Source organism: Hetaerina americana, unplaced genomic scaffold (genome assembly GCF_022747635.1).
Source record: "Hetaerina americana unplaced genomic scaffold, ioHetAmer1.1.p SCAF_1, whole genome shotgun sequence".
In the NCBI taxonomy this organism is placed as follows: Eukaryota; Metazoa; Arthropoda; class Insecta; order Odonata; family Calopterygidae; genus Hetaerina; species Hetaerina americana.
This window is the reverse complement of record NW_027286069.1, coordinates 91,403,197-91,667,980: the sequence shown is the minus strand read 5'-3', so window position 1 is coordinate 91,667,980 and position 264,784 is coordinate 91,403,197. Positions and strand designations below refer to the sequence as shown.

The following is a 264,784-nucleotide window of genomic DNA, read 5'->3' as shown; positions in this document are numbered from 1 at the left end:
CTCCTTATTCCACCGATCTTGTGCCTTGTAATTTTTATTTTTTTCCTCAAGGCAGCTATCAAGTCCTGGATTCGAGAAAAGTCTGAAGAGTTTTTCAGTGACGCAACGAAAAACTTGTTACATTTGGGAGAAATGTGTGAGCCTTAACGGTGACTATGTTGAAAAATAATTATTTGATTTGAAGCTTAACAATTGTACTTTTTGCCCAATCTTGCTATTTGTTTTTGTTTGTGGTCTACACGCATATGTGCATTAGTTTTCAGCCTACCCTCGTATCTTGCCTTACGTAAGCAAACCCAACCTGTATGATTTTCTGTTAAAAGATTTAGCTGGCAAATCAAAGGTGTCTATGGTAAAGGAACTATCATCCTAACTCTGAATACAAGATTGAGCTGCTATTCAGCTTTTTACATACAAGAAGAGCCTCTCATGTGCAATAATCTATGTGTTTAAATCTTAATGATTGTGTGCATTAACGTTTTCGTGATAATTAGTTGCGCACTTGGCAATGGTAGAAACTTTTTCCAAAACCACTTTCAAAATTGTCAAAGCAGAATGGTAGTCTTAAGTCTTGTTTTGGGAGCATTTAATGATATTTGGGAGGAGGAGAGCCAATAAATGCCACAAGTTATCTGTTAAAAATATTATGAGTATTGAAAAATCCTGATAATCATTTTTGTGTTCAGTTATCCTAAAATAATTGTTGGACTGCTATGGCTTGCGTGTACATTTACATGAGAGGGTATCATTAACTTTTAATTATTGCCAAAGAATAATCAAGATGGAAACTTAATTTGTATTTTTTATTATTTACACTTCTCTAAATAGTCACCATCCAGAGTGACATTTTTCTCCCTGCAGTTCTTGACCTTTCGAAGACCATCATTGCAGGATTCAGCAGATTGCATTGAAAACTATCGTTTCTACCTCATTAGTGCTGTCAAATCTCCAACCCTGCAATGATTTTTTTGAGCTCTCGGCATAAGAAAAAGTTACTACTTGGGGTGAGATTGGGAGAATAGGGTGGATTTGGCAAAATTTCAATGCCATATTGCTGTGAAATCCAGTCGTGCTGTGGTCGCAATTGTAGGTTTTGCCATGTTTGCTTCTGGAAAGTAGTCTGTAGTCGTGGAATTCAGCATGCTGACACCTTTGACTAGTGCAGTTCTTCATGAATAATTATCCACAGTGCCGAAATTATTAGGTTAAATAGGATGAAATCCATAGTGAAGACTACTTTCTTCACTGTGGCAGCATCATCGGTGAGTTACAGTCTTCCACCTCTTGGATTGTCTGAGAGGGACATTAGTAGCCAGTTGAAAATTCCTTTTCCACCTCACAACTGTGTTGTATGACAGGATATCAATTCAATAAACGGCTATCATTTCATTGTGGATTTTTAGGGCACTGTAACTTTTCAAATGAAGGTACTTAATAACACTGTGAGGCTCCATATTCCCTATACTGCCAGTTACTTCAGGCTACAGTTTCCTGAATTACAAAAATCAACATTAATAGCTGTAATTTACAGAATTGATGATGCATTAACTGTTTAAACTAGCCTCTTGCATAACTTTAATCATTGGTAGTCATTTTTATTATTGAATTCTCCTGTGATTGATAGGTATAAAATATTATTTGATGCTTCATAATGCCTCACATGCTGTGGATGCTGGTTTTTTCTTAAACCTCAATCAGCAATGGTATCCATTTAAATACTTCTTCGGCCATTGATGATCCTGTCATCTTTATAATGAGGTTGCTGAAAATCACTTACACCTTCTCGTAAATGATATTCTCATTATTAGTTTTGCATTGCAATTGATTTTTCTTTTATCGATATGAGAAACAACCTTTCAAAATCAGCAAGGATAGGTAGCTGCTCCATAGATATTCTTGTCACTCCCTTTGAAGCATCTATCACCTTAGTCTTGTCCTCTTTGTGTGCGTGGTAGATCAGCCATGCTAATACCTCATTCTTCATTTCTATGGCTTTTTTTGCTCTAGTGGCTATCTTCTTGTGGATTTTTCCTGACTGATATTTCTGTCAGGGTTTTGCTCTTTGCATGAAAAATCACTAGTAATGTCTAAACACAATTTTGGGAAAATGTGTATCTACATGGACATGGTTCTGCTAAGAACAAGTGCTAACGGAAGCTGAAGCAGCAGGCATGCAATCAGTCATGGGCTTCCCCTCTCCTCGTCACCTTTTATGAGAGTTATTTATAAAAAATATTTTTTACCCATTATGAAAATTAATCTTTATTCAAAATTATCTTTTATTGATGTTTCACTGTATCTGATTCAATTTATAAAAAATATCACCTTGGTTGTGTCATCAACTCCTGGGATTTTTTATACTAAGTAGTTAAGTAAAATTTCAAGGAAGTTTGGTCATTTTAAAAAATTGTATGCAGTTGATGAAGAAAATTTATAATTTTGATATTGACTCGATAAGGTATAGCAAAGCCTCGATATACTAGAAGTTTTCTAAATGTAATGTTAATTCTAATATACTAAATAAGCCTAAATATCAGAGTGCTGAATTTCAGATTATTTAGAGTTAACAGTGTCATAAAAAAGTAAATTGTATTGCCATAAAAATGCAATGGAAGAATATAGAAAGTTATTTTGAAAATTAAATATTTTGCCATTTTTTTCTTTTTAGGAACCAAAGATAAGTAATGGAAAAATATCATAAGTTTTACAGCCGTATGTAATTTATTTCTTTCTCAAATCCTTATACTACATGCATTCATAGAACGAAGCATGAAAGGTTTTACAAATTATTTATATAACAGCACAGTTGTGGCAGTACACAGTAGATACAAAATTGCATTGTAGCAGCACCAGGTCATAGCAGAATACGGTTTAAAGTTTTTTGGTGGTCAATCGACATTGACTTCCAATTAATTCTGTAGTTAGAATCTTCATCCATGCAAGCTTGTTTAAGTACATTTGTATGAATATTTTGATAAAGTCAAGATTACCATAAACAGGATATGTTTAGCTCCTGAAAATATGGTATTTTTTATCAAAATTGCACTGGAAGAAGGCGAGTGGTTGGTCATAGCAAGTAGCTCTTGCTGCGCTAGTGCTTATTCCATATGATAAATAAAAAACCTTAAATGCAACCGGCACACCATTGGTGTTGGGTGGGCTGCATTTTGATTTTGGATTTACTATTATGATTCGAAGATGAATGAATTGCCATTTTTAACTTAATGAAAGTTGGGAAACATCCATTTAATCTTATTCAGGTCAGTGCAGTAAAAATATTTATTGCGTGCTCCTTTGTCATTTTCAATATTTTTGTCACAATTGTTCTATGAAGTGTAATGATGTAGTCAATGAATGCTTTTTAAATTAAGATAATTTAAACTTAAATCTATCATCTCACTGACACCTTATTCACCAATGAATAACTGATTATAGCACTTTTCCACTTAATAAAATGCTTTATTTTACAACCAGGCTTTGATGTATAGCATCATCATCATCTGATGATGATGATGTTATACATCGAAACCTGGTCCTAAAATAAAAAATTCATCTAGTGGAAAAGTGCTACAATCAGTTATTCATTATGTTCGACTTCCACCACATCACGCCTGAAGCTACTAAATTTGACCTTATTCACTGTTTTTACTACAGTTTTAAATTTTGAGCATGTAGCTTAATGTATAAGTTTTTACAATGCTTGTGAGTAACATTTTTTTTCAATGGATGATTTCCTTATGAATCAAATGTCTATCTAATTTTCTTGTGTTGTTGTATAATTAAAATGAGGGTAATCTCAAGTGTCCATTGTTTTCAAATAAAAAGAAACTTTTATTTTCATCTATTCCTATATTTTATGGCTTAAACATTCCTCTATTTTTCTAGAAATCAGCATTTTTGTAGTCTCTGGGGCATTTTTGTGAGCACATATCATACCAGCTCGCCTCTATTTTGTTAAGGAAGCATTGGAGCACATTGTTTCACCCCAACTGTTGCGGGAGAGTAATGGTTAGTTGGGAAAGCATTTTCATGGAGAGGACTTATACTCTTGCTTAACACGTTGTGTACGGATGGCTAGAATTCTCATCATTTAAAACCCAACCGGTGAAATAGATTGACAAATAGTTGTCTTTATTTTGGGACAAATTGAGACTATGGGGTCTCCTCTACCACCAAACCCCTTGATGTTGGATGACTAGAATTCTTGTCATTTAGGAGCATTATTTTAAATTTTTAATTAACATTATTTACATTTTCGGTGGTAATTTTTCATTTGCCTTTTGTTATTTAATAAGAACAGTCATAACTTAATTTTTGGTTTCGTTAAGTAATTTGGATGGTATAAGCCATTTTACTGTACTTAAATCCCAGACCGCTTTTCTGTAATGGTGCACAACTTCAATTTCAACAGCTTGAACATTATTTGTCATCCCTCTTCATTTTGGAGGTATTATTTCTTTCATCTCTTCCTCGGGTACCCCAACACCTTGCATCATCATTTCTTGATAGTTTATCCACATGGCCCCAGCTGAGCTATCGGCAAGGAACCTTATCTCTATTGCCTCAAGGACCATTGCCTTGCCTGCAAGTTCTACTATTGGCTACTGGGATGCACTTTCAGCTCTGCTCGATCAACGTAAACATTTATTATGAAAAGAATGAGGGGGCCAATAATGAATCATCCATAGTCTTTTTCAGCTCTAGTCAGTTCCTTCAGTTGGTGTGTCTTCAGCAGTTTGTTTCCTTGAGTTCGGGTGATTTTGGTGTTGTGTTTATCTTGCGTGAGGGTTTCCTCAATCTGTATTTTTCAAAATATTTAATGGAATATTCCATACAATGGCATCGCATAGGAGTGCTATTCGCTATGAAAAAGTTTTATTAGATCTGTGCGCCGAAGACTATCCAAATGTGCCATTAGGGTTTGATGAGGAGAGTGACCAGGGCAGAAGTGATTCCATCTGATATGGTAGTGAAGATCAGAAATAGCAAATCCACTCCTCTCTTGATAGGTGAAAGGGACTCCAATAAGATTGCCAATAAAGACAATACTTTGCCAGAAATCTCTACTACAACCATCAGGTCAAAAAGAGGGCTCCCTACTACATTGAAGAGTGAGGTGAAAACAATGAAAAAGGTGCAGTGCCCATTTTCTGATAAAGGTGAAGTGCTTCTGGTGATTTAGAAAGACAAAAGGGAGATGAGGATGATTAGTACTATTCACATTACTAGGATGGGTAATATGCAGTTGAAAGATAGGATCACAGGACTGTTAATTAACAAAACTATCTGCATTTTGAAATACCATAAGTTCATGAAAGGTGTAGACAGGGCAGATATGTATTTATGGTGTTATAGAATCATGAGAAAAACAATGAAATGGTCAAAGAAAGTAGTGCTGTGGCTTATTAATTGTGCTCTTTTTAATGCTTTTAGAATTTATAAAACACTACATGAGTCAAATAGCATTCGTTTGAAAGGCGTTCTGCTCCAGACCACCAAAGAGTGGGCAAGGAGTAGAGAGGAGCCAAATGAGTCATCTTCGGAGAATGACAGCGATGATTAGCCAACACAGTGTGTTCCCTCAAGGGATCGCCCACATCTTCTCTAGAGAGACCTTAGCATCATCTTGTTCCTATCATGGGTAAAAGGAAGAAAAACTACCACACAAGATGATGCAAAGTGTGTACTTCAACAAAAATTAAGGAGGAGACGAGGTATGTGTGCTCTTTATGTGATGTTCCACCCAACAAATGAAAATGTTTCGTGAAGTATCACACAAATAGGATATACTAAAATATTTGCGCATATTACATTCAAAGTTCCATTAAAAATTTTCAATTTATAAGAAAGTTAGGATGATTTTATTAAAGCAATGTATGTGCAAAAACTACACTTAAAAAATCTTCCGGAACAGTGGGTTAAATTCAATTAAATACCCTGATATGCACTGTGTTTGTTTTCTTCTTCTCCGGGCATGAATACTTGTCCCAGTTGTGTAAGTGTTTCACAATACTTGTCATTTAGTGGCTTGGGTAGAGAGAAATGCTGCCAATCATGCTATTTTTGTTTGGTCTCAAGTTTTAAGTTCGACCCCCAAGTTTTATCAATAACAAGTAATAATGACTTGGTGAATGATGAGGTCCAATACTTCAATGATATAGCAGCGAGCTGATGCGTCACGGGCATGCAAAAACTGCCCCAGCATTGACCAAAATGGCAATTATGTAGGAAAATAGAGGATCGTTCATGCTTAAACATGATGCATAAATTATTGAAAATAAATGTTTCTTTGTATTTCTAAAAAACTCGCAAAAGACTGCAATTTTGTGATTTCTTTAGTAACTACTTGTTTTGTCAAAATTCTAAAAGTATCATAACACAGAAAATGTTGGTGTGGTGAATCATATTTTATTGCAGGTTCCCTATTATTTTATACTTCATGCGCAAATTTAATTCATTTCAAAATTATATGCATTCTGTAGTCACGATATGAGCCAAATAATGTTTCATGCCTTCATGGGAATTCCATTTAAAAATGTGTTAATATATTATTCTTTTGTTTTGACTTAAGCTTTGTCTGGTGTTTCCAATTTTGATTTATTCTTAGATATTCCACTGCCAGGTGATGATTTCATCAGGTTTTAATGGCATTGGTGATTTACTTTCTAAATTATGGAAGATTTAAAGGATGAAAAGATGGCACTCACAAAAGGGATTATAAACTTTGCTTTATTCATCTGGTTCCTTGATTAAAATGATTTTTGATAAAAAAATAATCAGTGTAGAAATATCACTATTTCCCATTCTTTTTGTCACCAAAAGTGACTGGTCTACATAGTAGGTTTTTCAAAGGCTTTCTATCCAAATGCATTTCGTTATACTTATGTCATTGAAAAAATATCGGAATCCAACGCAATAACTTTTACTAAAAGCTTAATGCTTAGTTTTGCAAAGATGCTAATTATCTCAGGGAGTAGCGGTTCCTTGTTCCCCTCTTGGTGCTACAGAGTGGTCAGACATCCTTGAATCTTTCAAAACTGGGAACAGAAAATCCCTAAAAATGCTGGGGAAAACCTTTAAGTACAGGCCAATGCTTTGAAATGATGTAAACCTCTCTAGGAGTACCACTGTTATGAAAAGACACTATCATATCGGCAATCAATTATAAGTCAAAAACGGACTGATTTGCTGTTTATGTTTGTGATGAGTTTCTCCTAGGAATGATGCTGCATGACACACATTGGTCATGAAGCAAAAGTGTAAGATAACCTTCCATAACCAATTCTCCAGCTCATTTCATTAATACTGATAAAAAAGGTACCAAAATATTCTCACACATATGTATGTATATATATATATATATATATATATATATATATATATATATATATATGTGTGTATATATACATATATATATACATATATATATATATATATATATATATATATATATATATATATACATATATATACATTTATATATATATACATATATATATATATATATACATGTATAAGTATATATATAAGTATATATATATATATATATATATATATATATATATATATATATATATATATATATACACACACACATATATATATACATACACACACACATACACACAAATATATATGTGTGACTTGTGAGGGTTTTCTGTCAATTGGGGAATTTTCAGGGCCTTGCCACATCATCCTAGGGTAATAGCATGATGTTTTGTTACAGAAGGGTCAGCGACCGCATTATTTATTTTGCATTAGTCTGAAAACAGCACTTCGGCCTTTATATCGGACTTTGAATATTGATATGCCAATTAGACAACTACATACACCCTAGCCCTTGGTGGAGAAAAAATCACTTAGGTAGGAATCAAACCCACGACCTCTGAGTAGGAGGGCACTACCCCGCCGCCGCCAGGGTTGCAATGAGTATTCAAGGACTTGTCCATATTTTCTGTAATTTTTTGAATTCCTGGGAATTCATCTGTGGTGAACGTGCTTAATTCTAATAAAATGGTATTGCATACCTGTGCATGGAAATACCAAAGTTTTGTGTCAAAAGTCATAAAATTATGGTTAATGTCCTTGTAGTGATCCTTTAAGTGTATTGTCTTTGGATTCATTTTCAGGTGATAGCAGTTTTACTCCCTCTCATGGAAGTGTTTTGTGGACAAATGTCCATCTGAAGATACTTCCAGAATAGGGTGCGAAAAAGTTGTCCCCTGAAACAATCTACGAGTACTAGGCTGCATAGCTAGCTAGCACAGCTACCTAATGCTAGCAGCTATGAGATTTTACGCAACATGCCTAGTGTAACATTGCCAACAATATCTTACTTTTATCCATTGAGTTGTTGGATTCATTTTGAACTTGAAATAATCTGATGTGTCAGAGATATGCAAGTTTATTATACATGACCAATTAGGGAAATATTAAGTTAAAATTATTATTTTTCAGGAACAGCTGGAAGCCAAACAACGATTTTTTTTAGTGCATTTAGGTTGGCATTGATTTACACATTGAAAAAAGGGTGCTATTTCCAAATTGTCTAATCATTTACTAAATGCCAGCTACAATTACCAGCTTCAAAAATACTGAAATTACCAGCTTCACAATATTAGGTAAAATGGCCTCTAGTTGGCACACCTCTTGTATGGCTTGAATTTCCCTTGTCTTAAAACTATACTTGAGTATTTTTTTGTGTTTAGGTTTTCCAGTTAAATATCTTTCAGGTCTAGGTAATTCTCTTGAAGCATATAGCAATAATAATAAATGAATTTTCAAGATTTGAGTTTACCTGTATTTCCAAATCTGAAAAAAATTGTCACAGGCTATTAATTATAATTTGGCATTATGGCTAAATGATGCTCTTATTATTATAATGCTTTTGGAACCTAAATTTATTTACTTGGCTTCATGTCCATTGTATTTCACTCGTTGAAAAATTATTCTTGTATCTTTATTACTTTATAGTTCAATCCAAATTATAGTTATGATCCAAATGCTTCCCTACCATGCAAGGAAAGAGGATCACAGAACCTGTAGAAAGTAAGGTCCAAAGCATTCACGAGATAAAATTTAGTACTATTGGTTGCAACTTGTATATCAGAAAGCCAGTTTGGTGGATAAACTGTAAATTGGTTGCCGAAAAGGTACTTATCTTTTATATGATTTGATTTCTTTTTTTGAGGCATTTTCGGGAACCATTCTCTGGCAAAATTTTCTACTGTTAAATTAAATGTGATCCATGATTATTTACGCATGAATTAAAAAAAAGCTTCTGTTTTAATGGGAGAGTTTGAGGATTATATTATTCAATATAAAATATATTTATAGTGCTGTTAAAATCTATTGAGAAATGTGCTTACATAACTCATTAATTACAGTATTAGATTTGGGAATGGTGTGTGGAAAAGATATCTCCGATATTCCACAAAATAAAGCTTAACTGCGACCTGTTTCGATACAGCATATCATCATCTAGCCCACTGTATCCAAGCTCTATCAAAACCAGGTGCGATAAAGTTATATTTTGTGGAAAGCAGTCTTACCTTTTCTATGCATCATGAAGGAATTCCACCAAGTTATGCCATCCACCATTGCATTTGGGAATATTCAAGAATTTATAGGTGTAATATCTTTCTTAAGAGTTCTTTCTAAATTGGCCCGCTGCCCTTGGCAATTCAGGTCTACTATATCTGGTATATTTCAGAAAAAGTCATGGAAAGATAAACGTTTTCTGTGGTCTGAGTTTTTAATATGTACAGTTATTAATGTAGTTTCTTTTACCACTTAATAGTCTCAAAGAAGGGAATAGATTTGAAGTCAATTTGTTGTAGAAATGCATCATAGGTACAATGAGGTGATGCTTGCAACTGGTAGTGATATATAAATTTTAAGTGAATTTTTAGTGTTATGTATTTGATATCTAGGAATTACATTCCTGTATATAGTTTTTCATATTTACTTATATTCCAATGGCAAATAGATTTCTTCCAATCAATAAATTTGTAGTCATTTTATTTTTAGTAGCCTTTACATTCCACTCTTGTATGCAATATTTTATATTTTTCCTTTTCTATATTAAATAATATTTTAAATTTCCTGAATCAAATGATAATTCTACCTAACCCATTTTTCGTAGGCCTTTTTAAGGCCATTTAGGGAACACCATATCGATCCAACATCCATAACAAGGCATGACTTCATTGAAACTAATGGTGATAACTTTATGCTCACCATCCCATTTCTGGGTTTTATCACCTGGGATTTTCTTACCCTGCCAGAAGATCAGCTTCAGCATAAGTTCTCCTGGATTTGCTACCTCTTCCTCTTGGCTATTTTTGTAGCCATGACTAATCAGGTGTGTATGCATTTTTATTCAAGAAGTTGCTTTTAATTCATTAAGAATGCTTAGTATCCATGTTAATGAAATTCATGATAGTAAGATGGTAAAATTACTTCCTATTTAAGATGTCTCACTTCCACCCGGCCGTATGAATTGTAAAGGGATTATGTCACGGTGGTCACTCTATAAATAAAGTCTGGAAATGGTCAGTAATGAGAATTTAGAAAATAAGTGGCTTCCTTGAATTTGCCAAGGAGTTCACTACTTATGAATGAGAATATTACATTATTTTAAAAGAATCCCAGGTCATCTAGTCTAATTTTCCCCGTTTTTGCTGTCTGTCTTCATGATTTGAAAGAACCTCTTGTTAAATATGAACTTCATCAAAAACAGTTCATTCTATAAAGATATTCATGAATTGTGCCTTCTTTGTATCCTAAGAAAGACAAGTTACGAACCCAAATGCATATAAATGATATGGTTACATTTTGCTAATCTTACTTCAAGGAATTTAGTTCAATCTCATGAAAAATACATTCATGGAATAATTAATGGCCATTTGGAAGAAATATTATCTTTATTCTGTGGAATTAAAAAAATATTTTTCTTCAAATTGTTTACCCTGTTTATATATTAGTATGTAATCTCCCTCTGAATATCACAGTTTAGGCAGATGGATTCTATTTAATGGTGTAAATTGATTTAATTTTAGTGTTTTATGTCCTAAATTGGAAATTGTTGCCCTTTTGTTTTATCACATTTAATTAATTATTCAAAATTATTTACCATTGTAAGGCAGGAAACCAGTGACAAATGAAAGGTCATATACTCTATTTTGAATGTGGCATTTTGTGTGAATATTGACTGTTACTAAGATAAAGCTGCTGGAACCAAACTACTGTGTCATTTGGAGTTTTTCATTTAGTTTGATTACAATGATATTAAATTGTCTGATTCATTATTGGAAAAAAATAGTTATTGTCAATGTGAACCATGTGTAAATGATTGTGTGATGGGTTCAAAAAAGGGACAAGCCAATCACAAAAGTAGAAGCTGAGCATTAGTGTAAAGGCAATGTAGGTTAAAGAGAGAGAGAAATAATCTAGGGATGAAATTGGTAATTAAATAATTTTAGGGAGAGACCATTAAAGTCACTGTTATCCTTCAGTTTTTCAGTGGTGTCCACTTTGTGTTAGCTTGGATTTTTTCATTTTGGTATTAATAAGGACTAGCATGTCAAAAAAGACTGGTAGCAAATTTCATAGTGTGTTATTTTCTATCATAGAAAAATTCACTCTTTACATATTCTGTAACCCTACCCAATATGGCATTGGAATTGAAACCTACAGGGTTCGTCCGGAAAATAAGTGTACTGAGCTCAGGAAAAAAAATTTATTACACTTTTACATATCTTAAGCTAATATTCCTCAAAATAGGACCCTTGTGAGTCGATACACTTGTTCCAGCGGCGTTCCCATTCCTGGAACGCTCCCGCGAAGGCATCATCGGGAACCTCTCGAAGACACGTCGTCACGGCCTCTTTGACGGCGTCCAAAGTCCCGTATCGCGTTCCTTTCAAACTCCTCTTTATCTTCGGGAACAGAAAGAAGTCCGGTGGTGCCAAGTCCGGGCTGTAGGGCGGGTGCGGCAGCGTTGCCACGCCGTGCTTGGCCAAGAAGTCCGACACGACAAGCGCGGTGTGAGACGGCGCATTGTCGTGATGCAGCCGCCAGATGTTTTTGATCGCTGGCCGGACGCGGGCGACTCGTTTTCGAAGCCTGTCGAGCACTTGGACGTAAAATGCAGCATTCACAGTTTGTCGTTCAGGTACAAATTCGTAGTGGACGACTCCCCTTTTGTCAAATAAGACAATGAGCATCGCCTTGATCCGAGATTTGCTCATGCGAGCTTTCTTTTGACGGGGTGATGATGGGGTGTGCCACTCCGCACTTTGTCTCTTCGACTCCGGGTCGTACTCAAAGATCCACGTCTCGTCACCCGAAACAACGTTCTCTAAAAAATGTGGATCATTTTTGCAGTGATCCGCAAGTTGTGTCGCGATTTCCAAACGATTGAGTCTTTGATCATCACTGAGCACTTTCGGCACCAACTTTGCACAAATTTTTCGCATCTGTAATTGCTCCCTAATAATCTCGTGCACTATTGTTTTTGGCACATTACACTGCTCTGCTATCATCCGAACACTAAGACGACGATCAGAGTTCAGTACATCGCGAACTTTTCGCACATTTTCGTCGGTGAGTGTCGTTGATGGGCGTCCAGGCCGTGGTTCGTCGTCGACCTCTTCTCTGCCCTCCACGAACATCTTGTGCCACCGAAAGATCATGTTTCTGGACATGGCTGACTCCCCGTAAGCCTGGTTAATCATACCGACAGTTTCGGTAGACGATTTCCCAAGCTTTACCGCAAATTTGATGGAATAACGCTGCTCCAAAACGCAAACGCATCGCGTTCCGTGACGTGGGTCGAGCGTGGAGGTTCGCGTTAACAGAGCTCCTCACTACACCACAGCTCAGAGCCGACTGCCTTTTTCAGCGTCGCTTGCCAATATACCCCCCTCCAATCGCAGCCCGTCAGAGCGGTGCTGGGCGCGCCTGGAGCGGCGGGAAAAAATCAGTACACTTATTTTCCGGACGAACCCTGTAAATATACTTCAGTCAGTAGGCTTGACAGGAAGCAAAAATTATATTTTGGGTCTTTAACAATTACTTTATAACTGCAGGTATTGTTTTAGCCATGAAAATAAAGAATATGTGGTTGAAGGTCTGCTTTGCATTTAAGTATGAAAACCTACAGTATGGCAAATACATTCAGTCTAGGTAAGAACAGAAAGGAAAGGGATAGGATACAAAAATAATAAACTCGTGGTATGTTGGGAAGATGGAAAAAGGTTGATTTCATTGTGGAAAACATTTTACAGACCGGATCAGAAACCACTTGAACAGTGATCTCGGCCCAATATCATCAAATTTTTTTATAATTTATATTTATATAAATTTTATAATTTTTTATGTTTAAAATGAATCTTTATCCGTCTTCCTCATCATAGTATGAGTTAGTAATGTTAGTGTTTTTGTTCCCTTTCCTTCATGTCCTTATCTTGTATCAAAATATGTGTATGTGTGCATTCATATTTACATTATTTGTTTCCCATATTTTTAATAGAATGATTTTTAGTTTCATTTTTATTGTTATTTAAACTGATTTTTTTATAATTTTAGATCCATAAATGGTCACATACATACTTTGGCCTGCCAGGTTGGGTGGTTTGGTTACAAGATCATAGGCTGATTCTTCCAAGGCGGCATCATCGAACCCATCATGTGGCACCACACGAGACATATTTCTGCATCACTACTGGGTGGCTAAACTGGCCCCTGGAAAAGGTGCACTTTTGGGTCATATTGGAGTGGATAATCCAAACAGTTACTGGCTGTCGCCCTCGTGCTGATGATTTCAAATGGGCTCAGAAGAGGACGTAAGAGTGATTGTTGGTGTTTAAAGGTGAATATTAATAAAATGTGTGAAGTGTACCTTCCCCGCAGGTGAATCATAGTTATAGTAATGTACAACTGACTTACAGTTCATGGTTAAACTACAAGTGAAAGGATGACTGCTTTAATGTAATTGTGCTAACAGTGACATCCTTCCTATTAGTTTGGCTCCTACATTTTGCAATGCCTTACATTAAAGCAAATATCTAACTACAATGTAAACACAGAATGAAATTACCTCTTTAGCTCACCAGCTTCTTTACTGTGTTGACATTATACATCATGCACATTCATCACTATTCACTTAATTTTGTGAAGTGAAAAATGTTCAGTGTTCATCATTTTGCTTAAAGGAGTGTTGTATGAAGCTTAGGCCAGCCATTCACTTCAGAATTTTCTAGTCTGCATCATTTAACCGCATCACCATTTCAGGTTAATTAATTTTATTACCTATTTTAGATCCTCATTTATGCAGATTTCTTTAGTTATTCATGTGATAACGTAAAACAACTATGAGTGCATGTTAAAACATGTTAATGTTGTAAACATTTCACAGCAGTTCTTGACCCATAGTGGTCACACCTCCCAGCTGAACACAATTTTTAATGGATGTTGGGAGATGTGACCAAAACGGGTGAATCTGAATACCATAAATCAATGACTATCAAATTGTAATGATGGTATGAAGCTAATCATTTTGAATAGATCTAAAAAGTCTTTTTTGGCCAAGGCCATAAGAAGTAACATTGATATCAAAATTGTAGGATCTCATTTACAAAAATGGTGTTGTCTATCAGTTCTTGTAGTTGCTCAGGAAATGGTTTGAAATTTTCAGCTTTTACAATTGTACACCACCCGTGTATATTTTTATTCAGGCTTCAACACTTTTAATACAATTTTTGATGGTTATTTGGTGGAAAGGGAAAATAATAAAGTTCCCTGATAAATGGTGGTCTGCTGTGATTTTTTTCTTCTCATGCTATAGTGTTTTCAGGTTTGATCAAAATCCTCTGTCACAAATCATTTTGTGAACGTTTTTCACTGTATTTATTTTTTTATAAATTTTAAACATGTTAATTAAAAATTGCTGAAATAATTTTAGCCATTTGTTACCAAACCTTACAGCCTCATTTTGTGTTCATGTCCTTGCCAAAAATTTTTACACATTATAGATGGAGCTATGAGGCAATATTTCAAAGAGATGATTGTGAATTGAAAACTTTGAAAGAATATGTCTAGTATAGAAAAGCATTTCTGAAGTGCAAAACTTTTCTAAAAATATGACTTTCTAAAAATGAGAAGAGATCCAAAGAATATATTGTATGTAACACATGAAAGTACTTCATGTGGAAAGTGGTTTTGGGCCCAGTGAAGCTGATCGAATGAAGAGTGTGAATGGTCATATGTTGAAGTTCTTTGACTTTAACACTTAGGTTTTGAATGTGTGGTAAATGAAGTTATCATGGGCTATTTGGAAAGAGACAAAACTGATAGTATGAAGTTGTCAAATTCATAAATGTGAGATGGCCCAATGGCTTTTATACACTTTTATACTGGATGTTTTTGTTTTATTGATGTTTTTCTGACACAGCAAATGGTATAAAATTTTATTGCCACATGTTAATGGTTAGATTTTGCCATGTGTCTTTGCATTTTAGTTATGCTTTTCCTGCTTGGTATTAGGTTATACATGTGTGATAGAGTGAGTGAATGATATATTTATGTAAGTGCTTTGTACATAGGATTGTTTATCAACTTTAGTGCTGACTATTTTATAGTCAGCAAGGACTGAAATGGTTTAGTTTTTGGTATAACTATTTCTAGTCTATTTTATCATTATAAAGAGTGAGACTTAATGAGATGCTATGGTTAAGAATTTCCTTTCGCAGTTACTTTTAGAAACTGATTGAGAAGGAAATGTTATGTAGGGTACAGAGAGAAAGGTTGGAAAGATTCCTATGAGAATGCTTACCTTGTGGTGCTATGAAATTGCCTCCAATGCACTAAGAGGTTTATAAATTACCCCTGTCATTAGCCTCATTTGAATTCATTTTGTCCAAAAGTGACCAATTCATGTTGCTAGTATTCCATCTTTCTATTCAGCCAAAGGAAGTGAAGAATTGTAATGTTATATGCGTTATTTGTCCTACATTGATGGTAAATACAGAAAATTTTGCCTGTTGTGGTGTAGTTTTTCATTTCTTCAACCAATCAGTAAACTTTAAAAATGTATACGCATGTTTTCTACCAATTGATATTTTTACATTGCCCCTCTTTAAAATGAAGTTATATATGCATTTAAGTCAGTTGTTAAAATGAGTTAATAATGCTTGTTTATTTTTGGAGATTTTATAATCATTAATATTTATTTTCAATTGCGAATATAATTAATAAGCTTTGAGGTGAACTAATTTGGAGTTTGTCAAATTTTATATTTGTAGCTTCCCAATATTTTACACCATATAATATAGGTCTTTAGTCAAATATTATTGGAATAAACCACTTTGGCGACACATTTGATATAGATTGGTTAATCCATTTCATATATTTGTATGAATGCCACAACCCTTTTCTGAATTATAAAAACGAAATATATTTTGTATAATTTCATACACAATATATATATATATCTTTACACTATACCAGTCAATCTGCTCCACTTTCATTTCTAAATTTTTCCTGTAATGCCTGGCATTAAACTAATCACGTTCATCCACTAATGTGAAGCATTTTATGTAATGCATATTGGGTGCAATGGATGGTCCTTCAAATCTGCCTGTCCTGTTCCCCCTTTTTTAAAGATATATTTAGGTGAGGAAAGCCTTTGCTCCACATCTTGGTAGGTGGGAGAGTGTGATTACCACAGGTGCCTGTGTTTTGCTTTGTCAAGTAACTTGTTGTAATGCTATTTGTATGCTATTGAATGGAATAAAATGCATTTGTATGTAATGGAATTATCATTTCAAAATTTTTTATTCTAGTGTTAAATTTATTAATGAAGTGAAGGTTGGTGTGAAGTGGTCTGTTGGTTGTTTTCATTGGTTAACTGACAAATTTGATTGCTTATTTGTATTTTCTTAAAATTATTAAAGCATGTGGTTTAAATATAATAAATATGAGACAGCAATAACTATGACTGAATGTTAACGAAATACTTGGAATGATTGCATGTCACAAGTTTGTCAAAGATTGTTTCTTATTTTGCACCTTTTTGTTTCATTTTTATGAGCCATCCATTGAAATTAATTGGCACATCATTTTCATTAGCAGTTTCCATCTTTCATAGAGAATGCCAATCCCTATTTCACCCTCCACCATCGCAAATCATTATATCTTTGCTTTTAATTGTGGGTGTGGTCCTTGATTATTTATGATGTCGGCATAAAGAGTTTATGTGTGAATTCAGTATCTTGAATTGGCATAAGTTTTTCATGATTATAAAATATTTGTTTTATTACTTCTGCAAAAAATAATTGTGTAACTAGTAAATGGATGGATTTAAAAGATGATTTTTTAATGTCATGCATAATCTTGTTTGAGTCTAGTGCACAGCATGTACATTTTAATAAAAGTATTTTTGTGTTGATTTTGGCAATTGATGTTTGAAACCTCATGCCTCAAAGTAACCTAGCTGACCTCACGATTGAGATTGATTAGGAAATTGCATTATGCACTGTTTTTAAGCCTCCAGACTATGTTCATAGAAAGGTAAAAATTTCCAAATCTGATTTAGGTGAAGAAATTACATCATGAAAGATTGATATGCTATTAATTTTGTGTTAATGGCATTATGATTATCAATATCATCTCAGCACGTGTGTGGAGAGAATTCATTCCATTAGACAAATATTTGAACTTGAATAGTTCATATATCTGTTGGTTTATTTTCGGTAATATTATTTCATTAGATGAATTGTTGCTGCAACTTGGAGAATACTTGGTGCTCCTATTTATGTTTCATAAAATATATCTTGGAATCTAAACGATTTCTTCCAGGAGCTATTCAAGAGAGGAAGCACATGTAGTATCAATGATTATATGTTGGTGTAGTAATATTGAAATAGCAATCAATTACAATACTTATGTATGGTGTGTATTATATATGGTAACCTATCTTGTTTATGTGGAATTTACATATGTTGATAAAGTTGCCATGGATATTACTGGGAGCAATAACCTAGTAAAAAAGGTTTTGTTAATGGAAAAAAACTCTAATTGAAATTGAAACAAACCAAATTTGTGGGAGGTTTTTGTAAGCTTAATTTCATATTCCTTGATAATTTAAATATGTACATGCATAACATTCCTTTTCTGAAACACAGATGTCTATAAAATTGTCTATTATAATATCCATTACTTACATGCATGGATTTTTTGTATGGGCAAGAGAAATCATGTCCTCAATAAAATATAAAATAGATTTTACAGGCATGAATATTGTAAAAATATGGTCAGCGAACTCATGAGTGCTCAATAAAACCAGGGAGATCTTTTCTTGCCCCTGGCTGCTGCTAAGATAATTTAGTATTTTATTTAATCAAAAGAACTACCTGTGAAAGAGTTTGAAGTAGGAATAAGAGCAATTATTTAAGTTTACGCATTACGGATAGAACACTACATAGCATCAGGGAACATGCATGTACATTTTGGTTAAATTCAAACACATCTGTTTGCTGTAGCTATTCAACATGTAATGTATGTATTTAAAAAATCCCCCAAAGCTTTTCTGTTAATTGCAATATGTGGAGTCATTTCAGAAACAATACCTCACTTTGCTAATATACTGTTTGGTCTAAAAGGCTGGGCAGCTAAAATTTTTAAACATTGGTATGTCTTTCAATGATATTTTGAATTATGACATCCATAATTTTGTTTGATGAACACCTTAAGGATATTTCTTCATTCTCCCTGAATCAGAATCTCCTCAACACCAATTAATATCAGGAAATAAAAATTATATTTTTAATTAGTGCCAAATTTTCTGAAAATGTTCCAGATAGTGGATGATGTGTTTGTGCTCACTTATTATTTTCTCTTATAACCAGTTGTTCCAGCTCTATTGGGCAAGAGATGTAAACCCCTATTCTCTTAGGTGCTTGCTGGCAATGAGTCATATGTCTTCAACTAACTTATTTTCAAGGATACATTAAGTTTGAAGCTTTTGATACTCATGAAAATATCACACGTTGAGTCAGTACCCTATGGTAGAAGATGAGCTTATGCAAAACTTAATTGTTATAATTCAGGGTGCTATCCACTCCCCAAGTAGATTAGTAATTAATGGGCATTCCTGATAATACTGTTCCCTTGCTTTTGGGGGAGTGGAGGATATTCACCCACAGGAAGAATTGCACTCCATGTTGTGGCTAGTTGATCAAATACCAAAATGGGGGTTACCTTCATTGATCCTAATTGTCGAATAAGTGACTATCACCTGGGACGGGATGGTATTCAGTTGAATAGAAAAGGATCAAAATAAAAAAGGATGTCTGATATTTTTATATAACTGCTGATCACTCAAATCCTGTCATAACTTCAGATAGGCTATTCACAGGTTCAAGAAATATTTATTTCATGAATTGGTGATAAATGATTATAGCAACTAAGGGGCAAGAGTGAAGATCGGCGTTGAGAATCATGGTGACAGCGTACACCTATCCCAAATAAAATATACCAGGTTGAGGATGATAAACTAATCGAACTAATGTAAAAGATTAATTAAAAGCATTTTCACAAGCACATGCCTTTATGTTTTTCCTTCTTGTTATATAGTATAAAAATTATGATGGCAGACATGGAATAGTAATGTACCATATCAAACTAAAGAATTTGTCAATATCACCGTAGGTCATTGATGGAGATGGTACCCGCAGTTACTTGAGTGCCTGGATGCCTGACCCATAACATGCTGGCATCATTGACATAGCAGTGATAAATGCATTGCTTTGGGTTTGTGAAAATCGTTGCGCAAACAAGCTTGAACATTAAAGAGAATTCTGAAAGTTGATGCAGATTTTTACCCACTTGCTAGAGGCTGTTAAAAGATGAATTGTAATAATTCTAAAGAGAAGGCTACGTGATCAATCAAACCATTTCGTAGTGCCAGACGAAGATTTTGTCTTTTGTTTGTGAGTTCTCCGAGATAATTGAAGACTGATAGGAAAACTTAATGGAAGCGATGAAGGGGAGAGAATAGGATTGGAATGTTGGACTAAATGAAGGAATTATGCGTTATTGAAAGGGGCTCATTGTAGTGTTGGATGTGAGGTTGTTTTGGTGGAAGAGGCAAGTAAATTTATCGTTGTACAGTTATTTAGGCTGTGTCCATCCAAAGCCCTTCCTTTATCGATGGATTATCAATAATGATCATAAGTCTCTATAACTATATACGTATGTCAGCAATTGGAAGAATACTGATTGTAGAATCCCTAAGGTATGCTTTTAATTTTAATCATCATTAGTCTATCATTTACCATATATGAGCTAGATATTTGGTTTGCCCATTGGAATTCAGAATTAGCGCAATCCCATTCTTTCTACTCTTCTCACCTCCGCTTTAGGTATATTTTGAAAGTGTCACAATTGAAGCATCCATTTCCTATCTCCCCTGTTTCAGATATCCCCCGTATATAGCTTTGTCTAGCATTACTTTCTTTATTTATTCTAATTTACCTGACTTCAGTAATGTTCTCACATTCCAGGGCCCTATTATCATACCTTCTTTACTCTTTTGCTGGAGAGATTTCGCTGGATGACGACCTAAGAGGTCCTTTTCCTGCTGAGTCTTGGGTTCCGAAGCCTATAATTAGTAATATTCCTTTGTATACAAAATCTACTCCATTATCCATGGCTGCATAAACACAAGATATCCATGAGGATCGTAAATGGAGTGGTTTCTCCTTGCCTTCTCCATCCTATGCCGTTGGCCATCTTTGTGGCTCCTCTGTCTTTAGGCGTTTCTAGTCCCTGGGACAAGAGGGTGCCTCATTGAAGGACGGAGGAAAAGGTTTATACCGACCTTCATTCGGTCCTTAGTGCCACATTAGCCATCCTTGGGTAGTCATCCCCCACCATGAGGAGCTGTGGTTGGATATTTCCCTTCATTGAGGAATGAGACCTGAACGGCATATCTCAACTCCTCCAGGACCAGTATTAAGAGACACTCTCCAACCAAGAGTGGTTGAAGCATTCAGTAGAAAATCGTCGGATACAGTTTCGAGTCCCGGTTAATTTGTATGATATCTACACTGTGTAGTTTATTCATACCGATGCACATTTGCGGATGTATCTTGCATTCTCAATGCTACATTCCCGAGGGAGATATTTCTATTCATGAAAGTTTATTACTTTGGAAAGGTCATCTATGATGAAAGGTCGTCTACATTACAAAAAAGTCATGTTTTGGCATTGAATTATACAAATTTTGTAAAGAAAAGAGTGGATATGTTTGGAATATGGTCATGTACACAGAGAAAGATATGTAACTCAAAAATTGTGTGGAAGGAATTGATGTGCGACATTTTACCAAACCCTTGCGGATTGTTCTAACACTTTCAGAAAACCATTACAACAGTCCTGAGCGGTATAAATTTATGAATAAGATGGAAATTGATGCATTAGGAATTGTAAGATCAAACCGGAAGGAATAGCCGAGAGTTATTTTGACAGAAATGCGAAATGAAAACGGGAGAAGTTGAAGCCGCCTTTAGGAACAAATTGGTGTATTTTAAGTGGAAGGACTAGAGGGACGTATGTGTACGGAGTGTGTATTCATGATACTAGCACAAAGACATTCCGGGACAGGAGAAGGAAGTAAAAGAAGAAACCTATTGCCATAGTGGACTACAATGACTCCATGGGAGGAGTTGACCTATCGGGCCAGTATATGGTAACGTATAGTTCGGCGAGGAAGAGGATGAAGAAATACGAGATCAGAATATATTCGTATTATCAGAAGACTGCGCCACCTTCTTGATCTATGCGTTTCCAATTCTTATGTTATATTTAGAAAGCATGGGGGGAAGGAAAATCGCTCGAATTTCCGTTAAGTTCTCATTTACCGATTATTCAACTAATACCGAGGAGCTATATCATAAGTGCCTAGTAAAAGTTCCAAATTAGGCCCTCCGCTGCGATTATCAGATAGGCATTTCCCGGTCCTAAATTCCCCAACTGCAGCTAAAAAACAAACCAAAAACAAACTAAAAACCTCACCAGAGATGTGCAGTGTGTTTTTCACATAAGCAGAGGAGGGAAATAATAATTGCTGCAGAAAAAGCAAAGTTCCACTCTCTGCAGCTGCGTGCTTCCGCACGTACCTCACGCAAGCACAGTGATATGTGAGAGATGAAAGTGTGTATATTGTGTAAATAAAACTAAAAATAAACTACAATCAATGGCGTACAATAATGAAAAAAATTCGTAGTGGTAAGTAACATTTTTTTCAATTTTATAGCCTGAAATTAGCAAATTGTTTTTAGCAAGAATTGTTTAAATAATTAAGCTGGGAGTATAAACATTTTTTACAATTTCTCTTGAAAACTAGTCAATAATATTATAATCCACCAAAAATAAAATGTAACTATCCACAGATTAAAAACCACTACCAAGTGGTTGACCATTAAAAAATCTATCCCCATTAAAGGGGTTGAAGTGACTGTCGCGGCATCTCCAGCTTTGACTCTAATAGACCCGGAACGTAACAGGAGGCAGTGGCAATTTAATAATTGAGTACAGGGGACGTGCACAGAAGCAGAAAAATTGGAACATTGTAAGTAAGAAAGGGATATCGTTGGACGCAAACGAAATTATAGAAAGGAGAAGTAGGAACAAGGAAACCATGATTTAGGGACGAGATGATTAGGAGGGTAAATTAGAGAAGGAAATGGAAGAATGCAAACGCAGAACTAGAAGGAGATTTAAAGATATATGTATGTAATAAACTGAGGCGGTTAACAAATGGGGTGACAGTGGCGTGGCAGGGTGTGAACCTTGCCGAAGCCGAGGATTTCAGCTCGGCGCGCTGTCGACAATTCCTACAGCGTTGGATCGGTCAGCAAATGCAGATGACATTGGGATCGGAAGTGAACTTGCTAGTCTAGCCCTCACTATCCAGCCTCCGTAAAAATTGAAAAAAAATGCGGCGTTGTATTGTTCAGCATGACCTGATTGGGAAAAATGTCGCCGCTTTGAGCTTCCTTGCAGACCCTAATGGTGACAAAAGTTTGTTCTCGGTTATTGGTCGTCATTTGAGCTACTTCGATTCGACGACGCGCCGCGACTGAGGCTACTTGAAATTTTCATTTTGATATTTTCGAAAACAGCTATTTGTATTCTACAATTTTTGTCCCATAAATATTATGACTGATTTTTTCCCTGGTGGACAGGCAGCGGTTTCTCTGGCTGGGTTCAAGGGAGGGGAGTCTCAGGAAAAGCTGGTGGCCGGTGGCAGTTGGATCGCAGCCTTTGTAGATATTTCGTTTGTCAAACCTCTATAGCGCGACCTCGTTACGTTCAGGACGCCCTTCGACCTCAAAAAGTGACGTAATTCTTGCAAGAGTGAAGGCTTTTTTGGGTCAGCGATCACAGATCAAGTATTCGCATGTTTCTGATGAACTTGGCACCCCTAAAATCAATGTGCATCGACTGACTAACATGGGCATGAGAAAGGTTTGTGCGAAGTTGATGCCGTGAGTGCTCTCGGGCAAGCAAAAGGAAACTCGCACGCGGATCTGCCATTAGCTTCTAGACCATGTGGACCAAGTGATGATCCAAATGTTTTAGACAATGCCCGACCGGACTTCTTCCTCTTCTGCCGCCTCAAATCCGTCCTAAAAGGGCGTCACCACGGCTCGTTAGAAGCGCTACAACTGACCGTGACAAGGGAGCTTAGCAGTATTCCGACCGCCGCCTTCTAGAAGGTGTACGAGGCGTGGAAAACCCGCTGGCAGCGGTGTGAGGACGCATAAGCATGCTACTTCGAAGACTTTTGCGTAAATGCATCAATTCTGGCAATACATTTTTTTACAGACTCAGCCCTTCTACTTTTTGGACAGACTTGGGCACCTCGGTGCACCTGGAGGGCTAGCGGAAGGGAGTGATGATTTGTGGCAGGGTATCATTCACTCATTAAGTGAGCCATTTTCAAAAATTGCTCGTTACAGAAATTACTCGTTAAGTGATATTCCACTGCAGATGGGGAAAGAAATGCTATGTTTGGTTAAATCCTTTTCTCATAGTTCATTTGAAGTTGCCATCATGAATTGCCTTTGAACTAAACGTCATGATACTAAACAATAGCATTTAAATGTTTCCACTAATTTTCTCTCATATAATTTATTCATGTGGTATTAATCACCTTGCATCGAGTTGATATCTTATTTGTTCGTTTTTCAATTTAGTGACACCCTAAATATTTGTCTGCTTTCACGAGGGAATGTAAATAATGTTTTGCGAGATTAACACTGAGTTATCGTGCTTTGTGTATGTACCAACATAAACCATCAGTAAGTGATGTCATTGCATTGCATGAAGCTTGTTTGTGTTCTCACTGCAAAAATTTGTATATGATTGCATATTATAGCATCTACTCACCTTTAGTAGAACTCCCTTGTGTTATGAAATTATATTTGATAAAATACAACCTTGGCATTCCTTTTAGTTTTGCCCACAAAACTAAAAAGAATTCCTTGTACAAAAACTTGGAATACCTTCAAATTATATTATGAATTATTCTTGTCAAAGTAGAAAAATGAACAGAGGTGACCATTTTCTTGTAGGTATTAAAGTTTGGAAATCTCATACAAAAGTGGACGCGTGAGGGCTCATGCTCAAGGCTTCATTAAAATGTCACCTCCACGCAGAGATGGAGGCTCCTCCAAATGGTAAAAAGACTGATTGGGAAACCAAGCCTTGTTTGAACGCCTGAAGCTGTGAGACCGCAATGAAATATACCTTGATTGTCATTTTTTTAATACTATTTGATTTTACTTTTGGTGCAGTTGAAATCTGTCAAACTCTATAAAAATTATGGCAATTTATTTGAGTTTTCAAACTGCACGAATCACAATGTGACTCTTCAAGAAAATCAATCATGGGATGGTGTCTCAGCAAGTCCCCGAAGAAAATTACTGATTCCTGATGGCAAACATACCAACACTGATAGTAATACACACAACATGAAGCTATTTTTAAAAAATTATCAAGATATTTCTTAGGCCAGACGGAAAAAATGCTGAAAATATAAAAAGAAAGTTACTTTAATCAATTTTCCAATGGACTTGGCTGCCCCCGAGGAGCAAGCTTCCAGTTGACTGGATAAATCCACCTGGTCCCTTTGCCTTTTTGAGCCTCTCTCTGGTCCAGAAAACCGATTCTTGTCCTGATGCTGTCCAGATATCGCGCGGGTTCGAATCCCTCTGCGGGAATTATATTTTATTTTTATAATATTATTTTCTAAATTTCAGAAGTCCGGTTGTCTCACTGGGATTGCCTAAATATCTAATTCCTTTCATTGCACAGAGTATGCCGTAGAAATAGGTATCCAAAACTTCAACAATATTTGGAATATCTGGATTTGAGCTACCTGAAACGAACTTGAACAAACCGCGTATGATGGAACCCAGAACTGTCTGACGGAACACAGTACTACTCAAAACTATGTAAATACAGTTTTTTTCTTAATTATTTAAAATGAAATTAAATTTATTGTAATACTTTAATTTTAGTTTTTAAGAATTTATACGTTTATATTTTTATATTTATTTACCAAACTTAAAATTGCATTTGATCAATTGCAGAATGGCGAGGTCGGATAACGCTGGAACACGCTGAACTGGCATGGGTTACTAATGAATGTTTCGATCTTTTAGCACGTGCTGTTAGCCACAGCACACATTAATAATTCCTGAGGCAAATTTGACTTTTAATTAGTCCAATATGGTTCAGGTAGGTCATGAGTTAGAGTTAACTGAGAAGTAAAATAACATACATCGTTTGACAGCGGCCTTTTCCAAAATGTGATATTTGTGTGCATTTTCTTGTTTTTTGTTTGACTTATTGTGGTAAATTGTTGATATTGTGATTGTGTAATTTTTATTGGAACAATTGTAGACTTAACGCGATTCTTGAACGTTTTTATCTTTTAGGCATTGGAAGAAATAGTAGGCCATGATATTCCAGAGGCCCTGCAATTAATGCAGGAAATGGGCCATAGCTTTCGGCAAGTGGCACAGTTAGTTGATAATATGCTAGATCGAGTTAAACGAGGAGAAGTGTCTACGGCTAAGGTATGTCATTTCGTTTTTAAGACCAATGGGTGGTACAACTCCTGTTTTCAAAATCTTTCCTTTCTGACAGTTTGACTGTTCGTAGTGTTAGTTTTGCCATTTTGAGACAAAATGGACCTTAAAAATGTATTAGCATATTTCACAATGTTTATGTGTGTACAGAGTTAGTGTGTTTATTAACCTCTCTGTATTTCCTGGCCTTTTGAGTATTTTAAAGAATATATTAGAAGAATATAAAACGTTGAAAATTATTCTCGGCCATTAAGCCCATCATTTTAATGTATGATATGAACTGAATCTTCTAGAGTGATATCGCGTTTTATCTTTCGCTTATAGGGCTTGAGTTTTCTTGAAGTCAAATATCATATGCTCTTGAGCTACCTCATTAACCTAACATATGTGATATTACGGAAATGTTCGGGCGAGAAAATAGAAGGAGATCCTGCTATTGGTATGTCCATCTCAACATTGAAAATTTGTAGTTTCGGCTATTTATGGCAATTTCTGATATCAATTGTTTTTTTCAATATTTGTATGTTGTATAAAATATTTTTTATAACAGCCAGATTAGTTGAAATTAGAACTGTTATGGAGAAAATGAGACCAATGGAACACAAATTAAAATACCACATCGATAAGCTGGTGAAAACAGCTGTTAGTGGGAAGATGGATCCCAATGATCCTCTACAATACAAACCTCATCCAGAAAATTTCCTTGATATGGTAAGTTGAGCTCCCATTTTAAGTGGAACTGTATGACTACAGATGATTTATGCATTTCAGTAGCGCCAATGGCCTCAACAACACTCCAGTCATTAAAATATACCATTGCTATTAATAAATGCTACCATCTGTATTTCCAACTCATTTATTATTGGTAATGAAATTAGGATAACTGTATGGCATTTTAACTTTTAAAGGCTTTATGTATGGCTATATGCCCAGAGGTTACTGATGGAATAACTCTCTTATAAGAAGTAATTTGTAGAAAATAGTGAATCCTTAATATAATTTTCATCCAATAATTTGCTGTAACATGTCTCCGCATTTGATTTTATCTGAGTGTAACCGACTGACGTCAACTTGTGAATCAATACTACAGTTCATGCAATTAAATGAAATCTAAAATATGCAGTATGTGAATAGTCCTGTCTGAAATGTTCAAGACTGTCATGATGCAGTCTCTCACTTGTCCGTGTGACTTATCTTTACCTTGCCAAATTTCATGCAAGTTGAAAAAAACTACTACCTGACATAGAAGGTTGTCCATTACCAATGGTATTTATGGTGTTGGCATTGTTAAAATTAGCTTTTGTGAAAGTAAACCATGTCTAATAATGTTCATTAATTGTATTAATAATGCTGTTTAAGGATCTCCGATAATGTTTCAATTTCATACAGCAAATGCCCAGGCATGTTAAAAAGTCAGTTTTCTATGGATGGTTATATATTGCGATCTCAGGTTAAATGAGGAAAAATGGTTAGCAGGAGTATTTTTTTTTTTGCATTGAATTTTAACAAAATGTGTTCATCCAAGAACTGTACATATGAAGGTGCACATTTAAACTAACTTTAGAGATATATTTTTATGATGCATGGGTAAAATGGAAGCTCTTTAACCATGTCTTTTTTTACTCCGAAAATGTGTTACACCTAAAAGTATTATCTTGTGAGTAACTTACAAGTTAAAACACCAAAGTTTATGCCTTGGAAATAAGAAATTTCTCAACTCAGTATCCAAAATAAAACTTTGATAGCTGCTCAAGTAATTTACAAGGGTGCCCATGAAAATGCTGATGAAATCATGCAATATCACATTCACAATTTTTAGCATGCCACCAGTTTTCCCATCATTTTTTTATTGCTCTGATAATTTAATCTCTTCCTTTGCCTTGCGTATAAAACTAATGATAATTACCCAGTAGGTTTGGCCTAAAATGATTCTTATGTTGAATTACAGGCATTACAGAATTACATTGTATTTTACAATGTATCGGGAACCAGTTATGTTATATTTAGCTCCAAGTTATCAATTTCTTGTTAAAAGAGTTTGATCTCCATCTATATTTTCTTAGTAATTATATACAAGTAACTGAAATGGTGGATCTGTTTTTTATGAACAATGTATTTAAGTTTTGCTTTCAATTTCTTAAAAATCTAGTCAAGTGAAGATGAAGATGACTCTGAAGAGGATGATGGAAAGGAGGATGCTGAAAAAAATAGTAAAAAAGGAATTTATGTACCACCTCGCATTAGACCTATGCATTTTGGTAAGATATTTTTGACAATTATTTCGTATCATTTTACATGATTTAAAATGCATTAAATGTAACATTGTTTCCATCATGCAGAGAATACAATGTGGGTTGTGTGCAGTTTTCACATGTCACTAGAGGTAATGAATGAAATTTTTATCAGGTTGTCATAATTCTCTCAGATTAAATATGCACACTTGCTGAGACTATTATAATTGACTACTAGAATTTGAATAAGGGAATGTTAAAACAAAATCGGCATCATACATTTTGATCAGAAAGAGTTGGGGGACAAGGAATGTGGAATGGAATGGAAGATAATTCAGATACAAAAGATTCATTGAAGTGAGAGTGCACTGTGTTGGAGGATATGAGGTCATGGGGAATGAAAATTCTATTTTCTGAGAATAAATCACATTTAGCCTGCTCTTCTTAGCTCCATTGAAGGCTCATATGGTTTCTGAATAGTTAACAACACCTAACTGTAGTGTAGAGATTCGTGTTACTCCCTTTAAAATATCTAATCTCCTTAATTTTGTCCTTTTTGTTAAGGATAATGCAAATCACTGATTTAGACCGATTGTATGTGCGTACTAGGTCAGTCTTGCTCACACCTCCTCCCTTTTCAATGATTTTTCATTCCTACGGTAAATTCTGTTCACTTATGACTTTTATCTGGTGGTTTTTCTTTGGTGTTATTACGGCTGTTATTACTATTTGCCCAAAAACATCACAAATATTGCCTGAAGACAAGTTAAGAAAAATTTGTTATCACGAGTGGCACTACAATGCTAACAGATGAGTACTAAACTCTTAACTGAACCAGCAGGCATGCAATCAGTCCATGACTTCTTTTCGTCACTTGTTTTACAAAATTCTTTTACAATTATTTTTTTCTCATTGTGCAAATTACTTGTTACAATAGGTGCTTGTTAAGTGAGGTTCCACTATCATGTCTAAGGAATCTTCTTCACATGCTGCATGATCCATCATCCTTCAAATTTTTATGAGAAAAACATAGGTATTGAGCTTCCAATTGGAATGCCATTTAATCTATGTTTTTGAAGATGTTAAATTGAGACTTGTTGAAAACTTGAGAAATCTCTACCACAGTAAAGCCTTTATAAAGTGAGGTCATTGTCAGGTCTTGCCATTCTTCTCTATAAGAGGATTAAGATATTAAGTTTGCCATAATTCTAATTATAACTCTTTCAAAGCTGGAAGAATTTCTTATGGTTTTTCCATAGTAATTTACTGTCATGTTTTAATTTTTTTGGAGATTACTTTTAAGAGAAATGTCTTGGGGTTGAAGTTCACTTCAACATACATTGAATTTTCTTTTCAAAAACTAAATCAATGACAGATGCTGAGGAGAGCCGTGCCGACAAAGAGCAGCATCAAGTGGAGCGTGCACGCCGACGTGCCCTTGGTAGTGCCTTTCTTCAAGAATTGAGGGAGGAGTACTTAGATGCTCCTGTGGAAGAAGAAGCAACAATGTTGTGTGCATCCTCTTCATCAGCTGCTGTCTCAAAGCGGTCTCATGCTTCACATAAGAAAGAGTAAGATACATGTGCTATCGTGTTTTTTGCATCTGTTAACCAAATTTGTATACAATTTATTGAATATAGAATGGCAGCAATTGGTTTTGCTGAATAATTATATTCAAAGGTCAGCTGCAAAATGCATTTTGGAATTTTTTGAACTTTTCAAGTTTATTTTTGTGGTAATAATTCATTCTTTAGGAAATAATAATTCGTATGTCCCTTATTAATTTCATGGACTTCTGGGTGTGATGGTTTCATTTTGAAAACAAAAATGTTTGATTTGATGACAACAGAAAGTAAAATAAAAAGCCAGAATTTTAAAATTAGAAATAGCTTAAACTACCCTGCTTAAAAATAATTTCTAGTTTTACAATCTCCCATTTATTTTTGTGTAAATAACATGTAATGGTACGTAGATTAAAATACCATGATTGCAAAGAAGAATTGTTTTTAAAAATTATTTTTTTTCACAAATTTGGTGTTATGAAGATGCAGCAATAATTTTAATATGCCATAAAAATAATTTATTTAATCAAATAGTAAACTATGTATAATCCTTTTTTATCAGATATGAAGAAGAGTACTTCACCCGTCTGCCTACTACACGTGTTGAGCGTCATAAAAATCGAAAATCCTTGACCACATTGGGAACATTAGGAGATGAAGTGATAAATTTTGGAGAAGGTGGAGTATCAAAAGTTTTGGAGGGGCTCGAGGGAAGTGGTGTTCAGTCTGGATCATCAGTGCCCTCAGCAGCATCAAGGAAGAGAAAGAAACTTAAGGGAAGCATGAAAGGGAAAAAGAAAGGTGAGATACAATGATGATTATACAATAAAGTCTTTCATGGATATTAATAATTGTTTCCTTAAAATAAATTTATTGATACATCATCTTTTTAGGGATGAAAAAGAGGAGATATCAATGAGTGAAATGAGTGCACATTGGTGTGAGGAGCCTCTTCGAACACCAAAACTGATGAAAGTTGCCTGTGTACATGTTGTCTTCTCTAATGCTTTTCTAATTGATTCATGGCTTTTATAACACAATATGTTATTCTCTTTTATGCTGTCTCTTGTAGTTTAAATATATTGTATAGTTTTACAGTTTATTCTAAATGAATGCCATTATTTTATGTTTTTGATTAATTATTTCAATTGAGCTTGAAAATCAGAATATTTAAATTTGTAATCCAGCTGTCATCATTTAGATAATTTGGATCTGCTAAAGGCAATTTAGCCACTGTTCAGCTCACTCAAAGCTTAGATATGCACAATCATATAATTGGGTCCATTAAATTGTGAGACTACCCATCAAACCTCGGAGTTAGAATAAGTTTAGGAGTATGGACATTCAAAGTAAATATGTGATGGTATATATTTCTAAAGCTCAGGATTTACCTACAGTGCATATATAGTTATAAATGTGTAAACAAGAACATCAAGAAATCTACTGTGGGTAGAATCTCTTTTGCTCTTAATCATGTTCACTGAGTTTGGTATAGTTCAGGCTGAGTTTGTTGTATATATGATTGTAATTTGTACATTATTAAGACATTCAAGTGTGTTGGTACACGCTGTGGTGTGTGGATATCATATGTCTTTCATTTGTATGATGAACTTAGCATTTGATGAAAGGAACTGCATGATAAAAATGTACTGAAAAATGTTTCGATTTGAAACCATTAATTTCTAAAACTAACTTAAGGCAGGTTTCAACTCCTGCGTGTGCTGCCATATCATGAGGAAAAATGCAATTGTTACTCATAATAATGTAAAATTTGGTCCTATTTCACTACCTCATTAATCATTTATTCATAGTGAGTTGAAGTAATCATATAGGTACAGTTTGTGTGTTTTATACAATTTTTGTTGTGATTTGCATATTTTGCTCTATATTGATCAATTTTTACCATAGTGTTTGGGTGCTTGAGGGATTGTCGTTAGAACAGTCCCTTGAGTTTGGACAACATTTGATGAAATGTTATATGAAAAATTGTGTTAGTTCTCTGTTTAGTTGTAGTAAAGTTGAAGGTTCTCATAAATTTTCAACATTTTTGTAGAAGAATGTGTTAATGTGAATGGTTGTCTAAAAACAAGCAGAGACTGATGTAAATGAATTTGATAAAGTTATTTTGGTGGCCTATGACTTTGTTTTCATTTAACTGCATTTGTGATTTGTTATAAAGGAGTCACTGTCTTTAGTGATTTTGAAATGCAAATATTTTTTGAATGACAGTTTATGTTTAATCTCTAAATGCCATCATCTATCACAGACCAGGTACTCAAAACTCGCGTCAAAATTGATATTATGCCTTTGCTGGTTTTTTATTATACATGTCCCTGTACCATTTGGTAGCTTGTCCATCAAAAACCTGCCGTAGCGATAACAACATTGTGAGGGTGGATGTGATAGTCCAGTGGGTGGACCACTAGGCAAGCCCAGGTTCAATTCCTGGTCATTCCTACGAGCACCCTCAGCTTCACCCAAATTGCGTGATTTCTCGGGTACCAGAGCCTCCTGAGGAGCCATAGGCAGCTCAGGGTAAGGATCTGGTCCCTCCCACCCTGATGTGTGAATTTCAGGCTTGTGGTTAGCACTAGGTGAGCTCTTAACCTCGAATACCGACCAACCTATTAAGTGTGAGAACTATGTTAAAATATCCATAGACCTGAGCATTGCAATGTTGGAAAAACCATATGGAAGAAAAGGCATGCTATTGAACATTTTAAAGTTGTTGAAAGCAATGTGATCGAAAGTTAATTAACTGTGAAAACCATAGGAAATCTACCAAATATATATTTAAAACGGTTTTTGGTGAAGATGGGTGCTAGGGAAAAAATAATAGTGTTGAATATGTTGGTTGCAGGGGTTACCATTGAGATTAGTGGTTATAGTCAAAGTGAGCCATATGTATTAGAATGTGGAAAATATTCCAGGTAATTTGATTGAAGTGATAATGAGATTACAGTTGTAGGAATAACAAGCAAACTGTTATTGTGGTACCAAATTACCGAGGACTCATTTTTGACCTTTTTCAATGGTCAAAACTTAATTAATAATTGAGATGATACAATAATAATATACATTTGCAGAATACCATACAAAGAAGTGTGTTAGGTCACCAGGTATTCTACAATTATTTCCTCGTACACCTGGCACCCCGCGTGGAAAAAGGCGACAATGCCAATCATGCCTACGTGCATTATATGGTTACCATTTATTTTCTATGCCTACACCAAGAGGACAAGAAAATACATCCAAAGAGGGCAGAAACACATTCAATTCAGACACCTATTGATATTCTACCCGTTCCTGGCCAACGATTCACAAATACAATAGACTTGATATACATATCTTCACCTGGTACATGGGCAGGGGGCATTAAGTCAGACTTTTTGTGAGAGTTTTTTCTTATGTTAACCTATTTTCGACAGCACGTACCTATTATTGCTGTCATGAATAGTGCGTGGTAAAAGTGAATACTTGCATTTATCAGTTGGGCAGTCGAATTTTGTGGCGATTGTCGGCCCTGCCAATGTAATTAGGGGGCCTAATTATATCTCTGATGTCGGATGCGAAACCGCACGTTTTATATCTTTGTAATAAGTTTAATCTAGCCCTGAGTCTTGAATATTTAAAGGTTTCCCATACCCTAGTTTCTGTATGTAAAATGTTAACGCTTTATGTCCTTTTTTACGAGTTTTTCACAAACATGGTGGGCTTTCTCTGTACCATAACCAATTCTGCAAATAATTTTTTTTTAATGAATCCAAAACGCTCGCCGCGTGCTCAATTAGAGGCCTTACTCCGGAAAAATAGCACTTTGTCATTGCTAAACCTTCTGACTCTATGTTTGACAAATGCCAGCTTTTTAGCACCCCTCCACAAATAGTTCGTATCTGCTCCCAAGAAAAATCCGATGCAAAGGTGACCCCCAATTATTTAATTAATCCAGGACACCTCCGAATGCATAAGTTGGTAAAGTTTGATTGTGTTTTCTATTGTTGAAGGAATGTATGATGGGCAACATTCATTTACACTCAGGTGCATTATCATGCAAAGCAATGTGTGATAATGTGCATAATTGTAAATGAATGAGGAATAAGCTGTCATGTTATAATTATGGAGCAGTCTTTTGAACAAAGAACAAGGGAGTGTTTTCATTAAAATAGAGTGGAAGGTGGTGACTTTGGTCAAAATCTGGAGATTTAAATGTAGTTTAAGCGTAATAGGTGATGTAGGGATACTTTATGCAACTAAGCAAGTAATGAAAAACATATGGGCATGTGAATTTTGGGAAGGCACTGCAGAGTAAGAAAATCTGATAATGGTTTTGAGGTAATATGCAGGTAATGAAGTTATGGAATGCTAAAAATACTAGGAATGAAAATAGATTGCATGGAGACTTGTCCAACTGATTTGAAATAGAGCATAATGTGAAAGGATGCTTCATAGGACCGTGGTGATTTAATGTGTTTATGGATGAATGCATTCAAAACTGATACAAAGATAAGGTAGTTTTAAAGAATGGAGGTAGAAGTGGTCCTGTTCTTCTGTATACCAATGATGCAATATTTCCACCTGCTAGTCCAAAATATTCAGGGAAAGGCCTGAATAGCTGAAATGTACCTAACAGGATGAAAATAACCCTGTGCCCAAAATGGAAGGTCATGTTTTATTAGGGGAATGGAAAGAATGCTTATTGACATAATATTGTGAGAGATTTCTGAATAATAATTGCATGCCTGCTGGCTTGGACATCTAGGAGAGCGATGCAACTCATTTATTTTAATTGTTAAATTATTACTCTGGTGATATTTAAACTGCTACCTAAAATATTAATTTTAATGTTACTTAACTACCTGTCTGATATTATTAGAATTATCCTTTGAAATAACTGGCACAAACAAACTTTTTCACTGCAGAACCCTTTTCAGATACATTTCATCTGAGTTTTACTTGTTTTATCACTACTAATTACCGTATTTTCTATCGATAACGCGCGCATTATCTGTACAAACATGTTCAGATGATCGAAAAAATGACGATGCGTGTTATGTAATGAAAATTGAAAAAATCCAAACATAGGCGTATTTTTACACACACATCCGATATAGACGTATTTTTACACACACTATATGTAATTTTTTCGCGCATATGATGTTTGTATATACAGATACGCGGCTTCTGTACACATTCAAGATAACTATGACCTGGGCTCGCGGTATCTATACAAATTCATTAAACTACAAAGTTCTGGGTGCGTGTTATTGATGGGAAAATACGGTACTTCCACAATAGATTTTCATCTCATTTCTATCCCATTATGATTATTTCAAATATATCACCTCAGTTCGGTTCATCACAGTAACTTGTTCATTCGGTAAGCTAAATGCATTGGCTTAATTGGGCAAGTTCTAAGCTGTAAATGGATGGATCTGGGTTCTTAGTCCCAGTCAATGGGAATTATTTTAACGTTAAAATTTCTGCATTTCATCACCCATATGAACCCTTAGTTTCAGTCAAGTTTGGTAATATTTTCGAATTTCTGATCTTCCTGGAAATGGAATTATCCCCGACCCTGACATGTTAATTTCACATGCCAAATTAGCTGCTAGGTGTTGGCTTTACGACCACTTTTCAAACCAACCTACGGGTTGTTTATTGTGGTATGCAAATGATTTTCTGTGGAATACCATCTTGAGCTTTTTACGATATTTTATGAAGCAGGACGAATGTGTAAAGAATATTTGATATTAATTATTAACTCAATGTATGTATATTCATTGTATTGGAATGTAATAATAATAATACTTTATTCATTTTAAAAATGGTACAACCATATTAAATGTCGTCAATCGTAATATTACTTAATATATAAACATAAGTTCTTAAATGTGATGAAGATTGTCACAAAAGAATTCATCCAATGAGTAAAGTGGGTGAGCAAGTAACCTGGTATATACCCTATTCTTGAAACTCTGGATACCATCTGATTTCAACTGAGTAGGCAGATAGTTATACAGTCGTATGTTCATATTGTGAAATGTGTTGTAAGTTGATGACAATCTACAATAAGTAGTATTTAGATTCGATTTACCTCTTGTGGAATAGTTATGGAGGTTGGATCTTAATTGGTAAGTTTCTAGATTAACTTTCACATGAATCAGAGCCTTAAAGATATACAAACAAAATACAGTCATGATTCTATACCTAATAAAAAAAGGTTTGCAGGAATCACGTGGTGGTATATTAGCAAGAGAGCGAATAAGCTAGCAATTTCAAAGAAAAAAGTTATTTTATATCCATCATCAAATTTTAGACCGACATCTGGAAGGAGTTTTTATTTTGCATTCTCATTCATATAATTCATCGGCGAATAGAAATCGAAAAGAGATTTGTACGGAAAATTAATTTTCCCCGCGTTGCGGAGTATATTTTCAATATGGTTCACATTTCTTCCTAAAGAGGGTATTACGAGCGAGTGACGGAGGCGCCCCTCTTGGAACAGTCATTTTACTAATAAATCGGAAGCGCTTCATCCGATTATGTATTTAGATCAGCCTGCGTTAAACGAGTGAAGGCTTTTTTAATCCTCTCTAGAGAAATTAAATTAAACAGCCGTGCGTAGAGCCTAACTTTTGAGGCATTTGTGCGTTTTGTCCAAACGAATGGCAATATTTACGAAAAATGTTAGTAGATGTGCTCGGTAAGGTTATCAGTGAAAGATGGGCATCAAATTGGCTTATATCATCAAATTTATTGCGGCTGTGTGCGCCTTGATTTTTTATTGTGAATTCCTCGTATATTATCTAGTCCTCATTCAGGTATTAGATATTGTATGATAGCTATTTTCCGTGGTATGTAATACGGCGTTTTTTGTATTCATTGTGAACCTTCTCTTACAGTGCTCATGGCCTAAGTTAAATCCTAGTACAGTTGACAAAACCATACCAATGAAAACAGAAAACCAGCCGGTCAAAGCTATGATCATAGCTGATACTCATCTTTTGGGCTCTAGAAATGGACATTGGTTCGACAAGCTCAGAAGGTATGGTTAAATAGTTATCTTTCACAAGGGAGCTGGTATCTCAAATAAAGTGATGGATAAGCTCTGAATACATCTTAATTCCTTTAGACGTTAGATTGATTGCAATTGTGTGATATTTTTCACTTTTACAGGGAATGGCAAATGTATCGAGCATTCCAGACGGCTTTGACCATTCACAATCCCGATGTTGTGTTCGTCTTGGGTATGTCATTGATGAACATTTTGTGTTATTTTTTGAGAACATGGCTGTTTCCAGTACTTTAAAATGCAATAGATTTTACGTTGTCATTAAGTTTTTCTGTATCTGTTCTTCAAAATTGTTGGACCTGCCGCCTTCATTGAAATCCTTTCTTTCAGGTGACTTATTTGACGAAGGTTTGTGGTGCAGTGAAAGAGAGTTTTCATATTATGTTTCCAGGTTTCAAAGTTTGTTTGAAGTGCCAGATACAACAGATCTCTTTGTAGTAGTAGGAAATCATGATATTGGTTTTCATTATGGGTAAGCATAATCCCATTTCTCTGTATATTTTATATTTCCCATATGTTAAAAGGCCTATTTTAGACTGCTTTAAAGATGTGATCTTAAATGTACCCAAACGGCATCATTACCTTGCTACAGCATTGTAATGAAGGCCTTCCCCTGTAATATCACATCTGCAAGTCGAAACACTAATGTAGCCTGTTATTCTAAAGCACAGTTCCTTATGAAAGTGGCAAATGCATTTCATATAAATAATGTATCAGTGACTGAGTTAGAGCTAATCAAGAGTGTCTAATCAATTTTAATGGTATGCCATGTCTTGTGGTTTTAAAATATAAAAAAAGGCATGTTGCTAAAAACTCAGTGCCGAAACATATACCAGTGTAAATATGTTTCAGAAATATAAAATATGGCGTATAGAAACGACATCAAAATAATGATGATAAATGGGGCAAACGTGTCAAATTTAGATTATGTGGGTTGAAAAATGCAATTAAATGAATTAATGAAATGCCTTACAAAGGTTGAACACTTTTAGTTGCATTCAAGTAACGTCCTAAACATTTAGTTTAAGTTTTGAATGAACACTGAGCACACCTTAATGCCTCAGTGAGGGGAAGTCAATAATTATTTTCTGATGGTCCATGAAGCATCATAAATCCCCCCAAATCAGTAATTTGCCAAATAACTGACAGTACAAAGTGTATTCATATTATTATTTCATGCCTATATTTTTAAGAGAATCCTTGAAAAGTTACTCATTTTGGAGATACCCTGACTATTTTGTGATGTTTCTAATCCTAGCCTAACATGACACCAAGTAACAGCATACACCACAATTAGCACTTTTCTGCCGACTCTCTACCTGTCATCATTCTTTAAAACTTATGTTTTAGGCATATGCCTATACTTTTCCTCCCCCTAAACTGGTGGAACTGCCCACAGTTCTCCTTTTTATCTGTCTACTGTTTATCATTAGCACCACCACCTCCTCCACAATGCCTAGTTTGTCTTTGTTTGTTTTCTTTTCAATTTACTTTTTCCATCCTTCTACTCATCGACATCTCAAAACCCTCCAATTGACACCTATTATCTTACCTTATGCCTAAATGTCTGAGCCATAAAAACTATGCTCTAATTCAAAGTTTTCACTAATGTCAACTAACATCTGTACCCAATGTACTTGTCATCAGCTTCCTCCTTGTAAAATCTTCTTTGCCTAAAGCAGTTCTTCTTATGCCTTTACTGCTTTGACTATCATGTACCAAAAGATTTCCATGATAGGTAAACTATTCCACCAACTTTCATTTATGCCCTCAAATTAATGTTTAACATAGCTCCTTTCTCATAACTCATAAGCTCTCAAGCTCATAACCTGTGTTTTGTATACTTTGGTCCTCATCCTGTGCCTATTGCACTGATTTTCTAATGTGCTTAGCAAAGATATAAAGGTATTCCAAAATGTTCTTTAATAGTGAGGTTGAGGTTTTCTACAATGAAGCGAATAAAGTACAGACTTCCACCTTAGAGATGAGAGTAAAGAATTCTAATCCATTCTTCCTTAGCTCCACCAAATTAACAGTTCTGAAGTCAGACAAAATATTTTATCACAGTTTCATGATTTTTTCTACATGTAACTAAAGAAACAATAATATAATAATAATTGAAAAGTTACTCTGCTCTAAATGTTTCCCATTGCCCTTTGTTTGATAAATTTATTAAAATAAATTTTGTTTTAAAAGTGTAAACAAAATAAAACTGATAATTCATCTTTGGTGTTGATTATCAGTGTCTCTTTCATTTAATGCCATTAATATAGAAGATTATTACTTACAATTACATTCTTTGAAAATTACAAAACCAAATAAGTTTTCATTGAACATTAAATTTAAAGTGTCAAGTCACATTTAATGAGCACAGCCAAGTCTTCCAAATACTAGTTTTACAATTAATAGCACAAGTAATAGCATCTTATATCAGCATTTAAGTCATAAATCACCATCAACAAAATATGCAGTACATATGTTTGCAAAGCCTATGAGTAAAGAAATTCTTCATGAACACACAATTCGATTACCTCCATCCCTAGCAAGAACTTGGCACGTACAATTAGGACATCATCAAAATGTAATTGGGAGCTATCAAAAATGTTTATTGCTTAAGAAATATGTATCATAATCAATGCCTTCAGCATGTTGTTATGCTTTTGCCATGACAAACTATTCTATGATAAGGCCAGCGTGAATTTCACCCAGACCAACCTTAACTAGAGTGGAAAGGGAATATATGCTCCTATCATCTGTGAAGTGTGAGTTGTGTTGCAGAATACCAACCCCCTACTCATGAAATAGCAGAGTTTGTTGACCTCAATCTCAAAGGAGGAATTTTTTTAGATGTAACCGGAACCCTTTGACTGACAAGCTAATGCTAGCTCATTCACAAATCTGATTTTGTGTGTTCCTTAATGACTTGTCATTCCTATCTTTAGTTCTCCCCTGTCCTCTTTTACCATTACCTCAGTGTATTATATACAGGGTGTGATCAAAAAAAGACAGGACTGATTTTATAACTTGTTTATTTCGATGGTTACAGCTTAATCGAATCTGTTGCCCTCAAAGTGCATGCCTTGGCTGACGGCACACCCATACCAACGTTCTTTCTTTCTTCTCTCAATCTTTCAGCTCTCAAACCCTACCTGTTAAGCCGCCTTAGGGATCCTCTTCAGGTCTGCCGTACAGTTAGTTTTAATATCCAAAATAGAGTCGATTCGGTGCCCTGTCAAGATTGATTTTAACTTTGGTAACCAAAAGAAGGTTTTAAGAAACTCTAGGTCGGCATTGGCTCTATCCAGGAGTCTCTGACAAATGTCCGCACGTTTTTGTCTCTGATCATCAGTTGGCAACTGCAGGATGAATTTTGATGCGACGCACTTCATGCCCAAAATGTCTGTTAAAATTGCCTAACAGAATCCAAAGCTTATGTTCACTTCCTCAGCTATCTCCCTAACAGTTAAGCAGCAATTTGCCTGTTCCAAATCGTTCACCAAATTCACATGGTTGGGGTCTTTCGAAGTAGAAGGCTGCCCCGTTCGCAAATCTTCATCTGTTGTGGTTTTGTCCGATTTAAGATGACTGTACCACCGAAAACACTGGCTTCGACTCATAGCTTCATTAGCAAAGGCTTGCTGAATCATTCCAAATGTCTCCGTTAGCCAAGTTTGTAACAAAATTTCACGCACACATGCTCTTCCTCTGGCTCCTTCATTGCTGCCGTTGCACGCGGCGACAAACAGGTTAAGACATGTGCCGCTGCTGCTGCGTAACGACTTGATGTAAACAAACTCAACACCTCTTGTTTTTGTCATCAGATGTGTCGCTAGATGGCGCACTGTCTCGTTTCGATCCGTTGAACAGTTTGCATAGAATAAAATCAGTCTGGTCCTTTTTTGATCACACCCTGTATTTTGAAAAGCATAGGTGATAATTGATAGCCCATCCTTACCCCCTTCTCAACAGTTCCCATCCCAACCCTCTATCTGCCATTCACCCCTGGGCAGTCTGAGACATGTTGAGGTTGCATATACATCTCCTATCCTTCCAGTATATTCTTATTATTTCAAAATTTTCCTTTATTGTGCCCAGTTTACTCTATTGAAGGTCTTCCCTAAATGCACGAAACAAACAAATGCATAGGTGATTGTTGTATTCTATATTTCTTTTCATCAGTGTACCTCATTACTGCCATAGTATCGTGCATGCCTCTCTTCTTCCTGAACCCAAACTGATCATCCCCAAAGTAATGATTTCCTCAACTGTCCATCCTTTAATTATTCATCCATTCCTTTGCTGCTTGTGAAATCAAACTTATTGTTCTATAGTCCTCACATTCAGCTGCTTTTATCTTTTTTGGGATTGGAACTAATACTGATGTGACAGTCTTCAGGCCAAATCCATCCCTAATAAATGCTATGAGTTAGCTTGTAAAACTCTTCCTTCCAATTTTTCAGAAACCCTAAAGTATGTATGATTGGACCAACCTCGTCAGTGTCCTATTATATTTCCATGGCTAATTATGTTAGCTTCATATCTTTATAATATTTCTCCTCAATTTAGTTGTCTTAGGTCTATAATTTTCCTTTCTAATATACTTCACCATTTCAGGCTTCAATACATGGAATTGTTTGATGCCATATTAAATGACTATAATTTTCCACCGACTTAATTTATGGTACAATGCATTTCACCTACTTGTGGAAATTTTGCTACTACCACCAAGATCTGCACCTACGGCGGCTCTAGGCAGGCTCTAGCCCAGACCCTTTTGCACGCACCGCCAAGACCCTTCCTAAGTTACTCATAGAACTCTTGAATATATACCCTTCAGACAGAGGAGAGGGGGGAGGTCAGATTTTCCGGGACTTTAAGGTTGTTGGTTGTTTAGATTAGGGAAAGGATAGGCGGTGGCACCTTGGCCATGACTAAGCATTGGATCTGGTCCGGGGATATCAGATGGTTGGGTGGGGGGATTACTGGGGATGGGAACATTGCATGAGTTTATCCTCAAGGAGAAGGGTGGCTATGTAGGAGAGAGAATGGGAAGTTCAGGGTGGGTCAGAAAAATTCCTGGAAGTGAAAGTTGATGGTCTAGGTTTATTCGGGTAAAGGAAAAAGAACAACACGGAAAAAAGGTGGTGCCTTGGCTCTGACGTGGCATCGGGTCTGGTTGTAACTTGTCCCTGATGATGCCGCAAGTTGGTGAAATGCATTGTACCGTAAAATAAAGTCTGTTGGAAAATTACAAATCATTTAATATCGACTTCCTTTCTAATTATAAATTCAATTGTTTGAAGGGATTTTCCCTTCTTTTCCTGAGAGTTCTTTCACAACTCTGTATGGCGCACCCATTTCATCCATTCTGCCTCACTTTATTATGCAACTCTTTGGTCTTACTTCTTATTCTGTGCTTACATTCTTTCATTTTCTTCTCTAGTCTGTCTTCCTCATCATCTCATATGTTAATGTACGTGTCATCTGTAATCCATAGTATCCTTGTCCTTTTTATAATTACTGTTCCTATTGTTTTGTATACAGGTTTTAACTTCCCTTGTTTGAGATGTTCCGATTTTTTATCTACACTACCAACATCCCTGTCATCACGCATATTTTTTTTACTGTCTCCTGGTACTCCTTTCTTTTCCTCCCTTTTAATGCTTCTACATTCCATTTCCACATCTGTTTTCCCTATTGTAAATCTAATTTATACTATAATATAGTGTAACTGATATCTTTCTTAATCAATATGTCTATAGACATCTCCCTATGTCTATTGTGGTGTTTAAACCATGTGTTTGTTATGATTGAACTATTTCTTCTGCCGAACTTATTGTATTCTCCCACCAGGCAGCTACCTCAGTCTCAGTCACTTGCCTCACCCTTCTCCTTCCCTTCACCCACCTTTTCCTTCCTGTCCCATTTCTACGTTTCCTAACAGGATTGCCCTGAATTATTTCCTCTAATTGATCATATACACTTGTAGGCTTGCATCATCATTTGCAGTAAAGTAGATCTGTCCTCTCATCCCTTTTCTTTTCTGATCATTTTCCTTACCATGTCTCATATGGTGGAATGTATAGAACAAATATTTAGATGATGGATAGAAGAAATCACAGTGCTAAGTGGTATTCTCCCCATCCCAACTTAGTCAACCCTGGAAAGAATTAAGATAAGTTTTGTTGCTCCCATTATTCACATTTCCTGGAAGAAAGTTACGTAATTGTAAAATTACTCCAAAAGAAGTCCAATGGCAGGGAGTCAAAGGTTAAGGTTGAGTTGGCATTAGTGTAATTTTATTCATATTTTTTTCCTAATATATTATTATGCATATTTTTTTACAAAAATTAAAAATCTGCCTTAAAACGAAATGTTCTTTACCTGTCCCTCTGCATTTGTGCCGAGGGAGGACAAATGAAAATTGTTGGATATATATTGTTATATTGTGAACTTGCAAAATTTGCTCACCCCAGGGAGAAATGCATTTGGTGCCATTCATTACTATAGTTCTAGAAAGTGTAATGCTACATTTTCTAATGAAAGCAATCAAAAATTAGTTCTTTTTCATTGGTCTGTAGGCAAATTTGGTGTAAGTACTTTTTATGATATTAAGTTATGAATATTTATTACAGCCAGACTCAAAATATCCCATTTTACGTTAAAGTGGTGTAAACATATCTTTTTCAATTTCAAGAGCTAATTCGTGTGTAATTTGTCATGTTTTTCATGAAATAAATGAAATATTGCCAATTACAATTGTATTTAATGGAAATAATAATACTTTCACCAGTTCATTTTCACAGCTAAACAAAAATATTGTCCCAGCTTTCTTACTCCATGTTGTTCCCATATTTATATAATGCATGAGCACCCATGACTATCCATCAGTATCCTTTCTTCTGCCTGTGTCACTTTTTGGAATTGAAGCACCAATTTTAATATTGAATAGACATTTACATGGGCATGTATGAATTTGCATAAGTTCTTCCAGCATGAATCAATCCCAGTGAATATGTCTTGTCACATTAATCATTACACACAATAGGCATTGCTATGGGGATGCAAGTAATAACCAAGAATTTGATTTTTTACAGAGTTAAAGTACCTTAAAATGCTAGCCACTCCTATTAAGTCTGTATGCTTTCATAATAATAGGGTAACATTATTGTGCCTGCCAATTATTGACTAATTATTACTTTTTTATTCAGGATCAGCCCATATTTGCATGAGAGGTTCTCTAATGCATTTGATGCATCATCTGTGAGGTTGATTTCCATATCTGGTAACCATTTTGTGCTTCTGAACAGTATGGCACTTGAAGGTGATGGCTGCTTCCTTTGTCGCCCTGCTGAACTTCAGTTATCTCGCATTTCTGGTAAGCTCCAAGAAAAATTTCCAAATGTTCTGGGCACGAGCTGTCCAATAAAGAGTAATGATAAAACTTTTTTATTTGTGCAGTTAATTGTGTAAAAAATTGGTTATATTGTTTATTTAATTTGTAATATATATGTAGAGTAAGTTTCATTAATTTAACTTTGCAATGCATTAGTGACAGAAAATGCAAGTTGAAACATAAATTGCTTTGAAAGGATCAGGAAAAGAAGATCCAATACTGTTTGCATATTTGTATTACAGCAACCACTGGAAAATTATACTGCTTTCTTCTTCAAAGATCTTTTATGAAATAGATAGGCTATCAGGAATATATGATTTACTTTTTACAGAGAATGTATGCTTGTGTTGCTTTAAAACTCTCTGGTGACAAACAGGGATTGAAGTCAGCCAGGGTGTAATTGAGTGCTTGCTCTGACCTATGCTGTCAAGCATCTTTTTCATTAATTAGTTATTTATTTATGCTTCTCTTTTCTTTTATGGGATGGAATTTATATTAATTAAATTATGTATTCTAGCCTAAGTCCTTCCTCCTAAATTCTATAAATCAGTCCATATGAATACTTCCTTTCCCTTAATCCTAAAACTAAGGAGTGGATCTGCGAAGATATTTCTCCGCTGCTTGTCCATTTGAATTTCCTTAAATATCTTTTCTATGTCACAATTAAGTATGCATGGAAGAAAGCTAGCCTCATCAGTAGCATACTCCCTTTATATTTATGAACTTACCACCAAAATTTCTGTTTCTTTGTATGCTTTTCCCTTTGTTTTTATTTTTTCTGGTTCAACAGATATTCTTCCTGTTTCATATCAAGTAGTGTGCCCAGGTTTTCCTTTCTTATTTACCAATAGTTTCTTCCTCTACTTGTGTAGTACTCCTACTTCTCTTGTCTCTGAGGCAATCTTGCATTAGTTTATTATTCAGCTATTAATATAAAAAAATATTAATTTTTATTCGTACTTTCTTAAAAAAAATTGTTTTCTCAGGCGTAACTTTATGGAATTTGCATAACATATTGAAATGTAATGAAATAATTGACTTTGTAATTCCACACACTTTATTTAAAAAAAAAAACACGACCCAGGTTTCGACGTTGAACATCATCATCAGGTGGTCCTCAGAGAAGCACGCTGGCTATATATACCTTCTTATCATAGGAGGGGGGGGTTGGTCAGAGAGGGAGATTGGAGGGGTAAAAAAGGTTACAATGTAGCTGAGAAGAAAAGAGAATTACATTTTTGATTTAGAAGAGTGGCAGTTCTAGGAGTGGGGAGTGGGAGGGATACAAAATTTCGTTGGCAAGATCATCTTTCCAACGGACACATTTCAAAATTTCTAACTGCTCCAAAGCATCGAGCCTTTGACATTTTTCTTCAAAATGATTAATTTTTGTCACAAAGTCACTGTTGTGGTCACTTTCGATGAGTTGCTTTGCAAAGAGGGATGTTATGTTCTTATTTTTTACACATGTTTGGTGTTCTTTGATCCTTTAAATTTCCGTCCTGTTTGCCCAATATACTTTGTGCTACAATCTGAGCACTTTAACTCATACACTCCACTCCTCTCGTTTTTGGGGACTTTGTCTTTAGTGTGAGAGAGCAGGTTCTTAAGGCATGAACCACTGTAAAAGGTACATTTAATTTTTTCTTTAGGAAAACTTTTAATTACTTTTGAGAAAAAGTCCCAAGATATAGTATTCTCCGCCATTTGGCGGTGGGATCTTTTAAATGTTCGGGGTTGTAAATGTGGCTTAAGGCTATTTTTGTAAGTTTATTCCGGTAAAGTTTATTTATTAGATCTTCTGAATAACCATTGTTTACTGCTAAAGTTTTAATTACATTAAGTTCCTTATTTACATTGAATTTTGACATAGGGATAGCGGTTAAACGGTGGATCATTGCATGAAATGCCGAAAGCTTTTGGGTGAAGCAATGCCTTGAAGAGGAATTAATTAATTGGTCTGTGTACATTTCTTTCCTAAAAATGGAATACTGTAACTCGTCTTTGTCTTTAGAAATGGATAGGTCGAGGAAATTCAGGGAACCTTTTTCCTCTTTTTCACACGTGAATTGTACATTAGAATTGATAGAATTTAGATGTGCTAGAAACTGATCTAGTTGCCTATCAGAACCTGTCCCCACACGCAGAAGACATTGTCTCCATATCTTAGCCAACAAAATACATTATTGATGAGAGGGTGAGCTGAGGAGAACAAAACATTTTCAAAATTGTCCATATAAATATTGTACAGGAGTGGGGCGAGTCCATAGCTAAACCATTGGGTTGTTGGAAATATGTACCATTAAAAATTAAGTAGTTTTGGGAAACACACGTCTTAAGTAATACACAAAGTTCACTTATAACTGGCACTGGGATGGATTTCCGGATGAGGATGTCTTCGGCAAGGTTCACCACTTCCATGGGTGGCACGTTGGTGAAAAAGGTTGCGTACATCGAAGGAAACAAGCATGCACTTTTTCGGGATGACCTTTTTCATAAGTTTGTTGACAAGGTCCAAGGAATTCACTACACCATATTCCGTGGAAAATTTGGAAACCTCCCTGAAGAGTACATTAAGCCTTTTCGCTAGTATGTGGTTGGGAGCTGACATATTTGATACTACAGGTCTGATCGGAATCCCATTTTTGTGAACTTTAGGTAGCCCGAAAAACCGTGGTGCTGAGGGATTCATTTGCACTAGTTTCAACATTTCACAACTTTTGAATAACGTATCGCAAGATTTAATCACTTTCTTAATTTCTTGTTGAAACTTGGGGGTTGGGTCTGAACGAAGTACTTCAATATTATTGTCCCTGATGAAGTCTTCGCATTTCGTGATGTAGGTATTTCGTTCTAATACAACCACTGCACTGCCTTTATCTGCTTTCTGTATGATCAAATTTTTATCTGTCACTGAATCTATGATGGACTTTAAGGCCTGGTACTCTGTAGAATTTTGAAATGTGTCCGTTGGAAAGATGATCTTGCGAAATTTTGTAACCCTCCCACTCCCCACTCCTAGACCTACCACTCTTCTAAATCAAAAATGTAATTCTCTTTTCTTCCCAGCTACATTGTAACCTTTTTTACCCCTCTAACCTCCCTCTCTGACCAACCCCTCTCCTATGATCAGAAGCTATACATAGCCAGCGTGCTTCTATGAGGACCACCTGATGATGACGTTCAACGTCGAAACCTGGGTCGTGTTTTTTTTAAAATAAAGTGTGTGGAATTACCAAGTCAATTATTTCATTACATTTCAATATCGTACTTTCTTCTCCTTGTGTTTTGAGTTGTAGTTTTTAGGGGAGGGGACCGACAGATAAGGTCATTTGTGCTACCAGGGATTGGAGGAAGGGTGCAGAGAAACCCAGCATCAGCATTGGCCTACTCTAAATAAAAGGCACTAATGGGTCCGCAGTTTAACATCCCATCCGACAGACAGCATGCTCACTCAAAGTGCCCTCAATAAGTGTTTGTGATACTATTGAAAAATATCTACCATCTCCAGGATTTTAACCTAGGCCCTCTCTTTGGGAAGCCAGTACGTTAGCCACCTCATCATCCTGATCCCCTTGTATTTTTAATATTTACATCTTTCCATTCCCTTCTTGCATCTATTTTTTAATCGTCTATGCTTTAAACACGGATTCCTAATGCTTTTCCTACTTACCATTCATATTGTTTCATTTTTTTAAGTTTTATTGTTCCCTTTCCAAGATATTTCCGCCCTCCTGTTATTGTGCTTGTACCCTCCTCGTTACAAAAATTTATCAACTGCCTTCTGGTACTCCACCCTTTATGTTTCAGTTACAGATTCTACGTTCGATTTTCTTGTCCATCTGTCATTTTTTGTCCTCAAGAATTTGATTTAAAATTTCACAACCTTTGATTCATGACCCAAATCTTCATCTGCTTCTGGGAAACTGTGAATTGATGCTCTTCCAAACTCTATGCCTTGATATAATATAATACTACTGATATCTCTCAGTATCTCATGGCATTTTGCCCATACATTAACATGTATTTTGATTTTCTTTGTAACTCGTCATTTTTCTTGCAAAAGTATTATTTTCTCCCCAAAGTCATTTATTCCTAGGCTGCACTCTCTTACTTCACTCCCAACTCCCCCATTACTGAATTGCAATATTCAATCACTATCAAGTGCTTTCTTAAATATTTGCAATCATTTTGTCTAGTTAATCAAAGGTGCCACTGATGCCCACTTTTCAGTAACTCTAAATAAGAATCTAGTTCGTATATTCTAAATTTATTTTTCTGGTAATATTCCATCTATGTTGTGTTTATGACCTACCTTTTTTAAATATTACTGCTACCTCTTACTGGCTTTTTCCCTCCTCTGTATATTACTCTGTAACTGTCACTGTATTAATCCCAACTATCTTGACAGTGTCACCGTGCATAACACTAACATACCTGTATATTTCCTTTCTCCATCTCTTGCTTGATGTTTTTCTTCTCGCTTTCAATATCATCTTCAAATTCCAAGTCTGTATTCCATTAATGCTGGTCATCTTCAGAGGCTTCTTGCCTGTTACAGTCGCTTAACAGTGCAAGGATTATGATGATGGCCACAGAGGCCCCTCTACTTCTGGGCATATAGTTGTGGATGTTTGTTGCCAAATTTGCAGCCATGATTTTGTATGAGAAATAATGGAGGTAGTTTCTTGTTGCCTGAACATGTTTTTAATGTGTCACCATCACTTTGCTTTACAACTGAAGTCACACTTTTAGTTCCAACACATTGGGGAATTGGCTGCATGGACACAGATTTTCCTCAGCATTTTTGCCACTCACTCTTAATATATTATGAAAAATCGCCATTAGGCAACCAAATGAGCAAGTCAATAGATATGTGAACCAATGGAGTACAATAAAAATCCAAACACAAAAAATTACAGATCATTGTAAATGTGATACTTGTATTAAATTAATTTGTAAGAGTCGGCTTTATAGTTATTCTTCCTGTGGCTCAAGTAATCAGCCTAACGGTTGGTATTAATGGGTGAATATGTAGTATTCTCCTTTAACTATTTACATGTGAAATTCAGGCATTTAGAGTAGGGAGGTGGCATTCCTTTGCCTGTGCCACCAGTTTCTTCCCATTAAGTTCTAGAAACCAGAAAATTACATACATTTTGATTTTAGATAGGATGTCCAAAGCCATTACCTGCAATGTGTGCCTAGTACCCTGCCACAGTAGCCAATAGTCTATTATACAATTATGCTTTCACATGGAAAGAGTTTTGGTTGCATCATGTGTCCAAATACCTTTGGAGAAATATTAAATAGTAAATATTATATTAATTGCAAGAATCTGCCTCTGATGAACATAAAGGCTCTATATTGCCCCTTTGAAAACATGCCTCTTTTAGCAGTGAGTCCCTATTCTTCTGCTCCTGAAAATAGTACTTATCTCCCTTTGTGGTGACCCATCAGATTTAGATGCCAGTGTTAATCATTCCTTGTGGATATAAGCGTATAACTTCCAATCTTTGGGTTTTTTCCAGCATTGACCATAATATATTTTGGCTAAGACAAGATGAACCGAAAATGTGTTGATAATTCCTCACAAATTTTCCAATCTGAAAATGTAATGACACATTCAACTATGGTTACTCCTTTAATTCTTGGTGTTTGTGTGGAGCTGAGAAGAAGATGATAAAAGTAACCCAATGAGTGATGTTACTTATTGGCATAGCTTTTTCTGCATTTTGAAGGTAAAATTTTCTGTCATAGATGTTGATAGGTCAGGCTTAAACCTGATGCAATAAAATCACTGCGTGGACAAGTGCATGAGTCGCACCAAATTTCTTTGTCCGAACATTGTGGAATCTGCATTAGACAAGATAGCTTGGCTAAGGAAGAACCAAATTGGTACCAAATCTGATCCATGCCCATACCTTTCTTGTGCTTATTTTTTTCTTCCATCCCAGCTTAAAATCACTGATTTGCACTAATATTAGTTGAGGTGAGGTAGTAATAGCGAGTGTTTGGTTGTCTTACCTAGAGTAACAATGAGGCTATCAATTCTTGATGTAGGGAGTAGATTATAATTCTAGAGAGGCTATTTTTTCTAGTTTTATTCATAAATAAGAGAATCTTTACTCAAGAGGGAATCGCAAAATGCATGTATTTTTGATTAAATAATAATAATGTTCCTAGCATATCTAGAGCATTTGGTGTGCTTATTTCTTTGGGAACATATATTGGATGGTTAAAAACAAATTTCTGCTTTCTATGGCAAATAAGTATCTTGTTTTTAAAAAAGAAAACAATGTATATAATCAAATTATTCCATTGCTACTACTAGGTACAAATTTTCTTTATTTTTCCTCATAGTCCTCATATAGATCCAGACATTCGTTAAATGTGGCATGAGCTTGACAATTCTCTCGAAGAAGTTGACTACCTAGATGAAGTTTTCTCAGGTCTTCCACTGGGTCAGGGGTTGTACTACCTTGATCAAAAAGTTCCCGGAATAACCACCGTGTGGCGCTCCCATCGTTCCGATTTGAGTTCTGTTTTTTTTGTTAAATTGGTACATCTGTTGTTGATATTCCCTTTAAATCTTAGTGTCATAACTTGACATTTGCAAAAGTTACGGTCGGTTTTCGGTATGTCCATCAGTGCTTCCTGCGATTTTTCCATTACTTCCTCTCGGCTGCTAAAACGCGTTCCCCGTAATGGTTTTTTAACTCGATTGAACAGAAAGAAGTCACAGGGAGCCAAATCAGGTGAATTCGGTGGCTGTTGGATGGTATTTGTTGCATTTTTCGTCAAAAAATTACGAATAATGATAGCACTGTGCGACGGTGCGTTATCATGGTGCAAAATCCACGAGTTTTCTGCCCACATTTCTGGTCTCTTTCGGCGAATTGCTTCACGCAAACGTCTCATAACGCCCAAATAATACTCTTTGTTTACTGTCTGGCCTTCTGGCAAAAATTCATGATGCACTACACCGTTGTAATCCATGAAAACCGTCAGCATTGCCTTCTTTTTTGACTGAAAACGACGTGGTTTTTTTGGTCTCGGCTCATTTGGTGAACGCCATTCACTTGCCTGATGTCTGGATTGCGTGTCGTACTCATAAACCCACGTCTCGTCTCCAGTAATGATCCTTTTGATGAATGTGGGATCGGATTCAGCCTCGCAAATCATGTCTTTTGCGACGTCAACACGGTCTCTTTTTTGCATGAAATTGAGGTCTTTTGGCACCAACTTTGCTGCTACACGACGGAAACCCAAATCATTAACCACAATGTCTTGGGCGGATCCATAGGCAATGTTCAAGTCCTCTGCTATTTCTCTGATGGTTAATTTGCGGTTATTGACCAACATTTCTTTTACTTTATCAATTTTTTCACCGACTTTCGATGTCGATGGTCTGCCACTGCGTTCATCATCTTCGATTGACTCACGACCACTTCTGAACCGCTCGTGCCACTGGTAAACGACCGTTTTTTTTAGAGAATCGTTGCCGAAACACTTTTCCAACATTTCCAACGTCCGTGCGCCACTAAATCCGTTTTTTACGCAAAATTTAATACAAGTTCGTTGTTTCAAATTTAAATCCATTTCTGCAATTGTAAAAAATTGCCAATACACACAGAGATAGATGTACTCTTGGCTACGTAACTTTTGCAAATGTCAAGTTATGACACTAAGATTTAAAGGGAATATCAACAACAGATGTACCAATTTAACAAAAAAAACAGAACTCAAATCGGAACGATGGGAGCGCCACACGGTGGTTATTCCGGGAACTTTTTGATCAATGTAGTATGTTGGCCAGCGTTTTGATGTTCAACTCATGCATCGTCCTCTGGGCAGATGAGTGCCAACTCTGCATTTTGGCCATCTTACATACACGATCACATGGATCAGGTGACTTGTGATTGATCTGTGGTGGAGGAGCCTCCCGATTGGTTGCCATGGTGCTTTTTTCTTCTTCCTTCTCCAACCTTCCTCAGCACCAATTTCCAAGAATTGCTGAGGGAATAGCCGGAATCTCTATTGAAATTATGATCCTTCATTCATATTTCAATGGCCTCTTTAATGATACGGTCCCAGCAACCACTGGAGCAGGCCAGTAACCTAGTCCCATTGAAGTTAATGGAGTGATAAATCCCAATACTGTGTTCAGCAGTGACTGATTTCCCCAACTGCCCCAGCCGTAGGTGTCGCTGGTGTTCAGTTAACCTGGTCTCAATGGTCCACCCTGTCTCTCCAATGTAGATGTCTCTGCAGGCACACAGAAGATTTTTAATTTTTTTTCATGGGAAACCAATAGTCAGGGCCTGCTTGCCGTGCCTCTCCTCAATTTCTGAAAAAATATCCAGGATATTGGCGAGGCACAAAATTGAGGCCGTCCACAAGCCAATGGGAAAATTGAGAAATCTTCTCATCGGAGCCAAGGACCCAATCAGCCTGAAGATGACAGGCATTTATCAAGTCCCATTTGCTTGCGAAGATGTCTACATGGGAGAGACGAGGCGGACTATTGAGACCTGGTTAAAGGAACACTAGCGACATCCACGGCTGGGGCAGTTGGAGATATCAGCCATCGCTGAATTCTAATTGGGATGAATTACTTCATTAACTTCAATGGGACAAGGTTACTTGCCCACTCTGGTGGTTTCTGGGACTGTATCATTAAAGAGGCCTTTGAAATACAAATGGCGAGTCATAATTACCCAAGAGATCGTGGCTATTCCCTCAGCAATGCTTGGAAACCAGTGCTGAGGAAGGTTAGAGAAGGAAGAACAAAATGGCACCATGGCGAGCAATCGAGAGGCTCATCCACCACAGACCAATTGTAAGATTGCCAAAATGCAGAGTTGGCACTCATCTGCCCTGACGACAATGCATGAGTCTAGCATCGAAATGTCGGCCAACATGGAACCCCTGACCCGGTGGAAGACCCAAGAGAACTTCATCAATCAGATACACCAGGAAAGCATCAGTTCTTACTTCAAGTTGACTACCAGTCCATCCACATGGTCTCCAAACTTCCTTCAGTTTTGTGAAAAGATGAAGTATGAGAGTGCCAGTTCAGGACTATTAGGAGGATTGTCAAATCAAAATTCTCCAACAGCACTTAGATTTTTTATGCAGCATGTGACTGCATGTGATCCAGAAGTAGTGAGGCTAACTAATTGAGTAATAGGTAATTTCGGTGGTCATGGATAGTTTGTCAAAGCCTTGTAAATGTTTCACAATATGCATTTGCATTGATGTTTTTTCCATAAGGCAAGAAGTTAACCAAAGCAACAAAACAAAACTCCCAAAAGGTGTTGACCATAAGGGAGAGGTGTCTACTTGAATTTTTGTAGTTTTGTCAGTGTGGGTTGATGCTACTCATGAGACTGCAGCTTACTCTCTGGAATTCAATGTGAGTCCCAAGTCTCATATGTCACCATTATGTCCAAGAATTTGTCAGTCTCATCTCTGTAGTAGTGATCCAAAAAATTACATAGCATCATCTAAGGCTTTCTGGTTGTTTGTCCGTCTGTGATCGCCCACCTGTCACATGTTTCCATTATGTAAATGAGCTCTGACTGTCTTATGGTGGACAATAAATGAAGCATTTGACTTTTCCAATGCAATCACATATTTTGAAAAATTGACTAGGTTACTGTGCACTATTCAAAACCAGTTGATTCAGACAGACACCAGTCTTTGACCTTTCCATCATTAGCAGTTCAGTGGTCCTATTCTTCTGGCCTCAATGAAGGGTTACTATTTTTGCTGTGCTGCAGGAAGTCCAAAATCACTTCAAAGTAAAGTACTGTAAATACTTTAATTTGATTTAATATGTTGTTTAAAAAATGTTGTTAAAGTAGTATATGGTGTTTCACAGCTAACATTATTAATCTGAGGGCTAGGATTTTTAGTTTTTTTAATGTATTGATTATTGTGGAGGAATTGATGCCTAGTTATCATTCAAGTAGTAGCAGTAGTTTATAACCTAACTTATTTATATAATGAAATGTCTGTCAACTTGAATATAGCAGGTTTTCATGTATGGTCAATAAGCATTGATGCAGTTTGCCTTATTTTTCAGCTCCTTCACATAATTTTCTCTGATTTTAACTCTTTAAAATTAAATTAAAATGTGATTCGCATATAAATGGAGATTTTAAGAAGCTATATAATAATTTTCTCTACCAGAGAATTGACTAGAGTTAATAAACTTTCAAATTCCAAGGTTCTATCATTTTGAATCTCACAGCTCTTTTTAAGAATATAACAATTTTTTAATGCTTATATTGAATTGATGTATGGAATTTTGTAATGTGGATGAGGCCACTCAGAAGGAATCCTCATAGGCATAAATTTGTTGGGAATACAAATATACAGGCCCTCAGTTTAGTGGTTTTTACCTTTTCTCTTCGTTGCCATAGAAAACTATTAACTCACATAACCAGAGGTGTTTCAGTTACGATGTTATTTTGGTTTGGTATGCATAAACATTCACCGATATGGTCAATCCAGTTCACATCTTATGTTCAGCATCAGTATCAATATTTTGTATAGTGTGAGGTAATTTGAATGATTGAAATGATGATAAGATTGAATGATTGGAAACTAAAATAAAGTTAAATTTATAATGTTAACCACAGTCCATGCTGTCAAATGTTTCAAGCTTAATTTTTAACTGAACAATTTTTGCGTAAAAGAAGAATAAAAGTATCATTAAGTTTCTTTCTTTTCAAGTTGTCCGCACTTGGCTAATTGTCTGACAGCTGTGCGTTTATCTAATTTGATCTTTGACTGTTCAAGGTATTTGTGGATATCTTTAATGGGGTCTTTTGAAGCCAATAGAAATTTTAAGCTTAAATCTTGAAGTAAAGATTATTTTTATCAGACAAAATAAAGCCAAGGTAAACATTTTTTTAACAGTTTTTATTCCTTTCCGGGTAAAAATTGTAAAAATAAGCAAAAGGCTTGTGAAAATAATTTTCAGATTTTTTTATTTTCAGTTAGATAATTTATACATGGTTTATACATGTCTTTAAGGAAAGTAAACCCTCAGAAATCCCCAATGAGAGCCAGATATTACCGGTGTTGTGATTCTATTCACCATGCATACAGAGCCTTGTAAGCCTTTTCATCTTAAGAATATATGTATTTGTTTTGGAATAGACAAATCACCTAAGGATGTTGTTTTTTTTTACTTTTAAGGCCATTGTGCAAGCGTTAATGCCTGTTAACATTTGCATTCTCCAATGTATATACCTATTTGCCACTCACTGGCATGCTGTTGGCACATGTCCATCAATGAATAATAAGCATGCTTTAATAATGAAGTGTTTATTGATGATACGTGTGCATTCATTCACTCCAACAAGTCATTTCTGGTATATAATCATCAATTGACCAGGATTGTTTTGTATAGGTTTGATTTTTATTTACAATATTGAGCTATACTTTACACTGTAATGGGATTCAGTTCCTTATCCTTAATTACATATGCATCTTGTAATTATTAATGGTTTTATTATTATCCTTTTTGTTTCATGGGACTTCCACGACAATAGCAAGACTTCGATGTACCAAGGGCATATCTCGATGCGAAAAGGACATGAATCTTGGTCAATACAGTAGGCCAATATTATTACAGGTTTGTACATCTTCGTAACTTAGGACAACATGTGTTTATTATATTTCAAAGAAAGCATGATTTTTACTTATGTAATGAAATATTAGTAATATATATATATATATATACACACACACACACACACACACACATATGCATACATACATACATAAACACACACACACATATACATACATGCATACATATCATGTATGTATGTGTGTGTGTGTGAAAGTGTATGTATATGTATACATACACACACACACATATATACATACATACACATACATACATACACATACATACATACACACACACACAAATATACATACGCACACACACATGCACGTGTGCACACACGCACACATATACATGCACACACACATATACACACACACACGCATATACACGCGCACACACACATATACACGCACACACACATACACGCACACACACACACACACACACACACACACATACACACACACACACACATGATATGTATGTGTGTGTGTGCATATGTATTATGTGTGTGACTGCGTATGTATGTATATATGTGTGTCTGTATACATATACATGCACACACACATATACACACACATATACATACATGTATACTACATATACATGCACACACACATATACACACACATATACATACATGTATACTACATATACATGCACACACACATATACATACGCACACACACACACACACATATACATACATGATATATGCAGTGTATATGTATGTAAACATTAACACACACATATACTACCTTGATCAAAAAGTTCCCGGAATAACCACCGTGTGGCGCTCCCATCGTTCCGATTTGAGTTCTGTTTTTTTTGTTAAATTGGTACATCTGTTGTTGATATTCCCTTTAAATCTTAGTGTCATAACTTGACATTTGCAAAAGTTACGTAGCCAAGAGTACATCTATCTCTGTGTGTATTGGCAATTTTTTACAATTGCAGAAATGGATTTAAATTTGAAACAACGAACTTGTATTAAATTTTGCGTAAAAAACGGATTTAGTGGCGCACGGACGTTGGAAATGTTGGAAAAGTGTTTCGGCAACGATTCTCTAAAAAAAACGGTCGTTTACCAGTGGCACGAGCGGTTCAGAAGTGGTCGTGAGTCAATCGAAGATGATGAACGCAGTGGCAGACCATCGACATCGAAAGTCGGTGAAAAAATTGATAAAGTAAAAGAAATGTTGGTCAATAACCGCAAATTAACCATCAGAGAAATAGCAGAGGACTTGAACATTGCCTATGGATCCGCCCAAGACATTGTGGTTAATGATTTGGGTTTCCGTCGTGTAGCAGCAAAGTTGGTGCCAAAAGACCTCAATTTCATGCAAAAAAGAGACCGTGTTGACGTCGCAAAAGACATGATTTGCGAGGCTGAATCCGATCCCACATTCATCAAAAGGATCATTACTGGAGACGAGACGTGGGTTTATGAGTACGACACGCAATCCAGACATCAGGCAAGTGAATGGCGTTCACCAAATGAGCCGAGACCAAAAAAACCACGTCGTTTTCAGTCAAAAAAGAAGGCAATGCTGACGGTTTTCATGGATTACAACGGTGTAGTGCATCATGAATTTTTGCCAGAAGGCCAGACAGTAAACAAAGAGTATTATTTGGGCGTTATGAGACGTTTGCGTGAAGCAATTCGCCGAAAGAGACCAGAAATGTGGGCAGAAAACTCGTGGATTTTGCACCAATGATAACGCACCGTCGCACAGTGCTATCATTATTCGTAATTTTTTGACGAAAAATGCAACAAATACCATCCAACAGCCACCGAATTCACCTGATTTGGCTCCCTGTGACTTCTTTCTGTTCAATCGAGTTAAAAAACCATTACGGGGAACGCGTTTTAGCAGCCGAGAGGAAGTAATGGAAAAATCGCAGGAAGCACTGATGGACATACCGAAAACCGACCGTAACTTTTGCAAATGTCAAGTTATGACACTAAGATTTAAAGGGAATATCAACAACAGATGTACCAATTTAACAAAAAAAAACAGAACTCAAATCGGAACGATGGGAGCGCCACACGGTGGTTATTCCGGGAACTTTTTGATCAAGGTAGTACATACATGCATACATATCATATATGTATGTGTGTGTGCGTGTCTATGTATATGTGTGTGTGCATGTATGTATGTGTTTGTGTATAAGTATACATACATATACACTCACATACATACGAGGGTCATACGGAAAGTAGTACCCGTTCGTGCCGCATGAAGTGCTGACGACGCGAGTAGCCGCTGGACGAGGTCAGATAGCTTCAGTGGCTTGTCTGCCTTCTCTGAGCCAAGTTGCGTGACGCTAGCATTGCCTGTGTTGTTTCTGTGATTGTTTACAATGTTTAAAAAAATTGAGAACGCCGCCAGTTGTGAAGTGAGGGCAGTGATTAAATTCCTCAATGCAAGAAACGTTCGCCCATGTGATATTCATCGCCAATTAAAGGAGGTGTATGGAGACAATGTAATGGACGAGTCGTCTGTTCGGCGGTGGTGTCGCAACTTCAACATGGGGAGGGGGAACACACACGACGATGAGCGTTCGGGGAGACCGTCTGTCATTACAGACCAACTGGTGAGCTCAGTTGACGAATTCGTGAGGAACGATCGGCGCGTCACAATTGATGACATCTGTGAGCATTTTCCCAATGTTTCTCGAACAATTGTTTATGAAATTGTTAAACACCATCTGCATTATGCAAAAATTTGTGCAAGATGGGTCCCTCGCGTATCTCATTGAGCTGGCGGCGAAGGACTATGCAGCAGGAATACAGAAACTTGTCACACGTTATGACAAATGCCTTAATTTGCTTGGAGATTATGTTGAGAAGTAGTTTAAAGTATCCTCTTTCAAATAAAATTTTTTATGTTTGTTAATATTTACTTTTGCGTCTTTATTTCACGAACGGGTACTACTTTCCGGATGACCCTCGTATGTATGTATGTATGTATGTATATACATACATACATGCACACATACATACTTACATATACACGTGCACACACACTTATATACATACATATACAAGCACACAAATATTTACATACATACATAAAAACATTTCCTCTCCCCAACCATTCCTTTCACCCCTCCTTCGCCTCCCATTCTCCCCTTCCCCTGGCCCCCTTCCCTTTCTCTCGCACCCCTCACCTCAACAATTCTAGCAGTCATTACTTCTATATCTTCAGAGGAAGACGGATTGTTTCCGTCGAAATATCAAGAAAATACGTGTGAGTGTTCTTTTTTGGTGTTTCTATATTGTGTGTTACTGTGTATTGTACTATTCGGCACAATTATGTATACATGTGTGTGTGCGTGTATATGTATACATGTGTGTGTGCGTGTATATGTATACATGTGTGTGTGCGTGTATATGTGTGTGTGCGTGTATATGTGTACATGTGTGTGTGCGTGTATATGTGTACATGTGTGTGTGCGTGTATATGTGTACATGTGTGTGTGCGTGTATATGTGTACATGTGTGTGTGCGTGTATATGTGTACATGTGTGTGTGCGTGTATATGTGTACATGTGTGTGTGCGTGTATATGTGTACATGTGCGTGTATATGTGTACGTGTGCATGTATATGTATACATGTGCGTGTATATGTATACATGTGTGTGTGCGTGTATATGTATACATGTGTGTGTGCGTGTATATGTATACATACATATACCCGCACACACACCGACATACATACATGCATATATTATATATATATATATTTCTTGTGATAAATAAATATATACATGTATATATGTGTGTGGGCGTGCGTGCGCACGCAGTAATTATTTATGTATATATATATATACATGTATTTATGTATAATTTATAATTGAACAATATTCTTGTGGCTTTAAATTTTTCGGTCCAATACAGCACTTCCCCATGTTTCGAGAATCCGACGAAAGCTGCAGAGGCTCTGATAGTGCACCTCAAGAATTAAAAGCGGACAAGTTTCGAGAACGGTGGGACTGCCTCTCAAGGGAAGCAAGTGATACGGTATGTTATCAGATTTGTGTGACATCCAATGTAATGTGCTAACTGATGCCATAATTTGCCCAGTCTGTGGAACTGTTCCTGGTCATTTTCAATTCTTACTAATATCATAAAAAATTTGGCTCATGGTTTTTTCTATGGCGATAAAGAAACGTTATGTTTCTGGGTACATACCTGTATAATATGAGTGGAATGAGTCCTATGGATTTTGGTACATACATTACCATCATTAGTTATGTACGGCGCGGAAATGTGGTCGTTGAAGCAGGATGATAGACGTAGACTAGAGGCTTTTGAAATGTAGGTGTGGAGAAGAATGAAGAAGGTGAAATGGACAGAGAAGAAAATAAATGAGGAAGTACTTGGTATGGTGGGTATAGAGAGGGGTTTGTTGGGAGAAATCCTATGGGTCAGGAAAAGTGGATGAAGGGGGATTTGACCGGCAGTGGGATGTTGAAGACTGTGATAGAGGGGAGAATGTTGGGCAAAAGAGGAAAGGGAAGGAACAGGATAGGGATGTCGGATGGGATGACGGAGGAAGAAAGTACTCAGAGATGAAGAGGGACCTGATGTAGAGTGGGATGTTGTGTTTTGCTGGGAATGACATATTGTTGTAAGAAGTGAATGAAACATTTCACATAGTCACACTTAAATTTTAGTCAAACAGTGAAATTTACAAAAAGTAATTCAGTTTCATTATATTTTCCTGTGCATCTATTTTGCAGTATTGCACTTAAGTTAAAATAATGTGAGTGGATCTAAACATTCAAGCAATTTATAGTAAAAGGATGATACAACAAAAGAACAGGATTTAAATTGTATGATTTGAGGCCAGAGTCCCAATGTGTGCTTATTATTATTATTTGGTAATCTACCGGTTAAGTTAGGTTTTTGGATGGACAAAATTACTAATTCAACAATTTATTTATTTTATTTATTTATTTATTCAGTACAAGTCCGAAAACAGCGCATTCTGGCCTTTACATCGAACTATTAACAACGATAACAATGATCACATTTACAAACACCCAAGCCCTAGGTGGAGGAAAACTCACCCAGGCGGGAATCGAACCCGCGACCCTTGGAATGGCAGATGAGGACGTTACCCCGCCGCCACCGGGGTCGGCAAAATTTGTGACCCCCAGCAAAACACAACATCCCACTCTACATCAGGTCCCTCTTCATCTCCGAGTACTTTTTTCTTCCCTTCATCCTGGCCGACATCCCTATACTGTTCCTTCCCTTTCCTCTTTTGCCCAACATTCTCCCCTCTATCACAATCTTCAACATCCCACTGCCGGTCAATACCCCCTTCATCCACTTCTCCTGCCTCCATAGGATTTCTCCCAACAAACCCCTCTCTTCACCCACCATACCAAGCACTTCCTCATTTGTTTTCTTCTCTGTCCATTTCACCTTCTCCATTCTGCTCCACACCCACATTTCAAAAGCCTCCAGTCTACGTCTATCCTCCTGCTTCAATGACCACGTTTCCGCGCCGTACATAGCTACGCTCCATATCAAAGTTTTTACGAGTCTTTTCTTAACATCCTTACTCAAAGTCCCCGTCATCAACTCCCTCCTCCTCGTGAAAGCCTCTTTGCCTAGCGCAATTCTTCTCCTTACGTCCCTACTACTTTGACCGTGTTGGTCCAAAACACTACCGAGATACGTAAACTGTTCTATCTGCTCTAGTTTTTGCCCTCCTATTTTAATGTTTAGCTTAGCCTTTTTCTGTCTAGAATATCGCATAAGCTGTGTTTTATTAATATTGATTCACATGCCATACCTGTCACACTGAATTTCCAATTTACTCAGCAATGCTTGCAACCCCTTGGCTGACCGACAAACTAAAAAGCTTGGTCATCAGCGAACCTAACTGATTTTAAGAACTCCCCGCCCACTTTCATTCCTACCTTGAGTTCTTCCCATGCCTCTTTGATCATTTCCTCTACATACAGGTTGAACAGCAATGGTGATAATGGGCAACCCTGCCTTACGCCTCTTCCTAACAATGCCCATCCGGACTCCCTGTTTCCCACCCGAATCTGAGCAGTCTGAGACAATTACAGGTTGCAGATTAGCCTCCTTTCCCTCCAATCTATTCCTATTTTTTGCAATATACTCATTAGTTTTTCCCAATTCACTCTATCAAACGCTTTTTCGAAATCTACGAAACAGGCAAATACCTCCTGGTTGTGTTCTATATTCCTCTCGATTAAAAATCTCATTACTGCAATGGCATCACGCGTACCTCTCCCCTTCCTAAACCCGAACTGATCATTCCCTAAGTAATCATTTGCCCTACTCTCTATCCTTTTGTTTATGATCCTGAGAACAACTTCAGCTGCGTGGGATATCAATCTTATCGTCCTGTAGTCCTTACATGATGTAGCCTTTACCTTTTTTGGAAAAGGAACTAAAACTGATCTCACAAAGTCTTCCGGCCAGATTCCTTCCTCATAGATAATGCGAATCAGCCCATTTAACCTCTTCCGCCCACATTTTCCTAAACATTTCAATAGTTCTGCGGGAATGTTATCCTCCCCCACGACCTTATTTAGTTTCATCTCCCTTAATACCCTTTCTATCTCATTGTCTAGTAAGCCTGGACCTAAGCTGTCTTTCTCTACATCATATTCTTTTTCAATGTCTAACTTTGTTGGTCTAAGTTCTTTGCTACACAGTTCTTCTATATACTCCTTCCATCTCTCGTGGATCAGTGACATTGCTGTGTCAACTATTACCTTACCCGCGTTATCTCTAACTGTTAGCATATATCTTCCTTTCTTACTTCCCGATAATGATCCTCACACTGCGTCTCCCACCATGCTTCTTTTGCTTTATTTGTTGCCCGACTCAATTTATTGTTTAATTCTTTGTACTTCATTTTGCCTAATTCTGTATTTACATTCTTCCATTTTTGCCGCTCATCCATCTTTATAATCATCTCATCCGTGAGCCATGGTTTCCTAGTCCTATTAGCATTAATGGTTCCAATAGTGTCTTTTGCGGCTTTAGACAACCCTTTCTTGAAACTTTTCCATTTTTCTTCGATAGTACTTAGCTCTTTACCATCCTCCATGATTTCCTCTACCGCCTGTTGGTACTCCTTCCTTTTCAAACCATTTAATGCTTCTACATTTCATTTTCTTACCCGCCGCCCCTGCCTTATCTTTTTGAAACGGACGCTATTTTTCATAACAACTAAATTGTGGTCAGAGTCCGCATCCTCTCCCGGGAAGCTGTGTGAATTTATCACACTGTTCCTAAATCTGTGTCTAACCAGGATATAATGTAGCTGATACCTTTCTGAGTCACCTGGCATTTTCCATGTATACCTGCGTCTTTTGTGGTGTCTAAACCAAGTGTTGATGATGACTAACCCCTGTCTCCTGCAGAACTCAACTGCTTTCTCCCCGCGGTCATTCCTCGTGCCTAAACTGTAGTCCCCAACCACATCACCATCTCTTCCCTCACCTACCGTCACATTCCAATCCCTCATCACTATCAAATGTTACCCTGCAGGAACACACGCGATTATATTCTCTAACTGATCGTATATCCTATCGACCTTCTTTATGGTTGCTCGGTGGCATGTATACCTGAATAATAACCAAGATCGTCGGTTCTGCTTTTATCTCTATTAGTAATAATCTATCCGTTACCTGCTCTATGTTGACTACGCCTTTTCCTACCTCTTCATTTAATACTATGGCAACCCCTCGTTGGCTTTCGTCCCCGCCGCTGTATATTATTCTATACTGATCACTCCAGTAATCCCCGCTATCCTTCCATCTCACCTCGCAGAGACCTAAAATATCTATTTTTCCCCTTTCCATCTCTCGCTTAACATTCTCCAATTTCCCTGTCCTCATCATTGTCCTAACATTCCACGGTCCTATTTAACTAATTTGGTCTTCTTCTCCTGCGTCTTCTGTCCTGCTGGTGCTGGTTTTCCCTTGCAAGGGTTCCGTGGGATGACGACCGCGGAAGCCTTGCCTCCCCCACTGCCAGGCACGACACACGGCCGATTGGGCTGAGCCCCATAGTTGCCAGGACTCAAAATATCTCTATTGTCCATCATATTTTTCTTGGGAATGATAATTGAGGTGGTTTCCCGTTGCCTTCCTCAATAGTGTTTTTAACGTGACACCATCACTTACTGGCCGCACCACTGGGGTCAGACCCCATTGCAGCCGCCCCACTGATGAACAGATGCTGCGTGGACTACCTTTCGTCTGGCTCCTAACCTTCGACCTCTCTGGTATGGGTGACCATACCAGGAGCAATTATTCTTACTCCCGCCAGCACAGCTCTAGGGGGTCATCGGAACGCACAAGCCCTTCCACCACATCAAGGTTGTAGTCCGGGGAGGGGAGTTCCGATGTATGGACAATCTGAAAAAAAGAGGGATTTATGATGATTCATTTCTCATATACTGCTAGTTTGGTGAGGAAGGGGATTGAAACCATTTGCTTTTCTGACATTGCCATAATGTGTTCACCTATGTGAGTATAGAGTTTATCATGGCATTTTCATTTTAGTGACATTGCTGTGAATCTTTTGGATTTTCACACCACTATAAGTACTTCGTAGCAATTTCACCTGACTCTGTTCATGCCTTGAATGTTTCATAGGTAAGAGTTGATAAATCAGCAATGTGTGTCAAATTACTGAACATACCCTGCACTTGTGGCTGAGTCTTCTGATGCACAATTTGTATATTAAGCATAAAGAACTCAAGCCTTAAGTAATCCCAATGAGCCTTAACAGTAGCCCTTTGAAAGTACTGAATATGGAAATAATCCTTGTTTATTTTTTACATCCAATGTTTACAATGAAAAGTATGATATTTTATAGGGCAAGAATTGTGAAATAATGAAAGATCTGGAATTTTAAAAGAGCTCCCATCAACAAGATTATTATATTATTATTGATATTCTACCGGTAAGGGTAGGTTTTGGATGGACACGGCCTGTACAGTTGCACAACAATTCATTTACTTGCCTCTTGTAAAAAAAGGAACCTGACATCTGGCACTACAGTAAGTCCCTCTTCGATTCCACTTACTTATTTCATCCAACATGCTTGCACCATTCCTTCCCCTTCCTCATTTGCATAATGTTGTCCCCTAGACCACAGTCTTCCACATCCCATTTTTAATGATGACTGAAATCCATCTTTCCTGCCTTCTTTAGATTTCTTGCAATAATCCCCTCTCCTCCCCCACTATTCATAGCAATTCCTAATTTATATTACTTTCTGTCCATTTGACCTTTTAAATCCTTCTCCACATTCTCCAATCTATGCAAAACATCCTGCGTCAATGACCATGTTTCCATGCCATACAAAACACAATCCATATTAAGGTTTTGACAAATCTTTTCTTAACAACATTTCTCAAAGTCCCTGTCATCAATTCTCTCCTTGTGAAAGCTTCTTTGCCAATTTTATCTTTATGTCCCTACAGTTTTGACCATTTTGGTCCAGAGCCCTTCAAAGGTGGTATGTTGCTCATCCTCTAATTTATGGACTCTTATTTTTAAGTCTAACTTAACCTTCCTCTTTTTTTGAAAAACAAGTAAATTTTGTTTAGTTTACATCAATTCTCATCCCATGCATATTGCAATGGGTTTTCAATGCACTCAGCAATGTTTGCAAACATTTGACTGACTGATAAACTAAAGGCTAATTGACTAGCTTCAGGCGTGATGTGGTGGAAGTCGAACATAATGAATAACTGATTGAAGCACTTTTCCATTTGATTAATTTTTTTAAAATTTTACGACCGGATTTCGATGTATTACATCATCATCAGGTAATATAATACATGGAAACCCGGTCGTAAAATATAAAAATTTTATCAAGTGGAAAAGTGCTTCAATCAGTTATTCATAAAGGCTAATCATTAGCAAACCTGAGATTTTAAATTCCCCACAAATTTTCATTCATACCTCCAGTCCCAACATGCCTCTTTCACCATTTCCTCCACAATAGGTTGAAAAGCACAGGTAATAGTCACCCGTCTTACCCCTCTTTCTGAAACTGCTCATTCCAACTCTGCAGTCTACTCCTATATCCCACCAAAAATTCATTAATTCTAACTAATACATTAAATTAAACAAATACATTGTGATCATAGTCTATGTTATTCTATTTGTGGCCTAATCACTGCTAGAGTATCACACTTTTTCTCCCCTTTCTAAACCCAAACTAATCCCCTAAGTAATCATTTTATCTGCTTTCCATCCTTTTATTATCCTGAGAACCTATTTAGCTGCGTGCAAAATCAAAGTTATTGTTCTGTAGTCCTCACCTAATGTGAAAATAAGTCACCTTTTTGGAATAGGAACCGACACTGATCTGATGAAATATTCTGGCCAAATTTCTCTCTCATAAATGCTACAAGTAGTCCATAAATCTTTTCCTCCCACAATTTCCTAAACCTTTTCCACAAGATTGTTTATGCCCACTGCCTTATTTGATTTTAATCCCCTTGGTGTAATTCCCTCTATCTCACCATTGAGTAAACCTGGACCTAAGTTATCTTCATCTACGTCATACTCTCTTTCTATGTCTAACTTTGCTGGCCTTATGTCTTTAACCTATAGTTCCTCTATATATTCCTTCCCCCTCTCTTGGATATTCCATGGTTCACATAATATTTTTCTTAACTTATATTTCATTGTTTGCAGTGATATTCTTTCTTAAACTCCTGAAAGTGTCTCATCTTCCTGTAGAGTGCACCAATTTCACCCTTTCTCCGAAAACTTTGACAATGGTGCTATGCTTGCAAATTTTAGCCACATAATCAGACAAATTTTTTTCAGTCAAGCTTCATCAACATCCTGATTAGCAGCTAAATCAATAATTCTTCTGTACTTCCCTGGCTAATCATACATTTTTTCTGGGGATGCCTTTTTACAATTTATGTTCAGGTGGTTGTACTAAATGATGTCATAGGCAGACCATTGTCAGGTGAAAGAAATTTTATGGCTCTACATAATCTCCATTTCCAGGCCTAAAACCACCATTGTAACTGGTTTCTCTCCTTCGTTTTGTTGTAATTATTTCCAGGGAAACAGCTACCATGATGAAATCCTTCCATTTCAATTCTGTGATTTAATTACTTAATTTTGACCATCATGGAGTCTGATATTCTTCATTCATTTCCACATGTTTATCAAGCTTTTAACACAAAGTATGTGTTAACTAATAAAGCCAAGGTAACCTATGTTGTCTAATTTCAGCTGATTGATCAATTGTGGCCACGTCTTGTGGTAAGCGGCCATACTCATCATGGGTGTACAACCAGTCATAGGAAAGGAGCAGTGGCTGAATGGACCCTGCCTTCTTTTAGTTGGCGTAACAAGGATAACCCAACTTTCATGATGGTATGATGCATCATTGTTAAAAAATCTCTTATGCATCAGGGACAGAGACATCTCTTATGCAGGTCTGTGTGACCTGCATAAGAGATGCAGAAGCATATATAGATATTTTTGCCTGCAAGAGTGTGCAAGCAAAAATATCTATATATGTAATAGGAAACTCCATTCGATTGTACACTTCTTAATCACACATCACAATTTTGCATGGGGTAGTCGTCAAAACTCAATCGTATATACCTTGTTACATAAATTGAGGCGGGCAACAAATAAAGCAAAAGAAGCATGGCGGGAGACGCAGTGTGAGGATATGGAAAGTTTGCAGAGGAAGGGTGAAATTGGGGCACTGTACAGCAGAGTTAAATCTTTATCAGGAAGCAAGAAAGGAAGATCTATGCTAACAGTAAGTGATAATAGCGGGTAAGATAATAGCTGACACCGGAAAGATTAAAGAGACATGGAAGGAATGTATAGAAGAACTATTCTAAAGAACTTGGACGAACAAAGTTAGACATTGAAAAGGAGCATGTCGTAAGGGACGATAGCTTAGGTCCAGGCATTCTCAACAATGAGATAAAAAGGGCATTAAGGAAGATGAAACTAAATAAGGCCGTGGGGGTGGATAACATTCCCACGGAACTATTGAAATGTTTAGGAAAATGTGGGAGGAAGAGGTTAAATGGGCTGATTCGTATTATCTATGAGGAAGGAATCTGGCCGGAAGACTTTGTGAGATCAGTTTTAGTTCCTATTCTGAAAAAGGTAAAGGCTACATCATGTAAGGACTACAGGACGATAAGATTGATATCCCACGCAGCTAAAGTTGTTCTCAGGATCATAAACAAAAGGATAGAGAGTAGGGCAAATGATTACTTAGGGAATGATCAGTTTCGGTTTAGGAAGGGGAGAGGTACGCATGATGCCATTGCAGTAATGAGATTATTAATCGAGAGGAAAATAGAACACAACCAGGAGGTATTTGCCTGTTTCGTAAATTTCAAAAAGGCGTTTGATAGAGTGAATTTGGAAAAACTAATGAGTATATTGCAGAAAATAGGAATAGATTGGAGGGAAAGGAGGCTAATCTGCAACCTGTAATTGTTTCAGACTGCTCAGATTCGGGTGGGAAACAGGGAGTCCGGATGGGCATTGTTAGGAAGAGGCGTAAGGCAGGGTTGCCCATTATCACCGTTGCTGTTCAACCTGTATGTAGAGGAAATGATCAAAGAGGCATGGGAAGAACTCGAGGTAGGAATGAAAGTGGGCGGGGAGTTCTTAAAATCAGTTAGGTTCGCTGATGACCAAGCTTTTTAGTTTGTCGGTCAGCCAAGGGGTTGCAAGCATTGCTGAGTAAATTGGAAATTCAGTGTGACAGGTATGGCATGTGAATCAATATTAATAAAACACAGCTTATGCGATATTCTAGACAGAAAAAGGCTAAGCTAAACATTAAAATAGGAGGGCAAAAACTAGAGCAGATAGAACAGTTTACATATCTCGGTAGTGTTTTGGACCAACATGGTCAAAGTAGTAGGGACCCAAGGAGAAGAATTGCGCTAGGCAAAGAGGCTTTCACAAGGAGGAGGGAGTTAATGAGAGGGACGTTGAGTAAGGATGTTAAGAAAAGACTCGTAAAAACTTTGATATGGAGCGTAGCTATGTACAGCGTGGAAACGTGGTCGTTGAAGCAGGAGGATAGACGTAGACTGGAGGCTTTTGAAATGTGGGTGCGGAGCAGAATGGAGAAGGTGAAATGGACAGAGAAGAAAACAAATGACGAAGTGCTTGGTATGGTGGGTGAAGAGAGGGGTTTGTTGGGAGAAATCCTATGGAGGCAGGAGAAGTGGATGAAGGGGGTATTGACCGGCAGTGGGATGTTGAAGACGGTAATAGAGGGGAGAATGTTAGGCAAGCGAGAAAAGGGAAGGAACAGGATAGGGATGTTGGATGGGATGAAGGTAGGAAGAAAGTACTCGGAGATGAAGAGGGACCTGATGTAGAGTAGGATGCTGGATTTTTGTGTTTAGTTAGGAGTCCCACAAAATTTATTCGGCAGTTTGTCCATCCAAAAACCTATCTTAACCGGTAGATTACCTAATAATAATACCTAGTTACACATATGTATATCATCTGTGTTCCTATATGACACTGTTATTAGACCATTCTAGTACTAATAATGCCTTCAACAAACTTGATCTATGCAACTGAAGAGGCTTATTCAGAGACCACATCAAAATTGTAGCAATCATGTATTTTTCAAATTGTTAGGCTTTGCACTTGGGTGTATGTTCAATTTTCATTTTTGGGGCAAATATGAAAATTTGTGGCCTGTATCTGAATAAATATGCTATTTGCATCATGTCACTTACAGGCTTTCATCCTCATTAAGAGCTGTTGTAATTGATCACAAAACAATAACACAGTAACAACACAAAAGTTGATTTGATATACAACTGAAGATCTTACCTCATTCTAAGCTCAAAGGCAAGCAGAATTCACTCATCAAGGTATAGGAGCTATTTCCATTTCCTGCACTGCTTGTGGTTTCTCAGTAAGATCTGATACCCAAAAATTCACACTGGTAGACTGATGCTGAAGGTGCCCAGAATCAAACCTGAGCCTTTCTGATTATAAAATAAATATAATCATTATTAATATATGAAGACATTGAATTATGATACATAATTTTCATTAATTTGGGATATTGTAATTTTAACTTGACTGAAATAGGTTTGGGAAACTTACACTTAATGTTTGGAAATTCAAATTTTATATCATCCCTATTGCAAACTGTTTCACGTATTTTTGAAGATGAGTAACAAATACTGTACCCTCCCAAGTGTGAAGTTTTTTCTATAGTATAATAAATATTCATTCTATTTGTCTTCTGAAAGTAGAGTGATGCCTTGTGCAGTAGAAAATCTGAATTCCTGATCCTTGTCATTGTTGTGAACTCATTCTTTGACAACCTTTCTCAAGTTAAAATAGTGGTAATGACAATTTAGTTGGATAAGGGCAGTGCCACTGGTTACAAAGAAATTTCTAGCTGACTACTGTGGCGTTCAATTTTCTGATTTATTAATTATAGTCTTAATGAATTCTGCAGATAGAGATTCAGGATTTTTAGATTTTGTTAAGTCAAATTTGCATATTTTAATGTTTTTTTTTGACAATTCTCATACATTTTTTTATGTCAGGCTGTGGTCACTCCAAACAATTATGCTGGAATGAGATGCCATGTTCCTGTGGAATCTACTATCATATCAACATATATTTTGGGTGGAATGTTGATTACTCTTTGGCTTATTTTTTCACAAAGAAGAAGGTGCCGAAGATTTTATTATTCCAAAAGTAATTAGTTTTGTGTCTTTTATATGGTGTAAATGTACGTTTGGATGAAATTCAATTTTAAAATTTTTGCTGTGATTTAAAACATTTTTGTCAATCATTTGTATATAACTATAAATATATGTATACACGTGTATTATATGTAATTAAATGTTGTAATCTAGTCTGTATGTATCTCATTCTCTATCATAAACTCCATAAAAGCTGGAAAATATTTATCACGATATGCCTTAAATCTTAATTCACCTTGACCAGGATTCTCCTTCCTAGTCAAGGCCAATGGTTTTTAAACTTTAAAATTTCTGCATTTTAATCCATAATAGTGGATGACTCCATTAAAAGTTACTGTCACAGCATTTCCCACAGTTCTTCAAATTAATTAGTAACCCCTAGTCTCCTAGTCACTTTTCCATTTACTGTTCCTAAAGTTTTGTTACGGAATTTCAGCATCCCTATTTCTATGCCCATCTTCTTCCTACTTCACTTTTCTTTCTGCCCTTACACTAAATTCTTCCACTGCATCCAAGTAGACCTACCTTCTCATCCTCGCTAATGCTTCTAGATTCTATTTCTTCAACCTCCTTCCCAGTTTTATATTCTGAAACTTCACAGTCCACTTCATATACTTTTAATATACTTTACACAAAAAAATCAGAAATAATAATTTTAATCAGTGGAACTTGTTTTCCTTTCCCCCACTTCTAGCTGCTGGCATATCTTTTATGACTTCCATTTTTAAAATCAGATCCAAAAGAATTTGAAAAAAATGGTGAATGGAAGGTAATAGCTTTAATATCTCATGTCCAAGTGTTTCCGTAAAACTTGAATGAAAAGGATTTTTGCATTAAATTCCTATGAACATTGCTCCTCTCCATCCCACTGAGTGGCAAGGGAAATTATCTTATATCAATTAATTTTTATGCATTAATTTATTCATATTAGAAATTAAACTAAGTTAAAAGTCAATAAACTTGTATATCATTATTTTTACACACACTGCAACATCTTCAACAGTATTAATACATTTTAAAGGCCAACGATAAGATAATGTACCTGAGTCCAATGATAAGTAGCAGAAGTGTAAATTATTTTTCTTAGATTTTAAAAGTGGCAAAGCAAGCAATAATATTTAGGAATTAAATACATGCACTATATCTTTTTCACTCACCTAAGGCCCATCCTTTATGCAAGTGGCTCCTGTACCTAGAACAGAAAATTCATTTATTAATAATTTTATATCAGGTCATGTCCTACTTTCAAATTAATAACTTTTTAATCATCACTACTATTAAACTTGCAGCCAAGAAAAAATATTCAATTTATATGCTATAAGGATAGGCTGAAAAATAATGCACAGATACTTGTGGGCCACAAACAAAAACAAATGACAAGATCGGGCAAAAAGTACATTCAAGTACAATTCTTAATCTTCCAAATCATATATTTATTTTTCAACATAGTAACCGTTAAGGCTAACACATTTCTCCCAGCGTCTAACTAGTTTTTTCATTCCATCACGGAAAAACCCCCAACTTTTCTAGAATCCAGGACTTGACAGCTGCCTTCACCTCATTGTCCAAGGTGTAATGATTACACTTGAGGTGTCTCTTGAGTTGAAGAAAAAATTAAAATCACAAGGTGCAAGATCCGGGGAATAAGGAGGGTGTGGAATCAGTTCAAATTTCAGGTTTTGCAGAGCCCCTCCAGTTGCGCGCAAGGTGTGCGGACAAGCGTTGTCATGTTGCAAGATTATTGGTGCCAGGCTGCCTTTAACATGACAAACTTGACATCAGAGGCATATTAAAGCCTGTACATACTGAGAAAAATTTACAGTTGCCCCTCGTCCCAGAAAATCAGTCTCATAAACTCAGTGAGCATCCCAAAACACGGTCAAAAGAAGTCTCATCAACAATTATGGCTTTTCCAGGCACGTAACCATGAAATTTTACTACCCATCAATTTACAGTAGATCTATCAACAGCATCGTCACCATAAACAGCCTTTAAATGACGATGAATCTTTGTAGGAGTCACTTATTCAGCAGTTAGCAGTTCAACAACAGCATGCTGCTCAACTTGACATAGCCTTAGAACATGTCTCCATACTTCCGCATCTCAAAATACACTGGATGAATGGAACGACCTCAAACCTGTGCATGCAAGTTGAGGGGAAATGTTACTCCTGCATGCCACCAGGAGTGCTTCTGAATGTCATTTTGTTTGTGGTCTACTAGCATGTGTGCATTTGTTTTCAGCCTACACTCTTTTAAACCCAACTCGTAGTAAAATGAGTTTCACTGATCATCTTTAACAAACACCAGAAACCAAAAATATGTATCAAAATTCCTATCCTTCAGTGTTGATTTACTCTATTTTCAAATTTATCCATAACATATGAATCAAATTATTAAGATATTACCCTAAGTGGTAAGTAATCCTTGCTCAGGAATAATCTTATCTGGTAAACAATTGAAAATTACCTTCCCATGCACCCACCCAAAAAAATAATAATACAAAATGAGAAGAATAATGCTACCCAGTGATGCATGGGTGATAATGGACCTATCTACCTCACACCTGAGCAGTCAGACATGTACAAGCTGTGGATAAGTTGCCTATTCCTCCAATATAGTCTTATCTTCCGCAATACATTCATTAATTCTATCCGATTGAATATTGAACACCTTTTCAAAATCCATAAAACAAAGCCTTACTAATTGTACTAAATTTCATCTTTCTGTCATTCTTAATGGGGCTATGGTGCCACGCATACCCCTCCTTTTCTAAACACAAACATCATCCCCCGAGTTAATTTGCTCAAATCTAAATTGCCTTATTGATAAAAATAAGTATGTACCACCTTAGCTGCAAAAGAAATCAAACATTGTTCAATAGACCTCACATATAAACAGCTACATTTCCTTTTCTTGGAATGTTAACTGAACACCAATCTTAATAAATTCATCTGGTCAAATACTTTCATCATAAATGGTATAACTTAATCTATAACATCTATTCCTGCACCTTTATGAAAACCGTTAAGTTGTTCCAGGGAAGTTGTGTATCCACGACCTTGATTTTAATTTCCCAAACGGCCTTTCTATCTCCCAATTAAGTATGCCTGGGATTAAGCTATCCAATCTACAACCTCTTGCTATATCTAAGCTTCCAGGCCTAATATCATTACCGTATAGATGCTAAATGTATTCCAAACATTCCTTTAATCTTTTCAGGTTAAATAGTTTTACTAATGCTATTAACAAGTTAACTATTTATCCTTGATAGTATGCGCAGATTTTCCCTCATTAAATGATGATAATAATCCTCCTGTACAGTTCACCCATTTATCATTTCCTCTGTAAACTCTCCACACCGTTTCAGCAAGTCTTCCACCATGCTTCTTTTGCACCATTACTGTGTTACCTCACTTTAATGTCTATCTTTTCCTTCTGCTTAATTCTGTATACTTCCATTTCTTTCCCTCATCTAGCTTCCTGATCATAACATCTCTAATCCATTGTTTCCTTGTCTTTTTCCAATTTACTGTTTCTGTGGTTTAGTTTGCTACTTTCACTGTCCCTTGTTAGATAGCTACCCATTTTCCTTCTAATATACCCATATCCCTCTCCTCATTCATATTTTTCTCCACTGTGTCCTGGCACTTCTTTCTTTCCGTGAAGGCTAATGCTTCTACAGAGTGCAGCAACATAACTTCCTTTATTTAAACCCTGAACGCTTTCAATAAAGGAAGGTACATGTATGTACCTGTATAAAATGTAATTCCCTTCCTCACTCCCGAGCAAGTGAGATTGGAACTCCCCAAGTTCCTATCTCACTTGCTTGAGAGTGAGGAAGTTTGAGTTCCAATCTCACAACACTAATGTTTCCTTCCAGGAACACATAATTATTTCTTCTACCTGATCATACACCCTACCTTTTCCTCCCTATGATTACTTGTTGCATGTAGGCTTGAACAATGACCATGTTCATTCATTCATTCAGCTTTCAATTCTAAAAATATTTACTAGTCACTTGGGTCAATGTTTGTTAGGTGTCTTTCTACCTTCTAGCTCAATTCTACCATAAGACCTTTGACAAGACTCTTCCCCTCCTCTGTATTTTACTTAAAATTATCCATCCACTTATCCCCACTGCCATTCCTTTTCATCTTGCTCACCACTGAACTACTTATACTATCTCTGTCCTCCCAATTAAAATATTTTAATCCTCCTGTCTTCAACACTTTCCTAGCATTTTATGCCCATATTCTACATAAGTTATTTTTTAAGATAGGTCCGTTAGGTCATTAAAAAATAAATTCACTAGTATTTATTTAATTAACTTAAAAGTTTTTATTAAGAGTTTTAGCTTCCTAAAAACCTCCTTCACTTTTCTAAATAATTGCTTTTCACTTTTACACACTTCTTAACACTATGCCACTAAGCTTGTTAAACAACTCAAAATTGAAATTTGCCTCCAGGAAATCGGACCAGTTGACTGAAGTGATCTTGAGTTTCTCTTCATCTTGAGACCATTGCCCTTCAAACCACCATTTCAAGAGAAAATTCAATGTTTGTATTGAATTATTATTAACAATTTTTCCCTGACATGTGCATGGAGTGCTGCAATCAGACCCTAAGTTAAGTGTGTGCATGATCACAGACAGTATAGGCATTGATAATATAACAGAGCACACCATTATCACTGAAAATTTGACTTTGTGAAAGATCTGCGCTAAACTTGTCCCTTAGTTCTTGATGACTGACTAAAAGCAGAGTCGAGTCTCTGCTTGCAAAAACCTTCTGCAACGTGCTGAAGAAGACAGACTTTTTGGACAGTCCTGACTCAGCACCAACATACTATTTCCAAAAGTGAAATCCTCCCTCATGGGACTCACCATGGGACCCTAAGTACCATCAAAGAAGCTTGCACGCTTACCCATAAGGACCTTCTGGAATCCGACTACCAGGGAGCATTCGAGTCATGAAAAAGGTGCAGGCAAAAGTGTGTCGATGCCCAAGGGATTTACTTTGAAGCATTTTGAGGGGTCGTAGCATTATCTGAAATAAATCTATTTTTCTGATACTTTTTATAGAAACCATGCAGCCATTAGGTGCAAGGCCAGGACCAGACTATACAGCAGTCCAAAACTGCTCATCCACTCAACACTCATCGCTCTTTGTGTTGGTTGGTAAGCATTTTCAGCACCTACCTTGCACACAATTTGTGATATCAGAGATTTTCCACTGCAATTGTATAAATAGTGGTGAGTCAAACAAGAGGAAATTTATCAGCCAGAGCACTAATCATCAATCATCGATTAGATCACAGTTCTTCATCATACACATTTGTGCAGCCATTTTTGAAGTCTCAACACCACTGTCCCACCTTCCCTTCACTCATTACTATAGGTCCATAAACTAAACACAACTCTCAATGAAATTGGGTGGCTGATGATCCTTTTACACACCAAAGTTGAATCACAGCATGCTCCTTGCAACTGGCAGAAGCCATGATTTTCAAGGACATAGTTATCTGCAATAACCGACAGGCAAACTACTACTGCTTCAAAACTAACTTCCGGGGCTTCAGAAACAATCACTAGATGTAGCTACAATGGTAAAACTTTGTTCTGACCCACCATTATTTAAATACAGTGAAACCTCATAATATGTTCTGTCTAGTGGAACAACTTTTCACATATAAATTAATGTGAAATATGATAATGCATTCCATGCTGAAAAAAAGTTATGTATTTAAAAGATTTATTCAAAACAATTATATAAACATATTATTTAGGATTGTGGATCACGTTCACCTTTTCTTCCATCGCAGTATGAAGTAATCACAAATGAGAACTATTTGTAAAAGCAAAAAAGAATCAAAATAAATAATTTATCACTAATGATACATAATTCATTCCTTTTCACTATAAAGCTGTCTTGAGATTTTTTATGCTGAACCTACAAATTTTATAAAATGCACCTCAGAATTATCATTAAATTTCTAGCATGTATTGCCACTTCCTTATTAGGGTGATGCTTGGTATGCATGGTACAATGCAATAGTTTCCTGTGATCTCCACATCACAATTAGCCTTTTATTTTGGACTAAAAAATTCTTGAAGGCCCATTGACTTTCTGAAATGTAAACAAGCAGGGGTTTAATTTCCAATTCACCACTCGCATTTGCACAGGGAGAGATGGCCTTTCATTGGCTTGTGGCCGGGCAATGCATTCTCTTCTCCTGTTACGTGTAGAAATGTAGGTTTGCTTCAGCATCTTCCAGAGGAGACCAGTCTCGTCACAATTAAAAACCTTCTCGGAACAGTAACCCTCAGAATCTATGAGTTTCTTTAAATCACTAATGATGTTCTCTGCAGCCTTTAACTCAGAGCCTACTCCTTCACCGTGCCTCACAATGCCTCGGATGCCCATTCTTCTTGTAAACTTGTCAAACAACGTACGGCTCCCCTTAAATAGTTCTTCAGCCGTTGATAATCCTGACAACATCAAACAAGGTCGGCAAAAATCATTTTCACTTGCTTTTCCTTTATCCATAAGGGAAGTAGCCTGTCAACATTGTTGAGAATAAGTGACTGTTGCGTAAGTATTCTTATCACTCTCTATGAAGCATCTATCTACTTCATTTTGTCCTTGTGCTTGAAGAAAATACAAATTGTTGATGAGCATACCAGATCAGCCAGGCTAACACCTAATTTCAGATTTTCAATGACTTGACTTTTCATTTCTACTTTTATTTTTATCCTTTTAAGGCTTTCTTCTTACCGGATTTTTCTTCTTGGTCAATTTTAAAACTATGCACAAAATATTATTTAAATCTGCACCAAAGAATCACTAATAATAAGGTTGAACACAAGTTTGGAAAAATGTGTTTTCACTAGCGACAATAAGATGCTGGCTGAAAAAGTGCTAAACACACACTTAAGTAGCAGGTACACAATCATTCCGGAAACTCCCCTTTCCTAGCCACTCAATAATGTGAATAGTCACTCCTTATGGGAGTCATATTTGGGACCTACAATTTTGTTCATAATGCAAACTACTCGCTATACTAGGTTTTGATTAAGCAAGGCTACACTGTATAAGAGAACGGTCCTTATTTTGAAATATACCTTGTAATCAAAAGTAAATAAACTGTTTTTTGTTCCTTTTTCTCTGCTGCGGCTGTCAATATCTCTTCATAAGGATTCCTTATGATGAGAACCAAGTAAATCTGCCTCTCCTGCTGCTGGGGATAACACACTTTTCAGGGGATTCACTTCCATTGTTGATAGGATTTCAAGTCATATAGTAATTCTGCCCTTGATTAGTTAGTGGGATAAATTATTGAGACAGTTTCCCAGTGCCACAGTTATTTCCCTCTAAATGATTATGTACCTAGTCCGTTTATTAATCATTATGATTGCTGGTTGGCATTTAGACCTGAATAATAATCAAGTTTGTACGTTTGGCATTAATTTCCACAAATAATTTTCTATCAACGACCTGCTCTCTATTTACCATATTTCTTCCCCATTGTTGTTCAATATTATGGCCACCTTTTGCTGGCACTCTTACCCTCTGTTGAATATTATTATAAAATGATCTCTCCAATAAACCCCATAATGTTTCTTTCTGATCTCAAAAAGCCCTAAAATTTCCATATGTCTTTCTCAATTCCCCATTTCCCTGCCCCCCACATCGCCCTAACTTTCAAAGCACCTTTTTTCACTGGTCCGGTCCTCTTCTTGTATGTCTTCTCAGCTGTTTCTGGTGCTGACAATGCCTCTTTGAAATGATATTGTGGGAGGATTATGGAAGCCTTGTCTCTCCCACTACCAGGTACAACACACTGCCTAGTGGGCTAAGTCCTGTAGTAACTAGAACTCGTTCTAATAATTTTGTCCATCACTGGTTTATGGGATAATGATTAAGGTGGTTTCCTGTTACCTTCCGCAGTTTTTTTAATGGGACACCATCACTTAAATGGCTGCCCCACTGGCACAGATGCCGAATGGACTAACTTTTGTATGGCACCTATCTGGCAAGGGTGACCCTACTATGAGCTATTACCATTGCTCTCACCGTCAAAGCTCTAGGAGTCATCAGAACAAATAAATCCTTCCATCAAGGCTATTGTCAGCAGGGAAGGGTGTTCCTCTTTAGTTAAATTTGCTGAAGCACGTCAACTCATTCACCCATTCATGTAACTGCAAGCATGATGCAAGAAGTTGGGCATACTTATATAAATGGGAAATCTTACAGTGCATGTATTGCGTAATTAAGCAGTAAATGTGTATGCAATTCTCATGAACATGATTTCAAATGGGAAGCTTACTGAATATATAATGGAAGGCAGGTGAGTGAATAAAAGATGATCAAAAAGATCGATGAGATTAGGAAATGGAAGGACTTAAAAATAGAATTAGGTAGAAGAAATCACTTACAGATAAAAAATAAAATTTATTTATTTATCGACTTAATTGGGCGAGGATGAGTCCCTTCTTCCACCTAACCCTTACATTAGAGACGTTAAATTGAAGACAATCACATACTACCAAGCCCTAGATGGAGCAAAATCCACTTAGGCGGGAATTGAACCCATGACCTCTGGGTTGGTAGGTGAGGACGTTACCCCTCAACCACCGGGGCCGGCAGCATAGGTGGGAAACTAATGGGTTGGAAGCAGCATGATGAAGGACACAGAGGTAGGATTTGGAGTATAAAAATCAAGAAGGATAAAAGGGAATACCAGTTGATGCTATCCATGGCAGTTGAATCCTAATTCATGAACGTTTTTCCAGCAACTTATGATAATTTTATCAGGTCCCATAAAATTTCCTATCATTCTAATGAACGTGGAACCCCATATTTACAAGATTTAATTTTCAGGTGCCTGCCATTTGCATCAGTATGTGCTCGGGTAAAAAGAATTCATATTCTAAAACAGTTACTCATGTTCATTAGTCTTCATTTTAAAATCTTTTCTGACTCAGACACTTAAAAAATATGAGAAGGAGAATTAATGTAAACAATTTAGGGTATGTTTTAAATATAGCAGGGTAGAACTCTTCTCTCCACCATAGTAACAGATTTTTGAACTACTTTAAATCATAATCTGCCTGCATGATTAGGAGTTAGCTACGTAATTTATGCATTGGAAGAATACCTGCTGGAGACTATTCATTTCTCACATAAGGTGGCATTATGAGGACTGAAATTGACTTCTGACCCAAACATGGTGAAGCAAGAAACAACTGGTGGCTGATAATTGGGATTCCTTGCACTGACTCAACGCAATGGTTGTAACAGTGATAATATCCTGAATAATAAAGATGTTTGAAACTTATTGCATTAAAGCTACATTGAATCAAATATAATTTTATTTTCGTCACAAAATTTTGAAGTTGGACAACAGATTGCCTAAGTTGAATGCTGACATAAGACAGGCATGTAATACGTTTTCCTCAATCACTAAGGAATGCACCTGAGTGACTGAGGAAAGGAGGGTCTGATTTTATCCTGCTTGACATAGGTAGATCAAGGAAAAAAAAGAAAATTTTAATGCAGGACAAAAATGCTAGATCAAGTTGATTCTTATGATGGTACCTGCATTGGTCTGGAAAAACATCAAAGATTACAGGTCTCTACACGGAATACAATGGGGAAAAACCATGACATGATTCTAAACCATGCCAATCAGTGTGTAAATTTGTCGAAAATGACAAAATATGTCACAAACTCCATGCATGAAAAACCTAAGGATTGCTGACAGTTCTATTTAAGTACTACATCTTCAAATATCTCAGTGTTCTTATGAAAAAAAGTATTGCACATAGCTACAAGATTGAGAATTGAAGGCTATTTTATGCATCCAAGATGTTCAAGGACCTTTTGGAATTTTCATTCATCACATATACATAAACAAGGAGAGCCCTATTTTATGAGATAACGAATAATTCTACTCTTTCACAGTTTGAGTATTTCTTCAACTCCAGTAATTAAGTGTATAAAAGTGAAAATTTTACTTTTCCTGCAGTTTACACTTTTTCCGTGGTCCCTAGTACAGTAATTACTAGGCTTTACTGAATATGTCAAAAACATTAATTAACTAGGTAAGGCTCAATTCAGGAAAGTCTTGAAAGAGCGGTTATGATATAGATGCAGACTATCAAATTTAAACAAAAGATGGTATAACTGAGGATAACTAAGGGCCAGGCTTACTTTACTGTGAAATATCAAGGTCATGAGAATGGATAAAATCAACACAGAACTACTTAAGGGTTTAGAAAAATGTGGTACGAAGAGTTATTATGGACTTATTCATAGAATTTATGAAAGAGGAAATAGGGCAGGAGGAGGAAATAGGCAGAAGATTCACTAGACCACTATTCCCCTTCCAAAAATGGGAAAGGCAGCCACAGGTAAGGAGTATTGAAATATATGGATGATTTTAAGTGCATCGTAGGTAATACTTAAAGCAACCAATAACAGAAAGGAAAGAAGGGAAAATGAAAATATAGGGGATGATCAGGTTGGGTTCTCAAAGGATATTGAGGATATTAAGGGTAATCAGTGAAACCATAGAAGTAATAAGATTATTGGTAGAAAGGAATATGAACTACCAGCAGGATGTAACTGTTTCATGGAATTCAGGTATGCATCCAATATGGTAAGCAAATTAGGTGGCATTAATGAATTTATCACTGAAGGTTGGAGTTAATTGGAGGGATATGCGATCAACCCATCCACAAGCTCTATATTTCTCGGACGTATCAGGTACATGTAGTGATGGAGAAATGGGATAAGAAAGGTTAGACTGGGATAAGGCAGGGCTGTTGGCAATCATCATGTTTTCCCATTTTATACTCAGAGAAAATAGTAATAGAGGCATGGGAAAAACGGAAAATAGGAATGAAAGCAGGTGAGAAATTCATTGAATTAGATTAGAAATTTAAACAATTTGTTGACATTCTACACTTACTGCTGATATTCAATGCCATACTCAGACTATAACTACCCCAATAGAGAATGTCAGCTTTCCCACACAACCTTATGGATATTGAGATCAATGTTGAAGCAGCTTCCAAAAAAGTTGCAAGGAGTAAAATAAAATATAAAGCACTGAAAATGCAGATGATTCGTGAAAAGCGTACACATGGATTATCTGGCATTTCATTAAATCAAGGAAGGTTCTTGACCACAGCTGGGCCGGAAAGATGTAGAATCGGTAGTTATCTCTTCGTACTATTGCCTAACGAGGCACTTTCCACCATTTCAAATATGTTGGTGAAAGGATTCAAAGAACAATTAAATTGAAACAAGGTGGCGAGAATATCGACGTCAGCCGTCTCCGAATGAAAAGTGCCTGAAATTCACAAAAGTTTAACGCCCACCCGATGGAAGAACCTCTCCATCCACAGATTACCACCGAAAAATTGACATAATCGCGATTCTGACGTGTTGTGACCAATAAATTCCACGTGACTGTAGAAAATTGACCCTGTAATACTCTAGCATATTATTGCTGACGACATATGGAATGCACTTTTACCTCGTGATCGATATCGTTGAGATAGAAGAGCGGACGCCAAGTTTCATCCAAAGCATCTCCAATACAGCAAAGTGAATTCAGCGATGAAAATTCCCGCTCTGAGACGGTGGTAGTCATCGAACAATTGACAGCAGATGAACACATAAAGTTGGCCACTCGTCGTTCTTCGGCGCCGAAGCACTGGATTTAGTCCTTCAAGATGCATCAGTGAACATTGAAAAACAAAATTAATGTAGAATATTTGAACCATCCTCGGATTCATTTCCGGTATATTAATTAGGGTTAACCAATTAATGAGAGTAAATGTCACAATTGACATCGAATTACCTTGAGCCATACAAATGTAACCCTTGTATAACTATAAATCGAATGTAATAGATTTCGATAACATTTCTCATTGCGATGCTGACTTCGTAGATTCAAGCGAATGATAAAGCATATTTAAACAGCTGAAATCATGTGAGTTAATTTGACTCTCCCAAACTTTACTAAACTGCGAATATCCAATCCCCTTTTGGCCGCAGCACTTCACGCCCGATTTCCCACAAACAAGTTTCCAAAACACTACTTAAGCCAAGTCAAAATTAGATTTGGAAAAGAAAACTCGCAAGAATGTATTTAGTCAATGTAGCGGAATGTTGAATAAAATAAGCATTCAAAAGAAATCACACACGGAAAAATCAAATTAACATTTTAGGCTTTCTCTTTTTGCCTATTAGAAAAACTACTAGTAGATACGGTGCGCACCATTACTAGTGACGCATTCATGCAATTCATGGTTATGCACAAATGTGACATCGATGACACCCGAACCTTCGAGTGAAATATCAAATTGGAACTGTGTTCCGAATTGTCATTTAGCTTGCGTAGACAAGGTATTTTGATCGACATTCGATTTCAAATGCAAGCACTTAAAAATGTGCGATAATCATACGTAGAAATATTTATATTATTACCTGAAATATACGAAAAACCTCTACGAGGCCTTCTCTCACTTCTGTCTACACCGGTATCCACCGCAAACCAGTACAACAGAGAGTTTCAACCATACCCGCCTAAGAGGAAGCCAGGGCGTCGAACAAATCACATGGGCAAGAGCTCGGTCATTGAGGGGCGGAAAGGAGAGAGTTCATTTGCTTCTGCAGACATCACTCATGTTACAAGGCATTAAAGAAATCAGATGACATTGCGGGATTGCATCAAAAAGTAGAAAAAACTTGAGGCAAACTTGAATTATAATAATTTTCTTTCATATTGAAACTCAAGAACCTTCTTCTAATGAAGTGTTATTATTCATTGGTGAATTTTTAGATTATGAGCAATTGTAGTGCATTGTTTTCATTACATACTCTATTGTGTATGCTCTTTTTCAGACATTTTCATCTTGAATTTACCTATATTTTGTAATTTTCTTTGTGCTTGATGACTCCCTTATCTGCATGATGTGGATGAAAATATTATTATTATTATTACTGTTTTTAAAGTTAACGGCTACCTTCCTGGCACGGAATTGCGTCTAACAACTCGTTGGTAGAACTTATTCAGCCATACATTTTAGGGCGAGCAATAGTAGGAAAACGCCAATTTGTGAAATTTATCAAACAATAATTGAATTCAAAATTCAACCGTAAAAATTACTACACGATTACGTTATGGAGCCATATTTCGTCAAATAGTACAAACTAATTGCATTTAATTGTAGCTTGTCAAATAATAATCCTATATAGCGTTAATGTTGCACATCAGAGTTCGTTATTGAATTTCAATGATAACTTAGCGCATTTATGCGTTAAAAGTTTCGAATCGGTGAAATCTAATTTATTCTTCAAATTGCTCACACACGTATATAGTTATGGAGACTTATGATAGTTATTGATAATCCATCGCTAAAGGAAGGGCTTTGGATGGACACAGCCTAAATAACTGTGCAACGATACATTTACTTGCCTCTTCCACCAAAACAACCTCACATCCAACACTACAATGAACCCCTTTCAGTAATGCATTATTTCGTCCAACATGCCAATCCTGTTCCTTCCCCTTCATCGCTTGCATAACGTTTTCCTATCAAGTAACTTGGCAGACTCACAAACAACGGGCAAAATCTTTGTCTGGCACTACGAAATGACTTGATTGATACCGTAGCCTTCTCATTACAATTAATCTTTTTACAGCCTGTAGGAAGTGGATAAAAATCTGCATCAACTTTCAGAATGCTCATACTTAATTGTACAATGATTTAGACAAATGATATACCCAAAGCAATGTATTTATCGCTGCTGTTTCGAGTCCAGTATGTTTTGGGTTGGACATCCAGGCACTCCAGTTACATCGGGTGCCATCACCACCAATGAGCTCGGGTGATATTGACAGATTCTTTAGTTCGATATTGTTAAATAATCATCCATGTCTGTTATCATAATTTTTATGCTATCCAACAAAAAGAAAAACACACAAGGCTTGTGCTTGTAAAAATGATATCTATTAAGCTTTTACAATAGTTCGATAATGTTGCTTCTATTAATTCAAATAAATAAGTTTTTATTATTTAGGTCAATTCAAGCTGTACATTCTAACTGATTAACTTTAATCTCAATCAATTCAAATTGCCCAGCATTTGTCTTTCATTTATTCAGTCATGACTGTTTTAGCCCAGCAACCTTTTTTCAATTACCACCAAGTTTATCATTCTCAACCTGGTATCTTTTTTGGGATAAATGTACGCTGTCACCATGATTCTCGAACACTGTCTTCACTCTTGCAAATTAGTTGCTATAATCAGTTATCACCAATCTCCTGAAATAAATATTGCTTGAACCTGTGGATAGCCAATCTGAAGCTATGGCAGGATTTGAGTGATAAGCAGTTAGGGAGAATACGAGGTCTGTTCAAAAAGTATCACGGCTCTTGTTTTTTCAAAAATTATTTATTGAGTCATGAATATCTATTTTGTAACCTTAAAAATAATCCCCATTAGATGATATACACTTGTGCCAACGTTTTTTCCAACCCTGGAAGCACCTCATAAAATCATTTTTTGTGATCTTGTTCAGCTCCTCTGAGTTTATCTCGTCAATCGTAGCGTCGTCCTTCCATGGCCTCTTCAGTTTCGGGAACAAGAAAAAGTCACTGGGGGCCAGGTCTGGAGAATACGGTGGCTGCGGCATCATTGGTGTGTTGTTTTTGGCCAAAAAATCGAGCACAAGAAAGATGTGTGAACAGGGGCGTTGTCATGACGCAAAAGCCAATTTTTGTCCTTCCAAAAATCCGGGCGTTTGTGGCGGATTGCTTCGCGCAAATGGTGCATAACTTGCAGGTAATATTCCTTATTTACCGTTTTACCCTGTGGCAAGAACTCAAGATGCACCACGCCCCTACAATCAAAGAAAAATAAGCAAAACTTTCACATTCAACCGAACTTGGCGCCCTTTTTTCGGTCTTGGCTCGTGCTGCAGCTTCCATTAGGATGATTGAGCTTTAGTTTCGATTATAACCATAAACCCATGATTCGTCGCCAGTTATGGCCCTCTGGAGCAAATTTGGGTCGTCGCGGACAAGCCAACACCTCATTAGCAATGTTAATGCGTTGCTGTTTTTGGTCAGCATCGAGCAATTTTGGTGCGAATTTCGCGGCGACCCGTGTCATGCCATTGGCAAAAGCCGAAATGACACGAGCCAATCGATATGTTTAGGTCCTTAGCAACTCTCTAACAGCGATTCGACGATTGGCCAATACTATTTTCTTCACTTTATCAATGTTTTTGTCTGTTGTTGACGTGCTCGGGCATCCGGCACGCTCTTCACCGTTCACATCTTCTCGGCCTTCTGAAATCATTTTGCACCACCGGTAAACGTTGCTTCGGTCAAAGGAAGCTTCTCCATGTGACAAAGTCAACATTTGGAATGCGTCCGCACACTTAATTTCCTTTTTCACTCAAAATTTAATACAGATTCTTCGATCCATTTTTTGGAACAGGCAAAAATCAAAGACAAACCACAACAAGTCCAAGCAAAACAGCTGTCAACGATTAACTGAACATTCAAAATGGCCCAACTTTTTGGCATAAGTACCAACACAACGCCACCAAAAAATCGAAAATCAAATGCACGTAACCCACAAAAATTCAAGAAACATTTTGAACAGACCTCGTATAAGCATAGGCCAGGAATGCTGGGAGATATTAGGCAAGCAATGGAGAGAGAAAATATTGAAATGCTATGCCTGTTCGAGGTAGGATGGAAAGATCCTGGATATTCAAGGAGTTATCGTTACAGAGTAGTATACAGCAGAGGGGAAGAGAGTGAATGCAGGTTAGCCATGGTAATGATTAGGAAACTGGGAAGAAAGGTACTGAGTATTGAACACGAAATTGAGAGTATATTTTAAGTAGAAGCAAGAACAGACTTGGTGCCCAAGTCTGTGCTTTTTTCTTGGGGAGAAAACTCTTTCTGCCGACCAGAAGGCAGAAAAGTGTGGACTCAAAGTTTATGGAGGAAGGGTTCTTTTGGTAAGTGATTCAGGAGCCAATGAAACCATTCATTACTACTTATTTGTGTGTTTTATCACCTGATTTGTTAATATGCAGGTAATTATGCTAAATATGAAATAGTTCGAATATTTTATTTATGATAAATAAATTGATGCTACTAGAAATATAAAAGGATGTTACTGCAACAATCTGCCAGGATATTTGCATCAATAGAAGATGAATTCCTAAAAATATCATTGGTAGATTAGAATCAACATTTCATAAGTAGAAAATAGGTAATTTTATATTTTAGCAAATCTTTACACATTTGAATTAAACCACAGCATTAACTATGCTACTAAAAGTTAATTATGGCAATCATAGAAGTCAATCGAAAGAAAAGGAAAAAAATTGTGGATTAAAAACTATTTGATTGGATGTACAAGTTGTGATCCAGAAAGACAAGACTGATTTTATAACTTGTTTCTTTTGACAGATACAGCTTAATTGAACTTGTCGCCCTCGAAGTACATGCCTTGACAGACGACACACCTTTGCCAACATTTCTTCCAGATATTCAACCCTGCCTGGTAAGCCACCTTAGGGGTCCTCTTCAGGTCAGCCGTAAAATTAGTTTCAATGCCTGCAATAGAGTCAAATCAGTGCCCTCACAAGGTTGATTATAACTTTGGAAAGAAAAAAGTGTGATGGAGCCACATCTGGAGAGTAGGGTGGTTGCGGGATCACGGAAGTTCCGGTTCTGGCAAAAAACTGTCACAGTCAGCATTGTGTGAGCCTGTTCCTCTTGCTCCTTCATTGCTGCCATTGCACATGGTGGCAAACAAGTTAAGATGTACCGCCGCAGCTGCATAACGACTCGACACAAACAAACACAACACTTCTCATTTTAGTCATCAGATGTGTCGCTAGATGGTGCAGTGTCTTGTTTCAATCCATTGAACGGCTTGTGCAGAATAAAATCAGTCTGGTCTTTTTTTGATCACACCTTGTACACCAAGCTCATCCCATTAATTGTTGTAGTTGAAATAAAGGAATCACTGCTCCCAAATATTAATCATCTGTAAATATTTAAGTACTGAATTTACCCATTGAAACATTCTATTATTTAACTGCTGAAGAAAAGCAGTTAATATGTTATTATTTCATCTTCAAGAAATACATTTGTGATGATTTGTGTAGTTGGAGTTAAAATAGCACAAATTAAGATGAGATGCCAGAATAGATGGTCAAATTTTATTTTTAAAACTTAGGTGCATTCTGATTTTGGCTCTGAAATGACATTTTGAAAGTACATCAACTTTAAAAGACACGAGAGAGAGATTATTATGGCTATTTGATACTTCAATTTCATTTGCCATTGTGAAGAATTGATCAATAAGATGTAGTGCTTTGATCAAATAAATGCTTGAAAATATTTTATTAAGTTACCATTTGACGAATACCTACAACGTTTTATGTGCACACAATTTAGGGTCAATATGGTAGGTGTATGTATGTTTTAAGATTTGATTAGGAAATTACAGCTTTTTCACCATGAAAAATGGCACTGAATTTCACCGATAGTACTGGCGCATAAATGTATTAGTAAATGAATTGTAAGTGACCTCAATTATCAGATTGTCATGCCATATAGTTACAATTGTTACAAATTCTTAGCACACGCTCTGAAGTTCTTTTTGGTAGGAAGAGGGAGAGAATAAACAGTTTCATGCCATACCCTACTAAAATCCCAGCATGTGGAAGAGAGAAGTGGAATACAGTAGTCACACTGAAAGGACAAAATTTAGAGCAAGTGGATTCCTTCACCTATCTCGGAAGTGCCATCACATAAGATGGAAGAAGTACTACAGATATCAAGCAAAGAATAGCTCAAGCTAAGAGTGCATTCACAATGAAAAGACAACTGATGTGTTCAAAGAAGATAGAACTACAGACGAGGAAACAATACGTGAAAACATTCGTATGGACCGTGGCACTCTATGGATCAGAAGCATGTACCATTGGAAAAATAGATCTGCAAAGACTAGCAGCCTTTGAAACCTGATGCTAGAGGAGGATTCTTAAGATCGAATGGATGTATAAATAAGAAATGAAGACGTATACAGAAGAATGAACGAAGAACGGACCTTATGGAACACCATACAGAAAAGAAGAACCAGATGGATTGGCCACACCCTGAGGCACAATGGATGTGTGAAGAATATAATCGAAGGAAAAGTCCCAAGAGGAAGGCTAAGGGATAAATACATGGGACAAATAAAGAAGAAAGGACATAGCAAAAAAGGTACCAGGAAGTAAGCCAATTAGCATCAGATAGGGTAGGATGGAGGGCTGCAGTCAACTAATCTTAGGATTCAACGACTGATGATGATGATGATAGCATGAGCAGGTGTCTATTCCAGTATGTAACTAAATGAATTTAAAGAGGTAGAGAGCAGACTTCACATATCATAGACAATGTATAAAGGTAACCTTTTCATTTAACCTAATGCAAACTCACACCAGCCTATAACTTAGCCACAGATGAAAAACATCATAAAAGTTAAAAAGTCACTCAATATTTGCAGGCATAACTCCTTAATTTCAGCTGCAAAAAAGACATTTAACAAACCCTCAATTTTCCAACTAATGTATATATTTTTAATAAAATCATTAAATTTAAACAGGCAGCCTTATTCTTGCTCTACTAATCTATAAATTATCTTCACTAAGCCTCCAATCAGCACTAATGAAGGTTGCTGCAATACAAGTAGCACAAATATTGCAGCAGCCCATCTCTTCATTAGCTGCAAAAATTACTGGTATTACCCAAAGATAACTCACTTTAACAAAAGCCATGGACATAAAGATGCCATAATCTAGTTTGATCCAAATTTCAAATTATTATTTGGTAGTGCACCATTTGAGGTAGGCTTTGGAACACTTACTTTACACCTCAACATTTCTTAACCTCTTCCAAGACATAATCTGACACCACACAATAATAAAACCTTCTTCAATTCTGCTCCTATTTTATCTACTTTCATTCCATCCAAAATCACAATCCTTTTCTCACCCCTACCTTACTTAGCTAATGCACTTATCTCTACCAAAGTCTTCAGAATTCCATTGCCTATCAAAATGCTGTGCATCAACGTTTCCTGCCTCGTTTGAATTTCTACAGCAGTCTCATTTCCTTCCTTACCATATCTAGCACTTTCCCATTTTTTTCCTTTCTGTCTACTTCAACTTTTCCCCACCCAATTTTCAAAAGCCTCCTATCTGTGTTTATCATCCTGCTTCATTGACCATGTTTCTGCACTGCAAAGCCATGTTCTTTATCAGTTTTAACAAGTTTTTTTGTACCATCCTTACTTAGGTGTCCCTGTCATTAATCCCTACACCTTTGACCATTACGGTCCAAAACATAATTCAAAGATCTGTAAACTGCTCTAGGTTTTGCCCTTCAATTTTACTGGTTGACTTAGCCTTCCTCCTCCTAAAATCCTCGTTATATTGTTTTGTTTATTCAATATAATTGATACAGAAGTCTCAATCTGTTGTTTTCAGACTTTATCAACATTAAAATTACACACATTCAAACACCAAAACTCGCCATGAATGGAAAAAATATTCAGATGGTTATAGGTTAGGGAAAAGGAATGCACACACATAACAAGAACAAAACAAGGTGCATGACGAAGGCAGAAGAGAGCAGATTCCAAGTAGAAAAAAGGTTCCCTGGCCAGGACTTGAACCATGAACCTTGTTAGGCTGATGCTCTACCAATTAAGCCATTGAGGAAATGTAGTCACAACTGCATTAAAATCTGCAATATGTACTTGTGTGTGCTTATGGAAGCACTAGCCTAATGATATTTAACATTTCCAAGATCTTATAACTTTTAAATCATGTTATTTTTATTTATTTCACAAAATTGCTCAATCTCACATTTCCTTTTCAACTTTTTTGTAAGCTTTTTTTTAAATTATATGGAATAAATTTGGTCTCAAAGCGGAAAAAAATTTCATCCATACATTTTCTTATTAACAGTATTTGACAAAATACCAAAGAAAAAATATGTAACTACTGTATAGATATCAAACAATGGAGATATCACAGAAAACATTAAAGCACAATTTCCAAAAGTAAATAATATACTACCTTGATCAAAAAGTTCCCGGAATAACCACCGTGTGGCGCTCCCATCGTTCCGATTTGAGTTCTGTTTTTTTTGTTAAATTGGTACATCTGTTGTTGATATTCCCTTTAAATCTTAGTGTCATAACTTGACATTTGCAAAAGTTACGTAGCCAAGAGTACATCTATCTCTGTGTGTATTGGCAATTTTTTACAATTGCAGAAATGGATTTAAATTTGAAACAACGAACTTGTATTAAATTTTGCGTAAAAAACGGATTTAGTGGCGCACGGACGTTGGAAATGTTGGAAAAGTGTTTCGGCAACGATTCTCTAAAAAAAACGGTCGTTTACCAGTGGCACGAGCGGTTCAGAAGTGGTCGTGAGTCAATCGAAGATGATGAACGCAGTGGCAGACCATCGACATCGAAAGTCGGTGAAAAAATTGATAAAGTAAAAGAAATGTTGGTCAATAACCGCAAATTAACCATCAGAGAAATAGCAGAGGACTTGAACATTGCCTATGGATCCGCCCAAGACATTGTGGTTAATGATTTGGGTTTCCGTCGTGTAGCAGCAAAGTTGGTGCCAAAAGACCTCAATTTCATGCAAAAAAGAGACCGTGTTGACGTCGCAAAAGACATGATTTGCGAGGCTGAATCCGATCCCACATTCATCAAAAGGATCATTACTGGAGACGAGACGTGGGTTTATGAGTACGACACGCAATCCAGACATCAGGCAAGTGAATGGCGTTCACCAAATGAGCCGAGACCAAAAAAACCACGTCGTTTTCAGTCAAAAAAGAAGGCAATGCTGACGGTTTTCATGGATTACAACGGTGTAGTGCATCATGAATTTTTGCCAGAAGGCCAGACAGTAAACAAAGAGTATTATTTGGGCGTTATGAGACGTTTGCGTGAAGCAATTCGCCGAAAGAGACCAGAAATGTGGGCAGAAAACTCGTGGATTTTGCACCATGATAACGCACCGTCGCACAGTGCTATCATTATTCGTAATTTTTTGACGAAAAATGCAACAAATACCATCCAACAGCCACCGAATTCACCTGATTTGGCTCCCTGTGACTTCTTTCTGTTCAATCGAGTTAAAAAACCATTACGGGGAACGCGTTTTAGCAGCCGAGAGGAAGTAATGGAAAAATCGCAGGAAGCACTGATGGACATACCGAAAACCGAATATAAAAAATGTTTCGAGGATTGGATCAAGCGCTGGCATAAGTGTGTTGCAGTCGATGGGGATTACTTTGAAGGGGACAATATAGATTTAGATGAATAAACTTGTATTTTTAATTTTCTGAATAAATTCCGGGAAATTTTTGATCAAGGTAGTATTTATGACATTTATAATGGAACTTAAAGAGTAATTTAGGGTCTACTTACCTCATAACCTTGCATTATTTTTGTGGATCATGATTGTTCAAAAATTTTCAAAATCAAATACTGACAAAAATTACTTTTCTCAAAATTTATATAGACCAATTGATTTATAGAATTAGCTTCTGAATGGCTTGATAATTCAACATTTCTCCTTCCAAGATTTAAATTCTATTCACCAGTTTCTAAAAGAATTCTGTATGTCCGATAGTTCAACATCCACTGGTCACCCTGAGTTCCAAATTTTTACATCAAAATTACTGGATAGAATATGCAAGCACTATAAAAGCAATGTTCAATAATTATAACAATTATTACACTGGACAATTTAATATAATTAACAATTAGTGTGCACTTCAATTAATCTGATTCCAATCCCCATACCTGAAGATGAAATTCGTGTAATATTCCAAGATTCAAGACCAACAACCAATCTGCATACAATTTTAATCAAGTCTATCACCAATTATTTTTGGGAAAGATCATTTTGAGCTGAGAATCCCTGAATGTTCAGGGATGAGCACATCCTCTGCTGAAACATTACATAATATGCAAAAGATTTGTACATATCAAAATATATTATATATTACAAGTCAACCACACACAAAAAATACATATCTTCATTTCTGAAATGTAATAACATATTAAGGATTTCTTAATATCAGTGCAACTGAAAAAACACAACTAGTCATAATTTATTTCCAACACTCATTCAGCTTGACATATTGAGCCCCAGAATATAAATTAAAAATTAAGTAGGTAAATTTAGTACTTATTTTATGAGGATGTGTATTCTTCTACACATGCGTGAATTATCATTACTATATTGTTTCTTCCAAAAACTGAAGTACGTCTTAATGAGTGGAGTGAACCACATGGGTGTTGTCAAATATGATAAAGTCATATCTCCTTACATGCGGGAGGGTATGTGCTAGCTAAGGTTCCTGAATAACTTGAATCACAGATGAAATTTAAATATCCAAAGAAGGTGGCTCTTATAAGTGTCAGCAGGTTCAATGGTATAAAAGTCGGGCACATGAACATGACAGAAAAAGAATTAGGTCAAAACCTTCATATTTTGAGTGCATTACCATGCAATCATTATAACAATATAAAACTATCAACTTTATTAGTTAAAACCATCATTTTCTGGATATAGTGTGCACAATTTTACTGTTTGGCCAATAAAAAAACATTGCCATTAGGATGCTAAGCAGTTAAAAAGAGTTTAAAATTGTCTTATGCTTGAAAGCATTGTGTGTACGGCAACATACTTATCATTGCAGCTATCCCCATCTATTCTTTACAAAAATTATGTAGAGATTCCAAGAGAGGAGCAAAATAGTGGCACAGTATACATTAGTCTCCAAGTAGAATGCTGAGAATATATATCAAAATACCATTATCACAGTCTATCAATTACAAGCCATTTCTCAGTCACTTTCTCCACTTGTCTGGCAAGGATTGGATTCCTTAGTCTAATCTTGACTTCCATCTTACCACCAACTGCCTTACGCCCCTCCATCAGCTAAAAGAAAAACATACGCATATTAGCTTACCACAAAATATCTTGTTAAATGATTATAGGTCAAATTTATGACACCTATCAGTACAAGTTTTGGGTTGGAAAGAATATTTTAATCCATAATTAATCTAATTAAAATAATGGTTGAAGATAGCTAGAAAACATTTTCTCAATGATATTGGATTATGAAAGAGATAGGGACCACATTGAGTATATACACAAGGTTATAGGCAAAGGAAGGAGGATCCTGAATGGGGAACAAAACTACAGAACTTTGGTTGGCCAGATCGATGTGCTGACTATTGTGTAAGACAAATGTGTACTGGTCAGCACATCTGGATTACAGAAACACGGGTATAGTTGATATATATTTACATGCATTGAAGGTTACTATCTAAAAATAGATTCACATGAAGGTAGGCATATAAAATGCTTAATTAAATTATGACAATTCTAAATAGACTCAAGAAAATATTTTAGTTTGAGCGTTAACATAATTTAAAGAGTAATACCACAAATCCCCAAGATTGTGTTTCTTCTTCCCTCATGGGATCTAATGCCTGTAACTATCACAACTTTACTTATGCAGCCTACCATTAATCTTTACTTACAGGAAAGGAATCATGCAGGGTGCACACAGTCTCCAGGGGTTGCAGCTTTACAGTAGCAGTGCCAATAAGAGAATCACCACGAAAAAATCCCCTGAAAAAGTCAACATATGAACTTCTAATCATTAATAATGCATGAAAACAGATATATTTAATTCATTTTCAAGTTCACAAATTCTCTTCATTTTGTTTACTTGGCCCTGACGAGAAATTGTGCTTTTCTCATAAGAATTAATCATCTTTACCTATTTCATTATATAATGCTTGGGATTGATCAATTATGTGAAGGTATTTTTGTAGTACCCTTGGCATAGTGCAATGACTATGTATTCTTACAGCTATGCATTAAATTTTTAGGTACATGTATCACCTTTACAATTTACCATTTGCTGAAGGAACTAATATTAGCATATTAAGAATTTTTTCAAAGTTCACAAATTATTACTGATATTCAACCATGAACTTCAGCCGCTCTGTCTACTTTCTTGGTGAATGAAAAAAATCTGTGGCTAAAATTTTTAAAAATCTTTTTACCATTCCAAGACCATTGAAATGATTCAACTTGCACAGTTTCATTGGAACTCTACATCCACCAAATTTAATTAACATATTGAGAGTAAGCTGGCAAGCTTGTTACTAGCTTATAAAAATTACATCTAATTCTTTCTACTAAGGCTTTTGAAGCACTATGATACAATAACTTTCTGGCTTTCTGAATGCTTCTGTTATGTTGGTTCACTGTTGAGGTGAAGACACTTCATACCTGTTGCATGATACACCACTGAAAATTGGCTGGTAACTATAACTACAGGTTGTTTTTTCTCCAGGAGCCAATGAGAAGTGAGGCACCACCAGCAAACACACCCATTGGTTGGTGTTTCACATTGAAGCATCCCTAAAGCCTCAGGGTTGCCACCCATCAGTGTAAACAATCAAGGTAAGACATGGGCAGCCATTACAATCTTGGTTAATTGATTGATTATAAATGCCATCCAGTAGGAATGCTTACCCGATGTCTCATCTCCCATTGGTTATAAATAATTAAGTGCAATAGACAATGCTGTAAAAAGTCATGATAAGTAGGGGCATGAATTTTTCAAGACACATGCAATTATGTGAAACATCCATGAATTTGTGATAATGTATTGTTTTTCATAATATTATAAAATGATGATTTTCAATTGTTTCACAATAAATTTAGCTTATTTTAAAATTATTATAAATTTTCATGTCCAAATTTAAATATTTTGGCAAGAATAGTGTCTCCCAACTTTAATGTTAAAACTGCCAATACTTTATTACAGTTCTGATACCAATGAGCTGCTTAGCTATTGTGATGATGTCCTTGGGGTAAGCAAACATCCGTACACCTATTGGATGAAGGGCTACAGCCAAAAAAGCCGACAGGCACTCTAAATGCAAAGGAATGATATGTGATGTAGACAGAAAAACCAGCAGATGGGCTGGCACCCAAAAACATTAGAACAGCACGGCCATTCATTTGCTAGATTCCTAATTAAGAGTTTTTCCCAATTTTCCTCACAAACATATGTCCTCTCTTCTCTGATTATTCACCTGTTTGGCTAATTAGTTTCGTCCAGTGAATCATCCGCCATCACTGAAACTGTCACACCACTGATGTTTTTCCTGCTCATAGTTTTTTTCAGAATCAGAATGCAAAATGGCGTACACCAAACACAAACTGGTCTCAAAAAAGAACAAAATCCTCAATTCACAATTTGTATCTCATATTCTATCTATACACAAACTTCCATCCATATAAAAAAATTTGGTCCTTTTCCAATTTTTTCTTGAAATGCTGAAGAAATTAAGTAATTCCACACTATTTCCTGATTTCCCTAATGAAGTGGTCACCCTTTTGATAAAGAGAATCTAACATACACCCCAGGGAAATAATTGAAGCACTTGACTCACAGCATCAGGTATACAGGTGAATAAGTTCACATATCCAATGCCAGAGCAAACAAGGAACATCAGATTATATGTGGTCTCGATCACATTATATTTCAGGATTAATATATTCCTCAGAATTGAAATTGTTTTTTCAGGCAAAGAAATTATTGGCAATTTTCCATTTTATATTCTAAATGTGGATTTTTAAATGACTAGAGATGTGATTTTTATTTTCCATAAATTTCTGACCCTAGTTATACTATATGGATGGTTAAGTATATTACCATTCACATAAATATTTTTTCATAATTTTGTATAGATATGTTTTAACTATAGTATGATGAGTAAGGTGTTTTTCTTAGCATTGTTTTCTAACTTGATGCAAGATGATGGTTGATTTTTGAAGCCTTCTTTTATGTTATGCGTATGCCATTACAATACAATGTTTGCATGTGACCAGCCCGCCATTAGTACAATGAGTAAAGAAAAGTAGGTGATGATAGTTTGTTGAATATTATCTGTTTTTGTTTTCCCTTACACAAATTCACCTTTCTCCACTTTTTTTATCTGAATCGAATGCATTTTATGAAATATGTAAACCTCTGCTAGGTAAATTAGCAGAAGTTAATTTAAACTTATAATACACACACATATATATGCTTAATACTTGCATTATCTCGGCAAAAATTTTCATCTTTATAGATGCACCTACTTCCCGTGTTGAATGAATAAATAACTCTAACAAGATTCAGTTGAGATAAGGAAGTAGGAGTAAAAGAGGTAGGTATTCTACTTCACTTTAAGTGTGCACTCGGGCTGACTCCAGTCAGCATAGAACTAGCATTGACTACATAATGAGAAATGTGCTTATAAATACAAAATGGAATTTCTTCAATTAAGGCTTTTATCACAATTTTACCTATTATTCTCCTTATTATGACAAAACCTTCAGTAAACTATGACAGATCCAAAGGTGTCTTAAAGAAATCAATTTTTAAAAAATACATCAGTCATCAAGTTAATGACAGGAAATTCTTGATTTTTGGAATGATTTCATCAACAAAAAAATCAAATGATATAATTATTTAGTAATTACTATCACTTCTGATGAATTTTATCATGATTAATTTTAATGGCCTGTGATAAGTTACACTGGAGAGCAATTCCATAACTAAGACGAGCTTATCTGCTGAAACTTGGCTGCTTTGAGATGCCTCCCACAACTGCCTATCTGATCAGAAATTCAGTTCTCAAGGTGCCCTGGCCAGATTATCAGGTGGTAATTAAAAGTATGAGAACTTTCACAAAAGTCTACCATAAATTATCAGAGCCAACAAGGAGATAGATATATGCCATGTTTGGAAGCAGACATGAGAGTATGAATCAAATGGTGCAATATATTGCATACAATTGAATTTCAAGGTATTTAGCCCTTAAATAATTTGAAACAAGCAATGGTAATGATCATGAATGGAAACTTATAATCTACCTCATGAAGAAATGATTTTTAGCACCTATTTAACCTATTAAACTTCATTATAGTGTGTGAATATGCACCGATTTGCCACATGTTTATCCCTTAATTCATGCACAGTGGTTAATTACTACCGAAATTAATATTAACTACCCTATGAGAATGTGAAGAATTGCTGTCATGAATAGAGGATATGTTGGATACCAAGGCACACTAAAACCAGTTAAAAGGTAGAAATTGCAAAATGTGGAAATCAGTCACAACTGGACATATTGAAATAGTTAAGCACAATAATCATATAATCATCAAGAAAGTCCTTTTGAAAAATGGAAACTGCAAAACATGGCAAGAAAATATCCTCAGCAGCATTTCTAACATAAATGAGTTGTATTGGAACTTGTGAGCGGCAGTAATAAAATTTTAGATGGAAATTTCAAAAAATATTTCTATTAAGACTTAAAGCTCTTTAATTTTTCATTTCTCCACTACCTAATAACCTCTTTCATGTGAAAATCCTCACCTTCTTTTTCTAAAATGACCTGAAAGGAAATCAATAGAATGGCAGCAAATTTAAATTCTAAAATATACATTTTTAATGTTCACTAAAACATCCATTTACATTTTTTTTAAGTTTTCAAAGTTTGAAAATCAGCCATTCCCAGAAATATCAAAAAGGTCCCCACATTTATGTCCCAGGGAACTTTTAAGGCGAAATTCTCACTTTTTTCCATTTCAATCTTTGTAACACATTCACTTAACTACATTTTGAACAATTGAAAATGGATAATGATGAAGGACACAACATTCAGGAAAGTAATAGTGTTAAACTAGATCAATTTTTCAGGGTAATTGCTGCATAAGAATATGACGAATGAGTATTAATTATATTTTAGATAAACATATAAGGGGTATAGCAGCCATACCATGTACAAAACATTGACATGTAGACTAGAGAAAATATGTTGGATAGAAAGAAAGATAACTGTTTAACCAATAAAATTTTACTAATGGAGAGACTTATTTGGTGAAATTTTTAGGAGGTAGGAGAGGTGTGTGGTAGGGAGACTGAGAAATACTTATATACTAAATTCTGACAATGAAGGAATAATGTTTGGATAAGGGATGACGAAAAAATGAATTGCATTTTCCTGTAGAGTGGAAGGGGATAAGAAGTACAACTGAAGAAGGAAATATGTAAAGCAGACTACATTTTCTGTCAGAGGAAGGCCATGAAGATATGTAATATTTGCTGAAGATGGACAAAAATCTGCAGCTGATTGGTAGACTAGGTACCTATGAAATATCACATTAATGAAAATCAGGATTATTGCCCACTATAATTTATGTGCATAAGTATTGTACATGCTTTATGGGAAATATATATTTCTACAATATTATTGTTCATACTAACAAAGAGTACTGCAGCTTATTAAAATGATATAATAACAATAAAATTTTTTAAATTTTCAATTGAGGCTCAATATTTTTAGAGTATGTAGCATATACGAGGGTAATCCAGAGAGTAGCCTCCGCTTTTGTGTAGCGTGAGAACTAGTGGAGAGAATCAAATGGTCATTGTATTGACGCACACAGTAGATCAGTATGCCTCGAACTGCAGTGGTTGGAAGGTCACGCCACCTGTCATTTGTTTACAATAGCAAGTTAAAATGAACAATCCAACTGAAGTTCCCACCAAATTTGAAATTTGTCCTGTGATAAGGATTTTACTGATAAAAAAACGTCAAAACTACTGAAATTCATCAGAAAATTATTGCTCTGTACGGGCCATATGTGATGAGTGACAAGAGTTGTGTGTCAGTGTTGTCGTTCATTTAAGAGTGAATCCAAATCTCCATGATGGCCTGTGGTGAACAATGCACTGTACCCGAAAATTGATGAAAAAGTTCATGAAAATCGTTTTGCGATAACTGAAATCTTTACGAAGTTTTCCACAGTTTACTAGGACTCTGTTTCATGGAAACACGACTGAAAAGTTAGGCTACTACATATCTTATAACATGGAGGTCACTTTCTGGACAGACCATTTGTGGGGAATTTCAATTGTGTTGTTCATTTTAACTTGCTATTGTAAACAAAAAACAAGCAGTGCGACCTTCCAACCACTGCAATTCGAGGCGTACTGACCAACTGTGTGCATCAATACAGCGATCATTTGCCCCTCTCCACTAGTTCTCACGATACACAAAAACGGAGTTTATTTTCTCGATTACCCTCTTTTGAGTTCAAAACTCATTGCATTATCCAGTAAATTATTAGGGTGTCTTTAAAAAGTATGAAAGAAAAATATTCAGTTGGTGATTTTCATTAAATTACTAAAAAGAGGAAATGTTTCATTAATAGGAAGCAGTATATACTTGAGTTTGAACATTTAATTCAAATGGCCACTTTTTTCTTGATTGTAGGACATCAAAATAATTTAGTGCAATCTACTTGATTGCCCGAAAATCACAAAATATGTCAAATTCTATCGAAACAATCCTCTCGGAGGAATCACAAACCTCATAGGAGGGTAGTTTGAAAGGTTGTCAGAATCACAACCAGTTGTCGGCACTAACACAACAAGTTCCCTGCATAGTAATAGGTAATTCTTTATCAGTAAACACGCAACACATCAGTGCTCCAGGAAGAGATCTGTGATGCAGATGCCTCTCTGCTGCTGTTCCCATGTAGAGATTTGTGATGATGGAAAAAATTGAGATTTCAGCAGGGATTAAATACTTCATAAACAAAGGCATGAAAGCATAGGGAATTAATTTCAGAGGTCCAACTTTCAGAGGTCTGGGGGACTCTGCTTCTTCATATTCAAGTGGACAAATGAGTTTAAGTTTGGTTGGGGCAGCTTAGATGATGATCGCATAGTGGTCAGCCAAAATATGTCACTACCCTATAAATTATTGCATAAAGGCATAAAATGGCCATGGAGGATCGCAGACTGAAAGTGCAAGAAATCGCTGAAGCTGCAGGGATGTTATCTGAGCGGGTATATCACATTTTAACAGTGGGATTGGGTATGAGAAAATTATCGGATAGATAGATGGGACTCTTGCCACGGGATCACACGCGCATCAGAATAGAAATTTCCGAACATATTTGACCTGTATTAAGAGCAACCAACAAGATTTTATACATCAGTTTGTAACCACAGATGAAACTTGGGTTCAATATTATACTCCACAGACAAAACAGCAGTCAAAAAGCAGGGGAAACATGTTTATTTACCAACACCAAAGAAAGCCAAGGCAATATGGTTGGCAAGAAAGGTGATGGCTTCAGTTTTCTAGGATGCGAAGGGGATTCTGCTGATAGATTATCTTCCCACTGGTCAAACAATTACCTTTCCATTACATTCAGCAGCATGTAAATCATTATTCATCATGGCAGTAATGTTGATTACATGGTACTCTGCAGTGTTTGAGCCAGCTGTGAATTTTCTCTGATCCAAGACCTTAGATACTATCAAAGCCTCGCAGCAATGCATCATAACACATTCAATGCATCATGGCAATGGTTAGGCATTATTAAGAGGCTAACAAAAGTCACCGATGAAGATTTTGAGAATTGAAACAAATCACAGAGCAACCAGGACTGTATCTGCATACATGATTGATTGTTGATAGGCACCAATCATCCAGTAACCAATTCCAAGGAGTTCTAGAGAAGATCTTAAATAATTCCATAAAATAATATCTTCTTTAGACTGATGGATTACAATCTATAATATACCTGAATTTGCAATGAAATAGCTACGTCCTTTGCACATGTTACTTATGGCAATCGAGGAATTAAAGGAAAAAGCATCTTCATTTAAAAGCATTTGCCATTTGGAGAACCTAGAGGCAGAGTTGGAACATAGGTACTAAATATGGAAGAACAAGACATAGAGTAAAAGGAGACTGAACCCTTCTTTCTGGTGATGAAAAATCTGATCCTGCTCACCCAGCCATGCACCACCAGTAGGTACAGCGGAGTGCTCTTTCAGCAGTATGCAATGGACCAAGAATTGGCACCAAAGAACTCTGGGAAAGGACCAATTTAATGGACTGGCTATGATGAGTGTATGTACACAGAATATTTGCGCTACAAAATTAAAATCACTGTGATTAAACCGCAGTTGTCAAATTTGCCATGAATCCAAGAAAATTACTTGCCAAATAATTATCAATTATTTGAAACTTTCACATATTGTAAATTTTCCATCATATAATAGTGTATTTGGTATTCTTTCTATTAATAATACCAAAAATCAATTAAACATAAATTATTTCCTTATTGATACAAATCTTTCCAGTTTATTATGTCTCCTGCTTTCCCCACAAGCTCTATAAATTTTAAGCTACCCTTCCTCGTTTGAAAGCTGGCATTACCAAGGATGGGGAAGATGCCTGAAGCCCCTCCTACACACCTTTTTGGTGGATCACAGGGTATTTATGTTGATGTTGAAGTGAAGGGCATCTTGTTCAAAGGTACAGTTTTGGTTGTTACACCTTGAGTTGAAAAGAATTTTTCCTAGGGTGTGGGGATCATGGAAGGAAAGTTGGATTTTATACGTTAGGAAAACATTTGAGACCTCTTGTGATGAAGGCCTAATTAACTGAACTACAGGAGTCACTCAAGTGGGTGGGGGTCAATGTAGCAGTCAAATTTTTCATTAGCAGTCTTTTTCTTTATATTTCTTCCATTGCAGTTTAACGTTTTTCCCAAGCCTCTAAGTTGTGCTTGTGTATTGGCTCTGTTATCCTAGATGTAGTCATTCTAAAAAATAACTAATGCATATGTCGTAACTGAGGTCAGGAAATAAAAAGATTTCATGGATGCTACTAAGTTTATGCTATTTTATTCATAATAAATAATTTTATACCTCTTTTAAGTCTGGTATAATGATTCCTCTCCATCTAACAAAAGTCACTACAATGAGTTTTAAGAGGGATTGCCACTTATAAAAGGTTTTCAATTAATTATGATAACGGTTCATACAAACACGAGATATAACCTGGCATAATTAGATACTTCACCTGGTGAACAAGTACATCATTACCCTTGTCACTTCATTGTATAACCCTATCATTTAGCTTAATATATGATGACCTTTCATGATAAATTTGAGACCCAATACATAAAGATTTCAGAATATTTTTCATCTTGTTGATTTATGGTAGCATGAAGATTTTGACTTTTATTACTGGGATGATTTAGAAGAATGTTAACACACACTGTCTTTGGGAATGTTCAGTATTTCAGTTGCATTAAACAATACATAAAACCCATCATTTACCTGAAACAACCATGACAACCACTCTTTTCGCAACTGAAGCAACAAAGGTAATGAAGGCAGGACCTGGAAAGAGTTTGTTTTTTTCCAGATTAAGAACAGCAAAAACTACAGCATAACATCAACCTCTCTTCACTGTGGAATGAGTAGAAGTATTACATCCAATGCAAAGTAATTGAAGTATTGTAGCTCAAGCTAAAACCACATTACAGAAGTGACTTTTATTCAATTTAAAAACAATGCAATTTGCAATTAACTATGGCAATCAGAATGTTTATGTCTACTATGTCATTAGATGGAATGGTCAAGGTAAAGATTCCAAAGCACATTTTCTTTGTAAGCATTGAGTCAAGTTGGTCATCCAAAAGCATGACAAAGCACCACAGTACAACAAATGCAAAAACACCTTTGGATCCATCATCATCCTTGGAAAAAAAGTTGATCTCAAATAAGGTTGAGTAATAATTTGTCTCGTGGGAAATTTATTATTTTCATTTCATGTCAATTTAAAATCACACATGGTTGAGTCATGAGTTTTTATGCTGAAAATGTACCTAGTTCTATGTTTGAACATAATTTGTGCAAAATGAGATACAGCAGCAAGTGCTATGAATTTCCAGCAATAGCATGAAATATTTGATTTTGAGTTCACATTTATCCACAACGATTATAATAAGTTTAATTTATGCCTTCTTAAATATGGCAATCCAAGTAGAAAATGAAGATTTAAATCACTCCCCAGGCCTTTTTAGTAAAGTACAACATTTTGCAATACACCAGCTCTGGTAAAGTGTCCAGCAATAGGGCATAATATACTACCATAATGAAAGTTTATCATTCATGGATGAAGTCAATTTCAAATCTTTGACACAACATTAGATGGTATCATTCCACACACCCAGATAACCTATTTATATAGGGTGAATGAAATGGATGCTATTGAATATACATCTCTTAATTGGTCCAGGGCGATCTGAGGGAAACACCATTTATGATAAAAAAGTGTAAAATAAATGTTTGTACCTCACAGAACACAAAACTGCACATTGCTTCACAAATATGTGATACTGGCCAGCATATCACAATTTTACCATGCTTAAAGTAACATTATCTGACACTAAAAAATAGGCAATTTAATTGACAAACTATCATGGGCCAGATAAGATCAAACAATATAATATTTTTTCCCTAGTGCAGTGGGCAGGCATCTAATATCAGGTATAACATTAATACAATGACAATTAATTACAAGGTTAATGGTATCTCTTCCTAGTAATTGAAACATTAGTTTTCTTCACAAAGTTTTTCATTTAAAATATGAAGAGGAAAATTAAGGAATATTTATGCACATATTTTCTCATTTATACTTTTAAGTCCAAAGTATGTTTCCTCTGACAAATACAGTCTTGAACGATCTACTCTCGAATGCTAAATTTGAAGATGGGCTCCAAGTGGAAAACAATATCTTTGATTTGTATTTCTATAGAAATGGTCACTTGGAAACGTGCTCTCACAGTGGAACCTTGCACTGCAAGTAAATCACACAAACGGCAAAAATATAAGTGACTTTGCACATAACAAGTGACGAGGAGAGGGGGATTCCCGGAATGATTGGGTGCCTGCAGCTTCAATTTGTGTTTGGCCCTCGTTCCGTTAGCATCTTAGTGTCACTCATTATCATACATTTTTCCAAACTTGTATTTAGACATACTATTTATGATTTTTTGAAGCAAAGTTTGATAATATTTTGTGCATCGTTTTAAAAATTTCAATAAAGAAAAAGCCACACCAAGACAGCCATAAGAGAATTAAAATAATCATAGAAATCAAAGTAAAATTATTGAAATAGGATAATTAGGTTTGAGCATAGCTGATCAAGCACGCACATACAATCGATCGACATCAAAAACTTGCATTTTTTTAAAGAACAATGACAAGATTAAAGAGATAGATGCTTCAAAGAGAGAGACAAGAATATCAACACAACATTTATGTAATGATGTTGAAAGGTTGATTCTCATATGTAAAAACAAAGAGCAATTGCAAAGCAATACTATTAACAGGACCATCATTTGTGAGAAGGCTTAAGTGATTTTCCTTGACCTTGTTGGAAGATGCCAGGATCATCAGGTGAGGAAGTATTTGAGGGAATCCATGGGCATTTCAAGAAGTTTAAGAGAAGACCCGACATCCACAGCATTGTGAGGCATGGTGAAGCAGCAAGCTCCAGCACAAAGGCAACAGAGAACCTCAATAGCAACTTCAAGAAGCTTGTTCAGATGATGAAGCTTAACAGCTGCAACAATTTTTGTGATGAAATGGGTATCTTATAGAAAAAGATTCAAACGGAAACCTATACAACAGCAGAGGAGAAGACATTGCCCAGCCACAAGCCAAAGAAAGACAGTCTCACACTGGTAATTTGTGCCAATGCAAGTGGTGATTTAATTATTAAAACCTTGCTTGTTTACAGTTCTGAAGCTCCATGAGCCTTCAAGAATTGTTAAGTCCAGAAGAGCAGGCTAAATGTATTGTGGAGGTCATGGGAAAGCAAGGGAAAATGCTGCATTGTATATTGAGAAGTATCACCCTATTAAGGTACTTGCTATGCACACAATAAATTTATTTACTGATAATGCTGAGTCACATGTTCACAAAATTTTATAGCATCCGCAAAAACAACTCTCATAACAGCTTTCTAGTAAAAAATAATTAAGAATGTATCATAAATAATAAACTAATTATTAATATTCTTTTTCTTACAAATAAAATTTGCATTTAGGTTGGTTCATTCGGCGATAGAAAAGATGAAGATGATCCTAAACAATGTTTACAGAATTTCCTTTGAATAAACCTTGAATATAATTTATTTTTTCATCATGGTATATTTTGTCACATTTTACATTAATTTAATTATGGAACAATTGTTTTACTTCAGTAGCGTTTCCCTTTACGAGAAAGATTCTGGAACAAATTATGCTTGTTGTGTGATTCCATAGTATTTGAAAACATCATTATGGAAACAAAGGACCTTTATACTTTCTCAAACCTAGAAGATGTACTGAATATCCTTTGAAAACTTTACAAATCATCATCTTGAGGCATTGCTCAGGAAATCCCATAAATGCATTGGTAGGTGTGTGTGTATTACCAATTGTAAAAAAATCCAGGATGTGTAAATAATTGAATGTATTTAAAATTACAATTATATAACACATATCTTAAGTTAAAATATTTGTTGTCTATATGATTGACAATTTAGTGTTGATTACAATCACAATGTGAACTAGATGCTAAACATGTGATTGCCATTTATCTGGAAAGTTTAAAACAAAAGACAAGTACACGTGGTTGTCTTGATAGTGAAGGCAAAGGGGAATCCTCAGTCCTACATGCCATTGATCCTAGCTCTATTTCGAACCACAGTTTAAGTGCCATTTGCAAGTAAATGAACACTAGGCTCATAGAGAACACTGATTTGGATCAACAAAAAATACGAATCCTTAAAGGCAAATTTCAAGGTTTAAAGTTAATAAAAATAAAATTTGTGTTCACCTAATTAATTAATCACACCATTAAAAGTTATGCCAACATCACATTACATTACTTTCGTTAAATATCCAGCCAAACATCTTTTTGGTAATTTTTTTAATTTTTAGGTGCCTTGATGAGAATAACATTCAAACATAGGCAGTGCACAGTGTTAAAATGAACTGCCTATTGGATGGAATACAAGTAACATAGTCTGTCATGTAATAGCAAAATAGAATATTTTTATTTCCCAAATATTGCTAATTGCAGGAGAAATTCATTTTTGAGCTAAAGAAGGAAGTTACTTTTTAAAAAAATTTAACAAATCAAAATATTTTCCACTGACTTTATGGAAAAACATGAAAATGTCGTTAGAACGTCACCAAATTTTTATGTTAAATTTTATGAAAATACAAATTCTACAAAAAACCTGGCAACAGACCAAAAACAATAAAAGAGTAAAAATGTAAAATTAGTCATTTAAGTAGAGCGCCACTTCCATTTTACCATTTTTGGCCAAGATCTAAACAAAACTTACTTTTCATGAAATGGCTATGGATGGATTATCATGTGGCCCCAGAAAAAGACAATCTTTATCCTCCTATATACTCCGGTTCCTTTCCCTCTCACCTAAATGTTATCGGTTAGTGGCATTAAATCCACTGGAAAAATTCCACATTTGAACAATTGACTAATGTAAAGCACTAAGTTCTTCCATAGCTTGAGTGATTTGAGCACGCTTTTTCTCAGCAAGTGATCTCATCTTCTTTTCCTTAAAAAAGTTTTGAAAAAGATGAGCCAGAGCCTAATTAAATGTAAAAATTATTTGAGAAGAGTTGACTGAATGTCCATTCAGTACTCATGATTGTATGTGTGGATTGCAGATAAAAGCACTGAATATTGCACCCATTATATGTATATTTTCATGTAAGTATATCAGAGCATTAGTAACAGTTCAATTACAGTTCAGTGGGAATCTTTTGCACCATAACTTAGTCCTAATAAAAACTGGCAATAGACATACCTATAGCTTATTTTCTTGCTTCAATTAAAATCATTTTTGCTGAAACAGTTATCCTATTCTCCCAGTGTTTTATTCAATTCTTAACATGTATCTAAAGATTAAGCCATTCAGGAGCTGATGAGCTTAAAAGTTTTTTTCCTTTTATCTGTATTCACTGAATCAATTTTCTGCTTCCTTCATCCACATATTATCTTCTCAGATGGCGGTGAGCCAAAATGCCTTTGCACTGCTCTGTTTCTGTATTCTGAAGCATTATTCATAATTTTAAGCTTAAATGCTATACTGTACAACAATCTTCTCTCTATTGATTTCACTCAGTTATTCTAATTTTTAAGAAACAGTTTCTGCTTGCACGCGCAGATATCCACTCTAAATAAAAAGGAATGTATTATGCATTGAATGACACTATCACACTTTTTATGATCAGATGTTTGTAGACTCCAAATTTACCACAAAAGATACAATGTTTGAACATAGGAGTGACATTCCTAAAAGCCCAATGTGTGCACACATTCACAGCAACACCACATGTGAAATGAAACTGAATGCCCTCCATTGCATATCTCTACGATTTATTTGGGAATTTATTTAGGAAGTACTTTCAATGAAATATTTGAGCCCTATTACTTACTACTGGCTCAAAATAGTGTTATTATCGAAATTTGTCATAAATACAATCATTTTACATGATGAGGGAAAAAATACTTCATAGACAATATTATTTCTGTAAAATCCGCTCGTGACTTATTGAGTGAAGTCATATCTATATACCCTCAATCCATATGATGCAGGCTGGTTTTATAGCACATTTTAGAATAAAAAAGTGCATCTTATGGCTCAGGCAAAACTTTGATTTTGTTGACAAATTTTCAATTTCAGTATTTTCAGAATATGAATAATTTTCTATGTACTTAATGTGTGAGTGGAGAAAATAAAAAGTACCAATTACATTAAAAACTTATGTAAACTATGCTATAGTGCCCATGCCACTAATGCAGTCTTTCACCTCCAATCCCTGTTGTTTTTTGACTGGATCACCATGACCCTTATTTTCAGAATTTTTATTCTATGACAGGAATGATACAGTCTTTTGGGGGTAGTCACACACTAAGTCTCAACGTCAATGACAAAGCACTATGTGCAAAAGAGGGTGATCCATCATATCAGTGGTCAAATATGTATCCCTAACACAAATTATGATTGCAGAAAAAGTTAAGACTTCATTAAAAATAACTCATTCTTCACACCATCCACTACTTATGTTTCATCATTCGGTAGAAAGTATGACAGAAAAGAGTAAACCGTTTTAAATCATTAAGAGCCTTGAGAAAACCATCAGGGTAATTATTTGGAAATTATGTATGTACTTGGATTCCTGATTTCACAGTAGATCCAAGGCATAAGCCAGTTAATGATTCAGATTGGTATTCCGTACAAACATTCAATGCGTCTTAATAATTTTAATTTAATAAACAAATTATTAGATGAATTTTAGTTTTTCCTATTTTTATTTATAAAAAGATTTTCATAAAACTTCACTGATGATGGCACCTCAGGCTGATAATAAAATGAAAATAAGTAAATTAAAAGTAGCTTCTAATGTCCACAAAAAAGAAGAAAAAGCCTATAGAATGAACATAATGATCATGGAATGAACAACATTAGAATCAATGAGAGAAACCACAATTTTTGTTCACAGCACTGAATGTTTTTCCATTGGCACAGAAAATGAGAAATTGCAAATTGAAATGAACACAACTGCAGTAACCTAAGCAAAATGCTACAACATTCCCAGAACAAGTTGTCTTTTTAATGGTATTTATCACTAATGAACATCTCAATCTTCACCAACTTGATATCAAATTTCATATAAATGAAAAATAAAAGTGTATATTGTTTTTTAAAACAACAAATGGCCAATAAGGCACAACCTCACAAAGCAAGAGTGATATGATAAAAATAAAAATTAGTATAGTAATTTCAGATGGATGCGATGAAATGGGCCCAGACAGCCAGTTCTAATTTACCTACACATTATCATCTTGAAAAATGTAAGAAGTTATCAACAATAGCCACTTTCATGAATTTGGGTCTTTCTAAAATTTAACTGGTTATTTATATACTAAGGGTTATCAAGCAGTTTAATATTGTCTCACAGGTAAGGAAAGAACTCAGGAGATATATTTTTTGTTTATCTTCTTTAACTTGGGTGAACTGTCAACATGCCCTGAAATAAGAGTTTATTAACGTATTCTTAATTTTGAAAGAATCAATTCTAATTTAATTAGCACGTTAAAGGGAATTTTTAGCTGACTTTTTGATTCTATTAGCAGTAATTTTCACTTATAAGCAGCATATCCAGGTTTCCTAGACAATACAAATAGACTTAATTACCTAACATTAAATGAAAATAATATTACTAGTGATGTTTTTTTCCTAGAACAAGGGCCTTGAAAACAGTGATAAGGGCTACATTTTAAATATCACACTATTGCATTATCCATCATTGCCTATTATAATGTTTCGTAAAAGCCACACACTTAAGCATGGAGAAATGCAAACATATACAATTAAAGAATTTCACTGAGTTACAAAGAGCCTGAAGGAATAAAGCATGCAAAACAGCCAGTACACACATAGGCATAGAAAGAATAATTTAGACCAACTACAGAATTTATACTAAAACAAAGACAAAATTTAGACTTGAAAGTGCAAATGATAAAAGTTTGTAGCAATTTTTCACATGAGTTGACCTCAATCACATGTAATAAAATGCCATTTACAATTATTATTATAATAATGTACTTCTGCCATTTATGAAATGTTTTCAATGCTCCTGGAGTTTGTTTCTTAATGAATCTTATTATATTATTTACACTAACTGCTTGTATAAGTTTCCCTAAACTGATCATGATTGACAAAAATGAAGATTATATAACACACCAAATTTTGAATGAGATTGGAATAGGAAATGATATTCAAAGTGTTCTGAATGAAACATACACATGATTATCATGAGTAACTACTGGCAAGCTGACCCCCAACTTTCATTAGTTTCAGGGGAGAAAAACAGCATCTTATGCCTCTGATTCATCTTTATGCCAGATTCTCAGTCTTTTCTCATATTTTCACTTCCACAAATTTTCCATCTTTAAATCAGTATTTTTTCTCAGTTTCCTGGATAGGGTTACCAGATCTTTGGTGATTGATATAGAGCCAAGGTAATCGAAAGCTGCAGTGGAATTTTGCTACAATGAGCACAGATAAAATTCATTATAAGGTGCAATTATTACACATAGTTTTATGTGTAATTTAATAATACATCTCTATCATCATGAATACCAGTGACAATGCAGACTCTGATTGGTACCTGAATTTTTACAAAAATAGCTAATAGGTACTTCAACATTCAACTACTGAGTATTATTTCATCAGGATAAAACACCACTATTTGTGTTTTCTCTACTATTTACAACTTTCTGAGAAGTTAATTTAGAATATTTCCATTTGGACACACAGGGAATGCTGGCCTAATGGGTAGGTAAATTTTTTTTTCAAACTCCCTCCTATATCTTAGGCACAATTATGATAGCAGTTGTTTATTTAAAGAGACTCCAACAGGTTCAGCAAGAGGACAGTTCTCAACTCACCTCCAGGGGAGAAAGTTAACCCAAAATATTGAAGTGCCTAGTGTGCGTGCAATGTGAGGCTCTTGACTTACTGGTTAGGTAAATTCCCTTCCCTCATTCTTTGTTCCCTGATCTCCCTTCCTCTCTATCAAGGAAATATCCTAAGTTTTCACTCTATCGGGACATTTTTGTTAGCACCTCACCTTTTAAGATCTGCCTACAGAAGAAGAAGTCTAAGAAGAAGTGTCTACATTTACAGAGCTTTATAGCCTCCAGTAGGGTCATATAATTTCCTAAAATGTTTTGAATTTATGAAAGCATGCATACATGTATATTTTTGGACATTTATCAACCTTTGAAAGAAAAGATGAAATGTGTAAGAAAAGAATAAAGATCTGGTAACCCTATTTCTAGGAAACTGGAAATACAATAACCACACAATTTGCTTCATTTTCCACAAAAACTTTGCTTTACATTCAAATTAATGTGAACGATATACCTTGCTATATTGCTATTATTTTGATGCAACCATTCCATCATACTCTTATTTTCTGAAACTTAACTATAAAAAGTTATTTGCATCAAACCAGTGAATTTATACAAAAAATAATTGATTCAAATTAACATAAATTTATCCAAAATGTAGCATAAGATTAATAATCTAAAATAGGATGAATTTGCTTGTAAAACATCAACTTTCAAAATTGTATGTCTGGCAGATAATGATGAACATTCAACACTTACCCCCTTGACCAGAGTTCCAGCTTAACTGCATGCCTTTTGAAAAGCCTCTGACATGGTCTTGATGTGCGCTGCATATTCAGTAAAAATGACTGTTCATAGACAGGATTGTTACCCCTAATGATTTGTGTTCTGTCCTTCTGCGGTGCATCCTGTTTAAAAGAATCGATTAGAATATAATTTCTGACAGCACCTGTAAAATCAGACATTTAGATACATAGGTGATTCTATTAAAAATATGGCTGATCTTTTGACATATTGAATATCACATACAGACCTCAAAATGAGTTAAGTTTAGATACTCCCAAAAACCAAACTTACACTATGTTTACTTCTCCTCCTCACTCTTTTAAAATGTCACTTACATTAGGGGATTATCACAGTCTGACTATAGCCAAAATCTATAGTATAAGAGTGAAAAAATTTACAGAATGATTGAGACTGATGAAAAAACGGAGGACCAGGTCCATGGATAATTGATTTCCTTGAAATTTAACATTTACATTCTCTTTAAATTCAAGATCACAAAAATGCCACCTCTTGGGCAAAGATGGCCCATAGTGTATGAGATATTCACATTTAAACATAGCAAAACAGTGTGCAGATGACTGATAACTCATACAATAATAACAAAAGGAATGAAGTGTTTGTTGCAGTGGTAACCGTCTCTACTACCAATACAAAGGCTCAATTAAGCCTGAGGTACAACTCTTTCAGCTTTACTTGGCTATATTTTTGAAAATTTTATTTTTGTCATTATTGTTAGCAATTTTCCTTCTAATAGTTTTCATCATTAGAGTGGTAACTTTTACATATGCATGTATTTTATGCCATTTTTGCACTTATTTTATGCCATTTCATTCACATTTCAGTATTTGCTACGGTGATAAATGTCGTAATACAATAAAACACCAATATTATTTTACATTTATGGAGCCTTGCAAAACTGTTTCCCAAAGCGGCATTTGTGTTTCCTGATGTCCTTAGGAAAAATCACCTGCCTCAAATTGCAAAAAATTCCATAATCTGTGACAATAATTTTCATTGCTATAAACATCTCTCTAGCAAATGCTTGGATGTAAATAAATTGCAATAATTTGTAAGAGCACAAGTAATTAAATGAAAAATACAACTAAATATTCAACAAACAATACTACGATGCCAAAATCACCATCTAACTGAAGTCTTGATTTATTGGATGCTAACAACAACTTGAAACCAGTTGTTACCACCCAACACATGTCAAAATAAAAAATCTAAAATCAATAGTAATAAAGCATCACAACAAAATTAGCATTATGGTGGAAACATAGCAAAGCAAAAATAATTAGTCATGGGCTGGGATTGAACTGAGAAACCTAGGGCTGATACCCAAGAAATATACAATGGCAGCAGAGTGTAGACACTTTCCGCAACATTTACATATAGTTGTCTCATGGACTGTTGGCATTATATGGCCAAAATGGGGTATTTTTTATTGGTAGAATGAAGAGGGAACTAAACCACATTGCAGTGAAATAGGTCATCCATTGGCCCTTGTAAGAAAGGCCTAGATTAACTATAAAAATGTGAATGTCAGAGCAAACTAATACAATAACTAACAATCTTATATTAACATCAACCATATGTATTTTTAAGTCAACTCTTGTTTTTTTAAATTTCCAGAAATTCACTTGTAAATACACTTTATCAGATATAACATGCACTTCATTTTAATATAGCTATTTTTAATCACTACTCATAGTTTTTCCATCAGGAATTTGGTTTGTGCATAATTTGCTTTCTTAATACTTACTGTGGGATATGGAAATTCAAATCTCACGTATGTGTCCGAGTCACTGGAAATATTGTAATTGATGCCTCTCATTACAGTCAACTCCACATCATTATCAGAGAGATCAGTGTTACATCTGCATTAAAAGAAAAGCACGTAATATTTCATATCGTTTCCCATTATATCTAATGAAGTAGCATGATACATAATGTAAAGGGCAAGAGGTAATCAGGGAATGATCAGTTTGTTTCCTTGTGTAAAAATCTATTTCAATTTTAAAATCAGGCCAAATACACAGTTTTAAGATAAGATCAGCATAAACTAAAAACTTCGGATAACCTCTTTACCACACTTCTTGATAATGATTTATTTATTCTTCATTTTATTTCATCATACTTATTATATGATACCCATACAAGGTGTGATCAAAAAAGACAGGACTGATTTTATAACGTATTTATTTCAACGGAAACAGCTTAATCGAACTTGTCGCCCCCAAAGTACATGTCTTGGTTGACGACACACCTTTGCCAACGTTTCTTTCAGCTCTTGAACCCTACCTAGTAAGCTGCCTTAGGGATCCTCTTCAGTTTCGCTGTACAATTAGTTTTAATGTCCACAATAGAGCTGAATCGGTGCCCTTTCAAGGTTGATTTTAACTTTGGAAACAAAAAAAATCTGATGGAGCCACGTCTGGAGATTAGGGTGGCTGCAGGATCACAGAAGCTCTGGTTCTGGCAAAAAATCTGTCATGATCAGCGCCGTGTGAGCCTGTTCCTCTAGCTCCTTTATTGTTGCCGTTGCATGCGACGGCGAACAGGTTAAGACACGTACCAGTGCGTAATGACTCGATGTAAACAAATGCAACACCTCTCGTTTTAGTTGTCAGATGTGTCGCTAGATGGTGCACTGTGTCTCGTTTTGATCCATTGAACGGTTTGCGCAGAATAACATCGGTCCAGTCTTTTTTTGATCACACCTTGTACAAAAATTAGTCTAGGTCTTATAAAAAAGAGACGTTTCAGGCGTGATATGGTAGAATATCGTGATTAATTAAAAATTGGTAATTTATTAGGCATTAGGTCTTATGTTTCAATCAAGGAAACAGGAAGTATGATGTTTTTCCAATTGAGAGAATCAGAAATAAATAATGAAAATAACCGGCCTATTTTTTTACAAGCATGGAATCAGTTTTGCAATTTCAGCTAAGGAATCTTTTTCAATATTATTCAATTGGATAAATTATTTTAGAAAAGTTTGCTATGAAATAAAAAATAACCAACATTTGCTAACTCCTAGGTTAAGCTGGAGTAGGAGTCTTCAATTTTACTCAAACTTAAACAAACTTCCACCATTTAAACTCAACTTGGAGAAATGATATTGCTCCTTACGCAGTAAAGACAATGCATATATTCCCAATAACTATAAAAATTTAATGGTGGAAACCACCAAGAGGTACATTGCAACGCACAAATGAAAGGAAAGTAAAATAAAAAAGGAATTTATATAACTGAATTATATGTTTAGGGAATGTTATGGCAGTTAGTATTACATGATGTTAATACAAAAATAAATTTATAAATCTGTTAGTTCCTCTGGCTACTTTCATTTAACTGTTTAATGGACTAATCAGCAAATAAAATTCAAGTAATGTATTAAATTTGAACTGTCTTAACTATAACTTAACATATGTATGGTACATGCAGGAGGTTTTCCAGAGATTTACAGAAACCTTTTTTGGGAAATTAACTCTAATAATAAAATACCTGTAAACAATATTTCTTAGAAAAGGATCATGTGAATCTAAAACCCCATCAAAAGCAAAAGTGATTCTACAGGAAAGGCCCTGTTTTTTTGTCATTCATTTTGTTTAAAATAAATTTGAAAATACTAATTTACTCACTGCACAATTGAAAATGTTTTGTTTTCATAATGAAATCGTGGTGGAGGTGTTTTCTTGGTTTCCTCCTCTCCCATGGATGACAAGTCAACCTTGTGGGCAGCATAGGCAGCCCTCACAGCATCCAAGTCCTTTTTGGAGTGAAGGGCCATCTGCTCAAAGCGGTTCCCACTGCTTACATCACCAATGGCACGGAAATGATCTCTTGTATTCATACACATCTTCAAAACAAACAAAGAACAGCAAATTAAAAATTTTTATCAACTAAATATAGCATTAATAATACAGTGAAAACAATACCTGTAAACATTACTAAACATGTAATAAATACAACTAAAGCAAGAGCAAAATCAAAGAAAAAATGTTCAGAAATTCTGTTTCATGTCATTAATCAGCTTTCAAAATCTCAGTAGCCTAACGTGATTAATGTTCTTCCAACATTTTTTCTTTCATTGCAATGACAGTATAAATACCTGACGTGGTGACCATCAGAGCATAACTTCAATAACAAAACAGATGCCTATTTTACATTGAGTAGTTCACTCTGTTACATGCTAAAGTAATACAAAACAAAAGAGTAAAAATTACAATGACCAGAGTCTCTCGTGTCAACATAAGCAGTAATTGATAAGACTGGGAAACTTGCATTACACTAGTAAGCCAAAATTTGGGAATTTAGAATAAAAAGGTAGCTTGAATGTTAATGGTCACAGAAAGAGATCCACATAAAAATGCAAAATATTTCCAAGACTTATTGTGTGGAAAAAGAACAAATGAAAAAAATATGTACTTTAAATTATGTCATTAAAAAAGGCCAAATTACTACTATAATTTGATTAATGCACAACTAACCAACTTAGACAAATAGATGAATTTATAATATACTGGCTTTACACCTAGAGAACCTGGGTTCACATGCTAGAGGTGGCAGGATTTTTCAGTGATATTTCAATCCCTAGATAGGTTCCATGTACAGAGAACTTCAAGTTGTGTGTGCTGTCCGTTGGATGGAGCATTAAACCATGGACACCTTGGTGCCTATGCCAATAACAGGTTTCCCTCTGTACTTTCTCTTTTCCCTGAGCATCCTACTCATCCTACCATTTTACCCACCTATCTTTAATGGCACAAATTGACTTAAGCTGTCGCTAACCTCCCGGAATGAGTACTACTACTACTGCAAGATGCACTCCAAAACTAGGTAATGAAAATGGTTTAAGCATAGAAAGAATGAGAAAAACAAAGTTTTACCACATGATTAAACTTTAAATGCTATTTGATCTTTTAAATCCTATTCACAACACCACTTCTACCACTTGCTTATCTACAAGCACTTTAACAATTATATACTAAATTTGCATATAAGTATAACAGAATTTCAAATATTAATACAGTCAATACACTTATACAATTCAAAATAGTTATCTCTGAATTCTAATTAATAATAGTTTTAACATTTAAAAATATATGCAATGCAATACATAGGCCTATTCTATGGATTTATATGCAAAAAGCTAGCAATGATTTCACTGAATAAAATATTCTTGCGTTAAATACTATTTTTCCATTAATCTTTCTAAAAACTTATCCTTTAGATGAGTTACACACCTTAAAGTGTTCATACATAATGCCAAAAAATATTTAGAACATTCAATTTCACTATACACACTCCAATATGAAAATTTAATGCTTTCTGAATGATTTAAACACATATTTTTAGAACTTCAATTGGGACTAAAAATATATGCCATGCCAAAGCTCTTCAATTCCTTCAATTTCTCCATCACCACTAAATCTCTGCAATCAATTCTGTCATTGTATGAAATAAAATTGGCTTGAATCACTTTTATGTCTTCATTAATCCACTGGGAAGACATCCGAGGTTTAGAAAAATGTCAATTAACCATCTAAATAAAATGTATCCAGGATATCCTAGTCACTTAGCAATTACTTTAAATTAAATGGAGTAAAATGAAAATGAATCAGTACATGTTCACAAGTAATAAACTACTTTTTTATTTTAGTTAATGAGAGAGAGGGAAACAGTACTACAATAAAACACAAACATACATATCTAATTTATCATACAAGAGACATCCTCACTTTTTAACTGATGAACTTAAATTTTCAAAGACTTATTTTTTAAATTGCAATTCGTGAAGTTAATGCAGGCAAATGGAGCTGATTTTATTTTTGTAACTTTTATTAAATTTTATCTGAATATAATGAAAATTAAAAATGTAAATGAAGTAAAAATTAAATCATATAAGAGCTAATAAATAAGTCTGGAACTAAAAAGGAATGTGATAATATTTCAATAAATTTGCATACTATATATCCAGCATTTCTTCCCAACTTAATTTAAAACTGAAGTTGAATAGAATGGTGAAGCAAATTGGTTTAGCTGTGATAATTATTTAGGAAACTACAGTCATAATTACAATAAAAAAGAAATGGTTTAAGATAAGATAGACCAATATGCATATCTCTTGACCTACCATTTAAATATTATTTGCAATAAAAGATCCCGAAGTTAATTTTATAAATTAATGCCACATGTTATTAAAATTGTACACTGGATTTTCAAGAGCATTTATATTTTGAAGTCACCTAAAAATAAATGACACAAACAAAAAACAGTATCCTAGGTTTCTTTACGGTTTAGAGGAAAAAATAAAGCAGTCTTTATGCAACAAGTATGACATAAAATGAGAATTTTTATGAATGAGTATTACCTATGTTTATTATCTTATAATTTAAATGTAAAGTAAATAAGTATCAACAAGAGCAATATGTTGCACCCATAGTGATTGCCTAATATTTAGAGTCATGACCATCATCTGTGGGAATGAAATAATGGAAATTAAAAAATTTGCTTCTATATTTTATTGACAGGAACACGAATTTTCTATCTTGTGGGCCTGTTCACTCAGAGGTCCCAGGTGTAAATTATTTGTGACGCTGTTTTCCTATTGTTTTCAAAGAAATTTAAGATTTCAGTGAAATAGTAACAGCAACATGGCTCATGAACACGGACCCTTGAAACAATTAAAACTACATCAGAAATGACAAGATAGAGTGAATGTGGCAGCAGATCACTGAAAACCAATTATGGAAGGCAATTTGGGGCATCATATCCTAGGTCTTGTTCACAATTTTGATAAACACCAGTAAAAAACCATCGGTAGTTCTTCAGAAAAAGGTTGATTAAATGGAATCATTAGCAGATTGCTATACATTGAGAAAAGCTGCTCTTTACAATGGATTTCGACAGCAGAGACCTTTAGAACACAAAATCCTCAAATTAAGGTGAAATTCAAGTAAAATGGCAAGAGATTAAAACTGAGATTCAAAATGAAACATAGCTTATTGTCTAGGATTAAACTGAAACATGGCATACGTGAAGAGACTCGAGTTCTAGACCCCTATCTGAAGAGGATAAACAAATACTGCCATCGTAATTATACAAAGGAGATTGAACAACTGTGTTGACCTTCTACCTATTGAAAAGACTGCCGACCAATGTGGATAGAAAAATGGCAGGCACAGGATTATTGCAACATGCCTATCAATATTGTCATCCACTTCTGATAATTTAGCAAAACATAAAAAATGTGGGTATCAAGTTGAACTTAATGTTTTGTTTTGAAATTGTTGTTGCTCCTTGTGATTTCTAATCTTTGGTTATTGCTGATAAGTTATTGAATGCAGTGTTTTTTATCTAGATGTCAGTATTTAAGAAAATATCAAGCTATGAGCAAGATCATAAGCACTTGAAACAAACCTTACCTATGTTTCTACTTGGGTCTAACAGATGTTAGTCCTACAATTAGTTTTAATATCAATATAATTATCATTAACATCATCTTGTTTAGTGTGGTCATTTTAGTAGCTATAAAGAGTAAGGAATTTTGCACTGAAACTCATTTAAGTTGAAATTCTTAACTCTGGAGAGGATGATTACTCACCATTACTTGTTTTGATAGGTCTTCTTCTAGCCTTTCATATATTTCTGCAATACTTCCAGGAGTACAGTCTTCAACTGACACAAAGTCAAAATCTGTTTCCAGAAGAGCAGCTTTTTCTTCAGGGGGCAGGGGGAGCTTAAAGTAATCACAGGAGAGAGAGAGGCATGAAGCAGTCCTTCATAAAGTCTCCTCAAATAAAATAATGCATTCAAAAAGCAGCAGATGCTTCATACAATTTAGAACATTTTCAAGGAACTCTATTGAAGGTGCGTGCTTCTTTGCTTCATCATATTTGGCCACATTATTTTTTTTGGAAATACATCCTCCAATACACTTTCAATGGTATAAATGATCATACCTGGTACAATTTCAACCTCTTTTCACCCCACACATTTTCCATTTGAGAAGTGAAATTAATTGTTTTTAATTTATTTTAACGAACATCATTAAATCATAAATGTATTACATAAAATAAAATTTACTCCCTTTCTGTCAACAAAAATAGGCACGTAAAATACTTTCAAGTTTAGGTTAAGTGGTCTTAATCAATCTGCAGTTATAGCATGCTCAAATTTAGAATAAACAATTACTCATTTATCTTGTTAAGTTACCTCATTGTATGTAACCTATGGATAAATTAAATCCTAAAATTTTTCTCTTTAATTACACCTAATTTTCCAAAAAAATATAATTTAATCATCCAAAAACATAGCATTACCCTTTTTCCATCTCTGATCACAAAATCATAATCATCTGTGATCTCCAAAGATCTAAAGTAAATCACTCTTCCTTAACTTCAATTATTTCTTCTGGAAACACTTCATTTTAATTAATTTAACAGTTATAAAAGTTCCACCATTACTACCAAGATTAAGCCTAAACAGATGTGAAATTCTACTAAAGGAAGAAGTGAACTCTGGTATTTTCTCAGTAAATCCAGGGCATTATGAGTACACATTTTGTTTTAACCATTTCTTCAATGTCCAATCACTCAGGTTAACGTGCTGTAGCAAAAACACCAGACAGGATTTACCTTTTGTGCAAAAGCACATATGCATTTATTGTACTATTTATCGCCTGGTATTCTTCAAATTCTTAGGTCCCGTTAGTGTACTTAGCAGGGGCCTTCTCTTCAAGTAATCAATCTGCCAGGGACCTTTCATATTGTTGAGATAAGTACATAAATTTTTGTAAAACTCAAAGATATTTTGAATAAATACAATTTTCTAAAATAACCTTTTTTAAATAATGAGATTGGATAAACAAACAAATATCTGTGTGTAATAAGATGTTTCTACTTGGAAATTTATAGAAGCTTTAAAAAAATATTTGTTGGATAGTGGATTGGCTTGATATTTGAAAAATATCATCTTCTCTAATGACGGTAAAATTTTAATGCAGTGGAAATATACCACCCATAATTTGGATCTTATCCTGAAGTGTTTAATATTTTCAGATTCAATTTTTTTCAGACAGGCCAAGGCTGAAAATCCACATTATCAAAGAGAAGGAAACAAGATAATAGCAGAACTGTAAAAAAAACTAAGCTGCAGTGACTAGAAAGGAACAGGAAGAGTGTGCAGAGGACAAAGAAGAAACGAAGTAACATAGTTTCTAATACTGGAGACTAATTGGTCATATTCAATAACTCCATATTTTAAAAAGGAAATCTTTTGTTAAGCTAGGTAGAAAATATAGACATTCCCTAATTCACTAATGAGACAGAAAACTGTGGTGAGAGAGTTGGCAGAACATGCTAACTGTAAAGCTTACAATTCCATCACGTAAACTTCAAAAAAGAATTCCCCCCAAGGATTTTCATCTGTTTGGGCCCCTAAAAAATCATTTGGCAGGCCAACGTTTTGAAAATGATGATGCCTTAGTCCAAGAGGTTACTCAATGACTGTGACAACAAACAAAAGACTTCTTTTCTGCCAGCTATCAAGGACTTTTAAAGAGATGGGATGTCTAATTGTACAGGGTGAATATTTAGAAAAGTGAAGTAAATTTCAGGAAGCTACTTTGATTATTATTGCCTCTATTTCAGTTTTGCGAGTTATTTATTGACTTGCCCTCACATGTTTCAAATCAATGAATACAAACAAATTATAAGGCTACCTATTGTTTCGTAAATGCTGTAATGAATACAATCTGGCATAGCTTATTTGAATGCTCATGTGCATGAACCAGTTTTGGGCCTGATCAAGTCTATTTTAAGAACTGAAGATAAGTGGGGTGAGGGTGAAAGAGACTACTCTCACTAAGGGACTCACTCTGACCACTTTCATTTGATGCCTACCTCACTGCTTTCTTCAGCACAGTTATTTTTCCATTTTCTGTTCGGATATGTAGTTCAGGTACCTAAATTTAGATAGTTTAGGTAGGTTTAGACAGGCTACATAGCATACATTTTGTAAATTATTACTAACTGTATAAATAGATTTTTTTACCTATGCCATGACTTAAGATCTCAATTTCATAGAAATCATCATGAGAGAAATTAACATTGAAAGACAGCGGGAGTCAATGATCTTTTAGGTGCATGAAATACTATGTGAAAATGACACTATGCTAAGATTACCACCCTATTTCCATGTTCTGAACTAAAACATCTCTGAGAATTATTAAAAATTGGATGCATTAATTAATGCCAAATTTAAAATGGACTAAGATTAAAGTAGGGTAGAAAAAGTTATATGGGATGACATGGAAAATGGAGGAACTTTGTCTTCCCCTCCAAGTTTTCCCCACCAATGGCATGGCCCTCTGCCCACTGCCTTTCCATGGATCTAGGGGCCATGAAATTTAAACAACCTAAAACAGTGATAGAATTGTGATCTAACGTAGTTCACTCTCAAGAAGATAATTCTTGAAATAATTACAGAGAAGAAATTTCTATTCTAGAAAATAAGAGAGCATTCCTTCTTTTCAAGAACTGAAATATGTGAGTGAAATAATGAATGCAAGTTAATAAGCTTACTGTTTCCATGTCAACTGGGAGACCACTTTGGGTTGCTTCAATGAGTGGATCAATTCCTTTGGCAATCCTCAGATGTTCCCGGGCTTGAGCAACATCACCTCTCTTCTTTGCTTCCAAAGCTGCTTTCTTGAATGCTGCTTGTCGCTTAACCAAGACATCTAGCTGCCGGTCCAGTCTCGTTGACTGAGCTCCAGGGCCACTTACAGGAGGTGTGGTAATGTTACCTAGTTTAATTTTGAAAAAATATATCTTAGCAGCATCAGCATACAGGAACTCGTCAGTTCATTCTTGCATTATCTCATCTCAAACAATTAAATTCAATAATTATAGAGAAGAAAATAGCATGATTGCTGATTGCACTAATTCTAAATTTCCTGACTTTTCCAAATTTTCCAGGCTAATATTCAAGTTCCCAAGAATTGAGAACTGTTGTGTGAATGTTAGCTGTTACTATTTTAGCAATGGGCAACCAAAAGTAGGTTAATCACACTGGAAAAAGACAATATAAATCACAAGTAGCAGTGGAATTAAACAAAAATGACATGAGGTTGAAAGCTCCTGAGTATCAGATTGAAAATACATACAAGCTGAAGATTTTAAGAGATGTGCAGTGAAAGAGGCAACTACAAGTCTATGATGGAAGAATTTCAGAATTATGAGGAATTCATTTGCAGACCTTCAAAAATAACAAATGAGGTTCTTGCATCAATACAAATGCATTGACAATTTTGAGCAAGAAAAATAAATATTTTCTCCACACTCGAGAAGACAAGACTGGAACTGGAATTTAACTTAAATTCCAGATTGAGAAAAGTAAATGACTCATTACCTTCTTTTTTATTTAAAGATGAAGCAGACGGACTTGTTGTAGGTTTGTTAGGAGTGACTGGTGAATTGCTCGGCTCAGAAGAAGGTACATCCTGACCAGCCATTTCTTCATTAACATCATCAATAGGTTCAGGAGGTTTAGGTGCAGGCTGGCCAGGAATAAGAGCAAATCCTAATTTAAGATAGAAAACATAATATAGAAAATTAAATGAAAAATTGAAAAAATTACTTTCCATATTTCTTTATGGTGTCACCATGAAGAAACAAAATTATACATTAACATTTAAAACTGGAAGGCTCATAACTTTCCATAAATTACAGTACAATGAAAGAAATTGCTTAGGTCCATGCGCAATAAACCCCACAGAGCCCACTGTAGACCACTGTTTCAAAGCCTTGACATATCAACAGTCCCTTCTGTTTTATTTATAATCCAGTAATTTTTGTAAAAAATAACATGGCTTTATTCCCATCAAACAATGGCACACACACACTTATGAGACTAGGACAAGATATCATCGGTGTGTACTATCTGCTAGCATGACAATAATGATTAAGGGACCTTGTTCTCTGTGCATCAAAATGTTCAACAACCTTCCCATTAGTTTACAAAATAGGAAATCACTCTCTATTTTAAAAAAGAAATTGTATATGTACTGAAATGAAAAATGTTTTTACAGTGTGAATGACTAAATCAATTCTGGGTAATATTGAATTTTATATTTTGCACATGATTATGCATGTAGGTGTAATTTTATTTTTTCTGGCTAGTAATTATTAAATTACTTTACTTCTTGACGTACTATATACACGTACATAATTGGTGATATTCTGTACCATACTACAGTGTCAATTTGGGAAATAAATTATCATTATTATATATTTATCTTGAAATCATGTTTTTATATTAAATAATTAAGGATTATGATAACTATGACAATTATAAAGCCATTTTCAGTAGTCAAGTTTCAAATGCAAAATGCAGCATAGATGTTATTATTATTTCAGTTCTCCAACAAATAAGGAAGGCAGAGGAGCATTACTCCTACAAAGTTATAGGTCAGCCATAAAAAGATTCATGTATAATCTCTGAGCTCTCATGAAAATTATTCATTATACCTTTTGATTTAAATTTGCCGCAAGGGGTATCATGACCGACTTTTACCATAAATGTTGTTCAGGGATCTATAAGCATGGTCTTTTACAGCCAGTGTACTCAATTTAAACTTAGCGATGTTTTCTTAACGCATTGTAATGATAGGCTTGCTTTGTCATTAAAATCTGTGCTCTTTACAAACTAATTTAGTCTTTTTTATTTTGATTATCCTTCAGGATGTTTTTTATAAGTAATAACACCTAACAGATCAACCAATAATACAATTTTAAAATACATTTTTGCAAACATATTTTATAAATACTAAATACATTTGTATCTTCGGTGAAAATTATTATTGGAAACTAAACATTTTTTGCCAAGCACATCAAACAGTCTTCGGAATTCTATCATTCTAATGTGTCCTAAATAAAAAAAGTTGTTCACTTTCATGTTTAAGTTAGACCAGATCCATGCTTTATGAAAGTACCGTGAGTCCAATGCTTATGTTATTGATTCATTCCATAGGGAATATTCCATTGTGACAATATCACAAAATATGTACACCCAAAAACACATTTGATTTTAATAATTCACTCGGGACAACATGAGTCATACATATGCAGATTGAATTTCATACAGCAATTTTGGTTAAAAACTCCAAGGGAAAATAACCAAGGTGGCAATAATTTAAATTCATTCAATAAAAAAATGTACCATTAATAAACCCTTGTAATCACATAAGAGCTCACATATTTAGCTGCTTATAAACCACCATTTTAATACAAATACCTTTTCATTTTCACCTTTCTTTGGTCCTAAGTCACAATAACTGACCAGTAACATTTCCAAGATTCAAACCACAGTATATACACAAAATCCAACCTGGGCCCAGAAAATTAGAGTAAGGCTATCCTCAGGGTTAGCGGATAGTTATTGGGACTAACCAATTCACTGCGCACAGCGTGTGCATGCATTAACATCATCGCAACAGTGTATACAGCCCAGGGCTAAAATGCATATTCTATTTCATACCCAAATTATTAAAAAAATGTCACATACCTACATTAATTTATTTCCTTGGCACTCGGAAGAATTACTGACATTTCATATACAATAAACCCTCACTAATATGGATCATATAGGGCTGGAGTTAGGCAAGAATGGGTGAAATCCAGGCTATCTGGGGTTTTAAAAATTGCACACCCATTGAATATGTTTTCCCTCTAATTTTTAGCACCCATGATCATCAACTACTTCTAATGACTCTTTATGATTCATAAGTATTACAGATTCCCATTTAACATTTAAATACAGTTATTTAAATAAAATATGAGGTTTGCTCAATAAAAAGAAATTATAAGTTTTTTATTCTCATAACTTATAATGGGTTTGCAGTCTACACTTTTTGGCAGGTTTTTGATGAACACTAGCTAAACAATTTTTTTTGGCCTTACCTAATAAGACACAACCTGACACCCCACACTAAACCCGTCTTCAAATCTACATACTTCCTTCCTCCCTTCATTCTGTTCAATATAACTATACCATTCCTACCCATTCTTCATCTGCCTAATATTATCCCCTCTATCCCAGTCTGCAACATTCTAACTTCAGTTAAAATGCATCAGCTATTCCTGCCTCCTTTGTATTTCTTTGAACAAACCTTTCTCCTCCCCCTTGCCTACTACTTTGTTTTTCTTTACACCGATTTTACCTTTTATATCCTCCACCAAACCAATATATTTAAAGCCTCCAGTTTATGCCTATCATCTGGCTTTAATAACTATGTTTCCGCAACATACAAAGCCACTCCCCTGATCAAAGTTTCCACAGATCTTTTTCTAAAATTTTATCCTTACTTAATGTCCATGAACAGCATGTGAGAATCACACATTTAGGTACAGAGGCCAGTCCCTTTTCCTGCACCACCTATGATTTCCCAGGTAGATCATGTATCCAAAAACCATTACCAGGATAAAGCTGACAGTGCCCAGGGACACCAGGAATCGCAACCGGGCCCTCCAGTCAGTAGTCCAATGCTCTACTCACTGGACGGACTACCACATCCCCTTATAAATTTTATATTTTTCCAGACTTGTAGAGATCTTGTTAAATTAAAAATTTTCTTACCAGGAGGAGTAGGCAGCTCATCATATGGGATAGGTTTGCCTTTTTTATGATCATTAATGGCTGACTGATACTGCTTTACAATGCGCCCAAGTCTCCGAGCTTTGGAGTTATTTCCTTCTTCTTTTGCAGATTGCTCAGCCTCCTTAAAACGTTGCAGACGTTGCTCTAAAGCTTCTAATACTGAAGTAGGGGCAGGAGGAGGTGGGGGTGGTGGTGCTAAAAAAGAAAAGTTTTTCATGACATCGCCCATTACTAAAAAAAATACATTTTAGGACAAAACAGAGTACACGATGAATAAAACTGTCATAAAGCAGCTAAATGGGTAATTCTCTTCACACTCATCATAAGTCATGAAGATAGCTTCCAGTGGGTCCCATTAGGATATCAAGGGAGCTCAACTTTTGATTAACTGGACTCAGAGCACAACAAACAAATAAAAATTAAAATATTTTTGCATATAATTTACTATTTTCATGTGTCATACTTGTCTGTTGTATTGAGTTCATCCCAGCATCATTCAAATTTATGCTAGGTCAAATTTGGTAAACAAAAGTCACTGCAGTAGCATTTTGATTTGGAAATGATTTCATACAGATAACCTTCATTTTCTTAACTTTTAAAAATTGCATTCAACTTCAAGCATCAACCTGTGCTTAAAGTTCCTAATTGACCGTTTTAAACCACTGCTTCCCTACACCGGCATGGTACCAATGGAAATGATCTATTGATGATAAATTCATATAAGTTAACAATAGAACATTTTCACCATAGCAAAACTTTTAAAGAAACAGAAATAAAAATTCTCTTTTGTATAATGAATAGGCATTAGAGATTGATTTCAAGGTCCAATGTATGAACCAAAATAAAAGTGATATTGGCTCACTGACCATAGGGTATCCAGAATGTATAGTATCGACAAAACAATGCTTTAATTAGGAATCCTCAAACTATGCGGAGAAACCCCCAAATGTGGTCCTTTAATGATTTTGATAGGCATATGCACCTAAATATACCCTAAGATCACAGAGAATGCCTTATTCTGCACAATAAAGAGTAAGTCTCATTATTCAGGCCATACTTCATTCTGTTTGCATAGAATTGGCTTGAGCATTCACTTAAAGTAATATTTAATGAAAATTATAGATAGCAATGAAGATAAATATCTCAGTTATTCATCTCCTCAGGAATAATGCAAAATAAATAAGGACATTCTGCAAAGATTCTGTTCTGAAATAAATATGCAAACCCAATGGACCAGCAGGAAAATAAGATCACTAAAAAGGTGACTTTAAAGATAAAGTTATCAACTTTAGGCTATTAATCTGAAAAAAGGAAAAACTAAATGAGAAAAATAACTTACTATGATACTTGAACTTGATCTCAGGCCTCAAGAGCCCAGAACTCACTACTAGCTATATCACCAGCATACTTTTAAGTCAGTCACTAACATGACAGTGAGTACAATAGTGATGGATAAAATGCTGTCATGGCCGATACATGAATCAGAGCATGAAGAAGCATGATTCGGATGCTAAATTCTGAACACAATCCAAAGAGGATATTTGGTGTCAACTTGTTTATATGACAGAGACTTACGGAGAACAGATAACTTACAACCTCTTTTCTGCAGATACACCAGGTATTAATGAATAATTAAAAATCAAAAAGAAAAGACATGTCATTACAGACAAACCTTTCTGAGGAATCTGATTTCCAGCTTCCTCATCTGCATTTCCCTGAGGTTCTGATCTGGTGACCAGACTAGTCTTCGTCCTGGGTGGAGGTTGAGGAGCTGCCCTGGACGGGATCAAAGGCACAGTTGACGCATTCTGTGGCATAGGAGGCATCTCTGACAAATCTACTGGCTGACCACTTTTCACAGCAGCTATTACAGAGTCAAATTGCTGTTGAAGGAATAATGATAAAATGGCACAATATTCATAGTTTATAGGCAGGAACAATGATAACAAGAGGAAGAAAACATACATATGTGGAGCATCAATGTCAAGATAATTTGAATTAAGTTAATGGAAGGCCCCTACCTTCCTCATCACATTAATTCTACGAATCATCTGAGTAATTCCATGTCAAATAATTGTGAGCACTGAAAACAGTTAAAAAAACACGAGATAATGTTATAAACCCTTTCAAAATGTAATCTCCATTTGCAACACCTCGGTAAGTCAAGAATAACCAAGAAATCATTAGCTAGGAGGAACATCATAAACATTAAGACATTTAAATATACCAAGAAAAATGCATAAACTAATATTCATTCGTTCTCCAAAACAAAAATTTTAAAAAGGCATCATCAAGTCCACAAAAGTTCTCTGTTAAATCATATAGTTTTGACATATTAAAAAAAATCATTTCCATCCCCTTCCAACTGCAATGAAATTATTCAATGTTTTAAAGGAAGAAAATTGCTTTAGAAGCAATATGACACTTTCATGACTACTTATAAGGTACGAGGGTCATCCGGAAAGTAGTACCCGTTCGTGCCGCATGAAGTGCTGACGACGCGAGTAGCCGCTGGACGAGGTCAGATAGCTTCAGTGGCTTGTCTGCCTTCTCTGAACCAAGTTGCGTGACGCTAGCATTGCCTGTGTTGTTTCTGTGATTGTTTACAATGTTTAAAAAAATTGAGAACGCCGCCAGTTGTGAAGTGAGGGCAGTGATTAAATTCCTCAATGCAAGAAACGTTCGCCCATGTGATATTCATCGCCAATTAAAGGAGGTGTATGGAGACAATGTAATGGACGAGTCGTCTGTTCGGCGGTGGTGTCGCAACTTCAACATGGGGAGGGGGAACACACACGACGATGAGCGTTCGGGGAGACCGTCTGTCATTACAGACCAACTGGTGAGCTCAGTTGACGAATTCGTGAGGAACGATCGGCGCGTCACAATTGATGACATCTGTGAGCATTTTCCCAATGTTTCTCGAACAATTGTTCATGAAATTGTTAAACACCATCTGCATTATGCAAAAATTTGTGCAAGATGGGTCCCTCGCGTATCTCAATGAGCTGGCGGCGAAGGACTATGCAGCAGGAATACAGAAACTTGTCACACGTTATGACAAATGCCTTAATTTGCTTGGAGATTATGTTGAGAAGTAGTTTAAAGTATCCTCTTTCAAATAAAATTTTTTATGTTTGTTAATATTTACTTTTGTGTCTTTATTTCACGAACGGGTACTACTTTCCGGATGACCCTCGTACATCAGAATCTGTACTGTAATATCATAAGTAATGGTGCATCAGTTACCTACCCGCAGACATAACCGGCACCTTAGTGTGACTTTTAACAATATGATGTTTGTTAAAATTATAGAAATAATAGCAAAATACGTGACATTACTTTCACTTTTCAATCTGGCACACATTTTGTGGTTTCTTGAGGTCATTTATTGATGCAGCACTAAATAAGAATTCTTACCTTGACAATTCTCACAAACTTTAATGCAGCATCACTATCTCCATTTTTCTTAGCTAAGAGTGCTTCGTGTCGGTATGCATTTCGCCTTTCATTAAGAGTAGTTAAAATTACATCATTTGGATCCTGATCAGCTGGAGCAGCACTACCTTCATTATTGGGTGTGGGCAGAGATGGAGGACTTGCAGGGGGTTGAGGATATGGAACCTCGGGTGGTAAAGGCCCTAAACATTGGAAATAAATTCATAAATTTACATATTCCTAGGGGCAAAAGGTACTTCTGTCACACCTACTTCTAATACTATTACCTCTACCCTAGACTTCTTCCATAATTTGCCAATTCTCTTTAGAGTGTCTCTGTAAAGTTCTTTCAGAGAAAAATATTTGATAAATGCATGTAAAAATAGAGATAACATACACTAACACAACAGATGACATCTACAAGTTCAATTTCAGGATAAATTAGCACCAGCTTGAGTAAAACGAGCTTTCTTTCATTTATCAAGTTGCCCACACTGAGAAGTTTTTTTTACCATTTATAATGCAACATACAACCAAAATTAAATTTCATAGCCATTATTATTAGGGAGTAAATAAAAAAACAATAAATCAAGAAGAGAGATCCATAGTGGCTTAGGAGAAATCCATCCAAGAAATGGCATGAAGTGGACAAATTGAGAAAATGGGAGATTTGTTATTTCATTATTTGACTGAAGAAATGAATAATACTGCTCGAGGACAGTCAGCTGGACAAGGACTGCAGAATGCTACTATCTGCTGAAGATTGCAGCATTCGGCAGAACAATGGATTTATTTAAGTACTTTACAGGCATTAGCCAAAAGGAAGCAGGTGAGCTTTCTATATGAGAGAAATTTGAATTACTCCGTAACATTGATCAACTCTGACACCACCTATATCCTGTATTGACCATAGGTAATCACAGCTTAATAGTATATGATGAAAACTTGAAATGAGCAAAATAATGCATTTAAAACAGCAGATTCTATAATCATTGATACTTGTATATCACTCTGCAATGGGTTCAAAGAGTGAATTGAACTTATTTCCAAAATGCCTCAAAATTAGATAAAATAATCAAGCAGCAATTGAACAATCCAATCACAGGTTTTGAAATACAACTCACAGCTGCCATCATCCACTGCAAATTAACACTTTTACAGTTAAATGGCCAACCTGCATATAATTTTGGGCCATGATTTCTTCAGATTATATGGGCTCATAATTGTATAATGGCGTTAAGGAAATTACTTTGAAATGAAAAAAGCCTAGATAAGCCTAGCAAATACCAATCAACAGCCCCAAGAAAGGGAAATCAACATGAATGCAATAAGCCTGGGCTTACATGTGAAATAGGAGAGATAACCACTAATTAATTTTTTTCACCAATTCTTGAGTCATTACAGAGAATATTAGCCATGAACACAGTGCCATAAAGCACTCACTGCCAGGGTAATACAATAAAACGGTCAGTATCCATATCCTCTAATTAAATGAAAATAAATTTGTTCAAATAAAAAGTGAATTAAATCATATTAATAAATCATTAAGGTATATTTTAACCATCTTCATTTTAATGAGTATTAATCCTGCTTTCAAAAAAGAAAGATGAAGCCTGCAAAGTATTTGTGCTGCAATCTGGGATCAAGAGTCAATTGAAATTCCACAAATTGCCACTCCTTCGAAGGAAAAAAGTAAGAGAGGAAACAATAGATCATTTAACATTTATCATGAACATTCCTGAACAAGTGAGATCGAATGTATTCCAAATGCATGATTTCAAAAATGCCAGAATCATGATGAATACAACTACCAAAACAATTCCACTAAGTGGCTAATAAGCCAACAAAAAAAATGTGAATTGACTATATCACTTATAAAGAGATCCACTTGTACAATGCACAGTACCACTTTGCATAGTATCCAATTACCGCATTTTCTTGTCGATAACGCGTGCGTTATCTATACAAAAATGTTCAGATTATCAAAAAAATGATGATGCACATTATGTAATGAAAATTGAAAAAATCAACACATAGACGTATTTTTACACACACTATACATAATTTTTACGCGCATGTATACATGCATATACAGATGTACTGCATCTATACACGTTCAAGATAACTATGAAGCCCTGGGCACGCAGTACCTATACAAATTCATGATAACTACAAAGTTCTGTGTGCGCGTTATCGATGGGAAAATACGGTAGTACATTTCCAGTGATTTAGAAAGAGTTGGGCAAGATGTTTTTTTCAGGTTTTAAATAATGAAATTCTGATTTATCATACTCTTAAGCACTCAGGATAATGAGAGAAATCTTTTTCATTGAGGCCTTTTAAGATTTCCCAACCAATCAAAAATTTTATATCCATTAAATTACCCTCTCACAATTCTTCTCCAGTTTCACTTACGTGAGGGCTGCCCATCACACCCACTTTCTTTATTAGAATCTTTAGGCCTTTCTCCAGTTGCAACTGGTGGTGGTATATCAGCCTCATTCACAACTTTACCAGCTATTGCATGACTCAGCTGCTCCTTCAAAGTCTTGATTCCCCGAGAAAATCTGAATATGAAAGTAATATCTGAATGAAATACAATTATGAACTATCCTTCAAATTATCAATAATATAAAACATAAGGCATGTATCTTATTAGTAATTAAGCCACCATTTCCTATTGCAGCTTGACAACCACTCACTTAGTTAACCTTTAACTTGGCTATGTACAATCTTGGTCTATTAATTGCATAAGACTTTTTTCAAGTTTACATGCCATACAAGAGTGTTTGTAATGATAGAAATATTTATAAATATAGCAATTATTCCTTGCATTTGAATTCTTCTATTACAATATTAGGTCATAAGTGAATAAGAAAGACACATTTATGCTATTTTTTAATTTTTTCAATAGAAAAATGAAGTAAATTTTATACTGTTTTATTTTAAAAGCTCCACATTAACAATTACAGGTTGCATAAGAAGCAGTGGTGGTTCGTATATGGCCCAAGGGTTGTGTATCACTTCTATTGAGGCTCACTGCATAATGTACGGCTAGCAACTTTGTTACTAAGACAGGAATTTAAATCAATACTGAGAAAAATATTGAATTCCTTTGGCTTGCTCAAAAATAAAGTTTTATTAATGGATTAAAATGGATTTTTTGAAAAAGTTAGACATACTCAGAGCTCAACAAATTCACCTATTTACAAAAAGTATGAAATTATAAAAACAACAAAGAATAGCAAGAAGCTGCAAACTAGACAAATGAGAATGTTTCCCAAAATTATTTTCAAAATATAATAATATTCCTCTTTTTCTTAATAGCTAAAGTACTTATGTCTCTCTAATTTCTATGAAGTAAATGCAATTAGATTCTTTTTATTTTGGGAAAGTGATAATTACTGGATTTCCATTCTTATTTCTGTTAACAGTCGTAAATTGTTTATTCCCTGAATATGCTCATAACAAATCAGCGACAGTTGTCACCAACATGAAATTTTCTCCACATGGAGAGACCCTTCTCTCATGATTGCTCACGGACTTGCAGCCCTCAACCAGACAGAATCACTGCTTGCTCATTCAATGTCATGTATTTAAAGTTAAATTCCGCATGCCACCCACACATAGGAGTTGTGAGAGACTGCTTAGCTGTGGGAGTTTAATCTAGCAAGGTATGAGGAGAAAAATATGAAGTACAGGTTCTGCACAAATTTAATATTTTTCTTCATACCAAATAACCCCTGAATTAGTTTTGTGAACTTGGTCCTTAACATTAAAATTGAATAACTACTACAAATGGAAAGCAGCATAGCCTTTTGTGGAATCATTAATGAATAACAACGAGCTCATTATCAGAGAATGGCAGTCTTCATAATTCATAACATAAAATTCTTTTCGTTGAAAATAAATGAAGGTAGTTAATACCTCATTCCAACTTTAGAAATAGCAGAACTTCACCATAAACATGACCTTTCAACTCAGTTAATATTTCTACTGTCTCACCTTAATCAGAAATAAGCACATACATCTTAAAGTAAACTGAAATAAGTATGAAATCTCTTATATAAACTTTAATCAGTTATTTTCTGGTTGACTTTCTGATGAACACAGACCATTTTGAACAATCCTATTTACCTATCCTCATGCAATTTTTGGCATATGGAAGGTCTAAAATAATACTCCTATCTTTAAAAATTATTCCTAAGAGTGCTTGTTTAGTTTCAAAACACAACTCAAGAAAAATAAAATTCAAAAGAGAGTTAATTTTTAAAATTCTCAATCAAAGAAAGAGATACATTATTTAAAAATACCTTCTTGCACGAGATGTTTCACCAGCCACTTTTGCATTAGCTTCTGCTTTCTCATACATTTCCAATCGCTCTTTCAATAAACACACAAGTTGTGAACCACCTGGTTCCATGGGCGAACTTGGATTTTTGACAGCTTCATTACTTTCCTCTGGTTCGGGCGGGACCTCCACTAAGTCACCCAATTCTGCCTAAACACAGAATTTAATAATTGGCTAATGTTTTCATTAAGCTGGTTTCTTAACATAAGTAGCTCACAAATGACACTCATCTCCACTGCATACTTCAATTTTAACCCATGCATATGTTAATATTTATCAAGGATTTAAATATATAACATTGTTAAAGTCGGCATTAAAACATTATTAAAATGTAGCCTGTGAGTGACAAAATAATAATACATAAAACAAAAAGTTTGGCACCAATGTGTGGCTATATGAAATATGATTCAAATATCTGTACTGGGAGCGTAAATAAGTTATATCACAGAGAAGAATCCTCATATGTTTGATAAAAATTGAGATGTTACCAAGAGAATTATAAAACTAGTGTATGCAAGTACCCTTCGAAGGCAAATATAGGAAGGTGTTTTTCCCTTCTGAAAACTATTCATTTAGATATCAATCGATTAAAAACGAAAAATTGGCTTGGAATCGCCCGGCGAGAACTTTTTCTTGGCCATAATGGGGCGTTTTTCGATTGAAGTTTTTACTTTTGCACAATTATTTCTACTTAATGACTGCCTTTGCTGCCATTTGTTTCAAAATTGACAACGGACCACTGGGAATTCTTTGACTATAAAACCTTTTCTACTATCCCTTCTACTCTTTTCTTACTATAAAACCCTTTATAGTGATACAGAAAGCGTGGCACTGTATGAATGAATAAAGTGTTAACAGCAAAATATTTAAAAACTTATTTTACCATTAATTCTGGATCATCTTCATCAACGGATACATCATCATCCGAAGGTGTATCTTTCAAGCTTGCCGCAACCATAATTCCCAAGTCTTGCGGGTTAACCTTGGCAGGGGCTATATGGTATTAAATTAAACATAATGTATTTGGCATTCAGTCATTAAAACACGTTCATCATGAACTTCTAAAATCGTTATTTTACCACTTTTTTTCGGTTTTGGTGCGCCTCCAGAAGTCAAGGCAAATAATTCGGCTTCAAGGTCTTCATCATCTTCGCTATCACCATCGCCACATTCTGGATCAAAATTGCTTATATCATCTGGCACTCCAAATATTCCCAGCTGAAATTCAAATAAGGTGATTAGTGTGAGACCCGATAAATGTCCACAAACACAGGACTTGTTTTCGATGGTCACTTGATGATACAGATAATATTAAGCGTAGAAAATTAGATAATGTTACATTTGAAATTACCTGCGCCCTGCCACCAGACCTACGCTTATTCTTGTCATCCTTTTTGCGAGCAAACATCTTCCCGTTTCAAAAAACTATACATAAACACCAAACAGCTAAAACATGACAAATGTAAAGACGAAAACACTCTCCTTACAAATTTATGACTTCTTCAGCCTCGACTAAATGAACGACGCGAAGCGTATGACTTGGCCGCGCAACGCAACGATTGTATCACGGTGGTTCGGTCGTTATCAAGTTGGATATATGAGCAGTCGTCTCGGCATAATACAAGTCTTATTCGCTGAATTCCTTGATCCTAAGATCTACCTATTTTTATGATTAAAAAAGGGGTAGCAATACCCAAGCCAAAAGAGTCTAATGAACGCCCTGGTTATATCTTTAATACATGACTAATACAGCACCGAACGCAAAACTATTTGAGGCGGCACTGGTATTTTCCCTGTTCTTTAATAAATTCTACGATGAAAATTATTTTTGGAATAGAATAAACTCTGGTTGCCCACCATTTTTTACGTACAGACGGCACATTTAGTGTAATCGGTGTAATACCGTTTGAACTTCCTCCAAACATACAAGTCAAATAACGCGCGCCAACTTTAACTGTAGTCATTGTATGAGCTATCATGTTTGGACGATGTATTATTAATCATCATTGACATTTGAAAAGTTTACATTGAAATATTAAATATGAAGTGTCTCATCTCACTGATCGTAGACACAAAATTTCATTTTTTTCGTTTGGTGAGAAAGAATGTTGGTATAATTGTTCAACTATAACTTTCTCATTATTCTTTCAGAACCGAGCGAAAAATACCTTTCTTCAAAAATTTGAATGTTGAATGTAAAAACAATTCAAAAATATAATTTGGGCATATAAATTTGAAAAGTATTCATAGAATAATGGGGTATCAACATGCATGGAATAATGGGGTGTCATTTATTACATTGACCGTGTTTCCACTCGACCTTTCCACAATTAAACGGACGATGTAAAATTTCGCACCAAATCAACAATGAAAATTGATTGGTTAGTAACGAAAAGCCGTCTCGTTCATATTTACCAAAGAAAATTTTTGTGAATTATTATTTATATGAAAAAACGGATAATTTTTAGTTTGAGTTTCACCTTTGATGAGCATACTAAAAACTACAGATACCATGTTCTGTATAAGTGATTCTATGGATCTCAAATGGCTTGCGATATTTGGACCGAGCCTTTACGTCCATTATTATTCCCATTGTGTAATTGGAATGTGTCAGGACCTAAGAATAAATTATGTGGCTTCTTTTGAATCGACTTTGTTTGTGTTTACCATATGTTCACTTTTGGCTGAGTGGAGTTTATGGCCGAAGTCACTAAAACGTCCTCCGAATACCCTGCTGTACACGTACATGGTAATTAATAAATAATCTAAATGTTCAGTAACTTACACAAAATTTGTTTTCAGCATTATTAGACGCAATTAAATAGTGATTGGTTGTTCATTTTGCTATCAAAAGCAATGAGAAATTTGCAAGTGACTACAGTAGTGGCACAAAATCAAAAATATTTGACATAGTAAATCGCCGCCGGTAAAATCTCCGTTGGAAATCAGCTGTATGAATATAAACAAATAAATATAAACTCATATTACTGTAATTCAATTCCCTTTTACGTCCTTGCTTTGCCCTGGTAAAAATATTCCCATATGCAGTGAAACTGTTGAATGCATGGAGAACGAAATTTCATTTGTGCAATTAAATGTGCAGATAAATTTCCTTAAGGCAAATGTTTACAATGAGGAGATGCAAATTTCTCTTGTCTTTAAGTCATATCCTTTTAGAGAAATATACTATTTCTCCATAAATTGTTTCATTACTCCTTGAGAAGAAACTAATTCCCTACAAAAGGATCAGCAGGGAATGAGGGAAATTTTAAATTGGAAATTCAGTAATTAAAATTATATTAGGGGAAAAGTTATTCTAAATTTTGTAGACTTTAAGAATATTCTTTATTAACACTGGTTCCTACCCCCAATCAGTGATAAAATAAAATTCGTAATTGACCCACATACTAATGTATCACTTCATTAAAATACTTTCAGGCACTTACTAGTCTCTTACTGACAAATATTGCCTTCCGACTTGTATGGCTACCATTCCTTGACCTGCAAACCATGATTAACAAGGAATTATCATCATTGGTGAGTTTATGAACTTCTGATAATTTATAAATTCATTTTGGTAAATAGTTTTCTCTTATGATGATTTGACAGGCATCATAATTACTCACACTTTGATGAAACCAGCTTAAACAGCTTGGGGTTATGACTTTTCAAAAGACTAGCATCTCATTTACAACAGTGTGAAATTCTTTGAACATTCAAAACAATAGTGAAAATTTCTTTGTCAGATAAGCTATATTACTCACTACTTGTATACCTATAATTGGGATAGTTCCGTAATAATAATTAATGTCTTTATTTGGTAAAGACAATATATTGTAAGAAAAGAATAGAATATACATGCAAGGGATATGAAACACTTCTGCATCATTACTAAACATTAGGTACATAGTTATATATGTAGAAATGGAGAAGAATGCATTTTATAATTAAATGTTCACAGTATTAAATTTAAGAAACCAATTCAGAGAGTAGAGAGGGTAACTGATTATACAAATTAAATGTCCTAAATAGCCATTTTTTACTTCTCTGTGCCTATGCACTTAATCATACATCTTTATAATAGTATATAATCTCTAGATAGTCTTTGTGAATTACCCCAAGCAATATTTCTGTGCAAGGTACCCATTTACTTTTCATCATACTTTCCAAAACAGGCATAGCTCCAATGGACTTTTCAATTTTCACACTCCCACTCATACTTCCTATCTTTCTCCATGACAACATTTCAAAAATATGAATGTAGATATTTCTCCTTTATAAGAGGTTATGTCTTTGCTTCATATCAGAACACACCAAGCAAAAATTTTGTGAAACCATTTTCTTAGATGGCAGCTGACAATTTAACTAGATACATTTTATTTCACTAATGAAATGAACTGCTTAGTTATGATTCAACAGTTTATCTTTCTAAAGCATCCAATAAGGTGAAAATGGCTGCATGAGCACCACACTTGCTCCACTGTTCACCTTCATCATTTTAAATATGCATACTAATGATCTTAAAACAATTCAGCCAAGATCTCAACTATTTAATAACATGTGGCAAAGTGTAATTTTGACTATACTTTATTGCAGTTAGCCACCATTTGTATGTGCCTAGGTTTTGACAAAGAAAGCCGATTTTTCCAATTGTCTGAATGGCTGGCAACACCCTCAGGTCTACCCTTTGGAGCTCAAATATGGAGCATTCTTCTTTTCCTGTGGATGCTTCATGCCACGAATAAATTTGAAGCAACTTGGAATTATATTGAAAGGTACGCTATGAAATGAAATGTTGGAGGCATGGCTCTAGCAGGGTAAGATGTAACTTTTAATAGATATGGCCAATGCAAATATGCGCACATTTTTGTATGAAAATTCTAATAACACTTTCACTCTCAAAATATATCATCAAGAAGACAAAATATAGGCAGTTGAACCTGTTAAACCTCTTCAGTAATCTTTTCAAATAATTATGTAGTTAGGCAACATAAACTACCAATTTCTTAGAAACTGTGGGAGATGCTGCAACAGTAACTTTTAACGAAGTCATCCAATATGCATTTCAATGCAACAATTTCAGAGTGTAAAAATCATTTGCCTTAACCAGGATCTAGGTTTGAATCCTTGTCAAGGCAAATGATTTTTACACCCTGAAATTGGTGCATTGAAAGAAACTACCAAGTGATGTACACTTACCATAGGGATTCTTGAATATGGTTCAGGAACAGAGTCTGTGGAACTTGGTTCTGGCACTTTCAAAAACCTTTTTGTATTAAATTGTTTTAAAATTTTTCATTTCAATCATTATAGTTAATCAACATGGTTCAAGTTTTTGAAACCTTTAGTACACAACCTATAGGTACACCGTAAGGGGAAGGAATTGGGTCCATCATTTGGATTTTGTTGGAATCTTCTATAGTCAAAATACAATTGCTATTTTCACAAGGCTTTGACATCTCAATGATTATTTAAAGGCCATTTAATATAATTCATGACATTTCCATATTTAATGAAAAAAATAAGGCACAGGAATTATTTTTATGCTACTTGGGTAATCAATATTTCATGCACTTACTAACATACTGAATTCACAAATGGAAAATATTTAAATAAATAAAATTTTCCATTTACTCACACTAATGCTATGGTATAAGAGGCACACCTAACAATTAGATTGAATCATATCTAAGTGAACGGCGTCAGTATGTTGAGCTCTCAAGAAATGGCTCCAAATTTATTTCTCCTGGTCAAGAAGTAACACTGGGTGATCCCCAGGACTCTATACTTGGTCCTATTTTATTTTTATTTCATATCAATTTTATCTACCAGATAAGTTTAGGTTCATTTAGGGGAATAGACCCAATACTGTATGCTGACAATACAAATATCATTGTGTCAGCCTCCTCAGTAGACAGTTTGATAGAAAGAGCAGCTAAAGTAGCTCTGATTTTCAATGAATGATGTCTTCTTAACTTCCTAACACCTAATTTTTAAAAAGTCCAGCCTGATTTATTTCACTAATAAAAACAAAGTTTCCACGGCAATCTCAGTAGATTTAGGAGATGTAAGCCCTCCCAAAAATTCCAGTACCCAATTCCTGGGAGTTATCCTGCATAGAAACATGTCTTGGGAGGAACACATTTTCAAATTACGTAGAAAGTTAAGCTCCCTATGCTTCCTCATTAGATATTTTGTAAATTTCGAGGTCCTTCTATTCCATTAACAACGGTGAATTTTATTCTTGTGCTACTTTTAGTATCTTCTACTGGGGTTCCTCTCCCCATGTGGGCAAAATCTTCAAAATCCAAGAGGATTATTTGTATTATGAGCAATGCTCCTCGCAATGCACCGTGTAAACCTCTCTCAAAAAGACTTGGTTTATTACCAGTACCTTGCATATATATATTTAATGTCATCTTGCATGCGCAGGGTAATATTTCTCAGTACAAGTCGAATCACAATTACCATTGTCATTATACAAGGACCTGCATCAGCCATTTGTCAGAACACATAATACTGCTCATGGACCCAAAGCAATGCGCTTAAGGTTATTCAATAAACTTCCCCATGAAATCAAATATGAAACAAACACACCGGTTTTCAAGAAAGGGCTGTTCAACCTATTTAAAAATATTAAGTTCTATTCTGTTTGTATATGGCTCAGCCAATTAATATGTAATTATACTAGTGTATTGGTATGTATATATATATTGCATCTCTTCTAAAATTGTGAAATTTATATCTGATGTGACCTATACTTGTGTATGTATGAACATGCGACAATATCAGGACAAATAAATGTATTTTTATTACATAACTCTCGCAGAGAGAATATAATAACCTCGATTACTTATTTTCAATACCATTGAAGTGTTCTTACCATTGTAGAAAAACTACCAAATTTGATGTTACATATATTTGTAATAATGATCCTGAGGTTTTTAAATTTGTAGAAATATTTCAGTTGCATTTCAACATTTGACTAACTGAAGTTACTTTCACTTTCCTTCATTATAGAATGTATGCACCATTTGTAGCAGCCATGAGCACTGAATTCAATCAGAAACCAAGGGGAAAATCTAGGAGAGGATATAGGCGTAGACCAAATTATTCTGAGTATCTGGATGATGATTTTCAGTCACCAACAATCATCGATGCTGCTGAGGAACAATCTAGCTCACCTGTGCAGACAAACCCAAATATTCCATGGGATGAAGACACAGAATAGTGTTAAAATTCACAATTGATTTTCAATAGGAATTTTGAAGGATGATGATTAATTTTGGCCTATGTAAATAAAATACGAATTGATAATTATTACTGCAACTGAGGAGTTAAACAAAAATGGAAAGAATATGCAGAAGTTAATGATATCAAGATTGCATTAAATTGTAAGGATCTCAAGCATTAGTTCTTTGCAAATACACATCATAGGCTTTACAGCTTATTTTCTATATAAAAACTATTGAACAAAACATGTGAAATATTCATCATATGAATTCATCTTCTTCTGACAAATGATTCAGTTCTCGAGGGAAGGAAAGATGCAAGGATTGATTCGAATGAAAAATATAGACAATAGAACGTAGAATGTATCAAGAAGAGGTAACCTTTCAGCACACTCCAACATTGAAAAGTGTGGCAGGTGGCATCAAATATCAGTGCTGCCAAATTCACCCTCAAGTATTTACATGGGAACTAGCATGGGACACATTAGCTCAGTTTGTTGAGCCTGGCAAATGTGAGGTCCAGCATTCGGATTAGAGATGCATCATAATTTTCCACGGAAATTTACTTCTATGGAGTCATCCATGCTTGTTTCTTTATAGCAAAAAACCAGAAATACTCTTGAAAAAATTACGAACAGTTCTATCTCCAGAGATACTATAGTAACACTGTTGTTTTACTCAATTATCATTATTGAAACAGCATAAGCCATGTACAGTAAATAAATAAAGAAAACACTACCATTACTTTTATTCAAGCCAAGAAGCAAGATTGATTGAATCCATACCAATGAACTTCTTTTATATTATGGATGGAGTCTATCCTCAAGTCAAAATATATTTTTTAAGTACAGTATTCTTAAAACTTATGGTAGCATCCCAAAAAAACAGAGTATATTGAAAATGGAAATTATGGACTTTTCTATTCATGGACTTTGAAAATACTTTTTTATATTTTCCTACAAAAAAGGTGAATAAAAACAAAAAGGTAATTTTTGTATTTTTCAACTGAATGTGCAATTTTTGTCAGAAGATGATATTTTTTAAATGCCTAGTCAATACTAGCTAAAGATTACTGTAACCCACTCAATTTGGTAATAATAACGTGAAATACAGAAACTGATAAAAAGTCACAATAAAACAAATGCAACAATTTTATTAGTCACAATATTTAAATTACAATTTAAAATCAACAACAAGGGACACACACATACAAGATGAATAGCAAATTTTTGCAGATAAACTACGATGAAATATTTTTCATTTGCCAACCAAGTTGGGGGAATTGCATACACAATAAACAGCATATATATTTATATACACATTACAAATATGATTAATACAATACATCCAGTATGGTATCTAAATTTTGGTCAAAGCATGGATCACACTTGAGCATTGTCTCATAATAACCTGTGTTGACTTCCACTCATTGATAAAGTACAAGCAAACTGAAGAATGATGCATCACAGCCCATATGATCTCCCAAGCTCACTTTAACACTCCTGGATAAAATCTACAGAACATGACTCATTCATGAGCACCAGCTGGTCAAAATATAGGGGGGAGGGGAATATGTATTTAAAGGCCAACAAAGCTCATACAATAACCATTACCTTCATATTCTCTCCTACTTTCGCAGGAACACTATTTCCTTCTGGAACAAATTCCTGGTAAGTATATTAACGCCTGGGCCAAAAAAATTCAGGCATCTGAAATTTATGAGAGCACCAAAATTCTGAGATGGTCAAGGGCCACCACTCTAGACCATGGGTCACCCCCTAACCCCTTCCTGCCAGCACTCATGGTTAGAAAAAGCTATTATCCAAATGGCAGTAAATAACTGATTCACCCCCTAAAACACACTTTTCTATGAAACCAGTTAATAATGGACCAGAAATGCAAAAAGAATTACAAATGGTGGACATACAAATGTCAATCTAAATAAATTAAATGTAAATCATAGAAAAAATGACACACATAAGAATTGGGTATTTAGCAAACACCAAGTGAATTGAAATGGTTGAGAGCTTGATGTGGCTTTCATCAGTGCTCTTGATGAAATTTTAATGACATATTACCATGAGTTCTTCTATACTGCTCTCTATTTTGCTATGTAAAGACTTCTTTCAGAATTCTATGGCACATTATGTCTCTAATGTAAATTTCAATGAACCTTAACCTTTGAACCAAAGGACAGTTTTGATACAGCTGAATACACCAATGGGAAGTTCTGTAAGAAAGAAAAAAATAATTATCTCATAGCATTTAAAACTAAATTAAATGACTTACTGCATTACTGTGTCAACATCATCTGGCCTATGGGTGAAAAAGCTTTTTGCACCCATACTTGCCAAATTGCCACCTTACCACAAAGCCCTAACCCATAATTTTACACAAACCACAACAGAAAATCACAATTTATTGAATAAGGTGGAACCTTGCTTAGTGAGCACAACACATAACAAGTAATTAGGATAGCAAGCAAAAATATTGGGACAAATTGACTCTATTAATGAGCAACTGATCGCATAACTAGTGACAGTAAGAGGGGAATCCCTGGAAAGATTGCATGCCCGGCACTTAAGTTTGTGTTGAGCACTCATTTCACTAGCATCTAGTGATCACAGATTTTTCAGACTTGTATTCAGACATATGTTTGTGATTTTTTGGGCAAAGTTTAATATGTCCCCCGAAGAAACATCCCCAAGAAGACTGAGTAATCTGCATACTTGTAAGATGCCATGTGACTTTGAGAAACAGATGCATTGAGGACCATCTTGATTTTGAAAGTGGCTTTGGTGTGCAAGGCAATAAGGATTTAATGACATGTACATTGTGTGTAAAACTGATATGTATTAAATTTTGACTTCCAAATACTAACCTGAATGAGAGCATAAATGGCTGCAAGGTACCCAAGAATGGCAATTGTGAGGAACAGGTCAAAGACAGCAGGCTTTACACTAAAGAAACAAATACAAATATGAGGTAGAGATACAGGAAATATACACATAAATAAAAAAGAATTTCATTATTTAACTCATAACTTGTGAAAGATGCACCATGACGTGATCCTACGTAAATATATGCAGGCAACATAATCATACCAGCAGACAAGTTGGCAAGTTTACAATGGCATTCACAATTTCTCATACACACTTTGTCATGTACAATGAAATACATTGGCTCTGCCTGAGAACACAAAAATATTTCTCTAATTTCCAATACATCAACCAAATAAGCTACCATGATGTAATCTTATAATGCAAATCCTCATGGGGACATCAACTAACCAGTATATACTAAAAAAACATTTATCCATAGAATGACTAATGTTTTCAAATAAAGGGAAAGATTTGTATTAGATGGTCATCAATTTTAATTTTATTAATTTAAGAGATAATGGTTGCTGGAGTCAGCGCATAAAAGTTTTCAGTTTTTCTGAATCTTTGGAAACATGCCAATGAGCACCCTGGGCTTCACCCAAGCTGTGTGATTTTTTGGGAATCATTATGCCCTAGGAAACCATAGGCGACACAGGGAAAGGAACTGGCCTCCTTACCCTGATGTGTGTATTTCACATGCCATTGGGCTTAGTTCATTGAACTCAACCATCACCTATCAAACCAGCCTTTGGGCTGTGTTCATGGTATACAATAAGCTACACAGTCATAAAATTCACACTTACTTTCATAGGAGGATATAGCATCATAAAAGAAAGAATAATCGCACAACTTACAATAAACCTTAGTCCTGATTCAAAGACACAATTTTCAGCATCATCTGCGACTTATCTAAATAAGAATTCTATTTCCGTAATAGGATAAAAGTATGTGAAAAATGAAAAAGACATTTAAAAAAATTTGAAGCCAAATTTAATTTAAAATCACTTTATTTGTATGATATCTTCCATGTTCAAAGACTGAATTTGTACTAAATACTCTTAAAAAGTTTTCTAAAAAATAAAATGCACAAAAGTCTCCATAAATCGACTTAAGATGCCATTATCATAGGAAATGATCAATGATTATTTTATCTGAGCATCAACATGCTGCACTGCCCATTTCAACATGACTTAATTCATTCAGAATGACTAGGATCTCCATTGCCACTGACCTTTTGAAAATGAAAACATTAAAAATTGTGCTTTAAAATTGATTGTCAATTATATAATCAAAACATAAATGATATTAAGGCTCAACTTTGTGAAGTCACATCTTGAAGAATTGGAAAAAACCATAAATTTCACCAAAATTAATTGCCATTCAACCATTTTCATCATTCACTGCTTGACGATGCCATATACGTGAGAAAAGGGGGGGGGGTACCACAATCAAGTTGGGTGAACTCAACTAAGTTTTTCTAATTCCTAAGGTCATCAATAACTTGTAAAATATGAAAATATATTTCAATATTATTTTTTTCTTCTCAACATCAATATTATTTATTCTTTCCAATATTCTGATCAAAAATGTAAATCTCAGCTTTTGCTGAACTGTTATCTTGTTTGGAAAAATTTGTAGTAAACAAAACAAATATTTTCTTAACACAGAGTATAACTTCATCTGATTGTAAACCAATATAATTGCTATGTTTAACACACATGAAACTATTTTCCAAGTGATGTGGCGAACCAAAGGTCCAAACCTATGAGTCTGAATTCAGAACCAATTCTCTACCCTGATTTGAAATAATGCGCCATTTGCAGTTTTAACGTGCCTTATCTAATAGGATAATTCTAAGATGCAGCTTTTTGCACTTTTTTTACCCGTAAAAATAATTTAAGGTTAGCCATTGTACATATAAGGATTTATAGCATTTAAAAAAAACCAAAACTGCACTATCACATATGCACTACAGAGCATCAACATGTTTAGATCTCAATTTTGAAACCAGTGAGGAGAAGAATGTAGTATTTACCTGTAAACATTAACAACCACTTTGGATACATCATAAAATACAAATTCTGGATCCCTCTTATCTGGAGACAAATAAGTAACTTTGACTTCTTTAGTATACCTATAAATTAGAAAGCACAAAACATTAAAAAATCAAATGCATGTACAGCAGAATTTTAGCCGAATAACTACATCACTTGCAAAAGACCATAGCATTTATGTGTATAAATATACATATATATATATATATATATATATATATATATATATATATATATATGTATATATTTATATAGATGTATATATTTATGTATATATATATATATGTATATATATACATACATACATGTATATATATATACATACATGTATATATATATGTATGTATGTAAATTATGTATACACACACTACACTTTAATGTCAATAAGGGATAAATAATTACAAGAAATCTCACTGAGAAATCTTTTTACCTGGACATGGCATCTTGAAGGGTAAGTACAAGGGGATTCTGCTTACTAGCCAGAAGCTGAGCTGACCTGGGTTGTGAAGATAAGTAGTCAACCCATGCCTCAAGAGATGATGGTTCTACTCCCTAGATATAAAACAAGCAATTATTTTATTTCCGTTTAAGTGTGCTGGTGTTTCATTTTATTTGAGATTAAGACTATATCTAGAATGCCATAAAATAATTATTATGATATTCACCCACTTAAATTTAACTAATTTTTACCAAATATAAACATTCTTATCAACTTTTGATGATTAATTTTAAAGTTCAACCTATCTGTTAGCTTAAGCTATTCAGCATTCACATCAATTAACAATACATAACTCACCAGAGCACAAGAAAATTTGAGTGTTTTCTTTTAAACCAAGACAATTACGGCAAATAACTATTAAATAATTACATGAAAGCATTTAGTCATGACTATTTTAAGAAATAGGATGCGCATAGCATGGATTGCAGAAGAGAAGGTTAGAAAATATATAAATGAGAGAAGGATTAATTAGGACAAGAAATGAATAGGTCAAAAGAAATGGGGGAGAAGGAGCAGTGACAGGAAATTATGAGTTTTCAGAGACAGGGTGAAATTGGTGTGCTGTAGAGAAAGGTAAGAAAAGACTGTATCCATAAAAGAAAATTTGTGCACAATATCTGAGATATGACAGGAAAATTATTAGGTAACTGAACCAGAAAAAATCATGCAGTACGGAAAGAATGCTTTGAACCATATGATAAAGACATCGGGCCAGCAAGTTTAAGCATAAAGAATATGATGTGGGTTCTGAGGTAGGAAGATTTTACTGACTTAAGGATTGGGATGAGGGCAGTGAGTTTGATAAAATGGAAGTATCTTTCAGCTGGTAGTGCTTCTGCATCACAGTCACTGGCATTCATAACCACAATGCAGGAGCCTTCATTTGGCAATGAAATTGTGATACTGATGTCAAATTGAAGCTTTCAAATTTTGACAAGTTCTAGAGAGAAGAGATTATTGGCTATTTTCACTGAGTTGATTGTAGGATAATCTGGGAGAAGCTGCTAGATGAAAATTTCAACAGGGAGGCTGGAGTGGAGCTATTTGGGTTTGCAAGTGGAAGGTGGATTTATGCAAGACACTATGCATGGTGGTGTTGGATGGAGTATATGCTCTCCAAGATAGTCCACCATTTAAGGTTTTTGACAACAATTGAGGACATTAGATATGAGGGATTTTTTATTGAACTTGGGAGAAGGGGAGATAGAGAATTAGAAACCTTGGCGCAATACCAAAATTTCATCCTTAAAAGTTCAAAGGAGGAGAGGTTGACTCACTGGATGTCACTGGGTAAGTGGTGGAGGATTCTGTTCATGTACTCTCATGGGTGCTGCTGGTGGAGGTGGTAGATTAAAGAGTATTTAGCTATAGGGACAAGCTAAAGCCAGGCACTAGGAGACTTCAGTAAATTGACAATAACTTGCAGAGGAATTGTTGGTGTCTAGTACACAGGTTTTTGGAGGAGAATGACAGTAAACAGTTCATGCAAAGGATATGATGAGGGGGGCATAAGGAAATCATTTGAATGAAAAAGGAAAGCTGTTCTTCATGGAAATTAAGCAAATAGGTGTACTGTGTGAGTAGAGGCCAAGTAATTTCAAGAGAAAATATATTATTGGCTAAATAATAATTAATAAATCATACGAAAATTATGACTATGATTATTATAATTCATGCATACATTATCAACTGTGCATACAATAAATAATTTATAAAAATTATTATAATTATAAATATTTATATGATTAATCATATATAAGTATACAAACAAAATCAATAACAAGAACTAATAACTATTCTCAAAGAATGATCACATAATACATTTTTCAAAAGCATTAGCGAATGGATTTTATGTAATTACTATTGCCTTACCAAGGAGTTTGAAAATATTTGATGCTCAGTAGATAAGTTGTACATCACCAGTGTCAGAGCCTCAGTTATCACACGTGCATTCTTCAGAAGAGTCTCTCCATTCCTACTTCCCATCCATTCTTTTGAGTCTAGAATTGTGGACCTCTTTGGATCCTTATGACTCTGGAAGTTAAATTTATACAAAAATAAATACAATAATGAGCTGAAAATTTCTATCACTCAGAAGAGAAAACTAGTTACCAAGTGTTATATGTAAAATAGAAAACTTTACTATGTCAAACAATCTGCTGCACATTAATCAAGACCAAAGCTTTCGGCTGAACTTATTATCATTTTTAAAAATCTCCAAGGACTACCCTGGTGTACCAATCTTTGAATAGATGAATATATGACCTTCTTATGATTATTTGAAAAGCACAGGGAGGGCAAAAATTTTACTTCCTGAACGTTGTCCCAAGTGGCCAGCGAGAAGGACATAAATTCAGGGAAATGCAAACAGGAATCATGTTCAGACAAGGAAAACAGTTTGGAAGAAGCTTGATAGCAGACAGTGCTATGCTTTGTTTAATCATGTTTTGGAACCTCTACAAACTATTCTAATTTCCATCCCTCCCATCATATGAGGAAATTAAGTTCAATAAATACTTGTGTGGTATGCGTAGAAGACAATACGCTATTCCAAATCCTTGCAAGTTCTCATTAGCATTGTAATCAATGGTGAACTTTCAAAATATTGTAATATAGTTCTAAAGAATGAAAAAATAGAAAATATGAGAATAAAAATATATCTTGCAATAAACCATCTGATGGAAACAAATGTCCAGGTCCTATTTTATCCTTCAGTATCTTGGTGATGGAAAAAGCCTATTTAAAAGATTTTTACTGTTTTTACAGCTAAAATCTTATTAGGAAAGCAAAAGCATAAGTCCCATTTTTTCAAGCATAAATCAAATTATAGAGGGGGTTAAATATTGTATCCATAAATACATATTACACTCAATTCAATTGGAAATAAATTATTTGCTTTTGGGCATTGGAAAAAAGTGTCAGCTTCAAGAAAGTGCAAATTGTGGAGTAAGAAAAAAAATAAGGAACTTTTACTTTACACTTATTCATTCACTCAAAAGGGTAAAAATAATTTTATTTGGAGTATTTCATTTATTTCATGCATAGATCATGACTAACTTCACAATACATGAGAAGCTGAACCATGAGATAAACCACTCATAATAATTATTTGCAAATATCCAAATTTTACATTCATTAACGAAAATAATAATTTTCAATACAAAAGGTTAAAATTCAAAAGACCAAAATTAAGAGGTTTCAACAATATGACATTAACCCTCTTTTCAACTTGCATCATATATTCATATAAAGATTTTTTTCACATTCACCCATAGGAACTATTACATTATATTACATATATTGGTTATACATTGTGCTGCAACATTAACCACACCCGCACACAGTTATTTCAGAACATAGAGGTATTATGAGTTCAAATGTTGGCCACCAAAAATAATGTATGTATAATGGCACCAGAATTTACCACAAGGCCATTGTGACACCATAATTTGTAGGTGGCCACCCCTTGAGTGCCATTTTTACAATTCTTAACCCCAATGGTTCAAATTATAGCTGTTAGATTTAATTTTCATCCATGGTATCAAACAGACAGCTGAAATTATTCTAAATGTATGACTGATAAAAACAAAGCTGAAATATATTCTAGACAGCTTGAAACACAATAATTTTTTAAACATCTAGCAGAAAAATTCATAAATAGAAGGAAAACTGAACATGAAATAATGCACATACATCTAGGGTTTAAGATAAACTGGACAAATGTTGAAGTTGAAAGGATGTAAAAATAACATAACAAATAGTGGGAAAACCAAGTTCTATAGCGAAAATAAAGGGCTGAATTGTAGTAAGAACACCTATTTCATGGAACTTACCTGAAAATTGGAGAGAGTAAATGCAGGCAGTCTTCTGATAGAATGGCGCTCATGTTCCCAAGCAAGAGATTCTTCAGCCAAATTAATCTTTTTATGAATCAAATCCACAGACATGGCTCCTGGGTACATTTTTTGAGAAACACCTTTGAGGATCTGAATAAATAATTAAGATCATTATTAATTATTAATGGATTTAATTTAATTAATCACACGATTAAAACTATTAAAAATTAATATCAGCATAAATCATAATATAAGGGAAATGTCATAATATATCATTTTGTTGTACATGATATATCTGAATTCAACTAATACAATTTCATTTGGTGTTAAGAGTAACTGAATACGAAGGCAGAACTTCTTTCAGATAAGCACTGATGCTATGACCTTCTACCATATTAAATGATAGATATAATTGTATTTTTTTTAAAAGTGGAATATCAAAGCATAACTTGCATTGTAATAATACTGTGACACTGTGCCTTCAAAAGAAGATAAACATCACTTATCAAATATTTGAAGTCTCACATAGAAACACTGATTTTTAATACTATAGCTGCAAACTTAATCTTTAATGATTAATGAACAATTATTTAACTCTAACATTAGTATTCAACTCTTGGCCAACTAAGGAAATGAACATTCTTCTCTGAAATTAGGTTACTTCCTACAGCCAATAATAAGAAACTTAGAAGGCTCCAATTACATTATTTCGGTTAGCCAGTGAACATTAACGGGGAGACTTGGCATTGAATAATTTTACTGATGTCTTCTTGCTGTCAAGCCCTTACTCTCTCCGTTGATGGTCACCGACTGACCAAATAAACGTTATTGGAGCCTTCTAAGTTTCTCATTATTGGTTGTAGGTATTAACCTAACTTCACATTTATAGCCAATAGTTCACATGTCTACATTCTTCTCTTTGACTGACTAAAATTCATTTCCGTAATGGTTTACTGCTTAAATTAGAATTTGACAATGAAATTAATTACTATTTTAAGGATTCAGTTTATAGCGATTAAAATATATAATCAGTACCTATTAAAACCAAAGAAAATAAATACAAAATTTGGCAGAGATGAAATAGTGCCCAATATAATATTTAAACCATACCTGATAGAACTGAGCTGCTGGAGAGCCTTCTTTAGGGGGCTTTGAAACATGCATGTAGAGAGTGTGGTTATGGTTGGAGGACATGGATCCGAGAGAATCTAAACAAAGCACGAACATTGAGTCCTGAAAGTAAACAGTGTGAGAAAAATACCTATAATTTATAAAGAATAATACTATCCTTATTCATCAAAAGTGTGAGCGAAATATGTTGAAATCAAATACATTATTTTGTAATCTAGCAGCAATAAAATTTTAATCGCAAATAAGATTAGTCTAAATAACTAAGTATGCTATCTACAGTTGCTTTGTAATAACAATGGTAATTCATCATAATATTTCATTAAGAGTAATGTATTTACATTATTTAACACAATACATACAATCAGTTTATATTGTTACAAAGATTATCAAAAATGTACTCCAGAAAAAAACTATTTTGATCAAGCTAAATTTGAACTAAAAAGAGCTAATGAAAGCAAATCTCACTGCAGTTAACAGTTCATCACAGATTTAATGCTAAAATGTGAAGTTATTAGTTTCATTTTAGTTAATTTATTGCAACCCTGGATATTTTGAAGTCCAATCTTCTTGGCTTCTTGCATTTTGAAATAATGAAGTTTTATTGCATATTTTTAAAACTCCTTTCAAGTAATTATTATGATTAGTCCATTAGCTAAAGAGTATTAAGATCCCTAGAGCCACTAATTCAGCTACTTGGGTGTTGTCTAGTTCTCATTTATATACAATAAGAGCCATTTTTTCAGTTTATGTTGCTACAAATAGTTTTCTCGGAATTATATATTTATGTAATATAGCAACTGGAAGCACATTTAGTATCCTATGTCATTTATTCACATTTAAATTTGTAAAATCACTACTTGCTGATACATGTTTAATAATTTGATTTGGCAAGTATTTCTATTTTAAGTATCTTGATTAACATTTTACCACTAAAATCCCAAGTTGAACACTTTAGAAATCAAACAAACTATCATGAAAAATTATTTTCACAGACAGGCTTGTGAAAAAAAATTACGGTCAATTTCTATACATGTATGTGGGTTTTGTTTTAATTATAGCCAATATTATGAGTTTACTATTTAAATTGCCTTCTCAAACTACACTAGTCAAGTCTTTGTGAGCCAATAATCAATACTATATCACCTGATTACAGTAAGGCTTGAGAATATTTTACATTTGATTAGACTTATGAAAGTGGTAACTAATTATGGTCCCATTTAATCCTAGTATAGTATCTGAGTGAAAGCAACAACATTAGATCAACTAACTTGGAACATTTTACTATTAATTAGTTTGACAAATTTCAAACTAAATGAATTAGCTCCTATTAATTCAATTCTATTTCATTCCATACCTGCTTATACATATACAGCAAATAAAATCACGACAGATGTAGAAGAAAGAAAAAAAATTGAGGCCATGTAGGTATGCACTTCAAGGGACACACATCCCAATTAAATACCTGTAACATTGTTGAATCAGAAGCATCTAAATGATCTTCCAGCCAGCGCTTGCTTCCTTGAAAATTGAATTTACCTGCACTGGACAAAAGGAAGAGAAGGTTGACATGGGGGTGAGAGCGAGGGTGTGAGTAAAGATGGGAGAAGAGACGTGCAAGCTCCAAGAGAAGGGCAACTCCTGAAGCATTTGAGTCAGCTCCAAAAGATAACTCCTGCAACAAATCACCACTAAGTATTAATGGAGTCATTTTTAAAAACTAGGGCTGAAACAATTAAAAATTTTTAAAGTGAACTTACATTAACAAGTTCACTTGGAATGATTTATTCAACTCCAGGAGCCAGATTCTTAAAGGAAACATTAAGACTTTCAGGAGTATGACTGGCTACAAGGAAGTTATTAATAAATGTAACTGGCTAAAAATCAAGGAATCTTTAAGTATCAATACTGACTTAAAACTAGTAATCAACATACGGGAGCAACTCCAAAGCTGTCATAGTGGGCAACAATTGCAATAGTTGGCAATTTGTCTTCAAGACCATATCCAGGTAACTTCCCCTGAAAAAAAAACAGAAAAGTTACTACTTCATTATAGTTCTGATTTACTTTTCTTAGCTTAAATATGTTATTGTCCTGCTATAAGCATTTAGGTTATATATTTCTGAATAAGCCATAGTATCATCTCATGCATAATGTGCCCGAAATCTGTTCTTAAGTTCACCTCTTTTGTACTGCTTTTTATAACACCTTCAACTGCAATTTCTTGAACTTTCCCCTCATTAAAAAAGACATTGAAGGTATGCAAGTAAGCAAGTGTGGAGGTCATCATATTACAATAATTACAAGATCTCAATTGCCGCAAATAAAACTAAAGAAATCTGGAAAATTGTAAATGGATAAAAGCCCTCCAAATACATAAAATCTGATCTCAAATTGATGGATTCCCACAGTAACATTCTTATTAATGGCTTGCATATGGCTTCTGAACTGAATGACTTTTATATCTCTGAGCAAACAGCTGTCAATCTTAATTATCATGACATGGTCCCACCAATTTCATACCAGTAAACCATTATTTTTAATCCATGCTCTGAGGCTAAATTAAGTTATACATTCATTAACTAGGTAACAATTTCACATCGGGTGTAGATGGTATCCCAATCTTAATTATAAAAAATCTTTCCTAGCAATTTAACAGCCTTTACTTTTCTTGGTAAATGAATCTTTTTGATCTTGTGAGTTCCCTGCTCCACTCAAAGTAGCCAAAGTCATACCCCTATTAAGGGTAAGGATAATAAACTACATATGAGTTCATAGAGGCCTATCTCATTACTAAATCAATTTGATAAAATTTTTGAAATTTTTTTAAAAATCAGCTAATGTGCTACTTGGAAACAATCAACTACCTGCCTCTCAACTTGGCTTTAGGAAATCAAGATCTACTTCCATTGCCTCATAACAAGTTGTCAATCAAATTTTGTCTTATCTGGACGACAGATCTGAATCTGCAGCACTCTTCTTTGACTTCTCCAAGGCTTTTTACCTTGTTAACCATCATCTACTATTGTCAAAACTTACTAGCTTTGGCATAACAGGTGTATCCTTCCATTGGATCAAGTTGTATTTATGTGATAGACAACAATATGTTTCCCTATGCAAAAATGGGATGTTACGTATCACCTCCCAAACTTATAAAATCCAGTGTCCCTTAAGGCTCTGTCCTGGGGCCAGTTCTTTTCCTTTTGTACATCAATGACCTCCCAGGTAGACTTAATCCCTTGCTTAGCATAATCTCAATGCTCTATGCTGATGACATCAATTTTTAGCATTAGCCTCCTTTATCAATGGACTGCTGTCTAAGTCAATCCACGCTATACTTCTGCTAGATGAGTGGTTCAATTCCCTCTCCCTCAATGCGTCTAATCAAGCTTTGTATACTTTACTAACGAAAATAAGCCATAAGCTAACATCACTATCAATATTGATGGGAATTTGATTCCACAAATTACCAGGTCTCGCTTCCTGGGCATTGAAATAGATACTAAATTATCTTGGGATGATCATATTAACAAGCTACATTATAATTAGGCTCCATTTGTTTTCTCATCAGAGTGATCAGACAAACCAGCAGTAATGATGTCCTATCAGCTGTGTATTATGGTTATTTCCATGTACTTGTAATGTACAGTGTCATTTCATGGGGTTCCTCACTAAAAGCCAATACAATATTTAAAATACAAAAAAGGGCTGTTCGAATAATATGCGATGCACCTTTTTAGCACCCTGCTGCCCCCTCTTTAAAAAGCTTCACATTCTGCCTATACCATGTATACATATATAGGGTGCGGTTCAAAAGTAATGCAGTTATTTTTGAAAAGTTATTTATTAAACAGATTTGCACAAACACTTAAAATTCTTCAGTCTACACTCTTTGGGCCCACACACATTTTTTCCAGTGGACTTGTAGTGTTGTTATATGGAGTTGTCGGGTAGCAGAGATGTCTTTTCTCGTCCTAAGGACCCTTTTTCGAAGTCTTTCCAGCACAGCCACATAGTACGCAGTGTTTACTATCTGTCCTTGAGGAAAAAACTCCTTATGGACCACTCCTTTACTGTCAAAAAAGACAATGAGCATTGTTTTCACTTTTGATTTACTCATTCTTGCCTTTTTGGGCTTGGGGGACTGGTCAGTGTGCCACTCAGAGCTTTGGTGTTTTGTTTCTAGGTCACATTAAAAAATACAGCTTTCATCACCAGTGATGACGTTATCCAAATCATCAGGTTCATTTTCAACACGTTGCAAGAGTTCACTTGAAATTTCCACTCAGTTGGTTTTCTTGACATAGTCGGCGTGCAGAGGTTTACAATAACTGACGTCCTTCTGCTTCCACAGCTCGGAGAGCACTGAGACTGGTTTTGTGGCAAAGCTTACTGTCCCTGCCTACTACTCCAAGTTCTTTGATCCCACTCTGGCAATAAGAATGGCACGATAAAATCAATCGCATTACTTTTAGAATGCACCCTGCAATTCTACAATAGCGATGAATATTATCATACTTTTAATACCAGTACCTCTAAAAACCTGCACCAATCATTTGTAAGAACTAAAGTGGCAGCACTTGGGCCTAAAATATAGGCCTCATTCTTTTTAATAAGTTACCTGACAAAGTGGGGAATCTCAATAAAATGTCACTATTTAAAAGAACCTTAGTAAATATATATTAAAGCATATGTTATACTCTATTGAGGAATATCTGCAAATATAATTTGCAGCTGTATATTTCCTTTGATGTGTCCTATATTTGTACATCAAATCTTTTAACATAAAATAAATTGATTGATTGATGTCATACAATTTACAGATGAAATATGGGTTGGGAAGATAAAGTCGAAAGTAATATCGTTACCATTAAAGCAGATTTTTTCCAATTAACTGAGGGAGATGCCACACAATGGTAACTTTTAAAGGAGTCATCCCCTAAATGTGCACAACAATGCAACAAATTTGCAATGTAAAAATCATTCCCTTTGATGGGGATTCAAACCCGGATCCTTTGATGTCTGGCCTAGTGTTTTAGCCAGTAAATCTACCAAGGCATGCGTTAAAAATTGATGAAAGAATTCAAAGATGGACCTGCAATCTAAGGAAAATTATCTAGGTGCTTCTATAAACATGCCATACGACAATCTGGGAAAACATGACTGAGGTTATTGCAATTCATGAATAAAATTTAATGTGTTTGACTAGCATAGAATAATTTCACAGGAAAAATATGTCCCTCTAGAAAAAAGCTGTATTAATTTTAAAGTAAGTAGATGATCAAGAGCAGGAATTCTTTTAATTCTACTGAGATATGTCATTATACAATCCAATATGTTGCAAATTTACCGTATATTGTCTATGAAATGGGGTAATGCTGGGAAGAAAAGTGAGAAAAACATTGACTGTAGTCATCACTACAAATTGAAGTACGATGTGACTCCTAAAGGCATTAATGTGAAATTCCAATTTAAAAATGTTTTGTTGGAGAACAGAAGAGCAAAGAGGGACTTCGAGCAAAGAGGGACTTCACCAGCCATCCGAATGACCCGTCTAGCTCAACAAAGCACACTCCAATGGAAGTGCTCTCCTATGTTGGTTAAAAGAACTAAAGAAGGCCAAGTCATACAAATCTTTAAGAATAAGAGGGATTAAAATAATAATGAGGTCGGAGGAGGAAGACACATATTTATTATGATGCACATAGATGATATTCTTCTCAAACCCTTGTGTAAGTTACCCTTATTGATTGATCAATTCCCAAAATTGATGCTTAAAAAAGTATTAACTATGCACATAACTCGAGATTATGTCCAAAAGTAATGAGAATCTAAAAAAATGGGAAGGCTGAGTTGAATATTTCCATTACGGCTCTTGTATCATCTGAATCACTCAATTTTTATAAAAGAATTTGTAACATGACTATTATTTAAAAAATCTATAGTGAATCTATGCAGTGAACTAGTGGACCAAAATCCAACTACATTCTATGCAAGTGGCATTTTTTATATGCTAGGCCAAAGGTCCATAGTTTATCACCTCCATATTGTAAAAATGGAAAAAAGACTTTTCTTAAATGGTTAAGAATTGGGTAATTAATCAATCAGTTATGAAAGATTTGATATTGATATTTTGTGCTATAATTTTAACTAGATTATTTAATTTATTTAAACAGATGTTTTCAATTTTCACTATTGTGTTGCTTTTTGGTGGAAACCATTGTATTTGTCAGTGGCAAAATCTATATTACAAGTTGTTGATGAAAATGTTGAAACATGAACTCCTTCAAAGTCAACAAGAGTTTTTATTTTAATTATATTAGCTGTATAATACTGATTAACCAAGAAGTATATAACATTAGCACTGTTATAAAAAATATTAAATGAATAAAAAAAATAAAAGCAACACTGCGCATTGAAAAATATCTGTCAAAAAGACAAATAAGTTATTCAGATTAAGAGGACCATAGAATAGTAATTATAAGAGCATTTACTCAAATAATTCCTGCTCACCTGTATGTTCGAAACAAACACATTGGTCATTGGTGATGCCTGCCCAGAACTAACAGATACTTGATAGCCATTAGCAGATACAGAGTTCAAGAGGGCTGGAAAAAGTTAAATGGATAATTATTATACAAACAAAATGGCCCAACCAAAGATATGCATGTCTAATAACAGAATATTAAAATTTATGAAGGCTATTTTTCATCATAATATCTTATTTTTTGCTCATGCAATCAATTATAATATAATATGCAATATCAATTTTTCAATTAAAATCAAATTTTTGAAAGCAGTTTTAATCTTTGATTGGTTGGTGTGTTTTTAATGATTCATAGCAAAGAACAAAATATACTGGTGATTCATTCACAATTTCATTACGAGAAAGGTGCATTCAAAGATTAACAATGAATTTGTATACATAACAACAATAAAAAATTGATTAAGCACCTTGCAATGCAGATCGTGGTCGACTGTCAACAAGAAAGCTGGATGAAATGTCCTCAATAATTGAGACTAACTGAGGACTGTGGTATGCAAAATATATAGGAATGGGGATGGAAGCATGGACCCATAGGAGAGCCTCCTCCGTTTCCAAAATTTTCTGAAAAGTAAAAGACATGCAGGTTAGAAATGAAGTTGGGTAAGAATTTTCTTCTTAGCATAAAAATCCATGACTATAATAACACTTGAGTGGATACGATTAATTAGAACAAATATAATGAATCTTAAATTTGGGATGATAAATATTTCCTTTAAATCTCTTTAAATTTCAATGTGGGTAATCTTTATGCAATGTGACATAGTATATGCATGTAAATGTGTAGAGTGAATGGTTTCACATACTGCACAGTGGATTTGATGTCATTGCTATCATTACATATAAGATGATGAGACTACCTTGCTGGATTAATATTAGCTTAGCATCCATTGCTGTTGTTTGCATGTAAATGATTATGGACGTGGAGTCCTTAGGTTCTGCAATTAGTCACATTGCACTACATTAAAATTTCAATAGCTAACTAGAATAAAACCACAATCATGTATTTTGGTACATACTTTACTGTGGGGCACACACCATTGGAAAATTTTTTAAATCATTGTGATCTAAAACAAAAAAGGGCAGGGAGAACAGAAATAAAGAGAAAGATTAATGCAAGATTTTTCACTGAAGGTGAATTAAGATTAAAATTAAAATAAAAATCATGCCAACTTGAATATTCACTAAATGAGGCAACTTTTTAACATCTTTAAAGATGCTTGCAAAACACCCTCCATATATTTACTTGGAGGTTCAAAATGAATTAACTTGGAGGTGAAATAAAAAAGGCCTACAACTGAACATAGAGCACAACATCTCATTTAGAAAGTTTTCCAATGCCATAAAACTTTTCCGCTACATTCATATATCATTGTAACACAATTTGCAGCTCCTCCTTGATTTTCAAAATTTTAATTTTCTTTCAACTTTTTCAAAATGATATTAATCATTTTTAAAATAAAACAACATACAACTGAGATTAGTCAAATGCTATGACCTTCTTTTAGGTGACTTTAAAAATATTGCCTTGCCATAAAAACAGAAGCACAATGTTACGCTCAGGTTGAGCATGGCTGCAGATTACTTACAATGGTGCAATTCAGTTTGAAACATAACTGAATAAATTTAAAAAAATGTTTAATGTTATTTGAGTGGCCATTCTGTGGTGGCTTTTTTTTAGAATCATAAGAATATAGAGAGAATATGTACAGTAAAAATAATAGGTGATGTTCTCTGTCTGTGTAAACATAGACAGAGAACATGGCGTAGATGGGGATAGCTTAAGCCTAGGCATACTTCATTGCAAAATAGAACGGGCATTAAAGGAATTGAATACAAATAAAGACATTTGTATAGATGAAGTCCCCACGGTACTACTAAAGGTTCTAAGAAAAGGTAAAAGGAAGAGTTTTATGAATTAAATTGTAGCATTAATGAGGGTGTAATTTGGCAATACGATTTCATCAGATGAGTTAGTTACCATCTCAAAAAATGGAAAGGCAGCCAGTTGTGTATTATATGTAAATGGATTCAGCCATACCTGGATGGCATCTTCAGTTCAGACCATTAAAAGGCACATATTCTGACCTGAAGTTGATAGGTAATTTGTCTCTCCCTCAAAGCATTGACGGTGAAATAGAATTGAATCCAGTGAGTATGTTCAGAAAGCACCAGATCTTGGTGATTTCACACTGATTGACACCACTGGAGAATTGTTATGTTAGCTTTTTCCTGAACCCACAACAAATCATGAACATTGTTGTGTCTCCGATGCAGGGGAGAGAAGTGGCAATACCCTCATGAAAAGTTAATATTGAAATTAGAGTCTTAATCTTAAATCCATTTTTGAAGTCACATTTTCAAAGAATTGCCTAGTAACCTCAGTCCCATATTCTTCTCTCACATTGCAAATGACTTATGGATCCTACATCCAGATTCCGAGTATGGCCACCACCTAGGAAACACTTTCTCATTGCCTTTTTGCTGTTAACAGATATATAGCATAGCATTACCATCAGAAATGTGAATGCAGATGAAATTTGAGAAGAAAAATTATGCTGTTGCCCCTCATTCATGTGCACTCCACAATCAAGAGCCAATTTTCAACGATTTAATATTTAAATGTTCACCAAATTGACATTTATGGTTTATGTGACTGAATGGAAGCATTTTCCACTGATCCGGTGACATTATTTTAGCAAAACTCACCCCTGTAATTTGTATATTAGCCTCCTAACTTGAACACAAGGTGATATGTAACAAACTACCCATAAGTATCAAGGATACACAGGGAACTGCCGTATTCAGGCATAAACTAAAAAGATATCTACAACGCAATATGTTTTACTCGGTTGATGAATATCTCAACAATATTCCCGACCAGTAAGTTCATACTTTTAGTTTCTAGCAATGGTAATGGTCTGATTCATGTTTGTGATCAATGATTTTTCTGAATTTGATATTGTATGTGCATGTTACAGCCGATGTTCATGGGTTTGTACCAAACACTTATGTAACTATGAGCATCTATTCTTTTATGTATCTTAACTGAGCCTGTGTCTTTGCTCCTCATTGACGTGCCTTATATCATGTACATACTTCACCCACCTGGTATTTTTGTATTGTGATCTCTGGGCAAATAAAAAGTAATAATAATAATAATAATAATAATAATAATAATAATATGCACATGCAAGGAATCAGTATAAGTTATATTATGTGAGTGAATTGAAAGGAGATGTATTAGTTACAATGTAAGATAAGAGCCCTTTTCAAAAGGAAGCAGTACTATGAACATAGGTACACATCCTCCCTAGTGAATTAGGATTCAGTTAATCAATAAAATTGGTCAAAGATGAAGCCAAATGGATTATTGTCAGGCATAAACTAGCACAATTTTATGTTCGACTAATCACCTCTGATTTGACAATATTCAGATACCAACTTTTATACAAATAAAGTACTCTGCCGCTGAATCACACATGACAAATAAGAAAAATCGTACATTACTGCTCTACATTTAGTAATCTGTTGACTTACTTGTTTATCTTCAGCCGTAAGACTGCCTTTAGGCGGTAGCATAAGAAGAAGAGCCCCTGCTTTAGGGGCAATAATGGTTCCACCTCCACCGAGGGCATCTCTTAATAGCTGAGAAGAGACGGAAGCTATAGGCGCTACGAGGCAATGCCGCTGTGAAGAAGGAGCAGAGGATCCCCAGCTCTGCAAAGGGCGAGCTTCCAGGCTAACTGGAGCACTACGACACCCTGCACATTATTACAACATGAAATTGTGTGAATGTTAGACTTTAACTTACCAATACAATTACATGCATACAGAGATGGCGCTAAACAATGCCTTTTTACGGAGATAAGTCTGTCTCTATAGTCCTCAATATTTTATAGGGACACTCACCATGCGGAACACCATGCAGGTCAAAATGCTGCATTCTATATGCTGGGAATTCATGGGCTGCTGTTACAGGATTTACGGGAGATATTATTATAAATATCGGCAAGGCAATTATTAAGTAGTACGGGAAATATCCTTTAAATATTTCTGCAAACTCATCCGCTTCAAACCACATCTCGTTCCTCGGGAAATATATGATTTTCTAAGTCTATACCGATGTTCAGTTGAATTTTGGGAACACTAAAATTTTAGAAAGAAAAGAAGTCGGTAAAATGAGAATGTTACAGTTATAACAAGTCAGCAATAAGATGTTAATTTAATTACAATATCGGCAGGGTAACCTAATATAGACATCTGAATACCGTATAACACCTAACGCCATCTAGCGTTAAAGTTGTTTACATATCGAAATGTGTGGTAGGTTGAGTATCCCCAGGGGACCAGTGTAACCAATATAAAATATTTTAAGAAAACTGGCAAGTGAGTGTATAATGTATCAAATTATCTCTAAAAAGAGAGCTTTGTAAAAAGATTTGCATTTGACTTAAAAAATGAGGGCATTTTTATTATAACTTCTGAAAGGTTTGGTATACAAAGAACATGTAATGATGAAAGGTGGTACCCGTAAGCAGGCCCAGACAGCTGATAGTCGCTTAATATTCCTCGTAATTTGACTTCCTCGTCTATATTAATAGTATTCGGATAGTTGAAACCGTGGAAAGATTAAAATTGAAATCGCTCAATCTTCAAATCTGCCTGAAAGTTTCATTGGAACGCTTGACTGAAGTGCATTTGAAAGATGAAGGATTTCACAGATCCTCTGGATATTCTGGAGAACAGAATAAACCTACTGGAAAATCGTGTTATCGGAAAGTCGAATAAATTGGACGTGAAAACACCGGTATGTATGGTAAAAAATTTAAAGCAGTCATGCAATTTATAACATTTATTTAGAGAATAAGTAGTTACTCTTTCGTACTTGGACAGCTGGCTCTTAAACAATGGCTGTATCTTGTGATTGATATTTCAGGTAATGGATTCACTTTTGGTAATAAACTCTCAGATCGCAAACGCCTTGGCTGGTAGGGAACAAGTCACTGCAGTTCTGAAAAGATGTAAGTCAAAACTCCAAATCGCTTGTGAAATGCACAAAAAATCTATTTAATATCCATTAATAGTTTGTTGAAAGCATTGGACATTTATTATTTGCTGTAAGAATCCTAAAATATTTGAATAGAAGATGTAAATGGAATTGGATTGTTGAATTCTAGTGGAGGCCATTTCATTGATTTCCTTTACCTACATTGTTAGTTCTCCACCTGCGCCAAGTTCATCTCTCCGTGGTAATACCGTACTAGCACAAAAACTTCTGTGAACAAACTTTAATCCTATTATTACTTCTAACATGGACTTACTTTATCACAACCTACCATTTGTGCAACATTTTGATGTTTAGTAACCGAATTGAGTTGTCTTCGAAATGGCACAAAGGCAATGCTATGGCTGTTCATTAACATTTGGATAAACCTGTTTAAATTTATCTAAAAGCATATTTCACATTGCTCACTGCCATTTTACGGTGGAAAGCGTTTGAGGTTTTTGTGCCTTGAATCTGAATGTTATACAATTCAAATCCAGATGTTCAGAACAATACCAAATATTCTTCCAGAAGAATAATATAGATTGCATTATAATTCACATGAAATCATGACTCTGCCTACTTTATATGCATATATTTTACATTATAATGAAAAACATAAATCAATAACTGAGCATTATGTCAATTTTACGTGTTACTTTCACACGTCCTATGTTTTAACTTTTAAGTTTTTATGTTCATGAATAATTGACATAGTGGCACATGTCAGCATAAAAAGAAACAATAGTTTCATTCCTTTTTGTAAATTAAAACCATCGCATTTTTGTCACTGATGCTCTTGGCGAAAACATAGATGGAGTTAAGTAAAGTATGGAAGAGGATATTTATTGTAATAAATCATTAATATTTTTATAAAAACATCTAAGATACCATCATGATTTTTGCTCTAGTTTTTAAGCTTTCCTTTAACTTAGAAGATAAGGTTTTGATGAACCAAAAATTATAATCTTTACTGTTAGCATTAAACGAAAAGAATTTTATTGAAATATATAACGTTTCGATTTTTCAGTGATCTTATTTTTTCGTCTGGAACTTAATTTCAAAATATTAACGTAACTTTGAGATCAAGCTGAAAAACTGGTTCATAAAAAGCAAGATATGATCTATTTTGAATGTCTAGATTTGATATTTTCATTTTTCCCGGATGCTCATAGAAATGAACCCTGGAGTGTTTTGTTATGAGTTTTACCCCCAGTGCATGAAAAATTCACATGGGTACAAAGCGATGATTTCATGATATTTGTGCGTAATGCCTTTTCCGTTTACAGTGAATCATTTCCAATGGCAAACAATGTTGCGTTATCGTCATAAATTTTGACAAGCAAATAAATATTCAATTGTAAAAATTTGTTGTGCACTTTCTTTCCTCCTCGTTGAAGTTTCAGGATTCAATTAATATGCAGAAGTAAAAAAATAATTATAAATATTACTAAATATTCACTCTCCCAATCTTGTTGATAACAGTGAATGAATTAGAAAAATTCATGGATCCAAGTTATGGTGATGACATTCCCCTCAGTGCCAAAGCAAAGCTGGATGTCATTTTGAGTATGGAACCAGAAATTGAACAAAATATGAAATACTTTCAGCAGCTGCAACAGTTGAAATCAATTTTGGATAGTGAGCATATTAAAAGTAAGTTTCTAATCAGCTATTTATAGCAGTATTGTAGTATATTTGTTGAAGGCAGCTCTTGTTGCCATTGATGATTTAAATGGTGTAATTGTGAATTGGAATTACTTTTACTCATAAGCAAGGTTTTCCTTGGTGACAGAAATTATATGGAAATGTACATTAATAGTTATCATCGACTGATAGACATAGACTCGAGCACTTTTTCCTGTGTATAGTTTAGTCTTGCAACCCTGATGGAAATGAATTTAGACTATTGAATTGGGTCAGAAGTGTGTGCATTTTTGAAGGCCTTTGCAAATACATATATATTAAGCAAAGATATAGGTGCATTCCTCTGCCCAACAGAGATACAAGCATTCATAAATGGCTACCACACTGACCTAACATTTACTTCATCAAGGGAATAGGACTTCATCATTCATTCAATGCTCATGGGTACATTCAAGAGCATTCCTATTTTTGAGAGGGTACTGAGAAAAACCATGAACAGAAGTTTGGTGTATGTTAGATGTGCAGCTGGAATGATTTCTCTGTTTGCTAACAAGCATGAATTTTATGTATACTAACAAGTTTCTTTCCTTTTCAGATATTCCAGCTTTGCAAAGTAAATTAGACAAATTGATTGTGATTGAATTAGAAAACAAAGAAAAGTTTGAAAATGTGACAAAAGAGATTTATGATATGATAGAACAGTACAACGATATTGTATCCTTTCTAATTTTCATTGCTCTTGTTCTAATTTTGAATTGATGTTTATAGCCATTTAATTATTAAATCCCTAATTCTGTGCTAGTCTTGTTAAATAAGATCGGAGGTTTCCGCATTATATATTTTTAAAAAATATTTTTTAGACTACCATTTTTTGTATTAAATTGTTTAGTTATCAGGGGTTTACACTGGTGTCAGTGCCAAGGATTTTTACCCTTAGCACTAGTACTATTTGGGTTCTTACTTTTAAGTGCTGCTCATGAGACGTTTTGCCTGACGTACTAACTAAAAAAAAATGTATGGAAATTTTGCAGCGCATATGAATATCCAAGCTTTTTAGGAAAACTTTCGCCTCACTGATAAACAAAAGCAACTTAACATTTTCTCTAATGGTATCGTTATATGTATGTCATTAGTGGGCTAGGCTAATTTTAAAATTTGTGAAAGTGTTCTTAATGATTTCCTTAACTTAATATTAGGTCAACTCTCTTTCCCAATCCTTTGTTGTTTGGGAAAGTACTGTTACAAACTGTGAAATAGCTCGACAAGTCAAGAAACCTGTGGATTAATCTTAAGTAAATGAAAAGTTGGATGCATTGTCTTAAAAAGATTTTTTTGAGAATGTTATGTTTTTAAATTATATTTATATTATTTTAAAATAATTGTTTGTCTTAAACTTTTTCTCTTGGTACTAAATGCTTGCATATTAAATGTACTTTTGCTATAATTATTTTGTTAAATAAAGTTGAGAAATATCTAAAACCATTCTTTTAAATCTAAGTAGCTACATTAGCAATGTTACACATAGTCATGTAAGGATGTTGTAGAAGTTGTATTTTAATTCTGTTAATCAAAACAACATTAGCTATGGGATATACCAACAGCATGTTTTTTCTGCATTGAACTCGGGATGCTAATATCTCTAGTGTGCTGTTCATAAAATTGCATCCAACATTCAGAATTGATTTCCTCCTTCTAGTGGTAAAGTTAATATTCAGGTGGAGATATTAAACTACCTGTCATTAAGTTCCTGTTCTTCATGATCAAAGACTCTCCTACTGAATATTAATTCTATTGAACTTGATTAAAATGTTATGTCAGATTTAAATACCATTTGACGTGATGGGCATACACATCTGCATTCATAAAGTTGATTATTATAAGTAGTTCATCCAAATTATATTTTTTGATAATACCCATGAAAGTTTCCAAGCTTTCTTCAATGTAATAGAAGACACTTCTCCATATAAAATTCATGAAACATTGCAGTAATTGTATCTCGAATACTGGTTCATCAGAGTAGGAAGTTTAAGGAGACTGTCCCTCATGAATATTTTAATGGGCAAGAAAATATCAATGCTTCATTCAAATCATCTTTTTGATTAGTTTCCATATACCTCATGGATTTAGTCAATTCATGCTGTCAGAAAAATCAAAGAAAACATTCAAAATGCAAAATAGGTACATCTTCCAAATTCAAAAGGCTTGGGATTTATAGGGATTTGGAGTCTGCGAAACTGAACTGATGTTTTTTTATAAATGGAGAAATATGTTTCTACGAGTTGGAGGTAAGTGTCCACATTTTGTTAGCTATAAATGATAACTTGGCATGCCAGAAATGACTGGTTTCATATTTTTTGTGGAGATTGTTACCTCATGATGCATTGCTGCCGGCATTATGAGACTATCTATTGATTTGATAAAGCTTATGATGTGCCAAAAAATATACAATTTAAAGAGAATTGCCACTGTGGGAGTGCAGCAATTTTTTTCAAGAAAATTTACTATTCTATCTTTAACTTTTTTGTATTAAAATTGTTTGATGGTTTATGCCTACTGTAATGCCAATAAAATTCATAACATCAAGCAAAAAATGTTATTTTTCTCATTATTATTTTTTAGGATCATTCCAGCCACCAAATGGTCAAAGAGAGATTTACCAGGTAGTTGTGCTCAATACCAATGTACCACTCTCATTCAAAAAGTGTGTAATAAATGTAGTGCAGGTTTAAGGCTCTGCACCTAAAAGTAAATCTAGATGTTTTTGTGTTATGCTATATCATTTAAATAAAATGTGAAAAAAGTTAATAGTTTTTCAATATTGAATTAAAAGAGCCTAGCAGTACAGTTATGTACCCTTAAATTAATATAATGTGAAAATTAGCAAATATTTTTTCAGCATTATTTTATATTTGTTTGAACAAAATATGGTATAAAAATTATTTTAAAAAATTTTGTTTCCAATGGATAATGAGTCGAGATTGAAAATTGATAAGCAAATATGGGATAGGAGATTACATCCATCTAAGATAATGACGAAACATGTGCCATACTATAGTGAAATTGCTTAATAATACATAGCAGTTCAACCTAAAACATAAGGTTATTACTGGATGGAGAGGTAGAGGATGACATTTTTTTTTAATTGAAAGGGGAAGTGAGGATTCAAAGTATGTTACCAAAAGGACAACAATTTTGATCTCTGCTGTTTGGTAGCATGAATATAAAGCCATTATTGAAACAATTGTTTTCATGAAAATATATTGTAAATAACAGCAATTTATGAAGTTTTGGTTGGGCCTTTCAGTATACCTTTCCTTTACTCTTTATATTCCCAATGATCGTGTGGAATTGAATGAAATATGAGGGTGATAAGAAAGTGTTTCGGAATGGAATAGAAATAGATAACTTACCTTGATGAAACTATTATATTTTTCAACATAGTCTCCCTGTACACTAATATACTTGCTCCAGCCATGTTCCAATGTCTTGATCCCATCTCGAAAATTAGATTCCTTCAGGCCTGAAAAATACCTGTCTACTTCAGCCCTTGGTTCTATGTTTGAAGAGAAACTCTCTCCACCAAGGAAAATTTTGACTTTGAGGAAGAGATGGAAATCTGATGGAGCTGAATAAGGTGGGTGTGGCAACGATTTGTACCTTGGATCGTGCATTTTTACCATGACAATGACACGTGTGGGTGTGCATTGTCTTGATGAAAGATGACTTTTTTCCTTGCCAAACTTAGCCTTTTTTTGCTATCTTTTGCCGCAGTTGGCCCAGGAGGTTAGCATTGTATTGTCCAGTAATTGTTTGATGAGTGGGAAGACTGTCAACAGAATCCCTTTTGCATCCCAGAAAAATAAGCCATCACCTTTCTGGCAGGCTGTATTTATTGCCTTTGCTTTCTTTGGTGGTGGTGAATCAACATGTTTCCACTGCTTTGACTGCTGTTTTGTCTCTGGGGTATAGTAGTGGACACAAGTTTCATCTGTGGTCACGAAGGGGTGTAGAAAATCTTGTTGTTTGTTCTTAAAACGGGTCAAACATGTTTGGAAATTTCCATTCTGATGCACTTGTGATCCTGCTTCAAGAGTCGCAGCACCCATCTATCAGATAATTTGCTCATATCTAATTTCTCTGTTAAAATGTGATATGGCCGTTTAGATGACATCCCTACAGCTTCAGCGATTTAGTGCACTTTCAGTCGGCGATCCTCCATGGCCATTTAATGCAATTTTGCAATAATTTCTAGGGTAGAAGCTCATTTTGCCCACTTAGCATGAAGGAGCTGAGTCCCTCAGAGTGTTTTGCAAGTCGGCATGAATTTCCTTTGCTTTCATGTCTTTATTTACGAAGTGTTTAATCACTGCTCGAATCTCAATTTTTCCACGTTCACTAATCACTAAGCGGGAACAACAACAGAGTGACGTCCGCACGACATCTCTTCCCAGAGCACTGACACGTTACGTGTTTACTCATAAAGGATTGCCTATTACCACGCGGAAAACACGTTGCGCTAATGCTGAAATCTGGTGGTGATTCCGAGAACCTATCAACTACTCGTGTATGAGTACCATGGAAATTAGAACAAGTTAAGCGAAAAAGTTGTGCAACACTTCGTGAATCGTTGCTTTCATGCCTTGTCTCCCGTAAAAATATTTTTGTCGTAATTTGAGAGTTTTATTAGCCCTGCTATTCCCATGTCTGCGGAAAACGTCTGCGCTACATTATTCTAAATCCTGGCCACTCTTCTGAGGTTCCATCGCTGCACCCTGCCTTTGCAAGCTTTCATCAAATTTGAAATCTCCCACCAACGGCTCACTTCCAAGTGATTTGCGTGAGCGCCACTGGTCGCGCAGAGTCAACAAAATGAAAAGAGGTGGTAGAAGGCCTCTGCTTTCCCTTGAGAGGGAGTCGCAAAATACCGACACAGGAGGGCGGACGGTACAGCTATTAGGACGAGAATCTGGTAAAATTAAATTGTCCTAGTTTACAACTTAGTACAGCAAAAATTAATCGGTAAATGAGGTTTTCATCATCTAGGCCACCTCCCTAGGTTTCCCCACGCAACGAAACATATTCTCGTATCCTCTTAGCTTAAAGTTTTTAAGCGAAGGCATTCTTTTATCGTGGCGGCTGGTCTTTATGTGGTATCTATTATATGAATTTAAATATTTTGCAGAAAAATAGCTTTTTCACGTAATGATCAGGAGGAAGTGTTTCCCGTCCTATCGATGAAACCCCAGAATGGAAAGGATCAAATTCCGAAATTCAATTTTAATAAGAAAAATTCTGCAATGGAAATGGAGCACTCCTTAATTAAAGTAGCGCACGTTTTTTGGGCGTAGAATTGACACAACACCCTGAACGTCACAGGTAGCGAGCTCAAACAGTGACCCATTTGTGAGAATATTTCTCTTTGTCCTCCATGATGAGAACTTCGTAGGACAGAAATCCCTTGTCAAAAGCATTTAATCCAATTTATTGGTACAAGGGTATTATCACAGAATAAATTAGGTAATTTCGGTTACATTGGGATTCGTTAGACGTTATAAAAGAAAATTGAAACGCGAATACCGATGAAAAAAAAATAACTATAGATGCTTTACAATGAAGAAAAAGAACTAAAAAAAGGGAAGATTCTCATCTTTAACCATTGGAAGTATAGAGAATTTTCTAAGTGTAATGGATTATGAATTTGCAAATTGATGATCGATATTATTTTTAATAAACTTTCCGTTCATACAGAGTAAAATTATGAAAAAAAAACTACCTGAACTCCTTCATTGTGACATATAGCTCCTCTACGATGATAAATTTTCTTTTCGGGAATTTTTAGTCCGGACAATTCCTATATAATTTAATTATGAATTATGTTTTAAAGCATGAAGAAGAATTTTTTCCCATTCTCCCTTGAGGAAATGAAGAAAATGTTAAAAGAAGAAAAATTGACTCCATCGATGTGAATGCGACTACGCGAAGATCAAGAGCAATGAATGCGGCAAGCATTGTTTCCAGAAATGCCAAAAACATTAGATCATGCGTATATCAACAAATAGGTAATATATTGAAGGTAAATGAAAGTGTTTCATTCATAAATACACACTTATTTTCAAAATAAAAGCTCAATATATCCTTAGTCGCACCTTGCTTTAACGTCGACGGCCGAGGAAGTTCATGAGTGTATTTGTCATGGATTACGTTGATATAAGATTTTGGCATTCCTGTAGAATTTCAATACACCCATTCGGAAAGATTCGTTAACCAAAATGTACACTCAGCAATGTAAGACTAAATGAATATACCGAGTGGCGGTAAACAACATCAAATGTACAAAAAATGACAACACTGCTTTTTAGTTAATTTCTTAACGCACAATATTTTACGTACAGCTAACCGCTAATACCAATTTCTGCGGCTGAATTTGGAATAAATTACATTGCACCTTGACACAATTTCCGCGCGGATATGAAAATCAGAGCGCTAAAGACGGGCTCAAGCCTAATGAATTCGCTTTAACAAGGATGAAAGCTAATGAATCCATTCACTCTTCAAAATCGGCACTTTTCCTTTGTATCGACTAGCTTTTTTAAAATACAATTATATTTCGTGTATTAGTGTAATATCAGAAAATGCAGCAGTAGTTCCATCGATTATGTAGTTGCGTTCTTTTTTTGGCTTGATTGCTTGTATTTCCCTCTTCGGATAAATTATATTGTTTTATACGTTGGACTGGAAGCGATTTTTATTGCACTGGATTATTTGTAATTTATTTGCCTTTTTCATTAGCTGTGCCTTGTATTCGGTTAACAAATTTTATTAATCAATTTGTTCGATTCATATTTCATTTTTCTTCTTTGTAAATCAACAATATGCTTTCAACTACACTCATTCTAAACGGGGGATGCGTTTAAATCCAATGATGCACAATTAAAACGAATGATTAAAATAGAAGACGCAAAAAAATACATTCCAAAGGTATTGTTGAGTCGCAGTTGGAGTAGAGTCGAAAATAAAAAGGAAATCAGGGCTAACACCTAGAATTCGGCTCAGAGGCCATGATCTATGTTAAGTCGCAAAATAAGGAAGCGGGGGAGTATCAAGAGTGCCAAGGAAAAGAAGCAGTGATGGATACCCTGATCCCTTTGACTCACGAATAATTCTTATCCAGTCTGAAAGTTAGAGATATATTTTTTAATATCCGATATTTGGTGCTAAATTAATCAGCAACAAATAAACCAAGAAAAAAGTAATTGCAATTATTCTTACTTATTTCTTTTTTGAAGATTTACTGTCCCGATGAGAATGTAAGTCAGGTCGGAGATTTGTTCAATGTATTAATACGCAATGCATTAGAAGTATTTAATTTGAATTAATATAAACGATTCTAACATGTAATGTAATTCTAACTTAGCCAATAGTAAACAAAGAAACGTCGCGCGAAATAGGTTAAGATGGGATTCGAGCCAACATTACTCGTAGTTTCGTGGATAGAAGGGCTCGCAGGAAAGGGTGGTGAAAAAGGGCCAACATTTTCATCACTTGATTCATGGATCCAAAAACATGTGACCCACGCTCAATTCTGCGGAAGGTCGGATCTATTCTACGAAAATATACTTGTTACACTCCTTTCCTAATTTGGTTGAGTCGGAGAAGAAGAGTTACTGCCCTTTGCTCACGGTACGTGGAGTGTATGGCGGGGGGAGGGGGGGGGGAAGAGGGGCACATAGGGTGTAGGAGAGTAAGAGGAATCCGGGAGAAGAGGGGCTAAGTGTCTAACTGGCGTCGCATCTGTTCGCAACTAAGTAACTTTTAGAGGTTCTAAACTTAATGACATACCTATTAATCACAAACCACAGGGTTTTATGGGAAATCCCAAATATAGTAGACTCCTCTAAGAGCACCTATTAAATTGAAAAGAATTCCTTCCTTTGAACTGATAAATTAAAAAAAAAACATTTGGAAAGCAGCAAAATGATTCCGATGAAGGATAAAGGGAACCACGTGTATCAGTAAGTAATGATAAAACACGCTGATGTAACGCACTACGCGTTATCGTGCTCAAATAGGTTATTATTGCATGAAGATGGTGAATCTTATTCAAGAACAGGAAACAAGAATTGAATTGAGAACCAAAAACGAATAATAATGTTGAAAGGTTTGGTATAACAATTCATAGCGAATGGAAAATTTTCTAATAATTTCATAATTACAATTTTGAATGAATATAGGGATAAGTATAACAATCAAGTAACCATAAAAATAAACCGAAATACCAGGCACAAAAAGATTATACAATGAATTACAAATTATATAAAAATTAACACTGTCTTCATGTCCAGAACGAAGTAATTAAGGTTCAGTGGCCACGAATATATTTCATCCGTTGGAACAATGAGAGTAAATAAGTGTTGTCGTGAGTCAGAAGACAGCCCGTCGAATTATCGTAAATTCAATGGGATTGCCATGATTAGCATCGCAATCGGTCAATTGTCCTCCAATATTCAGATACAGCTGAATTTTAATTTTCCGTGAGCTCTCCTTCGTCTGCATGATGGTCCACTTGAAATAAGCATAATTAGCGTTTTATTTGTTAAGTTGGATTATTTTAACTACCCTATTTTAATGACACGATGAAAAAATCATGAATTCTGGGAAAACTCGCAATTAACCAGAGAGTGTAACATGTAAAAATAATATCAATTTTTGGATGCATGTCGGATTGGTATGTAGGTACTAAGATTGAGTGAAGCAGTTGTAAGTCTAATGATCGTGGATTTACTGAATGTCTTCAGGAAATACCTTACTAGTTTCTCGAATTATATCCTCACATTGATGTTTGCCTAGCGAGACGTTATCTTTTATGGGAGGATACGGTTGGCTTTAGGGTATCAGAAGTCATATGTTACTCACATCCGAACGGTTATCGCAACTTCACCCGTTCCAGTTACTATGACAACCTTTTGAAGCAGACTCGAATGCAAACTGTCCTTTTCGCAATCAAGTTGCCCTCATCGCCCAAGTCGCTCAAACGTATGCAGAAGTTGCACAGTACTTAACAACGAATCTAGTGAGTGATAAGGTAGCATGAAGGGTAGAGCTGGGTTTACAGAACAGACCCTGAAAATTAATGGAGATGCCGTGAGGTTCTAAATCACTTTTACCCCGGCATAACAAATATTTCCTAAATAATTCCCTTCTCTAATTATTCATGATTTATCTCAATCTCCAAAATGATTTTCGTTACTTCACTTTTCTTCAAATATCCACTACTCTCTATGTCAACCTTCAACACCTCACAGTATCCTCTAAATATGGCTTCTGCGAATTACACCCATCACTCTTCCTCGACCATACCTTTATTCGTCTTCGTCTGCATACAGATTATTTATTTCCTTCATCCGTCATCCTACACAAATTGCAGCATATAACCTTTGCTCGTTCCTGTTCCATTAAATATCCAATCAAACTACTTACAAATATTTTTATTGCGTCTTCAAATAAATTTGTGAGCATCAACCTCTCTGAAGATAATCTTTAATGAAATAAATTCTTCTTTTTCCTTCCTAACGCTGCTATGCTCCGTTTCGCCAGGCATACTCACCACAAGCTTCAACTCTACCATTTACTCTGGCTTATATTTTCTTAATTTAATAGTACAGTTAGTCTTCTGCCTAAAATAATATGGCAGTTGCCGTGGTCTTCGAAATGATTGATATCAATTCATTTGTTTTAGTTATTCCTTAAATTGAATCCTTCATTAATATGGTTTCAACAACCTGATTGATCTATATAAGTAGGGGATTATACAGTTATGTCAGAATGAACGAAATGTTCCTCATTCCACTCGGATTAAGGCGTTAATTGAATATTATTAAATGCCTATATGATCCATCGTAACCAATTTAAGGGGCTGATGGCCTGACGGAGGCAAGATGGCCTGATGGAGACAGCGGTGGAGGGGGAAAAGTGAACGACGAGAACTAAAGAACAAGACCCATGGAGATGAGATACATGGAACAAATAATGAAATATGTATTTAAGGAGTCATATCCAGAAATAATTAAAGACATCTTAGCTATTTCCTGGCAGAGGGAAAGAAATAGGTTTAGCTAACCCAGAATTAAGTTGTCATGAAGGCTGTCACCAATACAGCACAATATGACCTCTTTTGGACCAAAGCGAGACTGATCTATTTCAACTGCTTCTTTTGTCTTCATTTTGTGGAATTATTTTTCTGTTTCGTTTCTTTTAGCTTTTTACCTTTTCTCTCTCTCATATCCTATCCTCGACCACACCGATGTCGAATTCTCCCCTTTTCTAACTGTACTTCCCTAACATCTCAAAATAATTACGCTTATCCACATATTATCCCAATTTACCCAATCTATCGGTTTGATTAACAGATTTCCTCTCTTAGACTAGAAATCGTTCATCCTCTTTTACTTCCTGATGATTCTTTCATTTTCTTGTAAAGCTCGTCCAATATTCCCTACCTCCGTAATTTCGCTATAACGTAATCGCTACATCACGCGTCATTCCCCTATTGGCAGAAGAAAATTATACAAGGGTTCTTAAGTCTTTCCGCATTTACAATTGCTATTTATTTCTCAAAAGCCGTAGCCCCACCTTCCCTCTACTTTTGTCATCCTTTTATCTTCAGCTAGATTTTTATGAGGTGCTTTTTGGTATTCCTTCCTCTTTTACAATTAAAACTCCTGCATCCCAATTTCGTACTTTCCTTCCCCCTTTCAACATCTCGAGGTATAAATAATGTCAAAAATTATGCACCGATTGAGCTGAAATTTTCTACAGACAGAGATGTGTATCTTCTTAAACACATTTTTATGTATTAGCCGGCTGTTTAAGGTAGGCTTTGGGTGGACACAAACTTAACAACTCCACATTATTAGCCTCGCTTAACAAGGCACAACCTGACATCCCTCATGAGATTAAAATACCCCCCTTTACATCAAAGTCTTCAATATCCCATCGCCAAGCAAAATGCTCTTAATGCACTTATTCCTCTGCCTCCTTTGCATTTCCTTTATTAATCCTTCCTCCTCCGCCCCCATTTCTATTTCTTCGTTTGTTTTTGTTTCCATCCATTTAACTTTTCCATCCTTCTCTACGCCAGCATTTCAAAAGCCTCCAAATCCTTGCACATCATTTTGCTTAAAAAACCACGCTCCATATCAAGGTTTCATTAATCTTTAATCCTTATTCAGCGTCCCTGTCATCAGTTCCCTCTTCTTGTAAAAGCTTACTTACCTAACGCAATCATCCATCCCTCTGTTGCCCCTACCACTTAAAACATCGTGGTCCCAAATATTTCCAAGATAAGAAACCCGCTCTATCGACTCTAGTTTTTATTCTCTAGAGTTCCATAGTCACACATTTCGGTTCTTAGTCCAGGTTTGAACCAGGAACGTTTTTGTTTTTCAATCGCGTTAAGAGAGAAATGAGAATGTACTCTGCGTGTAGACCAATTTCAATTCACTCATAAAAATATGAAATAATATATCCACAGGCATGAGTCTTCAACAAAAATGCATCTATAGATTTTATTTTCTAACTTTGCTTATAATTGTTCGTTTTTTCTAGGATTGCGGAAAATATTCATCAAAACGTGAACTATTCAATATTTAAGCTCACTGTCTTGGGATTGATCTGTATAGATACACACTGTTTCCCAGAGCGAATTAGCTTTTAATGGCATTGGAAAGACGTTCTTTGGATGCCCCTAAGCGATTACTATTGTGAATTTTCAAGCCTCCGCGAGGTTTTAGAGGATTTCTACGGTCATATAACGGACCAATTTCTAAATTCCGAATTGTAGATCATTATTAACTCTGACAGGAATACTTTAGGCTTTCATTAAGGTGTTCTAATTCCATTCTCACCCCGCTTCGGAATGGTAGCATACTCGTACTTTCAGATAAAATATATATTTTCCAAAGAAACAAATTGCATTTTGACTAGGGTAAACAGAAGTGTCAGCCACTGAAGTAAAAAAACAATGTATCTTTCCACAAAATGTTTTTTTTATTTGGCTGAAAGATACATAGTTTTTTTACTTCAGTGATAATGGATTTTCACGTACAGGGTTCGTCCGGAAAATAAGTGTACTGATTTTTTCCCGCCGCTCCAGGCGCGCCCAGCACCGCTCTGACGGGCTGCGATTGGAGGGGGGTATGTTGGCAAGCGACGCTGAAAAAGGCAGTCGGCTCTGAGCTGTGGTGTAGTGAGGAGCTCTGTTAACGCGAACCTCCACGCTCGACCCACGTCACGGAACGCGATGCCGAAGTTTTTGGAGCAGCGTTATTCCATCAAATTTGCGGTAAAGCTTGGGAAATCGTCTACCGAAACTGTCGGTATGATTAACCAGGCTTACGGGGAGTCAGCCATGTCCAGAAACATGATCTTTCGGTGGCACAAGATGTTCGTGGAGGGCAGAGAAGAGGTCGACGACGAACCACGGCCTGGACGCCCATCAACGACACTCACCGACGAAAATGTGCGAAAAGTTCGCGATGTACTGAACTCTGATCGTCGTCTTAGTGTTCGGATGATAGCAGAGCAGTGTAATGTGCCAAAACAATAGTGCACGAGATTATTAGGGAGCAATTACAGATGCGAAAAATTTGTGCAAAGTTGGTGCCGAAAGTGCTCAGTGATGATCAAAGACTCAATCGTTTGGAAATCGCGACACAACTTGCGGATCACTGCAAAAATGATCCACATTTTTTTAGAGAACGTTGTTTCGGGTGACGAGACGTGGATCTTTGAGTACGACCCGGAGTCGAAGAGACAAAGTGCGGAGTGGCACACCCCATCATCACCCCGTCAAAAGAAAGCTCGCATGAGCAAATCTCGGATCAAGGCGATGCTCATTGTCTTTTTTGACAAAAGGGGAGTCGTCCACTACGAATTTGTACCTGAACGACAAACTGTAAATGCTGCATTTTACGTCCAAGTGCTCGACAGGCTTCGAAAACGAGTCGCCCGCGTCCGGCCAGCGATCAAAAACATCTGGCGGCTGCATCACGACAATGCGCCGTCTCTCACCGCGCTTGTCGTGTCGGACTTCTTGGCCAAGCACGGCGTGGCAACGCTGCCGCACCCGCCCTACAGCCAGGACTTGGCACCACCGGACTTCTTTCTGTTCCCGAAGATAAAGAGGAGTTTGAAAGGAACGCGATACGGGACTTTGGACGCCGTCAAAGAGGCCGTGACGACGTGTCTTCGAGAGGTTCCCGATGATGCCTTCGCGGGAGCGTTCCAGGAATGGGAACGCCGCTGGGACAAGTGTATCGACTCACAAGGGTCCTATTTTGAGGAATATTAGCTTAAGATATGTAAAAGTGTAATAAATTTTTTTTCCTGAGCTCAGTACACTTATTTTCCGGACGAACCCTGTATGCCTGAAAACATCGAAAAAATCAAGGGATGTAAGCCTTAATTTATGGCATAGGATTCACGCTATCATGGATGAATTAATAATGGAGATCTCACTTCTCTTGCCGGTCGCCGGATGTTACATCTACTCCATGTCATTTCATGGCATCAACTACTGTTTTGTTTACGGCATTATACCTATGCGTATGTGCGAGTATATCTGTAAACGAGAGCCTCTCACTAAAGAATGATCATACACTTTTTAATCTCATAAATGTTTGTGCAAAGCTTTAATTGTATGCTATATTGTTAGCTAAATGTGAAATGCACAAATTTGGTATAACTTTCAATGATTTGGGTCAAGTACTGTGTCACCGGCAGCCATTGAAAGTTGAAAAATGTTCATTATAAGTAGGGCACCGATGGATGCTTCGTGTAACACTGCATTGAGATATAATTTTCGTTTGAACAAATAATCAGCCGAGCCTCGTGTAATATGTAATGTTACGCTAGGCTTATGGTGAGTCTGTTTATTCCTATAGCAAAGCTAGCGGATGGAGGACCATTTCAAAGAAAGATGGAACCGGAGCTACAGTCACTGCCTTAGCGGAAGTAATCATTTACAGCACTGCTGTCATTGTGTGAGAAGGCCGTAGAATAACTTAAAGAGCGCTGTCAGAATTATTACTACCCACTAGTCGCTAACAGAGAAATTTCACATGATGCATTGCACAAAGGGTTCCGCAAAATCGCGATTATCGCGCGAAAATCAGTGTGAATAGCGTTTTTCATCCTATCTTTAGCCCATGCCCTGTATGAGCTTTTTCTGCCCCCAAATGTGAAGAAACACCTTCGAAGGAAGCGTTTTTCATCGTCAGAATCAGGCGTAGGCGTATTGAGCATATTTCACCAGCTGCCACTGACATAATACCGGAGTTAACTCAATAAAACTTGTATCAAATATACAATGTATCAAATATATAATGTACAGTATACAAGGAGATTATAGAATCGTATTAAATTAAGTTTGTGCACATTAAATTATGCAATTGAAAATTTGAAGATCATTCTTAATGGAATATACCTTAAATTAAGGAGGAGGTGAATTACACAAATGTATATTTGGACTAATTTTATCACGGGATAAAAAATAATAAACCTTGTTCCACTTAATGATCTATTTTCAAGAAAGGCCCTCCGTTCAGTAGTCAAACGCTCTACCCCTGGACTACCGAAAACCATATAAATAAATAAATATATAAATAAATATATATATATATATATATATAAATCGATAAGTACTTCCATTTCTTCCGATGAAGACGGAGCATTATTCCGTCGAAATTATTAAGAAATAACGTGTGAGTGTTCTTTTTATGTGTTCTTATATTGTTTGTTGCTGTCCAAGTTATATACATACATACATATATATATATATATATATATATATATATATATATATATATATATATATATATGAGGGTCATTCCACCTTAATTCAACATATCTTGGACCAAAATTTCCATTGAGCCGTCCATTTTTGCTCAAATTACCTTTAAGAGTAATCGCGCACCTCAAACGAGATCTCCTAAAAACGTTTTGTTGAAATATTCTCTTAATTGTTTTAGAAAATCAGGTTTTTCTAAAGTCGATTTTGAAGTGGCTGGTTATCACCGAAGGTACGTATGTAACACCCGCTGGAATAAGTCCCACGCCATGGACCTATTGAAAAAGTGAGGTGTTTAATTCGTAGTGAAAACAACTCATACTTGGCCGTCCCGTAATGTGTATATTAACGCACATGCGCGTCACTCAGCCCACGGACAACAAGCAGCACTTTTCACGGAAGGGTGTACTAAGGAAGGGTGAAACACCAAAAACAAGTGTCAAAAATGAAGTAGTGCTCACCTGGTGCCTTTATGCCCAACAGTTGGAAAGCCAGCAGGACGGCCAGAAAAATCTCCGAACCGAATTCCAGAACATATTCAGGTTTTTAGACAAAAAAAAAATTCTAGGTTGCTTTTTCAGCATTGTAAACCCAAATAAGTTCATGAAACCATAATAAAAACGTTGTATTCCATAAACTATAGTTTACTTTCTACTGAGAACCAACTATTTCATAAAAACAAGCGTAAGACATTTTGCATGGGGAAAATTTTCTTTACCTAAGGAGACGCATTTTGACGGAGAAAAAAAAATGATGTAAGCGTTCAGACTTAGAACATTGCCGGTGGAGTACGTGGGAGGAAAGCTCGCGCATCGACTGCTGGTTTGCCGGTAAACAAAAACATGTCAACTTAATCTCATGAAATCTCTATAAATTGTTATATTTTTCAAGAATATTTATTTCAATCGGCTTTCCAGAGGGTCGCGGTAGTTCAGTGGAAGAGAGAGTTGGATTACTGACCGGAGGGCCAGGGGTCGAATCCCGGGCAAGCCTCTCTGGGCACCTGCAGCTCTACCCAAGCTATAGGATTTTTCGAGTACCAGATCTTCCCGGGAAACCGGCACAGGGTAAGGAACTGGCCCACCTATCCTGATGTGTGGATTGCGCACGCCGTCGGGGTGTACTGGGTGAACTCTACCAGCCGACCTCCGGGTTGATTACTGTGTTATGTTAAGGCTTTCCATTCAATTTAAGAATCCAGGAAATGTCCAGCTTTTCCAGATACGCCGCCACTGTATTCAAATATTCACGGTAGATGGGAAAGGCAGCGACTCATTTTTTCTACGACTATTACAGTTTCTCTGGATGACATAATATTCAGGATGCGCAACTTAGAGGTGGCTGTGGGCATTACCTGGATTTGAACCCAGGACCCTCGGGTCAGTAGCCGAGCGCTCTACCTCCGGAGATTTCGCGTTGCGAGAGGGGCAATGCCATTGATAAACAACCGCATAAGACGAGGTGTAGTAACTGCGCTAGAGTCGACAAAGCGCACGAGTTGGGGATGAATGCAGAAATGAAATCCCAACAATGTCCGAGGGAATTAGTCGTATGGGACGGCTGAGTGGGGAGGTGGAAATGGGATATGTGCGTCGCCAAAGACGAGGAGCGTTTAGAAGTTATGTGGAAAAGCAGGAAGGTACCCGGAAAGGGTGCGCAAGGAGTCAATGAGCTTTTTCTGAAAGCACAGCATCCGATTACACTACATTGGAATCGCGGCCAAATGATGAATCAATCAGGGAAATTGACCAATGCGCTGCGTGAAAGGAAACGGAATTATTTACCGATCCTCTTCTCTCACATCGTGAAGAGTAATAAATGAAGTGAAAGTTTGTTTGAACGCAGTCATAAAATGACAAGTTCAATCCTTTTTTGTAAGAAATAAAGAAAATATAATTTTCAAGCTAATCTTACCATTCAAATATGATCAAACACAATTCACAGAGATTTTCGGTTTTACCATGACTTGCCAAAAAAGAAAAAAGTTCGAAATCAGGAATCATGCAATTTCTGCTGAGGCAGTTTTAAAAATAATAATACATTACTCGGACACGCAGCAGACATTTTTGTGTAATTTCTAAGCAAGCTATTAGACCTGGAAACTGAATTGTTGAAAAATCTCTCTCATTGACGATACATTTCAAATGGTAAACTAATAATTCCATGCTCGATTTTAATTGCATAAAGTTTAAGTTTTAATTAAAAGGTTTTATATTTTAAAATTTTAAGATATTGAACATTTAAATTTAAGGTTTTAAGATGAAATACTTTTTCCTAATTCATAATTATTTTAGTGCACGTTGTAAAATAAACCCTGACATATGTACCAAATTCACTGTACATTCTAATTGAAAAGTTATTTAAAATTTTTATTAATTTTAATTTACTGAATTTACCAATGATCATCGAACGGCTTTATCCTGAATCCTTCCTCCACGCAAGCGTGCAACCCATTAGTGAGGCATCGCCGGAACCAATTTATGACTTCGATCGTTGACTTCGCTGGAGAATCTCATAGAAGGAATCGCCAACACAGAAATCAGTGCAATGAACTTGAGTGCCTTTCTCAGGCAAGGATCTCGCTTATCTGTTGAACGTGCGTATTTGACATCGAATGGCGATCAGATCGATGAATATCTGCGAGCAGCTCGGGGTAATGACGTTAGTAAGTTACGTAATCCCTCTTTTCGATGCGGAATATGCAAATGATCCCCGAAAATAAATACTACCTGATGAGATCCTACCACCGAATTAGTTAGCGCTGATGGCTTCCTCACACAATTATGTGAGGGACGATAGCTTTTACCTAATTTAATTTCAGTTTTAATGTCAAAGAGATAAATTAATACCTACAAATGACAATTGAAACCAGAATATTTATCACTCGACCTTCTGAAGACATGCTAGTTCAAGTGATTAACGAGGAGCGGAGAAAGACTTATTAAATCGAATGCCATTTTGATCTCCTTTCAAGCTTCGGTCTAGCATTAGTACTATCGGAATTGATAAAAATAACGTATTGCTTGATAAATACTGAATAACTTAGACGGAAAATATTAATTTTTTTGGCAGAGAAAATTGAGATCAGTTGCAGACAGCTATATGCCTTCAAGTGTAGAAATCCTGCGATCACGATCTTGCATAAACCTTTAGTCTTTAGATGTAAAGAAAATGTTTGAGAAGACTTTGATATGACACGTAGTTTTGTGCGACGCAGAAACATGATCGTTGATACAAGATGATAGGCGTAGTTTGGACGCACATAACATATGAGTATGAAGAAGAAGAAAAAAAAATTTTAATGAACGGAAAGGAAAACAAAGGATGTAGTATTTGGTATGGTGGGGAGGAGAGAGTGTTATTGAGAGACACCTAAAGGATGCAGGAAAGTTAGATGCAGGGCGTTTTGATTGGAAATGGAATGTTGAAGAATGCAATAATGGGAAGAATAATTGGCAAGCGTGGGATGGGGTGGATAGAATGGGACGAAATGAAAGAAGGCAAAAGTATGAGGAATTTAATGAGGGTTCATGTCGGGAAAGGGTGTCACGTCACCTTGTTCATTAAAGCTAAGAAATGTAGCGGTGGTCTACCATTAAAACACTTGAAAATGTTTTATTTGTCATAATAATGTAATTATATTGAAAATTGTATTTCATATTTGTATTTTTATTCATCCATATGCTCACTTAATTTGTAGAGACGATGGTTGGATCGAAAAACTAATTATATATATTAGGAACACCATTAGTGAGGAAATTAAATTCTTTGTAAACGAAAATCATTGGCACCGCGAGATTTCCTTCATTCTATTAACAAATATGCACTAAAATTCTATCGCGTCTCCTTGGTGCTGCATTAGAGACAATTGGTGAATCTATTGGAGTTCAATACATCGACTTGGAGATAAAGGGAATTACAAAGGCTTCGATAAAACTGAATATTACGAGAATTGGAGATTTCAATGCATGCATGACAAGAAAATTCAAGACAGAGTAAATAATCATGATGCATATTGCATTTATCACATGAAAATCTGAAGATAGAATAAAAAAATAATTTTATGGTAGTTGAAACTTAGATTTTGGACACGGAAAAATATGAGAATATGGAAATTGGGTGAAATGAACTATAGTAAAAATCAAAAAATAAATCAGTGGTCCCCAGAAGAGTGAGAATCGTTTCCCTTAGGAAGTGCGATTATGCCTAATCATACAAACTGCTTTACAAAATATGCACTTTGGTCCTCATTGATTTTTTCAATGCTCAAGGAAAGCTTGAAATATAAAATTTCGGGAAAAATGTTTTAGATGATTAGTGAAAGGCATAATGCTAAAAATGTATCTTAGTTTCTTAACGAGCCCAACAATATCGACTGAATCTATTTACAAAAACTTCTTCAAAGGAAAATGAATTTAAACCTTGAGAGGATAAAGAGGTCACCTTGGTTATTGCGTTCAGAATGAATCCATTAATATAGTAGCGACATAACATTAGGCCAGTGGGGAACGAATCCAAATTTTGAAGTATAAGTTATGGAACACAAAGATTTGAATCATAAAAAATGATTTACGGATGAGGAAAACTACTGTTTAATGCTATAAATAAGATAAATTAGATTTATTTTATACCAATTTTATTCCTTTGCGAATGATGCGTGAGGAAACAGAGTTTGTGAAATGGATATTAGGCTCTTTGAACTTCGAGTAATGCTGAGAAAAAGTTCGTGTGCCCATGAGAAAAAATATAACTGTTAATATTAATACCTAGCTTAAAATTGCAACAAAAATCATCAAGGGAGATTATTGATGAATTGGATTAATGGCAGCGGCTGAGATATCTTCTCTGGGTGTCCCCCTTAAATCTACCTCGGATTTTAGCGACGAGAGACCTTTTAGGGAAGAGCGCAACGTCGCAGGCATTTGAAGCGCGTGGCTGCTTCGAGCAATGATGAAAGGAAAACAAGAGGTCAGAGACCAAGAGACCAAGGTCGTTGCCCTCGTCTGAGTGAAAATTATAAAGGAAATTGGTGAATCGTATTGAAGTGCAAATAACTGTTCGATTGTGGGCCCAAGATTGGCCCGATTAAAAGAGGCGGGAGGGGTGGAGTGGATCGCATATGGCCAAAAAAACGGTTAAATCCTGTCTTTGCGTAGAAATAAATTCTTAACTTCTCATGAGCAAATGCACATAATTTTGCTATCGGCATTAATTAAATGAAACGGAAACTTGAGGATGTCTTCAGACAAAAAGTTCATGAAGATAAAGGAGGCATTGATATATACCGATATTGTAAGGCTTGAAAATACTTCATTTTAATATGGTACGGCTTTAGTCAAAATACGTTAAGTCCATCTGGAGTGAATAATATGTATGTTTATGCCTGTGTGCACACACTAAATATGAGAAGCCCAAATGTTGAAAATGCTCGCGCGCCAGCTTTCTGAAGGAGTTTCTCCACTTCTTCACTACTGCCATTGGCTGTGAGTTGGCCCAAATAGCATTTAATTAAATAATTAATTTCTTAGATGATTAAAAATCGCTTAATGCCCTCTAAACAGTTAATTAATAATTATGGTATACTCATTAATCGATATGAATGAAAGTGATGGATTTTTCAATGCCTCGGATAAATAATTTCAGAGTCGTATTAAAACTACCGATTAAGGACGAATACGTATATAACGATATAATTTTCAAGTTGAAAAACTCATGCCGACACCCATCTGAGTGAAGAAACACAAGCCAAAAGAAGTAATTCTGTTTATGATGCACATCCGGAAAAAATATCATGATGGGACATATAACAGAGAAGTAAGTCAATATTTTATGTATAATATGCAATAATCATCACAACTTGTCAAATTACAGTTGGTACGTAAGTGTTCCAAACAATTCATCTGCATGCCAAATTCTTAATTACTTCATGGTTTCTTGCGTCGACTTCTTTCATTCTCTTCTTATCGCAATTCATTCGCATCTTCTCTTTGCAGTCCTTTATTTTTTTATGGTTCCTATACTAATGGGCTTTAGCATCGTGCCAAAGAGTGTCTCCAGTTATTTTCCAAGGTTTATTTGATATCCCTTCATGTAGGTTTCTCTCAACACCGTACTCTTCGAAAGACATTATTTGATACTTGATCAATACATTTTACTATCATCATTTTCCTCTAGCACATCTACCTCACTTCCAATCTTATTTCCTCTCCTACCCCAATCTTCCACGTCTCACAACCGGAGAACTAATAGCATACTCCATTAATAGATTTTAGGAACATTCACTCATTACTACGCCAACAGTTTTTCGAAGTTAATTCGAAGTTTATTCTGATAGAAAGCATTCCTTTATTTTGGTATTTAATTGACCACGTTCCCCTTGATTTTTCGATAGCTTGCTGATGATATTTCTACCTAAAATACTTAGGAAATTTACACTATTTTGAGCCCTTGTTTTACTTTGACTTATATTATTTGCTGGAACTGTTAGTCTGTGCCCTGTTTTTAATGTTTTTATTTCGATGTTTTACATTGACATCTCATTCCATATGCAGGCTAATAACCTCATAAGTTGTTTTTCCTCTCAGTTAATTTCGTACGTAAGCAGATACACTACTTAATGTCCCGCGGGGAATGGATACCGTGTATACCCAGTACGCCACCTAACGGTGTATGTTTTCAGTGCAGCCAACAAAGGAAAGAGATAGGTAATGAGGAGCCAGCTGAACGCGAGGGTTCATTATATGCAATTGAGAAATTTTCCTGGTGAAGATGACATTTTGAATGAAGACCATCTCCTTAAATATTTCGTTAATCTATACGGTTTGAGATGCTAACTACCACAGTAACCGACTTTGAAAACCGGTGATTGAAGCAGCATATAGAGTTTGAACAACGACCCTCCAGACGAGGATTTTCGAGAACGAAGGGCATGATTTTTTCGCCCTTTTGGAAATAGAGTGGGCTGAAACGAATAAAGTGAAATAATAAAAAAATGGCTTTGAATGTATCAATTTTTTATCAACAAGAGCTTCCATTCCTCTAGGATTGGTTCTCCTACCCTGGGAGATGATGACACTCCGACTTTGGAAAATTTCCTCAGTCTAGTGAAGTGGAAAGTTTTAATTCTCCTTCACTCATAAAATATGCATCCAGAAAAAAAACGTAACCAGTGATGAAATAAAAACTGTGGTATTAAAAAATATTTGAAGAATTTGTGAGGTGTCAGATAATTACTCCACTTCACCAATTTCACAAATCTGTATTGATATCAGATCAGCAGGAATGCCGTTTTCATGCTGCGATCAGTCGTAAAACCAATTGTTTCCTTACTGATCTTTTTCCAGCAGCGCATATATTCCGGATTAGGTGGGAAAATCTGTCCAAGGGCGATCCAAAAATTGCATAATAATCTTGGTGTAGTCCCCAGTGTTAGATTGCGTGGGGGACGTGGGGGGACCGAGGTGTTTTAGCGATAATGCCCATAGGGGGAAAGGAACTGATGCGAAATTTCGAGTGACAACGGACCGATTTGTATCTCAATAATGGACGACAGACGTGGTCTTCTGAAGGCCTAGACAATGCCCGTTCAGCAATTAAGACAATCTCAAGGTATTAGTAGTAATTTCTTCAAAATGTTTAAACCATCTGGATGATGGAGAAAGAGAAATAAGTACAATTGCAGCTGAAATTTCCAATATTTCCTCACTTCGACAGTTCGTAAGTACATTTGAGGGAATAATGGAGCCAAATAAAACGGTTATGGAATGTAACCTCAGTTTCTTCCAAGGCAGATTGCATCAAATGAATGAAATATGGGCTGATAGAAAAAATAGCATGGAAAATATATTGCCATTGTAGCTAAACCCATGAGGGAAACGTTACAAAAAACTGGGCGTCAAAATTCAATACTTTGGAGTGTTCGAAGTCATGTCGCAAGTTGCAATGAATTTATCACGACGAATATATTTCTACCTTATACTAGAATATTTACATTTATTGTTGAAAAATACAGCCATGTGGAACACATTTCGTCTGGGATGCACTTGGATAAATTTAAAACTTAACGTAATGAGGGGGGATAGGGAGGTCCACATATTGTTACGCTGCGTTGCGTGGGGGAGGATAAAGAGTGGTATAAAAGGTGTTTACATAATGTATGGACGGCCCCTCGGAGTCTCTTCAGCATTTTTAACATCATTAAGAGAACATTTTCAATTGTCAGAGCTTAATCTATATCAATTTTCTTCAGTTGATGCCTTGCCAATTTCTTCCTTCAGAGCTACATCCCGATTAATTGAAAGAGCAACTCAATCATGTCCGTTTCCTGTAGCCATTTCATTTGCCAACGAATCCTTATTGCACGTTTTCAGTTGATTTCAAGTTGTGTGTACATTATCCCAAGTTGAAAACTGGATCCAATAGAAACAATTACCAAAGTAATGCATCTTTAATTTCAAGGTGCACTCCTTGACAATCTCGGCTCGACGCCCTGGCTCTCGACTCGACTCTCCCATCACTTATTTTCTTCATTTATTCATTCTTCGTTTCATGTTTCCCATTACTAATGGAAAAGAGTTTCCCTAATGCCAGCCGAGTTAATCAGTTGTGTGAAAGTACCTGTCACCCAGCTGACTAACCCGGCCGGTATGAACGTCCGCTCCCTCAAAGTCCTCACGGGTTAGAGTCTCTTCTCGGGCATGGTTTACGTCTCCTCGCGGACAACTGATAAGTGACCGACGAGTGTCTTATCGGGATTCAAGGAGCAGACTGGCTACAGCCAATGGATAAAAAAATGCACGTTTTGAGGAAATTATTTCTAATGCAGAGACTTATTATTTGGTTCTTCTAGTATTCTTCAGAAGATTTTCATTTTGGTAGAATCCAATTTGGTAGAATCGAGAGAAGTATTGAAAACAAATTTAAAATGCGTAGAATGACCTAGTAGTAATCAATTCGTCAATTTTTTATGCATGGCATGGATAGTATCCTTGTAAATGGATAATGCTTTGACTCCCACTAGTCCCATGAAATAACTTACTTAATTTTGTACTTCAACTTCCCACATTAACCCTCTAAGAACGTACTACCCACTTGCGCGTTACACTATACATTTAGCAAAAGAAGGTGTTTGTTTGGTAATTAGGTTATGTAATTTTTCCATACAATTCCTTATTATAATAACTTAAATTAGAGATCGCACATTGCTACAATACAATGGCAACTTGACAATAATAAAATATGGAAATGGCAACTACAGCTGCTGCTTATATTACTTGTGCATATGGAATCAACAAACTAAGAAAATATAAATGTATGTATAAATTGGCTGAGACATTTAACACATTTTTGTGGCCATTAAAACGAAGCATCTAAACAAGGTCGCGCTTATAACCACGTTGAAAAGCCATTGTCAATATAACCTAACCTTAATCAAACAAAACTTGTTGGATGATTCAAGAAATTTAAAACGTTTAAGCAAATTTAATACTAAAAATACGCGCCCTTAATCAGAATTTAAACTCTAAAATCTAATGTTTCTGATTGATAATCAATTCATTCTTCATTAATCAACTTTTTTAAAATAGTAAAAACCACTTGAATAACACCCATAAAAAATATTATCCTTGTTTTTTTAAAAGTAAAATATCGAATCGGTTCCTTGAACTAACATTTCTCGTGAAATTTCGTTAGGTTTAAGTTTTTATGGGAGGTGACCGACAGCTAACGTCATTTGCGCTATTAGGGATGAATGAGAAAGGAAGGGTGGAGAGAAACCCGGCGTCGGCATTAGCCTACTCTTTACGAAAGCGCCAAGGGGTCCGTAGAGTGAAGTCCCATCCGACGGACGTCGTGCTCACTCAAAGTGCTCTCCACAAAGCACTTCAAGTAGGGATCGGGATACCGCTGAAAAATATTTCTTGTCTCCAGGATGTATACGTTCAAATGTTCCACCAACACTGGTTGCAGAAGTTTATCGGATACGATAATTATCCATAAATTATATTTATTCACTTCTAGTCAATTTCTTAAGTGATATACCTTTTTCAAGTTTTTGGCTCAGTTCTACATTCTCATAAATAATCTTAAGCGCTCCAAAAATACGCAAATGCCTAATTTTTACGGAAAGAAGACGTTTATTGATAAGAGACGGTCATTTTAGTTGTTTTGAAGTTCAGGTACGAAATGATGCATATCCTCCGATTGGACGAAATTACAATTACATAATTCGCAAATTCTGGCTGATGGTTGCTAGATGCTTTTATCTGAAAATATTCAAATGGAATTAAGGATGAAGTGACGCAACAGGGAAAGTTCAATGACGAAAGAGGCAGAGCAGAAGATGCCTAATTATTAAACTCAATTCTCGCATGTTTCATGCTTGCCGTTACAACCATTTCCAGTGATAGGGCCCCGTTTACAATATGAGAATATTCGACGATAGATAAATTGAGGACATATAGTCAGAAATAAGACACAAAAAGAGAAAAGAATTGCTTAAGCAAGCGTCAGTGAAACTTAAGCTGAGAGAAGCCGCCGCTACAGATTTACCCTAACCTTCGCTGTAACTAAGAATATGAATTCGTAATTGGCCTTACGTTTAACCCACATGAGGAAGCGAGTAAAAAAACCGCCTTCCAAAATTAGGCAAAAACTTTAGCGTTAAAAACAATTTGTCAACATTGACGTGATGTTATTGATACTGAATAAGTTGCAACTGCAAAGTTTCTATAGTGATCTTATTCACATAATATTAATTAGGGAGACGGCGTAGCCTAGCAAGCAAGGCTTTCAGCTAATGATTGGAGGGCCCCGGGTTCAAATTTCGCGTGACATCTTCGTGTATAGCCCATCTGAAACACCAATCAATGAGATTTTCCGGTTACTAGAAATTCCTGGGAAACTGCTGGTCACAGGATACTGAAAAAGGAACTGCCCCCTTACCATGAATGTGCGAATAACATACGTCTGCAGGTTTAGCTTGAAGTGTGCTCTGCCATTAGCTATCGAAATCAAAATCAGCCTTCGGGTTGATTATTTTCAACATGAATTTATATTAATATTATATTTGGATTTCATTTAATCTCAATGTCTACTGTGAACATGAGCAATATGACCTTAGCGGCCGATATGCCCCTGGAAAAATCCAATGCCACTTATATTCACAGTTATGAGCCACTAAATTAAAAAAAAAGGTCTCGCGTCAAAACCAGCTTGGTAAGTATCATTTTGGACGTAAGATCATTACTCCTCCAATTCAGCAAACGCATTAAAAAAACTTTGTGAATCTGGAACCTATTTTGAAATGTATTTCCAAGGCATCACCTTACGTGTCAAGGTTTACATGGGGGACTTTCTTTTATAGTACTCCAAGGCATTTGAAATTTATTTTTAACTTCGACTTCAGATAATACAGGTTAAACTTACTGCGTGAATTTGCGGCAGGTTACTTATCTGAAGATGTTAAAGACATATTACAGGCCCCAACTTACTATGGTAGATCAGATCACAAAGGTAAAATCAGGGAGATTCAATCGAGAAAGGGTATATTTAAAATGTCGTTTTTTCCTCGAACCATTAGAGATCATAATAAACATAAAAGCAATCGCTAGGAGATAATTATAATTGGTAGTGTATATATTTGTGCAGAGGTAGTATGATTTGGTTTTGCATGTGGTTTTATTTTATTTTGCGTGTAATGACCCGTCGCCAGACGCCCGCGCGGCAGGTTACGGGGTATTATGTAGATATAGATTTAGATATTAATCCACTGCAATTTGTTCATATTCGTCCATGAAATATGTCAGACATGCTTACGGCAAAAGAGATAAAATAATTTGAAATTAAAAAGCTTTTGAAAATTGTCATAAAGGTTTTATTTTTATCAAATTCGATAAAAATCATGTAGATTTCTTTCGTGATTTCATTTTAAATTTCATGAATCGGCGCCCATTGGAAGCCGTTTTTCAAGTCGGACTGGAGGAAAAAATTACAGCTCTAACTATCGACCAAATCCACCTTATCCTAATTCACTGTCACTGGATTGTTTGTTCCCGTATGCCATCGAGAACGAAAGGTTGGGAGCGTGGATGATGGGTTCTTCACCCCTGCACGTGAGTGGCCACGTAGAGGCGTTTTTCTCATTCATGGCCGAAGTTGTTCACGAGTCCCCGCACCGGATGTCTCCCGCATCTCCCTATGCATTCCTGCATCTCTAAAACTTCCTTCGGTGGTTGCACCCGGCTACCGTCGCGATTTCCATACGATCCATTAATATTCGATCGGTATACCCTTAAAGGAATTAATAACTGGGAAGTAAATGGTCACCCCGGGCTCACATTACGATCATATGGTAATTTCAGACCTCATAGAATACGGTGCGCGACGCATTGTGAAGAGAAAGAGATAAATTGTTTCAAGACTTCGTATGTCTACGTCTTCTCCCCTTTGCTCTCCTTTTCTGCCTTGATCTCATCATGACAGGTTGATAGACAGGCGCAGGAAAGTGGAAAGGTCAAGTGGTGCCGGCCCAGTTGAATAAATAAGGAAATCTGAAGAAAAATGACTCCGAGGAAAAATCACAATTTTATTCGTAAAGTCAGCAGTTGGAACCAAGAAAAGAATTGGACAAGGGAATTATTCTGCAATCAATCTTTTCCTAAGAAAACTAAGACAAACATGCCGAAGTGATAGTCTCCCTGGGGGTACCCCGTATTCATAAGGAAGGGTAGACGTCTCGTGGTAGTTTCCCGTGGGTGTGTTCAGAGGTTCAGAGAGCTGTCCATTGATTTAAAATATTCGCATGTCGTCGAAGGCGCGGTCCGCCTCTACATTCATCCAGGAGCATTGCACGCTTGAGCTGCAGGCGGGTTGGCATGGAAACCAATGGTATCAGACCGAAGAACGGAAAACAAACCTTATTTTTTAATTTTTAAACAAAAGGTTGAGGAGGAGAAAATAACTCTTAGACCATCCAAATAAGGCAATGTAGATAAATGACTCCTTCGAACTACGTTGTTAGCACCAAATCTGGATACACTCCTCATGTTGATTTGCTGCTGCAATTTCTCCGTTTGTAACTAAAATGGCACATTGTGGTATAGTGGTATTTCCTGTAAATGAGCAATACATGCGTGTCACTGAAACTATAAATTCCCTAATTTGATGAAATTCTCTTAAACGAGAATTTATGCTAAGGGTGAGGCGGATTTCATACCCTGAAAATCAGGAAACGGGTCAGAATCTCGAAATAATTTGATTGAAGAGCACATTTTGGCTGGCGAATCGAGGTCCAACTCTCTTAAAATAATAGAATTGCGTCCTTACCTCTTGCAACAACATCAGGTCTTGCTCATGGACGCTTGGCTCAATGGCTGCTAAACTTCGTGGAAGAGGTCATCTCTGTAAAGACAAAGCATCATTTGAAGGCGTTGGTAATTGTCAGTAGATCGGGAAGAGGTGAGAATCAAAAGGAAAGGAAAGGATATGCCCACGTAGAAGAGAATTTAGAATGTGTATCTGTCGCCCCGGGGGGCATCCTCAGCTGGAGTCACCTTCTCTCTCTCTCCTTCGTCGAGATCTCCCCACCCTCTCCCTCTCGAGACTTCCCTCACCCTCTCAGCCCCTCCCACGCTCCCTCCCTCCCCCTCGCCCCCTCGAGATCCCTTGCGGCGCTCTTTCGCCCGCTCTCCTTCTCCTCCACGCCCCTCTTCTGGACCGCCATGACCCACTTGAGCGGCCCTTTATTTGGGCCAAGCCGATCGCTCTCCGCGGCGAGCGTCACTCCGCCCCCACCCCTCCTCTCCGCACACCTCCCACCACTTCCCGCCCTTCGCCGTGCAAAAATCTCCGTCTCCCCCACCACCCATCCCTCGAGCCTACACTCATCCCCCATCCCTATTCCCTCCCCCCCCCCCGCGATCCCTTCAGCTTGCTGCCTCTTCCCCACCTCCCATATTCGCCCCTGCAACACCACTGATTCTGTTACCAACCAACCCCCTCCTGGTCTGACCAACAAGGGCAGCAGCCGAATAACTGGATGCCCGTGCCCACCTGCGTCTGACCGCACCCCTCACATAACCTCCCCCCTTTACCCATTCCTTGTCTCAAACCAGAGCGACACTTCTACCCCGTCAACTCCTTCGCCGCCTCATACCGCCGCCCTCCCTCCACCCTTCCACATGTACCTCTTGGAACACTTTCCCCGCCGTCCCTTTCCCCGCGTGAACCCGATTCATGCACCAACATTCATCCCTTCCCTTTTCTCTCTCTCTCTCCGGTGTTTCTCACTTTCCCAGCTTTTCGAAGAGAAAACATTAGACTTTCGCTTCGTGACCAGCGATCATGGTCCTTGAGGCATTGGAAGTGAAAAAATTTGTCCGAATAATAAATCATAAGCAAATGATTAAACTATATGTATACATAATTGGTCTCCAACTAAATATTTTTTAGCTGAGTGCGAAAGTCATTCGTGGCAGACCGAATAGTGCTTGTACCCCTTTGTTGCATAGATTTTGTTTTCATCTTTTAACATAATTGCTTTGTTTCTATAAACGCAGAGACCTGGGATTCAAGCATTCATTATTTTTTTAAACTATATCGACAATCCATTTATAAGGTTTGAATGCCTACCAATCCTATTTCACTAATCCAACTTAGTTATCTCCATCCACTGATTTCATTTATTCAAAAATCACTACTTATGCCTTCACAGGTGTTTAACGTCCATAATAACGAGAACAAGAAACCAGACAGGAATGAGAAAACTGTCATTCTAAGAAGCCAGAAGGGAATACATGTATGCATATATATATATACACACACACGCACACGCACACGCACACGCACACGCACACACACACACACATATACACACATACGGGGCATAGTTGCCACACAACTAGATTTCTACCAAAACAAAGGGCCTGAAAGGAGGTTCTCTGATGACTTTTCAATATTCTCCGTTACTCTACCGGATCTCCGGTCATGACAGGAGAATTCAGGACAATTCACCTACGATAATTCAGGACAGGCCATAAAACCAGGGTGAAAAATGAATATTTTAACAAAAAGGTTAACACGTATTATCCGAAGAGCTTCGATCTAGAGGTTAACGAGATATTTTTTTCTACGATTCTTCGTGAGATCGTGACGATTAGCACGTATCGCGGACGAATGGAATGCAATTTGTGGTCGAAGAGAATCAAATGTGCCACAACGAATAAAACGGCAGAAGCATTAACTCATAGCTGTTTTGATTTATTTCCTTTTAGTCGATGAAAACCACCGCAGTAAAAAGAATCTCAGCTCGGCAAGCAGCCGATTCTCCTCCTACTATATTGTATTCAACATGTGCAAAACTGTGATATTAATTTACTTGTAATTTCACTCGCAGTAGTCACAATTCTTATTTGAGAAAGGTTTTACACCAGTTTTGTGGGCAATATGGTAGCCGGAGGCGTGGAGCTATCGGTTACTGACCGCAAGGTCAATGGAATTTGCTTACATAGCGACCTACTCAGTGAGGAAAGTCCCGAGCTCAAATCCTGACGGTGTTTCTGAACACCGTCAGGTATACACAGGCTCAGGGCGATTTTTCTGTGTTTGGGATTAATTTGGGAAATCATAGGTAGTACAAGGTCGTACGACTAAGCGTGATATGAGCTCAGCCCTCCTCAAAATCGCAAACTCTCCGTAAAGGCTGATGACGTACACCCCTGATTTGGCTTTCTGAGTGACATCTGTAGCGGCCAGCTGTAGACGGAGAAGTAGATCAAACAACTAAGGTTGATGGCCATGATATTACCATTATTTTTCACGACGTGGTCATTGAATGGAATAGAATTGAGTAGCTCTGAGGGTACCTCACCAAGTCTCTGTTACTTATGCTAGCTTATTACTCATCAGAAGACTTTAAAAATATTTTACCCAAAGCATAAACATATCGATAGGCATAAAACCTGTACATGGGATTTTCACCACCATAGTGGATTACAGAATATTTAATTTAATTTGCGTTTTGATAGCAGAGCTGAATCTTGGCCTGGAAGGATCCCTTGTGCTCGAGACTTTTCCCTTCACTTTTCTTTTTATGCTCCCTTGAGACTATTTTAGAAGATCCGGGTTATTAATTTGATGATGTCGGCCTCGCTTTCAACATGGATGCCCGAGGGAAGCGAGAATACGAGGCATTTACACATGCCTCAAGGGGCGGAAACATCAATGCTCGAAAGGTAAATTATTCGACGACCATTGTGCAAATAAAATTTTTAATATGGACAACTTCAGAGAAAATTCATCCGTTTGAAGCAAAGAACCAGTAATTGAATGATTGATTGAGGGCGTATTCCAGGTGCGGGGGCAGTGATAGAAATGTCGATAGGTTGCCTGCCGCTAATTTTGTGAGCTCCATATTGCTGACATTCGGCCAAAAGGTCACATATAAACAAAGGTCACATTTAAATGTACAATTGCTTTGGCCGTTTTCTTAATTTTCTTTTTTTAAATTTCGAGCTTCAGCTATTACACGGAGACACTTATTATATGCAAAGTTGCCTCGCCTGCTCTGACTCGTCGCTAAGAATTCAAGCCTGTTTCCTTGGTTTTACTAGATTTTCTAGATGAACATTTAGTGCAGTTGAACACAATGCATTAGAAAGGGAAATTCCTAAAAATAATCTAGGATTCAAAGTGTAAGGAAAATATTTCAGTGCTTGAGTGGATTACTTTATAAGTTGCTAAGTATTTACTAAGTTGTAACTCATTTCCAAAAAGAATATTGGCGAAAATATAATCTCATGATTATTTATTTCCTGAATTAAAAACGCATCAAAATTATATAAGTACTTTCTTATTCCTTTATATGCTACTTACGATATTAAGCATATTGCATTAAGCAACCGTGGCTTTGATATGATTTAACTCTGTATTGTAATAGAGAAAACATTACAGTAATTTAAAATTTTTAATCGAAGCGTTTTGCGTGACCTTAAATTTTAAACCCTGAATTTATGGTTCATAATTGCTTAAAAATGCCACCAATCAATGAATCGAGTGAGAGAGAAGGGTTATTATACGTGTATTAACCGCAAGCGCTAGTCCTGAGGCTTGAAGCCCATTGTGTTTGTGTGTAGAGAGATGATCGCTCGCTCCCGTCACCATTTACACCGCTTTTTTGAGGCTACAGATGGACACATCACTCCACTTTATGCTCAATTGATATTTGCTTGACCAAGTGTCACCCCAAGTGTTTACGATAATGAAAGGCTACTGATGAAATATATGAGTATTAGGAGAACGCTGCAATTGCCCGTGCGTGACATGAAGCCATTAGCGTTTCTTTGGAAAGTGGGGTGGAGTAGTTTTTTATAGCCTCCTAACGTCACTTTATAAGGTCCTGCTCATCAAATGGAATAATAAGAGCAATTGGTCCAAGCTAACTTCATTCCAGAAAATTACCCTCTTTCTACACGCCAAAAGAGGAGACAAACTCCGACTCAAGTCTTCATTATACTTAAATAGTAGTCACAAGAAACAAAACGTGCAATACTTTCATTTAATTACATTTAATTAAACAACCAATCTCTCCAAAAATTTATCGGCTCTTCAGTATTTTGCTCCTATGAGCGCAACAGCTGAACGATTATATTATGGCTATATTACACATTTTCAGGAAAGGAATTCAAGAAAATATGTGCCTAATTAGCAGGATAAAAAACAATAACCCAATGAAATAGAAATGTATAGGTTTACTAACACCCAAACAAAAAATGTTTGAACTTTCCTCTATTCTACGACACCAAATAGTTCAATCAATACATCAACTTTATAACGTATGAATACCTAGAGCGAACGTAGGCGCCACAGAAAATACTATACATCAAGATCTCCGTTACAAACTAATGACGATCTCGTAATGGGAAAATTGGAAAGCGTGGCCAACATATTTTCAAATAAATATATCATAAAGTTAACATTGCAAGAAAAAAGAAAATTTTCATCGGAAAATAAGAAATAAGGCAGGCACTGCTTCACTCGCAGGATTGGATCTTTTGATTTACGACGTCCTGAAATTGGGGATAGGAATACACAGGTGACTGCTGAATTTTCAGATTTCAAGAAAGTTATCGACAAGGTCCCTCAAGTGAATATAGTACACCGACTTAAATTTTATGATATTAATGACAGGCGACTAACTGGTAAAGGGACTTCTTATCTAACAGTAAACAGAAAGTAGTCGTCGATGGATTGAGTTCATTAGAGTCAGATGTAACTACAGGAAAGCCACTCAGAAAATGCATAGGCCCCCCCGTTTCTAGATATGCATTAACAAACTGAGCTCTCACATTATCAGAAATCTTAGAATATTTACAGATAACCGAGTGATTTCAAAGGAATAAGGACACCGTTAGATTACGGTCTGATAACTAGTCTTTAAGACCGAATATCGAAGTGGTGTACACACGGAATAGGGTTTAATTAATACCGGTGAATGTACAGCATTTAAGTTCTTGAGTAAAAGAGAAGATAAACAATACGTAAATCACAAAATAAATGGGATCAAATTAAACGGCTTGGAACAGGTCAAATACTCGGGTGTTACCCTGACATTAAACATTTCATGGTGCGCACATATCAGAAGAATATTTGGACCAATCTTAAAGAAGCTGACGTTTCATTAGATGGGTTGCAGGAAAATGTAAGGAAACGGTAAAGACAGAGGTGTTACTTTGATTTAGTTAGGGCACATTTAGAAAATGCGCCAATTACATGAAATATATTGGAGAAAAAGTTGATAAAGGATTTGGATGAGGCTCAGAGAAAATTCAATAGGTTTGTTAAAAATTGCTTTGAGAAGAGATTACACGTGACAGATCTGTCGAAGAAATTAGGATGGCTACCAAAATAGCAGGAAAGACTTTCACATTTAGAAGGGAACAGAGCACCTGAGTTTCCTTATGTCACCAAGGGAATTATTAGTATCAACTTATATTGGTAGAATCGGACACCGGGATAATACAAAAAAGAGAGGCAACGTCAGAGTCTGATTCAAATACTCGTTTTCCCACGCACGGTATGTACTCTTGACGAAATCGAACCCAAGCATTCAAGTATTTTATTTAAAGACCTAAATTGAATGATTTAATCAAGAACCCCAATTTTTTCATAAGGTACGTATATTAGCATTATTGTGTATGAGTGCTTGTAGATGTGAGCAGATACTATATGTAAATATAAAATGAACGCATCTTCGGTCGTGAAACAATGAAAAACGAAATAGCCGAGACCGTATACTTGATTGGCACAAGGTTTGTGATGGGGAAGGTAATAACAAAGTTACAAGTAAGGGGAAATATAGGGAACACACATTAGGCCACTTGGGTGTGTGTTTGGGAAACAGTGATCCGCTACTTATTTCCGCAATACACCGCTATTTATTTCCTTGTTTTTTTTTAATTTTTATATTTGTGTGATTGACGGGTCGCTGGCATAGGAGGAATCTTTGTAAATCCTAAATGAGTGAGTGAGTGCGATTCACAAAGTTCGGATACACGCGAGTGATTGTGCGTTTACCTAAGTCCTTTCTGTTTCGTTTTGTTATTTCTGTGTGATTGACGGGCCAATGGCAAAGGAGAAATCCTTGTAAACCCTGAACGAGTGAGGACTTGTTAATTTCAAAGGTCCCTGTTTCCGAACACAACCGAGTGATAGAGTAAATAAGCGAAAACGTGCGCACCTCCTTTTTATAGTTTTGTCTTCATCGTTGTGATTGGCGGGTCACTTGCATAGGAGGAATACTTGTAAATCCTGAACGAGTGAGTGAGTGCGATTCACAAAGGTCACATCCACGTGATTGCGAACGTGAAATTGAGCATTTCTCTTTTTGATTTTCATTTCCATTGTTTTTCCTTCCTGTGTGAGTACAACGAGAAGCGAGAGTACAACGGCATAGAGGATATCCTTGCAAGCCATGAGTGTGTGTGTGAATGCGATTCACAAGAGAGACTGTTATTCCTTAACACACCCTAGTGACCGAGTGGTTTTAAGTTTTTTTATTATTTATTAATTTTGCTTCTTTGTGCGTGATTAAAGCATACGTGAGCCACTGTTTCCCAAACACACCAAGTGACCTAGTGTGTGTTCCCTGTATTTCCCCTTACTTGTAACTTTGTTTTTACCTCCCCTCTCAAAGAAACCTAGTGCCAATTAAGTATACGATCTCGGCTATTTCGTTTTTCACACATACTATATATTCAAATGGATGTATTAGCTAATATTAGTCCATGCATGGCTGTTCTCCTAAAACCCCCCGACACACGCTCTTGCGACGACTTGTGGTGGCATTATATACACACAGGATGCATATCCACCCGCTAGAATATCCAAGGATTTCTCCTTAATTCTTCCTTACATAAAAAAAGTCTTCAGTTCGTAATTTCTATCCTGAGAACAAAGGTTACTGAATTTGAAAATCCAAACGGAATGATCGGGAAATGGGATATCGTTTAACTATATGCTATGAAATCCAATGGAGATAATCATCCTACCAGTTACTGCATTCCAAAAAAATATACAGTCGGTCGGTCGGTGACCATCTGTATGCAAAAACTGAATATTCAATGAATTCTTGGAAAGACTGGAATTTTGATTCATTTTCACGAGACTAATTATTCGCTTAAAAACCACACGGTTCTGTTTGACTTTAATTAACATGTATATCATTTTTATGTAACCTTTTCACTGATCAACATTGATGACAGACGACGACAGATTCACCAATGTTCTCAAGTGGGAACATTTTATCATCCCTAGTCTAAACCTAACGTCATTAAATTGGGTTAAATCTTTTTTATTCTATAACATCTCATAAATAATGATTTTTGAACTTAAAAGAAAAATTGTTTTTCAAGGCATGAAGAGAGGTTTCTGAACCTGAAGACTCATCTCCTATTAGCAGACCCATCTGATAAATTGCGTCTATCTATTCTCTGGTTTCACTTCTCGAAAAAAACTAAGAAGGAAGGCGGGGGTAGGTGTAGACCCCAAACCACTTGGCCTGGGCAGGCCACTAGTTCGAAGTCTCGCCGATCACGACCTCCTCCTTCTCCTTCGACAACTTCTTTTACCTAACTTCAAAACGTCCATCGTATTGCATTACTTTCTAAACGCATTTACGTGGCCTTTTTATCCTGCAATTCTACTCAATTACTCGAGGAAGCACGAACCAGCCGGAACGAGCTTTCAAATAAAAAATATTTAATTTATCTCCAATTGCTACTTTTATTTTTGCTTGTGTTTCTTCAAGCCCGACGATATTTTTAAGGTCATGAGCATCATGCTTCGCTAGTGATTCCGATCTTAGACCTCTCATTCTACCTGCAGCACCGAACTTATACGTTCCAAATAAAACAGAAATCCATCATTATATATGGATATTGTTATCCCATCACATTTAACTTTGGGTGACGTTATATGAAAATTAATGCAAATGAATATCTTAATTTACGATTAAAATCTCTTTGGCGGGCTCACGCTTAGGCTGTTAATCGTAGCAAGTGGAGAGTGCATACCGTTCTAAATTTTGTTGTAAATGTAAAGGAATAATAAAATTTCAATTTTGGATGCAGAGAAAAAATCGCGTATTAAAGAACGAAATCTGTTCCAAAGGTCTAAATATAAAATCCATATCCATATAACGCTATCCATCAATGACAATGCATAATTAATTAAACCCACTATAACTGTATTCAAGCGATCATTTGTTTACATGGGATCACAAAATTTTAATATGTTCGCTGAACGATTAAAGCATGTTAAACAGTTTAAGAAGGCATTGATACGAAAAAATCCTGGATAATGGCTTTCGGTGACGTTAATATTTTGTATACGATTATTTACCTTTCTAATTAATGTTTTGTACTTATTATTTGTACGAATATTTGTTTTCCTATGATTATATCATGTGCATTTATTTTCTAGCTATGCATGTATTCATGATGACGATTGCTCCAACACAGCCAAATTGATAACCTAATCTTTCATTGCCTAATGGAATTATGTATTCTGTTTCACGTGAATGTTGGAATAATTACTATTGCTACTAAAATACATTTTGCACCTCGAATAGTATGCCATAATTTCGTTAAAGACCTTTTTCTCTGGTTTGCGAGCAAACCAATACTTAAAGTCACCTTAAAGAATGTCAGACGATGGCACTAGAGGAGGCCATTATTCAAAACTCTTTCCTCAAATCAGTATTCAACACACTCTTCGTCCGCCCAATCTCTTCGCTTCTATTGCTCTTGAGGAGCGATAGCCATGAGGGGCTGCAAATTATCCAACTCGACCGCCATATTTTCGATTTGCTCCAATTCTGGCTCCGCTGTGGAGCGAATGCTGTGGGAATCGATTTTATCACGTTGAAATCCCTTACTTTCGTTGAGTGAAAAAAACAGCAGCTCTTAGAAATTTTAGCTGAGTCACCGTTCTGTGTTGGGGCACGGAGATACCTGCACGTGACTAGATAGGAATTCCCGACAAGTTTCTATCGATTCACGCGGTCGAATTCGTCGAAGAGCCAAAACTTCCGCTCCGGGAAGTATTACCAAGAGGAAAACGTCGTATTCCGTTGGTCCAAATTATGCTTTTACGAAAATTTCAAATAGTGGTATATTTATTTTAAATATATTATGTACGGAATATTAAACAAAAGTAATTTGAAAGCGCGTTCGGTTGTGTCATTCATTCAAATACGTGGAATGAAGGATTACCGCTCCTGAAATCAGACGGGTTGACTGGTTTCAGCGTCACAAAATTGATTGGAGAATAAAGAAAAAAATGTGAATTCCTACGTATTTCGAAAAAAAATATCTAGCGGTACCGACAGGTCATGCCTCGGATATCACCACTCTAAAGCAAAAATTATAAAATATTATTTTCATCGAGGTTCATTCCTGGGAAACGCCATTGTTATAAACGCAGAAAATCTTCTTCACTCGCATCAGTTCATATTCACACGAAATGAAATACTAAATGTTTGTCATAATATCTATGTTCATTCCCTGTGAAAAATTTCCCTAAAATGTTCTCCCCATATCGTTCGATGTGAAATACAATACTGCAGGCTCTATGATAGCCACCAACAGAATCTCATATCCATGAAAATTAATTTAATGCAAAATAGTTGTCAGCGTTCACGCATGGGATGACTGGATGTGAAGAATTTTCATGGTCTACATACTGTACGCATGAAAAAAATTCTTCCCTGTATAGCCACTCCACTTTTTATAGTAATTTTCAACATGTGGGAATAAAATAGCTTTACATGACATTAAAAATAAGATAATGGTGGCAAATTAGTATTCGAGCCAACTCATAGGAGCCAAACCCACCGCGAGCACAAGGCACGGGGATTTACGTACTTCTCCGAAAGTCTACCTTTGTTACGGCTGAAGTTTTCAAATGATTCTCAAATAATCGAATCATAAAACAAGCCAGTCTTCTTACAGAAAATAAGACTGAATTATAAGCATTACTCCCCATATTGTTTCTCCTCTTTTAGTTAAATTAAGTATTTGCAGTAAGGGGATAAAAGAAGACCCTTAAAACTTTTACCTTAGCAAGAGATTTAGGATGCCAGTTAACAGCTGTTCAGCCAAAATTTTGGCAAAAGTTAGTGTACAATGCATCAATAAATAATTTAGTCTGAACCAATCAACACTATGATCTATCATATTTTATATGCCTTTAGCTGATATGCATAATGAAGCGACAAATAAAAATAAATAAAGCTAAAAAAATAAAAAGGTAACTTTGAGAAGAATGACGCGTCATTTATAACTGCGAAACTGCGACTTTTCCCAGAAAGCCCGTTCAATGTGGCCTGAATACCGTAAATTTTTTATGGTTCAACTTCACTTATCGTTCAATAATCAATTAAATGTCTTTCATTCCTCCTGCACGTGAATTTTTACAACCGACATGAGTAGCTTCCATTGTGTCGCAACACACAGTAATTTTAAGTCGGGTTTAAAATGCAATATTGTTAAATTTTACCAGTCTTAAAAAATCGAAGAGACATCAATCGAACTTGGGTATGTTTAGAATCATAACATATGGTTAAGACTCGGAATCCCAAGCTTAAAGTCTCACGGCAGAATTAAAAGATAAATTGTCTAGGAATAGAGGACTCTGAATCCTCTTAACAGTTTCAGAACTCTTGAGTCGTACTTGGATTCATGTGATCACGGTCCAAACGAGGAGTTAAATTACTATGAAAGGAGTATTCCTTTAGCATTTGCTAGGGTCTTCCTTCTCAAATGCGTGGGTCATCATGTCCTTGAATCGAAAGCGAACGGACACGGCGGTGGAAAGCCATTCGGTTGGCTGGGGGTTAATTATGCGCCGAGAAATTTCGGGAACCTTTAATTAAACATAAGGCTTTCCCAAAAAAGGCAGTGATTTCAGTCGCTTTCGAGGAGTGTGTCGCCGTATGCTGATTCAGATATTACGGCAAACACAAATGGACAATTTAAGATTAGCGAAATTTCATAACATATCGAGATTCATCGCTGGAACCTTGAAATTTTGTTGACCAAATACGCGAACATTTACGCTTCAAGAAACGTTGGGGAAGGATAACAATGATCAATTTTGATTTCAAAGCATTTGCTTTGTTATTTGATCTAACATTTTGAATCATCATTTAAGAACCACTCACTTTGATATAAAGAGTGTAATATTGAGAAAATTAAACGCCAACACCTAACCAGTATTCCTTCTATTACACCTATCCGGTGGTTTTCTTTCTTTTTGCTGCATGCATGGTGACAAGCTTTGAATTAATTAATTAAGTTAACTTGAGGCAATACCACAATATGACATTAAAATGATTCTGAGTCTCTCGACTTTTCGTAAGTTACTAATGTAAAACGGGACGGATTCGTAGGATAGTGATCTCTGATTTCGTATTGTTCAAAAGTTTGTCCGACTCATTGAGCGGTGTACGCTTTTGGTCATAGTACATGTACATATCAAACAGATGGGACACACGACGACCATATTCACCATTTGAATTTCTTACAAGGGGGAGAACTGCAACTCACCATCTCTTGCTGAGTGTTTTATTTTTTAATTTCCAGGGCGTTCGTTCCGATTTGGAAGAACTGACGCAGAATAGGAAGGAAGAAGAAGAATAGAAGTAAGGCGAGTGGTATGTTTCTTTTTTTTTGCGGCCAGGATTGATGGCAGCATGAATGAGGACAACGCTGACCTTCCTGGAATGACCTTCGCCGCGGCGTTCACCAGCGCTCACCAGCGCGCACCAGGTAGATTTACTTCGGAAAAGTGTAATGAATGCAGTTGTATCAGCGCTAATTTTATCAATTGGTATGGCAAACGGAGTCAGAATTATTTTCATCCACTATATAACACGATGACTAATAATCATAACATTCGTTAAAATGACGTTTCAAAATGAGAAAAGGTACGGATTTCCAGTTTATTGATAAAGAAAAAGAAAGAGTATTACTATAAAGCTGTTTTAATGAATACTCGCACTTAAAAAAATACTATACGTCGATCATAGGTACTTAATTAAAAATTGGCGATTTTCCACAGAATAAAATTTAATGCAACCGGCTTCAATCTAACTACATATGATTGGAAAATTGCCAATTTTTAATTAATCATGATATTCCACCATATCACGCCTGAAACGTCTCTTTTCATTTGATCATAGGTTGCAAAAATAAACGAAAAGATAACAATATTGAACATTAATGACAATAAATAGATAGGGAAAATTATTTAAAATGCATAGATTGAGGGACATCCGAGACTGAAGAGTTAAAAAACAGAATCAAAGAAGTTTTACTACTATTTACCACTATTTAAGCAACGTGAAGGTCAGTACTGGCTGGGAAAGAAGGTGAAGCCATCTAAGGACAGACTCCAATGGATGCCGAATGGGAAGAGATGACTTGCTTGAATAACATCACTTGTTACCATCGAGTCGAATGATAAATCGCGAGGATAGAAAGGTGAAGTACCTATCCAAATTCAAAGACGCTAAGAATCGAGAAACTTTGTATAAAAACAACTTACTTCATATGTAATGGAATATTTAGCATAGTACTCATTGAAGTTATGGAATTTCAGACGCCAAATTTCACGAGAGATAGAATTCATTCAAGAATGATCAGTCAGCTGAGATTATTTCGCACCGTAAATAGGTCAGCTATGAAGGTCTGGGCACCCAAGGTGCAGCTGTAGCTTACGTTCAGGGAGAATGTTTGACTGCCAACCGGAGGATCCCGGGTTCAGTTCGGGGAGATCTATTCACACTCCACGATAATATTTACCGGGCTGAGTGCTTTTCCGAGCACAACAAATGTATGGGAAACCAGACGTGACGCTGGACCGACCATGATTAAGCGCATTCTGCACGCCTTAGAACTTGGCACGTGGCGAGTTCTACCCTCACCTATGAAATGCAGTCTTTGATTTTAAGACCAATTTTTTTATTAAATCCAAAATCCATGAGGAAACGTGCCTCAGGTAGGATATATAGTAAATCTAAGAGCTCAATATCAGTGGATTAGTCCTTGGAGGACTAACTCAATCGACTATTGATTATGCTAATGTTGTTACAGTATTCAACCTGAAGGCTTGTTAAATTATCGCTAGTGCAGGCGAAACAAAAATATCTTTGTAATAGTGAGGGATCAAGTGAAAATTGGAAGAACTCTGCTTCGTCAAACTTTTCATCGACAAAATCACGAGATGATGTCGCACACAATACGCATTCTGTTTATGGGCTATACTACCGCTGAACACTAAGATGTCGCTCTAGTCTCTTCTTTAGGATTTTCGTAAATTTTCATGTTCTCCTTCAGAAGAAAAATCAATTAAGGCCAATATTGCCATATTCTCTCATGGTTCAAATGGGACAGCAGAGGATGGATCATGCTGGTGTAACTGCGATATTGTATTTTCCGAGAAACACTGAATCTTCAATGTGTATTAAGCAAATTTCATGGTAGTAGATAAAGTTCCACGAGTGAAGCGGGTTAAGTGAAAAAGTCTTGACAGTCGTTCCGATAGACGGACAACACACACGTGAATAATATGAATGAGACTGGAAATCAATAAAGTAAAAAATTAAGGAAGATGAAACCTCAAAGAATACGGAAAGCATTATTTGGTGGGTATTGTGAAATATATGATTCTTTAGTCTCAATTGCATCAGTATTTTGGTCAAAAAGAAAGATTAGAGAACCAATCAGCAAAACGGAAATATTTAAGGTGTACGTACTCCTTAACAAGACCAGGAAAGAGGAGGGAAAATAAATCAAGGTTTCTTCATTACGAAACTAAAATGAAATGTGAGTCTGCGTATATTTAGTGCTCCCTTACTTATCAAGTCTTTATGTTTACCTACGAATATTTTGTTTTCCAGTGATGTGTAATGCATAAATTAAATTATGAAATATTGTTGCATGTAAGTACCTTCTTTCTTGTGATTAAGGTTTGTCATGTGCATTATCAGAGTAATATATGGTTGGTTTTGCATGTGGTTTTATTCTAGTTTACGGGTGGTGACCTTATACCCCCGCCACACGCCTATGCGGTGACTTGCGGGGTATTGTGTGTGTAGATAAATATTATCTGACTCCAGGTATAACGTTCTTCGGGGCACGGTCAACAGGCAGTCAGAGGTCAGTGTCAACCGCGGAAGGTAGGTAGATTACGTGAAACCATTTATTATAAATATTCAGCAAGTTTTTAGAAAAATAACTTAATTCAGATATCATAAAGTTTTTAACAACCCCAAATAATATACAAAAAATCAGATAGGTAGAGTAAAATTGAGGGTGAAATTCATTCAGAATGCATTCAAAAGAATTTTATTTGGCTCAAAAATTTAGAAAGTTTATCCAAAATTCGTTTCAGGTTCAACACGGCCTTAAGTTCGGTGAAATTTGCCATGACTAATATTATTGGATCAAAGTGTACTAAACTTACCCATATCTGCCTCGCCTTTGGGTCATCTATGCGTCTCGGAGACCTGGGCCCACCATGGATAACTGATCAAGAACACCTGGAAAGTATGTATTTTCCTTTCTTCCACTTTGAACTTGAGACGGAATAAAGCCCACTAGAGCAAGTTCAGAAATAAGAAACGAATAGAATGTATAAAAATTCGATGTGAAAGACTAAGACTTAAAATTTGTTTTCCGATAAAATGCGGTCCGTTCCTATTCACGCGCGTCAAACCCTCTTGCGGATAAGACAGTGAGTGCTAATGAGCGGAAAAGTTTGCCTCTTGACTTAAATATCCAGTTAGATGAGGGAGTCCAAACTATTTCAGAAAAATGGATAACGCTTTTTCGGAGACTTTCCATGCTTAAATATGCTTCTATCATTGAAAAGACCCTTATTAGATAGTACGAGATCCAATATTTTCAAAACGTTGGAACACATATATGGATGGATGAGTATCGTGTAAAGTAAAAAATACTTAATGCTATTTATTTAGATTTCATATATTTTACCATGATTCGTAATTGACAAGTCCTGAAACATAAACTGCGGAGCCTTTCTCCCAATATAAATTTATTTCATAGTTTACATCTTTGTCTTTTCGAGAAAGATTCCGTCTCCCACAGAGAATGTGGGTTTACGGATTGCTGCATCTGTTTGAAGGCTAACGTTAGGTGTGAGCTTATGCGCACATTCTACGACAGCTCACGTGTCGACACACACGTGTAAATACAAGGTTTTCGTAGAATGGAGGGAGCTTTCACGATATAAGCGAGAATAGGAATACGAACAAGTGGAAGTACTCAGCGTTGTAAAATGAAAGGAGAATCCTGAATGCGTCTTCTACCCACTCTTAAAACGGTCCGATTCTGCTCCCCTCCCTGCCCCCTCCATGCGCAGCACAATGAGCGAATAAAACGCTGCGCATGGAGGGGGCAGGGAGGGGAGCAGAATCGGACCGTTTTAAGAGTGGGTAGAAGACGCATTAGAAGAGAAAGACTGGTGACGTTCTCCAATAGAAAGAATGGGTTAGTGGCAAACCCATAAGCATTTTTAAAGCAACTAGCTCTTTAAAACAACATCGGTGCAAAAGATACCCACGTAAAATGCCACAGGTATCAAATTAAGTATTTAGACTTTTAGAAGGGTTCAGAACAAATGAGTTCAACAGTGACACTAAAGGAATTGTAGTAACAAAGCACCCAAGGCACCTAATCCGGAAGAAATACCTTCTAGAATATTAAAGGAATCAGCTGTAGACATTGCCCCGTTTTTACATATTGTTTTTCTAAAATCGATAGAAGAAGGCGCGGTACCTCGCGACTGGAAGCTATCCCATATAACTACCATCTATAAAGGCGGCGATAGGGATAACCCAACCAATTACCGACCCATTTCCTTAACATCGATCTCTTGTAAAATATTGGAACACATTATTGCCACTAACATTATGAGGTTTCTTGATAGTAGGAAAATACTAACCCACAACCAGCACGGATTTAGGAAAAGCAGATCTTGCGAAACACACCTTGGTCTCTTCATTCACGATATGCTTAGATCGGGAGAAAACAATACACAAGTCGATGCAGTATTCCTGGATTTCAAAAAAGCCTTCGACAAAGTGCCACACAATAAACTGTTACATAAACTTAAATACTATGGTATCAATGAGAAAACTATTAATTGGATTGGAGACTTCTTGTCAAATCGCAAACAAATAGTAGTTATAGATGGGCTGTGCTCAACGGATAGAGATGTAACTTCGGGCGTCCCCCAGGGATGTGTAATAGGGCCTCTTCTGTTCTTAATATACATTAAAGACCTAGGCACACACGATAGTAGAAATCTGAGGTTATTTGGTGACGACACGATGGTATACAGGGAAATAAGGCGCCTACTAGATCGCGAGCTACCCTCTAGAGACTAAGACACAATCTCGAAATGGTGCAATAAATGGGGATTAACGCTTAATATAGATAAATGTGCAGTTTTGAAATTTTGGAATAAAGGAAGCGAGGAACAGGATATAAACTACAAAATAGAGGGTTCAGTATTGACTACGGCAAATCAAGTTAAATATTTGGGGGTTGTTCTAACACCACGCCTTTCATGGGGAGCACATATCAGGACAATATGCGGATCAGCTTTAAAGAAACTTGGCTTCATAAAACGGGTGGTGGGGAAATGTAATGAAAAAGTTAAAGAGAGGTGTTATTTTGCTCTAGTTAGACCTCATTTGGAATATGCCGCAAGTATTTGGGATCCGTGGGAGAAAATTTGGCAAAAAGAATTAGATAAAGTCCAGAGAAAATCCGCCGGACTCGTTGAAAATTGTTATGATAAGAACACAAGTGTGATAGATCTCTTAGGGGAATTAGGCTGAGAACCACTTGAAATAGGAAGAGAACCCGCGAGACTTGGACTTTTAGAAATATTCAGAACATGCGAGTTTAACGATGAGACTAAAGGAATTATTATGGCCCCATACAACTTAGGCAGATCAGACTACATTGATAAAATAAGGGAGATAGCTTCCAGTACAGATAGATACAAATACTCATTCTTTCCCTGAACAATCAGAAATCATAATAGTAAGAAACCGAAGTCACTTTAGAAATATTAAAAACATTTAATTTACAAGTGGAGACAAAATTAAACATTGCAAAGGCATCAGGCATATTTGTTAGTTGGTAGTTTGAGTGTTTATATGGGTGTGGGGTGTAAGTGTTCTTGCATCAATGTATACCATGTTTTGTTTATGGATAGTATAAATTTGTGGCTTTCGCATGCGGTTTTTTTCTTTTTTAATTACAAGTAGTGTCCTAACCCTCCCCCCCCACCCCAGCCCTTACGGCGGCTTGCGGGATATTAAGTAGATGTAGAAGTACTACTATATCAAAGTCAAGTTTGGGGTACAAGAATCAAGAGAACAGGTGGTTCGTTCAAAGACTATACAAATAGTCCAGTGTATAAGTAGGTAAATAGTAGTTAAGAGTCATGGAAAGAAGCTAATGTACACTAAATGATTAAGAGGGACCAGATGGATTAAATAAGATCACGAAAAACCGGAGGGAAAATTCTTAAAGAAAAAAAATCACCATGGGTATCGATGAAAAACGGAAGCTAGAATTAGATGCCAGACCCAAAGGATGATGGGGCAGTTGAAAAAGGTAATAGAATAGCAACCCCCGTTTAACGGAGAATTCTGCATGTCCGGGTTTTCACCGCGTTGTTGTTTGAAGCCGACAACAGTTTCGCCGAAGTTTCATCCGGCGTTTTCAGGTCGAAGATGGTCACCATTACACACCATGGAGAACCATCTTCGACCTGAAGACGCCGGATGAAACTTCGGCGAAACTGTTGTCGGCTTCAAACATCAACGCGGTGAAAACCCGGACATGCAGAATTCTTCAAGCCACCGCCGCGAAAATCTACGCAGCCCCGTTTAACGGAGTTTCATACTAGCCGTCAATGAATGCAGATGTAGGTGAAAGAGATTAAGAATATTCAAGAGTCAAAGAAACGGAGGGAAAGAAGTCCAATAAAGGAAAATACGGTCATAGTTTTTGGCAGCATAAAAGGATATGGGGAGTTAATTGAAAGTCAATTTGAAGAAGGTAATGGAAACATGAACAAGAGAATCACCAAAAAGTGCATACAATCTGGTGAGGGAGCGCTTCAGATATAAGAAGGCAAAATGCAATGTCTTCAGGGATGGGGAATGGGAAAGTAGTGTTGGAAAGCATATGGACGGATGGAAAGACTGCATAAAGAAACCATATCAAGCAACTATATTCGAAAATTCTAAAAGACGGTATGATGAAATACAAGCGATGTGGGGGACGACAGCCAGGCATATCGAAAATGTTATTCGGTGAAGCATTGAAAGAACTTAGGAAAACAACGTATAACGAGTAAGCAAACTCAACGGAGAAATTATCAAGGCGCTCAGAGGTAAAATTAAAGGGATGGTAATGAGAATAATCAGAGAGAGCTAAGAAAGTGGGAGTTGGATGGAGGAATTGATTATGAGCGTGACTGTAGCGATAATGAAGGACACGAAGACAGCGATGAGATGATCCCCGAACTTTAGGCTGGCATAAACTAAAGCGAATAAATTAACAAACTAGGAAGAGGGTAAAAGGAAAGTTTAGGAAGAGGAATGGAGGAAGTATTATCACCGATCAGATAAAAAAATGATTAACGTCAAAAAGTAATTTCATGTAACATTCGTGGACTTAGAAAAGCTCTTTTATATCGCCGAATGGAATGAGATGTTTAAGCTGTGTGACGGTATGATTATATATGTACATCAAATGCTTCAGACAGCAGTTATTTACCAGCTAGTTGATTTGAAACATGAAGTATGGATCTCTTAGTGAGTATTGAACCAACGGCGTTCGAAATTCAACAATGAAGTTTAAGTTAAGTTCCCTTTCTTTTGCCGTCCACTCACTGGATCTACGTTCCATACGTAGACTGAATGAAGAGACAGAGGTATCACCTGTATTTGAACCGGAATCCCAGGTATGTGGCCTAGCGTTCTATGCACTATGCCATCACGACTACTTCCAGGATATTATGATCAATTGGAAGAAAACAAATCCTGGTATCCGGAAGAGAAAAACTGAAGGCAGGTATGTTGTTACGAGGGTTAGTTAGAACGATTGTAATCCTTCTTCCACCTCTTAGGTAGCCTACCAGGCTGCAAATGGCTTTTCATAACTCTATACATCTGAGAATAGTCTCAGTTTTATACCGTTTTAGCATCGGATCAAATTCCTTAAAATACTACGTGTTAGACAAATTGTTGTGTATAATCTTCAAAACAATATTAAACAGATTTTAGATAAGAAATTATTTCATTGCTGTTATCCATGTAATATGCTAAATTGTCTTTACAAATTATTGCGCCCCAAAAATACCACAGGACAAATGCATGGCTGAAATTTGTTAACCTTTGGCATTAGCTCTGGTTGAACTTTATTATTCTTCACCTTTTAATTGAGTTTTTCAAAACAAACAGTTCGAGACCGCTTGTAAAATATATTGAAATATCGGTTGACTCTATCAATATCTAAATATTACTCTCATGTTAACACGTATTCTAGTTATACATCTTTCGTTAATACCTCATGGAGATACTTATTTTTTAAACAAAACCAAAATAATACTCGTAAATATGATAGCACGTATATCCTAACTATTACCCTCGGTCAAGCCTTTGGCTTTTGTGGCAGCAGATTTTCAGTGCTATAAACAGTAGCTAGATTAAAATTACCAAAATGGTGCAATAAATACCTGATGATTTGACATTGATAATTATCTGATCATAATACGTGTCGAAATATGATAGTAAAATCTTATATATACACGCACAAAAAATATATATACATATATTTGTACATAAAATCGAACAAGAGGGAGGACGTTTGAAATAGGTTTTTTTGCTAGAGTGAAATTATAAAATAAAACCTTGAATTTACCCCCTTGTATGGAACAAGCTTAGTATCATTCCATTGGAAGAAATTTCCATTGGGATGAATACATTCAAATTTCCCATTTATTTTTTCCTCGAAAATAAACCCATAAACGTCGAGTTTCATTTTCATGAGCGTTATCCCTGAACATTTTTATTCTGGACATTATAACTCCGCATCATTGTAATATGCTGAAGGTTATATAGCTCGGGACTTTTGGAAACCGTCCCAAAAGGTTTTTGGAGGTCGACGGAACTCACACCACTTTGGATCCCACCTCACACACACTTTTGAGGGCGTCAACGTCTTCGGGGGAGACGTTAACGCCCATAAAAACTTTTCCACGGGCTCGTGATGTCGCGGGGCATTCAGCGAGTTGGCGGGGGGCCTTGGGACCACCGCTCTGATTGCACCGCCCTACCCATTAGCCGAGGAGGCCACGGGGAGAGGGAGGGAGGAGAGAGAGAGAGAGAGAGAGAGAGAGAGAGGGAGGGGTACCATCTTGACTTGTTTATCTTCGCTTCGCTAAAGGTAAATGGCCTGCTTATTTGTTAAACATTTTGTAACCTCCGAACTGCCCCGGGCATGCGAGATCTACCAATTCGTAGATTCAGTGCCTCGGCTACACTGAACGAGATTTTACTAATTTCCCGTGGCCTCGACGTTATTCTTTCGATGTATCGTTTGGTATCGATAACTTAGGCCTGCGCAATATGCCCACTCAGCTGTAAACAATGGAACGACGGTAGCCGTAAAACTTCTACATCTACATAATACCCCGCAAGCCGCCGCAAGGGCGTGTGGCGGGGGGTGTTAGGTCACCAACCGTAAAAAGGAACAATACCACATTCAAAACAACAACATGGAAAATTACATCCACAGCAGCGCACACATTCATGTAAAAATCCCTTCATCCAACAGTCATGAAAACACATATACCGCAAACCAACAAAAAACTGCACCCCAGGATGCAGTACGAAAGCCATCCAACAACACGCAAGCCTAAACTTAAACTAAGGGGAGTGACTATAGTGTGTACCAAATGTTGAAGGGAATAGATCTGTCGCTGGAATTTACATGTTAATCGAAGTAATCATGATAAACATGAACAAAAAAGTGAACTATGCTTCGGTTGAAAACACTGGCCTCCCGATGAACTTCTGTTGACGAAAATTAGCGGTTTATAACAGATTTATTTCCAACTTTTTTCAGAACTACTCAATTATTTTGTTGTACTTGCGAAGAGAACTTTCCCAATTGACATGCATACTTTGCAGAAAATAATTTTGATGGTGAAGGCTAACGTTTTGATTCATATTCTATTAAACCTGTTGTCTCAGGGGTACCTTTATGGAATTCGCATAATGAAATTGTTGACTTTGTAATTCCACACACTTTATTTAAAAACATGACCCAGGTTTCGACGTTGCACGTCATCATCAGGTAATATCACCCGGTGATGACGTACAACGCCGAAACCTGGGTCATGTTTTAAAATAGTAGAAAAGAGGAAGAAGACAACGTTAAAAGAAAATAGGTCCCATCAGACGGATTCTAAGCAAAATGGTAAGGTTACAGAAGTGCTACTTCGCTTTAGTTAGGCCACGTTTTGAATACGCGGAAAGGGATCCAAATATTAATTAAGGAATCGTTAAAGGTACACAGAAAATTAGCTAGATATGTTTAAAATTGCTAGGAGAAAAGAGTAAGCGTGATGCATATGCTGGAGAAATTATGTTGGGAACCCTTTCAGTCACGAAGAGATCAAGCAATATTTAAGACTTTTGGAAAAGTATCAAACACCCGAGTTTGCTAGTGACACCAATGGAATTATTATACTCCCACATTTAATTGGCAGATAGGACCACTACGATAAAATAAAAAGATAGATCCCAAACACTGACAGATTTAACAGTCGTTCTTCCTAAACACGTTACGCAATAATGACGAAGTCGAATCTAAGCAACCCTCAATTTTTCATTAAAAACAAAATATAAATCTCTAATCAAGCACAACAATAATTGCATGCTGTGGGAAGGCATGTACGCGAGTTATCTGTTTATGCATATATTCTAATTGATACTATCAGCAGTAGCATACCGGATCAGGGTATTTTTTCGATGAAACAAGGTACACATTTATTCCATGTACATAATAACCCGCCGCCGCAAGGGTGCGTGGCGGGGGATTTTAGGTCTCCAGCTATGCATGCACAATCACAATCATTACAGTTCTACATGCACTTGAGGAAAAGTAAATCACACGAAAGAAGGTACTTACATGTAAGATAATTTAGTAACAGGATATATTCAAATCATGCGGAAACATGTTATAAAGGTGAGTCTATCAAAAATCATATAGAATATAAACAAAATATATACGCTACCAATACTAATTATCCCTAATGCGTTTGCGATCATATATATTTTGATTTCAAATCGTACGAGGAAAAAACGATATTTAAATTTATCCGTTCTTCTATCTACCACCCTGATTTTACGCACGTGATCTGATCTCCAATCTACATCTACTTAATATCCTGCAATCCGCCGCAAATGCGTGTGGCGTATTAGGATTTATACCATCAGAGGGAAAAGTTATTTAATCCCTCCTCCATTATCTCCTTAAGCATTTTCCAGATTTCTTCTACATTCTGCTCACCACTTACCCATTCCGAATACTTTTCCCTTAAAAAGGTCAGGAACCGTTGTCTATCACCGCGTTTATTTTTGGGATCCTTGGGAGAAAATTTGGCAAACAGAATTAGATAAAGTCCAGAGAAAATCCGCTAATTCGTAAAAAATTTTTATGATAAGAACACAAGTGTGAAAGGTCTCTTAGGGGAATTAGGCTGGGAACCACTTGAAGTGCGGAGACAACAAGCGAGGCTTAGACTTTTAGAGAGGTTCAGAACAAACGAGTTTAACTATGACACTGAAGGAATTATAATGGCCCCATACTACTTAGATAGATCAGACCACAAGGATAAAATAAGGGAGATAGATTCCAGGAAAGATAGATACAAATACTCATTCTTTCCCCGAACAATCAGAAATCATAATAGTAAGAAACCGAAGTCCCTTTAGAAATATTAAAAACATTGAATTTACGAGTCGGAACAAAATTAAAAATTGCAAAGATGTTAGTTATACTTTCAGGTGCATGTATATGTTAGTTGGTAGTTTGAGTGTTTGCATGTGTATGGCGTACAAATGTTCTTGCATGAATGTATAGCAGTTTTTGTGGATGTATGAATTTGTGAATTTTGCATGCGGTTTTTTTCTTTTTAAATTACGGGTGGTGAGCTAACACCCCCCGCCACACGCCCTTGCGGCGGCTTGCGGGGTATTAAGTAGATGTAAATGTAGTAAATCATTTCAATGTAACAATTTCAGAGTGTAACAGTCATTCGCCTTGACCGGGATTCGAACCCGGATCCTCGAGTGCTCCGGGTTCGAATCCCGGTCAAGGCGAATGATTGTTACATTCTGAAATTGTTGCAGTGGTGATAGCATTTATTTGGTTAAAATGCAGATATTAACCAACTTGTGATTCCGTTATGTTGGGTCAGGGTTTCAACTATTGATTCATTAATTTCAATTCGTGCTTATAGGTCTATTAAACTCGCAAATTGTGCCCCCACTGGAAGTCACGCAGTCTTTAGCCATCACGACTGATATTTTGCAACGTTTGGAACCGTTAAATATCCAAGTTTAATTAAAAGTCAATTTTTCAAACAATGGATCAGTAATACACTTATTTAAAAGATAATAAATACCCTGTTTGTATGCGTCCCAGTATCGATTACAATATTAGAAAAATTCCTTCCTTTAATTATTTTACATCTACATCTATTAAATAATCCGAGAGCCGACGCAAGGGCTTGTGGCGGGGGGTGTTAGGACACGACCCGTAATTGAGAAAGAAAAAAACCGCACGAAAAAGCCACAAATTTATACAGTCCACTAACAAAACATGGCATACATTCCTGCAATAAAACTTACACCCTACACATGCAATCACTCAAACTACCAACAAGGATAAACATGCACTTACAAATATACCTAATATCTTAGCAATGCTTAATTTCGTTCCGACTTGAAAATTCATTGTTTTTAATATTTCTAGAGTGACTTTCTTGCTATTATGATTTCTGATTGTTCTGGGAAATAATGAGTATTTGTATTTATCTTTACTGGAATCTATCTCCCTTATTTTATTTCCCTTTTTTTACAGCATAAAGAGCCAATAAAAATGGATTGAAATTACATCGAATGCTACGTAAATATTTAACAGCGGTTTGTGAAAAGTTCTTATGAAGAAGGTAGAAGTGTCACAACACTATTGGAAGAATTAGAATGGGAGCCCATAGCTGTCCGTAGGCTTAAATTCAAGTTCATGTTACAGCGTGAATTTGAGGCAGTTTATTTATTATTTATTTTATTTTAAGAATTACGTTGTAATTAGACGTTTTTCCAGGTGGCAACGGTCAAGTCTGGTCAATGATCATTCTTACAACGAAAAATACATACATAAACGCCCTAGAAAAACAGATAAGAGACAAAATATTCAAACATAAAATGAAACTTCCACATCACATACACACAAACTTCCACGTCACATACAAAATTCCGTCCACAGCACATACAAACAATATTTTAATAACCACAATGAATTTATCTAAGGATGTTAGAGACAAATGTATAATAGGGCCCAAATCACCAACGTAAAATCAGGGAGATTTATTGTAGAACGGATGGCTTTACATGCCGTTTTTTCCTCGTACCATTATAGATCAAAATAAAAGAGACAAAAATGACTTGTAAAAATAGATATGATTGGCTGTTCTTAATATACATTAACGACTTAAGCACACACGTCAGTAGCAATCTGAGGTTATTTGCTGACGACACGATGGTATAGAGGGAAATGAGGAGCCAACTAGATCGCGAGCTACTCTCTAGAAACTTGCACACAATCTCGGAATGGTACAAGAAATGGGGATTAATGCCTAATGTAGACAAATGAACAGTTTTGAAATTTTTGAACTAAGGAAGTGGCGGGCATACACTGCGAAATAGAGGGTTCAGTACTAACTACGGCCAATCAAGTTAAATATTTGGGGGTTGTTTTAACACCACGCCTTTCATGGGGAGCATATGTCAGGACAATATGAGAATCCGCTTCAAAGAAACTCGGTTTCATCAAACGGGTAGTGGGGAAATGTAATAAGAAAGTTGAAGAGAGGTGTTAATTTGCTCTACCAAGACCTCATTTGGAGTATGCCGCAAGTATTTGGGATCCTCGGGAGAAAAAATGGCAAAAGGAATTAGATAAAGTCCAGAGAAAATCCGCCGGATTCGTTGAAAATTGTTATGATAAGAACACAAGTGTGATAGATCTCTTAGGGGAATTAGGCTGAGAACCACTTGAAATAGGAAGAGAACCCGCGAGACTTGGACTTTTAGAAATATTCAGAACATGCGAGTTTAACGATGAGACTAAAGGAATTATTATGGCCCCATACAACTTAGGCAGATCAGACTACATTGATAAAATAAGGGAGATAGCTTCCAGTACAGATAGATACAAATACTCATTCTTTCCCTGAACAATCAGAAATCATAATAGTAAGAAACCGAAGTCACTTTAGAAATATTAAATACATTGAATTTACAAGTCGGAACAAAATTAAGCATTACTAAGATATTAGGTATATTTGTAGGTACATGTGTATGCTTGTTGGTAGTTTGAGTGATTGCATGTGTAGGGTGTAAGTTTTATTGCAGGAATGCATGTCATGTTTTTTTTGTGGATGGTATAATTTTGTGGCTTTGGCATGGGGTTTTTTTTTCTTTCTTAATTACGGGAGTGTCTTAACATCCCCTTCACACGCCCTTTGCGGGGTATTAAGTATATGTGGATGTAGTTGACAGCAAACGCGTGGGAGAGAATTTGAATTGGTTGTTTATACTATATATTTTGTCGATATCCTGCATGTTATTCTTTTTAATTGATAAACCCATCATTTTAACATTTATGCAGCATGATTTGAATATACGTATCCTGTTGTTTAATAGTGTAGCATATAAACTCCTTCTTTCGTGTCATTATTTGTTTTCGGGTGCATAATTGAATTAATATTTGTTCAGAGATGATATGATTGGGATTGTGCGTGCGTGTCTGGAGACCTAACTACCACCGCCACACGCCCTAACGGCAGCTTGAGGGGTACATCTACATCTACATAATACCCCGCAAGCCGCCGCAAGGGCGTGTGGCGGGGGGTGTTAGGTCACCAACCGTAAAAAGGAAAAATACCACATGCAAAAAAACAACACAGAAAATTACACCCACAGCAGCGCACACACTCATGCAAAGGGGTAATGTGTAGGTGTAATGTGTAGGTGTAAAATGAGGGGTAATGTGTAGGTGTAAAATACGGTTCTTTTACGCTACTTAGTGTGTACGTTAATGTTTTGTGCTATTCATTCTTCAAACGCTCCATTGTCGCTTTAATTTTTAATATCTGGAATAATTTGCCACGCTTGTCAAATGTAACATAACGTGATGTTTAGTCCAAAACTTCTGATGGTTCCCAGTTTTTAATGCGCGTTATGCCTTTGAACACTCGAGCAAATCCAAGCTGCAGGAATGTTCTGGAAGCCATACCTATCTGGGAAACCATACCTAGCTGGTAGTGGCAAGGCACTTCCCTGGATGTGAAATTTCACATTCCACAGAATGTGAACTCAATCCTCGCTTATCTAACTTGAGATTTGGAATTGACGACTGTATTTCCCGAAACACATTTGGCCAAGGTTTCATGTGTATGACCTTGTTTGCCTGTTCTCTGTCATCAACGACTTTGCAGCAGTTCTTGGATTGTATTATCGATTGAATAAACTCGTGGTAAAATCGGAAACAAGAGGATCCTTCATAACTAGGGCTAACTACTTCTGAAGTATTTATTCCTGAAGATAACCACCCTATGAGTAGGGAATCTCACCTACACGTATTCTATAATCAGACTAAAACAGAAATAAACCCTTGGAACATGCGTTCTTCGTTACAATAATTAAATCCTTAGTCTAAATCCTCAATTAAAAGTTCATTAAGGTGGAATATAAAGGCAGTCGGCAAAATATATGCACTGATCGGAGGAGAGTTCATAAAACCTATTTCCCTCCTGGATGAATGAGGTTCTCAAAAGCATTAATTTAAATATTCACGTTCTAAAAATTAACAGTTCGTGAAATGACTCTCGATGTTAAGTCATGGGGAGGGTCGGATATCAACCTAGGATTCGCGAAAATTACATATTATTGGAAAATGTAACGAGTTTGCCGGCGAATAAGGGAAATTGGTAAATTTTAAAGCCTAGCGTTCCACGGAATGAAGTAGTTATTTCGACTAGTCTCATTACGTACACAGTAGCATCGTCGGGAATGGCAAATTTGAAATATATATTCTATTATGTGAAACGTTAAATTTTTACAGTTCTTGAAAATATTCCAATCACAATGGAATTCCACAAAGTCATGGCCGCAACCACCACTCACATCAATTAAGAATCTGGGAAAATTTCCAGCCTTGGAGGTCTCATCAGCGACTTCCATAAATGATTGAGTCTCAACAATTGACCGAAGGGGGGTGGAGAAAGCTTTAGTCAAACGAGGGGAGGGCGTGATAACCATGAGTCTTGAGAGAGACTGCGATGGGTGGAAGCAGTACATTAGCGGAGGCCTACTCCCACAGGGGTCCAACAGGGAAACTAGTATGCGCCCGTCCTTGAGACCAGAGCTGACAATGAGATTAAGCCAGTCAGGACGATTTGAACATCGTGGACCGTGGCCTATCTACTGCTCATGTAACTGCAGGATTGTTAGTGTGTCCTGACACATTTCTCTTAACGTACCACTCACTTCTTTAAAATTACATTGATTTTATTATTAGCGCGTTTACCTTAAGGTGAAATTCTGCTAAATAGTAACTTTGCATAAGAATAAGAATATTTAATATCTAACATTTCACATGAACATATTACAAATGCTCATTTCTGGGTTTTCAAACGTGTAGAGTAACCCTCTAAGGATTATAATTCAATCAAAAAATTAAATTTAAGACAAGAAAGCAATAAGACCTAATTTTATTTTAATCGCTTTTAATAACCATCCGTACTGTTTCGTTGAACACTATGATAAAAGTAATATTTATTTGCGTCAAATGCGAACCGGTCAAAAGAAGCGCTATAGTGCCAATTAGTCAACCATAGACATTATATTTTGGGACCATACATATTCAACTCTTAGACTGTATAAAAGGTCCGCATACTTTGTTCTTTGAATGCACTTTGACTAATCACTAAATTGTATTTGGGTGGCAGTTTTGACAAAATAAATTTTTTCAGAGAGAATTTTCAAAATTGAAAGTTGAAGCCCATATCCAATTCGTTAAAAAAATAATTTCTGTAGTATAATTTATATTTTTTCACTTGTCCTTGAGCGTATTTTGGCAAATAAAAGGGTCTTAGAGCCCTTTCAAATGGCGAAGTCGTATAATTCACAAGAGGTTAACTAGCCGTGCAATCGGCAAAATCTTTGCATTGATGTTGATTATTATCAGTTCATTTACATATATACGGTGCCTTACAAGTATTCCAGTTAGGTAAGTGGCAGGGGTATTCCGCATCAGGCATGAAACGTCAAATAAAGGGTGGGTTAAGTAAAATAAATATGCCAAATAAATATTTTTCAATGTGACAAAAATAGTTATTGAGTATATCCAAAAGCGTGTTGTCTACATAGTTCACCTAAAGCATATCTTCCACGCAACAGTTCTATTGACAGATGCGTATTTGATACGGAAATGGATCGGCAAAATCAAATCATTCAGAAAAAAATTGATCAAATGAATTCTGGTTAGTAACAATCAAGAAAATCAATTATTTATGTACAATGGTCCGAATGAATCCTCATATTCCTGCAGCTAGTTATCATCGTTTCTTGGTTAATTATTTAAAGTCGTTGTTCGCTGTTTTATCTTTAATAATATACCTTAAGCTCCAATTAAGAGTAATTTGATGCAATAGGGAAACCTCATTTATTTTTTGTAAACACCGTCAGTTTGTTAAAACTAGCGTCCTCTGTATGGAAAGAATTAAGACGTTGTTAAAATGCAAGATAGATTATGGTTAAACTTTAACAGTTAGACCTGTATTTTTTAATTTTTGTTAGTAATCAAATCAAATGAATCAATTTATAGAGAACGAGTAGTTCTAGTATTCAGCACGGCGTTAATGGATATTTTGTGGTGTTAGGGTTTAGAAGTACGGAATTGTGTCGGGGTATTGGTCCACTACTGTTACTTACACTAAAACCAACGTGACAAACGTATAATCGGTAAAATGGTTGGTTTTTATGATAACTACAGATCGGTCCTGCGGAAAACAAATTCTTTAAATTTGCGCAATAGCAAATAAAAAGTTAGGGTTTATAAAAAGGGTACTTAAGAAATGTAATGAGAGTGTTAAAGAGCTTTGTTATTTTACGTTATTTAGGCCCCTCCTCGAGTTTGCTGCCGGTGTTCGGGATTCTCATGAGGTAAGCGTAATTTTGGAACTAGATCGAGTTCAACGTAGAGCAGCTAGGTTTGTGAAAGTTTTTATGAACGAGGTAGTAGTGTCACGGCACAATTGGAAGAATTAGGATGCGAAGCTCTAGATGACCGTAGGGTTAAATACAGGTTAAATTTACTGCCTTAATTTGAGGCAGGTTACTTATCTGAGGATGTTAAAGACCTATGGCAGGCCTCAACTTACTATTGGAGATATATTTGAATTCTAATGGCCCCACACTACTTAGGTAGATCAGACCACATAGATAAAATAAGGAAGATAAATTCTGGTACGGATATATACAAATACTCATTCTTTCCCCGAACAATCAGAAATCATAATAGTAAGAAACCGAAGTCAGTTTGGAAATATTAAAAACATTGAACTTACAAGTCGAAACAAAATTAAACATTGCAAAGATAATATGTATATTTGAAGGTGCATGTGTATGTTAGTTGGTAGTTTGAGTGTTTGCATGTGTGCGGGGTGTAAGTGTTCTTGCATGAATGTATATCATGTATCTCATCAGAGTCAACAAGGAGGCGACAAAATGCTAAATTCTAAAAGTATAAAAACGACAAGATATTTATTAAAAAATTTGGAAAATGAGGGAGAATAAATCTAAAGGGCCAAATGGTATTTCAATTGACTTGCTTAAATTGGGTGGTAGTGTACTTTCAAATAATACAAATCATTTTTCTGATTGTGCCTTAAACATGATGCTGCATGCTCCTGCTCGTTGCAGCAGACTCGAGGGAAAGATAACAATAACACAGAGCATGTGGTGTTGTTATCTTTTATGGGTGGTGACCTCACACCCCCCGCCACACGCCCTTGCGGCGGCTTGCGGGGTATTATGTAGATGTTACAGAAAGATACTCTTTGCTCAAGAGTTGTTAATTGGTCCAAGTAATTTCATTTATTATGTATATGGCATGCATTTAGTTTGTATGGCATATGTGTTTGCATGAGTGTTGGATGAAGGGATAGTTGCATGAGTGTGTGCGCTGCTGTGGCTGTAATTTTCCATGTTGTTTTTTTGCATGTGGTATTGTTCCTTTTTACGGTTGGCGACCTAACACCCCCCACCACACGCCCTTGCGGCGGCTTGCGGGGTATTACGTAGATGTATTTTACCTCCAACAAATTCAGGCGAGATGTAGTGGAAGATCGTCATTTTGAGAAAACAAATTTGCACTTTTCCACAAGTTTATTGGTAACCTACTACGTTTTTCGGTTCACAGAAACATCATTGTCAAATAGTGACTACGTCGTATTTGTACATGTTTGTGGAAGGGGAGGGAAGGCGTGAGGAACAGGAGAAAGGTAGGGGGGGACATAGAGGGAAGAAATGGAAAATATCCAAAGACAACGGAGAAACCAGCGAAAAATAAAAGAGCAAAGGGGACCAAAGAAAGGGAGAGGTAAAAAGATGGGGGAGAAAGGGTATGCACGTGTAGTCATTATGAAGACGACGGTGACAGGTAGCTGGTACCCTGGCGTTTGGGAGAGGGAAGGACACGGATGGGTCATGCGGGGAGGGAACATGGAAGGGACAGAGGCAACTTGAGGGATGAGGTACAAATGATTCTAGGAAGGACATTATCGGAGAAAGGTTATTCAACACAAAACTAAGAGTGGAGGGTAGGGAGTGGTGGTTGGATGGGAAAATTCGCGAAGGGTGGAGTCAGTTGTAGTTTCACTGTTTGCTGTTGAAACGGGATTATGAGGAGAGGAAAGTGGTTTATAAAAATTTGGCCATTTAACAGAACGTTCACATTCACCGGTACAATTTCAAATTGTTCTAAAATATGAAGCTTTTTGGCCTTAATTTCCTAGTGTAAAATCTCAGGATAAAAAATTACATGAGTGGGATAATTGTAGTAGATGTAGTGTTTGTAAGATGCAGTTTGAGTGTTTGTATGTGTGTTGGGTGTAAGTGTTCTTGTATGAATGAATGCCATGTTTTTTGTGGATGTATGAATTTGTGGTTATTGCATGCGGTTTTTTTTTCCTTTCTAAATTACGGATGGTGACCTAACACCCCCCGCCACATGCCCTTGCGGCGGCTTGCGGGGTATTGAGTAGATGTAGTAGATGCTTCACTAGGAGTGACGTTTCATCATAAGTCCCCAGTATCTTTCAAGTTCTTTAATTCTTGCTTTGAAAATTCTTCAGGTCTGTCCTATGTAGCATATGTCACACGAATCACGTTTCGCTTTGCAAGTGCCGGATTGTAGGAAGGCAGTATCTCCTCTTGTCAGTGTTACATTCTACATCTACATCTACTTAATACCCCACAAGCCGCCGCAAGGGCGTGTGGCGGGGGGTGCTAGGACACCACCCATAATTTAGAAAAGAAAAAGAAAAAAAAACCGCATGCAATAACGACAAAATCATATATAAAAAAAACATGGCATACATTCATGCATGAACACTTACACCCCACACATATGCAAACACTCAAACTACCAACTAACATACACATGCACCTGAAAGTATACCTAACATCTCTATAGTGTTTAATTTTGTTCCGACTTGTAAATTCAACGTTTTTAATATTTCTAAAGTGACTTCGGTTTCTTGCTATTATGATTACTGATTGTTCGGGGAAAGAATGAGTATTTGTACCTATCTGTCTTGGAATCTATCTCCCTTAGTTTATCTTTGTGGTCTGATCTACCTAAGTAGTGTGGGGCCATTATAATTCCTTCAGTGTCATATTTAAACTCGTTTGTTCTGAACCTTTCTAAAAGTCTAAGCCTCGCTTGTTCTCTCCGCACTTCAAGTGGTTCCTAGCCTAAATCCCCTAAGAGACCTGTCACACTTGTGTTTTTATCATAACAATTTTTAACGAATCTAGCGGATTTTCTCTGGACTTTATCTAATTCTTTTTGCCAAATTTTCTCCCACGGATCCCAAATACTTGCGGCATATTCCAAATGAGGTCTAACTAGAGCAAAATAACACCTCTCTTTAACTTTTTCATTACATTTCCCCACCACCCGTTTTATGAAGCCAAGTTTCTTTAAAGCTGATCCGCATATTGTCCTCTCATCGTGTCGGGTACCCCTTAATCGCTCCGGGGTCCATTATACTGCCGAGGCATCGCAGTTGGTAGCGCGTAGGTTACACGAACACGTGTCGAGGGTTTAGCATAGCTGGTAGGCAAGAGCGTAGGTCATATATGGGGAAAAATAAAGTAGAATCCAGCGCTTTTTGTCAATTCAGTTCAGGTAATGCCTCTCAAATCCCCAAAAATATTGAACAAACAAGCACTTGCGTTAAAACAACATATAACCCACGTAAATTTAATAAAATTGGTGCCTCTACATACATAACAGATAGCAATGCAAGTGAATGTAATTCTTTTGTCTCTGTTCACCACGAATCGTCTCAAAACAGTTTTGTTAGCGTACATAAAACCGAAAAACAAGAAGTTATTAGCCATATTAAAATTATAACATTAAATTGCCGTAGCATTAGAAACAAAATATCGGATATTGAACATATTTTTGTCAGTACAAACGCAGACATAGTAGTTGGAACAGAAAGTTGGCTCACGGGAGATATAGCAAACAATGAGGTTTTTCCAAACGGCTTCACAATTTACAGAAGGGACAGACCAAATAGGTTGGGTGGGGGAGTATTCATTGCAGTAAAGTCACATCTTAGTAGCCAACGATATGAATGCGACGTAGATGACATAGAAAGCGTTTGGTGCAACATTAAGGACTACAACGGCAGAAGCCTATACGTGTGTTCATTTTATAGACCCCCAGTTTCTAACACAGATGTCCTACACAAGCTCGACGAACAAATATCCACTATCAGCAGCAGACAAAGCAACAGTATTACTACAATCGCTGGTGACACAAATCTACCGTCAATTGACTGGGAAAACTACTGCGTGGGAAAATCTGCCAAAAACAGAGATTCATGCCAAGAACTCCTTCATATATTCACAAAACACTCCTTAGAACAAATAGTTAAATCACCAACAAGGGGCCAAAGCATACTAGACATCTTTGCGACTTCTATGCCCGAAATCATTACTAACATTGAAATAATAGACGGAATCAGTGACCATAAGGCTATTCTTGTGGAGTTAAAAACTAAGTTCGTCAAAATAAACAAAGAAAAGCGTAAAATATACCTATACAACAAGGCAAATTTTAACGGACTAAGAGAATATTTAAAGATAAAATTACCGGAATACAAGACAAAAACACTGACAACAAATACAGAGAACACTTGGAATTATTTCTTAAATATTTTACGCGAAGGAATAAAGACGTACATCCAGTCCAAACTCAAATGCGACAGTAAGGAACCTAGATGGTACAACGGGGAAGTCAGATCGGCATTAAGAAGGCAAAGAAAGCTACAGTCAAATTTCAAAAAGAGTTTAAAAAGTGACGATATAAGTTTTGTGAATACAACCAAACAGCTACTAAAAGAATGTCGTAGTAAGACGAAAAGTATTATGCGCACAGCACTACACTCTTTTAAATCTAAAATGCTAAGCGAATATCTTGAGGAAAATCCAAAGTCATTCTGGTCCTATGTTAGGGAAATACAGGGTAAACGTCCCACTGTTCACTCTTTGAAGACGGAAAATGGAGAAATCATTACAGATAGCGTGAAAAAGGCAAATATTTTAAACCATTCTTTCCAGAGCGTCTACAACAAAAACACAAACGCACCAAACGATCCTCCACACCCACCCGGGGAACACATGAGCGATCTTACACTGACCAAGCAGGGAATAGTACATCTGCTCCGTAGTATCAAAGCACACAAGGCACCTGGTCCGGAAGAAATACCTGCTAGAATATTAAAGGAATTAGCTGACGACATTGCCCCATTTTTACATATTGTTTTTCTAAAATCGATAGAAGAAGGCTCAGTGCCTCGCGACTGGAAGCTAGCCCATATAACTCCCATCTATAAAGGCGGCGATAGGGATAAACCAACCAATTACCGACCCATTTCTTTAACATCGATCTCTTGTAAAATATTGGAACACGTTATTGTCACTAACATTATGAAATTTCTTGATAGTAGGAAAATACTAATCCACAACCAGCACGGATTTAGGAAAAGCAGATCTTGCGAAACACAACTTGGTCTCTTCATTCACGATATACTTAGATCGGGAGAAAACAACACCCAAGTCGATGCAGTATTCCTGGATTTCAAAAAAGCCTTCGACAAAGTCCCACACAATAAATTGTTACACAAACTTAAATACTATGGGATCAATGAGAAAATAATTAATTGGATTAGGGACTTCTTGTCAAACCGCAAACAAATAGTAGTCATAGATGGGTTGTGCTCAACGGAGAGAGATGTTACTTCGGGCGTCCCCCAGGGAAGTGTAATAGGGCCTCTTCTGTTCTTAATATACATAAATGACTTAAGCACACACGTTAGTAGCAATCTAAGGTTATTTGCTGACGACACGGTGATATACAGGGAAATAAGGAGCCAACTAGATCGCGAGCTACTCTCTAGAGACTTAGACAATATCTCGGGATGGTGCAATAAATGGGGATTAACACTTAATATAGATAAATGTGCAGTTTTGAAATTTTGGAATAAAGGAAGCGAGGAACAGGATATAAACTACAAAATAGAGGGTTCAGTATTGACTACGGCAAATCAAGTTAAATATTTGGGGGTTGTTCTAACACCACGCCTTTCATGGGGAGCACATATCAGGACAATATGCGGATCAGCTTTAAAGAAACTTGGCTTCATAAAACGGGTGGTGGGGAAATGTAATGAAAAAGTTAAAGAGAGGTGTTATTTTGCTCTAGTTAGACCTCATTTGGAATATGCCGCAAGTATTTGGGATCCGTGGGAGAAAATTTGGCAAAAAGAATTAGATAAAGTCCAGAGAAAATCCGCTAGATTCGTTAAAAATTGTTATGATAAAAACACAAGTGTGACAGGTCTCTTAGGGGATTTAGGCTGGGAACCACTTGAAGTGCGGAGAGAACAAGCGAGGCTTAGACTTTTAGAAAGGTTCAGAACAAACGAGTTTAAATATGACACTGAAGGAATTATAATGGCCCCACACTACTTAGGTAGATCAGACCACAAAGATAAACTAAGGGAGATAGATTCCAAGACAGATAGGTACAAATACTCATTCTTTCCCCGAACAATCAGTAATCATAATAGCAAGAAACCGAAGTCACTTTAGAAATATTAAAAACTTTGAATTTACAAGTCGGAACAAAATTAAACACTATAGAGATGTTAGGTATACTTTCAGGTGCATGTGTATGTTAGTTGGTAGTTTGAGTGTTTGCATGTGTGTGGGGTGTAAGTGTTCATGCATGAATGTATGCCATGTTTTTTTTTATATATGATTTTCTCGTTATTGCATGCGATTTTTTTTTTTTTTTCTTTTCTAAATTATGGGTGGTGTCCTAGCATCCCCCCGCCACACGCCCTTGCGGCGGCTTGCGGGGTATTGAGTAGATGTAGATGTAGATGTAGATATGTGCTCCCCATGAAAGGCGTGGTGTTAGAACAACCCCCAAATATTTAACTTGATTTGCCGTAGTCAATACTGAACCCTCTATTTTGTAGTTTATATCCTGTTCCTCGCTTCCTTTATTCCAAAATTTCAAAACTGCACATTTATCTATATTAAGTGTTAATCCCCATTTATTGCACCATTCCGAGATATTGTCTAAGTCTCTAGAGAGTAGCTCGCGATCTAGTTGGCTCCTTATTTCCCTGTATACCACCGTGTCGTCAGCAAATAACCTTAGATTGCTACTAACGTGTGTGCTTAAGTCATTTATGTATATTAAGAACAGAAGAGGCCCTATTACACTTTCCTGGGGGACGCCCGAAGTTACATCTCTCTCCGTTGAGCACAACCCATCTATGACTACTATTTGTTTGCGGTTTGACAAGAAGTCTCTAATCCAATTAATTATTTTCTCATTGATCCCAAGTATTTAAGTTTATCTAACAATTTATTGTGTGGGACTTTGTCGAAGGCTTTTTTGAAATCCAGGAATACTGCATCGACTTGTGTGTTGTTTTCTCCCGATCTAAGTATATCGTGAATGAAGAGACCAAGTTGTGTTTCGCAAGATCTGCTTTTCCTAAATCCGTGCTGGTTGTGGATTAGTATTTTCCTACTATCAAGAAATTTCATAATGTTAGTGACAATAATGTGTTCCAATATTTTACAAGAGATCGATGTTAAAGAAATGGGTCGGTAATTGGTTGGTTTATCCCTATCGCCGCCTTTATAGATGGGAGTTATATGGGCTAGCTTCCAGTCGCGAGGCACTGAGCCTTCTTCTATCGATTTTAGAAAAACAATATGTAAAAATGGGGCAATGTCGTCAGCTAATTCCTTTAATATTCTGGCAGGTATTTCTTCCGGACCAGGTGCCTTGTGTGCTTTGATACTACGGAGCAGATGTACTATTCCCTGCTTGGTCAGTGTAAGATCGCTCATGTGTTCCCCGGGTGGGTGTGGAGGATCGTTTGGTGCTTTTGTGTTTTTGTTGTAGACGCTCTGGAAAAAATGGTTTAAAATATTTGCCTTTTTCACGCCATCTGTAATGATTTCTCCATTTTCCGTCTTCAAAGAGTGAACAGTGGGACGTTTACCCTGTATTTCCCTAACATAGGACCAGAATGACTTTGGATTTTCCTCAAGATATTCGCTTAGCATTTTAGATTTAAAAGAGTGTAGTGCTGTGCGCATAATACTTTTCGTCTTACTACGACATTCTTTTAGTAGCTGTTTGGTTGTATTCACATAAATTATATCGTCACTTTTTAAACTCTTTTTGAAATTTGACTGTAGCTTTCTTTGCCTTCTTAATGCCGATCTGACTTCCCCGTTGTACCATCTAGGTTCCTTACTGTCGCATTTGAGTTTGGACGGGATGTACGTCTTCATTCCTTCGCGTAAAATATTTAAGAAATAATTCCAAGTGTTCTCTGTATTTGTTGTCAGTGTTTTTGTCTTGTATTCTGGTAATTTTATCTTTAAATATTCTCTTAGTCCGTTAAAATTTGCCTTGTTGTATAGGTATATTTTACGCTTTTCTTTGTTTATTTTGACGAACTTCGTTTTTAACTCCACAAGAATAGCCTTATGGTCACTGATTCCGTCTATTATTTCAATGTTAGTAATGATTTCGGGCATAGAAGTCGCAAAGATGTCTAGTATGCTTTGGCCCCGTGTTGGTGATTTAACTATTTGTTCTAAGGAGTGTTTTGTGAATATATGAAGGAGTTCTTGGCATGAATCTCTGTTTTTGGCAGATTTTCCTACGCAGTAGTTGTCCCAGTCAATTGACGGTAGATTTGTGTCACCAGCGATTATAGTAATACTGTTGCTTTGTCTGCTGCTGATAGTGGATATTTGTTCGTCGAGCTTGTGTAGGACATCTGTGTTAGAATCTGGGGGTCTATAAAATGAACACACGTATAGGCTTCTGCCGTTGTAGTCCTTAATGTTGCACCAAACGCTTTCTATGTCATCTACGTCGCATTCATATCGTTGGCTACTAAGATGTGACTTTACATTAAATGATACACCGACTTGTTAATTCAACCCTAACTTTAAAAACCCTATAAATATACCCTAACTATAAAAAATGTTGACCATGAACTAGACACTATAACATCAATAGCAGTGTCCAATGGCTATAGTGTAAACATTGTTGTCGATCTCATATAGAAAAAAAGCAAATCTAAACCTATTCCACAGTTATGCTCCCATAGTCCCACACAAGAAAAGCCCAATAACTCCACCCTCCGCGAATTTTCCCATCTAACTACCACTCCCTACCCTCCACTCATAGTTTTCCCCGATAATATCCTTCCTAGAATCATTTGTACCTCATTGCTCAAGCTGCCTCTGTCCCTTCCATGTTCCCTCCCCGCATGACCCATCCGTGTGCTTCCCTCTCCCAAAAGCCAGGGTACCAGCTACCTGCCACCGTCGTCTCCATAATGACCACACGTGCATACCCTTTCTCCCACAGCTTTTTACCTCTCCCTTTCTTTGGTCCCCTTTGCTCTTTTATTTTTCGCTGGTTTCTCCGTTGTCTTTGGGTTTTTCCATTTCTTCCCTCTATGTCCCCGCCTACCTTACTCCCGTTCCTCACGCCTTCCCTCCCCTTCCACAAACATTTATAAATACGACGTAGTCACTATTTGACAATGATGGTTCTGTGAACCGAAAAACGTAGAAGGTTACCAATAAACCTGTGGAAAAGTGCAAATTTGTTCACTCAAAATAATGAATTTTACATATTCCATGCTCGAATTTTTCTTCAAATCCAATATTTGTTGATTTGAAAGACTATTTTCCTGGTAGCATAAAATATAATTCTAAGGGACAGGATTCGTACATTAATATGAATAAATTTATAGCAAATTAAGTAATATTTGAAGAAATATTACAGGCAAAAGAGTATTACATTGACTGTTTGCCGGTTAGGCAACTTTTCCACCATGGAACAGAACGATTGGTCTCATTATGAGAGGTAACATTACGTTTTAATAGGCATGGTAACGGTGAATCGATACACAGCCGACTGAACTTAGGGCCCTAATAGGTGGTCCGAAACGTTGCTCGAGAGTCAATCTTCACGATTACTTAGATGGAAAGACTCCTTTCGATGCATCCGGAAGTTGACATGAAAGGGGCCTGCACGAATGGAAAATATGAGGAGAAACGGCGGGAAGGAAATTTAAGGTTGGAATACCAATGGACATATTATCTACATCTACATAATACCCCGCAAGTCGCCGCAAGAGCGTGTGGCGGGGGGTGTTAGGTCACCAACCGTAATTATTTGATATATCCTGCATGTGCACCATTACGATATATCGCAAACCGCCACAGAGGCGTGTGGCAGTGATTGTTAGGGCACCAGCCATACATTAGGTTAATTATGCTTTTTTGTAATATACTGCTTCTTCCTAGTGCATGCATGGGAAATAATGTCGGTGCAAGGTTATCTTCTCATCTAATTACTGTATTTCTTAAGGCTTAATTATTTTCTTCCGTCTTTCACGCTCATTGTGACGATTTTATTTTCATAGTTTGTTCGTGGGGTCAGATAAACTCAGCTTTGCACAAATCAAAAGCAACCGTATTTGTACTAACGGAAAACTTAGAGAAAGGTGTCATCATCTCAGTTTCATGTTTTTAATCGGTCATGACCAGATTTAGATCATGAAAGAGAATCCTGAACATCGTGCATTGATGCTTGGAATATTATTTGATGGGAAGACAGAATTAAAAAAAAGAATATTTAGTGCTCTCATGGACTTTGAAAGGGCACACGACGAAGTGGTAAAAGTTATTGGCAGCATTGCAGACCAGAAGAGTAGGCTGAAGGGATAAGGAGTCATTTTCGGAACCTGTCCGTGCACCACAATTTACAAACCACGGTATCAGATGGAGAATCGGAATAGCTGAATTGCATACCTTCATGCGTGGTTTGGCGGGATGGGAGCACATTCACGACAGAAATATGGATGGCTTTCGTGCTGCATCCTGGGGTGCAGTTGTTTGTTAATTTATGGCATATGTGTTTGCATGGGTGTTGGATGAAGGAATTTTTGCACGAGTGTGTGCGCTGCTGTGGGTGTAATTTTCCATGTTGTTGTTTTTCATGTGGCAATGTTCCTTTTTACGGGTGTTGACCTAACACCCCCGCCACACGCCCTTGCGGCGGCTTGCGGGGTATTATGTAGATGTAGATGTGCTAACAGTTAGAGATCAAATAATTATAATTTTCTACAACTTGAAGAATTGATTTTCTTTCCTATTTTGAGGGACATAGATACTTTATTTTGCAAAACATTGCAATTGTTTCGGTCATTAGTTCGAACGGGCATTAAAAGGAACGCAGCGGTATGGTCTACATTTACTCATTTTTGTCCAAATATAAGCTGAGGAAGCACACACGCTAGTGTGTACTCCCTCAGCTTGTGGCGGGGGATGTTAGGACACCACCCGTAATTTAGAAGAGAAAAAAAAACCGCATGCTAGAACCAAAAATTCATACATCCACAAAAAAAACATGGCATACATTCATGCAAGAACACTTTCACCCCATACACATGCAAACACTCAAACTACCAACTAACATACGCATGCACCTGAAAGTATAACTAACATCTTTGCAATTTTTAATTTTGTTCCGACTCGTAAATTCAATGTTTGTAATATTTCTAAAGGGACTTCGGTTTCTTACTATTATGATTTCTGATTGTTCGGGGAAATAATAAGTATTTGTATCTATCATTACTGGAATCTATCTCCCTTATTTTAACAATGTGGTCTGATCTACCTGAGTAGTGTGGGGCCATTATAATTCCTTTAGTGTCATCGTTAAACTCGTTTGATCTGATCCTTCCTAAAAGTCTAAGTCTCGCTTATTCTCTTCGAATTTCAAGTGGCTCCCAGCATAAATCCCCTAAAAGACCCGTCACACTTGTATCACTTGTATTATTACTTATCATAACAATTTTGAACGAATATGGCGGATTTTCTCTGGACTTTATCTAATTCTTTTTACCAAATTTTCTCCCAAGGATCCCAAACACTTGCGACATATTCCAAATGAGGTCTAACTAGAGCAAAATAACACCTCTCTTTAAATTTCTCATTACATTATATACGCTTGACCGCAGGCTTTACGTATGTGAGTCCCCCAAGTTAAGTCTTCTACATCTACATCTACATAATACCCCGCAAGCCGCCGCAAGGGCGTGTGGCGGGGGGTGTTAGGTCACCAACCGTAAAAAGGAAAAATACCACATGCAAAAAAACAACACAGAAAATTACACCCACAGCAGCGCACACACTCATGCAAAAATCCCTTCATCCAATACTCATGCAAACACATATACCGCAAAACAACTAAAAAACTGCACCCCAGGATGCAGCACGAAAGCCATCCCACAACACGCAAGCCCGGACACAACAAGCAAGAATGTGAAACATCACTAAAGATATAAACTACGAAATAGAGTTCTCAGTACTAACTACGGCCAATCAAGTTAAATATTTGGGGGTAGTCCTAACACCACACCTTTCATGGGGAGCAGATATCAGGACAATATGCGGATCAGCTTAAAAGAAACTCGGTTTCATCAAACGTGTGGTGGGGAAATGTAATGAGAAAGTTAAAGAGAGGTGTCATTTTGCTCTACCAAGACCTCATTTGGAAAATGCCGCAAGTATTTGGGATCCTTGGGAAAAAATTTGGCAAAAAGAATTAGATAAAGTCCAGAGAAAATCCGCTAGATACGTTAAATATTGTTATGATAAGAACACCAGTGTGACAGGTCTCGTAGTGGATTTAGGATGGGAGACACTGGAAATACGAAGAGCACAAACGAGACTTAGACTTTTATAAATGTTCAGAACAAACAAGTTTAACGATGACTCTGAAGTAATTATAATCGCTCCACCCTACTCAGGTAGCTCAGACCGCAAAGATAAAATAAGGGAGATAGATTATAGTACAGATAGATACAAATACTCATTCCTTCCCCAAACAATCAGAAATCATAATAGTAAGAAACTGAAGTCCCTTTAGAAATATTAAATTTCCATCTACATAATGTAGGTGCATGTGTATGTTAGTTGATAGTACATATATTTGCATGTGTATAAGTTATTAAGTTTTTTGCATGAATGTATACGATTTTGTGTGTGTACATTGGAATGAATGTGTGGGTTTTGCATGCAGTTTTATCTTAATTACGGGTGGTGACCTAACTACTATCTTCTAACGACGTCCCCTAACGGCTTGAGAGATGTAGATACTATGTAAATGAAGAGCTCACAATATAATTTGGTGTCATTATGTTTCCCTCGTTGTCGCCAGCCAACTCAGGTGTCCTGTACATTTCTAAAAGTCTCAGTCTTGATTTTTCTCTTCAAATCAAGGGGCTTCCATAACATTTCCTCCAGCAAACCCGTCACGCTCACACTCTTGTCGCGGCAATGTTTTTACAAAGGCAGCGGATTCACAATGAACCTTTTCCAATTTATTAATTCACGTTTTACCCAATGGATCCCAAATATATGATTATGATAATGGAATGGCATGATGTAAATACTATTGCGTTAGGGATAAACTGTTGTTTAAGTGGTTCCAAGTCTTTCCTTAAGATACAATCAAAAAGTGGAATAACAGAACCAAAAGAAGCTTTTAAAATAAAGTATGCTATGGAGTAGTATTCATTTTTATAGTTTGATTTTGTGTACTTTAAAACTACTTAAACATTGATTCACTTTCGATTTATAAGTTAAAAGATCAGTTTGTGCACATTCGATATTATATCATTTGAGAATATAAACGATAGTCAAATCGCCAGGTTGACCGAGATGAACTTGCTGAAAGTTGACGGCTAATATTGTGAAAATTGAGAGAACGGGAAAAAAAAGGAGACACAATTATTCAATCAGTGCTCTCGACAAAGATTACGGGGCTTGCAGTTTAGATAACACGAATTAAGCAGTCTTTCGACGCCAAATTTAGCCAGAGATTAGGAATTTTCACTTTTGGGAACTTTAACTTTTCCCTCTATTCTTCGGTTTCAATTATATTATTCAATCTTGAGCTTATACGGAAAAACCATTACTTACGTTAACCTTTGTTGTATCATTTGACATCAAAGATGGAATTAAGATAAAGATATTGATTTAATTTAACAAAAAATAATTGTTCTTCGCCGTTGAGCCACGACGAATTAACATTTCTCATTATTTTGCAGTTTATCGGACAGTGATCACCAAATTTAAATAGACGAGAGAAATACTCATGGCACCAAACAATTATGAAATTTAGACCATGCTACATGACAAATATAGCGTTTGGGGACTGCATGCGCATTCATTCTCCTCTCGTAATGTATCAGAAAAGTATGAAGGATTTAAAAAACTATCGTATTGATATCTTTTTACTGTAAATGATTGGTGATAATGAAGACTCAGTGGTGTAATATCTACATCTACATAATACCCCACAAGCCGCCGCAAGGGCGTGTGGCGGGGGGGAATATCTATCCACCATATCTAATATTCTCGAAATAAAGGAGTGCATGCGATTAAAATATTAATTTTGGGTGAACTGAAAAAATAATTTAAAAATTCGCTTGTAATAGCAATGCATACAATTCGTAACTTTCGATTACAATAAACATGATTAGTCTTTGCCAAAAATTTTAACTAAATGAAATTGCCAGCGATTCTATTTTTAATGAAACGCATTCGTTTAATTTTCGAGGATAACAGCAGATTACACTAATTACAGTATACTTTTTTGAACTAAACAACTGTCGGTCCATAGTTGTGAATTCCTGTCCACGTACGTACGTAGATGAGAAATTTTTGCCACGAAGCACCGGTGACTTTCCTTCAGTGGTGGAACAATGACTTTTAGAGGTTCACATTTTCTTTTTAGTCTTCACATTTTATCAGTAATCAGAGCATGAATGAATGAATGGGGGGGGGGATGGACGTTGTAGCTACCGTGACGTCTCACTTCTTTTCAATCGCTCAAGAGCCACAAACCGTGAATGCTCTCCTAAATACCTGCAACAAACCTTTTCCAAACATTCCCGACTGCACGACACGGATCAAGTCGGCGACTCTCTTTTAACTAAAACGAAAGTGAGGAATCTGCTCTTGATTTCACCAAACGCCTTTAGGGATCACGGACGCTCAATCGTAGTTTTATCTGCAAAAGAAAATCCGCTATCGCAAAAGAACGTGACGTCTAAGGCCCTCCAATTACGACCGGGTTCTCTGTCGGATATGCTAGCGTCCTCATCTTAGCCTTACCTATCGATAATAAGTGTCTGACCTCAGAGTATACTGTAGAAGGCAGGATGAGGAAAGAACGAGGTTCCGGTGAGGCACCTTCCAGCATCAAACTAGAAGTAATTTCGAGTCCCGTAAGTATGGTCGGTCTTATTAGGAGGAGGAGGAAATTGTGAAGCAGTTCCTGGCACGATTCGACCATAGCACTCGTCGGGATAATTTTCGAATGGAAAAATCCGCTGCTTCCGATGGCCAAGAAGTACCCTTGACTCTCGAAGGTCTCCTGGAGCGAAGTGGGGGGGCCGCCGCAACTGAGGGGATGACAAGAAGGAACGGAGTGAAGGCCACGCGAGGGATAGGGACGAGGGTGAGACCTAGGAGCTTGGGCAAATCGGTTAACAAGAAGTGGCTTCAGAAAGAGTGAGATGGAAACCACGAGGCGCGTAATAGTCAAACGACGCAAAATAGTAACTTTCACGCCTACATTTAATTGAAATAAGCTTCGACCTTATTTTCCGAAATATTTCAATGCCACGTTAGTATCCGCTCGCGAAAGTTTCGTGGGAAGAGCGGGACAAATTGTTTCCGCCACGCGTTCTGTGGAAGAAATAAAACGCTTCAGAGGGCGCACAGCAAGACTTCTCATCAGGAGGCGGCAAGGCTAAGGTCATCAGACCACACAGCACTGCCCGTGAAAATTATGCTGACCGTTTTTTTCTTTTATATTGAGACCGAATAAAGCAAATTTAGCAATTGGAGTAGGAGCAATCGAGTCACGACACGGTTATGGCGGTTATTAAATGCGGTAACCGTTGCTTCCGAACACGAAATACTACCAAATTAAGAAAACATTCGTCTGTATTAGTGCAAAATAATATTCATTAATGTTGGCGCTGCTTATCGTTGTAATCACCTCTTGAATATAAATGCACCGAGTCCTTAACAACTACTCGTGCTTTCACCAGCCGGATGATAGGAGAATTAAAATAATTATAAGTCACCTGATCTATGCAAACAATTCATACAATGTTATTTACATAACAATGTTATTCTAGATTTATAACCCGCGCGTAAGGTTCTTTCGCTTCGCCTTCGTACCGTGTGTGACTCGGAAATCACAATTACATACATTACCGATACAGGAAGGAGGGGTGGTAGCGACCTTCGGACTCCCCCGCGAGGACGCTAACCATCACGGCGACCATATTTGTCAGTTTAATGCATTATGACCCATGCATCACTCCATAAGAGGTATACCCACCACCCTCTTTAGGCGAATTCTCCCAAAATGGGACGAAGGTGAGCCCCCCACCGGGGGAGAGGGAAGGCGATTGATCGAAGAAGACGAACAGTCACGAGGTTCGATCACGCCCGGAACAGAAGACTCCGGGAAGTCCTCGGTCCGGAACAAGGCAGCGAAACACTCCAAGAAACCACAGACGGAAGAGAAGGAAAGGCCAAGGAAGTGCCCATCGTGGCTGAAATGCAAAGGAGGGCGATCGGCTGGGTATCCTTCTGCCACTTCCACAGGAGGGAGAGAAAGAGCTCTCTTCCCCCAAGGATAGGCGCTCCTCGAGGGTCGCCTGGCAGAGCCCGAGCTAACACATCTCCCGGTCGCCCTTCCGGTGCCGGAGCGAGGACACAGATGCGGACCGGCCAGGGGGGTAGCCGGTGGGGGGGAAGCATACGGGGGACGGGAGGCGAGGGGGAAGGATTGAGTCCTTGTCCCGGCTAAGGGGAATGAGAGGAGAGGAGGAAAAAGGAAGGAGGGCGAAGGAGAGGAAGTGAGGAAGCAAGGCACGCCCCTACACGCACAATGCCATTCGAAGGGGATATTTTTTTCAAAGCCTCTCATTTACCGAGTCGGGTGGATTGATTGTAAAGGACGTAAAGATGGAATTTAAGTACCTCTCGTTTACCCCTTCCGCATATACCAATGAGATCGTATAACTTTCACAGCTCAGTGCTCCATTGTGTTGAAATATTACTCTCAACACTAACTTGCGAAAGTATTTTCATGACTGGTTGATAAAGTAACTCATGGTCAGGTCAAAACAGAATAAATGTGTAAGATAAGTCGGCCTAATTTCTAATTGATGCTGTGATCTCAAGCGACCTCGACTTATTTCCAGGTTCCAGAGCTCCCATTTTGGAAAAAATGTAGGTTTTCGCCTAATAATTAATGAAAGCACACCGTGAATATTTGAAATTAATATCAATTTATATCAGTTTATGTGAAAATAATTATGTATGTATGTGTGTGTAGGGGGGGAGGGGGGTAGAGCGGTAGCCCATGGATTGGACGACTGACCGGAGGGCCTTTATTCAATTCCCGGGCAAGCCTCTCTGGGCAACTTCAGCTTAACCCGAGCTGTGTGATATTTCGGGTAACAGATCTTCCTGGTAAAAAACATAGGCGGCACAAGGAAAGAAACTGGACCCCCTACGGTGATGCAAGAATTTCACAGGCCGTTGGGCTAGGTACTGGGTGAACTGTACCATCAACTACCAAACCCACTTTCGGGTTGATTACTGTGTTTATGGTTTTTTTAAATTTCCGTATGTATGCGAATACAGGAGGTGTATGCTGCATGCGTGTACGATAAGAGTGTGACCATCTCTCCAAGTTTTCCATTTCACAAGCTCTTATTGTTAGCGGAATTCGTATCTAATCTAGTACTATTAAGCAGTTGACTCATAAACGCTAATAATCGGCAGATATTTTTCTTTAAGTAGAAACTGCTTTGTTATGGAATTTTGCCAGTTGATTTTATACAAGTAGAAAGAAAATTCTCGGTAAATTTGCTGGTTAATAATACGAAGGCCAAATATCAATTCACTACAGGCTGTACCCATTTTAGCATGGAAAATCACACTGATAAAACGATGCCGATGCCCCCGAGATGAGATTTGAACCCGTGACCTTGGGTCGGCTTGCGAATCCGTGCCTCAAAAGGCTAACCTGGGCGACGAAAATACTCTGAATAAGCCTACAAATCTCTTTATAAGTTTGAAAAGTTTATTATTGAAACCGGGAACATAAAAAAAACTATTTTTAACGTACTTAATGATGCTATTCATGCATAGTCACATAATTGATCAGTAAACTTTCTATCTTGATCACAATCTCAAGTTAAGTTTCCTGAATGAAAATAGACATTCTTATTTTGAATAAACTGAGAAGGGAAATAAATAACACGCCAACGTGGAGTAGGGGTATTATATTTTTCTTTTTCAGTAATTTTCACTCTTACGACTGGGGTCATGTCGTCGATTCTGCTTCTAACCTTCATCTGTTTTCTACGCATAAAAGCGCGCTAGGATAAAATTCGAGCTGGTGCATAATGTAAACAAATCAATCCGACATTTGACAGTCTACACAATGATTTCCTTTTCGGCTACGTAGCCTTGAAAGGTTCGAAGAGTCATGGGAACCCGGGAGAGAGGAAGGAACGGATGAGTTGCGCAACCCTGAGGCACACTTTCCGAATTGTGCCTCTTCCTCGACGCTGCGAGCATCGCATATGCTTCCCTCCACCACTCAGTTGTATGCCAAATCACGAAATGCCCATTGGATCCTCCTCTTCCGTATGTCTCGCACGTGTTCGCCGTGGTTAAAGGGCCGTTGATTCATGCACGAGCTTATCATCACAAGAGTCGTCCGGAGAATTTATTGTTACCTGATATCGTTGATCAAGTTCCTAAGAAAGTCATGGACATGGATTATTCAACGATGGAAAAAGAATCTACCTGTAGCCTTATCAACTTTACAATGGCATTATATTCAGTTTACAGGTGTCCAAAAATATATTATCGCCGTGTTTATCACACTATTATTGTATTGTAGTAGTATTATTGTAGTATTATATTATCGCATTATTGATATATTTAACGCGCACGCAATTTCAAAAGGAAATGTTACGTGAAGATCGTTGTTACCTAAATAAGGAAACACTACTGGCAACAAGTAAATATTGCAAAGATATTAGGTATATCTGAGGTACATGTGTATGTCAGTTAGTAGTTTGAGTGTTTGAATGTGTGTAGGGTTTAAGTGTTCTTGCATGTATTCCATGTTTCGTTTGTGTACTGTATAAATTTGTGGCTTTTGCATGCGGTTTTTGCCTTTCTTAATTACGGGTGGTGTCCTAACACCCCCCGCCACACACCCTTGCGGTGGCTTGCGGTTTATTAAGTATATGTAGATGAAATCGGATGAGAGATTTTGCGAAAGGTGACAACGATTAATGACCTAATTTGAATTTATTCGATTGATTTGGTAATCGGGATGGTGCCGTGGCTAACGAAATAGCCTCCCACCCAGGGGGCCCAGGTTCGAATCCCGTCGGTGTCGCTAGATATTTTTCACTTGTATCCCCATCCTTACATGAGGCGCTTTGTGGAGGGCACTTTGAATTAATACGCCGTGCGTCGGATGGGACCTTAAGATGCGGACGCCTTGGTGCCTTTCGTTAAGAGTATGTTAATAGCTGATTCACGCTCGCCCTTTTGTGAACAATTTACAAACTTAAGTTGAAAATGAAGATGTATTTCTCGATTCCTTAAAATATAGTGAATATTATTTAAATAATAAATGTTGACTTGATGTAGCCATAAGCCACTCAAACATTTATCTGTAATGGATTGCATGACTGGGATTTCTGTGCGTCGATTCACTGATAATGTTAAAAAATAGATAACGCACGGTTTCGGATCACAGAGCGTCCACAGTTCCCGGAAAAGTGAATTGCGTACCAAATGGTCTTCGTAACACCTTTTATTATAGCATTAGACTAATATATCAAATAAAATAATGCTTGTGTTTCAGACACTTGAAGGAATAAACTGGTTGCATAATACCTGTTTATCTTACCTATTTCGATTGGAAAGAAGCATCGTACAAATTGGGTAATCGTGGCCGCGTTCCTATACGGAAGACAATTTCAACGAGGCGTTAGTAAATTCATACCAGATCTAACTGCAATTACCTATGTACGTACACAGTGACTAAAATTGTTGATTTTATTAATTACGAAAAAGCAGAAGCTCCACAAGAATTTCCATGAAAGGAATTATTATAAACAGTATAGCGATTGTCACAAACTACTCGAGTGTCTGTGATTTAAATTTTCAATAACATCTTTCACATGCAGAAGGGCTAGTATATATGCCCTAATTGTTTTCAGTAGGCTGAAAATAATAACTTGTTGTTCACTATATAAACTCTGTGAGAAATTCGGTAGAAATAACCTATTAAGCCCTTATGGTCAAATCCTCTAACAATAGCATAGAAGAGACCAAAGGGTAATTAATTCATAATTTATCAATAATTTGCTCGTGAGGTTTTGAACGATTCTCATTGGAAATACATTAAAAAGCCTGCCTAAACTTAGCATAAAGTGTGGGTGGTAAAGAATAAGTTCAAATCATTTTCTGTAGCACGTTTTCTTTCTGAGGTTCAAACAACTGGTCGCAATTAGCAAGGCCGTCTAGGGCATCTTAGTGCTGCGAATGTGTATGTACGTGTAACTACGAGGAATTACAAAGATAAGAAATTGGAGGAGTAAATTGCGGAAGCCACAAAATATGCATGCGTAAAGGAACATCTAATAATCTGGGGTGATTAGAGTGTCATTTTAAAAATGCACTGTAGGGAAAATTGGAAAATACAGATTAGGATAAAAGAATGAAAGACGTGGAAGGCTGAAAGACTTCTGCCAAGAATTTTAATTATAATAGTTCAACGCCTTTTGTTTGTTTGAAATAGATAAGAATTTATGCGTGTGAAATAAATAGTAATTACATAAACCCAGAGTTGACTACATTCCCGTGAGAATAGGCAGAGATAGGTCATAATAAAGATTCTACTTCTACATTTACTTAATACCACATCAGCCGCCGCAAGGCGGAGGGTGTTAGGACAACATCCGTAATTAAGAAAAATAACTGCATGCAAAACCTACAAATTTATACAGTGTACAGACGAAACATGGAATACATACAAGAACACTTACACCCCACACACGTGCAAACACACAAACTACCAACTAACATACACATGTACCTACATATATACCTAATATCTTTGCAATGCTTAATTTAGTTCCGACTTGTAAGTTCAATGTTTTTAATATTTCTGAAGTGACTTCGGTTTCTTACTATTATGATTTCCGATTATCCGGGGAAAGAATGATTATTTGAATCTATCTGTACTGGAAGCTATCCTCCTTATTTTATTTTTGTGGTCTGATCTACCTAAGTAGTGTGGGATCATTATAATTCCTTCAGTGTCATAGTTAAACTCGTTTGTTCTGAACCTTTCTAAAAGTCTAAGCCTCGCTTGTTCTCTCCGTACTTCAAGTGGCTCCCAGCCTAAATCCCCTAAGAGACCTGTCACACTTGTGTTCTTATCATAACAATTTTTAACGAATCCGGCGGATTTTCTCTGGACTTTATCTAATTCTTTTTGCCATTTTTTCTCCCGAGGATCCCAAATACTTGCGGCATATTTCAAATGAGGTCTTGGTAGAGCAAATTAACACCTCTCTTCAACTTTCTTATTACATTTCCCCGCTACCCGTTTGATGAAACCAAGTTTCTTTGAAGCGGATCCGCATATGTCTTGATACACAGGTATGCTCCCCATGAAAGGCGTGGTGTAGGAACAACCCCCAAATATTTAACTTGATTGGCCGTAGTCAGTACTGAACCCTATATTTCGTAGTTTATATCCTGATCACTGCTTACTTTGTTCCAAAATTTCAAAACTGCGCTTTTTTCTATATCTATTTAAGTGTTAATCCCCATTTATTGCACCATTCCGAGATATTGTATCTCTAGAGATAGAGATAGATAGATTGTCTCTAGAGAGTAGCTCGCGATCTAGTTGGCACGTTATTTCCCTGTAAACCACCGTGTCGTCAGCAAATAACCTCGGATAGCTACTAAAGCGTGAGCTTAAGTTATTTATGCATATTAAGAATAGAAGCGGCCCTTAGAAAATACATAGATAAGAGTAAGATAATAAGCTGCTAGGGACAAAAAATTGTTTCATGAGCATCTCTATTGGAAATTATTTTGAGCTTTAATCGTTCGTGAGAAAATCTACATATTAAATTTACTGGTTCAACGATGTATATCTATAATCTTATTTTTTTCATTTCTCCAACTTTACCACGATGAGGTTAGTAGATGATTAGTAAATTTTCGTGAATCTGCTGAAAAAAATTTTTCTGTTCCTGAAATGGTCCTTCTTTAATGCATTAATATTTTTTCGGGCCTTTCACAATAAATTGTTTCTTCAGTTTCTTATAGAAGATTCTCTGAAGTTCAAGGACAACTGAGGCTATATCGTCTCTTAGAACTTTCAGATATCCTATCTGTTTCAGAAACCCCCCGCCACACGCCCTAGCGGCGGCTTGCGGGGTATTATGTAGATGTAGGACTCTAACCTCCTAATTCGCACTGGAGGCTTGACATTACTTAAACGATGGTTCACAGATCAAAGAATTCTAGGTAATGGCATAAAACTTGTCTCATGTATATAAAACTATGCATAATGTTTAAAGTAGGCGTGAGGAGCATTTTAATACGTGCATTTTACCAAGACGTTTGCCACGAGTGTATTAAAAGGACTTGCCCATTGACTTGTTCCTTTTAAAAATTCACCCCTAGTTTCAACATCACAAAGTCAAATTCAGGTGTGAAGATGAAATTATGATACTGAAGCCAAGTTATGTAAATAAGAATAAGAATAATTAAGTCAATTTCTCCTCATAAACTTTTCATTTTAGCACGAGTAAACAAATTATCAAACAGCATAATCTCGACAAATATAGATGGCTCGAGTTGTATCTTTATCTATGTCTCAAACTAGGGATTTACAGGATATTTTAGACGAAGTTTTATCGTATTGTAAAATGAACGTGATGATAGTTTATGGTGACGCAGTATTCAATAATCCAAGTTTACAATAGACAGACATCATTTTCAAACTAACAACGGAACTTTTAAACGGACAGTGGTATTTCAACTTTGTTCCTAATGAATATGAGAATCATTTAGAATATAATATGAATCAATCAATGTAAAGTAATTCCTAAATAATTCACTTATATACCACTGAAATACAGTTAACGGAGAAGAGTTCCATCATACGTAATGATTCCCTGGTTATTTTCTCGTTTATTTTAACCTAATCGATTCTTGAAGTTATTGCCACCGTGAATCGTAGGTAGGCATGATTGTACCAAAACTCGTTACAAGCTCCCACAGACAAAATTTTGGCGCATGAATTTTATTTGCGAATTGTTAAATGCAAAAACCACCTTACTTAGTGATGTTAGTAGATGATGATTAGTATGTTAGTAGAAATGTGTTTCGATTTGAATTCAGGAAAAAGAGCGTATAGTAATTTATACTCGTAAATGATCCTTGCAAACTGCCTCAGACCTCTACCATGCTCTTTGTCTTCCCTGACGTAATCCCCATCACGCTTCTTCCGTTTTTGGTCTCTCCTTGGTCTATTTACCTTCGTCCTTCTTCGCTAGAGAAAAAAAAAGTTTTTCTACGCAACTGCGCTGAGTTTGTGATTTTCCCGATCTCTAAAAACTGCATCCGATCATGTAAACACCGGAGAACGAACAAAAAAACTATCACGCGCACAAACGGATTTTCCGCCAGTAAACATAGACCAACCTCTTTGAGTGTCTGTTATCCATCCCGAAGCAATTGAGGATGTGGTTGTAGCGGTTGAAAAAATACTGCCCAAAGGTACTCGGTGAAGGCCAAGACGAAAGGCAAAGGAGCCTGCGGAATTCTACTTACTTCTCTCTGCTTTGATTTCATATCACTCCTTTTTCATAGCCAAGACCGATTTTATCTCAGATTTTCAGGGCTGAAGGAGAATATGGCACTCGTCACCGGTATGGAATGTCCTAGAGACTTCACTTGTGAACCAAATCTTAAAACCACTTTCATGAAATTCGACACACGGCACACAAAAAAATATCAACTTTTCGCGTGTTTTCAAAATTCGTCGAATCTTTCTTGAATTGCGTCGGCCCGTCTCACATTGTACTATTTATCATAAAAATGTGCATAATCCCACTGCTACGGAATTTAAATCACGAAATAATTTTCAAATGCACTTTGATTGCACATAAAAATCTTCGCTATCACTGATACTTGTTTTGATAGATTATACGCGAACGTACTCGTCAACGAGAGTCTCCCAATGTGTTCCCAAAAATTTTGAAAGGCGAGGCAACAATGATTGATCAAATGTTGAATAGGGAATTTTTAAGAAATACGGCTATCAATCCATGATAATTTTTAGATTTTGCTATTAATATTATTCATGATTGATCGAGAGATGAATCAATGTGTTGGCAGTTGACCCTATTTAGCAGCCAGAAACGTACTAGTCTCTTCTCTCGAACAGGATTTTATTCACCTAATTTAAATGCCTACACCTACATTTTATATTGGAAAATTTTTGTTGCTCGAGAGGAAGAGAAATGTTGGGTTCCTTCACGCAGGATCGAACCTAATTGCCTCACGCCCATATTTCATACTTCCCACACCATAACTGGTCCAACAGTTTCATTCAAGCCCAGTGTGAACTTCACTCAGAATGAATGACTTATAAAACTTCTATCTACTACCTAATGATAAAAGCTGGGGACTTTATCCAGAGGTGGGTCTAAAAACTTCCCAAGAGAAGGTTAGAATAAAGGACCACTTTTGCAAAGTTGGTGATGTCGTTTAATCACTTTTAAAGTGTATGCTGATTAGTTTAAAACAATATGTGTAGAATTATAATTCTAAGAGTCAAAAAGTTGTTTAATTTCACTAAGGTATATTTTTGCATTAATGTGTTGATTTTGCATGTGGTTTTGTATCTTTTTACGGGTGGTGACCTGACACCCCCCGCCACACGTCCTTGCGGGGGCTTGTGGGGTATTATGTAGATGTAATTTTGTTAATATTCATCCGCTGAAGCAGTTGGTGTGAAATTAAAGCTTGGCGACACAAGGGTTACAATAGTCCATCCTCTTTATCGGATAAGTATCCCTGGTTTGAAAATTCTCCCTATGTATAAGCACAGAACGAGGCAAAGAAATATAGCAAACGATATTTTAAGCGCACAAGAAGAGACTACCGTCGATGAACCGCATATTTCTAAGATTAAAATGTTAGAAGTATTGAATCGCATTTCGTCGAAGGTAGTTTCACTCCAAATTTAGTTGAACAAATCATGAATTGGAGGAGTTCGAGAAAAATAAGCAGTGTCCGCAATATTTTGAGCAAGGGATTTTGATCGCGGGAGGTCCGTCCTACGATTGATTCGCAGACTTGATCAGGGAAGAGGAGAAGGAAACCTCTCCACCGAATGACCGATCTAATGTGGGCGGGCGAACAGCTCGAGCCGCGATGACTCTTCGAAGGCGCGCAGCGAGGCCGGGGAAGTTTTAACTCCTTCTCCCTCACACACGAAAACACACACACACACACACACGCTCGCTACCTCCCACGGTCACCTCCCCTCCGCCGCTCTTAACCTTTCCCTCCTCCTCACTCTCCTCAATCCTTCCTTCCTCACCTTGGGCTAGTTTCCGCTTCTCATCTGAGACAAGCCGAGGAAGGAGGAGCGATGGGAGTGAGATGAGTGGGAGAATACATTGGGGCAAGCCAGACGATGCAGGGGGGACGGGAGGTGTCCAATGAAAGGAGTGAGTGGGGGGGAGTGGTGAAGAGCGATTAATGGTCGAGGGGAGGGGGAGGAGGGAGGGAGAGGAGGAAGAAGAGGTCTTGAGTGACTGAGGGAGGTGGGGAGAAGGGACGCGACAGCAGAAGGTCCTCGTCCTTCCGAGCGCTCAACTCTTCAGTACCATTACCTAAGTCGCCAAGTTTTCACTCGCAATTAATCAATCAACAGTTTCTCCGAAATGGATTTTATCACAACAATGACCACACTTGGGAATCCACCGATAAATTTCATGGCTAATTCAAAGTTTGGGACTTCAATTTACAGGAAAATGTATGCTTATCTACGTGACAAAAAATAGAATGGAATCGGAGGAGGACATTCGTTCCGAAAAAGGAATAAGGGCAAAAGGTCCAAGGCTATGGAGTTCATGAAAAACATTTTTTTTCAAACAGCCAGTACCGGCAATGATAGCAAATGGTTACAAACTAATAGTCTAATTCCGCAATCAGCATCTTTGAAAAACATGTCAGCTCTTTCCAAGCGTCCCTCTTGGTGGTCATTTTACGTATTATGCCTTCTTATTTTCCCAAAATGTATAAACGTTTGTACTCTAATTTTCATAGTGCATGTCTTTTATTTTTTCTGTTCTGTTGTCGCTTCTATTTATCTTCTGCTCTCTGTTTCTGTAATGTTGTTTGCTCTATTGTCTTCTGTTCTGACTCCTTTTCCATGAGCCCATGTTTTGTCCATAACCAGTGTTTTCCTTTGAAATATTAAAAAAATACCATATTCCTATATACCTTGAAAGGTTATATACAACCATAAGCCTAATGTTTTCTTTATGCCTGTGAGCTATTCCTAGTGTACTCTCTCCCTGTTTCAGAAATAGTTAAGAGATGGCCTTAAATTCATCGCGTAATTTCCTATCCAGGTACACAAATTATTCAAAAAGCGTTTGAATTTTATAATAGAAAAAATTAAACTTGATACATATTCTCAAATTTATTAGTTAGGTCACATTTATGTATTTTACGACTAGCTTGTGACGAATGTGTTCATGATTGAAGGAAGGGGATGAAAGAAGACAATACAAGCTATGGGGAAAGGTAATGGAATTGAAAGCGAGTAGAATACAATAAGCTTAACTAGGTGGAAAAAGGACTGGCCAGTAGTGATTGTGACATCCAATCTTGGATCTACCCATGATTGCCCCCTCGGCTGCTTCTGCATGGAAATAAATGCTCCCAAAGAGCCCGTCGAAGAAGCTGTCATGTAAAACCTTGCCCTAATTAATGCATTCGCCATTGAGAGCAATATGTTTTTTACACCACAAAGCGGTAAAAACCACACTCTAGATGTGCTTAAATCACAAGACTCAACGAGAGGCATCGAAGTTGTATTTGAGGAATCCTGTGAGGCGACGGTCGCTGATTACTGAGTCACCAAATAATACTGTTCTCTGGAAAACGAGAGTTAGCACAGGAAATAAACATGCCGTATGACGATGGAATCAGCATAGCTAGTAGTGTTAATTATATAATTAACTACCATAGTTTCACTGAAAATATATTGCAATGAGGTAAAATAGATATTAGGATCGTAATATATGTCTTCCTTCAATATGACCGCCACACAACTTAGGTGTTCTGGTTATCATCGTTCTAATTGCTGCGTATGCAATATAACATCTACATGCTTTCCTTAAAAGCGATAAGTTGGTGCTTAATAGTATTTAAAATATGTATGTTAAGGGTAGAGTAACAGTTGGAGCCACGGTATAGTCACTGTTATAGTACGAGTATTGTACAGTTCCTATAATCTGTACAAGTGTCTAGCAGATTTACTAAGTTGAGCGGTGATGTAACCAGGCTTCACCGTTTTTCAACGCATGAATACATGCATTTGTAACCTTCGGAAATTCGGCTCCTGTGTAACCAGATAACAAACCATGTGTGATCCAACGGACACGGTTCAATGAGACTTAGAGGAGAGGGCAGGGGAAAAGTTACTTTATTTTTAATGTGAAAATAATTGGACCAACACTGTTTAAAATTTGGTTATTAATGGATCTTTACATATTTTAACTAGAAAAAAATGGACGATATTGGTAAAAGTACGTCACAATTCATCGATTTGTGATCATAATGTATGTAAATACGCACAAAAACAAACAAATAAACTCACCTCTTTAGTGACTCCTAAGAAATTGAAAAAGTAACCTGGCCTTAGACCGAAATTATTCGATCTCACAGAGTACTCAAAATGACTACTCCCTTGTCTAGTAAATCATTGATCTCAAATAAATATTTGAATACAAAAAATGCAAAAAATCTTCTGTGGGACACTAAAAATAACAGTCTTTTTAATAAAGAATATTGATGATAAGGTAAAAATTCGAAATTTCCAAAAATACAATATATGTATATGTAAGGCAATGAATATAACATTTAGAATAATGAAACTATATTTTACAAAATATTAATTGATATATACTAAGAATAAATGTCAAATCTTATTCTAACTCCGATCTCACCCACCACATAATTACGCTTCTCAAATCACGTTTTGACTTTGAAGTTTCCTTGTCACAGAGCGGAGAAAAACGAGAAGACGATTTTTTTGGAACTGTGATCTGGCGGATTCTACGTTAAAGTAGTGATAAGAAATCACTGTGAACAAATCATAGGTCATGTAAACAGCCCATCCATATTCAGAACCATTGGTAAACGTAATTTCTACTTCAAGGGTATTTTTTTAAGTTTCGAAGACATTTTTTTCTTGTATCGAAAAAAAATATTTTTCACCCTCGAATCGAAGAAATAAAAATAACAATCCTTTAATTCTGAGTTTATGCTAAGAATACAACACTCACTGTCACGGATTCAACCTAGGATAGAAGTGAGGATACCGCGACCTGTCGAACAATATATCCTGACCTCGGGAGTGGTCACGAGAGGGTCGAAATGGTGCCATGTACATTTTTCACACACCTCTCACAGAACAATCCCATATTATTTTATGACAATTAGTCCATTTACTGAAATAGATACATCCAAACGAGGGTAAAAAGAAACTTAACATTTCCACCATCACCTGACGATGATGATGCGCAGCATCGAAATGATGGTCGTGAAATATTAAAATCTTTTTGGTGGAAATGTTAAGGTTCTTTTTACCCTCATATGAAGGAATTCCACAAAGTTAAACCTGAAACTTATGTTTACATCCAAACGATTTACCAATGTCCCAGAATTATTAAAACCTCTGGGTACAGTCGTATTTGATTATGGAAATTAGGACATTAGATATAAGAGAGTGAAGTAGTTACTACGTCAACTATCTTATGACCCTGAAATCTAATAATTGAAATTAACACGCTTGACATAAACGGCACATGTTTACTCTTACTAATAATAAATGAGTGGAAGGGAATTGAAATAACCCCTCTCGACTTTCTTGGAAAATGCTGGAGTTGCCTCGACGACTGCGCCACATTGAAAAGACAACTAACTGGTGTGGAAGAGGAAAGGTCAAGGGAGGGATGAGAGGTCTCTGAGAAGCATTTGAACCAAGGGCGCTTCAGATAAAATGAAGACTCTTTCTATTGAGGTGTTCCGTCAACTGGAGAGATAATTTGTCTTTGAAGAAAAAATACACAAGGCATGATAATGGATAGGTCACGATAAGCCAATCGCTTTTCGGAATGAGTGATTATCATCAAGCCCAATGCTGTAAATGTCGCAATAAGTCTTTGATAAAACGACTTAATATTCCTCCGACGAGATCATTCCCCGCAAACACTTAACGGAATGTTAATCAAAACCCAAATTTGGTTAGTTATTAAATAATTTGACCTATGAAAATCACCGGGAAAATTTGCAAAAAATTGGAAGAAACAAATCAGTTATTTGCCCGCAGACTAGGATTTTGGAGATCGCCTAAAGAGTTCAAACTGAAACTATTATTATTTTAGGAATAATATGCATTTGCCTACAAAATAAAGAATATGTCTCCAAATTCGTCATAAGCGAGATCGTAAAAACACTGATCTGAAAATGCATGCACTGTTGTCTGACTCGACTAAAAACTTGTCTCTTGAGGAAGTTGGGTGCGTGCAGAACGGAGGATTTCTGCAGTGAAGAAAAAAAGAAGAAAAGAAGGACAAAAGAGAAGTAGGACGAGAAGTGTTTCATTTGTTGAGGGAGGCAATAAGATAGGCGGTGGGGATAATCGCGGAGGTATCGTTAGGCCCAACTTACTTGAATGAGAAGAAAGAATAACAACGTGGAAGAAGGAGGAAATGAAGAGATAGATTAGAACATATGAAAAGAAAAACTATTCAGGAAGTGAAAAAAGGAAGTATTCTTAGAGAAAGAGGTGAATAAATGTTGTTTTCATACTATAGCTTGAGTTATGACAGAAGTGAAAATATTCTCATTTAAAATTAAATAACCTCATTCCAAAGTTAGCTATGTTGAATCTTTTCAGAAACATATTTTGGTCCCTACTGTAGAAGCAACAGGTCACTCACAACAATCTTTCAACATTGGAGCGGCTCCAATGACAGATCAGAATCTTTCTTCAGAAAAACAGAGGAGCTTGTATATGAACTGTATATATCTCGGCGATAGTTATTGAAATGGAGTCTACATTTGGATAAGGTCACTCTTCAAGAATTAATAAGGTATATACCGTCTCTATATACTTCTCAAACTGTATACATGGTACGCTATTCATTAAAGATTGTAAATCAAGGTTTTCTTAGCTAACATAATTGGTACGACACACCCTGTGCGCATATTGTCTCCTCATTTATTCTAAGAATCATATATGCATACTGAAACTAGACAGAGAAAACATATTGTCTGTGAGCTTGGATCGAAAACCACTGTAGTGTGACTGAAGTCCAAATTTCGACCTTGATGCTTAGCTGATGTTTTATGCTCTACTTTTAGCTCGAGTGACGACTATTCTTTTCGAGAGAATGAAGACCCTCTTCAACACTCAAATGAAATTAATTTCATGTGCATCATGATTAATTTGATTATATTACGAGAGGAATAGTCGTACATAGAGGAATGAGATATTTGAAAATCTGCGATAAATCCGGCCGGGTCGCTTAAGAGTGGCGACGCGCTCGAGTCCCACATCGAAAATCAGTGTTACGCAAGCATCAAGCCAGGGTTATTAGATTTGCACGATATGTCGATGAACAGAAAAAAACCTTTTCCATAGTAAAAATGCACGGGTGCACACCGAAGCATCAACCAGATTTTGCCCCCAGTGGTTTCTTTTTAATTTCCAAACTTGCGAAAAATGACTCGGCGGGAAACGGTTCACGTCGAACGAGGAGGCAATCACAAACATAGATGCCTATTTTGAGGACCTACTGATATCCTACCTTTTGTGCGGCCTATAAAAGTTGGAGAAACTCTCGGAAAAGTGTATCGAGTTAAAAGGGGATAATGTTGATAAATGAAAAAAATCTACCCAAAATAATCAGTTTTTCTATCTCTTCTTAAGGAATTATTTGAAAGATCCACGAAACTTCTTCTATTCTAGAAAATAGACTGACTCGATATTTTGCACCCTAAGCACCCCACCTACACGGAGACGAAGACCTTGGAAGAGGTCCCCGAATATGCCTTCCAGGGCGCGTACCGGTCATGGCAAAGTAACTGGAAAAAATATATAGAGGCCCAAGGACAGTACTTTGAAGAATGTTAAATGTTTGTGCAAATATAGTATTTTCAATAAATTGCTTTTTACGATAATTGCATTACTTTCGATTCTAGATGAGACCTTGATTTGCATGCGTGTAAAATGAGAGGATTTTTGCATGAATGTATGCGCCACTGTGGGTATAGGTTTGCATGCCTGTGTTGGTTTTGAATGTGGTTTTGTTCCCTTTTACGGGTGGTGACCTAACACCCCCCCGCCACACGCACTTGCGGCAGCTTGTGGGTCTTTATGCAGATGTAGATGAGACCTGAAATTAAAAACGGCTTGAGGTCGCGAAGAACCGCGTATAAGTGCCTGGTAGGAATTATAATGGCCCCACACTACTTAGGTAGATCATACCACAAAAGATAAAATTAGGGAGATAGATTCCAGTACAGATAGATACAAATACTAATTCTTTCCCCGAACAGTTAGAAATCATAATAATAAGGAACCGAAGTCACTCTATAAATATTAAAAACACTGAATTTTCAAGTTGAAACAAAATCAAACATTGCAAAAATATTAGGTATATTTATAGGTGCATATGTTAGTTAGTTGGTAGTTTGAGTGTTTGCATGGGTGTGGAGTGTAAGTGTTCTTGCATGAATGAATACCATGTTTTCTTTATGGATAGTATAAATTTGTCGCTTTTACATGCGGTTTTTTCTTTCTTAATGACGGGTATTGTCCTAACACCCCCCGCCACAGCCCTTGCGGCGGTTTGCCGGGCATTAATTAGATGCACAGGGTGTTTTCTTTCCGACATCAAAGACAAAGTTGGCATCGATATTTTTACTCACTAGCACATGCGTTATAGGTCGTGAAGTTTGTGCCGGTTATTTTAGCTCTACTTTTAAAGTCACCGGCCATTGTTTTTGAAATCGCAACATGGCAATTGAAATCTACGTTTGACATACATTTTCCTCTCTCTAGACGATCAAAATCACTTGCCTCTCATTTTTTAATATTTATTCTCAAGATATCTACGAAAATTTAGATATTTGGTTTAAAGCTGGCCGTTATGTATTCTGTGAGATCGATCATGAACTTTTAAATGAAAAGTTCATCCTACATGTCGTCAGTAGAGAAGAGTTTGCGTTGGAAGTTTAGAATTATTAATATTTAATATTCATAGCAAATTGAAAATTTCTACACATGATTTTACTGCTATTATTCTCTTTTCTATAGGGAATTCGCACTTCACTCACCGGATCTCAGCAGCCGATACTTGTAGCGTGAAATATCGCTTGAATATGATGGAATGCACCCTGTGAGTGGCACGCACGACGGCGTCCTCTGGACTGCAAAGGTTGTGGATCTGGAAACGAAAAGGCAAAAATGGAATCAAGTTGCGTTGAAGAGAGAGATACTGGGAATTTTTACAGGGCTACCCTCTAATGTGATTAGCATTCCGAGAACGCTCGAGGGAAGGAGACAGAGAGTGAGCAAGGAAAGCATTAAATTTCATCGTCTGAATTTGGAAATAAACAGAATAAAGAATGGTAAAAATCATCTAAAGAAAGATATGACTGGTTCATCTGTTAAAACCCTGGCACGTTTCATTTAGTTTTAATAAATTTTATCTTTTCCAAAGGGACGTGACAGTTGTTTGTGGATTAAATTTGATAATGGGTACTGAAATTCTCAAAACATAACATGGAAGATCAAAATTGGAATTACAGAATGAAATGCCAATGTTGGTAGTCGAAAAACGTTTCCTCAAAACATAGGTATAGTAATTAGGTAGGTAAAGATGTTTTCCAGTCATACTAGAAATAAGTCCACTATTTACCGTTCTGAGCAACGCAACGATTTGTGAAATTTCTCGGATCGACACGGTGGAATCAATGTTTCAATCATTTAATATGTGTTCTATTTCTTCCGGTATTTGTTTTTCCAGTCAAAATATTTTAGCAACAATTTTACTCGGACTGAGAGGTAAATTCCATTCGAATTTAATTAGCTTAAACGTGCATGACGAGAGAAATTTAAAATAAAAACGTTGACAATCTGATATTGAGCGAAGGGACATAAAATATGTCACGCAATAACTACATTACAAATGCACATTTTTTTCTTTACAAGGGGGTCAATACTTGCTGTCCTAAAAATTATAAAATTTACTAGCAAGAATAAATTCGTTAAAAATTATTCCCCATTAGTCAAGCAGGGCTTGAGAAATGACAAATCTTTTAAGAGGCTATTGGATGCTCCAGACTCATTCTGGAAAAGCTACATTATTGGAACCATGCAAATGGTGGAAATATCAATCGGAAAATTAAAACAATGGATGATCATGTTGGTGCAGGTTTACAAGTTGTTATGCTCACCATTGCACCCTAATATTTGTGGGATAAGATCTAAAGTCATCAAATGGGAGCACATTTCGTTCAATAGGCCACGACAAAATGGATCAAAATTTATTTGAAAGAAGGAGAGAACAAACACATCGACCTTGGATGGAGCATAGTCTAAACTAACGCACGCAAACTTTCATTGGACATTCTGTACTCTGCCATTAATGAGTCTGAAGACAACGCCGCCGGAGGTTATATTTTCAGCTTTCGCGTCCGGTAACAGTTGAATGACTACCCCAACGCCTAAAAATGAATGCGGAGGTTAAACTGCAATCTGACCTTCGAAAATTTCGAGGCGAGTCCTATCAGGTGTACCTGGTCCTCTCACTTGAGCTGCCTCTCAACTGGGCTAGAAGTACATACACTTCAGTCTCCAGAAACTGCGTAATTTCATCTACATCTACTTAATACCCCGCAAGCTGCCGCAATGGCGTGTAGCGGGGGGTGTTAGGGCACGACCCGTAATTTAGAAAAAAACCACATGCGAAAGCCACAAATTTATACAATCCTCAAACAAAAAATGTTTAAACATTCATGAGTTCTGCATCGACATTTGTGTTGTTTTCTCCCGATCTAAGTATATCGTGAATGAAAAGATCTAATTGTGTTTCGCAAGATCTGCTCTTCCTAAATCCGTACTGGTTGTGGGTCAGTATTTTACAACTATTAAGAAATCCCTAAATGTTACTGAGAATAATGTGCTATAAGATTTTACAAGAGATCGATGCTAATAAAATGGGTCGGTAATTGGTTGGTTTATCCCTTTCGCCACCTTAATAGATGGGAGTTATATGGGCTAGCTTCCAGTCGCGAGGTACTGAGCCTTTTTCTATCGATCTTAGAAAAACAATTTCTAAAAACGGGGAAATTTCTTCGGTTAATCCACTCAAATGCTTGAAAATTTGTTTTTCAAATTGAAATTTTATGCCTGTTTTAATGGGTGTTCATTAATTTTTCCATAAACACAGGGATGGTTACTCAGACTCAATTTATGTATATACGAAGACCAAGGTATAAAATTTTCTAAGAATAATCAATTAGTACAGAGTTTTTATTATTTAATATTTTTCTTTGTTAGTTAGTTATAACCATAGAAGTTATAGAAGTACCATATCAATTTAATGCCAAAATTATTGGTTCAACTGTTTATGTTAACATTCATTCGCTATCTAATAATCATATTTATGTACGAGTATTTTAAACTAGAGTAGACATCCTAATAAACCACAAGGGTGTCAACGGGCACGCAACTTGAGGATCAAGCTGTTTATTGGGGCAAAAAAAAAACGATTTCTGCCGGCGAAGAATTACTCAAATTTCCTGGCGCAACGTAATTAAGGACTCTTTAGTTCACGAAAACATTAGAAATCTTTAAGGACAACTACAACACCGTAGGCTTGAATGCATTCTCACGAATACGTGCACACCAGCGGAGGACTTGAAACATTTGACGTTAGAAAAAAAGAGTCGCGGAGAGGGAAGGGAAGAGGGGTGAAGGGAGGGCATCGTCCTCTATTCGCTTCACTCTGTTTTCGTTTTCCATTTCATTGATAATCCCTTGCGTAAAACTAAGTTGCTTTCTGCCGTTCTCGCGATCCTTCCACAAACGTGGAAGAATGAGTTTTTGAAGGTCTATGGACGTAGTTGTTGAAGCATACCGCTTCTAATTGAGCATTGAGGGAGTGAAGTAACACCTTCAACTTAAAGAGTTTTATTGTCGTTTTTCGAAACTAGCAATTTAGCGTTCTAAGCTTGAATTCGTTCACTCGTTGCAACTGAGTGACTTTGCACCTAAAACAGGATGTAGTAAAACGGATGAATTTTGGGTTGGACCTTGCCGTTTACCCTTTCATCGGCAAACTTCACTTTCACGAGAGGCTAACGATTGGAGGGTATGGCGATGGAGGCGAGTGCACAGAGCGAAAGGTATTCGGTATTGAGAACGGATACACGGACGGACAGTGGCGTGATTGTGGGGCTGCCGTTCACACGGGGAGCACTTAAAAGAGGTTGGGAAATGTAATGATTTCTCAGAAATGTGCCATTTTTTTTAGTAATGGGAATGAAGGTCAAAGCAAGCTCATCACTTAAATAAGATTCATTACCATTTGTATTCCTTTCTTTCAGATGAAAATATTCGCGGGATCACTTGAAATATTAAAAATTTTTGGTAATTCATGTTCTCCAAAATGGAGGAAGAGAATAGCCTAGAGATACCCCTAAATCATAGAGGAAAGGACTTTCTGAAAAAAGCGAGAATATGTCTCCATTTAAAAAAATTAGTAAGGATATGATTCAAATTCCATTTAATCTTTAGCATTTTCCTCGGAAACTATTTTTCTTCACTTGATAATCCTGAATAAATCATTTCAATTGATCCTCTGCCCTTAAGTGTGTGACGTTAAGAAAGGCATCATGGAACATTTTGCATCTGCATATATCTCTGTACAATGCCCCGCAATCCGTTGCAAGAGCATGTGGCGGGGAATGCTGGGGCCTCAATTATACAAGGTCTGCCCCAAGCATAGTAGTACTTATTTTTACCCGGATAGACGGACGGACAAGCGGGGGTACCTCCGGCTAGGCTCGAGGTAGGCGAGTCTCAGGAAAGGCTGGAGGCTGGTATCAATTGGCTCCCAGCCTTTTCCGAGTGCAGATCGTTCGTTTGCGCCTCGTTACGCTCGTTATCTTGAACCGGTCATTGAAACAGCGCTAAGCCATCAAATTTTGCGTAAAACTAGGCAAAACCGGGAAAGACAGTCATGACATGCTCAAGGCAGCTATGGTGATAACGCCATGGGTAGATCGTATGTTTTTGAGTTGCACAAGTTGTTTCGAGAGTTCCGATCAGAAGAATGAGTATCTGTACTGGAAGCTATCTCCCTTATTTTATCTTTTATTTTAGGCTCAATAATATTGGCAGAGTCAATGCCATGAACGAAAAAATGTATGTCAACGTGAATCAGAGCCCTCCGTTAAAATTTATCGAAATTTATTATCTTCCAGCAACTTTTCAAAATATCTCATCATTTTGGCGACAGCATCGAAACCGAGAGCAACACTACATTCGGAGCATTAACATTTCGAGTGTACATAATCTCATTCATTCGAAGCTCTATCAGTTCATTGTCTCTTGAAATGAAGTATTCAATGTATAAAAAGGACTGTGGGAATCCTATAATACTTCCCTGCGGAACCTCTATAGGCATATTAGAGGCAGATGCCTCTAATAAACTCGACCCGATGACGACTACTTTTTGTTAACGGTTATATATTTAGTTCCTAATCCAATTAGTCCCTAATTTTGTCAATACAATAGTACTTAACTTTGTGTGCCTCATGTAACTCGTAAAGGACCGAAGTATTTTTTGCAATATAAAAATACAGCATCGACTTGGTTATCTCCTTCCCGCAATTGCAGAATATCGTTAATACAAAACCCAACTACGGTCCGATGATCTGTTTATCATAAACTGGAACTGGTTACGACAGAGTATGTTTCTGCTGCCGAAAAAGGCCATTATATATTTCTAACAGTAATATTCTCTTAGCTCTTATAGGCTTTCAAAATTCTATTTCTACATGGTACCCTGCGAGTTCAACGACAGGTAGGCAAAACCAAACATTATTTATTCTTTATTTTTTGTTACAATAATTTTAAGTAAAATAATAAAAATATTTCAAATAATGTAGATAATTATAACTGAATGTGCATGCATTACGGTATCTAATTCGCCAATGGTGTACTCAGTAAATACTTCATATTCTTATGATGGCATTTCTTCCAGTTTCTGAGTTAACAAAGGGCGTGGCAAGGAGATGGGTATAGCAATTAATAATAATCAGAGGGTTCAAGATGCCAACCATGGTGACATTTATGGTCACCCCCAGCTAAACCCAAGTTTTGGGGAGTTCTACACGTAGTAGGGCTTCGCGCTCTTCTCTCACCAAACCGACTTTCATTCTACTGGCTTTGACCTTTTGTTTGGCTGGAAAACAAAGTTTCTACTGTATATTTTTGTACCAAAGTCAGTCTTGAAGACTTTGCTCATGCAGGCGATCCAGTAACTGAAATATATAGGCATCCTATGTAATTCCTCCTATTCCATTATTCACTACTCTATTCATTAATTTTTGCATACAAAATTCGCTATAAGACGCTATTTGAAGGAAGTTTTCAGACCAAATTTGAGTGTAAAAGAGTGAGGAGAGCTTTACTGGTATTGAACTTTACATCAAGTGAAATTCAGTCATTCATTTAATAATGTCGCTTGCACTTTTCAAGGAAGTTATGGTTCCCTGAAAATCACAGTATGAACTTGCATAGAGACAACATTTAAATTTGACTCCAAATTTGTAGGGCCCGTGTCTTAATCTTATTCACTCACAATAAAGCGACTTCGATATTAACTTTTATTCATTACATTTAAAATGTTAATGTTACTTTATTATCCTTATATTTCCCCTGACACTCAGGTAGTACACCAAGCCATTTCAACGTTTAGACGGACTGGTCGGCCTTGTTAGTCTGGTAACTCGGTTGCTGGATAATCTGAAGGTTACGTGTTCAAAGCCTGCCTTGGATCTCATACTATTCCATTAAGGAATAGCACTTCATCAATATCACGAAAACGAAATGCTTAAAAGTTCAAAATCCGCAGGCAATTATCGTAATTTCAATGTCATGATCCTCAGTAGTGGCATCAACCATTTTTGAAAAATAAAAGAGAAAAGTTAACTATTCCAAATTTGCAAAACATGCGATAAATGCAATGATATAAACATTATTAAATAATAACAGAAACGAAGACGATTACAATTTTCCACTTGATAACTTAACTTGTAATAGTCTTCGTCTCTGTTATTATGGAACAGTTCCACCACATCACACCTGAATCTGTAATTTATATCATTAATGAATATTGTGCTACTAAATTTAAGGCATGGTTTCATATATAATAAGATGAATTTTGATGCTAAATTATAATCTCGAAGGTATGAAAAATAATATCAACAAACGTCAAAAAGTTTTCTTATAATATGGGACAACTCTAAAATAGCAAAATGAAAAACGACTGTGATAGAACAATAGAGCGAATAACTAATCGGTCACGTTATTTTCGCATGGAGAACTTCTTGCCTGAATTAAGAGTATGGAGCGTGGTGACCTCATCCTTCGGATCATATTTTAAAGAAATAACCCGAATGCCGATTATAAAACAGATACAGAGGTGGAGGCTTTCATTTGGGCGAAATTGAGACCAAACGGTCCTTTCTTCCATTAAACCCATCGTCGTGTACAAATCATTTTCGCCATAAGATTTATAATTACGTACATACACATAAATACATATTGACAGAAAGACATTCATTATGCACAGATTTGCACATCGAATATATATATATATATATTCGATGTGCAAATATATATATATATATATATATATATATATATATATATATATACATATATACGAGATATATATACATTAAGTATACACCTACGCATACACATATATTCAAAGTAAATAACAGTGAAGAAAGAGAACAATAAAATAAGGAAAGTCTGAGCAAAGAATGAGGCTGACAACTAGGGTTGGACGCGGCTGATTTGAATCTCCTCCTGATGCCCAAGGATCTTCGACTTTTGGCATCGGTGGCCCGAGAACGCTAAAAAAATAAAAGCCACCTTCTCTCCGAGACGACAGGAGTGGTGCTGAGAGGGCTGAGGTTTGCAGCCGCTCGTGTTATGCACACACGCCCCACGCCCTGTCTCCACTCCCCGTCCCTCCACGCCTCCTCCTTCATCTCACGCGCCTCGTCCTCGTTCCAATTCCTCTCCCTCCACCGTCCTCCTCCTCCCCTTCCGCCCTTTTCGCAGTTCCCCTCCACACGCATTTGCACGAGAACACTCCCCCACGCCCCTCTCCTCTTTTCTCCTGCTCTTTTTAACCCTCCCTCGAGACATAAACGGAGCACACGACTGCTACCCTGCGGCCACACACACACACACTCACACATTCGCATATTAACGGTCTCACTCACAAATCCTCGTATTTCCAGAGAATAGTTAGTTCTTAAGTCTTGCAATGCATATAGGGATTCATTAAAGCTGAGTCATGGCATCGCTCATGACGTTTCCCTGACGCCCGAGGACCATGCATACTCACCTGCCCAGTATCCTCTGCTCGAGGATGATGAGTCATCCCTATCACTTTGGTGGAATTTAGGTGCTCAGTGAGTCACCGCTCCCCATTGTTATTTTTTTCCTAAAGCGAACGGAGATGGTTATCACATAAGTAGGAATGCACTTATCGTTAGCCCTAACTTTGGCCTAGGATGGACAGGAAATCTCGCCGGGATACATAAAGAGTGAAAACAATGCTTTGATAAGAATACAACGATAATATTTTGCCTTTCATCTGAAGGCTATGGACTCATGGACGAATGGGCAGATAGACGTTAAAACAGCAGATGCCATTTTGTTTGCATTAACAGAATGATCTTAGCTTCTATTTGAAAGAGTGAAATACGAGATAAGATTATCGAAATAAACTCCAATACAGGCAGACGAATATGTTCATTCTTTCCTCTGGCAATCAGGAATCATAATATTACAAAATCAATGTCTACGTTTTTTTAGCGGGAATCAGATTGTGTAGACATCTAGTGCATTCGTAGTTGAAAATGATGGCGTGAATTAGTTACTTGAATGTTTATTTGCATGTCTGTGCTTAAAAATAAGTCATCTACATTTACTTAATACCCCGCAAGCCTCCGCAAAAGGGTGTGGCGGGGGTTGCAAGGACCACCCATAATTAAGAAAGAAAAAAACTGCATGCAAGAGCCACAAATGTATACTATCCACAAACACAACATGGTATACATCCATGCAAGAACACTTACACCCCACACACATGCAAAAACACAAACTACCAACTAACACACACATTCACCTATAAATATATTTACATCTACTTATTACCCCGCAAGCCGCCGCAAGGGCGTGTGACGGGGGGTATTGCATCTAATGCCTTTGCAATGTTTAATTTTGTTCCGACTGGTATATTCAATGTTTTCAATATTTCTAAAGTGACTTTGGTTTCTAACTATTATGATTCCTGATTATTCGGGGAAATAATGAGTATTTGTATCTATCTTTACTGGAATATATCTCCCTTATTTTATCTTTGTGGTCTGATCTACCTTAGTAGTGTGGGGCCATCATAATTTTCCTTAGTGTCATCGTTAAATTCGTTTGTTCTGAACCTTTCTAAGCGTCTAAGTCTCGCTTGTTCTCTTCGTATTTCAAGTGGCTCCCGGCCTAAATGCCCTTAGAGAGCTGCTACACTTGTGTTTTTATCATAACAATTTTTCTACATCCACTCAATACCCCGCAAAACGAAGGCATTTTTTTAACGAATCTCGCGGATTTTCTCTGGACTTTATCTAATTATTTCTTCCAAATTTTCTCCCGAGGATCCCAAATACTTGCGGCATATTCCAAATGAGGTCTAACTAGAGCAAAATAACACCTCACTTTTCCTTTCTCGTTACATTTCCCTGCCACCCGTTTGATGAAACAGAGTTTCTTTTAAGCGGATCCGCATATTGTCCTGTTATGTGCTCCCCATGAATGGCGTGGTGTTAGAACTACCGTCAAATATTTAACTTGAGTGGCCG

The 264,784-nt window shown here is 36.4% G+C and overlaps 6 protein-coding genes and 1 long non-coding RNA gene across 8 annotated transcripts in view; 4 read left to right on the top strand and 3 right to left on the bottom strand.

Moving 5' to 3' along the window:
* The window catches only part of Kua (Plasmanylethanolamine desaturase Kua), a 21,410-nt gene extending 4,598 nt beyond the window's left edge, over positions 1 to 16,812 (top strand). Inside the window, exons 3-4 of the mRNA XM_071593341.1 lie at positions 10,145 to 10,363; positions 13,591 to 16,812. Of these exons, the coding sequence (XP_071449442.1) occupies positions 10,145 to 10,363; positions 13,591 to 13,851 (480 nt within the window). The 3' untranslated portion in view covers positions 13,852 to 16,812. The remainder of the gene's footprint in view (positions 1 to 10,144; positions 10,364 to 13,590) is intronic.
* An 8,864-nt stretch (positions 16,813 to 25,676) lies between these two features.
* Positions 25,677 to 32,083, top strand: LOC139686598 (neuroguidin). The gene is made up of 8 exons (XM_071583665.1): positions 25,677 to 25,809; positions 26,010 to 26,150; positions 26,487 to 26,601; positions 26,713 to 26,873; positions 28,312 to 28,420; positions 29,769 to 29,964; positions 30,518 to 30,756; positions 30,849 to 32,083. The coding sequence occupies exons 1-8, from the start codon at positions 25,801 to 25,803 to the stop codon at positions 30,872 to 30,874; spliced, it is 996 nt and encodes a 331-aa protein (XP_071439766.1). The 5' UTR covers positions 25,677 to 25,800; the 3' UTR covers positions 30,875 to 32,083.
* A 4,381-nt stretch (positions 32,084 to 36,464) lies between these two features.
* Positions 36,465 to 70,969, top strand: PGAP5 (Per1-like protein PGAP5). The gene is made up of 9 exons (XM_071593328.1): positions 36,465 to 36,776; positions 36,858 to 37,000; positions 37,132 to 37,202; positions 37,358 to 37,499; positions 44,239 to 44,405; positions 55,991 to 56,073; positions 59,978 to 60,100; positions 67,351 to 67,494; positions 70,686 to 70,969. The coding sequence occupies exons 1-9, from the start codon at positions 36,678 to 36,680 to the stop codon at positions 70,845 to 70,847; spliced, it is 1,134 nt and encodes a 377-aa protein (XP_071449429.1). The 5' UTR covers positions 36,465 to 36,677; the 3' UTR covers positions 70,848 to 70,969.
* Positions 69,995 to 82,577, bottom strand: LOC139694814 (uncharacterized). Its single transcript, XR_011702211.1, has 3 exons — positions 82,392 to 82,577; positions 72,005 to 72,039; positions 69,995 to 70,112 (listed from the first exon to the last, which is right to left on the bottom strand). It is a non-coding gene; the product is annotated as an uncharacterized lncRNA (long non-coding RNA).
* Positions 82,578 to 92,364: 9,787 nt separating this feature from the next.
* Positions 92,365 to 136,117, bottom strand: l(2)gd1 (lethal (2) giant discs 1). The gene is made up of 16 exons (XM_071593316.1): positions 135,971 to 136,117; positions 135,699 to 135,837; positions 135,503 to 135,612; positions 134,582 to 134,769; positions 132,684 to 132,835; positions 130,251 to 130,471; positions 128,503 to 128,713; positions 126,810 to 127,025; positions 123,585 to 123,755; positions 122,756 to 122,979; positions 119,776 to 119,910; positions 115,811 to 116,028; positions 113,929 to 114,043; positions 112,137 to 112,285; positions 94,534 to 94,624; positions 92,365 to 93,925 (listed from the first exon to the last, which is right to left on the bottom strand). Exons 1-16 carry the CDS (start codon positions 136,025 to 136,027, stop codon positions 93,803 to 93,805), a joined length of 2,520 nt encoding a protein of 839 aa, XP_071449417.1. The 5' UTR covers positions 136,028 to 136,117; the 3' UTR covers positions 92,365 to 93,802.
* Positions 136,118 to 142,984: 6,867 nt separating this feature from the next.
* On the bottom strand, positions 142,985 to 163,097 carry LOC139694771 (BOS complex subunit NCLN). Of its 2 annotated transcripts, XM_071593296.1 has the most exons (14): positions 163,028 to 163,097; positions 162,707 to 162,943; positions 162,335 to 162,558; positions 159,205 to 159,358; positions 158,764 to 158,858; positions 154,186 to 154,269; positions 153,716 to 153,925; positions 152,233 to 152,355; positions 151,120 to 151,272; positions 149,159 to 149,320; positions 147,218 to 147,339; positions 146,769 to 146,867; positions 144,733 to 144,811; positions 142,985 to 144,081 (listed from the first exon to the last, which is right to left on the bottom strand). In XM_071593296.1, the coding sequence occupies exons 2-14, from the start codon at positions 162,876 to 162,878 to the stop codon at positions 144,016 to 144,018; spliced, it is 1,743 nt and encodes a 580-aa protein (XP_071449397.1). In that variant the 5' UTR covers positions 162,879 to 162,943; positions 163,028 to 163,097; the 3' UTR covers positions 142,985 to 144,015. The 2 variants fall into 2 exon arrangements, with proteins under 2 accessions (XP_071449397.1, XP_071449388.1); XM_071593287.1 differs by lacking the exon at positions 163,028 to 163,097 and having other exon boundaries at positions 162,707 to 163,000.
* A 43-nt stretch (positions 163,098 to 163,140) lies between these two features.
* On the top strand, positions 163,141 to 168,186 carry DCTN3-p24 (Dynactin 3, p24 subunit). The gene is made up of 5 exons (XM_071593305.1): positions 163,141 to 163,604; positions 163,734 to 163,818; positions 165,327 to 165,497; positions 166,084 to 166,202; positions 166,685 to 168,186. Exons 1-5 carry the CDS (start codon positions 163,503 to 163,505, stop codon positions 166,772 to 166,774), a joined length of 567 nt encoding a protein of 188 aa, XP_071449406.1. The 5' UTR covers positions 163,141 to 163,502; the 3' UTR covers positions 166,775 to 168,186.
* Positions 168,187 to 264,784: the final 96,598 nt, after the last annotated feature.

Coding starts and splice junctions, on each gene's coding strand:
- LOC139686598 (XM_071583665.1), top strand. Junction 26,874..28,311: donor CAGAAAATTTCCTTGATATG/GTAAGTTGAGCT, acceptor TTAAAAATCTAG/TCAAGTGAAGATGAAGATGA. Junction 30,757..30,848: donor CATGAAAGGGAAAAAGAAAG/GTGAGATACAAT, acceptor TCATCTTTTTAG/GGATGAAAAAGAGGAGATAT.
- PGAP5 (XM_071593328.1), top strand. CDS start 36,678: ATGGGCATCAAATTGGCTTATATCATCAAATTTATTGCGGCTGTGTGC. Junction 37,500..44,238: donor GATATTGGTTTTCATTATGG/GTAAGCATAATC, acceptor TTTTTTATTCAG/GATCAGCCCATATTTGCATG. Junction 44,406..55,990: donor TCAGTTATCTCGCATTTCTG/GTAAGCTCCAAG, acceptor CCACGACAATAG/CAAGACTTCGATGTACCAAG.
- LOC139694771 (XM_071593296.1), bottom strand. CDS start 162,878: ATGTGGTTTGAAGCGGATGAGTTTGCAGAAATATTTAAAGGATATTTC. Junction 159,359..162,334: donor TTACGGCTGAAGATAAACAA/GTAAGTCAACAG, acceptor TTTACTTTTCAG/AAAATTTTGGAAACGGAGGA. Junction 152,356..153,715: donor CTGATTCAACAATGTTACAG/GTATTTAATTGG, acceptor GTTTACTTTCAG/GACTCAATGTTCGTGCTTTG.
- DCTN3-p24 (XM_071593305.1), top strand. CDS start 163,503: ATGAAGGATTTCACAGATCCTCTGGATATTCTGGAGAACAGAATAAAC. Junction 163,605..163,733: donor AATTGGACGTGAAAACACCG/GTATGTATGGTA, acceptor TTGATATTTCAG/GTAATGGATTCACTTTTGGT. Junction 163,819..165,326: donor CACTGCAGTTCTGAAAAGAT/GTAAGTCAAAAC, acceptor TGTTGATAACAG/TGAATGAATTAGAAAAATTC.